Genomic DNA, 288358 nt, shown 5'->3' with positions numbered 1-288358 from the left:
TTTATCATATGTAATAGGTAGCCACTGAAGACTCAGGGCAGGGGAGTGGTATGGACAGACTCATACTTCAGGAAGATGATGTTGGTAACTGCGTGAAAGAAGGGATAAGAGTGAGGAAGCAGGACCTAAGGAGACATGCCTACCACCTGGGGCAGTGCCACTCACAAGTCCAGAGGCTCAGAGAGACCAGTTTCTGCTTTACCCCACAAAACAACTGTCCTTTTGGTTCCCTATGAGTCCCTCTGGAGCCAATTGGACAGAGTTATTGAAACTACTCAGGGCTGCTTTCCTCAAAGTAGGGGGAGAAGATTGGGGTAAAATAGAGAGTGAACTGTTACTGTCCATGCACACACATTATCTCACTTGATGTTGCCAACAGCTCTTTGAGGTCGGGTGGTGGGATTACAGGGATACTCATCTAATAGCTTTCATTCATTTCTCAAAAAGCAGTTTTAAGTGAATCAGCGTTATCAGGAACAGAGAGCTCCCCGGTAACATGTTCAAAATGATTAAAGGCAGATTCCTGAAGAGCTAAACCTCAGACTCAAAAAGCATAAGATCAGTCTTTGTAGAGAGCTGCAGCTGGAATTGGGCTTGATCAGGCTGGATTGTGCAGGACTCCTTGGGAGAGCCTCAAGTTCTCAAGGTCTGACAGCCCAGCTTATCAGAGACCCCTGAGGTTTGGGGCTGACTGGAGGGTCAGCTGGAAGGAAGTCGAAGAGTAAGTGGGCTGTTAGCGCATCACCCAGTCATAGGGTGTGAGAGCCAGAGGGGATCCTCAAATCTATGTGATCTAAATCCCCTAATTTTTACAGATAAGGAAACTGAGAACAAGAGACACAAAATGATGTGCCCAACATGCTTGACAGTGGGATGGCAGAAAGAGCTGCCTCCCACCCCACCCCCCCAACCTCTAATTTAAAGTAGAACTAGTCATGACAAAAATATGTTATTCACAGTTCAAGACCATTTCTCCCCAAAGAAAAAGAATAATTAAAAAATACTGGATCCAAAAGCAATGTGCAAAAATGGGGGTGAGGGAAGGAGGCAGGAAGGGCAAAAGATGAAATATAATGCCTGAAGTTTCAAGTGTCAGCTTCCAAGTCCATGGATTGCTCCTGCAAGAGACAAGAGGGTTGAGACAACCAATGGAACATGACTTTGAAATAGGGCAAAAGTTGAAGAAAACCTTGAGGGGGGGTTTCTGTTTTCTTGTCGTTTTTCCCCTTGACAAGCTATTCTGCAGGTTCACATCCATTAAAAAATCCCAGCTCATTAGCCTCCATCATTGTGTTTACTCTTCCTAGTCAGCCAGAGGACACAAATCCTTCAAAGCGAACCCTTTTCATGAGGCAGTGGTGTAACATTTCACACAAATATGCTCACTCTCAGTGGGGTAGTGCACACATCAGAGGCGCTTACCCCAGAGGTACACGCCTTGGGAGCGCGTGGGATCGGGGCACGTCTGTGGCCCTGGACATTTTCACTGGCTGGCTCCCAGGCCTGGAATTCTCTCCCTCCTCATTCCTGCCTCCTGACTTCCCCATCTTTCTTCAAGTCTCAGCTAAAGTGCCACCTTCTGAAAGAAACCTTCTGCAGCCCTCCTTAATTGTAGTACCTTCCCTGTGAAACTATCCCCAATTTCTCTTGCATGCCTCCCGATTGTACATAGTTGTTTGTGAGTTGTCTCTCTCATTGAACTCCTCAAGGGCAGGGACTTTTCTGCCTTTCTTTGTATCGCTAGTGCTTAACACGGTGTCCAACACACGGTGAGCGTTCTATAAATGCTAATAGATTTAGACTCAGCTTCATCTTCAGAATGAGGGGGTTGAATTCAATGTCCTCTGAAGTCTCTTTCATGTTGAACATCTATTATTCAATAACCCCATGAGTGGGGAACAACTCCCTCCTCTTTGGCTCTGCAGGATACCAGCGTCACTCAGCGGTGGCGCCACACTGATCCCAGTCGGTCACTCCTGGTGGGACTTGGGTGGAACGTGCTCCCTGCCAAGGGTATCGCCTCTGCTGAGCAATCCCATCTGTGGTCGCTGTTTTGGTCCAGGAACTCCAGTGGCTGCCATGGCTGATTTCTACCAAGTGTGGCTCAACTAGGCATAGGATTTACTGAATTCCCCAGTGCTCAGCTTGGCACATAGTAGGCACTTCATGTTTACTGATTGATTGATTGATCGGTTGATTATATGATTGATCAAGCTTCCTCCCCATTAAAGGAATCACAAGCTCGGCACCCCACTTTTAGTTCAAAGCCCCAAGGTTTGAGTGATGGCTCTTAGAAAAACAGAACCCTCTTGTACGTAGTCATTAAACAAGGGAAGACCTCTTACTTGTTCTTTCTGCCCTATAAAGAACGATTTGTCATTTCTCAAAATCTTGGTTGTGATAAGCTTTTCCTCTCCGAAAGGAGAATCCTCCTCTCCAGGGGCCACAATATCCGGAACACAACGACCAGCCATCTAAGTAGATTCCACAGGTTTTAAATTTCTTTGAACCTCCACTTTGTGCTCACCAAAGGCAGCCTCTGTCCCCTAGAGGCAACTGGGTGGCAGAAGGATGGAGTGTTGGACTTGAAATCAGGAAGACATAATAATAATAATAATAATGATAGCTAAGCTTTATATAGCACTTACTATGCGCCAGGCACGTACTAAGTTCTCTGTAATTGTTATCTCATTTGATTTCCACAACTCTATGAGGTAGGTGCTATTATTATTATCCCCATTTTACAGATGAAGAAACTGAGGCAGACAGCACATAAGTGACTTGCCCAGGGTCTCAGAGCTAATAAGTGCCTCTGGTCAGATACGAACTCAGTTCTTGACTCCAGGCCCCAGCACTCTATCCACTGTGCCATCTAGCTGCCCCAAGATCTAAGTTCAAATCAGATTTCAGATACTTACTAGCTGTATGACTCTGGGCAAAACACTGACATTCAATCTGCTTCAATTTCACCATCAGTAAAATGGGGATAATCATAACGCCTACTTTCCAGGGTTTTTTGTGAAGATAAAATGAGACAATATTTGTAAAATTCTTTGCAAACCTCAAAGCATCATACAAAGGCTCATTGTTATTACTATTATTATTATTATTATTACCCCAAACCTCTATGTTACGAGGATTAGAAAGCCTGTGTAATGCCCTGTTTCATATCCAATTGCTAAAATGCACCATCCAGCCTCATTTTAGGGGCAGCCCTTCCAAAAAGCCACCAAAGGCTATCCTGTTCAGAGCTCCCGTCCTTTTTTTTAACCCAAGATTTTTTTGGCCCTCCAACCAACCAGTTACAAATAGGGAAGCCAGTTGAGGCGACGCAGCAGAATCACTGTCCACCTCAGTTATCTCAGTCCTTTGACCCAAATTCCTGCTTTTCTTGTGCACACATGGCCAGCCAGCACAAAGTCAATCTGCTTACTTTTTGTTCCTAGCACCTGCCTGCTTCTGGAATGTGATTTACTGAATACCCCTCTACTGCTAACAGGGAAAACCTCCTTATCTATGAGCTGTTTTTACAAAGGGCTTAAATTGTTTCATAATATCTAATGATTCAAGTGACTCCAATGAGTTACCAGGCCCAAGACGAACCACTCACTCTTCAGAGTCACTAAAGGAGCTCAGAGCAGGGAATTTGACTTCACGAGAGGATTCATTAACCAGGTTATTGTAAAAGGGCATTGGCTGTGGCAATGTTATGTGAAGCATGTCTGTATCGTTCCCATTTTAAAGCTGAGAAAGGTAGAGGTTAGAGACGTTGTAACGTCCAGAAGGTCACGTGGTAGGTCCTGAAACTAGAGTATCATGGGACATAAAGCTAGAGCTAAAAAAATGAATGAATGTGTGAATGAATGAATTGAAAGGCATTTTTAAGCACTTCCCACATGCCAGGAACCATGCTAAGCATTGAGGATATAAATGCAAGGCAATCCCTGCCCTCAAGGAATTTATATTCCAACGAGGGTAAGGCAATACATGATTTAGAAATGGCAGCTAGGTGGTGCAATGATTAGAGTGCTAGTCCTGGAGTCAGGAAGACCCACCTTCCTGAGTTCAAATCAGGCCTCAGACACTTACTAGCTGTGTGACCCTGGACAAGTCACTTAACCCCATTTGCCTCAGTTTCTTCATCTGCAAAATGAGCTGGAGAAGGAAGTGGCAAACTACTCCAGTAACTTTATCAAGAAAACCCCAAATAGGGTCACAAAGAATTGAATATGATTGAAATGACTGAATAATAATACAACAACTACAGTAAGGGATGTGGTGGCCTAGTTCTAGGTAAAACCAGGGGGAAATTCACCTCTCAGAGACCAGGATCTCCGGGCGAGTCTTAGATCCAGTGGGAGGAGGATGAGGAAGATAGCCAGAGTCCAAGTGGTATGGTTTGCTAATGGCCAGGAAGTAATATGGCAGTCTGCTTCCAAGCAAGAAAATGCCATCTCAGAAGCCTTCTAAACCAAGCCTTTCATTGTACAGATATTGAAAAGGAAGGTTAAGGAGGTTAACGATTTGCCCAAGGCCATACCTGTAGGTGAAATTTGAGTCCAGGTATTCTATCTCAAGAACACCACCATGTTTTCCTATTCTACCGCTGAGTCCCAAGCTGTGTTTCTTAAACAAGGAGCCACAGGCATAATGGGCTTGGGCTGACAATGCTCCATTCCATGGGAGACTTGAAAATATTTATTAAGCATCTAACTGTACTTGATCCAGAAATGCTGAAGGCCTAGAAAGGTTTCAAAATATTTGGAATAGCCTTGAAGCTCCACATCTTCATTCATTTTCATTATGCAGGAATGATGGTATGAAACCCACTATAGACAATGTCACGGCACATGTCATTTGGAAGACTTCACATTCAAAAATCTAAATGAGTATAGCCTAAGAGCTTTGTAACCAGTAAACTACTCAACCAAGCTCCTCTGTGGAATCTACTTACTTCATTTGTTAAAGCGGCAGCCACCGTCACTGATGTCTTTGAAAACGGCTTTGCCAAAATTGCCAGGCACCAGTAGGCGGCACTCACCGTCCTTCAGCAAGAGTCCAGGTTGCCTGTGCCAGCCTGGGCTAAATCCCTTAAAGCTTCCTTTCCAAGCAAAGCTCACTTCTCTTCCGGCTCCTGGGCATAATTGATTGCATTTGGAGGAACCAAAAATGAGGTTAGCTCTATTAGCAAGAGAAAGAATAATGCCTTGTAATTATCTACCTATTAGGAACAAGTCAGGCCTATCATCATTTTGCCAACAGGAAAAAAGGGAGTGATAAATTCCAGCCAGACAATACAATTGTTTGGGCTCATGGTTATTGTAGGAAGTAACTTAATAATTGAGGGATTTGTTTTCTGTTGTGTTGGGTTTTGTTTGCTGTCATCGTTGTGTTTTACCCTGGCATTATCCAGTATAATGAAATGCGAAGTTTAAGAATGACCTTGGAAATGCCCACTCACGAAATCACTAGGGGCTATGATAATAGGGGCACCAAGTTTTTTATGGTACTTTCATTCTAAAGAGTTCAAAGAATGTTTCTATTTATTATCTCATTTGTCCTTACAGACTTTTTTTTTTCTTCTTTGGGAGTTGAAAAGCCTGCCAAGATTTGTAATTGCTATTTTAAAGACAGGGAAACTGAGGCTTAGAGAGATGAAGTGCCTTGCCCACAGTCAAGCTGCATCACAGAATCTCAGAAGGGAAAGGACCTCTGCAGCTGCCTCTAGGCCAACCCATCGCTAAAGGAGAGTCCCTTCTATCACATGTGCAAAATATAGCCATCCTCCTGTGCAGGAGAAAGAGCGCTAGCTTTGAGTCAGAGGACCAGGAGTCCTATTCCACCTACTTGGGTAACCTTCTACCACTCATTCACCTTATCTGAGCCTCAGTATTCGGTTTGCAGTTGGGGTTTTGGTTTTTGTAAAATGTCACGGAGTGAACTAGATAAACTTTGAGTTTACTTTGTCTTGCCCAGAACCAGGGCACCGTGATGCTTTCTGGCCATTTCCAAACGAGATGCCATGCACCCTCTTTTAGTATTCATTTATCTGCTGTCTTTCCCCCACCCTATAATGTAAGCTTTACCTTACATTCTAATGAATGGCATTAGCCAACAGGAAGCTTTTACTTAAGAGGGTTGATAGACCGTGGAGAACCAGTCTGTACAAAAATACAAGTTGCCCAGATTAACAAAAGAGGAAATAGAATACTGAAACACAAAAACATAAATTGCCCAGAGTAGCAGAAGAGGAAATAGAATATTCAAATACCCCTATCTTAGAAAAAGAAAGTTAAACAAGCCATAAGAGTTCTCTAAGAAAAAAATCCCCAGACCCAGATGGACTCACAAGTGAACTCTACCAAACACCTAAGGAACAATTAATTCTAATGCTATACAAACTATTTGGGGGAAATAGGAGAAAAGGGAGTCCTACCAAATTCCTTTTATGACATATAGTTCTGATACCTAAACCAGGAAGAGCAAAAACAGAGAAAAAAACTATAGAACAATCTTCTTAATAAATATTGATACAAACATTTTAAATAAAATATTAGCAAGAAAATTACAGCAATACATCACAACAATCATACATTAGGACCAGATGGGGTTTATGCCAGGAATGCAGGGCTGGTTCAATATTGGGGAAAATATCAGCATTATCAACCCAATGAATACCAAAAACAACAAAAATCATATGATTATAGATGCAGAAAAAGCTTTTGGCAAAATGTAACTCATTCCTATTAAGAATATTAGAAAACATAGGAATAAATGGAGCTTTCCTTAAAACAATATATAGTATCTATCCAAAACAATTAACAAGTATTATCTTTAATGGTGATAAGCTAGAAGCCTTCCCAATAAGATCAGAGATGAAGCAAGGATGCCCATTATTACCACTATTATTCAACACTGTACTAGAATTACTAGCTATTGCAACAGACAAGAAGAAGAAATGGAAAGAATTAGAATAGGTGATGAGGAGACAAACTACCACTCTCTGTAGATGGCACAATGGTATCCTTAGAGAAACCTAGAGAGTCAACTGAAAAACTGGTTGAAGCTTTAGCAAAGTTGTGAGATATAAAATAAACCCTCATAAATCATAAGCATTTCTATACATAACCAACGAAACTCAGCAGGAAAAGATAGAGAAGTTCCATTTAAAATAACTGCATATGATATAAAATGCTTGGAAATCTACCTGCCAAGACAAACCCAGGGTCTATATGAACACAATTACAAAGCACTTTTCAAATAAATAAAGACATATCTAAACAACTAGGGAAATATTTTTGTTTTTTTGGCAATTGAGGTTAAGTGACTTGCCCAGGGTCACACAGATAGTAAGTGTTAAGTGTTTAGTCTGAGGCCGGATTTGAACTCAGGCCCTTTTGACCTCAGGGCCAGTGCTCTATCCACTGAGCAACCTAGCTGCCCCAACAACTAGGGAAGTAGTAATTGTTCATGGGTAGACCAATCCAATAAAACAAAAATGATGATTCTACCTAAATTAATTTATTTATTCAGTGTCATACCAATTAAACTACCAAAAAAATTTTTATACAGGCAGAAAAAAAGAATAACAACATTCATCTAGAAGAACAAAAGGTCAAGAATATCAAGAGATTCAACTTAAAAAATGTAAAGAAAGGTAGCCTCGCAGTACCAGATTTCAAAATATATTACAAAGCAGTAATCACCAAAACTGGCACCGGCTAAGATAGAGGGTGGTGGGTGAGTGGAATAAATTAGGTACACAATATATAGTAGTAAATTATCACAGTAATCTAGTGTTTTATAAACCCAATGATCCAAGTTTTTGGGACAAGAACTCATTATTTGACAAAAATTTCTGGGAAAACTAGAAATCAGTTTGACAGAAATTAGGCATAGATCAATATCTTATATTGTATAATAAGATATGTTCAAAATGAGAACGTGATTTAGACATAAAGGGAGATACAAGCAAATAAGGGCAACATGGACATTCTTACCTGTCAGATCTATGAATAAGGAAGAATTTATGACCAAACAAGAGAGAGAGTCACATTAAGTGAAATGGATAAATTTGATTACATTAAATTAAATAATTTTTGCACAAACAAAAACGTATGCAGCCAAGATTAAAAAGAAAGCAGGAAACGGGGGGCGGGGGGGAGGGAGTTCATATCACATTTTTCTGATCACTTCTCAAATATATGGGGAACTGAGTCAAATGTATAAAAATATGAATTATTCCCCAATTGATAAATGGTTAAAGGACATAAACAGGCAGTTTTCAAATGAAGAAACCAAAGTTATTCATAGCCATATGAAAAAATGCTCTAAATCACTATTGATTAGAGCTCACGTCTATCAGATTGGCTAACATAAAAGAAAAGGAAAGTGATAAATGCTGGAGAAAAGGGAGGAGGCAGAGAAGGCATACCAATGCATTGTTGGTGGAGTTGTGAACTGGTCCAATCATTCTGGAGAACAATGTGGAACTATGTCCAAAGGGCTATAAAATTGTGCATACCCTCTGACCCAGCAATACCACTACTAGGTTTGTATCACAAAGAGATCAAAGAAAAAGGTAAAGTAAACTAGATGTAGAAAAAATGTTTAGAGCAGCTCTTTTTGTAGTGGCAAAGAAATGGAAATTTAAGGGATATCCATCAATTGAGAAATGTCTGAATAAGTTGTGTTATATGATCGTGACGGATTACTCTTGCGCTATAAGAAATGACAAGCTGTATGGTTTCAGGGGGAAAAAAAAAACAGTGAAGGCTTGTATGGACTCATGCAAAATGAAGTGAACAGAATCAAGAAAGCACTGTACACCATAACAGTAATAATGTACGATGATCCATTGTGGATGATGTGGCTATTCTGATCAATACAATGATCAAAGACAATTCCAAAGTACTCGATGAAAAAGGCTATCCACCTCCAGAGAGAATTGCTGAAGCCTGGGTACAGATTGAAGCATAATTTTTTTTCTTTTTCTTGCTTTTTTTTTTTTGCAACTTGGCTAACATGGAAATATTGTTTGCATTATGATTTATTTACATCATTTGCATTATAATAATGTTTGCATTATTTCACATGTATAATTTATATCCCATTTCTTAACTTCTCAATGGGGGAGGGAGAGTGGGATGGAGGGAGAGAATTCAGAACACAGTTTTTTTTAAAAGAATGCTAAAAATAATAACAGATTTTTAAATAAAATAAATCATGTAAATTTTTTTAAAAAGAACCAACCCAAGAAACAGGAATGGATATTCCCTGACTAGTTTTAGTCCAACTGACCACATGGATGATGGTAGATAATATGTATTGTGTGATGTTAAAAAGTCTAATTGATGGCAGAGCCAGAAGAACTGATAATTTGGGAATTGCTGACTTGGAACTGAGTATGCCCACAAAAGGGGTGATCCATCTCTCTTTCTCAGTCTCTTTCTTTTGCCTGTGATAAGGCAAGATTTAGAGGTGTCCAGAAGGTTGGTGGTAGCCCAGGGAACGAGGTGGTGTAAGGGAGAGAGTGTACTCCCAGGGAATTTGGTAGAAATACTTGGTAACTTCTATTCTCGCTACATCTTCCAAGTAAATATCCTTTTGTAAAAAAACTAACTGATGTTACTTAAATCATGGCACTAATCATGGGTGGTTAGCACAGAGGAGCAGATAGCATTAGAGAATCACGCTAACCCCTTAGATGTTCGGTGATCGAAATCTGAGAGAGAAATACGGCCAATCTAACTCTGAGAACCAGACCTGCAGGTGTGAATGGAGAGTAAGTAGGACAAGAGACTCTATATGTAAAGTGCATTGCAAACTTTAAACACAAATAGCAGATTATTGTGTAAGTCAGTTTGACTTAACTGCTATTCTTTGTGATAAGATGAAGTTCAATGGCAAGTGGGAGGAGTGATATCAAACGTGTAAAAAAAAAGACATCAATCAAACTTTCATTTTTTTAAAAAGTATAACCAGGATCCCACCCAAGCAGGGGAATGTGATAATACAGTCTACTTATCTTCTTTGTTACACCTCATAAATCTGACTATTACCCCAACCTCTCAGAGCAGTAGCACAGAGCTCCTCAGGCCCTGGTGGACCACACCTAATGCCTTGTGTACCATGGGCCAAAAGCCCATGCCCAAGAGTCACCACCTCCTGGGGCTCTGAGTGAGAACTGTGTTATGTTCATTCAAGTGTGGGGAATTCCAAACCACACTCACTCCCTTATAAGGTACAGAGACAGAGTCATCAAAGAGATTTGCTCCAGTTGACAAATGGTGAAACAGAAAATCCCCAAAGCACAAAAAACACCCAGGGGAGAGATAAAGTAAGGATTAAAAAAATAAATAAAAATCCCAGCTTCCAGAGAGGCTGCTTGATGCTGGAGGACCCAGGAAGACAGCTTTTCATTTCCACAGTTAAAAGGCTCCACCATCTCAACTATTTAAGAATAATCTTGAAAACACCTGAGAGGGAATGCTACAATATAGTTCATGCACATTTTTGTTTCTCCTTTTGTGCTCAAAAAGGATAGCAGATCTATATTGGCTTCTATTGTGTGCCAGGCAGCATTTAACTCCAGCAAAAGTAAAGTGTAAGGGAAGCTTAGAGAGATGCAGAATTCTTGGCTCAGTAAGAAGGCAAATGGAATTCAGTTTCCTGCTGATAGTAACAATCCAAAGCTCTTTTATGATGCCCTGAAGGCTATTTGTGGGCCAAAGGTCTATGGTCCGTCTCAACTACTCAGCACTGATGGAGCCACATCGATTAATGATAAGGACATGATCCTGGAGAGATGGGCTGAACACTTCCGTGGCGTTCTCAACGGACCACCATCAATCAATGCTGAAGCCGTTGCCTGTTCACCTTAGGTTGAAGTCAATCCCTCCCCAGCTGAAATTCCAACTAAAGAAGAGGTTTGGAATGCCATTAGGCTCCTTTCACGTGGCAAAGTGCCTGCTGTTGACCCCATCCCAGCGAGATCCACCAGGTAGGGCACCCGCTGCTCACACAGAGGCTGACTGAAATCTGGTGGCACTTATCAAACTTAGAGGCACTTGCTTAGAATCCTTTTGCCACCAAATCACCTGGTTTTGTCTTTAGCTGACTTCTTAGTTTGCAACCCCAGGAAGACATCCCTCCAGTTTGTTGCTCCTTCATGCCTCCCAAGACATCAGTGAGTTGGTAGACTTGAATGTCTCACTCTGTTATTTTCTGAAATTGGTCTAGGAGCCAACGACTAGCAACCTAGAGGTCGAAGAGACCTCCGAGGTCACCCAACACGTTCATTTTGTAGATGGGGAATCAAGTCCAGAGAAACGAAGCAATTGGACCACACCAGGAGGAATTGGCAGGGAAGGAATATTGGCACCCGCCCAAGCACAGTGCTAGCTGGAGTGGAGATGTCTCTCTTTCATCCTGGTTACAATCCCACTACATTTCTGTGTCAGCACCTCATAGAAGCAGAGAATTTGGGAGTTGGAAAGGACCTCTGAGACCACCTGATCCAAACCGCCTACAAAAGAATCCCTATTCTAGCATTCCTGGCACGTTGGGATCTAGTCTTTGCTTGAAGACCTCCGAGGTTGGGGAGCTTACCCCCTCTCGAGGCTGCCTATGCCACTGCGGGACAGATTCAGTAACATCAGGCTGAGATTGGCCTCCCTTCTACTTCCCCCTCTCCTTCTTCATCCTCCCTCTGGAGACAAATAGAACCTGTCTCATCCCTCTCCCCCATGATAGCCTTCAAATAGCTGAAGATTCCTTCCCCATCCGCCTGAGTCTTCTCTTCTTAAGAAGATGCATGCCTGTTGTGGTGTGAGAGGTTGAGAGGTTGTGACCCCTCAAAGACTGAAGTACATGGGTCATCTGGAATGAATTCACAGACTCAAGCATTCTTTAAGCCAAGGTGGCAAAGTTTATTGTTACACTTTTCAGAGGGCAAGAATTCTTAAAGGATCCTGCAACCTTAGAGAGGTACAGGTAAAGTTTATATAGGATAAAATACAGTAAAACATGTGCCAAATATGCTAACTAGGGGATTCAGGGTGGGATTAGGGAGTGGTTAAGGAGTGGTCATTTCTTAAAAGAACATGCACTTCTTGTACCTACTGCACAGGCGTTTTACCCAGAGTTCACTAGGAAAAGCCCACAAGGGGGGCCACATGGAGGTGTGGTTTTAGGCCTGCTATGTCACTAAGTCAACCAGAGTTCAGGATAACTGAGAGTTGTCCAGTCTGGCACCAGTCAGTGTCTTGTTTGACAAGATAGATGTAGGGAGTACATGTATGTCTTAAGTCTAGAATACAATTAATGAGGAGCCCAGGATGTAAATAATGAGGTAGGGCGGTAGGATAGTATAGTAGTGGGTAAGAATGTCTTTATGACCCAGTGCAAAGCCAGTTTAAACTAATACATCCTTCAGGTGCTGTTTGGAACTGCACCACGGAGAGAGATATGGGTCTTGCTGGGGCCCACTCATGAGTAATTGCTAAGCACAGGGTCCTTGGGCTGTGGAGAGACTCTCAGGGACAGTGTTTCTGAGGCTAGGGAGAAATTGGGGTCCAAGTACCAGCACCCAAACATAAGCACCCAAGCACCCCATCATGCCCATTCCCTTTCTTCCTTAGTTGTCCTCTCATTATCTTACCCAGATGTCTTCATTACTTTGGCCTTTTGCCAGCTTTCAGTGTCTGTCAAATCCTTTGTGTCACCTTCAAGGACTAAGGACCCCTACCTCTGCAGCCTTAGCCTGCATCCTGGAGATGACAAAGCTAACCAGGTTATTGTAAATACCACTTGGGGCCACTGACTTCACATCCCTGAACCTGAGCCAGGCCCACCCAGGCTTTGCTCATCCCAGGCCTTAGCCAGCTAAGTCCTGTGGCTGCCATCACACCCTGTGCTTACGAGGTGCTGGCACATACCACCCCATTAAGGAAAGTTACAGCCATGCTTCTTAACATTGGCCAAGGCTCACAGTAACGCTGGTGGATCCATTAATTGAAAGGAAACACAAACGTTCAGACTTGAGAATGTGACGTTTTCCAACCGTGGCCCCTTCTGACCTTTACAACTTCATTACCAAGTACTCTGGCATACACCCGGTGGTCGGTCTGACCGTGCTGGCCTCCCCTCCATCCTCCATTGCTGTGCCTTAGTAATGGTTGTCTCCAGGTCTGAAATACTCTCCCCTCTGCAGCCTTCAAAACTCCCTTGTTTCGGGGCAGTGGATAGAGCACCAGCCCTGGATTCAGGAGGACTTGAGTTCAAATCCTGCCTCAGACACTTGATACTACTAGCTGTGTGACCCTGGGCAAGTCATTTAACCCCAATTGCCTCACCAAAAAAAAAAAAGCCTCTCTTGTTTCCTTCATAACTCAGCCCAAGACCCACCTTTTCCATGAAGACTCTTAATTTCCTATTTCCAACTCCTCACACACATATATGTAAATATGTGGGTGTGTTCACTTACATATTTATTTATATGTGTATATATTCTTGCTGTCTCCTCTGTTAGAATATAAGCTCCTTGAGGGCAGGGAAGGTTTTTTTTTCCTAATCCTTGTATCACGGTGCCCAGAAGAGTGATTAGCAAATAGTAGGTACTTAATAAATGTTTGTTGAATTGAATTACTAGTAAAAGCTGCTATCTATATAGTGCTTTATACATATTATCTCACTTGATCTCAAGACAACCTTGTAAGGCAGGTACTAAGAGGAAACACTGTGTACTTCAGAATCTGAAAGATCTGAATTCAAATTCAACCTCAGACACTGACTTAACCTAAGCAAATCATTCAACTTCTCTGTGCCTTGGTTTCCTCATCTGTAAACAAAAAAATACATAGTTGGAGTTGGTGACCTCTGTGATGCCCTCTGGTTCTAAAACCTGTGGGTGTTATTGTCCTTGTCCTACAGATGAGTATACTGAGTTTCAGAATTCTCCATGGTCATACAGCCAGCAAGTGTCAAAGATTTAATTTGAATTAAGTTGGGGCTATACTAAGCCGCCTCTGGATGCCAACGCATGTGGCTTTGCTCCGGGCTTATTTGCCCGCCTGAAGCCAGCCGACTGCCCCACTTAAGATGGAGCGAAAAAGGGTTTTCCAACCACTCCCTCCTGTTACCTATTCCTTTTACAAGCCTAAGTATTGTTGGGTTTGAGCTTAAGAAAGCATCGTCTTGGTAATTTGATCTGAACCTTTTCTTACCATCCCTAATTTTTGAAAATGACTGTAATCCATTTACGTATTACGAAGCACAAAACCTGGACGATATAGCGGTGTCTGTGCCAATCAAGGGAACCAAATGAAATCTTCCCAAAGCATCTTAGTCTTTACTCTTCATTAGCCCCTGACAGTAATGAAGAGTCAGTGCTCTCCATTAGATTTCTGCAAGTCAGGATGGAGTCTTTTTAGCCTGTTATGTTACAGAAATGTATGGTAATTTTTTACTAACCAATCTAATTTAGGAATGCCACCAAATGGCACTGGGCCATTTTTGGAAGACAAAAGAATAAGTTTTTGCCAATAAAACTTGCCTCCAAATGCACAAGCTGACAGAAAACCTTTGTCCTAATGTGTCAGTGGGTCGATTAAAAGATGGTGCGTTGCGATTGCAAATATAACTCATTCATTTGGCCTTCCTTAGAAATATGAACCTGACAAGAACTGTAGAACCTGGGAACAGAGAATTCTTCCATGACAACTACAGTGATGCCACTTGCTTTTTTATTTGCCTTTTCTTCTACCAAGTTATTCAACTAACATGTGATGTGCTTTCCTTCTAGGAGTGGTTTCTGCTTCTCACTGGTGGCCTCCAAAGAAGGCTGGATTCTGGGATGTTTTGAAGGGGATTCTAATCCGGTGAGCATTAAGCTAGATGGCAGAAGGGTCCCTTATGACTCTGAGATGCTGTGATTCTATAAAGGCAAGGCCAATACAACTATTAATAGAGAATCACAGCATCTCAGCAACAGAGTGGACCTCAGTTACCAAACAGGCCAACCCACACACAAAGGAATCGCCAGGGTGACTCACCTAATGAGTGCTTATCTAGCCATTTCTCTGAGTTCTCCAGTATGGACAAACCCATTGCAGGCAGTGGGCAGTCCACTCCACTTTTGGATCACTCCAATTGTTAAGAAAGTGTTGAATTTTTTTTTAATATTAAGCCTAAATTTACTTCTTTGTACCTTTTTTTTTTAGCTAGGCAATGGGGTTAAGTGACTCACCCAGGGTCACACAGCTAGTAAGTGTCATGTGTCTGAGGCTGGATTTGAACTCAGGTCCTCCTGAATCTAGGGCTGGTGCTCTATACACTGCACCACCGCGCTGCCCCTTCTTTGTACCTTTTACCCATTGCTCCTAGTTTTGTTTTTTGAGGCTATCATCTCCATGATAGCCCTTCATAAACTTGAAGACATACTTAGAGACACCAATTATATCTCCTTCCAAACTACATATGCATTAATAATATATGCATGCATTTTTTTTAATTAACAAAAATCTATTTTTTCACCCTCCTTCTTCCCTCATTGGGGAAAAGAAGGAAAGGAAAATACTTTTTAACAAATATGCATAATCAAAGAAAACAGAATTCCCACATTTCATGCCCATTTCTTTCAACTGACCATCATATGGCATGACCTTAAGCCCATCCCTGCCATGTCCTGATTATTCTCCCCAGCATGCTGAACGGGTTATCAATAGTATTTATCTTTCAATATTTCAATGGACTTAATGTAGCTCTTCCCTCCAATGGTACAAGCCACCAACCATCCATGCCTTCTTAAGTCAAGACAACAAGCATTTATCAAGCACCTACTATGTGCCAGAAAAACTAAATATATGCATCTCTATAACCAACTGTAATATGAATAATAGTGTCACACATCAATACAGCTAGATATTGTACTCCCAAGTGGCTTGCAATTAGATTGTTCTAGAAATTGTAGGTGTGCGTTTGTAACTCTAGTTCAGGAGAGTTCAGATGAAAAGGGCAGCCCTCACAGAGGAAGGGTTAACAAACTTTATTGCTATTCATAAGGAAAGGAGAAGAGCTGCTAGCAGAGGGGCATTCTTGCTGTGCAGCCTCTATGGGGGAAGGGAGTAGGGAAGGTTAGCCATACTCCCCTTAGAGCTCAAACTTAGATGGAAGTTTAGACAGAGCCAGTATGAGCCCAATGGGAGACTTCCCAGTTATCTACAGGACCAACAAAGTGAGAGGATTTCTAAATTGTCTATTAAGGAGTGAGCAATGAGGGGCAGGGAAGTAGGGAACTTACCCTTAATTCTAGCAAGAGGCTGAACTGGGGAGCAGTAGTAATGCCTGGTCTCTGGGTGCTCTTATTAATTTTCACATATTGACATCCTAAAGGGCTGGGGCTGTACTAGTGAAACTGGTTTTGACCAATTAAAAAACAAATTACATGTTGTTCAGTGTCCTATTTTCTCATAATATGTGGGAGGGTTCCATTATTTTCCTCCCTGAAAAATTCAGCATAAGGAATGAGTCATAATGTTCTTTGCTTAGGGTGCTGGACTAACAATAGTGGTGTTGTATCGCCATCATGGGGGACATCACAGTACATTACTGAAGAATTTCAAGTTGAAGATCAACCATAGTGAATAGAAAGGCACATGGTCAGCACAATGGGCTGCCAGAAATTCACAAGGGGCAGCTAGGTGGCAAAGTGGATAAAGCACCAGCCCTGGAGTCAGGAGGACCTGAGTTCAAATCCAGCCTCAGATGGATTACACTTACTAGCTGTATACCCTGGGCAAGTCACTTAACCCCAGTTAGCCAAAAAAAGAAAAAGAAAAAAAAAAGAAATTCACAAGAAAGAAATATGGGGGAAAAGAAGCTATGTCAAGGACATCACTAAAGAAATGTATGAGCAGAAAAAGTGGATAGAATGGCCATCTTCTTGGTCATTTCCAAACTATGCCACTTAAATCCTCGCCATCCTTCTCTGGCCTCTCCCACTGCCCCCTGGGAACCTGGGTTCTGAGAGGCAAACTTCAGCCTGATCTTGCCCTACACCAGGTTGCCACAATACTTCCTAGCCACACCAAAGCCATATTCCAGCCCCCTCGCTCTTTTTTTTTTTTTGCTTCACTGTTTGGGTTGTGCTCCCAGTGGGATGTAAGCTCCTTCAAAACAGGCATTATCTGGCTTGCTTTCATGTGAATCTCCAAGGGCTGAGCACTAGTAAGTATTTAATAAAGTCTTTTTCACTCACTCATGTGGCAATGCATAGGCTGGGGGCTCCATTAATATCTTCTAAAGGTCACCAAAAAAGAGGCAGGTCCTATGTGAACATTCCTTCCTCCCTGCCCCACGGCTAATGCACGGGAGGACATGGACCAGGATCACCCGGAAGAGGCAGGCAGTCTGAATCACATCAATAAGATAAGAGATCTGCTGGAGGTTGGAAGTAGTTGAGGTTCCCACGGCATTGATTCAGCCTCTCCCGGTTATCTGCACCTTGGCTGAAAGGCAAATACCTCAGTCACAGAAAGTGGGATGGAAAAGTTAGTCCATTTCCTCCAACCTGAATGAGCAGAGAAAGGTCAGGCATATAAAGTCTCTTCACCACAGGCATCTTTGACTGGAGCAAGACAAACTAGGAATGCATTTCCTCTGAACTTTGGAAGGGATACATCACTCACTTTATGAATGTTCTCGTTGGTTTTAAGGAAGCCATGTGAATAGGCTTGCTAAAGGAGACAAGCTCTTCACCTCAGCAGAGGATGGGAGACATTTTGCAGGAAATTGAAAATAGCATTTCATGCATCTCAAAGGATGAGCTGCGTCAAAACTAATCTAATGTGCAGAGCGAAGGAGGGAAATGCCATGGAAGACACTCACTAGATCTTGTCAGAGAAAAATTATTGAGGATGTCTAAAGTGATACAAAAAGAAGATAATAAACGGTCGGCTCTCTTGGCTGGTATAAAGCTCTGCATTTCCTTAGCTGAAACGTGTAAAATTGACCCAGAGCAGATGCCCTGGCCCCTTCCCCACCCCTGCTCAGAGCAGGGGCCACTTCTGGGCTGAGGGCTCCGGCCTCCAGGCAATTTGACAGCAGCAGCAAGAGACAATAAGCAGAATGGCGCTGAGAAGGGAAGGAACATCTTTCTAGCCAGAGGATGGGAGAAAATAGGAAGGACTCTACTTCTGTTTATTTAAAACGTTCCTTCGTCGAACTCTTCGGGCTTGGCCTTGCAGATGTTTTATGAGGGAGGTTGGATGCATCTGTAAAAAGAAAATTGTTTGAAATATGAAGCCAATTCTCACAGCTTGCAGGTCCGAAAAAAGGAGGTAAAAATGTCCACATCGATTTTTGTTCATTTGCCCCAAGTACACTTCATTTGGAGGCACCACTGGGTACTGAAAGGGACAAAGGAAAGAAGAAGAAACAAGGAACCACATCCTACTTGATAAGCCCTTAGGGGACTCAGAGTCGGTTGCAGTATAAAAATAATACTAATGGAAGCAGGAGGCAGCGCGGTGTAGAACCTGGAAGAGCCAGTCTGACGTCCTGCTCCTGACGCATGCCGCCTGAGACTTTGAGCGAGTTAGCAAAGCTCTTTCTGAGTCTATCAGTTACAGACCCTTGTTAATCTGTACCATAAGATCATTGATGGAGACAGGGTAGGGACCAGGAGGAGACAGCTACTGTAGTAAGTAGTTATGAAGAGGTCTGGGAGCTTTGGGGTGCTGGGACCCCAAATTCACGGTACCAGGCCCTGCTTAATGAATTCAACTCAGATCTTCTTCAGCCACAGGAAAAGTTTATTAGTGATAAATCACAGAGGGCAGGTGACGCTGTAAGGACAGGCGGGCATGAGAAAGATTCAGCCTTTGGGGCACGAGGGATTCTCAGCAGGGTGACGCCTGCAGGGTGACTCCTGTAAAGACGGGCATGAGAGGTTCTCAGCCTTGTGGGCCTGAGATTCTCAGCATCTGAATGAGGGCCAAGGTGGATCTTAAATACCAAAGTAACTTTGGGTGGCCAGAGAATGGGGTTGGGAAAAGGGTCTAGGTAACAATTCTAATTGGGGAGGTCTGAGAGATTGAATAGACAATGGGAATAGCTAATGGAGGGAACAGGAAGGCAGAAGTTTGAAAGGCTTGTGCACAAAATCAAGGTGGGGCTAGGACTTTCAAAAGGAGATAAGGGGAGTCCATAAGGAACAGTTTGAGACCAGAGAAGGCCCTTCTAGGGCTTATAGACAAAAGGGAGCCAGATTCTTTTAGGGCACATCTGAATAAGATTAAAAGATAAGGCTGAGGCTTTCAAAGGGAGATGAGGGTCTGGGGCCTGTGAGTCAGATTCCCTATGGGGCAAAGGGTGAAGATCTTGGCTTGGGCCCTGCCCCCATCAGTTAACTACTCATCCTGCACCCTCATTTTACAGAAGAGGAAACTGAGGCCGAGGAGGTTAAGTGACTTGCCCAAGTCCACCCAGGAGTACATGCTAGAGGCAGGATTGGAACCCTGGTTTTCTGATTACGAGTCGAGTCCTCCTTCGCCTCCTAGAGGGAGATTCCATAGTGGAAATTCCATCCACTAAGAAGGGATGAGTCCAGACAACACCCCATAACCATAGCAATAACTCACAATTTCGTGGCACTTACGTCCAAATGACATATTTATGAAGTGCTTAGCACAGTGCATGGTACAGAGTCGGTACCTAATGAATGGTCCTTCCCTCCCTATAGTTGGTCCCTCCCTCCTACTGGCCATCATATATTCCAGGCAAACTGGCTTAATTGGGCAGCCCAGGGCTACACCATGGCCTCCAGGGCCTCCCTTGAAGGCAGGGGCCCAGCACACTCTTCTCCTCATTTCCCACCAGTTAGAGCGCTTTGGGACATCATGCCTTTCTGCCCAAGAAACTCATTTTTGGGAAATCTCATTCTCTTCAAGATTGAATCCACCTCCTTGGTATTCACATCAGGTCAGTACCATCTAACTCTCTGATTGTGCCTTCTCATTAGAGGGCAGAGCCGCAAGTTCCAGGGTTTCCTTTCACGGAGGGGTCCAGCACGGGCTTCTCCACATTTCCCACCAGCTGGACGCCTGTTGGACTCCTTAGGATTTCTCCATCAGGGCCTTGCACCAGTACCTTCTCCCTTCTTTCCCCCCTTTGCTTTTAGGATCCTTTTGTGTCTTTCTGTATTGTCTTTCCCCAATGGTCTGTGAGCTACTTGAAATCTGGGATTGTCTATTATTGTTGTTGTTGTTGTTGTTATTGTGTGGGACAGTGACCCCGACCCAAATTAAACTCAGAGACTTCTCAAGGTGGAAAGTAAAGGTTACCTTTATTACAATCTCGCGAGATGGCTGTCTGCTCCTTCAATACACGTGGAGAGAGAGAGAGAGAGATGGAGTAACAGGGGCCGCCTTATGAAAGCAAATCTCTGCTCACCACGCAAACAAGTTTCCACCCACCACTATCCCTTAACCCCTTAACTAGGGGTAGGCTTACATTCTAAGCTTGAAAGTTTCTTCCTATCCTCTTAACTGGGAGGTGAGGCTTACATTCCAGGCCCGAAATTCAAAGACAAGAAAGAGGCTGGAAGCTCAGGTTGGGGGTGGGGCAGGGCTTATTCTTTCTGTTAAGTGCTTAAAAACAGGGTCTAAGTGGGGGAGGATTTTGAAAGTAAAAATATCAAGAATTATTTGACCCTTTGAGGAGCCTTCACTTCTGAGAGTTCATTTCTCACACTACCTTCTGAACTCATTACCTTAATTACACTGAGAAGTCTTCACTGGGACATCCCATTCATTATTATTATTAGTAGTAGTAGTAGTAAAGAGGTCTAGGGGTTTTGGGGTGCTGGGACCCCAAGATCGCGGTACTGGGCCCTGCCTGGAAGAATTCAGCTCAAATCTTCCTCGGCCAGAGGAAAAGTTTATTAGTGATAAAACACTTAGGGCCAGGTGACGCCCACAAAGAGCGGGCATGAGAGGTTCTCAGCCTTTTGAGCGTGAGATTCTCAGCCCCGAATGAGGACCAGGGTAGATCTTATATACTTTGGGTGACCAGGGAAGGGTCTGGGAAAATGGCCTGAGAAAAGGGTCTGGGTGAGAATTCCCAGAGATTGGAATGTCTAAGAGATTGAATAGACAATGGGAATAGATAATGAAGGAACTGAAAGGTATCTGAATGAAATTAAAAGATAGGCTAAGGCTTTCAAAGGGAGATGAGGGGCTGGGGCCTGTAGACAAGGGGGGCCAGATTCCCTTGAAGACCTCGGCTTGGGCCACATCCCATCAGTAGTAGTAGTAGTAGTAGTAGTAGCAGTAGTAGTAGTAGTAGTAGTAGTAGTAGTAGTAGTAGTAGTATCCCAAATGTGTAGCACTATGCCTGGCACATAGTAAGTAGTTAATAACTGTTTTTTTGTTTGTTTTTGTTTTTCTAGGCAATTGGGGTTAAGTGACTTGCCCAGGGTCACACAGCTAGTTGTGTCAAGTGTTTGGGCTGAGGTCCGATTTGAACTCAGGTCCTCCTGACTTCAGGGCCAGTGCTCTATCCACTGCACCACCTAGCTGCCCCTTAATAAATGTTTACTGACTAAATTACTTATTACCCCTATGCAATCCCATTATCACCTCCACTTGCATGCCCGGAATGCCCTCCAGCTCACAGAAATCTCCTCCACAGCATAGAATTCTTAGGTTCCTTCAAAGCTCAGTGCAGGTGTCATCTACAGTGGGCAGCCTTTTCTGGACGTCCCAATTATTAAGGTTCTGCTCCCCCCAGGTCTGAAATTATTTTTCTTTACTCTGAACGTGGTGTGTTTCTTGATCTGTGTATGTGTTGTTTTTCCCATAGGAGAATAGAAGCTTCTTTTTTTCTGTTTCATTTTTCCCTTTGTGTCTCTAGGGCCTACCATGGTGCCTGGAACATTGTAGGTATGTAATAAATGCCTATTAAATGAATAAGATTAAAAACAATGAAATTAGCATTTTTGAAAATCAAGGGGCTAATCAAATGAATTTAATTAAATATTCTAATTTAACTGTTTTGTTGGGGGGGTTCAGTTTTTAACTTGTCTTTTATCAACAAGTTGTTGGGGTCTTTTTTTTAAATTTCTTTCAGTGCTTCTAAGAGAAAGGTTTTGTGGCAATTCATTTATAGATTGTTCAATTTCTTTTTCTGAGATTTGAGTTATTTAAATTTTCTTTTTATTGTTCTGTCAATCTGTGTAGTGTGTGTGTGTGTGTGTGTGTGTGTATTTTGTAAATATATTTGACTCACCAAACCTTTTCCAACTCTAAGAGAAGAATATTCATCTTACAGTTTGGGTAAGCTTCATCTGTTATCTGTGACAGTGCATTCCTTTAGGACCCATCCCTCCCCTCAATTTGGATTTAGCTAATAGGTGACAATGGTCCTGGAAGCAGAGCAATCAGGCTGTCAGAGCAGGAAGGCATCAATCATTGGCTCTACTGAGGCCTTCAGCTTCTCTTCTGATCTCTTGTGGCCTCCGGAAAGAGACCCCACAGCCTCTGGTTGGCAGTTCTCTAAACTGGCGCTTAGATCCCCCCTGCAGAAGGGGGTGTGTTGATAGAAGGGAAAAGAAAGGCCAGAGAGCCCAAGAAGGCTTGCCTGGAGGAGGACTGCCCTCCACTAGCTTTGTTTTCCTTCTTCCCTAGGGAAAGTCCCCTGCATCAGGCTGTTCTGTAAACTGCTTGAGAACTCAGCCATAGAATACACCAAAGTGCTCAGGAGTTATAAATCCTTGTCAGAGATCAGTAACAGCTGCAACCTGGACAACCTCTCCCGGCCCTAGCCTATTCCCTCAAGTCAATAAACCAAGTCAATGAGCATTAACTAATTACCCACTTATTTTGTGCCTGGCAGTGAACTGAGCCCCGGAGACGCTGAGGGAAGCAGGCCAGCAGTCAGAAGCTACAGAAGCCTAGCGGTCAGGGTTACTAGGATGCTGACAGGGAAGCTGCTTTGGTGGTTTTCAGCATCTTGAGGGCATCCATTTACCATTTGGACACCCAGTTCTTATCCTTCTTTCTTGCTGTGTGACCAGCCCTTCAGTTATCTTCAGCATCACCAGCTTAATGGCTAGATCGAGGTCCGCCAGAAGGACCGCTGGGGCTTGCCTCGGTCCTGCTGAACTGAACTTGAGTATGCCTCCTCCTATAATAAAGGAATTCCACTAGGGATGGCTGTCCGTTTGAAATATACCACTATAAATTACATCATTTTCAAGGCCATTAAATCGTTCTTCTAGATTCACGCCAACACCCAAAGTATAATTTTAAAATGCCAGGTGTCCTTGTGATGAAGTTTTCCCACTGACAGCATTGCAGTTCTACTCCTGATGAGCTTGGAGAAGACAGAAATGTCATCAATGCCAGTTTTTTCTTAATCTCTACCTTCTATTATCCATGCATTAAGATGCCAACACTTATCTTCAAAAAGTCTGAACTAAACATGCAGAATGAGACACATTTTTAGACATAGTCAAGGTGGAAATGGGTTTCACTTAACCATGGATATTTGTTACATGGGGTTTGTTTCAACTTTTTTCTTTCCCTAGTGGGAGTGAGAGTGAGACAGAAAGAAAATGAATCCTTATTCATTGCAAAAAGTAAATTTTAACTCAAAAATAAAATTTCAAAACTATAAAAATGAGTTTAAAAGACCTTGAGTCAGTGAGTGCTCATGACAAATCCAGTAAAAAGACAAATATAAAGGCACGTGATCAGATCCAAGGGCTCAGCTGTCATCAGGTCAGCCCAGCATGATAAAGCAGCAACCACAACCTGGGTGAATTCGGGGAAAACTTCAACGAGCCAAACCAGAATGCTTGCTCCTCTCTATTGCCACCATCCCATCTCCTGCTCGCCCCTTCCAGTGGGCTATCCCGATGCCCACAATGCTTTCCCTCCTCAGCTCTCCCTCTCAGACTCTCCACTTCCTAGACGAGGCCTATTTTTTTTTTTAAGGCAGTCGGGGTTAAGTGACTTGCTCAGGGTCACACAGCTAGTAAGGGTCAAATGTTTTGTCTGAGGCAGGATTTGAACTTAGGTCCTCCTGACTTCAGAGCCGATGCTCTATCCACTACACCACCTAGCTGCCCTGAGGAGGCCTATTCTTGCTCCTTCTGTTGGTGGGGCCCTCTCCTCAACCCACTCCCACCCCCAGTTACTGTGTCCTTACTGTGTATAGATTTATATTCATCGTGTACCAGCTGTTTCCCCAGGAGAATGTAAACTCCAGTGCCCAGCAGAGTCTGGTACGTAGCAGGCATTCAGTAATTCTCTGTTGAATGAATGGGACTAAAACAATAAAACTGGTTTTTAAAACTGAGAGATTAATAAAATTGTCCAATTTAGCTGTTTTCCAGTTTTTCACTCTTTTATCAAGATTGTTGGCTTATTTCCCCCCCCCCCCATTTTCTTCATTGTTTCTAAGAGGTAAGATTTTTTTTCTGTGCTGATGGTTTCCATCTGGCAAATTGTAAACAAGCCATCCAGATGACAGGAAGACAGCCTCACATGAGGTGTAACAGGGTAAATAATCTCTTCATGTTACAAATGAAGATGCCAAAAGTTGGAGATGGGAGAGCACTTACCCATGGTCACAGTGTCAGGCCCAAGAAGCACAGTGACATTTGTGTTTGTTTGTTTTTCAGCCAAAGACAAGTTATGGTGTGTGTGTGGGGGGGATCAGTGAGATTTAAAGAATCTGCCATGTTGGCCAAACTGTTAAGGAATCTAAGCATTGATATCACTACTAATGCAAGCAGGCCAGACCTTAAGAATCCTCACCATACCGTGACATTGCTGACCTCAATGTCACTTCGTCCCAGATATTCTCGCCTCCTTTCATCTTTGTGATACTGGTGTCTCCTGGCTCTTTCCCTACCTAACCATGCCTCACATCAAAGCTCCAGAGTGAGAGGGAATCTCAGAGGCCAGCTGTCTTAACTCCCCCATTTTACAGATAAGGAAACTAAGACTCAGGGGGCTTAAGTGACTCTCCCCAAGTCACACAGGCGAATTTAAACTCAGAACCTCAGACTCCAGAGCCAGCCAGCTTTGGTTCCTACCAAACCAAGCTTCTTCCTGTGGGTGTTCTCCAGGGGGCCACCCTGGGCCCTAAGATCATGAGCTCGTGTTTCACGAGATGGAAGGGACTTTATACTTCATCTAGTTTAACCCTCTCATTTTACAGATGAGATAAATAAAGCAAAAATCAACAGTTACTTGCCCATGGTCATAGAGGTAGTAAATAGCAGAAGTCCAACTCAAAGCCAGGTCCTCTGATTCCATATCCAGGGTTCTCTCTATTATGCAAAATGTCTCCCTCTTCATTTCCGTATATCCTTCCTCCTTGGGGATTTCACTTGTTCTAACGGATGTGGGTATCATTCTACACAGATGATTCCCAGATAGATAACTCTCTCCTAAACTCTAACATTGGCCGAAGTTCCCTATCAGCATCTTAAACTTAACAATCCAAAGCAGAAGTCATTATATTCCCTGCCCCACCATCTACTCCACCTCAGAACAGGCACACTGGCGAGTAAAATGCAACAAAGGCAAACTGAGGCACATTTTCTCCAAGCATGATAACATTTTATTAACAGATATTAACAAAGTGGGTCAGACGGGCCCCCTCAGTCAGATCAGTGACCCCAACAAGGGAAAAGCCCTCTTAGACGCAGGAAAGGAGGTGTTCTGGGTGGTTAAGTTAGAAAAAGTGGGATGGCCTTCAGGTGTGGACCATCACACCCCTTTGACAATTAAGGAATGTTTACAGCCTCATGTGCCTCAACTAGTGAGAAAATCAGAGCCACCTGGTTAGTCACCCCTGAATTGGTGGTGTTGACTAGTTTCAGTCATGTCCGCCTCCTCGTGATCCCATTTGGGGCTCTCCTTTGATGTGAGACGTGGCAAAGATACTGAAGGGATAACTTGACATTTCCTTCTTCAGCTCATTTTCCAGATGAGGCAAAGAGGGTGAAGTGACCTGCCAGGGATACACAGCTGGTAAGTGTCTGAGGCTGGATTTCAACTCAGGTTCTCCTGACTCCAGGGCGAAGGACTCCATCCACCACACCAGATAGCCGCCCTGTCATCCCCTTAAGAGAGATCAAACCACCCCTAACATTACAAGGAAAGACAAGGGCAGAAGAATTGTCTTTTGGAGAGAGGCTTAGCCTAAACTGGCTTTTGTTTACAGATAACAAACAGATGCCCCAGGGGCTAATTGAAAGGGAATGAATCCTCATTCAACCGCACCTTTAATGGAGCCTGGGAGAGAAGGCACTTTTAAGTTTGGCGGAGAAATGGGGCTTGACAAAATAGGCACCAGAGTCAATTACAGAGTAGAATCAATTATTAAATGATGCGGCATAATTTTAATTTCCTTGCAGGTTTATACCATCTGAGACATTCTTAACTCTTCTCTCCTCCTCCTCAGGTCCCTTCAGGTGCCAAGTTTTAACAATTTTACCAAATTACAGGATTTCAGAGTCGGAAGGACCTCAGATGTGACGTAGCCCGATGCTCAGCCTCTTCCGACCTTCAGCCACTGTGCTGGTCCTGCCCTCTGGAACCAAACAGAAGGAGTCTAATTAGCTTCCTTGCTCCAGACCGTGGACCAAGTCTGGGTTCTGGGCTCTCACTTCCATCTCTCCCATCCATCTCCTGACTGAGATGAGCCCCCCTCACCCCAACTGGGACCCCCAATGTAGATGTGTATGAAGCCCACCCTGTCTGTATTCTGTGCACACCCATAACCTTCAGCAGCTATGTCAAACCTAGACCACTGTGACAGCCTCTCACTGGCCCCTCTCCAGGGCACCCTCCACACTGGTGCCTACATTATCCCCCTAGAAAACCCTAGGCAAGTTCCTTCACCTCTCTGGCCTCAGTCTCCACATCTGTAATAGGACAGGGCTAGCTAGACCTGATAACATCTGTGATCTTATGATCCTCTAATGGCTCCCCATATCCTGGAGAATAAAGTACTTCCCAGCCCACCATTTCAAACCTGTCCCAATGTGGAGGTCCTCACTAACATTCTAGCCTTCATTTATACAATGCTCATTAATGAAGTCTATATTCTAGTTAACTAGACCCCAACTAGACTAAGGGAGGCTAGGTGGTACAGTAGATAGAGCACCAGGCCCAGAGTCAGGAAGACCTGAGTGCAGCCTCAGACATTTACCAGCTGTGTGACCCTGGGAGAGTCACTTGACCCTGTTCACCTCAGTTTCCTCACCTATAAAATGAGCTGGAGAAGGAAATAGTAAAACACTCCACTGTCTCTGCCAAGAAAACCCCAAATGGAGACTACAAACTCTACCTATTCCCTGACTTGGACAATCCATTTCTGTTCCTCCGCCATAACTCTCCTGTGTTTTCACAATCCACAACATCCTTTCATGCCTGAAAGGCCCTTCCTCATCTCTGCTTCTCCTCACCTTCTTTTTTCAAGGCTCATGTGTTGCCTCATCCAGGAAGACGACCCTAATTCTTTTCCCACCAAGTTGTTAGAGCTCTCTCCATTCCCAACATATCTTCTCACACTTACTCGAGTACATGTCATCTCCCCATCAATGCCATGATGATCCTTTCCTCGGGAGAATATAAGCTCCTTGAGGACAGGAACTATTTTATTTTGGATCTTTCACTCCTTGCACATATACTTCAAAGGAAATGTGATCTCATTAAGCAATGTGCATCTCAACCCATCCATACCTGACCATTTTGAGTCATTCTCATCCACATCCTTCTTTAAATATCTCCAGGGTGGTGAATAAAATCAGTCAGATTTAATTATCTCTAGCCTTTCCCCCCTCTGTTCATTCATATTTGCTACTTCTCTGATTCAGGTAGCCATCACTGCTCTCAGAGAACATTGATCACTCTACTATGTGACTTCCTGCCTCTGTTCTCTCTCCCAGCTCTGATCCAATCTCCCACAGCTACCAACATCATCTTCCTAAACCACAGGTCTGGCCACATCTCTCCCCAGCTCACAAACCTTTCAGGGATCTCTGTTGACTCTAGAATAAAATGGAAATTCCTCAGAATGACATTCACCTTCCCCTTCCCCCAGCTGTCTCCAGCCTACCTTGTTAGCCTCATTTCATATCACCCCAGTGGGTAGACTTTAGGTACTGGTCCAAATGGATGAAAACCTGTTCCCTTATCTCAGCCCACCGGTCTCCCAATTGTGCATTAATTTAGGCTTGTGCCCCATGCCTGGAATGCACTGTTCCACCTCTTCCTTCCAGGCCCATCTCTAGAATGACCTTCAGGAAGCTTTCCCTGCCCACCACCCACCCAATTTCCCAGGTCAAAGTAAAAAGCCTCCTAAATCTAGGGCTGAGAAGGACTTCTGAAACCCTCTGATTTATGCCTTTCTTTTTGCAGATGAGGAAATAGGGAAGTTAAATGACTTGATTGATATGACACAGCAAGAAAGCCATAGGAAGGATTTTAGCCCATGCTTCATGGCTCCCAAACCAGGAGTCTTTCCACTGCACCGTGCTGATCTCTGCCTTCCAAGCTTTCTCGGAGTGGATTTTCTGTATTACTCAGTATGTGAGGGAAGGAAGGAAGGAGAGAAGATTTAATAAGCATCTACTGTGTGCCAGATAATGTGATACATGCTTTAAAAACATGATCTCAATTCATCCTCACAACAACCCTGGGAGACTTCACAGATGAGGAAACTGAGGCAGACAGGTCAAGTGACTTGCCCAGGGTCACACAGGTAGTAAGTATCTGAGGCCAGATTTGAACTCAGGAAAATGAGACTTCCTGACTCCAGGCCTGGCACTCTATCCACTGTGCTGCCTCTCTTAATGAGAATGTTCTGGGGAAAAGTCCTGGTTGTCCCACCCTAGTCATAGCTCCATCTCAGAAAAAAAAAATCTTTCCCAAGAGGGTGAGAATAATAGGGAGCTTCCTGAGCCTCCTCCTCCCTCTGACTGGAGCAACCCCAGAGGTCAACCAACCCCAGCTGAGAAGTCCTACCTCCTTCCCAGCTGAGATGACTTCTTCTGATTTGTCTTGGTCCCCCCTTCCCCATTCTCCCCTTCATCCACACCCCACTCCCCAGGATTGGCCTGCAGGACCAAGCTTGTGAATTAGTCTCCCAATGCCTGAAATAGAATCAATACTTGCCTAGTACTCCCACAACTGAGGTAATAGGGGACTCTCCTCTTCCCCATCTGGGATTTATGGTCTATCAAAAACAAAAACAAACAAACAAAAAATCAAAATAAAACCCAGCCCTCGACCACTTCTCCAATCTATCACAAAACTGAAATCTAACTGTCTCATCCCTGCTAACTCTAAGGCCCCCTGCACCCTGCTACCCAATCCTAGAGATCCTCATCTAAGCCTCCCCTGGAACTCGCAATCAGCACTGCCTCATCCCAAGGTCAGAAGAGCCCAGAGCCGTTGAAACTCAGACACATTCAATTAGCAACTTTGTGCTCTGCTGTCATTCCCACAGTAATGCTGCAGTGTCAGAATTAAGCTTTGAAACAGTGAGCTGGACAGCCTATAGTGAGGATGACCCTTCTTCCCGCAGAATCATCAGTACTGGCTGATCAAGTAGGGTCCTCTTCATTTTCTGATGCTAACACCACTTGTTGACTCCACCACCAATATCCATTAAACTCCAATATCCATTAAACAGTTGTAGAAATGTTTGCCAAGATAGTGTAGCAAAAACAGAAAGAACATACCTCTCCCCAAATCCAGGACGCACCCTTTCACAATTATGTGCAAGGTCCCTGGGGAGAATGTGCTCACACTTAGAGGGCATGTGACCAAAGAGAAATTTATGGCTTTTGGTTACTAAAAGTCCCTTTGTCTCCAGGGAATCCTCCTTAAATTCCCCTTAGACACAAATCTCTTCGGGGCTCTGAGGGTCATTGCCATTATACATTACTTAGGCTGACTGTCCTCTCAGCTTACATGCAGACAATGCTATCAGTTGTTTCAGGGAGGGTGCTACTAAAGGCCAAATCTTTCCATATTTTAAAGTTCAGAAGGTCATCCTCTGATCACTGGGGGCCAAGGGGAAGAAGGGGGAGAACTCAGTCCTTCCTCCCCTACCCCAGACGATTCCCTTGACCACCATTCGACTGTGCTTGAATGTCCTGCCAGAATTCTGCTGGTGTATTATATCTAGGTCCAGGAGGCAGCATGGAGCTGTAGTCAGAGTCAGGAATCCTTTGAGCTCTGCAGTCATAGGGAAATCACTTAGCTTCACAGAATCTGTTTCTTCATCTGTTAAAATGGAACGGCCATTTCCATGCTGCCCATCTCAAGGGTCGTTACAAGATAATACAGTATTTTTCAAACTTTAAAGTTCAATGTATAACTTTAAAGATAGATTGTAAACTCCTTGAAAGCAGAGAGAGTTTCTTTGGAGGCTTTGTATCTCCAACACAAAGCACAGTGCCTACCACTTAGCAGGCATTTACATAATTGTTGCTTTCTTGATTGACAAAATGTCAGTTATTGTAGTGAAGACAGAGCCAGCCTTGGAGTGAAGAAGATGGGCTCCAGTCCAGCCTCTGACACATATTAGCAACATGAGCAAGCCCGAGTGCGTTATTGTGTCAGTGCCCCAGACAACCCACAAGCTCTGCACTGATGAATCACAAGTTCTAACAAAAAAAACCCCAACCCTAAAGTCCTGACCTCTGCATTTATATCACCTTTGCAAATGAGACACAAGGCAGGTTGCGGAATTTTGCAATTGGTGAGATGTGCCAAAGAGTGTTTTCATGATTAAATGTGAATTGCGCCATCCAGGGCATTCCATATGGTGCTGTTCTCAAAGACAACATTCATTTCTAAGGCAAGTGCTAAGTGTGGAGCATGGGAGAGGGGGGAGGAAGGATTCACTGATATGGAAGACACTGGCAGAAATTCTAGGTTAGAAACCTGGTGCTATTGCCATCACTTTGAGTTGGCTTCCAGGCAAATAAATTAATCTCACCAGAGCTCAGTGCAACCACCTGTAAAGTATCCAATGACAACTGCTCCAAAAGGATATTTTCATTTTTAATGAATGTTCAGGAAGTGTTCTGAGGTCATAAAATGTTGCCCTGATTCTTTGGCTGAAAGGTTAGTGTATCATCATCACCATTATCCTTTGATTCAAGCTTTAACTGTCTCTTGGCTTGAACTTCAAAACAGATGGAGGAAAGGATTAATAACATCTCAGTGGCAGGGGGGTTACAGGAAGGAAGAAAAGGAAAACAATTGTGTTCTAAGTTAGAGCACTACAGATTTTGCAAGAGTAAAAGAATTCCACTCCATTAAAAAAAACAGTTGGCAATTTTAGCAACCAAAGTAAAACTGTCATCCCATGTGGAACAACGAGAAAAGTGAGAAAGACTAGAAAACATATGTTCTGTTGGAGTGATATTGTTTATCATCTGTAATATTAATCATTAATACGGGAAACATTACAAATTGCCACTTCTGTCACTGATAAAAAATGTCTTCTTTACACCTGATGTTCTATCTACCCTTCGTTTCTGTTGCCACATCTGAATGTTGACTAAATGATTGTGTTTAGTAGCAAATCACAGACTCCCCAGGCTGGAAAGCACAGCCATGGCCATGGCCAGGGCTTCTTAAACTGTGGCTCTCGTATCTTGGCCTATATTCCATACCAACCTGTACTCCAAAAAAAAGAATGTTTCCTACAACATTCTGGGGGGGTAGCCCCCAGACCTTGCATGAGAGAGCAAGGAATGAGGGAAACCACAAATTCCAGAGGTAGCCCACTTCAGTTTTGAATAGTTTTTATTATTAGGAAATTTTTCATACCATTTATATTAAATCTGCCTTTCTTCAATTTTGACCTTTTCCCCTTAGTTCTTCCTTCTATGGCCAAGCAGAAGTCTGCTTCTTCTTCCATGTGTCATCCTTTCAAACATACACATACAACCACTATGTTATAAGAGCCCAGCTATCAAGCCCAGAGGACACCTAACTCAACTGCCTAATTTGACTCACAGCTCTCAGTCATTATTAGGCTTGGGTCTTTGAGGCAGATTTTTTTCAAGGCTCAAGTTCATAAGTTTGTCCACTTTTTTGTCACAACCTGCAGAGCTGTTTCAAGCAAATTGCTGTCAAACTATGTCTCATCCATCCCGCGTGTATGAAGATGGTCTTTTAAACCCAGGGATAAGACTTTTCATGCGTTCCTATTGAATTTCAGCTTATTCAATTCAGAACGACGTTCTAAGAGCCTGTTCTCTTTGGGATGTTGGCTATGCTCTCCAGTTCTGTATCATCTATAAATTTTGAGGATAATATCCATGCTTTTATCCAAGTCATTGAGAAAAAAATGCTAAAGGGCACAGATCCCTAAAGCACTCTCCTGAAGACAACCTTCAAGTTGACTTAGAACCATAGATAACTAGTCTTTGGGCCCTGCCATTGAAATGGTTCCAAATTGTCTAATTGTACCCTCATGTAGGCACACCTCCCTACTTCTTCCATTGGGATATGTAGGGGAGTTAGTCTTTCAATGACCTAACTACAGACAAGGGGCCAGATAGTGAGGTATTAAACTAACTGCAAAAATGTGGCCACCCCATGAAATCCCTGGAATAAATCCCTTGGGTGTATCAGAAAAGTAGCAATGCCCAGAGGCTAATGAGGGAAGGCCATGCTTCCAGGGGATCCCTTAAAAGTCAGTTCATTGAGTACAGGAAGATACTGGGAGAGGAATAAGTCCCGATAAGACAGCTAGACAGTATGTGGATCTGGGAGAATGGAAGCCGAGGCAGAGGTGAGCACCACCAGAAAGGGGCCAGGACCCTGGGGGGGGGGGCGCACTTGGATTGGTCACAAGCAATGTCAGAACAGATGCCATGGTGCTAAGTCTACCAAAACTGCAGGCCCCAAGGAAGGCATCCTTCATGTGGTTTTTCTTCTTAGGTTCCTTCTTGGCAGCCTGAAGCCTTAGCAATTGTGCACGTGGATCATATTATTTATATCTGTTTGATTTTATATTTAATTTTATTTATTTTAAATATTTACTTTGTCTTTATAAATAACAGTAACAGCCCATCTCACCTCTACTAGTTGATAATATTTATTCAGAATGTGTTTGGGAGGTGTTCCTTCAACTGAGGGGGAACATTCTCGGATAAGACAGATCCAAGACGAATGTTTTGCCAGAAGTGCTATCTGTGACTGGAGGCTTGGAGCTAACAAAAGGATAAAGAGACTTATAAATACTTTGATTCTATTTCCCAGGAAACCCACCAGACCAACAAATCAATCACGGAGTAAGGAGCCAATAGGAATGGTTGAACAAACTTGATCACAACACCATCCCCTAAATATTGCTACAAACAGCATTAGATTGTATCGAATACTTTGGTAAACTCTAAGTAAAATATAGCAATCATATTCCTTTGACCTATCACGTTGGTGATTCTACCAATTTAGTAATACCAAGAAAATGAAATAAGGTTGGTTTGACATGATCTGTTCTTGATGAAACTGTGCTGGACCCTCATGATGTCTACTTCCTTTGTTGAGGATGGAATCCTTAGCGTCCTTTCTTGGCACATAATGCTGCCCTGCCACCTTCTTTCTCTCTTTTCTTTATTTTTAATCCGTTAACCCCAATCCAGACCCATAGTCCAGGTGTGGGTCCATAGTCCAGTGGTGAGAACGGCCCAGCCATTCTCAGCGAGACCTTTGCAGTCACATTTGCCTCTTTCCTTTGGAAGGTCCAGGTCTTGCTTGTTTCTTCTTCTTGGTGCATTTGTTTACCAAAAGCCAAGGATATCACCCCTGGCTCCTTTCTTGGATTTTGTCTACTGTAAAAGTTCTAGGAATTTCTTCCTAGAATAAAGGCAGCTAGGTGGGGGGAGTGGAAAGTTCACCAGGCCTGGAGTTCAAATCCAGCCTCAGACATTAACTAGCCATGTGGCCTGGGCAGATTACTTAACTTGTTTGTCTTAGTCTCCTCATCTGTAAAATGGAGAAAGTAATAGCACCTACCTCTCAGGATTCTTGTGGGGATCAAATGAGATAATACTGTAAAGTGCTTAGCACAGCACTTGGCATATAAGAAGTGCCATGTAAATGTTGGATATTATTGTTACATATGTATCATGCTCAAGGTATGTGAGCAGTCCCTCCCCCCCGCCCCCCGCACACATTTTTTCCTTTTAATTAAAATTCCTTTGGATTTGTTTTGTAAGACTCCGGACAAATACAGTCTTACTGACCCTTGCTGACCATGTCAACCATGGACAGGAAATTGTCATTTTTATGTAACCCCTAGAAGCAACCTGTCTGATACAGAAATCCCCAGAAAAGGTGCCCCATGTTTTAGTCATCCTTTGGGTCAGCATCTAGCTAAAATAATAGCTCAAAAGCCCCCACTAATGTGTAAATTTTTGTGGATTTAATCAAATGGAATTACAAAGAAACCAAGGAAGCTTTCCCTATTAACACATGGGGTATACTATATAGGGGAATGTGTTTAGGCTCCCAAGCCCCAATGAAAGAGACCCTGAGGGAGGGAAACATTTTGGAAGAGCAACCAAAATAGTCTCACAGTTTGCCCAGTGTGAGAAAACGGGACCACAGAGAGCTGAAGTCAAATGCCTCCCAGTGTATGTCATAAAAGCTTGGAGATTTGGACAGTCTTGAATTTAATTCGCACTCCTAACGTGTCTCTTGTGCTTTGTAACAGCCTGATGAGTTATTAAGGGTGAGAAACACGGAGGCATCCATTCTTAGTCTCAAAAAAGTCATGTTCCTCTAAAGCTAAACACTTTCAAGCTTGGCATTATCCACAGTCACATGCAGGCCTCCTGCAAACTGTTTTCCAGGTTTAATTTGCTTATAAAAGAAAGCATCTTGACTTTTGTGCCCTTGGCTTCTACTGACTCCTCTCATTTTGTCTTTTGCTTTCCCCTCCACTACCATAACTGTAGAGCTTGGCACTTTCTGGTGAGAAGGTTCAGGGAAAAGGAATGTTCATTGGATACACATGAAAGGCAGTTAGGTTGTGCAATGGTTAAAGCACTTGTTCTGAAGTCAGAAAGACCTGAGTTCAAATTCAGCCTCAGAAAATTACCAGCTGTGCGATATTGGGCAAGGAACCTACCCTCCCTTGGCCTCAGTTTCCTCATTTGTGAAATGAGGATAATAATAGCATCTACCTTCCAGGATTGCTATGAGGATAAAATGAGATATTTTAAGGTGCTTTGCAGACCCTTAAAGGGCTATATGAATGTAACCCATAGCTCAAAGTCCATTACCCAAGACTCTTCTTATTGGTAGAGATGAATTATTCAATGTGAGGGGTGGAGTTGGTCAGAGCCTAAGAAATGAGAAATACTCTGTTCTTCTGGCTTTCAGCTTTGAAAGAAAAGACATGCATTTTCAGACTCTTTACATATCTAAAGGAAGACACTCTAGGAAGAAGCCAACATTTAAAGGAACTAGCATGTTGAACATGTCCCCCATCCCTAGCTTACTATACTAGAGACTGGGGAATTTCCCCTTGGATGAGATGTGAGAATCTTTTTTTTTTGGTTGAGCTGAGTTATCTCACTCTCAGTTGGAGAGCTCATTCACTCTACATTGTCTGGTATATACTCATAAGTATGTCTTCCCTGATTTCTGGGGGGGGGATTTATATTAACTTGAATAAGTAGATTTATTTGTTATTCACTGTGTTGTTCATTGTGGAACTGGAATTTGGTGGGAAAGGAGTTAAACATTGCATACATAGCTTAGGACACCTCTACCCCATTAAGGAATCAAGAGTGTGTTTTGCAAACAGGAGATAGAGAACATTACAAAAAGCAAAATGGATAATTTTGATTACATTAAATTGACGAGTTTTTGCACAAACAAAGCCAATGCAACTAAGATTAGAAGGAAGGTAGAAAATTGGGAAAGAATTTTTACAACCAGTCTCTCTGATAAGGGCCTCATTTCTAAAATATATAGAGAATTAAGACAAATTTATAAGAATATAAGCCATTCCCCAATTGATAAATGGTCAAAGGATATGAACAGACAGTTCTCAGATGAAGAAATTAAAGCCATCTATAGTCATATGAAAAAATGCTCTAAATCATTATTGATTAGAGAAATGCAAATCAAAACACTCTGAGGTACCACATCACACCTATCAGATTGGCCAACATGACAAAACAGGAAAATGATAAATGTTGGAGAAGATGTGGGAAAATTGGAACACTAATGCATTGTTGGTGGAGTTGTGAAATGATCCAACCATTTTGGAGAACAATTTGGAACTATGCCCAAAGGGCTATAAAAATGTGCATACCCTTTGATCCAGCAATAGCACTTCTAGGGCTATATCCCAAAGAGATCATACAAATGGGAAAAGGACCCACATGTACAAAAATATTCATAGCAGCTCTTTTTGTGGTGGCAAAGAATTGGAAATTGAGAGGATGCCCATCAATTGGGGAATGGCTGAGCAAGTTGTGGTATATGAATGTAATGGAATATATGTGCTATAAGAAATGATGAACAGGCTGACTTCAGAAAAACCTGGAAAGACTTGTATGGTCTGATGCTGAGTGAAATGAGTGGAACCAAGAGAACGTTGAACACAATAACGGCCATGTTGTATGATGCCTGATATTGATAAACTTAATCCTTCTCAGCAATACAAGGATCTAAGACATCTCCAGAAACCTTGTGATGGAAAATGCTGTCCACAGCCAAAGAAAGAAATTTGGAAGGAAGTTGAATGACTACCTTTTTTTTTCTTTTTCTCTTCTGTTGAGTTTTGTTTCCTCTTTCTGATGGCTCCTCCTATTGGTTTTAATTTTTACTTACAACTTCACTAATGTGAAAATATGTTTAATAGGAATGTCAATGTATAGCGGCTATGAGATTGTGCGCCATCTAGGGGAGGGTGGTGGGGAGGAAGGGGGAGAAAAATTTTAAACTCAAAAGCATAGGGAAGTGATTGTTGATAAGTCAAAATAAATTAATAACATCATTTTTTTTTAAAAAAGACAAGATACTACCTGAAAAAAAGTGTGTTTTGACCCTAAAAATTAATTCTTCTAGACTAACAATATTTAAGGGAACAGATAGATATAATTCTGCCCTGGAATCATCTCACTCTGAGGAGAGGAGGATGGCCAGGTTCTGGCCAGCCTCCTGCTTTCACTCCTGGTAGGAATCAAAGTCTCCCTTGGAAAAGGGTAGGAGGGCAAGGAAACTCTAGAGATAATTTTTCTTGCTTCCCTGTGAACCATACCTAGACAGACCCACGTGGAGATACTTATCCCACACGGGTAAAACGTACCACACACACTCCTACGTAAATGCAAGCTGGTGGTGTGGTGACAATGGTGTCATTGTTATCATCACCAGGGTGAATTGGGCACACCTAGATCCAGCACCATCCTGTTGAATAGGATTAGGAAAGGGGTTCGCAGCACCACCTGGTGGCTGAAAATTGATGATGTCTTAAAAATACAAATCATAAAATAATAAGATTATGGATTTAGAGCTGAAAAGACCATAAAAGTCATCCAGTCCAGGACCCCTATTTACATTCAAGGCTCTTCACAACCCAGCTCCTTCCTATATTTTGAGGGTCTTTATATTTTACCCCCTCCATGTACTACACGATCAACTCTGCTCGCTCCTCAGATGTAAGGCTCTGTCTCCCGCATCCCGTCTTTGCCTCAGCTATCCCCCAGGCGAGCAATGTACTCCTTTTCACCTTAGGCACTTAATTTCCCCGGCTTTCCTTAGATCTCAATTAAACTCTCACCTTCTGCAAGAGGCCTTTGCTAGACCTGCCAGCTGCTAATGCTCCCCTCTTTGAGATTACCTCCCATCCACTTGGTCTATATCCTGTACGCACTTAATTATTTACATGTTGTCTCCCCATTAAGGGGGAAGCTTTTTAAGAACAGAGTCTGCTTTCACCTTATCCCCAGAGCTTAGAGTAATGCCTGGCACATAGAAAGTGCTTGCTACTTTTTCTATTTAATTACAGATGAAGAAACTGAGTCCCAAAGTGGGGTGGTGAGTTGTTTGAAATTACAGTCGGTAAGTGGCAGAACCAGGATTCAAACCCAGGTCCTCCGATTCCCAATGTACCCATCTATTCACTCCAATCCAATAGTTTATAAACCCAGAGAACAACATTTACTGGCATCTGAGTCAGACCATTCAAGTAAAGTCTATAGAGCCTCATGGATAGAGAACCTAGATACATACATATATACATACATATATACACACACCCATGTAGTATATGTGCATAAATACATATGATACTGCTAAATTCTTTTAGACTACAAGATGCAGTAAATACTTGTGTGGCACCCAGGGTTCCCTCAACTCATACTCCTAAAAGTGACACCTGTTCTATTTAAATCTGTCATTTCCTTGAGCCCAGTTAATGAGCCCCCTTTCCACTGCATCTCTTCAGACCGAATCTTAAAAATACATAACTCCACAGCTAAAGACATTTAATAAAAACGGGATGACAATGGAAATCAAAGACACCACATTAAGTAGCAAACATTCTTGGCCCCACTCCCCTAAAGCTGCCAGTTAACCTTCCCGTCTCCCCACCTCCCTGGGACCCATAAAAGGCAGCCAGACAACAGCTCTTGAAGATGCTGGGTTCCTTGACACGTGTGGCCGAGGACAAAAGAAAACCCTCAGTTCCATACACTTGGCTCTGCGGGGCTACTCTTCCAATTATACAACACACTGCTTTGCCTCCCCATGCCACTACCACCTACAGATAGACAAGTTCCTTTTCCATCACCCTTCAAACCCCCAACTCCCCAAACCTGGAATCTCACCATGCTCTGCTCATAAGGCCATTGAACTAAGGAGATATCACCATGTTATGGATCCCATGCCCAGGATCACAGGGGATGCAGTTCAGAGAGAACCTGGATTTCATGCCCACGAAGATATGACCCATCATAGCTGTAAGAATTAATACCCTTTCCCCACAAAGTGACTTCCTCTGGTGGGGTCACCCCGAAAGAATACCATAGAGCTGTGTTTTCCAGTGTTTTGAATGTTTAGGGAAAACCTGCTACATGCAGTCTCTGTGTGGGTTTCTGTAGGTACCTCCTGCCATGGCTTATATTTCCTTATCTTTCCCAATAGTTAGAAGGGAAGTGGTCAGGGGGAAAAGGGAGAAAGAGCCCTGAATTCAAAATGAAAGGACCTGAGTTTGAAGACTTGCTATTACTTCCTAACCATATGACCTTGGGCCACATGCTCTCTGGACCTCAGTTTCTTCATCTGTAAAATATGGGTGTTGGACCAGCTGATCCCCAAGGAGGGGATCTCTAACTTTTTAACTAATTTTCTAATTCTAACTAATGCCCCATAAAGCACTACGGAAATGAAAACTGTTATCATTATTACTAGGTGTGACCCCAATACCAACACCAATAACTGGCCAGACCTGCTGAAATTCAATTTACTCTTAACAAGATGTTAAATAATGCTTATTTCCTTTTTTAAAAAATCCATGTTAATGGTGCTCACTTCTGACAGAAGCCATAGAAAAGCTTTTATATGCTCATAAAAGCAGCCTTTACTCCACGCTTTACTAGATCCGGCAGCCAGGCAGCAAGACTCTGTCTCCAGGGAGCAAACTGCAATCTCTTTTCACACATGAGCAAGATAAACTACCAAATGCAGCATAATCTCCCCCAAATGAAATCACCCTCTCAGAGGGGCAGAATAGGATAAAGGCACCTGTTGTTGTGGCTTTTCCGAGGAGGGTCTCAGAGGGCTTGTCTCTAGCTGCCACGTCTGAGGCTAGACAGTGCCCTTTCCGATGCCAGTGTGGTTGCCTGGCTGCAGCCTCACTGGTGCAGGAGATAGCACTTGAGTCCAACTGGAAAGAGGAGTTGTTGAGTGGAAGGATTCTGTTTCCTTGGAAGATTCAGAGGGAGGGGTTAACCACAGTGCCTCCAGAGCCAAATAAGCAAAATGAAGGGAAGATAGATCCCAGGTGTGCCAAGTTCATGGAGACGGGCTCTCTTTTGGAGGAACCTTCCTTAAGAAGTAGTGGAACTGCTCCCCAGCCCATCTAGCCGACTGGACAGGCCAAACCATCCCCCGCCTCTGGACTTTTGCAGAAGCTGTCCTCCAGTAGGTACTAAATAAATTTGTGTTGATTAAATAATCTGTTAATTGGGAAAGAATGCTGGAGTCAGAGAACCCAGGTTAGAATTGACTACCTACTAGTACTTACTAATTTATTTAGTTAGTGTTTACTCCCAGTGTGACCTTCAGCAAATCATGTCTCTGGGCCTCAGTTTCCCCATCTGTAAGATAGGGATGTGTGGACTACCTGGCCTTCTCTGCTGCCTCCATTCCCAAGTCTATGACATTGACACTTTGCTGAGCCTCAGTTTCCTCACCTGTCATATAAGGGGTAAAGACTAGATGGAATTTTAGGTTCCTTTCCATTCTAGTTCCACAGCAGTGTGACACTTCTCTGGTTCTCAATGTTTTCTTCAATAAAAAAACGTGATTGAATTAGTGGAACTCTGGCACCTTCCAGTCCTATAGCTTTTCTGTATGACACATCTGGACTTCACCCACAAAATGAGAAAATTGAGCGAGAGGTTCCCAAGGTCTTTCTAGCACTGTCTGTGACATCTCTCTGGCCTCGCTTTCCTCATCTGTAAAATGTGGGGGCTGGACTGAAGGCCTCTAAGGGCATTCCATGCATCTCTGTGAGATTGTGGCATGTCTCGGGGCCTCAGCTGCCTCAAATGTAAAAAGGAGGAGGGGAGAAGGGCTAGATGGTCTTCAAGCTTCATTCTAATTCTGTCTACAATCCTAAAATTCTTCCCAATCTGCTAAAAGAGAAAGTTTTTCAAAGAGAATCGTTTCTATACAACCTGACCTTGGAATCCCATGATATTAGCACCAATACAGAGTCTACAGCTTTTTGTAGGCCCAGCCCTAGCTGAGAAACAAGTTATACAAGAGTCTGACTCATCACATTCCTCAATGTCTACACAAGGTCTTTAACCCAGACCTATAGTTTCCCCTCTCTAAGAGGAAAGTGTTGGACTGGATTCCCTCCAGATACCCTTCCCACTCTCACACCCAGTGAGTCTCTCTTCTCTGGTAGATCTAATTATTTCCAGTATGAGTGCATGAGGTATATGGGTGTTCATTACTTGCAGAGCCCTTTGTAGAACTGCTCATCTATCCACCGGGCACTCAACTCTCACCTGTGGCTCCAGGAAGCTGTAGCATGTGAAGCAGCCACATGCCAATAAACCATCTCGGCAGGCGGGCTAACCCAGGTTGAGGGTAACTGGTGGGATTGAGTTAAGGGAGATATCTACCCTGAACATTTCTCCCAGTGGAATGGGTGGATGAGAACAATTTGTTCCAATGGCCATGAAGGTGGCGGAAGCAGGTTCTGTAGAGCTCTTAGAACTTGGTCAGACATCAAAGACACCAAGGTCATCCACTTCATCCTGTGGCCATGGCCAGTCATCCTGACTTTGGTCACGACTGGACTTCGATGACTCTGGAAGAGAGAGTGAGGCTGAGGACTTGGTGCAGCTCTGCCTCACTTAAGTCCAACTGATGCACGAGTCAAGACATCACCTTGTGATGTCATTGGTCCTCTCTGAAAACAAAGGAGGACCAACAATATGGGTCCATGGAAGGGTTCTAAAGAACAAGTGGTGATGACTTATTTTTTAAAAAGACCTGCACATGAAAGGAGTAAGGAGGTGAGATGCAAACAGCCACTTCACAGGTGAACTTGGATGCAACTGAATTCGTAAACCAGAGCCTCACTAAGATACGCTGATGACTTCATTTAATTGCCAAATAAATATCACAGGCTGTTTCCATTTTTCAAATGACTTTCTAACTCTAATCTTCTTGTAGCAACACAATATCCTAGTGAAATGGATTATTTTTCCCATTTCATAGATAGGAAAATTGAGGCATGGAAGGGTCCTGTGCCTTGTCCAAAGTCAAGAAGAAAGCAAGCTCAAATTGTTAGGAAGTTTTACATTGTCATTGGTATGTGATCTCATCCATTGGGTTGTGGGGTCCTTGGGGGCAGGGACTACTTTTGCCTTTCTTTGTATCTTCAGCATTTAGCCCAGTGCCTGACATAGAGTAGGTGCTTACTAAGTATAATGCCTGATTGTTGACCTCCTGACCTCAGGTCTAAATTTGCCTTTTTGCCCCTTCTGCCCACTACTCCTGGTTCTGCCCTCAGGTCAAACCGTATCAGTCTAATCCCAGAACATCCCTTTAAATCCTAAAAGGAGCCATCAAGCCTTTTCTGAGCCTTCTTCGAGCCAAACACACTCATCCCCCTAAAACAATCCTTGGATGTCATGACTCAAGGCCCATCATCTTGTAACTGTCCACCTCTGGTCACTCTTCACTTCTTCCGTGGCTGGGGTGTGCCGAACACCAGAGCACCCATGATCGCCTCTAAACTCGAGGAAGCTTTGTCTCTCCTACATAAGACTTTTACATGTATCCTTATAACAGGGGACTGGCCAGTGAGCCCAGCCTTCATGAGCATCTGCAGAATACCACTGAGGCAAATCCCCAAGTAGAAGAGACTGGGAACCTTGCTTCTGGGACAGTTGTGATGGTGGAAAATGGAAGCCTTTGGAGCATGAGCATGACTTTGTATAACTGATTCTGCTCTGTTAACCATATGGTAAGGAGTCTCTTTATGTAGCAAAATGTGGAAAGAGTTGCATGAACTGGTGTAGAGTGAAGTGAGCAGAACCAGGAGAACATTGTACACAATACCAGCAACATCGTACAATAAATGCTTGTGAATGACTTAGCTCTTCTCAGCAATACAATGATCCAAGACAATCCCAAAGGACTCATGATGAAAAATGCTATCTACCTCCAGAGAAAGAACTAATATCTGAATACATACTATTTTCTCTTCCTTCCTTCCTTTCTCTTTCTTTTTCTTTCTTTCTCTTTCTTTCTTTCTTTCTTTTTCTTTCTTTCTTCCTCTTCTCTCTTTCTTTCTTTCTTTCTTTTTTTCTTTCTTTCTTTTCCTCCCTCCCTCCCTCTCTCTTTCTTTTCCTCCCTTCCTCCCTCTCTCTTTCTTTCATTCTTTCTTTCTTTCTTTCTTTCTTTCTTTCTTTCTTTCTTTCTTTCTTTTTCTTTCTTTTCCTTTCTTTCTTTCTCTCTTCTCTCTCTTTCTTTCTTCTTTCTTTCTTTCTTCTTTCTTTCTTTCTTTCTTTCTTTCTTCTTCTTTTCTTTCTTCTTTCTTTCTTTCTTTCTTTCTTTCTTTCCTCTCCCTCTCTTCTTTCTTCTTTCTTTCTTTCTTTCTTTCTTTCTTTCTTTTTCTTTCTTTCTTTCTTTTTTTTTCTTTCTCTTTCTCTCTCTCTCTCTCTCTTCTTTTTTCTTCTTTCTTTCTTCTTTCTTTCTTTCTTCTTCTTTCTTTCTTTCTTTCTTCTTTCTTTCTTCTTTCTTTCTTCTTCTTTCTTTTCCTCCCTCCCTCCCTCTCTCTTTCTTTTCTTCTTTCTTTCTTTCTTCCTTCCTTCCTTTCTTCCAAATTTTCTTCTACCAAATGACCAATGTGGAAATGTTTTACATCATTGCACATGTATAACCTATATCAGATTGCTTAGCAACTGGGGGGGGGGAAGGGGGATATAATTTGGAACTCAAACAAAAAATGTTAAAAATTGTTTTCGCATATGATTAGGGAAAAATAAAATATTTTTAAATGGGGTGGGGTGGGGGTCCAAAGATTCTGTCCTACCCTCTTGGATTGACTTCTTCCCTTTGGCTGATGGCTTGGTCACTGGCAGACTTTCATCATTCTGCTTGTTCTCTGTAGGTTGCCCCTCCACTTACCTATCATCCAATTCCTCCAGAGGCACCCAAAACATGGTTTGGGCATGAAGAGAATACACCATGCTTTGTATTGTGATGAATGTATTGATAACGCCCCCATCCCATTTCCCTTGCCAGTTATGTTGCTTCTTCTGAAAGTTTTCCATAGTGAAGCTCGGTCTTTTTCAATAGCTTCATCCTAAAAAGGAGGGGACAGGTAACAGCTAGATTGAGCTAGAAGGGCTCTTAGAGGATATGGAGGCCAATCTCCAGTTTCATAGATGAGGAAGCTGAGTAATGGAGAGACTGAGTGATTTGCCCAAGGTCTCACACCTAGTTAGTGTCTGACACGGGATCTGAACCCAGGTCTTTGGATTCCAATTCCGGGTTCTACTCACTGTATCACCCTGCCTCATATGTAAATAAATGACTACTAAATTATAGCTTCTTGCAGAGACTTCATCAGCTTCAGGAGATGCTGTGCTGTGAGATGGCAAACTTCTCACTCAGCAGCAAACTCATTCATTCAATAAAAGGAGAACGGAATGTCAAAAAATCACTAGCTCACAAAATTAGTTGCCATTTTTTAAAATAATCCCTTTTTATTTTGCATAATATATTTCCAACAAACATCCTTCCCAATACTTATTTCAGCAGCTGTAGCCTGAGACTTGGTAGGAATAATCTAAACAATATAGGGAGACACCTGAGGGTCATTCAGAAGGAAAAATTAGTCCTGCTTTTTTTTTCTGAACTACCAAGGAAAAGGGGGTCACAAAAGTGGGGAAGGGGCTCCTGGCAGAGCAGGGAGTAGGCAGGACAACTCAGGAAGAAGAGAGGAAGCAGAGACACAGCCTTTGTGAAGTACGTTGGAGGAAGCAGCAGCAGGGAGAGAGAAGTAGAACATATTTGTCTTTATCTTTGTACCCCAGCGCCTAGAGCTGGGCCTTGCAATGGTAGCTGCTCAATAAATGTTTGTTGACCAGTTCAAAGGGAGATTAACTGCCTGGAGGCTATGACTGCCTGGTTATTCCGTTCTATGAAAGAGCATCAGTGCAATGGCTAAGACTCTGAGAGCCTCTCCTTAGAAAGAGAAAAGATGGTGGTTCCCTCCTCCTCCACCAAGCCTGATGACTGAATGTATGAAGGGTCTGCTTTTCTCACCAAAAGAGCTGAGGCTTCGATTCAGGGCTCAAAAGCAAAAGAGAGATGGCAGAGCCCACTCTTCTTAAGGGGAAAAGGCAGCACTGAGAATCCCCAATGGGAAACAACAGACAAAACAGGGAAGAGGCCCAGCAAGAGCTGCACAAAGAATTTAAAAAACCACCAGTGGCCCTGAGGACCACACTGGCATAATGGAGAGAGCAATGGTTATGGAATCAGAGAGCTTGGGTTCATGTCCTCGTTGTGACACTTTCTTCCATGTGACTGTAGATGAGTCACTAATATCCTTGGGCTTCAACTTCCTTATCTATAAAAGACAGTGTTGAATTAAATGGCCTCCAAGCACTTCCTACCTCTACATCTATGATCCTGAGATCCTTTCAGCATCAGAGATATGAACTGCCCCTCTACATGTTTGCCTTTACATATATAATGCATATACATGTATTATATAGGTATGTGCTCTTCCACACATCTGTCAAAACTTCTTAAATATATGCTTGTAAAATGAATTGCATAAGTGAAAGGCTTTTTCTAAGTGACAGCAAATACAAATGGAGAGATATTCAAGTCGAGATTTTGAATGACCAAAACAATTATTTAAAATACTGGAGTCGTGATTTGCCATGGCCTCATGTGTCCCCACACGGAGGTTTTGTTACCTCCGTATGCCCAGTTTTTGCTTACTCTTCCCATAAGCAGCGTAGGCATTAATGGGAGAGTACACTCCAGGTTTTCGAGGAGGAATGCTTTACAGCTTTGTTTATACTATGTCATATGAGTAAATGCCTTTGCTGGTCCTACATGTATCTACTGACTAACTGTTATGGAGAAGCTCACCAGTAGGGGCTCATGAGCTATAGTGATAGAAGCTTGGACCCTAGAAGACAGCACTTACCTTCTGAATAGGGGAACTGGCGAGTGCCCTGAATAACATGCAAGATCCTAAATAATCTGACTTGAAGCCACCTTTCCCTATTTCTCTCATACCACTTCTCTTCAAATGAGGCAGCTTAGGGAGCTGGCTAGGACATTCAACTCGGAGTCTCCAGACTTGAGTTCAGAGTTCTGCTGCTTAGTAGCTGTGTTGTCAGGGGCAAATTGAGGGCAGAAACTGTTTCATCATGCTTTTGCATGCCCTGGCATATATCACATGGCACAAATGTTTGTTGGTGGAATGGTTGATGGTCACATAATAGGAAGAAAGCATTCCAATAAATAACAATAATAAAGATCTTATTAATATTATCTCTTTAGAACCTCAAAACAACCCAGTGATCTGGGTGGGGTAAGTGATTAATAAATAATAATAGCGTCACTCACATAGTACTTTAAGCTTTGCAAAACACTTTACACAGATTATTTCATTTGATTCTTTCAACTGAGATTGGGCCTGTTAATATCTCCAATTTACAGATAAGAAAACTGAGTCAGATGGATTAAGTGACTTGCCTAGGGTCACACAGTTCATAAGAATCTGAGGCAGGATTGAAACTCAAATATCTCTGACCCCAGGTCCCTCACTCCAACCTAGATGCCTTTGGCCTAGACCAGAGTCTGGAAAACACCAGCTGCAAGTGAGGTCAGCGGTTGTCGAGAATCCAGCATGGAGAAACTGAGGCGCAGAGAAGGAATTGCTCCAATGTGATGGCTTTCAAGCCAACAATCTTTCCATGACTCCACTTTCTGATATTAACTTCATAAACATTACTGCTGCTATCTGCTGCCATCTGAGAGGCCTGTGCCCCCTGAAACAGACTCTCTTTAATAACTGCTGGGGAAATGAAGTGGAAACTTGGTACCACATAATAGTTGAGTGGGCCACCTCTCAACGGTCTCTGGAATGAGTTTGGGCGCTGTGCGGCTCATGAGCGCCATCTGCCGTCTAACACACCCCTTATTCTTTACAAACACGTGTGTGTTGTTACATGAGACCCATTTACACATGCAGTAGGTGGCCAACAGGTCAGGTCCATGGTCTGACGGGCTGGCCGAAGAGCCAGGGGGCAGTAATTCTTCCCTTGGAAGCGTAATTATGCAACACAGGAACGGCTCATGACGACGCCCCCAATTAGAGGGGTAGCGCTCTAGCAGTGAGCTGGGGACTGGGCTCTGCTACTACGCAGGCCTGGAGGACCACCCCCCCTTGTGGTCAGCGCCAGAGGCAGTAAACACTTATTAAGCACCCACTGTGTGCCAGGCCCTGTGCTAGGCACTAGGGATACAATGAAAGAGAAAAGTTGGTCCCTGCCCTCAGGAAGCTCCCATTCTAATGAGGGACACAACCCGAAAAGGGAAGAGGAGAGCACCCTGCTCAGGCACAGTGATGTCTTGCAGCCAGCTGGGAAGTGATCTGAGCAGGGGTGAGAGATCGCACGTCTGTCCCTTCGGTGCAGAGGTGGGGAAATATGGGTGTATGATGTATGGCATGTCACACGGGGTCAATGTCTTTAGTAGTGGGTTGATTTGGGAGAATCAGGTTTTTTTTTTCCTTTTTTCTTTTTTAATCTTTACACAGAAGAACCTACTGGGTCCTCAGAAGGTGTGATACATTCTGAAATTCACTTTATAAAAAAAGACTTCTATGAAACTAAGGTAAACAAATAACAATAATTGTAGGCAACAAAGAACACATTAAAAACATCTTCAGCTCAATCCTTCCCTTCCAGCTTTTTTTCTTTCCACATTTTTCCTCCAGTCACATCTCAGGCATCACCAGTCTGACGCTGACTCTTGGGTCCTGAGGCTCACGTGGGGCTCAGTTCTTGTGCGCTTTGTACAGGAATGTTTCTGCTCCTGGCAGCTGCTGCACCCTCTCCCCCCTCCTCACCTTGGACATCCCTCCACCATGCTGGCCCCCTTCTCCCACATACTTGTGTCTATTTGCATGGCATATCCCTTCCATAGAATACAAGTTCCCTGGGGGCAGGGTTTTTTTTTGCTGTCTAATAATAATAGAATTTACATAGTATTTTAAAGTTTAAAAGTGCCATATGTCTATTATATCATTTCATCCTTACAACAATCCTGTGTATAGATGCCTGAGGAAAGGAAGGAGAAGAGAAGGAAGAGAAGCCGGCTCTGAGTAGTGAGGGAAGGCTGAGTGCTGCAAACACATCCATGGGAACAAGCCGCTTCGTTGGGCAGCCCGCCCCAAAGCAACAGCTTCGGCCTCGCCAGAAAGGCGCCGGCCTTTGTCCCTCATCACTCACGCCCACGGCTGCCATCTACTGATGGTGATTTTGTTCCATTGTGCAGTTTTTTCTTTGTGGTGCTCTGTTTTCCTAGCTCTTCTCCACCTGCTGTTCTTACCAGCTGATCCCGTCCCGTGGCATCGCCTTCCAGATTTCTGAGGATGGGCAGAGGGCCTCGGGACACTTGCACGCGGTGTCAGGCAGGGCTGAAACGAGGCTCCCTCCCCACTGAAAACCGCTTAGGCCCTTCACAGCCAGCTCTCGGGTAGCACTCACCCACAAATGAGAAGGATCGTTTTCAGAACAAAACACGGTCCAGGATTCTAGACAACTGGTGATAAGTCACCCCCAGAACCCTGCAGCCCCAGGAGTCCTCTTTGGGGAGTGCCAGGGCTTAGCAGGCAAAGCAGGGCTTTGGCACCTTCCCTTCAAAACTGCCCCCCATTTATGCTATATCTCCCTTGTGTGTAGTTTGCACATTTGTCTCCCCCACCCCACTAGACCGGGTGCCCCTCGAAGGCGGAGAGCATGCTTTTATCTGTCTTTGTATCCCCAGTGCTTAGCAGAAGATCTGGCACACAGTAAGGGCTTAATAAATGTTTATTGTTGATGATGATCAGTCAGATCAGCCTTTATTAAGCCCTTACTGCGTATGGCGCTGTGGATACAAGGAAAGGCCAAAACGGTAGCCACCCACCAGGAGTTCAGGGCCCGATGGAGGAGATAGCATAGGAATAACCACAGACAGGCCAAGCGGTGGGTGTCTCCCAGACGGCCACAAACACACACAGAGCAAAGGGCTGTCAGCAGGCACGGGGACCAGGGCTGAGGCTGGAAGGAAGCCCAAAGAGTGGAGCTTTGGTCCAAATTCTCATGCCACTGCTTGCTCCCCAGATGATGCTGGACCTCCCTGGGCCCCAGTTTACCCATCTGTAAAACAAGGGGTTGGACCAGAGGGACTCGAAGGGCATTTCCAGCTCTAAACCTGTGACCCTAAGATTAGTCAACCCAGAGTTTGTGCAAAGTAATTTCATGGTGGAGGAGGACAAGGGGGAGGGAGGAGGGAAATTCAGGAACCAGTGAAGTGAATACATTGGCTCGGCCTCCAGTGCCTGCAAGGCATGACCCGTGAAACCAGAGCCCATCAGTGTCACGTTCTGTGGCATCTCCAGATGTAGCTTCTTAGCTATTCACTGCCCTGAGCCTCTTGTGCGAGGCAGTGACAGCCCTCCCATCTCTTCACGGGGCAGCAGAGAGCATGAGGCTTGGAATGAGAAGAGGCATCCTTCCCCTACCCTATGGGCGTGTCCTGGGATCATGGATCATGGGTGGAGGGACCTCAGCTCCAAGCCCCCAACCCCCATCCCGAGGTGAAAAGACTTCCCAAAGTCATTCAGGTAGTGGCTGAGGCAGCCTGGGACGCATCCACTGACTTCACCTCCAGCCGTGCTTTCCATTATGTGATGATGCCACCTGGAGCTCAGCCTTGTTTTCTCCACCTGTAAAAATGGGCTGATCTGAAGTACCTCCCACTCCCAGCCAGCAGGAGGCTCAACTGCCTGCAAACCTTACAGTGATACATACGTTCCCCCCATTACAATGACTTATCCAAATCTAGAGACAACCTGAGCTTTGCCCCAATTTGCCAGAATCATTCATAGGTTTGCAAAGTGCTCTATAAAGATGACCTCATTTGAGTCTCACAACAATCCAGTAAGGTAGATGCTACTATTATCCCCATTTTACAGATGTACACACTAAGGCTGGAGGACAACTGGCCTGCCTAGTGTCACACAGCTACTAAGTGTCTTCAGGAAAATCTGCACTGTGGGAGCCTCAGTTTCACCATCTGTAAATGGGTGCTAATAACACCCTTAGTAAATACTTCAAAGGATTGGTCTGAGGCTCAAACGTGATAATTCAATTCTTAAAGCCACACAAACATCCTTGATTTGGGCACTGGGCTGGGGACAGAGCCATGACTTCCGTTGGTAAAGCTCAGTAATAGCTGCACAACTGCTAGTTGTAGCAAGTTGCCTGGGGGGCACTGCCAGCTGGGGGCACGCAGCCAGTATGTGTCTGAGGCAAGGCTTGAACCCCAGCCTTTATGAGGCCAAGGCTAGCTCCCTGTCCATGAGGCCACAGGCCCTCTCGATCCTTCTAAAAGAGGGAACTAAGGGACGGTACAGTGAAATAAGTGGCTAGGATGGGCTTGGACATCATCAGCATCTGACTCTGAGGGGAAGATGCCCTGGATTTGGAGCTCAGGGGAATGAGAATCACTTACAGGAACTGGGGATGTTTAGCCTGGAAAAGACTTGGGGGGAGGAGCTGGTGACTTCAGGCATTTTATGAGCTGTTGTGTGGAGAGCGGCTTCTATTGGCCCAGTTTGGCCCGAGGGCAGAAGCAGCAGCAATGAAGAAGTCAATTTAGGTTGTTTGGCAGGAAGAACTTCTAATCCTTAGCCCAAAATGCAATGGGCGTCTGCGAGAGATAGTGTGCGGTCTCCCTCCACAGAGGTCTTCAGAGGCTGGGCAGGCACCTGGCTGAGTGTGTTACAGCGAAGATTCCTTTGCTGCAGGGCTTGGACAAGGTGGCTGCTGACACACCTTCCAACCCCTAGATTCTGTGATTTGGCAAAGTCAAAAGACCTCCATTCAAACTTTGGCTCCACCACTAACAAGCCACGCTACCATGGGCAAATCACTTTTCTTTGGCTCCTATTTTCTTTCCCACTTTATAGAACCAGAGCATTGGGCTGGATGACCTCTAAAGTCCCTCCCAGTTCAATATCCATGTTGCCCCAACCCTGATTCTCCCATTCCACTAAGTGGGAAGCCAGACTCCTTGAGGGGGCCATGCTGTTACCCACACTTGATGACGGTGATTCTCAAAGGAAGAAACTGAAATTGATTTGGTGAACAAAACATCTAGGCTGAATCAAATGCTTTTATTGAAATTGAGAATTCTGACCTGCCTTTTCTTCTACTGTTTTTCAAATTCAATCCTGAAGCAATCACATCATTTTTTTTCTTATTCATTGTTTTAAAAGATGGTTTTCTGGTTATGTGGGGGGAGGTCTTGTTTTGTGAGTGCCAGAGGAGATGCGTCTGAATTATCCCATTGTCAAAACTTTCTAAATGTAGATTTTGGGTAATTCCTGAAGCTTTGGAAAAAGTTATATTTATTTTCCTTGGTTCCAAGATGTTTTTCGAGTTTTTCCTACATCCAATAATGTTCCTCTCACCCCAAATGAGGATAGGGGGCTAGATTATGTCATATGTTGTAACCTAACAGACTCATCCATCAGAACTTGAAGAATCTGTCATTTCTTTGGTTTGGGTGATGAGGAGGGGTACCTCTGTAGTCAGGGAACCTGGGTTCAAATCCTGCCTCTGACATGACCTCTGTGACACTGGGCAAATCCCTTCATCTCCCAGGGCCTCAGTTTCCTCCTCTGTAGAATGAGGGCGTTGGACTAGATGACTTTCTGAGGTCCCTTCCAGCTCCAGAGCGATGGCATGACCCATTCTAACAACTGCCTTTGACATTTACTAGCTGCATGACCCTGGGCAAGAAGCTGAACCTTCATTTCAGAGGTTCAGGTGCTCTGTGCCTGTTTTACCACCTTCACAATGGGAATAATAACAATTCATTACCTTCCTCAAGAAGTCTGTCATTCAGTCATTTCAGTCTCTGTGATGCCACGTGGGGTTTTCTTGGCAAAGATACTGGAGCAGTTTGCCATTTCCTTCTCCAGCTCATTTTACACATGAGGAAACTGAGGCAAACAGGGTGAAGTGAATTGCCCAGGGTCTGAGGACAGATTTGAATTCAGGTCTTCCTGACTTCAGGGCCGGTGCTCTATCCACTTCGCCACCTATCTACCCTCCCTCAAGAAGACCAGGGGTGGATGGGATGAGTGTAGCGGTGAGGGGGCTACATTGATAGAGGGAATTCCTACAGTGGGAGGTACCCCCAATACTGCTGAAACAGCAATCCTTGAAGTACAGTTGGCTACAGATGACCTACCTCACAAGAGGTGCATTTTGTAAGCCCTAGAAACACTAGGAAGTCATCAAGGTACAATCCGAAAGAAGAGATTTAAGGAAGCGACGAGCTGCCATATCAATAAAGACCATCTTAAATTGGAAAAATCAACTCCTGGCTTCTCTTTGAAGGCTCTCATTCCAGTCTCCCAACCACCCCTAATCCTGAGATTTTGTTTCAGGCTCAATGTAATAGGAAGGAAGGCGGCAGGGTGCACAGGGCGGGGAGAGGAGACGCTTCCCTTATGGTTCTTTAGAGATCTAAAATGAGGCACTGACAATTGACACAAGATGAGTAGGCGAGCCTCAATTTGTGGCCAGAAGGAATCTCAAAAGTGAGAAAAATGCAAAATGAAGACTTCCTTCTGAGAGGAAGTTTCAAATCCAATTAGAGAGAGTTGGAAGGAGCTCGTGGCTTACTTGAATTTGCCAATGCTGCAGAAGAGAAGGCACTGCTCGATTCCCAAAAGGTTCATTTCTTCCGGAAATGTAGACGCATATCCCCTTCAAGTAAAAGGGGAAATGTAAAAATCCACTGGGGGGAGGGAGGAGGCTTAAGTGGCTAGGATTTTGACAGGAATGTGGATCAGAATGTCATTCTGATTGATCTTTAAGAGACCTTTGCAAATTGATGATTGCAACAAAAAGAATTAGCAAAATTATTATTAGCTGCACCCAATTCTGGAACATAAAATACAAAGCAAGGCACATTTGCAATGTATATTTACTAAAATGGAAAATTAGATCTTTAAGATAAAATTTAAAGCCAGTAGAATTTCACACTATGGTTTCAAGTATCTGATTTTGGCATCACACCCATGTTCTGTAGGTACTGTGTGTGTAAGAAAAACTGGGAGACTTCATTCAGTAGTGTGACTTATTCTGAAGGCCATCAAACAATGAATTACCATCAGAGAATAAACAGAATAAAAAGACATTTTATGGCATGAACAGAAGATGCAAAATGGCAGAACACAATTTAGCCTCCTTTGATAAGAAGGGAAAGTATAACCAATAAAGGAAAAAGCATCACCAGAAAATGACCTGGAATTTCACAACCAGGGAGAGACAGATGAGAGAACAGCATCTTGAACTATGATGTCCAGTCACTGACAATTTAAAGTAGAAAAGGTAACGAGGTGCCTAACGTGGAAGACACTACTGAAAATCTTCAAATCAGAATCACTGGAGGCTCATTAGCAGTCCCTGCAATTATCGATCTTCTGAACACTTGATCGTTCCAGGAATCCAGGCTCTCCGTAGCATGTCTTGGAATTCTAGTTATGGTGCATTTAGATTAAGGGTGCTGTGTTAATGAAGGATAAAAAAAAACCCAACATTACACCCACAAGCCAAGGATGGGAAGAAGCAATAGATCCATTCTGTTTAGTCCCAGAGGGCAACCCCAGGTCACACTTGGAAGCTACAGGGATACAAATTTTGGCTCAATATAGCAAAAATTGATTGCTTAGAGGTATTCCAAAACTGAATGAGCTCCATTCTAAGGAAATAAGGCTCTCCCTCACCCTCCCACCCCCAAGCCTAAGTTCAAGTAGAGGCCAGCTAGCTGATCACTTATCAGAGCTGGGTGTCACAGTGGACAGAACTGTGGACATGGAGCTCCAATCCTGCCTCAGGCATCTGTCAGCTGTGTGGCCCTAAACTTCCTCTGCCTCCATTTCCTCATCTGTAAAATGGAGCATCTGCCTCCCAGGGTCACTGTTGTGAAGGTCAAATGAAATAATAAACACAAAAGTGCCTCCACATGTAGCCTGAGCCTTTGAGCACCATATCCATGTTTCTACTGTTGGCATCCCTGTAGAGACATTCAGGTTCCCTTAAGGGCCGGATTAATGATTTCCAAGGGCTATTCAATAAGACTGCCCAGAAGAAGGAAGCACTCTTTCAAGTTTCCTTTCACTCTGAATACCCAAAGCACAGATACTGCAGTTCATAAAACATCTTCTGCTAGAAGGATAAAGGTGATGACACTTTAGGAATGGGACTCCTCTCCCTGCCTAGCTCCCAACTAATGAAGTCCTATGCTCTCTACCGCACCCCCACAAAAAAAAAAAGGAAGGAAAGAAGGAAAGGGAAAGAGGAGGGGATGGGAGGGAAGGGAAAGGACAGGAGAGGACAGGAAAAGGAAAAAGAAAGAAACAAAGAAAGAAAGATTAGATCAAGATAAAGTCCTTGCTGCTCTTATCCTGGGACTCATCTCGTTCATTCAATCATCAAACATGTATGAAGTAGCACTATACCAGTAGCTAGGTTTACAAAGACAAAGGATGACACAGAGTCACTGCCCTTGGGGAACTCCCACTCTACTGCAAGAACATAACCCGTGTATAAGTTGAGTACAACGCAAGGCAGGCGATTACGGGGCACAGAAAAGTGCAGATGAAGTCTCTGGGAAAATCAAAGGAGGACAGGGGAGCCAAAGACAGAGAGATCTCAGCTACACTTCTGTTAGCAGAAGCTTGTATAAGCAGAGCCCCCTCTTATCACTCCCACCCCCCTTCTGAATCTGCTACACCCACTTCCCAAAAATCTAGATAAGCTCAAGCCTACTAGGGAATATGATATTATTTGGTCAGTGTTGGAACTCCTGGTAAGAGAACTTCCTTCCACCAGTACAGAGCACAACCTACCTTGAACACCTGAGTTCAAATGTGACCTCAGATGCTTACTACTTGTATGACCTTGGGCATATCACTTCACCAGTGTCTGACTCAATTTTCCTCATCTGTAAAATGAGGATAATAATAGCACCTACCTCCCTGGGCTGTTTTAAGGATCAAATGAAATAATATTTGTAAATCACCCTGCATGTAGTAGGCATTTCACAAATGTCTGCTTGCTTGCTTCCTTCCTCCAATCTATGAGGTAGCAGATAAGTCCTAGCAAGCTGCCCGAGGCACATAGAGTTTATGTAATTTGTCCTGAGCCTCAAAGAAGAGCAATGAACTTGTATCTCCCCGACTTCAAGGCCAGTGCTGTATCTACTATATTGCTTCATATCAATAAATTATCTTGGTTAGTCTATTAAAATAGCTGATACTTCACGCAGACCAATTCTCATCCATTCTGAAGCAGTATGACATAACAGAATAAGCACTTATTCCAGAGTCACAGGACCTGGCTTCATATCCCAACACCTTGGGCCAGTCACTTACTTTCCCCGGGCCTCAGTTTCCTAACTAGAGCTGGGATCCTCTAAATGTCTCTCCTACAATGCCTTCCTGCCAGGCAAAACTGCACCCAAGAAAAGGCCAGTCTAGAGAAAGAACTTACAGCAGCCTTCAAAGCCTGATTGAGGTCCTCTAAGAGATCATCTATGTCCTCCAAGCCAACGGAGAGCCGGATCAGAGTATCGCTGATTCCCAGCTGCTGCCTGTCTTCTTCAGGCACCGAGGAGTGAGTCATGATGGACCTGGCAAGAAAAGAAGCACACGTGAGTGAATGGGGCAGGATTCCTTCACCCCTCCCCACATGCAGACCATCTTTTCCTTTGACCTATTCCCTGCTCGTTCCAAAAGTCAACAAAACAATATTCTTGTCTTAATAAAAGCAGGGCTGACTGTTCCATTCTACCTCCCTGGGCCTCAGTTTCCTCATCTATAAAAGAGGGCAAGGCTAGATCACCTCTAAAATCCTTTCTAGCTCCAGACCTCTACAATTCTACATCATCAAGGGCTGTATCACTGCGAGTTTTATCTGCATCAACTAACATTTATTGGGCAAATACTAGACCCAAAGCCCTGTCCTAATCAATTGTTCCAGTACATAATGGGGGAGGCAAGAGTAGACGGGAAGAAGAAGAAGATATGGGCTGAAGAGCTGAGTGGCCTACAAGCTCAATGTAAATTGGCCCCTTTGTTTTAAGTCAGGAAAGCTCAAGGTTTATTGATTTCGCCTTTTTGAAGAACAGCTTTTCATTTTCCTTATTGATTCCAACTTATCCATTTCTCCTCCAGTTCTTCAGATTTCCTTTTTTTATGATTACTTAGGGTTTGTTAATTTGTTGAAGTCTCAACATAAATTAACAGCACATAAAAACGGCACTACAAGGTGACCTGGCAGTCCCAAAAGCTAACGTGATTTTGGACTGCATCTGTAAAGTAAGGTCCCACTCTACTCTGCCCTTAAAAAAACCACTGAGACTCTAAGGAGCTATAAGCCATAGGCCCTAATGTGAAGGATCTGTCCTTAACTAACCAGGGAGGAAGGTTTGTTTTTTTTTTATCCAAACCTCTGATTTCATAGCATCATAGGGATAATCAGTTTAGACATGGGAGGGAGTCGAGGGGCCCTAACTCAGTTCCAACCCTTCATTTCACAAACAAGCACCTGGGGTCCAGAAAGGTTAAGTGACTCACCAAAGGTCACTTGCAAGCAAGCTAGGTATCAGAGTGGATAGAGTGCTGGGTCTGGAGTCAGGAAGATCTGAGTTCAAATCCAGCCTCAGACAATTACTACCAGTGAGACCCTGGGGAAGTCACTTCACCACTGTCTGCCTCAGTCTCCCTATCTGTAAAATGGGGATAATCATAGCACCTATGTGCCCCCAGTTGTGAGGATCAAATGAGTAAACCTTTGCAAAGCACTTTGGAAACCTTAAAGTGTTATATGAAAGCTAGTCATTGTTATTATTATCATTGCCACTGCAGAACGGAAGAAAGCCTAGTTTCTAACACAGATCCTCCTATTTGAAATTCAGTCCTCTTTGCACTGTGCTATACTGGTGTGCCAGGCACTGTGGGAAGTGCTAGGGATGCAGAGAAAAAAGTCACTATTTTTTCCACCTTTGAAGGTTCTTCACTCTGTCTGTATTTTCCTTGGTATTGTTAACTGTGAGCTTTTTAAAAAGCTGCACAGCCTTCTATTTATCACACCATGCTGAATGCCCACAGGAGAGTGTCTATGTGCAGCCACAGACAGCGGCCAGCTGGGGGATCTGGACAAGTCACTTAGCCTCAGTCCCTCCAAGTACAAAATGGGAATGATCACAGCTCTTACATCACAGGGCTGTCGTGAGGATCAAACGAAATATGTGTAAAAAGCGTTTATGCTTGGCACGTGGCAGGTCGTTATTGAAGAGCTGAACGCTTACTCCCCTCATGTGTCAGAGCTAAGGCGAATCCAAGTAGTCCTGACTCCAAGGTCAGCTGTATCCATGTGCTACTTATAGAAATGCTTCTTAATTTCAACTGCTATTTATAGTATTTTTAAAAATTTGCAAAGTCCTTTACATCTCTCATTTGAGGCTCAAAAGAACAAACAGATAGCTACTGTGGGTATTACATTTCCATTCTATGAAAGAGGAAACTGAGGCGCAGCAAAGTGACCAATGTCTTTCTGGTCTCAGCCAGTGTCAGCAGCAGGATTTGAATACGAGTCTTCCGGAATCCAACCCTCTGTATTACATTGTGCAGCAGCCTCTGACCATCTCCACCTCTCTGAACACATATGCAGATTATATCTGCGTGTCTATGCACCTGTGTATGGACACATACATACATGCATACACACATATGCATATGCTCCGGGACATGCTGGGAAATACTGAATTGACTCTCTAGAAAATAAAATATACACCTGATGTATTTTTGAGCTTAAATGGCACGATTGCCATTTTCTCCATCACTTTCTTACATCTACACAAACAATGGAGCAGCTGCTAAGCTATAGGGTCTTACACTGAAAATTTAACAATCGACTCTTAGGAGCTGGCCAATCTGAACTGGCTCCAGCATGCTCCTGGGCGTGTGTATTGCACACAGATACATACATGTAGAAAGAGAGATGTGCATCTGTGACCGAGTCAGACAGGCAGAGATGGAGTAACAGAGTCCAGATCTGTGACTTCATCCATATGGTAATCACGGCTAAATTTATACAGCGCGCACGCGCACACGCACGCGCGCACACACACACACACACACACACACACACTGCATTTGATGCCCATAATCCGTAGAAGCAGGGGCTTATATCAGCCCCATTTTACAAAAAACTCCTGGCCTAGAAACTCCCTCAGCTAATACAGATTGACAACTTCTTTCTGGTGAGACAATTGGGGCTGAGTGACTTGCCCAGGGTCACACAGCTAGTAAGTGTTATGTGTCTGAGGCCAGATTTGAACTCAGGTCCTCCTGACTCCAGGGTTGATGCTCTGTCCACTGTGCCACCTAGCTGCCCCCACCCACAACTTCTTTCTAACCTGGAGCCTCCAAGAGCTGTCAGCCTGGGGCACTGAGAAGTTCATCCACTAAGTGACTTGCCCAGATCACAGTCTAATGTGTCTTAGATGGGCCTAGAAACCAGGTGTTCCTGCAAAGGCCAGCCCTCAATCCCCTACAGTGCGCTGCTCCTCACCTACAGACAGAGGTATGTACACATACACACACATGTGTGTACATACATACGTGTGTGTGTGTGTGTGTGTGTGTGTGTGTGTGTGTGTGTGTGTGTGTTTGCCTGTGGATTTGCTGAATCCATATATTTGTATACACACTCCAATACATCAGTGAATCGGTAATCTTCCCAAGGGAAGTCACCGGTGGGGCCTCCCTCCAACCACGTTTTCTGAAGATTAAAAACAGAACGATTTGACGTGGTGAGTGTGCCCCCTAGTGTCCTCATGATGCCTAGCAGGCATCCTTTGGAAACGTTGGCCATTAAGCAGTTTCACATATCGCATCCAACAACGTCATTCACAGATACTGGACACCAGCATTCGACACGATCACTTAGAAGCCAGAAGCCAGACAGGCAGGCCGGGTGCAAAGCCTTGCAACAAAACTGCTGGCCCACTCTTGCAGGAAGGGCCCCCTCTGCCCCAAACCACCAACCTCTCAAGGATCCTGGGGAAAATAGAGCTTTCTTGTTACATCACATTTCCCATCTTCAATTGGCTCCAGGACCACAGGCAGCATAAGCCCAGTACAAAGAGACTTGAGGGCCACTAGGGCGCTCATCTAGGCTCTGTGCCTAACTTGACATGTGACTGCGGGCCAGTGACCTCCCCCAGCATCCAGGCCACCAACAACCTCATCTCTCGAGGGGAGGGGTCGGGCTGAAGGTTCCCTAGGGTTTCCTCCAGCTCTTAACATGCTATGGGAGACACTGGTGGGGGAACGTGATTGTAATGGGTTATCAACGAGCTGTAAAGAACGAGAAACAGGCCAAACAGAAAGCACATGCAAAGACTCACATGAACTGATAACAAAGTGAAGCAAGCAAAGCCAGGAAAACATGCACGCACAGCGATGACTGCAACGCCACAGATGGGAAGAGCCAGCAGCTAGGAACTGAAACGGGATGTTGTGGAATGATGCAGAACAGGCCTGGCCCCGTGCCTGCGCAGAGGTGGGGCGCCGGCCTCCACGGGACGGGGCACTGCATGCGGCAGACTCTCCAAACGTGTTGACGACCCCTCCCAGCGCCTCTGAACCTGTGAGCCACGGACCTTGCCCCTTTTCTGGTTCATCAAGACAGCAAAGTCTTCTCACGCCCTGGGACTCAGCTGGGGTTTTCTTGGCAAAGATACTGGAGTATCTTGGCCATGTCCTTCTCCAGCTCATTTTATAGATAAGGAACTGAGGCAAACAGGGTTAAGTGACTTGCCTAGGGTCATGCAGCTAGTACATGTCTGTGACCAGATTTGAACTCAGGTCTTCCTGACTCCAGGCCTGATGCTCTCTCCACTGTGCCACCTATCAACCCACTTACCCATAGATTATCACCACATATGCAGATTCCTGCCTATGGGATGTCTTCAGGGGACTTGCACATCTTTAAAGATACTAAATAAACTATCATTAATCATCTGAATGTACATATGTCATTATAGAGGAAGAAATGGCAATACAAAGAATCGAGGGAAACATGAAGATCTGTACGAACTGATGAAGACTGAAGTTAAGTGGCAGCAAAAGAATATGGCGCACAGCGATGACAAAAGCGTCCACGGCAAGATTGCTGAAAGCCAAACGTGAGCCCAGACAACAAGGAATGGTGCCCAGCTCCCTCACAGAGCCAGCAAGTGGGGGGCTGCATCGGCAGAAAGTTGAATACATTGCCAGGCATCTTCATTTCACTTTGCTTTTTTGATTTGTTCTAAAGGAGGTGGAAGATGGGGGATGGAGGAGGGATGTCCACACCCAGAAAATGGTTGTCATATAATAACAGAAATCATCAATAAAACTGAAAAAGTAAAATAAAGGAATGGGGGGTACACAGTGTTAGGTAACTGAGAGGCAGCAAGGTACAGAGAAAGAGGTGTGGCTCTGGAGTGAGAGAACTTGGCTCTGAATCTGGCCTGCGCGCTTCCTTTTTGAACATGGGCCAATCACTCTGCCACTGTGGGCCTCAGTTTACTCAACTGTAAAATACCGAGAGTTGGCTAAATGACTTCTCAAGTCCCCTCCAACTCTAAATCTATGATCCTACAAACTGAAGACCAGAATTCAAAGCTTGTCCAAGCCCGAGCTCCTGGACCACTTGTTTAGCTCTTTCTTTGTCTATAAAATGGAGTTGATAACTCTGTGGTCCCTACATTACTTCAATGTTGGGAGGAAAGTGCTCTGTGACATCCCAAGTATCTGCCTCCTAGTGAGAATCTACTATAAACTCAAGTTGTACACTACTTGCTACCCATGGCAATCCTGCCAGCAATCCACAAGCCTTTGTGAAGCACGTACTGGGTCCCAAGCACTGTCCGAGGTGCTGAGGATACAAAGGGGGAAAACAGTAAATAATGACCGAAGGCAACTTACGGAAGCTCGACAAGACTTTCGTATCCTCCCAGACTCTCGGCCAATGTGAAAATCTACAGCAAAGGACACCAAAAGTGAAACCTTCTGGGAAACCAGAGCTACCGAGAACTTCTACAAAGGCAAAAAATAAAATGAAATCTTTTCACGACGGTGGTCTGGGGCTGGGGAGAGCCACAAGCAGTCCAGGAAAAGAAAGAGGAAGAATGAGCATCTAAACTGGACTTCCCACACCCTGTGACTACCCACACTTCAGAACACACGAACGATGCCCGTGGCTACCAAACACGTCCAGGGCAAGAAGCAGTCGGAGCACACCGAATCAAAGAACAGCAACAGGCTTGTTTGAGACAATGGAGAATGTCTTCGTGTATAAACACACTCTCAGAAAGAACACCAAGTACCAGGAGAGCTTTCTGTTTTTTCTTTGTTATTCTATGATAACCATCTATCTGTGGGCTGTAATGGCCAGAAAGCCGAATCCTGTGTTCTGCTGCAGGAATGTTCAAAACAAATCTTGCAATGTCTTTACATTTCAACTTTTAGGGGGGTAAATTTAAAATATGTATTTATTGAGATCCTGGGGGATCAGGACACCCCAGATCAAGTCTCATTTCTGTTTCTTGTGTGAACTTGGACAACTCAACTGACTTCTCCAAACCTATTTTTTCACCTGTAAAGTGGGTATAATACCTTCCATCTCTGCTGCTTACTTTCTATGTGATTTCTGGCAAGTCACATAACTTCCCTCAGTTTCCTTATCTGTAAGGAGGTTGACCTCTGACATCTGTTCCTGTTCCAAACTAATGATGCCTCACAGAATTGCTATGAAGATAACACTATGTAAATCGGTTTTTACTGTTATGCTGTTTTTAGAAGCAATAGTAATGTTTATATATACATTATATATAATATCTCTATAGACATTATATATTTATACATACATGACATATCTAATATTTATACAGTGCTTTTAAGTTTGCAAAGCATTTTACGTACATCAGCTCATTGGAGACAACAACTATGCAAAGCAGGCAACACCACTTTACAGATGAAGAAACTAAGGCACCGGGAGGTTAAATGACTTGCCCTTGCTCACACAGCCATAAAGCGTCAAAGGCAGGACTGGATCCCAGACTTTTCTGATGTCCAGGCTGGCTGGCTCTCTACCCACTGCCCCACACTGCCTCTAGTGAGACCTTCATGTGCCCGCCAACACCACCGGCATTGGTCTGGGCCGATACATCCTCACCTTTAGGCTCTTAAGGAAGGCTTCCGCGTGTGCCAGCTCACCCTTGATATAAAAGGTGATCATTCCTGGGCAGCCTGTGCACTGGCGCTGAATCAGCTCATACTGAGGGTGAGATGGAAGGCCTGCAATGAACAAGTGCAAATTCTTACTGAAAAACCTAACTCGGGCTCTAAAGTAATGAGGCTGGACATTCACACGGGGCTTTAACATTTGCAAAGCATAAGCTCACTTGAGCGCCCCAAGAACCCTGTGATAATATTTGATACCACAAGAATTATCAGCCCCATTTTACTGATGAGGAAACTGAGGCTCACAGAGGTTAATCAGAATCTTATTGCTCAGGGATACAAACCTCTGACTGCCCAAGGCAGCCACATGAGGGCAGCCGCAAGCAAGGAAGGCTGGGGGGAATGTCCAGTGAGTCGGTATAAAGTGGGCCGGGCTGTTAGGTATGACCTGGGAGATGGCATCATGCTGCTTCAGAAAGAGTACCACACTTAGAGTCCGGAGACACCTGGGTTCAAAGCCTGCCAGCGACCAAGTGACTTACCCTCTGAGCCATGCTGTCCTCATCTGAAAAATGGGAGGAATGGGAGGCTTCCTGTACAGGGCTAAATCTATGTGAGGCTGAAATCAGATCATGGAAGATGTAAGGAAGGCCCTAGATGTCAGCTATTATCCCAGTGACACTGACTCCCTGGCTGTTCCCCATGTCCCCACTACAGGCATGTTCTCTGCCTGTTCCTCACGCCTGGAATGCTCCCCTTCCCTGCTCATCTCTACCTCCCAGCCTTCCTGGCTCCCTCCAAGTCCCAACTAAAATCCCACCTTCTACAGGATGCCTTTCCCTAGCCCCCTTAATGCTAATTAATTAATTAATTAATAAATGCTTATTGACTGCTGAGGGATAGGGATTGGACCTACATGCATTTGTGATATCACAAATACAGGGGAAACCCTGGTGAGGAACCTCCCTCTCTCAATGCAAAGTGACCTTTTTCTGTCACTAAAGGTGCCCAGAGAATGGAGGGTGCAGTGTCTTGCTAAGGTCACCTGGCCAGCCTGGGCCAGAGGCGGGACCTCTCTATTTGCGATGCCTTCTGCTGCTGCTGACTCCAATAATACTCATCATTCCAGTGAGCAGTACTGCTGCTGCTGCTGTAGAACTTCAAACACCAAGGCCCTGCTGCCCTGGACAGCTCCAGGAGGGCACCAGGCTTGCAACCAGATCCACTGGCCGTGGTGTGTAAGTTCAACAGCCATTTTCTGACACCTCAGGACTAAGGTGTCTCAGTTCATGAATGAGTGATTATAACTCACCCACCCCTCTCTATCTAACCAGTCCCAGACTAGGCGTGTCCTGTCCAGGCAGCCACCTGAGGCATCTTGTCTGCTGTGCCACTGGTCTGACTGTTCCCACTGATACCAGCATTCTCTATACAGGACCTCCAGAAATCACGGCCTCTGTGCATCAGGGAAATAATCCAGCCAGGAGCTATGACACCTCCTGGTTAGTGAGTAAGCAAGTGGGTGAGTGAGTGAGTGAGCCCATACCCCTAGCCCACTGGATATCCCCAGCCCTAGACTGGACCATGCTTTGCCTCTTCTCTGTCAAGGTCCACTAACTCTGCCCTCTCTGCCTCACAACTAGCTTCTCATTAGTGGGCACAACAGTCAAATCACTATCACTCTCACCTTTAGGAAAGAGCGTGTCATTTGTCCACCCTGTGAATCCACTCACTAGCCCTATACGGCTTTTTTCTTTGGCCACCAATTGCCTCTAAGTAATGTCTCCTCCTATTAGACTAAACACTCAGTGATGACAGGTTCTTTCTCCCTTTTGTCTTGGTGTGTCCTGGGCTAAGCACTAGGGCCATGAAGACTGTCTGGCACACAGTAAGCACTTTTAAATTACTTTTCATTCATTCATTCATTCATTCATATCTATAAGGTCAGAGTTCAAAGCTAAAGGAGAAATGAATGCAAATCTTTGTAAGCCCTAAAGAAGAGACAGCGTCAGAAACAGATTAAGGCTAACTATCTTTATCTGCACATAAAGGGAAAGGAAAATGTCAGGTTCAGCAATAACAGAAGGGAAAGCTAGCCCCTTAGGCTCCTCCTCAGGAACTGATTGATTGATTGACTGGAGTCCTACTGTGAAGGCCCTGCTCCAAACAACTCACCAGGATAAATGACCTTTTCCACCCGAGGATCCACCTCCAGGAACTTGGCCACCGCCAGTCCATTTTTAAAATGCTGCTTCATTCGGATTTGCAAAGTTTTCAGACCACGAAGGCAGAGGTAACAGTCAAAAGGAGATGGGACAGCCCCAATAGCTGCAAGATGAAGACAGCCAGGATTAGCGCCAAGGGAAGAGAAGAGGACTCTGACACGGATATCTTGCTGACAAAACCCCAGACACCAAACCAACCTGGGTTCCTGCTCACAGCGTTAAGCTAAACCAAAGAAAGTCAGTAAAGGAGAGAACACAAACCATTGGTAGGAGGAAAGGGGAACCCACAAACATGTAACATGAACGTGACCTTCCCAGGAACCTGTGTGAACATGAGTTTTGATTTGAGGTTCACCATAAAACACGGAAGACCAACACAACATAACCTCCTCTTTGATCAGAAGACATAACCTGACAGGTCCTTTTGTGCTGTTGTTTATCCTGTGATTTCCCAAGTAGAGGGAACCCCTGGGGAGGAAAGCCTCTCTACTAATGAATGCTCAGCTGCTCAGAGAGGTTAAACCAGCCCAAGGTCATGTAGCCTGTATGTGCTAAAGGCAGCACTTGAACTCAGTTCCTCCTGACCTCAAGGCTGGCTCTCTATTCACTCCAACTCAATAAATGGGTAGAAAAAGGAATTTCCAAATTGGAAGTGACGGCCTTAATGAAATGAAGAAAAACCAGATGAACAATTCATACAATAACACCCCTGAAAAACAAACTTAGAAAGCTGTAAGAAATAGAACCAATATATTGAGCATCTGGGATTCCAAAGGCACAGTGATAACAGATAGCATTCATCACAGAGAGGTGATGGATTTGGGGTGCAGAATGAGACGTCGTGGTATATAGCCAGTGAGGGAATTTTTGTTTGACTATGTATTTGAAAGAAACTTGGTTTTCCTTCCTTCCTTTTTTAATGAATTGGGAGGATGAGAGGGAGAGAAAATAGATTTCTGCTCATTTTTCTAATAGGTGGGAGTGCACTGCTTTAGGATGACATCACTACAGTATCACTTTTACTTATCTGACTCTAAATCTTTGATGCAGTAATCTACAAAATCCTAAAGCTCGTATAGAGAAAAACAGTTGTTTGCCTCTTAATTACAATGTTAAATGGTCTCTCATTCCTAGGCTAGCAGGCCACCAAGGTAACATTGCTTGTGAAGCAGCAGGAACCTCAAAATCCCCCTCCCCTGCCCCCTTCCCCAGGGGGATAGGCTTCCCTCCTAAAGCTTCCAAAATAAGGTAAAAGTGGTGGCTGTCCCCCATGCGAGGAGTTCTAGGGGGTTTCTATTCCATTTTAGGGGGCGTTTTCTCATGTGTCATTTCCCAGAGGATATTTCCATTCTTTCATTACCTTTTCCCTGTCTTTGAGGAAAGAAAGGGAACCACAGTGATAGGTATAGATGACTAGGTACTCACTAAGTAAAGTTTCACGGCAAACTGTTTCCAAAGAACTGGGAACAAAGTGGGTACCAATCACCTGGGGAATGTCCAAGTGAACCACACCGTGCTATGTGGCTGTAGCAAAACCTGTGTTGCCATGAGAAAGGGTACATGAGGAGTCCAGAGGAACCCAGAAAGCAGGTAGGAGGCAGTATCGTCCAGCGGGCAGAGCTCCAGCTCTGGAGTCAGAGAACTCCAAATCCCACCTCTGATGCTTGCCATCTACATGACTTTGGGCAAGTCATTTAAGAACCCTGGGCCTTAATTCTTTGTCAAATGAGTAGGTTGCAATAGATAGCCTGAGGTTCTTTCTGTGGACCATAAACAGATGCTGAGTGAAAGCAGCCGACCCAGGGAAACAACACACCCAAGGCCAATGACAACGTCCATGGAAAGTCCAACGGGTGTAACTATAGCAAAGCAAATAAAATGAAGCCAAAAATGGGAGAGAGGGGCAGGGCAAGAGGGTCTCTCTATTCCAGATTAACTGAACAAATCAAATAGGAAAATGGTACATTAGCTCTTCCTTTCACCACCATTTAAAATGAAGCAATCATGATTAAAACTTGCTGTATTTGGCATCCTAAAGCAGGCACTTAAAGGAAATTTCAAATCTAAAAAAAGGCTTAGTCTTTAAGCGACAAATTCCCTTAGACAGTCACTAACCTAGATAGATGGTAACCCTAAGCTGGGGACTGGTAGAGGGGCTGGACACGTGAGTTCATTGGCATAGGGAAATCCCAGGAGAGGAATGCCCTCTACCAACGTAGGGACACCTGGCACCTTTTCTACAATTTCCAGTCTTAAAGAGTAGCTTAGAGCACACATTTGGTACTCAAACACCACAGATCAGATTAAAATGTAATTGGGAAATATTTAACAAAATAAAAATACAACAGAACATAGATGATGTTAATATGTGGTTTTCTAAGCCAATATGTTTCTTGCAAGGATTACTATAAATGGTTTAGTGGCCCCTCTTCCTACTTGAGTTTGATACCACAGGCCTGGAGCCCTAAAGAGGTAAAGCAACCTTGCCAGTATATGTCAGAGGCAGGATGTGAAACCCAAGTCTTCTTGCCTGTCTACAAAGCCAGCTTATGCTTTTAAAGGTTAAAAAAAATCCCTATACAAGTCAACAGTGACCTTCTAATCCACAAGGCATGCTAGAAGGGAGACAGCCAGACTACACTACAGTTATGATATTCTGGCTGCCCATCACACCCTTTCTCCCCCAAACCCTCCCCTGATGCCACATACATACTCCTGAGGGCACCTCTTATTCTCCCTTCAAAAAGGATGGAATACAGAATCTAGAATTTCATCAGTGTAAGAGATTCCCAATGTGAGAATCCCCTGAACATTTAGAAACAAAAGCCAGTGGTGGTTGCTCTTCTTTTTTTCCCCCACAGAAGAATGCAAAAAGACAAGTCCAAACCTATTACAGGTGCAAACAGAAACACATGAGGCATCCTCTCTTACAACATTGAATAGAAAAGTAGGTTTCAGAAGTCCGCAGCACAGGGGAGTCGAGCCCCCAAATTTCAAAATGAGATACTTACCATTTTGCAAGAAGCTGAGCCTTTTAAAAAGATTTTCAGAATTCATTGAAACCAAACCCATGACAACATCACTGTGGCCTGATGGGAAAGAAAGAAAATAACACAAATGGATGTGGAGTCTCCTTTACTTTAAGCCTGTTAAGTGTGGTATTCAAGTGAAGATAAAGTCTCAGGGAATTAAGCTCAATAAAGCAGTTGCAAATGATTGAACAGCAGCAAAGACATGTGAAAAAAAAAGTAGCTAGGAAAAAACACATTTTGTAGATCAACTTTCTTTTAAAAAAAACAGCCTTTTTAAAAAATCCTTCCCTCATGAATATTGGAAATATCGTTTCCTATCTAAATACACAACTAACGTGCCCTGTTCCTACTGAATTGTGCAGAGGCAAGGCCAGAATCCATGGGCAGATGTGAGTCAATTCCATTGAGCCCCAGGTTAACAATCTCTTCCCTCCATCTACAAAAACACCAAACCATGCTGCCTGTGCTCATCCCTTCCTAGAGCTATGGAGAAGCTGGGGCACAGCAGCCTAGGATAGAGAAACTGGCAGGAGGCAGGATTCAAGAGATCTAGCCTGGGCTCAATGAATACTCTGGAGCTCACCAAGTGGCCTCTTCTGTAGAATGAGGTCATCGGCCTGGGTTGACCCACATCTTCAGGGTGCCGTATTCAGTTCATTTTAGGAAGGACATTAATCAGTACAGAGTCCAGATGACAGCAAGCAAGATGGCAGAGGGGCCCTGAGCCCAGGCTACCTAAGGATAATTGCAGAGAACTGGGGGGGGTTTCCTCTGGGGCGCAGGGCGATGGGCTGGCTCTGTACAAGTATGTGAAGGGCTGTAACCCAGAAGATGAATTAGATTTGTTCACTTTGGATGCAGAGGGAAAAGCCTGCAGTGAAATCAGATATCTCATGAGGCATGAGATCCTTGAAATCCTTGAAAAGCAGAGTGGGCTGCCTGGGGAAGCAGAGGCTCTCTCAACTCAAGAAGAAGACAACTATGAGTATTCTAGGGGCATAGTGCGGAGGCACGGGCTGGACTAGCCCACTGAAGTCCCTCCTCGCTCTAAAACTCTGTGACTCTATGACTAGACCACGTCTAACGTCCTTTCAGCTCTAAAATTCTCTGCTTACCAATTTCCACATCAAGGGAGGGGAAAGGGGGAAAGGAGAAGGGAATGAGCATTTACATGGGGCCTAATACGTGCCAGGCACTGTCCTAAACACTTTTTTTTTCTTTTACAAATATTATCTCATTTGACCTATATTGTTGCATTACTTCAAGTACCAAGCATTCTCCACCTTATAAAATCATTCTTATCCCTCTTCCAGAGGAGAAAAGAAAGGTCATCCCAAATTCAGCAGCACATTATTTTCACTCCACATGAGGTAGAGGGGAAAACTGAAATTACCGTGGAAAAAAGTGGGAATTGAAACATCAAACTCTGGGCTATTTTCAGCCGGCAATGGAAAAGAACCAACTGGAGGGCATGTTCATGCTTACCATTCATATACTTTGTGGCTGAATACATGCAAATGTCAGCTCCCAGATCCAAAGGACGCTGAAATGGAAGAGAAGGTTACCGTTTCACTTCGGAAGTGTGGCCCGAAGGGAGCTGAGGAGGGATTGTCAAAGCCCACAGCGCCGTTCCACCAGCTTGCAGAAAGGCCGTCTTACACAGCCATTCAGTAATACAGAGATATTCAAGTTGAATTACTTCCCACCTTTTTCCATACAGAGTTTCCTCTCCTCTCTCCTTTTGCCCCCAGATCTGGCCTCTTCAGCAGAGTCCATTCAATTAATTTAGTCATAACCATTTACTAAGTGCCTACGATAAAAGCCAAGTACCCTGGATGCAAAGATGGGAAACAAGGCGGTCCCCCTCCTTCAGAGAGTTTACGTTCTTGGGGAGAAGGGGCTGGGACACGACCACAGAAAACAGAATACAGTGTCACCTGGAGGCACCCAAGAAGGTCTGAAAGAGGAGGTGGCACCTGACCTGAGCCGCGGATGAAGGCACGAATGTCTTTCTTTCTTTTTTATGTTTAAATTTATTTAAACTTAAATTTCCATTTCAAGAAAACCTATATAATAACTGCTACGCTGTTTTCAAATTTGCCCAGCTTTTCTTTGTTTCCTTGTAGGTTTTCTTTTGTTCTCTGCTATGCACTTTTTATTTTATCTTTTCCCCTTCCTCCCCTTTCCCTCCCCCAGAAAGGTACAATTAAGTGTGGATATATATGGGTCTGCATGCATGTATATACATATGCATAGATATCCATAAACATACACATAATACACATATACACTCAAACACATACACGTGGGGCCTTACTACACTCGTCTCCAAGAATTTCTACATGATTGGTTTTGAAAGGACAGTTAAAGGCCCAAGAACATAAGTTTTTTGATCCCACTTTCATCTTGACTAACAATCACATCTGAGGTAATATCAGGGACTGAAGGCCATTTTTCTTCTTCTAATAAAAGCACCAAACAGTTGCTACTAACTCTCAGAGAGTCTCAAAGCTAAGTGTAAAAACCAACCGGCTAAAGAGGTTTTCCCTCATTCCGACCTCACAGTGCTGTCCAAGATTATTCACACTTTGGTAAGAGGCTTGTTTCACTATTTTAATTACTCTTTCACTATACTAGTCCCATCAAGCCCAAACTCCATCAGCTAGCTTTCTCTAAAGATGTTTTTAAGAAATAGATCATTCATTCTCCTACCATATGCTTTTTCTGTTTCTTAACCTGGTCTTCAAATGACTTTGTTCAGAGTAACCAAAGAAACGGCATATTTTACAATAAAAGCATTAGACATCCCCTACAGGTAAGGCTGTTTGGAGCTTTTTGGACAAGCTTTGAAATCTCACTGGTACAGGGAACTCCTGAGAAGTTAAAGTCCATCCATCAATGCTCTCAGTACCTGGCCTGCAGGGGCTCTCTTAGAGAGAGCTAGCTGCCTGGGGGTCCTAACAAATTGATTTGCCCACCATCAAACAGGCAACTTGAAACTAGGCCTTCTTGCCTTTCAGAGTGGTTCTCCCTGGATTTCTTCCATACTGGCTCTACAAGGAGAGGGTTTAGTCCCTGGGGCATATTAGTGAAGAAGTCAATGGACTATATCTTTCCTGGTCCTGTGCAGAATTCTAAGAAGAGCCTTGATGACCCTGAGAATTAAGCCCTGCAGCATTGGCAGGATCATTACAAAAATTCTATTACGGCAACTGGAGGCCTACCATGATGGAATGTGCTTCCATTATTGAAGTCATTAACCACAGAGTTAGTTACTAATCTTCATCAGGCTTTGCCTTCTCTGAAGTCAAGCATGAAACCATATCTGAGGTGACGCAGGCTCCACCGATGTGATGAAGGCCAGATAAAAGTGGCCCAGTGCGAGGACGGCTGTGACTGTGAGCAGCAGGGCAATCACTCTTTGTTCACATGGGATGGAAACTGGTTCATTTAAAACAGACACAGGAGATTTGGGGGGCTTGTGTTCGGTTGGTTTGATTTAGTGGGGGACCTGATCTGAGATCTTGGCCATGTAGGAAACTCTCAGGTGGGGAAATTCCCTCCACTGATGCCATTTGGCAGCTGTCTATAACTTAGAATCTCGGGGTGTCGAGAAGTTGCAGGACATGGCCAGGGTCACACAGCCAGTATCTGGTAAAGGCCAGACTCAAATTCAGGTCAGCTTCTTGACTCTATCGCCAGTCTTTTCTCCACTATGCCCACTTCCTCTCCAGAATAAATGCCCGCACCATACCTCCCATCCCTAACGGGCCTGACAGTTACTCAGCAAGACGTGTGTGCAAGGGTGGTCATCTCCCTTTTCCAGATGAGAATACTAAGTCTCAAAGGGAGGACGAGATTGCCCAAGGTCACATGGCAGTGCCAGAGTTCAAACTCAAGTTTGTTTCAATGCTCACATTCAATAGATGCTGCTGCTTTTGGCAGCCTTAGTTAAGAGCATTAAAGGAGACAAAACTGCGACCAGGAAAAGAATATACGGGTTTCACTGTGTGCTAATGTTCCACGAAGACTTGGCATTAGAAAAAGATGCAAGATTTATACTCCAGTTTCACTTCAGATTGTAGAAAGCTTTCTGCCTTTTTATAAAGCGTACATCTATATATACCACTTTCTAAGTAATTTGAAAAATGATGATTTCTGATGAAGAAGAACAGGTAATAAGTCAAGCAGTCATTAAATCTTCTACTCCTGAGCTTTGTTCTAACGCTGAGCAGACACTAAGGAGCCCAAGGGGCTGGAACTTCAAGGCTGCCGGCCCACTAGAGAGTTTTCCATGTATTTCATAGGATCCTAGACTTAGACTTTAGAGGTCATCAGGTGTAACCTCCTCATTTACAGATGAGGAAACTGAGGCACAGAGAGCTGAAGTGACTTGTCCAACTTATCTGGGGAAGGATCTGAAGCCAGGTCTCCCTAACTCAAAGTCACTACACCAGCCCCTCTCTCCCCCATCAAGCTCAGCTGTTGTCTGGCATTCTGTATGAAAAGAGGGCTCATCTACCTTTCAAACACGGCCGATGAGTCCTCTCCAAGGATTTCAGCTGCTGGCTTCCAGTTTGCCTCCTAAGAATGTTCCTTTCTTTGGTGAGTTGCACCAGAAGAATTATTCAGTAAACAATATTTCCAGCCCAAAAAGACTTGAACAAGTTGTAGTCATGAAGTTAAAAACGTTGCTATAAATTGCACCTTTCTACCTTTTTTAAAGAGAAGGCTCCAAAAGTTAAATATTAACTCTCATAAATACGCATAATAGTATTTCAAAATACTATTAGTTAACTGACTTAACAGCAATGATCAGAATAAGCGCTCTAACATAATAACAATAGCTAGCATTTACGTAGTATTTTCAAGTTTATATATGCATATATATATACATATACATACACACATACATGTATGCATATATATTTTTAATATATAAAAAGTTTGTGTAAACTGTGAACTATATAAACAGCTGTGTAAACACGTGAGTTTTCACTTACCTGGAAATAAGCTGACATGAAAGTGTTATCTACGACTAAAATAATTTCATGGCTGTGAACCACTTGGGCACAGGCCTCAATGTCAACGACTTTCAAGCAGGGGTTTGTGGGAGTTTCAACCCAGACAAGCTGAAAGAAACATAATTCAATGCATGTAGTCAATGGATGTTAACGTGACCCCAATCTTCTCTTTCCATGCAGGGCACATTCCAAAAACACAAATGGCTGGTGGAGAATGACATCATCGTGGCCAATGAGGTGCACAGGTGCACTTCTGTAGCATGAAAAGGGGGAGGGGGACAGCACAAAAAACATTAAACATCTCTTTAAAAGGCATTTATTGTTTCTATATTTTACATATACTTATATGCACACATGTTGTTGCCTGAAGGGCAAGGTTAGTTTCAGTTACGTCTTTGTTTCCTCAATGCTCAGAATAGTGTCTGGAACACAGTAGGTACTTAATAAATGCTCGCTGATCAGTTAGTTGGTTGCTTAAAAGGTATCAATTATGCTACAATACAAAATACGCCTCTGGGAAGCTTGGGGATATGCAGGCAGCCCAGCCTGGGTGTGTGTGTATAAAGCCGAGGGGAGCAGGTCCAAAAGAGCAATGGCTCCTGGGAAGAGGTCTTCCTCAGCTGGAGCTGACCTAGCTCCCAACTTCTCTTTCCAAAAGGAAAAGATGGCGTGGGACCTGTCCATTTATGAGGTGAGGGAGACTGCGCCTAACGCCCACGGAGAAGTCACCTCAACAAGGAAAAAAGTCAGTCTGCCCCAAGAATTGAGCCTATGAATATAACCTCAAAGTTCGAGTTTCCTCCACACAGAAACCCAAATCTTTCCCTTTGTATGCCAATGTTTGAAATCTGTTGCGTGTGGGACAAAGTCTCTACTCTAGAATTAGAGGGCATTGATTCAAATATTTAAGAACAAGAGCAAGGAGCAGCTTGGGTGGCACAGCAGATAAAGCACCGGCCCTGGATTGAAGAGGACCTGAGTTCAAATCCAGCCTTAGACACATAACACTTCTTAGTTGTGTGACCCTGGGCAAGTCACTTAACCCCACTGCCTGGCCAAAAAAAAAAAAAAAAGAGCAATTCTCCAATAGATAAATGGGCAAATAATCTGAAGAGGCAGCTCTCAAAAGCCATCAACAACCACATGGGGAAAAAATGCTTCAAGTCACTAATGGAGAAGTACAAATGATAATAAGTCTGAGGTCCCCCTCATATCCATAAGACGGTCAAAGATGACAAAAAAGTAAAGGACAATTACTGGAGGGACTGTGGGAAGGCCGGCACATAAATGGTGGTGGATCTGTGAATCAGCCCAGCCATTCTGGAAAGAAATTTAGAAATGTATCCCAAAAGTCACTCAGCTATGCATCGCCTCTGACCCAGAAATACCACTATTAGGCCTTTACCCTGAAAAGATCAAAGAAAGAAGAAAAGGACCCACACATCTAAAAAATATTCATAGCAGCTCTTTTCGCAGTGGCAAAGAACTGGAAACTAATGGGGTACCAATCAGTTGGGGAACAGCTGAACAAGTTATGGCATATGAATATAATGGAATTGTGCCGGGGAAAGTGACTAAGGGTGCCAAGCGTGGTAACACAAGCCTGTAACTGCTGCTACTGGGGGAGGCTGAGGCTGGCGGAATGCTTGATTCAGTTCTAAGCTGCAATGGGGGGGGGGGTTAGGCTGATCAGGTGCCCACACTAAGTCTGGCACCAATACGGTAAGCCTCCTTCCCTCCCCCTTCCCCCATCACAGGGGTGGGGAAAAAGTGACCCAGGGTGAGGTGAGAGAAAGGGGGAGGGGTAGAAAAAAGAGAGGGGAGAGAGAGGAGAGAGAGAGCCAGAGAGAACAAAAAGAAAAGAGGAGGGGAGGGGAGGAGAAAGGAGGGGAGAAAGAAGAAGAAAGGGAGGAGGGGAGAGGAGGACAATGAGAAGAGAAACCCGGGAAATTTGTCCAAACTGTTACAGAATGAAGAGAGCAGAACCAGAGAACGATCTATCCTATAACAACACGTTCTACGATCCACTCTTAATGACTGAAGCCTTCTGATCAGTGCAGCGACCAATCAGGATGCCAGAGGCCTGATAAGAGGCAGAATGAAACATGCTTGTTTGGACACGGCCAACGTGAGAGCTGCTTTTGCTCGACCGTGTTTATTTGTTATAGAGATGTCTCTTCTTGGGAGGCAGCGCCTTCATCAGCAGCCTGGTGGCCTGTTCCAGAGTCACAAGGGGCAGATGAACCCGCACCCCAGAAGGAACTTCACAGCAAGCTGCACAGAATGCCTTGTCCTCGAGCAGGAATCCTGCCTGAGGCAAAACACAATTGGTCCACGGGTAATTCTGGCTCTGCTGGGACCCCCTGGAAGGGCCAGCACTTAAAAAAATTCTGGTACTTGGACATTCTGTCTTTACATCTTAAAAAAGTGGTTGAGGGGAGGCCATCGAGTTGCCCTTGCAAGAACCTAGGGCGCAGGCAGATTTAAAAAGAAGCCAAAGTCCTTCTAGAGGAAAGATGCTCCTTGAGAGATGAAAATTCTGGTTATCGTTGGTAGTTGTTCTCTTGATTGAAACCAAAGCCTTGGAAACAAATACAGCTCCCACCGAAGAGAGAGCCAGGGAGACAAAGCCGAGCAAGAGCGGGAAAGACGCCAGAGCCCCAGGCCTTACCTTGGTTTCCGGTGTGATCGCAGCGTCTAGCAGCTTGACTTTGGAACAGTCAACAAAAGAAATCTTCAAACCCATCTCAGAGGCTACGTGCCGGAAGTACCTGTTTGTCCCTGCAGCAGAAAAAGATCCAGCTAAGCACACGAAACGCCGAGTTCCGAGCATCTCCCAGCCCAGATTCATGGATGCTGCCATCCACTCGAAAGCACCTGGAAAACTGGGGCTATGCTGTTAGGCCAGGCTCAAGGGGGGCGTTGCCTCATTTGTTTTAATTCATTGTGACAAGGGGTATATTTTAGGGTTGAGGGAAAGCACCTAAGGGGCAGATTTGTTTGGAAATAAAAGTGATATAAAAGCAAAGATCAATGATAAAAAAAAAACCTTTTAAACATACAAGTACAGCTAAGTCTACGCTTGTGCACAAAAATATAAAAATGGCAGGTTTCATTTACTTTGAATTTTGTTATTTAAAACTTGGCCGGCTGGGGATGGGCAGAAAGATATTACAAAATTTAAAAGCTGAAAGTAATGAACACTAGGTAGAATTAGCCAAACAGACAAAAAGCCTGAATGTACTTTTTCCTCAAAAACATCCAAGGTAATACCTGTGGACTAGAAGAAACCTTAGAGACCATCTAACCCAACCCCCTCATTTTATAATTAAGGAAACTGAGGCCCATAAAGGTGAAGTGATTTGCCTGAGGTCGTTTAGGTAGGAAGTGGCAGGGGGAGCTCTTCTGACCCCAGCTCTCCTTCCACTGGAGGGAGGGGGGCCTTACTTCCACCCCTTGAGAACCTCCACAGGTGCTCCCTGATCCAGCTGGACACACACTCTAAGAATTTCCTCATGTTTCCTGAGTTGGAAATAACTACAATTCATGTCTCACGGATGTTTTAAAAATAACATCAGAGCCCAAATCTCTGCTTCGGCAACAGGAAGAAAAAAGTCCATGTCTTTTCCCTTTGTCCCTTTCTCAATGCGCCTGGCATTTCCACCAGAAGACCTCAGTCCATAAAAAATGCAGGCTCTTGTTTACGATGAGACTGGCTTAATCTCATATAAGTGAGTGGCCTCACTAAGTAAGCAGACACATTCAACTGATCATAACTGAGATGTTTTTCCAATGCTCCCTATCAAAGACCTGAAATCATCTAGGTTATCGTTGGTAGTTGTTCTCTTGAACAACTACCTAGAAAATTTGGATTGTAAACGGATTGTTGAGTATTGGATTTTGTGCATGCCAAAAATATGCTCATCTCCAGAAAAAAATCACTTTATCAGAAACTTTCTCAATGTTTCTCACTGTATAAATCTCACTCTAAAAATAACAGTATACCTACAGAATGAGAAATCCAAGAAAATCATCAACAAGAATTCATAATTCATTATGTTGCTTCAAATCCTAGTGACCAAGGGTGAAATTTTCACATTTCCTTCTCTATTTTGTGCTTTTGACTCATAAGATCATGGATCTCAGAGCAAGCATGGACCTTAGGGACCTTCTAGTCCAACCCTCCCCCCCATTTTATAGGTGAAGAAACTGGGGCACAGGGCGACTTCCCAAGGCAAACGATAATGCTACTATTCTTAAAGTCACACAACTAATAATTGAAGGGAAGGGATATTCAGTACATTGCCACTGAAGGACTTTGGCAAATCTCCGTCCCTCCCTGACGCTTCTAAAAACAAACATACATGAACTTTGTTCTGTTTGAACTGGCTTTGTTACAGGGGAAAACCAGAAAAGACTCTGGAACGTCACTACTAATCACCATCCTCATCATCATCACCACCACCACCACCACTACCACCACTATAACCATACCAACCCACAAGGCAGCAAGGTAACTGACAAACACTGTCCTCTCCAGGGCAGAGTTCTTTCTAGGTTAGTCAGTTTTGCTTCTCTCTCCTTAAAGACTTGTTTGAAAAGCCCTCATTTTTATGGAGGGATCAGCCCTGGGATTAATGCAACTCCCTCTGCCAGAGAAGGATGGCTTATAGTCTTAGAGACTTTTCCAAACCACAGGCAGTTTAAGTGCCTGGCATCAGAAGAAGGCGCTGCTGTGTCCGAGGTGGCATGTCCAAAGAGGACAATATTCCATCGGACAACAACCTTCTGAACATGAATCAATTTCAGCACCTCTTAGGATACAAAGAGATCAAAAGCACAAATAGTGATTCCAAAAAGCCATGGGCACGTTTCTTACCTCCATATACATCATCCGTACAAATGATATGGTCCCCAGCCTTCAAGAGATGTGCAATGTTCAGCGTGGCTGCCAAGCCTGAGGCAAAGGCCAGACCTAAAATTGAACCCAAGTCAGAGCACAGACAAATAGTCCAAGATACAAAAATACTGACTGCACTTAGCACTGGAGCCCTAGTTCTAGACCGAGAACTGGAAGGGAGTCCCCTGGCATCTAATCTACAGCCCTCATTTTACAAAAGAGGGAGCCTGGGCACAGAGACATCAAGTGACTTGGCCAAGGTCATACAAGTAATAAGGAGCAGAGCCAGGGTTCAAACCTTTCCCCTGTACAATATGCTGCCCCTACAGGCCGGAAAACCTGCCCTTCCTGGGCTGCCAGTCAGATCATTACCAAATTCACCTCTAATGCTCCCTCTGATTAAATGCTATGAGAATCAGAGACATTAAGTGAGTTGGCCAAAGTCATACAGCTAGTGGGAGGTCTGAGCCAGGATTTGTACTCAGGTCTCCCTTGCCTTAAAGTCTAGCACTCTATCCGGTGCGCTACTTGATCAAGGGGGTGCTGAGACATTTATTTAATGAATGAGGGAGATAGAACATCAAATCTTAAGTCACTTTTGCACCTTAACTTACCACCTTCATTTTACAAAAATGATAAAATAAAGGAAAATGACTAATCTGCTTTCTAGAAAGTTAAGATGCTTAAGGCGATGACCCCTAACCTTTAAGGCTTACTTTAGGTCCTTCCAATCACACGCCTTGATGCCCCTGTGGGAAGGAGAATATGGGGCAAGAGGAGCTACAGGGTTTGGACATAAGATCGTATTATTATGTGGTCTTAGTAATTTCATGAGATTTAGGAAAGTGAGGGCAAGATGCAATAGGAGCTGCTAGAGATAAAGGTCTCCCCTGATGCCCTTCTACCCACTCTTTTGTGTTTCCTTCTCTGAGTATATGTATTTCCACATAGCAGAGTGTAGGCGATAAATAGCCAATAAATACCTGTCAAGCACCTGCTATGTGCTAGGGACTGGGGAAAAGCTCCTATAGGGCACTTCCTCTTTCATTTTTGTCTTTGTATCTCCAGTACCTAGTATAACACCTAGCCACATGGAAGGTGACGAACAAATGCTTGTTGAAAGTAGGGCAGTACTGGCACTACCATGTTAAATTCAATATATGCTTTTAAAAAGGCACACATAATTGAGATTCATGGTTTCATATACAACTCTCTCTCCTTTGCATATGGGAATACTTGTTTGTTGAGTATTTTGAAAGAAAATTTAATTTTAAAATGCTTCCTGGATTTCAAGACGTTGATGTTTGCAGAATACTTTACACACATGATCTCCTTGATTCTGAGAATGGTGTGGTGAAGTCAGTGCTACAGGTTACATGATGCTGGATGGGGAAATGGAGGCTCACCGGAGCTAGGGGAGTTCTCATTATCACACAATTAAGGAAGAAGCAGAAAGAAGTAAGATGTGAACCACAACCGTGCTGACCTTCTTGACCAGGTCCAGCATCCTCTGCACTCTCCCATAAGGCCTCTCCATCCATTGGCAATTTCAAAAACAGGGCAAATCTGCATGACCTTTTTTGTCTTTCTTTTTAACTTTTCCAAAGATGAATCAAATGCTGTGAAAGATCCCATTCAAATTTAAAATGTACTAATGGCTGGTCTGCTCACACACTAGTTACATCCCCTCTCAGTGCCCATTTTCGCCTCTTTAAAAGGAAGAAGCTGGACTTGAACAGGAGTTCTTAGCCATTTTTTGTGTGTCACAGACCAGTATGGCAATTTGGGGAAGTCTATACAGAAATCTATCTCGGAAATTTTCAAAGACTAAAATAGCAATTTCAGTGAAATATTGTTATCAACCTATAAAAGAAGTTCAAAGACCCCAGGTGAAGAACATCGGGGCTAGACAGCCACTAAAGGCCTGCTCCTGCTCAAATGCTTGGGAGCACTGTCCACATTTACGGGTCGGCCTGGGACTCCATGTGGTTGTGGGAGAACACGCTGGAAAGATAAAGTGCTCACAGTATTCAGCACCATCCAGAGCTGCCACTGCCTTCTCCAAGCACTTCCGCGTGGGATTTCCAGAGCGGCTGTATTCAAAACCCTAAAGAACAATAAAGAGAGATGAACCGTAATTTTCTTGTAATGAGAGTGATTGCTGGGGATCTTCCGTAGACAGCCAGAGACAGTCACGATTCCCTCGTGCACGCCATCTCACTTAGCCTCGTAGGGGTCTGGGTCTTTAAGGGATACCGTTAAGAAGGAGGTCGCTCACCAGGTGAAATACATGGAAGAGGAGCTCAACATAACGGACACTGCTGCGCTGTTTTCTCAGGCAATAAATCAAGTCCCCAAGATTCCCCAAGACCCCAAGAGTCGAGTCTCTTCTGGTATGGAACAATAGCCTGCAAACCACAACGGGCATCTTCTCCCCAGCCACCCCCGCTAACACTGCACCCTTGGACCAGCGGCTGTGCCCTGGAAGAGAACCCTTTCAGTTCTGCAACTGCCACCATTCTTCCCCAACCCCTCCTGATTGGTGAGTGACTCACAGCAGCCCACTGGATCTACATGGTCCCAGCCATGCTCCACTTGACTCTTTTCCATCTTCCCTCAATAAACTGACTAATTAAATCACCAATGCTGCCACAACCGGAAAGGACATATCAGTCTATTCCCCTATGGCTCCACTCAGCATCCCAGGAAATTTCTAAACCAAAATGACTTTCCCTGGCCACATCTCCTCTATATATGTTCTCTCTCCCATTAGTACAGAAGTTCCTTGAAGACACGAATTGTCCCTACTTTTTATTTAGATCTGCCCCGCCCCACCCCCAAACCGTGCGTAGCACAGTACCCAGCACGAGTGCATTTAATGCTTTTTCATCCATTCATTATACATTTCTGTCATTAATCTAAAGACAGTCACATCAAGTGGGCTTCAGCTCATTTTGGCCAAGCAGGAGAGATAAATGGAGGCCAGTCAGCTAACACCCAAGCACACCAAGTCTCACCCAGTCCTCTGTGCATTGGCTCTAGAGGTCCTCTGGGCTCTGGATAAACACGCTTGGCTCATCTCCTAATCAACCTTCCAATTCCATTCCTGTCTAATACCACAGCCTCTACAAGATGGCAGCACAACAGGTCCACATGCAGAATCAAATAGGAATAGCTCAACCAATCAGCAAGCATTTATTAAGTGTTCGTTATGTTCCAGGCACTATGACGGATGCGAGGACCGAGACAAAAGTGAACTACGCCCTCAAAGGATGCATCTTCCATCCAAGGGGACAACATGTATTTTACAAAATAAATATAACAAACACTCGCGGGCGGCAGTAGCAGCTGGAGGGATGAGGAAAGGCCTTATGGAGAAGGTGGCACTTGGATGGAGCCTTGAGGAAACTTCTAAGAGAAGCAAGGAGCTGATCGCTATATAACATTTTCAGGTTTGCAATGCACTTACGGAATCATCAGTTAGAGCTGGACGAGGCCTTGCAGGTCATCAAGTCCAACATCCATCACTTTACAGATAAGGAAACTGAGGCCCGTCTTCAGGTCACATGACTAGGAAGTCCCTGAGGCGGGACACGAACCCTGATTTTCCTGACTCCAAGTCCAGCATGTCTTTAATTAATGATTTTATCTGATTCGCTTGATAATCAGGAAGTGCCGGCTTCAAAATCTGCCCGTGACGTTTAACTTCTCAGTGTCCCAAATAACTCTCAAAAGTCTACAAATTTCAGATGTCCTGCTCCTCTGAAACAAGAAGGGAGGATCTACCCTGGGAGGTGAATGAAAGAGCAATGAAGGCAGACACAAACAATCCCTCCAACCTGTGAGGGAGGCAGTGCCAGTGGCACCGGTACCGTTTTACAAATGAGGAAACTGAGAAACAGAGAAGTCATCTTTTTTTTTCTTCTTTCTATCACCAAGCCTAGTACACTGTCTGGTGCAAATTAGATGCTTAAAAAATTTTGTTGAATTAATTGGTGCGGGATCAGTTAGTTAACAAACATTAGTAAGCACCTTGCTGGGGATGAGAGAAAGGGAAGCACAGTTCCCGCGTTGAAGGAACCCTCGTTCTACTTCACATTCAATATCCCAAGGACGCAACAGCGGGAGCAGCCCAGACCTTCTCCCCAGAGATGCGTAGAGCCCGCCCCACCACAGTCCGGAAGTCATGAAGAGGCATGAAAGAAAAAGAAAAAAAGAAAGAATCTCACCATGAAGAGCCATCATGGCGAAAATATGCTCAAGACACAAATCCAGCATATGAAGTGACTCCGAAACAGCTACGAACAGAGCCTCAAAGAGAAGCAGAGCAAAAGTTCGACTAGAATTCCCGGAAAAGGTGAGGCAAGAGTTTGGTTTTTTTAAGTTAAATTTTTTTTAACCAATTAAATAAGAAAATCAGAAGAAAAACGTAGGAAAAGAAATGGGAATTATAAAAGAAAGAATTGGAAAAGGAATTAGCATCTTGGCACAAGTACAAAACTTTGCCGAGATGACAAATTTCCTGAAAATTATAATGGACCAAAAAGAAGCTAATGAATACATGAGACCATAAAAAATATTTTCAAATGAATCAGAAAACTGAAAAAAAAAATGTAAGGTATCTTATAGGAAAAACAACTAGCTTGGAAAACAGATCAATAAGAGATAATTTAAGAATTAGGGGACTATTTGAAAGCTGTGACCAAAGGAAAAGAATCTAGACATTATCATATTTTGAGAAATCATAAAATAAAACTGTCCAGTGCTCTTAAAACCGGAGCGCAAAGTAGAATTAGAAAAAAAATCTGCCTGTCACTTTCTGAAAGAAACCTCCAAATGAAAACTCCCAGGTAAATAATAGCCAAAGTCCAGAGCTTCCAGAAAAAAGAAAAAGTACTACAAACAGCCAGAAATAAAGAATCCAAATACCAACCCTATCTCTAACCCTAATTCTGTTTCAAATCTTAGCCCTAATTCCAAATGACAGTAAGGACCACACAGGATTTAGCAGCCATCACCATAAAGCAGCAGAGAGCTTGAAATATGCTAGCCAAGAAGGAAAAGGATCTAGGCTTACAACCAAGAATAATTTACCCAGCAAAACTGAGTATAATCCTACAGGAGAAATAATGTGCCCTTAATGAAAAAGAGGGCTCCCAAATACTCCTGATAAAAAGACCAGAGGTGCATAGAAACTTTGAAGTTGGAACCCATGAGTTAAGATAAACATTAAAAGGTAAGCATGAGTGAACAATCATAATGGATTAACAAGGATAAACTGTTCACTAATAATAAGATGAAATAACAGATTGTCTCTTCTGAATCCGATCATCACCTGGGTTCATAAAGGGAGTCTAACTAGACCAAACTCCTGGGAGTATTTTGTCACATAATTTAGGTGAGCAAGTAGATGTCTATACAAACAGAGGAAGAGAAAGGAGAAACTTCCCCCTTCCTTGCAGAGGCAGGGGACTGGGCCCAGTGGCGCTCTGGCACGACAGGCTGGAACACTCTTTGGCTCCAGAACTTTTCCTGTCCCCTCCCCCCAATATCCTGACTGCGGAGGGCCTCTAGGCAGCCCCAGCCTTGCTTCTCTTTAATCCCCACTGTGGGTTCAACAGCTATGTTGCTGTGCCTATACCTACACTCCCTTTCCAGTTTTGGAACCACTGTTGTCGTTGAGTCGTGTTCTGACTCTTTGTGACCCCATTTAGGGTTTTCTTGGCAGAGATACTGGAGTGGTTTGCCATTTCCAGGAACTGAAGCAAGCAGGGTTAAGTGACTTACCCTGGGTCACACAGCCAGTAAGTGTCTGAGGCCAGATTTGAACCCAGGTCCTCCTGACTCCAGGTCCAATGCTCTACCCTCTGCACCACCTAGCTGCCCTGTATATGTATAATGCTTATTAGCCCTAACACTTTGTATCGTCCTCTTCGACCACATGGGATCCAGTGATGCTGGCCTCCTTTACCTTCCTCAAACAAAACCCTCCACCTCCTCTCTCGGCATTTTCACTGGCTGTGCCCCAGGTTCATCTCAGCTTCCGGGCTTCCCCGGCTTCCTTCAAGTCCCAGCCAACACCCACCTTCTACAAGAAGCCTTTCCCAACACACTTCAGTACCTTCCTGCTTATCCTGCTTCCCTTTATCCTGGATATGGTTTGTTCCTTGGAAAGACAGACTGAAAATTAATTGGAAACTATTCATCTAATCCTAAAGGAGGAGTGGGTCAAAGAACAAATCACAGAAATAATAACTTCATCCCAGAGAATGACAATAACAAGACAACATACCAGAAGTTATGAGACGCAGCGAAAGCAGGGCTCAGGGGAAGTGTTATATCTCTCAGTGCTTACACGAATAAAATACAGAGAGAGGAGATCAATGAATTGGGCATGCCACTAAAAAAGCTAAAAAAAAGAACACATGAAAAATCCTCAATTAAATACCAAATGAGAAATACTGAAAACCAAAGGAGAGATTAATAAAACTGAAATTAAGAAAACTATTGAATAAATAAAACTAAGAGCTGGTTTTATGAAAAAACCAATAAAATAGATAAACCTTTGGTTAATTTAATTTAAAAGGGAAAGAAGATATAACTTGTTCCTACGCTGTTGCTTACTTGTTGACTCCCCCATTAGACTGTGTGTGCCTCCCACAGCACTTAATACATTTTCATGACTGACCAATTAACTGCTTTTTCATTCATGCATTCGACTTTTCTGATGGACCTTCCTTCTTTTATGTTGTTATAGGAGAGCAGGAAGGGATACATCGGTTAAAGTAGGTTATGTAAAAAAAAAAAAGGCAGGCACAGCTCAGGTGAGGAGTCCCTGTCCTGGTCCTGTCCCCCCCCCCCAAGTCATTAACCATTTAGAAAACATGGTTTTCTGCAAGTATTTAATGAAGAAAATCCCACCTGACTGGTTACCTTTCGCACCCGGTCCTTGGGGATATGGTCCCTCTCTCTAGCCCTGCAGGGTGTCATTCAACAGGCTATTCCCATGACAAAAGAAAACAACAAACTATTCCAATGCAGGTCGGGAGGGGCATCTGGAAGCGCCCTTCCAAATATGAGGCTTTGGGGCTTGTTGTTCCAGGCTCTACAAATCTTACCTCGTTGTGGCCAGGTCATTACACGCATATCGTGCTTTTAACTCATTCCTGCTGCAGTGAGGTAATTCAAGCTTGCCCTGACTTGGCTTTGCACTGAAATTTTCACAAACATGGATTTCTGTCTGAGGGTAGCAGATATTGAAACATACATGGGTCAGCTCTGAGGCAGCCGAGCTTAGGGTTACTGTGGCTGAGCTTGTAACTGGGGGCCCAGAGGCCTCAGAGCTAATCCTAGACCTTCCACAAATTCTCTTTGGCTTTGGCAAATCCCTTTACCTTCATCTCTCTCCCGCTCTTCCCTCTTCCCCTTCCCATCTAATCCCTAATCCCTTTCTCTCTCCTCCTTTACCTTCTCCTCCCCTTCCCTCGCTCCCTCTCATTGTTTCCTCTTTGGTCAATTCGGGAGGACTAGCTGAAGTGCGCCAAGTGCGCCGGACAGGGGTTCCAATCCTGACGTTGGTCAATTTCTCCCTGTTAGAATGTGAGCCGCTTCAGCGAAGGGCACCCTCTTTAGCCTCTTTGTATCCCCCAGCGCTCTTCACAGTGCTGGGCACGTGGTAAGAGCGTAATGATACGAGCCTATTAACTAACTGCTCGAGGGGTTTTCAGCGAGTCGCTTAACCTTTCTGGGCCTGTTTTATAGTCTGCAAAGGTGACTAAGGTTGACCTAGATGACTTCTAAGGCCCGAATTCGGGTTCGGGGCAAATCTGCTGCCTGTGATTGGTCCTGATGCAATGAGCACGGAGTCTTGCTCGGAGACGCCTCCTAGCTTTCCGACCACGTGGGAAATGCCCGCCCGGGTAGGCTGAGCTGAGAGTCCCAGGCTGCCTGCGGCTTTGAAAAGCATCCCTCCGGCTCCCCTCCCCTCCCTTCTCCCGGAAGAGCCCGCCTGGGCAGGGTGGGCGAGCTCACCGCGTGCTGGCCGGGCGCCTTCTGCTTGAAGGTGGTGGACAGCGAGATAGGCGGCACCACTGCCTGGCAGGTCCACTGCTCGGGCTCCTGGCCCTCGTGGATGGCGCGGGTGGCGAAGTGCGGGAAGTGGGGCCGGAAGCCTTTCTCGGGGGCTTCTCTCTCCTGCATTGTCTGCTGCGGGGAGGGCGGGGTACTAGCTTCTGGCCGGAGGCAGAGAGAAGGGAGGACGGCGGAGCGAGCCCGGGCGCCGCAGCACTCGGCGGGAGACGGACGAGGGCGCCTGGGTGGGCACACACAGACCTACACGAACGCACCTACTCCGGCACGGGAATTGCTCCTTTACTCCCTCGGAGGCCAGCCGCGGTCACCAACGGGGCGGAGACGGCGCGGTCCAATGAGGAGCCATCCCGAGCGAGCCCCCGCCGGTCATTGGAGGGCGCCGGAGGCGTTGCCTCACTTCCGCGTCAGCTCCAACCTGGGGTCAGTCCCTCCTCCTGGCTCGGTTCCCGGGGTCCCGAAGGTGGAGCCGGACCTGGAAGTGGCCGGGCTTGTCCCCACCGCCCGAGACTGATTCCTTAGGAGATTCTCGTCGGGGGTGGGATGGCTGCCGAGGTCAAGGTCAACGGCGTACGTACCCCCCCCCCGCGCCCGCCGCTGAACGCCCCCACCTACCCTTTGCCCCGGATTAGGTGCTGGCCTCCAGGAAAGAATGCAAAACCAATAATGTGAGCTTCCAGGCTGGTGGCGTGAGTTTGTTCTAATCCGGCCGTGTTCTATGTAACACACACACTGCCCCTCCTCCTTGACCTCCGCTTTGGGTTTTCATAATACTGCTGTCTGCTGATGTCTACTCCTACCCTCCTGCCTTTCCTCTTCAGCCCACTTTGCTCAATCTTCATCCATGTCAAGCTTACGCACCAGCTATCAACTGGACATTTTGAACTGGATGTCCTGTAAGCATCTCCGAATTCCGCGTGTCCCAAACAGAACTCATCTCCCCGCACCCCTCAGGCCCACTCCTCGAAAACTTTCTCCTCCTCTGAACTTTCCCGTGGTGGTGGTGGTGGAAGGCACCATCATCCTCCAGACCTCTCAGCGGAATGCCATTTTGGGCTGCTCAGTCTCTTACTCACCCCTCATATCCAATCTGTTGTCTAGTCTTGTTTTTTTTGCCTTCGAAATCTCTCTAGTATAAATCCCCTTCTCGGCTCACGTACTCAGACTTGTTTCCCAAAGCAAACAGTCCAGACGTGACTTACTTGCCATCATGGTTGATACTGTCAGGAAGGAGGTTTGGGGGGAATATAGTATATGAAGCTCCATAATCAGATAACTAGTGGAGGAACAAAGTGGGAAGGACCAAAGGGATCTGGACAATTTGCAGTTTAAAAAGCAGAGCTATAAGGAAGTAAAGGGAAAAGAAGCGATGTGCTCTGAAAAGTTACTGGAATCAATTAGGGGTATTTTAATGGGTGATTTTCAAACGAGTCGCCCAAAGAAGAAATGGGGTAAATGTTAGACAGTTTGGGTTGTATCCTAAACAGCTCCTTTTGCAGCGTCTTTGTATCTTCCCCAGAACCTAGCACAATGCTCCGTGTATCGTAAGTGCTTAATGAAAGAGTTGATGGGGGCAACTAGGGGGTGCAGTGGATAGAGCTCTGGCCTTGGAGTCAGGAGGACCTGAGTAAAAATCGGTCTTAGCTATGTGACCCTGGGCAAGTCACTTAACCCCAATTGCCTCAAAAACAAAGAAAGAAAGAGCTGCCATAGGTGAAAGCCTTGAGTGTTGAAGCTGGATTCAACTACTGCATCTCACTTGGAACCAACAAATCCCCTCACCTTTCTGAGGCTCCCTTTCCTCATTTGCACAATGGAGAGAATGCCTGGAGTACTTTTCTCACAGAATTGTTATGAGGTTCAAATGAAACAGTCCCTTTCCACAGATTAGAACCTTTGGGAGTGTTATATACAAGTGTTCCTAAGGAAGGACTGATGGACTGAATTGGTGAAATTACCTAATTATCACTATTCAATTTTGTTGAACTCTACTCCTCGCACTAGATTACGTTCTTGGCCACAAAGTCATCCTCTGCACTGTTCTGACCACACAATTTCCCTGTTCAAAAAACTCCATTGGCTCCCTGAAAATCCTTGAAATACTTGAGAGCCACCTCAGGCGTTTAGATGCACCATGTATGGAGGGCTGGACTTGATGGCAAAAGGAAATTCAAATGCTGCCTCAGAAACTTACTGGTGGTGTAATTCTGGGCAAATCATTTAACCTCTGTTTCCTCATTTGTAAAATGGGGATAATAGCACCTGCCTTTTGGATTTGTGGTGAAGACAAAATGGAATAATATTTGTAAGGCACTATATAAATGCAGGCTGTTATTATTACTACAACCTTTTCTGTTAGACATTTAAACCTTTCATAACCTGACTCCAATCCAGGCTTATCATACATAATCCCCCTTCATGAACTCTCTGGAACCTTCTTGCTGTACCTGATACATGACATTTCATCTCCCATTTCCCTATTTTTTTTAATTTTTAAATAACATTTTATTTTTTGCCCAATTACATGTAAAATCAAATCTGAACAATTCATTTTTTTAAAAATTTTGAGTTTCAGATTCTCTCTCTCCCTCTTGAGACTATCTTTTTTTTTTCCAATCAGTAAACACTTATTAAGAGTCTATTATGTGCCAGCAACTATACAAAGCACTAGGGATCAAAAGGGAAATGTCTGACAGTCCTTGATCTTAAGGAGTTTATGTTAACGTTTTTATTCAAAGTTTTGAATGTTTCCCTTGAGTTGTGTATTTGGAGGTCAAAATTTTTATTCAGCTCTAATCTTTTCATTAGAAATGCTTGAAAGTCCTCTATTCCATTAAATAGCCATTCCCCTCCCCCCCAAGGTTATATTCAGTTTTTCTGGGTAGGTGATTCTTGGCTGAAATCCCAACTCCTTTGGCTTCTGGTACCCCAAGTTCTCCAGTTCTTTAACATGGAAACTGCCAAATCCTGTGTAATCCTGACTGTAGCTCCACCATACTTATTTCTTTTAGGCTGCTTGTAGTACTTTCTCCTTGATCTGTGAGCTCTGGAATTTGGCTATGACGTTCCTGTGAGTTTTCATTTGGGGATCATTTTCAGACTCTGATGGGTGGATTCTTTCAATTTGTATTTTGCCCTCTGGCTCTAATATATTGGGACAATTTTTTTTTATAAATTCTTAAAAGATGTATGGGCTTTTTTTTTTTTGTCGTGGCTTTCAGGTAGTCCAATAATTTTTATATTATCTTTCCTGGATCTATTTTCTAGGTCAGTTGTTTTCCAATAAGAAATTTCACATTTTCTTCTTTTTTTATTTTTAAAATTTTGTTTCATCATATCTTGATGTCTCATGGAGTCATTAGTTTCCACTTCTTCAACTCTAATTTTTAAGGAATTATTTTCTTCAGTGAGCTTTTGTACTTCCTTTTCCATTTGGCCAATTTATTTTTTAGGGAGTTATTTTCCTCAGCAAATTTTTGTATATCTTTTCCCATGACATTGACTTTTTTTTCATGATTCTCTTGCATTACTCTCATTTCTTTTCCCAATTTTTCTTCTACTTTTTAAATTTGCTTTTTAAAATCTTTTATTAAGCTCTTCCAGGAATTCCTTTTGGGCCTGACACCAAATTACATTTTTCTTTGAGGCTTCACATGTAGCCATTTTGACACTATTGTCCTCTTTTAAGTTTATCCCTTGATCCGCCCTATCACCATAGTAACTATTTTTTTTTTTGCCTTTTTCTGTGACTTGGTATTTTTATGTGAGTGTTGCACTCTGGTCCTATATTATCCAAGCTTTTTGTGCTAAGGCTCTGGGTTTTACTGCTGGCTTTCACTGGGCTTCAAGGCTTAGCTGCTTGCTTACTCTGGAGGGTAGGTTTCCTGTCTGGCTTGTATTGAGGAGTGGGGCCTTGCTACTGGGTTGCTATGGAAACAGAGTCTCTCTACTGGTAGGCCCCAGAGGCAGTGGATTCACTATTGGTCAGCAATGGGGTAGCTGGGGGGGGGGGGGCGGGCTTGCTGTACTGCACAGACTGCTCACTTGCCTAGGGGGCCTGCTGCAGTGGATTGCCCAGGTTTGGAGATTTGCTGCAGGCCCCCTGCTGTGAAGCTACCTGCTCCTGGCTTAGATGTCAATCCCTTGCCACCCCAGTGAGACAGACCTTTCTTGCTGGGCTGGTCAGCCACTCCCCAGCTCCTAGGTCAGTTCTGAAGTGGTTTTCTAATTGTTTGGAGGGGAATTTGGAAGGGCTTCAGAGGCTTCCTTCCTCACTCCACCATCTTGGTGATGGGGTGCTTGGGTGCTTATATTTGGGTGCTTGTACTTGGACCTCAATTTCTCCCTAGCCTCAGAAACACTGTCTCTGACAATTTCTCCCCAGCCCAAGGACACTGTGCCTAGCAATTACTTATGAGTGGGCCCCAGCAAACCCCTTATCTCTCTCCTTGGTACAGTAACAAGCAGCACCTGAAGGAATTATTAGTTTGAACTGGCTTTGCACTGGGTCATAAAGACATTCTTACTCACTGGACTATCTATACTACTTCCTTATCTACATCCTGGATTCCTCATTATCTGTATTCTAGACTTAAGACATATGTATACTCCCTACATCTATCTTGTCAAACAAGACATTGGTGGCAGACTGGACTACTCTCAGTTGTCCCTGATTGCTAGTTAACTTAGTGAGGTAGCAGACCTAAAACCACACCTCCATGTGGCCCCCCCTTGTGGGCTTTTCCCAGTGAACTCTGGGTAAAATGCCTGGGCAGTAGATACAAGTGCATGTTTCTTTAAGAACTGACCACTCCTTAACCACTCCCTAATCCAGCCCTGAACCACCTAGTTAGCATATTTGACAGGTTTTATCGTATTTTATATTATATAAACTTGAAGTATACTCTTTTAAGATTGCAGGTTCCTTAAGAATCCTTGCCCACTGAAAAGCATAACAATAAACTTTTTGCAACTCGACTTAAAGATTGCTTGAGTTTGTGAATTCATTCCAGATGACCAGTCTTGTACTTTGGTTTTTGAGAGGTCCCAACCTCTCAGACCTCATCATTGGCACTAGAAGTCCCCATTTCCCTACATTTTTTAAAGCTTGTCCCCATTCCTGGAGTGTGCTTGCTCTTCACCTTTACCTCTTAGCATCCCTCCTTGTCCTCAAAGCTCAGCTGAAGAGCCACCTCCTCATAAAGTGCTTCTAGACCCCCTCAGCTGCCGGTACCTTATCCCACATTGCTTTGTATTTATTTGGCATATACATATATGAGTGCATATAGTCTTCCCCTATAAAAGGTAAGCTCCTTGAGGGAAGGGGCTAGCTCATTCCTGTTTTGGTTGGTTGTTTTTTTTTTTTAAATCATCCCTAGCACCTAGGACAGTGCCTGGCATATACTTAATAAACATTTGTTGAGTGACTGATCCATTGTTATTGCAACTTTATATGGACATATGGACATCTTTATATTATTTCTCCCTTGATAGAATACGTGTTCCTTGAGGGCAGGACTCATTTTTGTCTCTGTATTTCTGGTGCACAGTACTAGGCACATAGAGGCACTTAATGAATGCATGTTGATATGATAAATGCATTGATGACAAATGCATTGATCCCCAACAAGTAGCTCCCCACTTCACTTCTGCCTAAAGAACTCCACTGACAGGGAGCCCACCATCTACCATCAGGCAGGGCTCTTGCCTCCTAATGAATCCCTGGAACAAGGGCTAAAGCCTTTCCTTTCAGATTCAGATGGAAAAGACTTAAAACAAAGAGCTTTCTTTAGTAGAAGTCTGGGCCTCTGTAATTATTAAGGTAGAAGACTGCAATACCCCTCCCACATATAACTTACAAACCGTTAGTTTTTTTCAGCAGACTTTATTGCAAAGGAGTATCATTCTTAAAGAATTCATTAATTTAGCTATTAATATTCCATACAGATATCTAAGGGGCATAGTGAGTAGAGTGCTAGGCCTGGAGTCAGGAAGACTTGAGTTCAAATCTGGCCTCAAATGCTTACTAGTTGTGTGACCCTACAAAAGTCACTTATTTCCTCAACTATAAAATGGGGATAATTATAAGATCAACGGATTTTTATGAGAACAAATGAGATAATATTTGTACAAGTGCTTTGTACAGTGCCTGAAACACCGTAGGTGCTTAATAAATGCTTGTTTCCTTCCCTTCCTTCCCCATGCAAGACCCAAAGACCATCTGGAAGACTTTCAAAGGCCACCAATGCTTTCTGAAACTGCCTTTCATAACTTGTTTGGCAAGACACATCGTTTTTAAACTGGAGGAAGAAATGAAAGGGAAGAAAAAAAAGAAATCAAGAAGGCAAAAGGAAGGCCTTTCTGAGGTTGGAATCTAAGAAACAAATAGAAAAATCATCAGTCATTGTTGTGAGTATAATTCTTCCAGAAAAGACAATACTTTCACACAGAAAATGTACTATTCCTTCTGTTCTAGTACAGTGAGTTAAGATGGTTATTTCCCAAGTGAACCACTTTGTGACTTGCAAATCTTTGGTGGAAAACTTTACCATGCATAATTATTGAGGAAGGGGCAGTCTGGTCCCACATTCCTGCCAAAACTGCTTAGAGTTTATGGGACAGGTGACATGTGACTCAATGTGCCCTGGGACAGACTCTTCCCTCTGCCTTGGTCTGTCTACAGCATTTGTGTGGGTCTGCAAAGTGTAATGATTTTAGGATACAGAAACTTTTTTCCCTAATTTATTTATTTTTAGTTTTCAACATTCACTTCCACAAGACTTTAGTTTCTAATTTTCTCCCCATCTCGACCCTCCCCCCACTCCAAGATGGCATGCATTTTGCATATCCCTTCCCCTAATCTGCCCTCCCTTCTATCTCTCCCCACCCCCACTGCTGGCCCTTTCCCTTCAATTTTCCTCTAGGGCAGGATAGAGTTCTATACCCCATTGCCTGTATATCTTATTAGGGAACAGAAACTTTACATGAGGAATTTAATCTTAAATCCTTCCCTCAAGATGAGATAGTTACAGGAGCTAGTTTTCAGTATCAAGTTGGTGAGTGTTTTAGAAGAAACTGCCTTGGAGCTTGTAAATGTGCTGCGGGAGTAGAGATAATCATCAGAACTGCAAACAAAAATCAGAGCTCTCTTTTTCTATCTGAGGGCCCTTCCTTCTCTCCTCTGTCTCTTAGGATCCTTTGCTTAAACTGCATCAAGGCTCAGCTCAAGTGCCAATTCTTACCCAAGTATGCCCCTGCTCACAATGCCCTCCCTCTGGAAATAACTTTGTATTGACTTTGTGAAATGAGCCACAGAGTGGAGTATGATTAGAGATGCTTAGAGGTCCAGGCTTTTAAAAAATTTTTTTTGAATAATATTTTATTTTCCTCCAATTACATGTAAAAACAAATTTTTAACATTCTTTTTTTAAGTCCTAAACTCTCCCTCCTCTTTCCCCTCCCTGAGATGATAAGCAATTTATGTAGGTTATACATGTGTTAGAAATGAGGCCTTAGAGACCCTCAGAAAACGAAACTAAACTCAAGTGAGTGAAGGATTGTTTATTGCGTTCTTGCAAGAGTGGGCACAACTCCAAGAGAGAGTGCGCCAGGTACAGAAGAAGCAGGAGTAAGCTTTATACCATTAGAATGTTGCGACCCCTCCCTTCCAGGCCCAGACTGGTCCCTTCCTTTCCGGGTTACAATCTTCATTACCACCCATTCTATGTTTTTCCCCTTGGTATGTCTCCCCTCTCTCGTCATGCCTTGTCATACAACCCATGATGCGATAATGAGGCTCTAATTTTATGCGGGATGTGTCGGTTAATATTATATTAGCTAGTTAAGCGTGCATAGTTCAAGAAGCCCATGCCCTTCATCCTACTTAGGGTCCGTTGAAACTGGTTCTGCCCTCTGGACTGAAAAGCAGGAACTTTGGAGTCTATTTTCAGAGGCTAGGGTCTTTCTCATTGGCTGCCCCTTCCCCAGTTTTCCTGTTGTTGCAAGATTTTGCAAGCTTGCTAGAACAATGCAACTTGCTGAAGTTGTAAGATGTCAAAGGTTATCTTAAATTGCGGGAGTATGATACCTTGTCCTTTACTCATGTGTGAAACATTTCCATATTAGCCATGTTGTGACAGAAAACAGAATGGAAAAAAAATGACAGAAATAAAGTGATTTGCATTCAGACTCCATCAATTCTTTCTCTGGAGGTGGATAGCATTTTTCATCATGAGTCCTTTGTAATTGTCTTGGATCACTGTTTTGCTGAGAATAGCTAAATCTTTCACAATTCTTCATTGAACTATATTACTGTTACTGTGTATAATGGTCTCCTGGTTCTACACACTTTCTTTCCAGGTTTTTCTGAAATCGTCCTGCTTGTTATTTCTTACAGCATAATATTTTTCCATTAGAATCATGTATCACAACTTGTGCAGGCATTCCCCTATCGACGGACATCCTCTCAATTTCCAATTCTTCGTGCCCACAAAAAGAACTGCTATTTTTTTTGGGGGGGGTGAGGCAATTGGGGTTAAATGACTTGCCCAGAGTCACACAACTAGTAAGTGTTATATGTCTGAAGCGGAATTTGAACTCAGGTCCTCCTAACTCCAGGGCCAGTGCTCTATCCACTGTGCTACCTAGCTGCCCCTGCTATAAATATTTTTGTACATATAAGTCCTTTTTTTAAAAAAAACTCTTTGAGATATAAACCTAATATTGCTAGGTCAATGGGTATGCACAGTTTTATAGCCCTTTGGGCACGGTTCCAAACTGCTCTCCAGAAGAGGGCCAGTCTTGAGTCAGAGAGAACTGGTTTCAAATCAGTCCCTGATTGTGATTTTGGATAAGTTAGAACCTCTCAGGGCCCCAGGTAATTCTCTGAGACCAAGGTGCAGAGCAGGTGCTCATCTTCATTGGTAGAGAGGGGTTTTCTTCTCTAGGAGTTCCTTACTCCAATGAAATAACATGTCGGAACCTGCCCCCCCAATTATATTTACTTATCTGTTCCTCTTCCTTTGTGGAATGTCAACTTTTTGAGGACATGTATTCTTTTTCTCTTTCTTTCTTCCCTCCCCACTTTGGGCTCACTTGACAAACTTCTCTGTTGGGTCCCCAAAGGGGGGCTGTGACTACTTCAGGGTTTTATGGGTAATACTGTGGCTGGCTCACCTCCCAAATCTAGCTCAGAAGTCCTCCTTAGAGTGCTTCTCCTAAAACATCAGCCAGCTGACAGTTCTTTAGCAAAGGCGTTTACTCAAGGGGCATAGCAAGGAGAGTCAGCCAGTCACTAAACATTTATTAACTACGAACTATGAGCCAGGCACTGTGTTAAGCTCTGGGAATATGAAGACAGGTAAAAGACAGTCCCTGCACTCAAGCTTACGATGTAATGAGAGCAACAATATGTAAGCTATCGACAGGATAAAGAGGTTAAAGATAGATACAGAGTTAGGTTTTGAAACAGAATAAGGGCAAGAAACAGAAGTTGATTTAGAAGCAGGGGTTATATAGTAGTTATAAAGGATTTCCTCCAAAGCCAGGGCATTTGAAGAGTCCGTGGGAGTGGGAAGAGTGGGTATGATCTTAAGGCACAATGTTAATTAGGCTCAGGTCTGGAGCTGCAGGGTCTCAGGGGCTTCTTTTTCTCCAGAGGGTCCTCATAACATTTGCTGCAGGGGATGGTGGTATATAAACAGGGTATCTTTCTTGATAGACTGTCGTCAGTTCCTTACTAGCTGGTATATCAGACATTCCCTAGGAGAACAAAAGTCCTTTACTACCTTGATAGGTAGTGTCCCTAGAATTCCAGGAAGGGGGAAGGGCAGAGCAAGTAAAATGCCAAACCGGCCTGCTCCTTACCAAAACTTTGGTTTTCCAAAAGTGGGAGATAGAATCTGGCTTTAGGAAGAAGTCAGGACTAAGTTCACTTAATTTTGTTCTTTGCCTTTTCTCTCCTACCTGTTACTCAAACTGCTTTCTGACATGAGAGTCAAGGCTATCCATCAAATTTCCAGACTGGTGAGAAGAGAGTTTCCTGGTTTAGCAAGCCTTCTGTAAATGCATTTAATACCTTTCTCATAACTTGATTCCTCCTGCTGAAACTGGGGTCAGAAAATGTGATTAAAAAATCTAGTCCCGGGCTCTTGTGCACTTATCCTGCTTAGATGAAAATTGATGGCAAAAAAAGTTGCTCCCTGGCCACAGTCCTATGTCTTCAGTATGTGAGCAAAACTATGTGAGACAGACCCTGCAAGGGAGGCACATCCTAGGGCCATCCAAGCAGAACCAGTTCTCTGGCGTGCTTAACTATTGCTCCTTTCCCTTGGTGCTCAGGTGAGGCTTTAGGTGAGTTCCTCTTCCCCTTCTCAAGGGAAATATGGGAAGGCATTAAGCCTTTTCCCTCTAAGTAGGGGGGTTAGGGCACAGAAGAATATCATAGAAGTGGATCCTTATTTGGGAAGCAGATTCCCTATATCAGAAGGAAACTTGAAATGTCCATCCTCCTTGCCTCCAGGCAGGACTAGACGGTGGATAGCGCTCCCATTTTTCATAAACATATGTCATTAGCTAGTGAGGGAGATTGAAAAGTAATTACCTTAATAATTCAGTGTTCAAGATCCTTGGTCATAAATTTTGTTCAGCCTAAAAAACAAATAAAACAAATACAAAATCCTAGTCCCCATGGGTGTAGGTCTCTGTCACTTTGCATAATGACATATTTTATAAGCCTTATGTAAGAGTCACTTTCAAAGACTTATCAGCCATGGTAAGTGGCTGATAATAAAAGGAGCCGGTACAAAAATATCCCCCTTAAAATCTGGGATACCCTCTTCATACGTATGGAGTACCTGGGAAAGTGGGCTCAAGCTTAGAGAGTACGTGGGACACAGGGGTAACTCATAGTACCTCGTGCAACGGAAGCCTTTTTCCCCCTGCCTGCAGTCTTCACGAAGCTCACCTTCACTGCAGGCAGCTCTCCGTTGTGCTCTGAAAGTAGATGTCCTTGTAGAGTCCTCCAGCTGCCTCTCCTCAATGCCATAGTTTGTTCTCGACTCTTGATTCGTTATTAGACTTTTGGAACTGTGGTTAGTCATGGCTTCGACTTTATTTTTAAAAACTGCATCAATATTCATTAGGGAAATTGGTCTAGAGGTTTCTTTTTCCTGACTTTCTAGGGTTTAGAGGTCAAGACCATATCTATGGCATAAAAGGAATTTGGTAGACCCCCTTGTTGTCCATTTAAAAAAAAAATAATTTGTGTGGCATTGAAATTGTTCTTTGAATGTTTGGTAGAATTCACTTGAAAATCCATCTAATCCTGGAGTGGTTTTTTTTCTTTGAGTCCATTTATGACTTGTTCAATTTATTTTTCCAAGATATGCTTAAATATTCTATTTCCCATTTTATTAATCTCAGGAATTTATATTTTTGTAAATATTTATTCACTTCATTTAGATTGTCAGTTTCATTGGTATATATTGAGTGGAATAGTTCTTAATAATTGCCTTTATTTCTTTTTCATTGGTTGCAAATTTACTTTTCATTTTTGATGTTAATCATATGGTTTTCTTCTTTCTTTCTTTTCTTTTTTTTTTTTAAATTTTGCTAGGCAGTGTGGTTAAGTGACTTGCCCAGGGTCATACAGCTAGTGAGCGTCAAGTGTCTGAGGCTGGATTTGAACTCAGGTCCTCCTGACTTCAGGGCTAGTGTTCCATCTATTCTGCCGCCTAGCTGCCCCTCTTCTTTCTTTTTAAAATCAAATTAGATAATGGCTTATCTATTTTGTTGTTTTTTCTTCCTTCAAAAACAACCAGCTTCTACTTTTATTTAATAGTTCAATTTTTTAACTTTCAATTTTATTAATTTTTCCTGTGATTTTTCAGGATTGCTATTTTGGTGTTTAATTGAAAGTTTTTAATCTGTTGGTTTTCTACTTTTTTTTTTAGTTGCCTGCTTAATTTGTTGATTCACTCCTTTCTTTTATTGAGGTAAGCATTTAGAGATATGAAATTTCCTCTATGCATTGATTTGGCTATATCCCACAAGTTTTGGTGTGTTGTCTCATTATTGTCATTATCTTAATGATATTATTGATTATTCCTATGATTTATTCTTTAATTCATTCTTTAGGATAGAGTTATTTAATTTTGTTAATTGTTAATCTTTATATGAAGTCTATATGGAATGTCATTTTTAACGCATGATGGTCAGAAAAAGGCGCATTTTTCTACTTCTTTGCTTTTGTTTATGAGGTTTGTGTGTGTTAATACTGCACTGCTGAGAAACAGGTATACTCTCTTCTATTCCTGTTCAGCATTCTCCAGAGGTGTATCATATCTAACTTTTCAAAAATTCTGTTCATCTGCACTTATTATTTTATGGTTAGATTTATCTGGGACTGAGAAAGATAAATTGAGGCCTCCCGTTGTTATAGTTTGTATCTTTCTCTCCTGTTAACTCATTTAACCTTTCCTTTAAGACTTTAGCTGCTATGTTATTCGGTGCATTAATGTCTAGTATTCATATTGTCATTGCCTAGGGTATCTTTTAGTGAAATGCATTTTTTCCATTTGTCTCTTTTAATTAGTCTATTTTTGCTTTTGTTTTGTCTGAGATCATAATTGCTACCCTTGCCTTTTAAAAAAAATTTCATCTGGAGCATAATAAATTCTGCTCCAATTCCTTATGTAAACTCAGTATGCATTTTTGTTTCAAGTGTGTTTCTTATAAGCAATATATTCTTGTATTCTGGTTTCTAAAGCATTCTGTTCTGTTTAATGGGTAAGCTCATACCATTCACATTCAGTTATGATTGCTGTGCTATTTTCCTCGATCCTGTTCTTTAATACATTTCCTTTTCTCCCCAAATTCTTTCAGAATTTGTCTTGTTTCTAACTATTCCCTCTCTTAATCTATCTTCTCTTTTATTAATCCACACCCCTCCCCACCCTTCCCCTTAACCCCTTTTTCTTCTACTTCCCTTTTGGTTACAATATATTTCTATACTCAGCTGTGGGTAGGTATATTCTTCCCTCCTTTATCCAGTTCAGATGAGAGTAAGGTTCAAGTGTTTATCATTCCCTCCCACCCCACACTGCTCCTTCCATTTTATATATTATCCCTTGTACATCACACTTACGTGAGATAATTTTTCCCATTCTTCCTCTCCCAGTGCATTTCTTTTCCCCACTCTTCCATTCTTATTTTGAGATCATCCAAATATGACAGAATTAAAACCAGGCCCTCTGCTTAATTAGAGTTCCCTTATGACTCTTGGTGATGATAAAGTTCTAAAGGTTTTTATGTATCACCTCTTCACATAAGAAAGCAGGCAGTTTAACCTTATGATTTCTCACTCATGTTTACCTCTTTATATTTCTCTTCAGTTAAATGTCTGCATGCCAGATTTTCTATTCAACTCTAGCACTTTCATCAGGAATCCTTGGAAGTCCTCTATTTCATTAAAGATTCCCCCCCCCCCATAAGAATATACTAAATTATTCTGGGTAGGTTATTCTTGGTTGTAAGCCTAGATTCTTTGCCTTCTGGAATATCACACACCAAGATCTCTGCTTCTTTGCAGTGGTGGCTGCTAAATCTTGTATGATCCTTATTGTGACTCCACAAAACTTGAATTCTTTCTTTCTGGATGTTTGCAGTATTTTGTTGTTGTTGTTGACCTGAGATCTCAATTCTCATGCTTCTTGCTGTCTCTACAGCTTTTGACACTGTTGATGCCCTCTTCTCCTTGATACTCTCTACTTTCTAGGATTTTCTGACACTGATTTCTCCTCTCCCTATCTGTCTTCTTTGTTAGATTTTCATCCTTGTCATACCCACTAACACTGGGGATCCCCCAAGTCTATGTCCTGGGACCTCTTCTGTTCTCCCTCTATATATTTCACTTGGTGAACTCATCAGCTTCTATGGATTCAATTATCATCTCTATTCTGATTATTCTCAATTCTGCTTATCTAGTTCTAACCTCTCTACTGACCTCTAGTCTCACATTTCCAATGCCTATATAGAATATGTTGTAGAATATGGTGTAAGGTGTTGGTCTAAGTCTAATTTTTTGCCAAACTGTTTTCCAGTTTTTCCAGCAGTTTTTTTTTATCACATAAGAAGCAACCCCTACCCCTCAGGTAATTTATTTTCTACTTTATCAAACACTGGTTTATTGAGTTCCATTGTTTCTGATTCTTCCCCATCTAGTCTGTTTCACTGATCTCTCTCTTTAGTTATTAATCAATACCAGAGAGTAGATCTTTGCGTGCTTATTCATCACATCACCATTTCTTATAACATAATAATAGTCCATTACATTCATGTATACTGTTGGTGGAGCTGTGAAACGGTACAATTATTTTGAAAAACAATTTGAAATTATGCAAAATGACTGAAATATCCATACCCTTTGTACCAGGGACCTTATTAGTAGACTTCTAAGTAAGCCACTGATAACAAGAAATATTTTTAGCAGTACTTTTCATGATAGCAAAGAACTGGAAACAGTATTTATTTATAAGAGGCAGCTAGGTGGTGCAGGACACAGAACACTGGGCCTGGAGTCTAGAAGACCTGAGTTCATGTCTGACCTCAGACATTTAATAGCCCTATGACTGTGGGCAAGTTATCTAACTTCTGTTAGCCTCCATTTCTTCAACTATCAAATGATAGCACCTGCCTCGCAAGGCGCTGAGGATCAAATGAGATATTTGTAAAGAGCTTATAACCGTGCCTGGCACATGGTCGGTGCTATATAAATGCTTATTCTCATCCCTTCCCTCCCTTTCCTCCCTGTCCCCCCCTCCCCCCTTCATGAATGATACTAGTCTATAGGTTTCCTTCTGTGTTTCATCTTTCTCTGGTTTAGGTATTATGACAATATTTGTCTTATAAAACAATTCCGGCAGGGTACATTCTCAAGTTTTGAGAATAATTCATGAAGTATGGGTACCTGGCAGAGTTACTCAGTACAGCAGCAGTCCTTCTTACTCTACACCCATCAGCTACGACCCTGACACAACCACGCCAAAAGAGCCTGCAGATGGCATTGATATTGGCATCACTTATTCCTGGGTGAGTCTTCCAACACGGGGAAGTGGAAATCATTGCTAGCGGCCAAGGGAAAGGACTATCCCAAGCTATACTGCCTTCATTGACACAAAGCATTTCGTTAGTGATGCTGCAACATACTGAGTTGCAATGAACCCCACCAACATAGTCTGTGATGCTAATTGACTATTGGCCACAAATCTGGCAATACGGTTTTATAGTCAGGTATGAAGCATTGGCCTTTCATGGTGGTCAATGATGCAGGGAGGCCCCTAAAGTCTAAGTGGGGTACAGAAAGAAGAATAGGAGTTTCCTCCCAGAAGAAGTATCTTCTATGGTCTTAATCAAGATGAAAGAGATTGCTAGAGTTTACACTGGGAAGACTGTTACAAATGCTGTCACAGTATCCGTCAACATCAACAATTTCCAGCAGCAGGCCACTAAATATACTGGAACCATCCCTGGTCTCAACTATCTCAATCATGGTTCTTAATCATCAATAAGCCAACTGCTACTTTCGCTTATGGCTTGGAAAAAAGATTGGTATCAAGAGAAATGTGTTGACATTTGACCTTGCAGGTGGCACTTCCCCCCTCCAATTAAAAAACAAACTTTTTTTAAAGTTTTGAATTCCAAGTTCTATCCCTCCTTCCCTCCCTTCCCCCATCCTGAGATGGTAAGCAGACACAGGTTATACATATGCAATTATACATAACATTTCCATATTAGTCATTTTGAATACGAAGACTGGAATTAAAGAAAAAAATGAAAGAAAACGAAAAATAGCACGCTTTAGTCTATCTCCAATCAATATCAGTTCTTTCTCTGGAGGTAAATAGTATGCGTTATCATTAGTCCTTCAGGATTGTCTTGGATCATTGTATTGCTGAGAAAAGCTAAGTCATTCACAGTTCTTCATCGAACAATATTACTGTTACTGTGTATAATGCTCTCCTGTTCTGTTCACTTCACTGTGCATGAGTTCATATAATTCTTTCCAGGTTTTTCTGAAATCATCCTTCTCGTCATTTCTCATAGCACAATAATATTCCATTACAATCATATACCACAGCTAGCCATTCCCCAATTAATGGGCATTCTTTGATTTCTAATTCTGAGTCACCACAAAAAGAGCTGCTATAAATTTTTTTTGTACAAATAGATCCTCTTCTCTTTTTTGGGATGTCTTTGGAATATAGACCTAGCAGTGGTATTGCTGAATCAAAGGGTATGCACAGTTTTATAGCCCTTTGGGCATAGTTCCAAACTGCTCTCCAGGGGCCAGCTAGGTGGCGCAGTGGGTAGAGTGCCAGCCCTGAAGTCAGGAGGACCTGAGTTCAAATTCCGCCTCAGACCAAACACTTGGCACTTCCTAGCTGTGTGACCCTGGGCAAGTCACTTAACCCCAATGCCTAAAACCAAAAAACAAACAAAACAAAACAAACTGCTCTCCAGAATGGTTGGATCCACCACCAAGACATCACGTCTCAGTTTTCCCACATGCCCTCCAACATCCAACATTTTACTTTTTTTTTTGTCATATTAGCCACTCTGGTAAGTATGATTTGTTTTCCTTTGCATTTCTCTGATCAATAATGATTTAGGGCATTTTTTCATATGACTAGAGATAGCTTTGATTTCTTTGTCTGAAAACTGCCTGTCCATATCCCTTTGACCATTTATCAATTGGGGAATGACTTGAATTTTTGTAAATTTGACTCAGTTCTCTATATATTTGAGAAATGAGGGAGGTGGCACTTTCAACCTCTTCTTAGTATTGAAGATGGTATCTTTGAAATCAAGTCCACAGCTAGGGATACTCACTTGGGTAAGGAAAACTTTGACAACTGTGTGGTGTCAACCATCTCATTGCTAAGTTCAAGCAAAAGCATAAAGACATCAGTGAGAACAAGAGGGTTGGTTACCCCTGTCCATGTGAAAAACATTCCCTCTCTTCCAGACCGGTTTTGAAATCGACCCCCTTTCTGAAGGTATTGACTTGCATACCTCTATCACCACGCCCATTTTGAAAAGCTGAATGCTGACCTTTTCAGAAGCATACCGGCGGCGGCCCCTGTGGAGCAGGCCCTGAGAGATGCTAAGCTAGATAAATCGCAGATTCATGGCATTGTCTTGGTGGGCGGTTCCACTTGGATCCCACGAATCCAGAAGCTTTTGCAGGATTTCTTCAATGGAAGGAGCTCAACAAGTGCACCGGTCCTGGTGAGGCTGCCGCGTGTGGTCCAGCTGTCCAGGCTGCCACCTTGTCTGGAGATTAACCTGAGAATGTGCAGGACTTGCTGCTGTCGGACTTTGCTCTTCTTTCCCTTGAAACTGAAACTCTGGGTGGATTTGTGACAGCTGTGGTCAAACAAAATGCCCCTCTCCCCCCAAGCAGACACAGACCTTCACTACCCGCTGGGACGATCAGGCTGGCGCGCTTAATTCTGGTCTGCGAAGGCGAGAGAGCAATAACAGAGGCTAACAGCCTGCTTGGTAAGTTTGAGTCCACAGGACTTACCCAGGGCCATTCGGCAGACTGAAGGAACGTGTGATACGGCCGCCAACGGCACCCTCGACGTGTCTGACGAGGATGAGAGCACAAGGAGCACGAGCCCACCATCATCGATGACAAAGGTCAGCTGAACAGAGAAGACATTGGGCACACGGTCCAGGAAGCTGAGAAATGCAAGGATGAAGACGAGAAGCGGAGGGACAAGGCGCCTTCCAAGAACACACTTCATTTAATCTTCTGCTTTCAACACGAAGGCTACAGTAGAGCATGAAAAAATCCATGGCAAAATTGGCGGTGAAGATAAACAGAAGATCCTTGACAAATGTAATGGAATAATTGAGAGAGAGGTCTGCAACCCCATCACTGCCAAGCTATACCAGAGTGCAGGGGGGTGGCATGTCAGCAGGCATGCCTGGTGGGCTTCCAGCGGGTGGAGCAGTCCCATCCCAAGGTGCTTCTTCTGGATCCATCATGTAAGAGGTTGACTAAAAACACCAGAAAAAGAACATTCCACACAGTTTTCCAAAAATTGGAGGATTTTAATTTGTAGTCAAGGCAATGGCAGTTTAAAAAAGTAACATTTAAGCTACTGTTCCAATCTGGGCATTCTGAATGCTTGAATGTGCCCAGAAGGAGAGCAGTGATCAACACTGTACTTCATCAGAACTGTAAACAAGGAGAAATGTAATTTTTGCCCTGGAGAATAAAATCTATTTAAAATCGGTTGGTGTCGTTCCTCCTTCTTCATTTTGGTGCTCTTCTCATCTCTGCCCTTTTCTTTTCTGGAGGGAAAAAAAGACAAGTGGAGAAAGAGACAGAAAGACAAAGAGAATGTGTTTAAGCTTTGGCTCAAACAGAGGGATCTCTTCCACTAGAAGCATCAGAAGCCTCTTGTCTCCCAGGCAACCTTTTCTTCTGGCCAACAAAGGCTTGTTCCGATTGGTTAATCTAGACCCGGTTAGATCTGCTAAGCAAAATTAGTTGGGTCAAAGGGAAGTTCCTAGGATGGCCTATAATAGAAGCAAATTGTCAGGATTGGATAGGGGGGGCCAATGACTGAAGCCTGGCCAGAGGTTTAGATACTTCCTCTGCAGGGAAGGGGCTGTTTATCCTTTGTATTTGAACCTGGATTGTTGACAGCTGCTTCCAGTGTTGCCTGATATGATTTAACTTGATTGGGTTATATTGCCTAACCAATCAGAATGCTCCCAGGCCTGGCTGTCTTGATAGGGAATCTAGGAAAATGTTCTCTTGTTATTTTTTTAAATAAAAAAGAATAAAAATATTTTAAGGAAGAGAACAATCCTTGAAGTCATATCTGATGTTGTTTACCTTATACACTGAACATAAAGTTGGAGTATGATTAATAAATTCAACCATTAATTGTAGATGTAATTTCATCCACGTCTGCTCCTCCTTTGGAACACTCACAAATTCACCTCACCAGCTCATGTTTGCACAGCTCTTCCTCTGGAATGTGTTGAGCCTGTTCACATCCACCAGTTACAGCCTGTTGATCTATATATAATATTAAATGGGAGGAGATATCCTATCAAGCTCCGCAGTTATTTTATTTTACACAGTAATATTTTACATTATTTATTCTTTCATCAGGTGAAACAGAGCTAGAGATACAAGACCACATGTTAAGTACATATGAGTTTCATTTAGAATTCAGAGATATTGATTTCCACGTCCATGTTCAATCTGCTTGCTCATGTTATCTCTTAGCAACAATTTTTTATAAAAACAAAAACAAAACAACAGATATTCAACAAAATTCTCACTAGATAAAGTTGGAAGGTACCTATTCACTAGAGGGTGATGCTGTGTGCTTTTTCAGAGATTACCAGTAGAGGGGCAGCTAGGTGGTGCAGTGGATAGAGCACTGGCCCTAAATTCAGGAGTACCTGAGCTCAAATCTGGCCTCAGACACATAACACTTACTAGCTGTGTGACCCTGGGCAAGTCACTTAATCCCATTGCCTAGCCCCCCCAAAGAAAAACTTAAAAAAAAGAAGAGATTACCAGTAGGCCAACAGTTCCCTGTTCGAAGACCACCACTCTTATTTTCCCTCTTTACTCCTTATCACCTGCACAGAATAATGTGAGTCTCCTTCCTGCTCTTCCCTTTATTCTTTGCCCCCATAAAATCTTCCTTTAGTGATGCTGCCATATGAGCCATTTTTTATGCATTGTTCTGGGGACGTCACTCCCCTACTCAAAAATCCTTAGAGATTCCTTATAACCTCCTGAGTAAAGTTCCAATTCCATTGCCACTCAATCGCTAACTTCCTATTAGGTGATTACTACATGCCAGGCACTGTGCCAAGTCCTAGGGATGCAAAAAAAGACAAAAATCCCTGTCCTCAAGGAGCTCACATCCTAATACTTTTCAAGTTAGCAATCAACAAGCATTTTCGAGCTTTCTACTGTGAAAGACGTTTCCATATATACACACACACTGAATAAAAGCACACAGAAAAATGGTAAATAAATACAAAGTGCTGAGGGAGGAACACCTAGCAGACGGAAGATGAAACTGCTTAGAAGACAGTGCTTAAGCTGCTCTTGAAGACAGTGGGGGATTCTAATATGGCAGAGGGAAAGGGGAGAACATTCCGAGCACAAGGGACATCCAACGCAAAGGCCCAGAGGTGGGAGATGGGGTAGCGCAGGTGATATTTCGGCCCTCCACAATTTGGCACCAACCTAACTTTCTCCCAGCCTTCTTTCACATGATGGATGAATGAATAAAGCAGCTTTAAGAGCTTACTGCACAACAAGCATCATGCCAAGCACTAGGGATACAGTGCAAAAGCGAAGAACTTACAGCCCATGATAGGCACAGACAACACATATAGGGCAGTGGTGGTCAAGGAGGGGGTATCTGGTCTTTTGGGGGCACACCAGGTGTTTAAGGAAGACTAGCACCTCTGGTTTGAGGGCTGGCTGAGCCCTTTTCAGGGCTGCTCATCCACCTTTGGTGTCTACTTAGCACAACTCTCACCCGTGGCTCCAAGAAGCTGTAGAATGTGCAGCAGCCACACCCCAGTAAACCGTGTAGGCAGATGGGCTAAACCAAGTCCATGGTAACCTATAAGCCTCAAACCCATCAACGAGGTGGGGAGGCGTCTACCCCAAGCATGTGCAGACTTTCCCTGGCAGAATGGGCAGATGAAAATAATCTGTTCCAATGGCCACAAAGTGGCTGAAGCAGTAGCCGTGGATCGATTAGAGCTTTGTCAGATATCAAAGATGCTAAGGTATCCCCAGTGGTGCAAGATGCCACTGTATCCGTGGCCGCTGACAGCTGTCTTGACTTTTGTCTTACCACTAGACTTTGGTGACTCTGGAAGAGAGAGTAAGGCTGACAACTTTGTGCAACTCTTGCCTCAGTTCAATCCAATTCACACGTGAGTCACCACCCTGTGAAGTCACTGGTCCTCTTTCAAAACGAGACAAACAACAAATTTAGGTTTTGAAAGTTAAAGGGATAGTATGTGGAACCAATGACCATTTGATTTATGGGTCTAGAACTAGAGAGTGGAAGAGCTGGGGGCAGGGACTGCATGCCAGGTGGATGAAAAGACAGCCAGGGAGTGAAGGATGGCTGGAGCCTGGCCCAGATGGAATTACTGAGTCACATACAAGTCAATCACCAATAGTCACAGGAAGGTTCTAGACAAGAGTTTTGGGATGGCCGGGTTAAGTCTTCTGAAGCAGTGGTATCAAAGTCAGACAGAAACAGATCCCTGCATAGTAGCTATTGACTTAGAAAACGGCAAATTCACATTATCTATGTTACATTGTATTTGTTTTGTTAAACATTTCCCAATTATGTTAATCCAGTTCCAGCATACTGCAGGCAGCTAATGAGACTGACAGTTCTGCTCTAGAACAAAGGGGGCAAGATGGCTATTAGAGAAGTGATGATAATAAATGACATCCAGCTTGGGTTTCACAACGTACCAAGTGCTTTACATAGCGTCTCACTGAACCTCACAACCACCTTCTAGGCTAGACCACTATGGGTCCACTGCTTATCTCTGCCTCGTCGGTCTCTGGCTGAGTCGTTGTCTTCCCTGGAACGCTCTTTGCCTACTGGATTATTCTTGTTTTTGGAACCCCACGAAAACGCCACCTCCTTCAATGAAGCCTTCTCTTATTTCTATTATTGACATTTTACTCTTCACCACTTTAACGGGCAGCGGCCTTCTCTGTCTTATTTGCTACAAGACTGTAAGCCCCATGAGGGCAGAGCTGTCTCTGTGCGTTCCCATTACCTACAAAGTGGTTTAATTACGCTGACATGCAACTGAACTAAACATTTGTTGCATCTGCTGGAGTTTTCAGCCCCCGTGGGTCTTCATGTCTCTTACTGAGGTCGCACTCTGACAGACAGGGGGTTCAGGCAGTTGTCACGTGGGCGGGACCCGAGTTTGAAGTCGCTTCCCCTCCGCAGACCTCGGGCCTGCCGCCCGCGGCTGCATCCACCCCGCCGGCTCTGCCCCTTGTCCTCTCGAGCTCGGCTTCCCATCCTCAGGCCTTCTCCGGACACGCCCCGCCCCCAACACGCGACAGGGAGCTCCCCGAGGGCAGGCCTTTCATCCTCCCACACGCCACGCCCCACTCACATGTAGCTCCTCCCCCAGCCCCCCCACAACGCCCCCTCCGCGGACAGGCCTGGCACGTGGCCTGCCCGCAGGAAGGCCTCGGATGGGAATCTCTTTAGCGGTCACTGGACGCGCCGGCTCGTGCCTGCTGGGGACGAGGCCGCGGCTCCAGCCGGAAGCCTCCGGGAGGTCCACGTTCAGGACCTCGCAGGCCTGACGTCACGTTCGCCCGGCCGAAGCCGCCGCGTGACGTCATTTCCGGCAAGTGACGTCACATTCCGAGGCGCGGGGGGGGGCCCGGAGATGTAACACAGTCTCCGGGACTCCGGCGGAGAGGGTGGGGGCGGGCTCCCGGGGCTCCGCTCCGGCCGGCGCGCCCGAGGCCTTTCGGGCGGGAGCCGCGGGGCGGGGCGGGGCGCGCTCGCCACGTGCCCCGGGCCCGAGGCAGCGGAGAGCGCCTGGGCGAGGGCCGCCGAGCGGGCATGGGGCGAGGCCCGGCGGGCGCGAGGCCGCGCTCGTCTCGCGGTGTTTCCTGACCGGGCCGGGCTGGTCCCGCTCCCCTCCCCGCCTCCGCGGAGCTCTCGCGAGAGCAGCGGGGCAGGGCAAGATGGCCGTGGCCCGCCGCGGCCTGTGAGCCGAGCGGCGGGAGGCGAGGCTCGAGCTCCCCCCAGCGAGCCCAGGACGGGCTGCGGCGGCGGGACATGCGTGCGGGCCGGGCCCGGGGCCGTCGCGGGAGTGGATGCTGCGTCCCGCTGCCGCCCCGGCTGCTCTGAGCGCCCCCCGGAGTGCGCGGAGCCCGAGGCCGAGGCGGCGGCGGCGGAGGCGGCGGCGATGACCGGCGAGAAGATCCGCTCCCTGCGGAGGGACCCGAAGCCCTGCGGCAAGGAGGACGGCGACCTGCTGGAGCCGGGCGACGACGAGGCGGCCGCCGCCCCCGGGCCCTTCACGGCGGCGCGCGGGGCCGGGCCCGGAGGCGGCGGGGGCAAGGGCGGCCGCCTGGGGCCCCGAGGCGGCGGGGCGGCCACCCCCCGCAACCCGCGGCCCCGCAGCCCCGGCTGCCGCTGAAGCCGCCGCAGGCCCCGGCCGGCCCCGGCTGCTGCTCGGCGTCCTCCCCCGCGGGCGCCGCCGCCTCGGAGCCCGGCCGGGGCCCCTCGCTCTACCCGGTGCACGAGTGCGTATTCAAGGGCGACGTGAGGAGGCTCTCCTCCTTGATCCGGACGCACCACATCGGCCAGAAGGACCTTCACGGTGAGCCGGGGGCGCCCCTGCACGACCCCTGCCCAGCCTCCTCCCCGAGGGAGCCCCGCAGCCCCTCCTCTTCCGAGGGAATCCCCGTAACCCCCTTATTGGGAGTCCTAGGAACGCGCTCACCTGGGGGCTCCCGGCAGCCCCTCCTCAGCCGGGGGATCCCCCAAGCTCTTCTCCGGGGCCTTAGGACTCCTGCCCCGTAGGTTTCCTGCAGTCTCCGCCTCCAGGACTCTAGGAATCTCCTCTCCCCCAGTCTCGGGGTTCTCCCAGCCCCTTCCCCCAGGGGTCCCCCGGCAGCCTCCGTTGTGCTGGCCCCCTCGGGATGTCGGGCGCGGCGGGGGCTCTGTTTCCCCAAGTTTCCTGGGGGTCGGGCTGTTCGTTTACTCCTCAAGGAGCGGGTTCCCGGACTTCATTTTTGAATTCTTCCGTCCCCTGTCCTTGCCTCGAGCTCCCTCTGGGCTCCCGGGCTTCTGGGGCCGCCTTCCCCTGGGCCAGAGCAGGCGTTTGTCCGAGTCCTGCCAAGGTTTGCCCAGCGCTTCGCTCGCATCCCGGCTCGTTGGATGGCTCGGAGCTGGAGCCCTGGGGCCGCCCTGGCGGCCTGGTCTGTTGACTCTTGTGTGGAGTTGGGGCTGGGAAGGAATGCCCCAGCGAGCTGCTGTGGGCCCCCGGCGCCACGGAGGGCATTCCCTGTGGGTGAACGGCGTGGGCTGGCCGGGCACCGGAGGTGTGGGAGCCCCGCAGGTGCTAAGTGGCTTGGTCGTTCGGCTCCCGAGCGCGATTCCTTCTCTAGGTCCGGTAGGGTCCTGTGATCTCCTTAAGGCACTGGAGACTAAGGCCTTTTAACCATGAACATAGTTTAGAAGGGTCCGTTTAAGAGTAAATGTGTGAGAAATCCATCCATCTGTGGTGCCGTACCTATGCGAAGTGTATATAGGTTGAACTCTTTTCAGCAGAGGAAACTGAAGCTCAAGGTGCCTTAAATAAATACGTCCTCCAGAGTGCTAGAGCAGGTGCTTTTCTTGTATTTTTGAACAGATTTGCTGTCCGCTGTAGTTTTTCTAAGAAATGTCTAGTCTCCTATCCCCGCAATGATGAAGATGATCGATAGAATTGCTTCTGAAGTGAGGTTCATGGACTCTGTAATCTTTCAGAAATTGGGCCAGCCAAGGAAATATTTTAAAAGTTGTCAGTCACAGTGGTGAAGGACTCATTTATATAATACCCTAACTTTCATACTACTGTACTTTTTACTAAATTTGTAATATCTTAGTTTCATTCAGACTTGCTGTCATTTCTCATTAATTATATCCTGAACAAAACTGTTACTTGGAATTACACTTTGTCTTTTCATAGACTTTTATTTCCTGGTTTCTTTTGGATTGTTACAATAAGAGGCTTAGTGTCGATTATTAGTAGTGGTGCTTATATAATCACCTGCTAACTTTGCAAGAGATAATTATTAGTGGGAGATGGATTGTGTCCCTAGGTTATTAGTCTGTAATTAAGAACTTTATCAGCCCAGGTGGACAGTGACCAGCGTTATATTTAATCTTTGTATCTGAGTGCTCTGGGCCCATGTAAGTCAAGGTTTCATGCTTTCATCAGTATGGACAATCTCCAGTAATGCAGATTCCTAGCACCTCTGGGACCTGGAGATGTTTTTTCAAGAGCTCCTGTGCCCAAAACATTTATCACCTTTTAACCCACTTGGTGACTTGGTGATTTAGTTAGATTGATTTCTCTGGTGTAGCAGAGAAGGAGAGAAAGGGTCCATACTCAACCCTTCAGGTTTGCTACAACCTGCCATGGTTGGTTCCTTACAAAATCCCCCCCCCCTTCCAAGACTTCAGGACCCAATCATCCCCAGGACACAATGGATGACTTCAGTGGAAGGCTTTGCACGTACTAGATGTCTGACCATTTTTGTTGAAGTTGTTCTATTCATGAGGCATCATGAGCCTTCTTGGTATATATTTAGCCAAAACTTCTAAAATTTAGAGCTAGAGTAATTTAGACTAGATTTGACTAGCCAGAATGCCTCATGCATGATCTGATAAAACGTTGTATTTCATTAGAGAGAATTAGGTATGACTGTGGCTTACAGACTAATGTCATTGGAACTGATTTTGTTTTGTGATCCACAGAATCACTAGGATTTAAGGATTAAACTTTCTTTGACAGCATCTATTCCAGGATTTATCTCTGGTTTTGTTGAAATAAAAATTGTTAGTTCTCTGGTCCTCTTTTAAACTATTTTCCTTTAATTGTTCCTCTTTGTTCTTTATGACAAAGGTTCTTGTTTTGCCTTGTGTATAAAGAAAGTGTCTTTGCCTCTTGTTTCTATTTTAGTATTACTGATGTAGTCATGTACCTACAAGCTGCTTAGACATTTAAATGTTGTTGGCTTCTTTTTCTTCTCACAGTGCTAACATACTGCCTTGCAGGGAAGGATAATCCTGATTCACTGGTTCGTTGATCGCTTGCTTCTCTTGTGCAGAAAGGTATAGATGGACACTTTAATTGCTAGTCAGGATAATTTATTTAACTTTTGAAGATATTATCCCTCTATAAGGATGTAAATCAGTGTTAAAAAAAATACAAGACATTGTTCTGTTTTAAGAGAAATAAGACAAACAAAACGTGCTTCTTGCCTTTAAGTATTTATTTACCTGGTGAGCCATCCCTTACTCAGTACTGGATAGTCTGGTCCCCCAGAATGCAGCTCACAACCCTCCATACCCCCTCTGTTGTTTTACTTTTGTCCATCTTCTCCCAGATGTTTTGTCACATGGATTTGCCTGGTGTGCTGAAGGCCTCCCTCGCTTTCCTCCACCGTCCAAACTCTCTGGAGTGCCACCTGTACTGCGTTGCCGTTTGATCAGGCTGTCTTTTACTGTCAAGGTTCCATCGTGATGCCTGTTTCTGTTCTATGTGATGTTCATTCTCAGTTCTTCAGAAACATTTTTATGCCATATAGCAAAACCAGTAAGCTCTTAGCATCGAAAAAAATAGGTAGGTGTTTGCTTTCATGGGGTCTGTAGGGCCAGTAAGAACTTCGCAGTTTTCTGAAAGCCATCTGACTCACTTCCTGATCAACTTAGGGCCCAGCTCAATGTGCATCTCTCCTGTGGGTCCTGACTTGTAGGACAGGCCCTGGAGGGCATCCATCCAAATGTGTGTTGGAATCTGTGCATTAAACATTCTTCACCAGCCTGGTCCTTCCTGTGTTGATGAGCTAAAATCTTTTCCTTCCCATCAAACTTCTAGAAGGTTCTCTGATGGTCCGGGCCTTAATGTAAGCAGTCTAATGTCATATGCAAACAACATTCATAGGATTAGGGATAGTTAAAGTGTTGCCAGGTATATACCTTAGTTACCAGGGACCTCAGACTATCTAATCCAGCCTTCCATTCAGTGTAAGGAATCCCTTCTGTGATGCTTTTGACAGGCAGCCATTTTTTCTTTGTGTCCCCAGAACCCAGCACGTAGGAGGCAATTGCCTGACTTAGGAGCTCACTGCTTTTTAAAGTAGTCTCCATAATAGTTGGTCAGTTTAAAATATTCTTGCTTATGTAATAGGGAGCTAAATTTTGCTTCCATCTCCATTCTTCCAAATTCTCCCCCTGCATGGGAGAGTATTTCCTCTTTTTTTTTTCTTTTGGCTAGGCAGTGGGGTTAAGTGACTTACCTGGGGTCACACAGGTAATATGTGTTATGTGTCTGAGGCCGGATTTGAACTCAGGTCTTCCTGAATCCAGGGCCGGTGCTCTGTCCGCTGCACCACCTAGCTGCCCTGAGAGTATTTCCTCTTACATATCATGGGCTTGCTTAAATCTTCTCTTTAACAAGATAGATATCCCCATTTCCTTCAACTGTTCCTTACATGAGATGGTTTTGACACCCCTCATCATCTTGTTATGGAACCACTTGAAGTGTGACTTCCTATTAACATATGACCAATACAGAATAACATATTGTGCTTTTGATCTTATTCTGAATACTATGCTTATCTTCGTGCATTCTCGTTGTATTAGTTTTTTTTTTGAGTTAAAAAAACCAAACAACTTATGTATCTGAAAAATTTCATTTTGAATGAAAGGTTTTTTTTTTTGTTTTGTTTTGTTATATGGCTTCTCAGTTACCCTTTTCTCAGAGTTTCTCCTAAAAAGTTAAGCAAAATTGCCCAATGTGTGATTGCTACATGTAATTTCAGTTTTTGTACCTTATTTTGATAACAAAGTGTATGTGTTTTATTTAGTAATTTAGGACCAACATTGTCAATCTCTGAGTCTTTGTTTCCATTCTTGTGAAGTCATTGTGTTTATTGATCTTTGGGTTCTGTTTTCTTTTCTCTGTATCACTTTGTGTGTCTTCCTGTGTCTCATAGAATTCTTCATATCTGTCATTCCCTACAGTGTGGTAATTTTCCATTATGATCATGTGTTAAATATTATAAATATATATGTATATATGTTTAGCTTTTCCTCAATCATTGGTTATATAATATTTCCCTAAACTTTACGATTACAAATAATGCTACTATGAATTTAGGGTTAGGTTTTCTGTCTTTTTTTTTTTTTTTGGGCTAGGCAGTGGGGTTGAGTGACTTGCCCAGGGTCAGGCAGCTAGTAAGTGCTGTGTGTCTGAGGCTGGATTTGAACTCAGGTCCTCCTGACTCCAGGACCAGTACCCAATCTACTGTGCCATCTAGCTGCTTCCATGAACTTTCAAATCGGGACTCTGCTCTGTTTTTATGTAATTGTATTTAAGACTTTACGTTGATCCTTCTTAAGTTTTTTCCTCTTGTTTTTGGCCCATCTAAAACTTTTAATGGTTAATAAACTCTCCTCTGATTATACTCTCCATATCCTAGTAATTCTGAATGATATAGATTGTCATTCAGAACCCATATTCTGTCCTTCACGGCCAGATTTCTTATTCTCCTTCCCTTCAAACCCTCCCCACCCCAAAGCTATCCACCCGTTCCCTGTGCCCTGTGGAATGCCTGTTCCATAGATAATAAGCCTTCCATGCTAAATCTTTTCCATTCTCATTTCTGGCTTTTACTGAGAGTTGACTGTGTCCTGAAGACACAGCCTCCCTGGCCTTTCCAGCACTGGCTACATTGTGATTCATTCCCCTTAACTCAAGGTGAAGGAGTTGAGATCCTTTGTTCCCCATTACCGCTTGGGATCTCTCTACCACTGTCACTTAGTACTTTTCCTCTTTTGACATTCATGCAGTTCACCCAATCAAAATCCTGGTGAGCTGTTGTCTGTTGACACTCTCCTTCCTTAGTGAGTTAAGTACCTGGATCACAATCTTTCCTCCCCAACCCCTGCTTTCATAGTAAGGGACTGACAGTAGAGATAGACAGACAAATGTTTTCTCAAACACAACACTAATCTGCTAGTTCCTCTACTCATTTTCTGGGACCTACTCCTTTGCTCTACCTCAGCCACACACATAGTCATATTCTTGATCATTCCATCACCCCCAGGTGTATCACTTCCATGTTCATGGACTCTGAAATTCCCTCATCTGATCACTGTCTGTTAGTATTCTATCTATGCTTAGACCTTCCAATACTGGAAACACTGCTTTGTGTTCTTTCTGTGACCTCCGGTCCCTCTACTTGTCAGTTCTCTCTTTAGTATTCCTGGACCGCCCCCCACCCCCAGCTGCATCTGTTCTCCTTTTTTCAGTTCAGCCCCTTGGTGAATTAGTTCAACTTTATACTGCCCTCTTGAATTCTGTGCCCTCTTTTCATATAGCAAATTAAGCCCTGCTATCCTTCAACTTTGAATCATTCCTGCCATTAACTGCCTTTGCTCCTGTACCTTGTTGATATTTGTCCTTCATTCTCAAAGAGGACCATGACATCAGGGAGGTGATGCTGTGACATGCAAGTGAATTGGATTTAAGTGAGGGAGGGCTGTGAAGGGTCACCAGCCTCTGGGTCCAGTGGCCAGATATAGATCAGTACAAGTGGCGATGACCCAGGGTGCGTTGGGGGACCTTGGCCTTTTCAAGCTGAGGTCTTCATTTGGTCTCATTTCTACTGGGGCAAAGCCCATTCAATGATTAAGGTATTATATCAAATGTTTGGAAGAGAAGGGCCTCTTCCAAAAACAAACAGACAAACAAAAACCTTCAGGGTTTTTCAGGGCTAAAATCAAAACAATTGTTATTTACTTTGATTCTGAGCCAATCTGGCTCAAACTAAGACCAAGTAGGGCTTGGCCTGGGACCTATTGTTGGCCAGTCTATGAGAGGGGAGTGATTTGAGGTTTTTAAAAAAAGGTTTCAGAGATTAAGATTTACATTCCCTTGGGGCTGAGGGCTCATCTTGAGGGAAGGTAAAGAAGAAGAAAAAACAAAGAAAAAAAAAAGAAAAGAGGAAAGAGAGAAAGCAAGCCATCAAAAGCAAGCCGTGCTGCCAACTGGCCAGGTCCAGTTTGGGCTCTGCTCCTGTGCTGCTGAGCATAGATGGAGGAAATTACACAAACCATTCTGACTGGATCGCCTATAAATTTCTGTTATATAACCTCAGCAGGGCCCTCACTTTTGCCAGGCATCCTTTTACTCCTCCCTGAATAACTCACTATCCCACTCTCCACAGCAGGTCTTCCAGACCTTTTCATCTCTCCTCAGACCTTCCATGACTCTTCCTCCCTTCATGCTCTCAGCTGAGAACCTTACCTGATATTTCACTGGAAAAACTAAGGCCATTCTCTGAGAGCTCCCTCTCCTCTACTTATTTCACATTACCCTGATGCCATCTGCCACCATCTCCTTCTTCACCGGGCCTCAGATGATGAGGTGGTTCTTCTTGCCAAGGCTAACCCTATATATGTATAAGTGATCCTAGGCCGTCCTATCTTCTCCAGTGTCCTCACTTATCTTCAGTCTCTCCAAAACCCCCTCACTTGATCCATCCATCCCTCCTTTCCTCCCTCTTTTCCTGCTGGCTGTGTCCTGTGTCCTGCTTTTTGTTGCTAAACTCCTTGAGAACCTATCTGCAGTAGGTGTTTCACTTTCTCCCTTCTCACTGTTAACTCTCTATTGTCTGGCTTCTGATCTCATCATTCAGCTGCAGTTACTGTCTCCAAAGTAATCAGTGATCTCTCAGTGGCTCAATCTCCTGAACTTTTCTCCACCCTGGTTCTTCTTGATCTCTGCAGCCTCCGATGCTGCCAATCCCCCTCTTATCCTCGTTATTCTCTCCTGGTTCTCCTCCTACCTAGTTGACCATGCTTTGCAGTCTCCTTTGCTGATTCTTCATCTAGATCATGCCCTTTAACCATGGCTGTTCCACAGGAATCTGTCCTGGGCCTTCTTTTCTGTCCATACTAATTCACTTGGGGATCTCATCAGCTGCGATGGATTCAGTTATCATCTCTATTCTGGTTCTTCTCAGATTTGCTTATTTAGCCCCATCCTCTCTGCTAACCTGAAGTCTCACGTCTCTTTCTGCCTATTAGATGTATTGAACTGGATGTCTTAGAGGTATCTTAAAGTGCACATGACCAAAACTGAACTCATCTTTCCTCCTAAACCAGACTTCCCTGTTACTCTCAAGAGTACCCCCATCTTCCTATAGTGTCTAAGTTCTCAACCTTGGTGTTAGCCTCTACTACAGTTTATTGTCAAGTCCTGTGCTTTTTACCTTTGTGACATCTCTCCGATCTGCCTGCCCCCCTTCTCTCCTCTGATGCTGCCACCCCCCATGCAGGCCCTCGACAGCTCATACTGGACTGCTGCGTTAACCGCCCTGTTGGTCAGCCTCCCTCAATTCTCTCTCTACCGTAATGCATCCTGCACTTAGCTGTCAAAGTGATTTTCCTCAAGGGCAGGTCTGGGTATGTCAGCCCCACTCAGTAAATTTCAGTGGCTCCATATACTTCCAGGATCAAAAGTAAAATCTTGTTTGTTCAAGGCCCTTCATAACCGGGTTTCCATCCTGGTCCACCTTTCCAGGCTTTTTATACTGAACACTCCTGTGTTCTCTTTGATCTGGTGACACCTGCGTCTGCTGTTCCTTGGGCATTTCCACTGGCTGTGGAATAATCTCCCTCCTCATCTCCTCCTCCTAGCTTCCTGGCTTCTTCAGGTTTCAGCTAAAATCCCAGCTTCTTCAGGAAGCCTTTCCCCATCCCTCTTAATTCTGGTGCCTCCTGTTGAACATCTGTAACTTACATTTTTACATAGCTTGCATGTGGTGGTCTGTCTCCCCCAGTAGACTGGCACTTCTTGAAGGCAGGGCCTGTCTTTCCTCTTTCTTTGTATCCCCAGTATTTAGACAGTGCATGGCACCTAGTAGCCCCTTAAGGAATATTGACCTGGGCTTTTCAGCCTTTTGATATCTTTCTGAATCCTTTTTCTGCCATTTAATGGATTAACTATCTTTGTCTTCCCAAAGTACAATTATTTGTATAACCTATAAATATGCTAAGTATGCATTCTGTGTCTTCATGGATAAAATGATATATTTAAAAAACTACTTCGTTTCTTCCCCAATTATAGTTTAAAACAGCTGGTTTTTTAAAGGTTTTTTTTTTAAGTTTTTGTTTTGTGGGGGTGCTTTTTTTTTTTAAAGTTTTGAGTTCCAAATGCGCTCTCTCTCTCTCTCTCTCTCTCCCTCTCCTCCCTGAAACGGTAAGTAATCTGACATGGGTTATACATGTGCAATCATGTAAGACATTTCCATGTTAGTCATTTTTCGAAAGAAGAATCGAACAGAAACAAAGGGAAGAAGGAAAAGAAAAATAGAACGCTTCGGTCAGTATTAACAACATCATTTCTTTCTCTGGAGGTGGATAGCATTTTTTTCATCATGAGTCATTTGGGATTGTCTTAGGTCATTTTATTGGTGAGAATAGCTAAGTCATTCGTAGTTCTTCATTGTATAAAACAGCTTTTACTGTGTACGATGTTCTCCTGGTTCTGCTCACTTCCTTTTGTATCAGTTCATGTAAGGCCAGGTTTTTCTGAAATCATCTTGCTTGTCATTTCGTATAGCACAGTAGTATTCCATTTCAGTCATATACCGTAAGTTGTTCAGTCATTACCCAGTTGATGGGCATCTCCTCAATTTTCAATTCTTAGCCATAAAATGGTATATTTTCAATTATAAGAGCATTGAATAGAATGTGGCCAATGGCGAAATCCATATTATGCTGGTAATGAGCTCCCCAGAAGGGAAGTAGCTTAGTGTTAGAGAGCACCAGGTCTGGAGTTAGGAAGATCTGAGTTCCAATCCATCCTCAGACACTTACTAGCTGTGTGACCCTGAGAAGGTCACATAACTCTGTTTGCCCCAGTTTCCTCATCTATAAAGTGAGCTGGAGAAGGAAATGGCAAACCACTTCAGTTGCTTTGCCAAGAAGAATCCAAATGGAGTCACGAATAGTCAGATAAGACTGAAACAACTAAAGAATGAGTTCACACAGTATGTTTTGTTTGAAAAGGAAAAGCATTTACAAATGTCTTACCCAGACTAGGAACCTGATTAGACTGTAATAGGAGAGCCCCTTCTACCACCAGCATTTGGAGAAGTGTGTATGTAGGTTTTTGCTCACATGCATGCATATTGTTTTATATATGGATAAGCTTTCCTGGTTTAGGAACTGGTGGTAGGGAAGTTTTGAGGAAAAGCAGGTTTTGTGAGAAGGTGATTTCAATTTTGGACATGTTGAGGTTAGATCAGATATGAATGGCATGTCCTGGTAGAACGCATTAGCATTGAGAAGCACCTTAAAATCGTCTTGTCACACCCCATCATTTTATAGAAAAAGACATGGAAACCAAGAGACATGAATGGACTTTAAGGTCATACAGGCATCAGAGAGAGAATTTGAACCTGGGTTTGCTGACTCCCAAATTGGTATTTTTATCACTACCCTGTTGTGTTCAGCACACCGTTAGGAATGGGGAGCTGGAGTTCGGGGGAGGGATTTTAGTTGGAAAATTAGATTTGGGAACCTTCTGTGTAAAAGAGAAGCCCTGGTAGTGGAATTGGAATGAGCTTTGCCCACAGCACCTTTCACCCTCATTTCCCTCACTTCAGCCATGTGTTAGAGTGGTCATCCTAACTTAAACCTCACCAACTTGCTAACAGAACTTTAAAACTCTCCTTCCCATCCATAGATTTCTGTCATTTCACTTGTACAAGAGTATTTCTCATAATGTATCTTCTTTTTTTTTCCTATCCTGGCTTCAGTGGCTCTTTACCTGTTGACTTCCAGCAGTACGTCTCATCTGGCGTCATTTTACATTTATTCTGTCTTCTCCTTTTACCCACCGCTGCCATAGGACTGTGCTGGCCTCCTAACAGGTGTGCTAGCTTCCACCCTTCTTTCAAGTCATTCTTTTAATGTAGCTTCCAGACTAATCTTACCAGTACATAGCTCCGATTATAGCATTTATCTGCTTAAAAATCTTCAGTGTGCTCAGGCCTGCACCCTAGCCACCAAGCCATCTGACTCCCTGCATGAATGACCGTTCCCTGTGTTGCTTTGTTTCTGTTCTTCCTTATTTCTGGAATGTCTTCTCTTCATGTCCTCACTGGCAGAATTCTTCAAAGTCGTTTGAAGCCCAGCTCAGACACTGCTCCTGAACTTCTTTGATTCTGAAAGCAGTTCTGGGGTCATGGATAATGATACATTAAAGTGGCATGCTGTAGAGACAAGGCTGGTATAGAGATAGATGAGACCAAAGTAGATGAGAGAGTTTTGGAAAGTAGGAAGAGGGTCACTGGACTAGAGAGGCCAGGATGGAAATGAAGAGCAGTTGTGTGTGAGAGGACTGTGGAAGTGGAAGGAGATAGGAATATGACTGGAAATGGGAAGTTTGAAGTTTGGTCTTTTGGGACAGGGGAAGTATAGGAGATACCTAGGGTGCTAGTGGTTGAAGTGGGGTGGGAAAGGGGGTTGTGTTGATGAAGAAGGTGGAGTTGAGAAAATTTAAGATGGCTGGCCACTAGTTAATAAAAGAAAATTTTTATTAAGTTGTTACTAGATGTAAAGCACTCTATCTAAGGTGCTTGGAATACAAATTCATTAAAGAAACAACTTCCCTCCTCATGGATTTGATGTTCACCAAGAATATTGAAGTCCTGAAGCTTGTGTCAGCGCTGGGGCAAAGAAGGAGGGCAGGCAGTGAGAATTGTGCTGAGTCACTGAGAAAGTTGGGAAAGTAACTTGTCGACTTAGCCGAAGCAGCAGAGATCTGTTGCCCTGAATCTGATTTAACCTTTCCAGAAGTACTGTGCCAAGGATGAATCCCCATTTGTGCTTGCACCCCAAGCTGGGTTCCCTTTATGTCCTTGGGAGGCAGGATAAGCACCAGCCAGTTTGTGCCAGGTTGGGAAAACGCTTGTGCTGCTGGGGTCCCTTGCAAAAAGTGGACCCTCCTGTCTTCCCAAGGGAAAAGAATGGGGCTTTTGGCATCCCCTTGATCCTACCTTTCGGGAATGGTTTTGTCCTTTTCCCACTTTGCACCTTTCCCCTCCCGTTTCTTACCCCTTCCTGGTATACCGTCCTCACTTTGTCCTGCTGTTATAAATGTGCAGAATTCCGTAGGGACCGTGAACTCGCTGCCTGGCTTTGGTTTCCACGTGCATGTTCATTCCTCTTGTGATAAACCTAGTCTCCACTAGGTTTTGTGAAGGTGTTGATATGCCAATATTGCGTAGGTTTCAGAACTGACTTGTCGAAAAGGTGGACCGAAGGCCTTTTGTGGGAGCAGCAGTGGGGAGGAGCCTGGCCTACCGGCCAGGAGGACGATGGGGCTTAGCCAGGCTCCAGTGCTCCTGAGCCTTCTTTGTTCTGTTAACTGCTTCTCACTATTTATTCTTCATCGCTCCTGGGAGATTTTGCAGATGCCCAAGGGTTTCTCACCTTGAAGGGAGATTGTAAATTGGCTCACATGCTTTGGGCTCTTAGTACTTACATGTGGAGGTGACAGTTTTTCATAGATTCAATTTCTCCAAAAAAGGGGCTTGTTAATGTCATTTTTGTCCACTTCTGATTTTTCAGGGAGTTGAAAGGGAAGGTTGCAGCTTCAGTAAGTAGTTCAGGTTGGAGCTTTTACAATTACCTCTTTTTTTCATTTTTATCCTTTATTCTAATTTGGTGTTTAGTTTGACCTTTTGTCTTATACAAGCAATGATCTACATGCATGTTGCTTCTGAAATGGCTTCTTGTAGAATGATTAATCAACTTTGTGTGTGTGGTGTGTGTGTGTGTGTGTGTGTGTGTGTGTGGTGGTAATAGGTATATAGTTTTTTTTAATTAGCGAAGCGTTCTTTCTCTTCCTCCTCCCTCCCCTTTAAGAAGAAGAACACAAAACCCTGTATCAAATATACATAGTTAAGCAAAATCAAGTCCTGAGTTGATCGTGTCCCAAAATGCAGGAGTCCCATTGCCTCTGTCTCTGGAGTTGGGGGGAGCATGTGTGCTCCAGCACCCTTCTGGAGTCATGGTGGGTCCTTGCATGGATTAGCGTTTAAGTCGTTCAGTATGCATTGTGCTCCTGGTCCTGTTCACTCTGCTTCAGTTTGTACAAATCTTCCCTTCAAAGCTTAGCTCAAGTTCTTCCTTCTTTCTGTGTGAAATCTTTCCTGATCCCGTCAGCACCACCTTTCTCCCCAGATTATTCTGTGTCTGTGGCTCCCTCCTATGGAGGTACATGCTGCCTCTCCTTGCAAAGTGATTATGTTCTTGGAGGCAAGGATTCCTTTGCGTACACTGGGCTGAATGATAAATTCTAGTTTCAGAATATGCTTATCTTGAATTCCTCACACATTTTGTGCTTAGAGAAGTATTTTTGATCTGTCAGTGTTTATGATTGAAACATTTGGGTTCAGCTATTGGGACAGTTTTCTAAAACTTTTTTTAAAAATTTTGGTTTAATTGGAGAAAATTGTATCAGCCTTGACTTTTATTGTTAGAACATTTTGTCATTGCATGATCTAAATTATATATCTTTGGGGATAAAACTTTTTGTTTTGGCAGAGCAAGGAAGTATTACTAGAAAAATGCCTAATTTGGGAATAGCATTTCATAATTATTTAATTTGCTTTATGCAGATAAGTGAAGGATTTGTTACTTCTTTAGTGTGGAGAGCTCAACTTTCAATACTAAAGCCTAGGGAGTTGCCTTAGGGACATGACTTGGTCGGGACAGCTGGTCAGTGTTGGGGGAGAATTTAAACCTAGGTCTTTCAGATTCCAAACCTACTTCTCTATCCAAGCTACTTGATGTGTTTAGTGATATTATTAGAAGAAATGTTCACATAGTTCACTGATGAGATAATGGTAAGTCATTTATATAGAGCTTTGAGTGTTTTCTTCACAGTAACTGTGAAGATAGTATAAGCTATTTTAACAGATAAAGTATAGTGACGTGTGTATTGGTTTACATAACTAATAACTGTCAGAGATGGAAATTGAACCTAGAACTTGACTCCAGACCTAGTGATTTTTTTGTTGTTGTAGTTCATTTCTTTCAGTCTCATTTGACTCTTGGAGACTCCATTTGGGGTTTTCTTGGCCAAGATACAGGAATGGTTTGCCGCTTCCTTTTCCACCTCATTTTAGAGATGAGGAACTGAGGCCAACAGAGTTCATTCACATGCCAAGGGTCACACAGCTAGTAAGTGTCTGAGGCCAAATTTGAACTTGGGTCCTCCTGCCTCCAGGCCCAGCACTGCCCTGTATATGTATGCTTATTAGTCTAGTCCTTAGAACCCTAATACTTCATACCCTCTTTCTTTGACCACATAGTTGGCCTCCTTGACCTTACTTAGAGGCTGGATTTGAACTCAGGAAGTTGTCTTCTTGACCCCAGGTCTGGTACTACTGTGCCACCATTACACCACACTTAAAAACCAGCTAATTGTATGTTAGTATCTTTGAAAGTAACTTTTGAGTGGCTAAATGGAATTTATGAGAGTTATATCTTTTTAAAGCAGTGAGGAAAGGTTCTTTGTTTTAGAGTCAGGAATGTAAAGTTATTTATAGCAAATTTTATTATTATTATTAGAGTCTTTGACAATTTTAAAGGGCCATTATACATTTCCATCTAAGACTGACTTTTGACTTGGTAAAGGAAGAAAGTTGTCCAAAGCCAGTTAAGGTCACATGAGGTACAGTATGTATTAATAGCCTGTTGTAAGTTTGGTTTCATTGATCTCTTACATCATTATTAGCTTGCCAGAGTGAATAATGTGCTAGGCTTGTAGTCCAGATGACCTGTGTTCAAATTCTGGCTCTGATCTGTGCTATCTGTGAGCCATTTGGATAAACATCTTCATTAAATTTGGATTAACCTGTCTCCTTGTCTGGAAAATTGTAATACTGTAGCTGTAATAATGTAGTGATTCTCTCACAAGGTTATTTGTGGAATCCAGGAAAACAAGAGAAGTACAAGATTAGATAAGGCAGATGACAGAACTGCTACAGATTAGGTTAATAACACTGATTTTGGTTCCTAGAAAAATTCTAGAAGGGAGCTTTAAAGACATCTTGGGCTAAGACTAGAAAAAGAAGCAATGATTACGAAGTACAGGTTGTGCCATTCTGTAACTTCATTTCCTTTTTTGTCGGAATCATTAAATTAGTAAAGAAAGAGAATGCTGTAGTTGCCCAGATTTTATTTTATTTTTATTTTTTCCCGGCTAAAGACAAGGTTTATTAAGAACACCTGCCATGTTGGCCAGACTCTTAAGGGATCTGAACATTACTGAGCTGTTGGCTAGATTGTAAGAACCTGTGAGCAGTGGCTAGAATTTAAGAATCTAATTGCACCTTAATGGAGACAAGATCTTTCTATATATAGAAAGAGTGTGGGAGAGATCTGGGAGTGGCTAAGTAGTTTGCGGAGTGGGGTGGGGGTGACAGGACTGTGAGGTAATGCAATGCCAGGGACCTGGACCACGTGGCCAAGGGAGAATGGAACCTAGCTAGGATTAAGGGTGGGAAGTGGCTGGGGATTGTAGGGAGGAAGACACTGGGGGGGCTAGTCTAGGTTAAGAGTAACAGAATTGGGAGATTGGGCATAGGCGATAACCAAAGGCAGTTGATGGGATTATAGCCTCTGGGACCCACCAGAGATTTGTGGCCCAGATTTTATCCAAGCTTTTCTTAAAGTGTCTCTCCTGATTCTGGGTGAGAATGAAGGTGGAGAGATACTGATCAGACAGTATAATCTGATGAATTCTTTGTGATTTGACTGGGCAGATTCCACGAATAGTTTAGTCATTAAGGGTTCATGGTTAACACTAAAAGAGGTCTTCAGTTCCAGGCCCCAGCGACATTAATTAAATGGCAGTTTTGAGAAAGATCTATGGATTTTAGTGGGCTCTGGGTGCTCAGGAGTTAGCCTTATCAGGCAGCAGCCACAAAAGCTAATGCACTATTTAGCTACATTAAGTGTGCTGTAGTCCCTGAGACCAGAGTGGACAGTTTAATTGTAGTCTGCACTAAGCTGACCTTGCATGTTCTGTGGTGTTTTGAGAGCCACTGTGTGTTTTGTGGGGAGGTTATAAAGTATTTTTAAAAAATTTCAATTAATTTATTTTTAACGTTCATTTTTTAAAAATTTGAGTTTCAAATTCTCTTCTTCCTGCCTAATCTTTCGTACCCCTTGAGAAAGGTAAGCAGTATATATCCCAACCCCATCATTATGACACTGAATAAATAACTTAGGCAGAATTGTCATTTTTATCATATTGAATTGGGCTACCCGTGAATGGTTAATAAATAATAAATCTCCAGTTACTTAGATATGTCTTTATTTGTGGGAAAAGTGTTTTATAATTTTGTTCTCATAATCCTTGAGTTTGTCTTGGCAGGTATATTCGCAAGTGTTTTATAACATCTGTAGTTATTGTAAATGGAGTTTCTTTTTCTGTCTCTTCCTGCTGGGCTTTGTTGTAATAGAAATGCAGATGATTTATAAGGTTTATTTTGTATCTTTGTAACATTGTTATAATCTCCTTGCTAATATTCTATTTATAATTTTTGCATCAGTATGATGAGGATGGGATCTGGACCCCAAAAAGGAAAAAACCCTGGACTTCCCCATGTGGCCAAATCTCTGGCTTCTCCTGAGGCTACAATCCTATCAACTGGCATTTCATTGAGGCTGTACTCAGTCTCCCAGTTCTTTGTTACCCTTAACCTAGCCTAGCCCTCCATTGTCTTACTTCCCTATGGCCCCCTGCCACTTCCCACCCTTAATCCTAGCTAGGTTCCATTTTCCCTTGGCCACTTGGTCCAGGTCCCTGGCATTCTATTACTTCACAGTCCTTGCAGACTACGTGGCCACTCCTAGATCTCTCTCACAGTCTTTCTGTTTTATTTAATATCCATTTTTTCCCTTGAAGGATTATATTCAGTTTTACTGGATTGATTATTCTTCACTGTAATTCTAACTCTTGCCTTTAAGAATACTATATTCCAAGCTATTCACTCCTTTAATTTAAAAGCTTTTTAAATCTTGTGTGATCCTAACTCTGGTTCCGTAATATTTGAATTTTTTTTTTGATTTTGGCTGCTTGCAGTATTTTCTCCTTAACCTGGAAGTGCTGGAATTTGGTTATAATATTCCTGGGAGTTTGCATTTTGGGATCTCTTTCAGGAGGTTATTAGTAGATCTTTTATTTTCTATTTTACCCTCTGGATCTATTAAATCAAGGCAATTTTCATTGATAATTTCTTGAAATGATATTTAGGCTGTCTTTTTTTTTTTTTTTGCTAGTGATTTTCAGATAAGTCCAATAATTGTTAAATTCTCTCTCCTTGATCTGTTTTCCAGGTCAGTTTTTTTTCCCTTCTGATGAGATAGTTCACATTTTCTTTTTTTTTTCATTTTTTGACAGTTTTATTGTTTCTTGATGTCTCAAGGAGTTATTAGCTTTCTACTTGCCCAATTCTTATTTTTAAGGAATTACGTTTTTTGGTGAACTTTTCTCTTTAGCCAGTTCTGGCTTTTAAGGTGGTTAAGGCGTTTTTTTTTTCCAGTATTTTTTAATGCTTCTTTTACCAAGCTGTTAATTTCTTTTTTCATACTTTTCTTGCATTGCTCTTAAATTAGAGCAATTCCCCCCCCCCATTTTTTCCTCTATCACACATCTGTTTCTTCAACTCTTCCATGAATTTTTGTTGGGCTTGTGTCCAATTCACTTTTTAAAAATTTTTCTTTGGGCTTTGCTTGTAGCTGTTTTGACTTGGTTGTCATGTTTTGAGTTTGTGTCTTAATCTTCCCTGTCACCATGGATTAGTGTTACAGTGCCTTTATTTCTCAAATTGTCACTAGCTTCTAATTTCTCCATTCTCATTTTTAAGAAAGTATTTTCTTCAGTAAGCTTTTGGACTTTCTTTTCCATTTGGCCGGTTTTGCTTTTTAGGGCATTTCTTCTGCTCATTGGCTTTTTGAACCTCTTTTGCCATTTGGGTTAGGCTATTTTTTAAGGTGTTATTTTCTTCAGTATTTTTTGAGTCTCCTTTAGCATCACTCTCAGTTTTTCCTCTACTTCTCTTATTTGCTTCTCAAAATCCTTTTTGAGCTCTTCCATGGCCTGGGACCGTTCATGTTTTTCTTGGAGGCTTTGGATGTAGGAGCTTTGGCTTTGTTGTCTTCTTCTGGTTATATGTTTTGTTCTTCTTTGTCACCAAAGTAAGATTCCAAATTTGGTCTGACTCTTTTTGCACTGCATGCTCATGATCCCAGACAATTATTTATGTTGTAAACTCTTTGTTAAGGTAGGAGTTTTTTTTCCCAGTGTGGAGAATATATTGTTCCAAGCTTCAAGGGTTTTGTGCAGCTGTTTTCAGAGATACTTCTAGGGACCTGTAAATTTTCAGTTCTTCCAAGGTGCTAGGATCAAGGACGAGGTGTTTACTCCTCTTCAGGCCTGTACTCTGGTCTGTGAGTGACCACAAGCACTCTTTTCTGTCTTGGAACTGTGAGGATTTTCTCTGCACCGCCACTATAAGCTCCACCACACCAAGTGCTCCTCCTCGCCCCAGGACCACCACCCAGAATTGTGACCCAGATCCAAGCATGAGCAAAGCAAGAGAATCCTGCACCAGCAGAGAGATCCCTGCAATCCCCCTCTGATCAACCACTCCCCCTCTGTCTGTGGGTGGGGTTGCCCCGAAGCTGAGCTAGGGAGCTGGAGCTGAGACTACCTTGCTTCTCTCTCTCACTGGAGACACAGACTTTTCCCACTGACCTTGTAAGTTGTACCTGGTGATTGTGGGTTGAGAAGTTTGGAAACTGCCACAGCTGCCCGTGATTCAGTCCTCTGAGGCCTGTTCCAGGTTCGCTGCCTCCTGTGCGCCCGTGCTGAGCTGCGTTCCTCTCCCTGCCCAGCATGATATGCCTTTCTGATTAACCGTCCAACCTGTCTTTGGCTGGAAATTTGTTTCACTCTGTCTTTTTGTGGGTTCTGCTGCTTTAGAATTTGTTTAGAGCCATTTTTTATAGGTATTTAGAGGGGTTTTGGGGGAGAGCTCAAGCAAGTCACTGCTTTTACTCTGCCATCTTGGCTCTGCCCCCAAAAGTCTCACTTTTCAAACAAGAATAATGGTAAATAACATTTACATATAAGTTTAAAGTTTGCCAAACACTCAATTCTCTCATATGTGTAGTAGCAGCACTCTTATCCCTATTTTATAGCTGAGGAAATTGGGGTAAGAGGTAATAGTACTGATGGCTGTCATGTGTAGAGGGCCTGCTGTGGGCTTCACCTGTGCTGTTTTATCAGATTCCCACAACCACGTTATGAGGTAAGTGCTATTATCCCTACTTTACACTTGAGGAGACTGAGTCAAAGAGAGGGTCAGTACCTTGCCCAGGGTCACAGGGTCACAGCTGGTGAGTATCTGATACTAAGATCTGCCTGACTCCAGGCTCAGCGCTCCTTCATTTTGCCACCAAGCTAATTCAAGCTTGGGCGATTTACCAGCGACACAGCTGTTGTGTCTGCTGTGACATTTGAACCCACGTCTGTTGGCTCATTTCTCTAACCATGAGGCTGTACTGCCTCTCTGAACTCTCATTCCTGCAGGGAAAATTCGAATGTTATTTGAATTTAAGGGGAACATTTGATGTGCTGACAAAGTCCTTTATAAGGTACATAGGAACATTGTATTCATTCAACAACATTTAATTTTTAAAAAGTTCTAAAGTTAGTGATTTTCAGGTAGAGAAACAAGAATGAAAATTGATCTTACAAAATTGTTTATATATTATTTAGGTAGGTGGGACAGTGGATAGAACACAGGGCCTGGAGTCAGGAAGAGCTGAGTTCAAATTTGGCCTCAACGCTTAGAAGCTGTGTGACCCTGAGCAAGTCACTTAACCCTGTTTGCCTCAGTTTCCTTATCTGTAAAATGAGCTAGAGAAAGAAATGGCAAGCCACTCCAGTATCTTTGCCAAGAAAACCCCAAATGGGCTGGACACAACTGGAACGACTAAACCACGAAAATTGAACACTTCAGTGAACCAATGACCAGCGTTCTTTTTGTTCCTCATTGACCTTGTGAGTTTGTAATTCTGGGAGTTTCTCTGGATTTGGAAGCAATTTTACTTACTCATATAGTTGTCATGTGTATTCTGATTCTGCTTTTTCCGATAGTCTGGAGCACTTCCTGTGTCTTCCCCTCTTCCTCCTAATTCTTTGTATTTGTTATTTCTTATGCCATTACATTTACATAACAGAATTTATTGAGTCAGTTTCCAAGTGTTCTACACAATAGTAGACATGTTTCCTATTAAGAATAATGCTGTTAGGGGCAGCACTGACCCCGGATTCAGGAGGACCTGAGTTCAAATTTGGCCTCAGACACGTAACACTTACTAGCTGTGTGACTCTGGGCAAGTCATTTAACCCATTACCTAGCAAAAAGAAACAAACAAAAAAAAGAATAATGCTGTTAATGAATATCTTGGTAGAAATGCATGTTCTCTCCCCCTTCCTACCCTGCTTCTGTAATGTCCTTAGGATTCCATTCTGGATTTGGTATAAAAGGTTTTGGTCACTTTTGTACTACTTATTTCAGGACGCCATATTGCCTTCCCTGCCAGCAGTGTAACAGAGTACTTGTTTTTGCCGCAGCCCAGTGGGTTTGAATCTTCATTGTTTGTAGTTACTTTTGTCATCATCATCATCGCTAGCAACATTTCTGAAGTGCCTGCTATGTGCCAGGCACTGTGCAAAGTGCTTTACAATGAGCTCATTTGATCCTCACAATAACAACTTAAGCAGAGGTTAAATGACTTGCCCAGAGTCATACTGCTAGTAGGTATCTGAGATCAGATCTGAGTTCAGGTCTTCCTGACTCTAGGTCCATTGAGCCACCTAGCTGGCTAACACATCTTTTTTCTTTTCTTCTTTTTTTCCATTAAAAAAATATTTTAAGTATCTCTCAATTACATGTAACTTTTTTTAAACATTGATTTTTAAAAATTTTAATTTTTCAAATTCTCTCCCTCCTTCTCCCCCCTAGCTCTTGAGAAGGCAGGGAATATATTGATACTGTGTGAAGTCATGCAATGCATTTCTATATTACCCATATTGCAAAAGAAAGCATACACATGTAAACGAAGAAAAATAAAGTTAAAAAAAAAAAGGATGCTTCAGTCTGTACTTTCAGTTTATCACTTCTGTCCCTGGAAGAGGATACCTTTTTTTTTTTTAAATGGCAAACATTTTAAAAGTAGCCACTGTCTGCAGGATATGGGGTGAAGAACTAGAAGAGATTGAAGGCTTAGCTAAAAGACCATACCTGTCCTCAAGGAGCTTGGTGTTTGGCAAGGATACAGTTACAGGTGATGGCAGTACACAGCGTTCAGCGCGGGAACACTGCCGTGCAAAGCTGCGCGTCAAAGTGCTGGGGGAGAGTTTGTTACCACCGGTTACAGGGTGAAAGACGAGGGATAAAGACACGGCTGACCCCAGAGAGAATCAGCAGAGAAGCCCTGTTTATTCCACATACAGAGAAGTGTGTTTACTTCACACCCCTCCCCTTTAGGAGAGAGTCGACTCTTAACTTATGATATCCTTAACCTCCTTATCCCAGAGTCAGCACCAGCCTTCCCCTCCTGACCTCACTGAATTTACTTGTTCATTTGATAATACAGTTTCTTGGCGAGACTCGGGGTAAGGACTTTATTTTTGGCTTATCCCTTAACTAGACTAAATTTTGGTCTTTGGGTGCAGGGCCTGTGGCTTACCGTGGTTTTACTTAGCGCCCAGAACCCCTTAAGCCTTTACATGTTTGAGTGAGTGAACAAATGAGAGACGGGAGTTGTTGGAAGGAGTCTGGCTTTGGAGGAGTTCAGCATCTGGGCTGGAAGTTAATTTGCAGCGGTGCGGGCGCCCCCCCCCCATCCCATCCCATTTGAGAGTAAGCATAACATTTGGCCTAAAGTAAATTAAAAGTGACTTTGGTGGTGTCTGGTTTTGGATCAGGCTCGTGACTGGGGCTTCAGCATGTTCTTCTTGATTGTTTGGGAGGTTCTTTCTGATGGAGTTTGCTTTTAGCGAATACAAGTGGTGTGGTATTCATTTTTTTGAGATAAAGTGTGGATATCCGAAAGTCATCTTTCTGTGCATGGTAAAAATAGACAGTCACATAGAGCTTTAGCTCTGTCTTCTTAACCAGGTAGCAAAGAAGAGGTTTCCATGCAAAGTTGATCAACTTGTTTATAACATATCTAGGATCGAGACTGCTCTTGTGTCAGGTCAAAATCACCGTATTCTGATTTTGCAGGATCACACAGATTTCATCTTGGTTGTAGGATGTTATCCCTAGTTTCGTGTCAGACTTAGCAGAGTAAGGAACCGCATTTGAATGAATTGTCTTGTGTTCTTTTATTCCATCTAATTTTTTTTTTAATTTTGTTTTAGGAAACACTCCTTTACATCTTGCTGTGATGTTAGGAAATAAAGGTTAGTAAATATAATTTTTTTTTCCTTTTAAAACATCATGTTTGTGGAGAATCTTAATTTTAACGTAAATTTGGTCTTTTAAAACATGTAGGATGAAGCTAAAGTCACCAGTTTTTATTACTTACTAAACCTGGAGGATTTTCACACCTTTCCTTTGGCAAGCTCTGTCAGGTTTAGAATATACATATTGATCTTTGGGATGGCAGTCTTAAATGTGGAAAGATAAATTTTCTTTTGCTTCCATATCCTTGCCACAGGATGGAATAAAACATTGAAATTCCTGATACCTTTTGAAAGTGTTTTTATTAAAAATTTTATTACTTAAAGATTCATATATAGGAAAATCAACTTTTTTTCTGTGTTTAAGAATTAAGAATTGTCTCTTTGAATACCAGTGTAATTGTGTTGTGGCTTATCCTTTGCAGGAGACTCTAATATTTCCTTTTTGGAAATTTGAATGCATAGTAGGTATGGTATGTGTTTATCCAAGATAGATCACAACTCCATAGATGGACTAAGTTAGGTCTTGGTTATACTTTCTACCTATGAGGAGGTTGGAATTGCTTCAGCACTTCAGTGACCTGTGATTTCATGGGTGTGACTGACCCTCACTGGCACAGATAGCACCTCCTCAAAGATTTAGGAAGCTGATGCTTGAGAGTTGCTGTAGTTTAAAGAGAAATCCCTGTGCAGAGGAGCAGATGAGGAGCCTTTCTCAGCATCTGTCTCAGTTGATTCTGTCTCCAGGCCTGTACTCTGATCAGTCTTTGTAGGTGGTAAAACCTGCCAGAGCTTATGGTTCTGTGGAGAAGCCTTCAAGAACTCAGTATCACCTCCAGGTCAGGCAGCAGGCATTTATGAAGCACCTCTGGTGTGCACCGCATTGTACTAAATGGATTCTGGGGACACAAAGAAGGGCAGAATTTCCTACAGTCCTTCCCCTCAAGTAGCTCATGACTTAACTGGGCAATGCATACAAGGTAAAGACAGGATAAGTTGGAGAAAATCAGCTGAGAGCAAGCGCTAGAGGTAAGGAGGTTGTAGAAAGACTCCCCTGTTGGAGGTGGGATTTTAGTTGGGACTCGAAGCAGAGAAGACAAGAGGAGAGCCTTGCGGGCATGATGATGGCTGGTGAAAAAGCCCGGTCAGAAGCTGGAGTCACCTGTGTGGGGAACAGCAGAGAGGCCCATGTCACTGGATCAAAGAGCATGGTGGGGAATAAGATGGAAGCAGACTGGAAGGGCAGGAGGAGGCCGGTGACAAGGGCTTTGTATTTGATCTCGGAGGCAGTAGGAACCACTGGAATTTATTAAGCAGAGGGTGACATGGTCATGTCTCTGCTTTAGAAGATTGATTTGACCATGGAGTGGAAGTTGGACTGTTGTGGGGAAAGACTTAGGGGCCCTGAACAGTAGACTCTTGCCACAGTCCACTCATGAGGTGCTGAAGGTGGTCTCTACCCGTGTGGTGGCAGTGAAGGGGGTGTATAGGGGGGAGATGGTGTAGGTAAAATTGACAGGACTTCGCAACAGATCGGGTATGATGAGGCTTTTAATGATATGACTCGATTAATTATTAAGGAGTTGTTAACAGTAATAGGAGATCCTAAGGTTGAACATACAGTGAATAGCGCTCTGTAGACTTTCTGTCTTTGGATCTTTGTATCTGAGCTTTTTGTGTCACAGATGAATTATAGAAACCGAGATTCCTAGTCTTTATTTTGACAAATCCATGAAAGCAAAGTGCTTTAATCAATTTTTATATTTCCAGCTACTGTAGAATTCCATCTCTCCAGGAGTCTTAGGAAACGGTTGTTCTGTATCGCTCAGTTTTCCAGGTAGCTTAGAATTATCTAGATAAGTGTTTGGATTTCTGAACTTGAACTTTTTTAGTGGAAGTTTTTCTAAGATGTACCAAATATTTTCCTGCCTTAAAAAGTGATACTTTTAAGAGCAGCTAGGTGGCGCAGTGGATAGAGCACCGGCCCTGAAGTCAGGAGGACTTGAGTTCAAATCTGGCGTCAGACCAAACACTTGACACTTACTAGCTGTGTGACCCTGGGCAAGTCACTTAACCCCAATTGCCCTTAAAAAAATGATGCTTTTTTTCTGTCAGTCACTTCCCTGTTTATACTTTGTTACCTTTCCAGTGATCCCTACAGGAGCAAAACCAGCCAGCACAGTGCCAGTGTCTGATGGTACGTGCAGCATTCCCTCCCAAAAGTCCCCTGGATCTTAGGAGAGCAAGGCTCGCTTCCTCATCCCCCAGCCTGGGCCACAAGTCCTCTTTAGAACTACTCAGGGTCCAGCTTCATTTTAGTGGGTTTTTCCTTTATGTTATTGTAATAATTGTATATGTTATTCTAGATCTACTTACTTCATTATGCGTTATTAATTTATCATTCATCATTTCTTAGAGTGCAAACAACCCAGTTTAAGATACTCTCCAAAGAAAGGCAACATTTCCTTCCCCTCTTAAACTAATTATGATAGAAATAACTTCCCATTTTCTTGAGACTCAGAGTTGCCATCAAACCTAAAACCTTCGGGGATCCATCCATATGTCCTTCACCTCATCCCAGCTCCTCTCTACCAGCGGTTGAGCCTGTCGGGTCTCCCTTCTCTCTGCTCTTCAGCCCTCCGCACTTCGTTTGCCCAGCAATATACCCAAGTCTCTCCATCCTTAAAAGAAAAACATCTTTTCTCAACTCTGCTGCCTCCTTAAACTTTTGTTCTGTGCCAAACTGGTAGACAGGGCTGTCTGCTCTCCTGGCTGCCTCCTCTTTTTTTCTTCCTTTTCTTCTCCCTTGCCTGTCATCCTTTTACTCCTTTTCTACACCTTTGGAGGCTTTCCCTTTTGTTTGTGCCAGCATCAGAGACAGTGGGATCCTCTCAGTGAGGGGTTGTGGGAATCTGACATGATTTCTTCCTTGAAGCCTTTTCTAATCTTGCCTCTAAATAGATGGGATCTTTTTTGCCTCTGAACCCTTGTAACTTTTCTTATGGCTCTCATTCACTTTTCAACCCTTTGCAGTGTGGCTTCAGTCAACTGAACTCTTACTAGCTGTGTGGCCCTGGGTAAGTCACTTAACCTCTCTGTGCCTCAGTTTCTTTGTCTGTAAAATGGGGATAATAACACCTTTCTTAAAGGGTGGTGATGATTGAAATAAGATATTTATAAAATGCTTTGCAGATTTTAAGGCACTGTATAAAGGCACTGGCTACCCCCTCCCCCCAATTTCTACTTAGAATTTACTACATCCTCCCTTCCATCCACAGAATTCCTCATTTCCTTTAAGACACAGCTAAGAAATCACCTTCTGTATGAAGTCCTCTCCCTGCCTGCTAGTGCCCTCCCTCATCTCTGTTTTGTATTCTCAGTATATAACCTCGTATATTTTTGTGTTTTCTCTCCTAATAGAATGTAAGCTCCTTGAGGGCAGGACTGTTTCATTTTTGCTCTGGCTTCCTGGCAGCACAGTGGCCAGCATATAGCTTGGAGTTTAACTAGTGCTTGTTGATTGATCTAAAGCTTGAGAATCAGTTATTATATTGAGAATATTTCTCCTGCTGCCCGTTGTCATTCCCCGGAGCGAGTTTGGAATCTCTATTGGATACACTTTCGTTATGTTATGGCTTCAGTTGGGCCTGTCTTCACCCTTCAGGGTTGTGTTATTGAAGGACAAATGGTGGCCCAGCGGATGACTGCTGGCCTCGATGTCCCATCCTGCAGGCCCACACTTTGCTCAGTCTTGTATCTTCTTTGATTCTGGTCTGGATGCTTCTCTCTGACTTCATCTCTGCCTCTGATCTTTCTCTTTTCCTTGCCTTTGCTTTTTCTGGTCTTGTCTTGAGCTTCGCAAAACCTTGATTTCTTAATGGGTAAAATGACGACATTGATACCTGCACTGGCTGCCTTCTTGGGTTGTTGGAAGAATTAACTTTGTACCCCTCAAAAACCATGCTAGCGTGCTTCATTGTATGGGGCATCGCTGACTAGCTAGTGTCCACTTCTTGTGGTAAATGGATGATGAACGGCTTGTTGGTAGGTTGGCCTTTGCTTTTCCCTGGTTTGTCTGTAGACAACTACACGTAGAAGAGATCTGTGGAGAGAAGGAATCTGTTCTAGTAGATTTGAGTCTGGAAGAGACCTTCTCATAGACTCCAGCCCCTTCATTTTTCAGATGAGGAAACTGGAGGGCGTGATGTTCCCAGGGCCACCCTGTTAGTTAGTGTCTGAAGTGGAATTGGGACCTAGGTCTTCCTGACCTCAGGTCCAGTGCTCGATTTCTGGTGCCGTGAAGCCTCTCACTTTATTGTCGTTAGATTTTGACTTGCTGCCCCCCTCCCCCACTGGGGAGTATACGTCTTCCAGTATTTATCTTCATTTGAATTATAGGGATTAGATGTATCCGAATGATTTTGGCGAAGCAGAATATTTAAATGATGCACTTTAATGATCTTTTCTTGTTAAATAAATACTTGAATGGCACTTATCTCAATAGGCCCCCCTCATTGCCCCCCCCCAGTTAGTGTTTCCTTTTTAAACATTTTTCTAGAGTCATAGGCCATTGCTGAGTCCCAGTTGCCTATTTCAGTGGTAGATCAGAGATAGATATTTTGGTATATTATTTATTTAAGATTACTAAGGTTAACATTTTGTTCACTGGAAACAAGTATGTTAACATTTAGTAGCTTTAAAGAGCTAATATTGTGAAGTGGCCATCTTGGGAAGAATGGTAAGGGAATATTTTGTTTCCCTGATAGGATATGGTCAATAGATTTGAAAGAAATTCCAAATCTGAGTTTTCTTTAAGTAATAGATGCACGTAAGTCCATTAAAAAGAAAACTGATACAATATTATTTGGATGTTATCGTTATGCTTGTAAATCATGGAGCACCAAAGGTTTAGAAGAATTATGATTATGGAAAGCAGCAAAGGCAACAGAAATTAGTGCTTCTGGTGGAAGAAGTTGGTATTCTGTTACCAGTGACAACTTAGAGGCTAGAAATCCATTAAGACATACTCCCATCATCTGTAGCAGTAAATGAATAAAGCCACCATTAAGTGTTTTCTGTGTGCAGCTGTGCACTGGGGTCCAATGCTAGGGATGTAAAGAGAAAATCAGGAAGGCTCCTCCTGCCACGGAGCTCCCATCCTATGAGGGAAACAAGCCAGAGAGGAGATTTCAATTGCAAGTCAGAAAAAAAGGCCCTTAGGGGGCAGTGGTGGAGTAGGTGGGGCAGGCCTCTTCTTCAGTGTCATTTCCTTTAATCATATCGATGTGGAACTGTTTGACAGTGCCAGAGTGGTCATAACTTTCTTTTCTGGCTCTTTACTCGCTGTGGTCGCTAAAGAGGAGGTCTTGGCTGTAGCACCTAAGAAGTTGCTAGTTCACATTTCCTCGGCTGTAGCTGCATGCATTAGGCTGACAGCAGAGTAGGTGGTCTTGGCGGGGTCTGCTGTTCCTGGGGTTCTTCGACTTACCTGCTCATTTAGTGGTATTGGGTTGGTGCTTGGGATTGGCCTTGGCAGGGATCGAGGGAAGGCTCCTTCTCTTCCTGGTTCCTCTCCTCCATGGAGAGGCTAAAAGAGCTGGAGAACGAGTACTTGTGTGTCCAGGGCTCTTTGGATTATCTCCCTTTTAGTGGCAGCCAGTCCGTGATTAGCATTGATGGTAGCAGGGATGGAAAGGAGGGGTTCAGTCACATTGCAGTGATACAGCAGAGTAAACATGGGGAGATTTTGTGTTGTATGCAGAGAAGGGCCTTTGCTGCATGGGCAGAGCCTGCCTCTCTCTCTCTCTCTCTCTCTCTCTCTCTCTCTCTCTCTCTCTCCCTCCACAGTGTAGTATGTGGAGAAGCATATTACAAGGGTGAGAAATTGTAGATGATTTTGAGGGAGGCTGAGCACCCCCACTGATGACAATCATTGGTTAAGTTCTATAATGTGGCTCCATGGGAGGTTTTAAGTGACAGGTTTGAAATTCACTCTTTTTCATAATGGATATTAACTAGCATGCCATTTATTAACTATTTCAAACAATCATGTGATTATGGTTATTTGATTTCTTGAATGATTTTTCCTTTTTAGTGATATGAAAATAATTGGAAATGGTCTGTTACCTTCTCTTTTGCAGAATGTGCCCATTTGCTTTTGGCCCACAATGCTCCAGTAAAGGTGAAAAATGCTCAGGGATGGAGCCCTCTGGCAGAAGCCATCAGCTATGGAGACAGACAGATGAGTAAGAAGTTGCAATTGTTTCTGGTCTGGCTACAATTTCATGGTGGGATTGTGCTTAGAATTGCGTCTACACGCATGCTGCTGCATATTGATAAACTCCATTGTTAACAGACTTCCCTCCATCCTGGAATTCTTTACCTGCTCCTCTTTTGGACTGGCTTTCATCAGGAGGTGCGGCGTGCCTGATGAGGGGCCCCAGTCCTGGGTCCTCCTCGCTTCCTCTCCATCCTTGCCTCCTGCTTGGACTGTCCCTTTGCCAGCAGCCCCCCTCCATCGTCGTCACCTGGTCTGACTCCCTGCCAGGCAGCTACTCATCCTCTTTACTTTTCCTGCTCTCATCTTTGGGGACTTGACTGTACATGTGGCTGTGGCCCTCTTGGCTGAGTCTTGGGCATGTGCAGGCCCCACCCCGCCAGATGCTTCCTAGCTTCTAGCCTTGTCCTCGCTCTTCCTCAGTGGATTCTTTTTTTTTTTTAATTTCGTTTCTTTGATGTGAACATGAAATCATCAACAAATACAGACATCTCAAGATACAGAGAGTATTATGTGACAAGCTGAACTTCTCACATAAATTTTTTAAACAAGAAATAAAACTTTTAACTGGTAGTAACAAAATCGCTCCATTTGTATCCTCTTGGGCACTTTTTTTTTCTTCTGTGCGTTTCAAAAAATGTGTTATTGATGATCTTTTTTTCATGTCTGTCACTGCCTACTAACCCGCCTCTCTCTCAATAGAAGCCCTCCTCTCTAATAGATATGACAACTCTTCCCATTGGCCAGGTCTGGAAATGCCTGTTTCATTCTCAGAGGCAGCTGGGCAGCGCAGTGACTAGAGCACCTGGTCAGGAGTCAGGAAGACCTATCTTCATATTTGGCTTCAGACACTTAGTAGCTCGGTGGCCCTGGGTGAGTCATTTCACCGCTCTCTACCTCAGTTTCCTCATCTGTAAAGTAAAGATAAAAAATAACACCTACTTCCCAGGGTTATTTTGAGGATCATATGAGGTCATGTTTGCAAAGTGCTTAGCATGGTACTTGGCACATAGGAGGCACTTTTTAAGTGCTTGTTGCTTTCTTTCCTGCCTGCCTACCTTTTGCCTCCTTTTCTCCTTCCTCCCTCTTACCCCCCTTTCATTTTGTTTTCTCCTGTCTGTCCCTCTGTCCCTCTTGTGAATCCATCCCTTCTCTGCCACGAGGTGGGGGGAGCTGTTTCATCGTCATGATTGGCCACACCTTGGATCCGCGCTCTGAGGACTTTTGGCCTTGTTTCCCTTCACATTGTTAGTGTGGGGTCATCTTGTAAACTCTTCTCTAGATCTTACTCGTTACGCCCTGCGTCATTTTGTCCTCGTATTTCTGTGTTTCTCTGAATTCCTCGTTATCCCCTTTTTTTTATGGAGTACATTTTCCTCTGTTCAGTTGCTTAGCCATTCTCCAGTTAGTGCTCCAGACCTCTTCTAGCCCATCCCTGTCTCCTATTCCTTTCTGTGCTCAGGCCCCTGCCTCTACCCTCTTCTCAGTGCCCTGACCCTGACGTTAGGCAGGGGAGCCAAGCGAACCAGGTGCTTTGCCTGGCCTGGAGTCTCCTACTGCTTGTGCCTTGCTGAGGCCTTGCTAGAGAAAATCTACTTGTCCTGGAGCCTGTGGGGTGTTTGACACCATTCCTGTTCCTTCCTGCTCTCTCCAGGCTCCCTTTCTGCCTGTCTGTGGATCCTTTTTAGTCTCCTTGGTAGCATCCAGATGCATTTGTGTCCCCTGACCACGTTTGTGCCAAGAGCTCTGTCCCTTCATCGCTCTCTACTCACTGTTGGTGATCTTGTCAGTTCCTACGGATTCATCATTTAGTCTATGCTCTTAAGCCCCCTGTTCTGCATACCCAGCTCTTCTTTTTATCTCCGGCCACCTGATGGACTTCTCCATCTGGACATCACTCAAGACAGGCACTCAAGCTCAGTCTGTTTCAAACAGAACTTTGTAAGCCCATCTTGTTTTAGTTAGCTTCTTTAGACTTTTCATCTTTGCCACCTCACTGGTGGGGTTTTTGGTAACTTGGGGAGCCTATGGGCCAAGACTAAAGTAGAACTTTGTGGATGTGAACAGTGATCATGGTGGCCCAGGAGGACAAATGAAGTTAACGTAAGGCCTGGACAATCTGGATATTCTCCAGCTTCTCTGCTTTGGCATATACCTGCGGTGGAAGGTTTTAGATATGGGAAGTTATTGGCATTTGGAGAAAAGGACCCAATGCTGCAGGTGGCTTCCAGATCTCTAGAATTGAGAAGATTCCCTTAGAGAGGTATTCAGAAGGTTCCTGTTTTGTTTTCTTTACAGCTTTAATTACATTGCTACTTTGAGGTTGGATTGTCAATTTTTTTTCCTCTTTCTTTTTATGTTATTGGACATTACCCTTCTGTAATAAATGAGGAGCTGACTGTCCTTTAGCTTAAGGTTGATTAAGTAAATTGATCCCAGGTTACCTGTCTTCTCCAACAGGATGTTGGTGCTCCCCAGCTGTCAGCAAATTAACCAGGAGGTCTTGGGTTAGGGAGAGGCCTGAAAGGAGGTGATTCGTGACTTGGGGGGGGGGTAGCAGTCATGAATTCTGGCAGTCTTTCTTAGTGTTTCGGAGTTTGTGAAATCTCCACTTGTGCTTATGTTCAGTGATGTCAGAAGGGCAGCATTTCCTGTTGGCAGCAATTTTTTTAAAGTCAAGTGAAAATAAATGAGAACTTTTTAATTAACTTTTTTTTCCTTCAAATTTAGTTACAGCACTTTTAAGGAAGCTTAAGCAGCAGTCCAGGGAAAGTGTTGAAGAAAAGAGACCTCGATTATTAAAAGCCCTGAAAGAGGTGAGCTGCTGTTTGCTTCTCTTTTTCTTCCCAGATATTAGCTGCGTGAGTATTGGATCACAGTGAAGGCTCTTCACAGTCACTGTTAGCACGGATTGATTTTCAGTCGGCGTAAGGTCCTGTCAGATAAAGAAGAGTCTGCGTTATAAATGTGGAAGTGTTGCTCTTACTAGTCTTAGTTTTCTGTCTCCTGAGACAGGGGAGGAGGAAGATGAGAAATGGTAAAGTGCCACCTTGGAAGAGCTTTCCTTTGGCCAGTGCCACCGTCTGAGGCCGCTCAGTGGGGAGTCTACAGTGAGGCTGCTGGGACTGCCATTACTCCCCCCTCCTCAGAAGCCCCTGAGTCCAGCTCCTGTGACAGCCCAGAATTGGGGTGGGTCGCCAGGGAAGGGGAGTGGCACATGCTCCTGGCTCCCCTGCCACTCGTGGGGCCTTTCTGTTTCTGAGAGGAGGCAGGGCAGAGAGGTCAGCTCATCACAGCAAAGACGTTGATCTTGGGTCCTTTCTCATCTCTGAGAAATCGTGTTGGAGGCTCCAGGGACAGGATAGCAGGGAAGCCATTCTGGGAAGGAAGAATCTTGGGTCGTCTACTTTAAGGACCTATAGTTTTGTTAATGAAAGTACAGTCTTGCCCTTACAAATTCTGTAATTTCATGTGTGTTGTTGGAGAGTTCCTGCTGTTACAAAGTTCATTGCCATCCTGCTGATCTAGCTGTGGGCCCCTCCCCAGTTAGCTAGGCTGATCTGCAGACAGCGTAAGACTCTTACTTGTTTCTCTAGAACCCCAGGGTTCTAGAACCTTGGGTTGCCTTCATACCACCATTGAGGCATTGGATTATGACTTTGATGGGTGATATGTTTATAGTATTTCATGAATGTTTATAGGCTTACTCAAATAATGACAATTGAATTCTTGTTATTTTATTGCATTTACTACACTTTATTATTTGGATGTTTAGATTAGATCAAAATGATTCCTTGATTAGTTATGTAGTTAACAATTAATTTTTTTAGGTTACTTTTTCTTAGGTCTAGTAGAATGTCATACTTCAAATGTAGTCAACTTATGGTCTTCTAGAGATTTTTTTGTTTTCTGAAGTGTGAGAATAAATAGTTTTAAAAGTCAGTAATGAGTTATAAAGGACGAATATGCAAGCAGTGATTCAGTGAGCTTCATAATAACCTGCTGTATAAAATTATTCTGTCTCAGATATTAAGAATGTTTAAAACTTTTCTATTTACTTAAGTTAGTAGATTGATAAGATGCAGCGCTGATGATTCACTAAGGTATGCTTTGGCTGCTGCTTTTATGGTATAACATAATTAGGTTATTACATAGGATATTTTGCTTTTAATATTGATTATCATAAATTTCATAAACAATTTCTCCAAATAATGCCATTGGGCATTTTGAAAATTAAATTAATACATTTTGTATTCTCAATTCTCTGATCTGTATTACCTTTTCATATCAGCTTCTTTACTCTTTGTTGTTGTTAATTGTATCGTGTGAAATCATAGGACAGAATTGTAAAGTTTTCTATTTGGGAGTCCCAAATACTATATGAACTACTCTAGGCTAAACTAAGAGGTATAATCAGGCCCCTCTGGGCTGGAGATTCTGGAGCAGTGCTGACAAACTTAGGAGAACCAGAGAGCCACTGAATTGTATATGAGGTTCCCTGTGGCCATTGACTGACTTAGAAAGCCACATTTTAACATTATTGTCTCTGTCCTGTTGTATTTTTATTTATTTTAATAACTGTTTCCCAGTTATATTTTCACTGGAGAGTGTGGCCCACTGCTGGGCAGTGCATGTCTGACAGCTGTGCTCTACAGTGTTGGTCTTTGCTGTGATTTTAGCAGTAGATTAAAATGGGTTTTTCTTATTTATGGAGCTACCAACTATATGGATTGGAAAGGGGCATTCACAACACCCCTTCAGCTGTCTGTGTTTTTAAAGGTAATTACTTGTATGGAGGGGCAGCAAGGCGTAGTGGACGCATATTGGGCTTGGAGTTGGGAAGTTATTCATCAGCCTCTGATGTGAATAACTCTGTGACCCCGGGCAAGTCAGCTCGCGGGAGGGGGGGATCTCACATCTTTCCAGGACTTCCTGAGTAAGGCATATGTGGGTGGACACTTGCATTGGTGGAGCCAGTTTCCAGCCGTAAGTTCCCAGTAGTGGCCTAGCAGTATACTCATGTCCTTTACATACTTCGGTATGTGTTTGTGTAGATTTTACATAGAAGTTTTTTCATATGCATTTGAATAATTTTTTAAAATTTTGATTTCTTGAATCTTGTCTTCTTACTGCCTGCTTTCATTGCTTTATATGGAAAGGCTCTGTGTTTCTGCCCTTTCTGAAAGGGAATCCTGATCCTGTTAAATAGGGAATCACAGACGTGAGAGTTAGATGGGCCTCTGCAGCTGCCTTGACCAGCTGTCCAAGAAAGGGCTTCTCACTCTCATACACCTGGGCAGGGGCAGTCCATCCTCACTTTAAAGACCTCCTTGGAGGCTATCCCATTCCCCTTTTGAACAGCTTGTTTCTGAAGGTCTGAATTCTCCTCTTTGTAACACACCCTTGTTGTTTAGCCCCAGATGACTTGAGTAGGAGTCAATGGCCCACCGTCCAGTGCAGAGCTCAGTGAAACAGTCAATTTGGTGTTCCTGGAAGTTGTGCGTCCCTTTCGTAGAGCCCCATAGTACATTCGTTTTTTGAGTGCAAGATCACACTGTTGGCTCCCAACTGGAAACTCATTCATAGGCCACCAAACCACTCAGATCTTTTTTCAGCATAACTGTTGTCTAACCACACTTCCCTGAATTGTGTACTGTTGAAGTCGATTTTTTTGGTGTCCAAATATAACCCTTTATATTTTTCTCTTTTAAATTGTATATTACTGGATTCAGTCCAATCCTTCAGCCTTTTGACATTGTTCTAGATACTAATTCTGTCATCCAGTGTGTTATCTGTATCTCCCAGCTTAGTGTCATTTGCGTATTTTGTGAGTTATGCCTTCTGTCCTTCTATCCAAGTCATTGATAAAATATATATATAAAAAATAGCACTGGGCCAAGAACAGATCCTGGAGTATTCCATTGAAGTCCTCCTGCAACCTTGATATTGAACCAGCAGCAACTGTTTTTTGAATCTGCCCATCCAACTTTGAGTCTGTCTGATTATGTTATCTAATTGGATCCTCCCCATTTTCTCTGCAGCATTTCCTGCCTCTGGAAATGAGGTTAGAGCAGCATGACATGTTCTAGAAAGAGCTGTCTAATGACTTCCTTTCTAGGTGTTAGCCAGACATCTCTTTAATTTTTGGTCTAGGTTTTTCTGGAACTGGAAGTCAAGATCACCAGCCTGTGGTTTGCACTCTCTGTTCTCTTATGTATTTGCTTTTAAATAGGGGCCTCTGACTGTGGCTCAGCATTCTCTGCTAGTTCTTTGAGGATCCAAGGATGTAAGTCACTTGGTCCTGCGAGTTCCCTTCACCTGAGACAGCTTGGTGTTCTTGGACTTATTTCTCCACTTAGGGTACACTCCAGTCATTTTTCATTCAAAGATTTCTGTCTTTGGCAGAGAAAACAACAGAATAAGAGGAGGCGGCCAGCCTGCTCTCCCTCCCATTTACCATCATACACCCTCCTCAAGGTCTTTGTGCCTCCTTTTTCTCCCATCATAACCCCCTTTTTATTGTACTTGGCTTCCCTCCCTGGCCTCAGTCCATGCTGAGCTTTAGCATTCCTGACCCCGTTATTTTTTACAGGACAGATCACGTTCTTAGAGACATCATGCCTTACTTGACTTTGCTTACATTTTATGTATGTTTCTTTTTAAACTCTAAGCGGGCTGATAAATTCCCTGTGCATCTCTGTCAGTCTCTTCAGAAAAATTCCTTGTTTCTTCTTCGGTGGATTTATTTCCCTTTTTATCCTCAGAGCTTTATTCTTAAGCATCTCTTATCCCTTGTGTGCTTGGTCCGTGGTATCCTGTCTTTCCTCTGAACTGTTTGAAGTTTACTTTTTCAAAATCTAGTTGCACATTGGACTGTGTGTCCTTTCTTTTCTTTTCCTTTTTTTTTGGTGGATTTTTAGTTAGTATTTTGTTTTTCCCCAGTTATGTGTAAAACAATTTTTAATATTCATTTTTAATTCCTTTCCTTTTCTATCACCAACTGTCTTTAAGGTTTTTGTTATTCTTATCCCGTCAGTGAGGATCAAATGTGGCTCTTTGTGATGCCTCTTACAGTGTCAGGCCAGAATTTGATCACTTTCCCAGGCAGCGCATTTATAATCTCCTTGTGTGTAACACTCACCAGTTCCTGTTTACTGTACAGGAGTGTTGGTTGCTATGGACCCTGCCCTCAGTAGGCTTTGGTTTTGCAAAGCAGATAGACACAGGCATATACTGTTCTCTGTGTTAGTTAAAGTACAAAGAAAGGGCTGTTTGAGATCAGAGACAGGAAAAATCACTGTGTAGTGGGCTGAGCAAGGTAAGTGTTATGGAAGGGGCAACAAGGTTTGAGGGTTTGGAGAGCTGTCAGTTTCAGGAAGGAAAGAAGAGGGTACAACCTGAGTGAAGGTGAGAAATCTTGGGAAAGTGACAGGCAGACCTGACTAGCTGAAGTGGAGATTTCATAAAGAGGAGTAGTGGGACAAGAAAGCTCGTTTGGGACCTCATTTTGAAGAGTTTAGAACCTTCTAGGATGTTGTGATTAAGGATGTGACAAAATTAACTTGGTGACAACGTCCCAGGATGGCTTTAGGGTCTAGGAAAGCAAATTAAAAGGCTTGAGGGAGTAGCTTGAGTTAAGGGGATGGTAATGGAAAAGAAGAATTGAGGTCTTAGCAAAGCTGTGACTTCGGAAGACTTTTTTTTTTCAGATAGGTTTTTTTAATTAATTAACTTATTTTTCGTTTTCAGCATTCACTTCCACAAGTTTTTGAGTTCCAAATTTTCTCCCCATCTTGTCCCTCCCCCCACCCCAAGATGGTGTGCGTTCTGAGACCCTCTTCTCCTAATCTGCCCCCCTTCTATCTCTCCTCCCCAAGTGGTTTTGACACTGATTGCATTCATCTGCATAGAGACTATCATGGAATGTTCCTCATGTGAAGGGCTCTGTTTCTTTGAATTCTTCTACTCCCCCCCCCCTTTCCTCTTACCCCTTCTCCTTCAGTTTTCCTGTAGGGCAGGATAGATTTCTATGCTCGATTTCCTGTATATCTTATTTCCCAGTTGCACATGAAAACAATTTTTTTTAACTTTTGTTTTTTAAAATTTTGAGTTCCAGATTTTCTCTCTCCCTCCCTCCCCACTCCCCCTCATTGAGAAGGCAAGCAACTCGATACAGGTTATACATGTGTAGTCATGCAAAACACTTCCATAGTAGTCCTGTTATGAAAAGCTAAGTATATTTCCCTTCATCCTATCCTGCCCACCATGTATTCTGTTCTCTCTTTTGACCCTGTCCCTCCTCAGAAGTGTTTGCTTCTGATTACCCCCTTTCCCAATCTGCCCTCCCCTCTGTCATCCCCCTGCTCTCTTGTCCCCTCCCCCCTATTTTCCATAGGGTAAGACAGATTTCCACACCCAATTGACTGTGTATGTTATTCCCTCCTTAAGCCAAATCCGATGAGAATAAGATTCCCTCATTCCCCTTCACCTCCCCCCACTTCCCCTCCACCATAAGAGCCTTTTCTTGTCTGTTTCATATGAGATAATTTACCCCATTCTCCTTCTCCCAGTACAGTGAAGGAAGACTTCTTTACATCCCTCTCTTCACAGTAGTACTATCTAGGTTCTTATACTGTTGTTGTTCTTAATTTAAATTTATTCATTTTTAGTTATGGTGTTCTTCAGGAACATGGCATTTATGTGTTGGTTCTCAGGGAAGAGTTGGCTAACCTAGTTCTTCTCTGGAAAGTTAGCCATTTCCCTTCTCTCTGAACCTTCCTATTCCTTACCGTTGTGGAAACAGAGGGAACCTCATGTAATCTGTGGGCTTTCCTGACGTCACAAGAGCCGTGGATAGGAGGAGTGGATAAGGGGATCTGTTCAAATCTTTGTTGTTATTCAGTCATTTCACTTGTGTCTGACTCCATGTCCCCATTTGGGGTTTTCTGGCAAAGATACTGCAGTGGTTTACAATTTCCTTCTCCAGCTCATTTTACAGATGAGGAAACTGAGGCAAACAGGGTGAAGTGACTTGCCCAGGGTCACATAGCTAGAAAGTGTCTGATGCTGGATTTGAACTCAGGAAGATGAATCTTTCTGATTCCAAGCCTAGTGCTCTGTCCTCTACACTACTTAGCTCCCCATCAATGCAAATGAAAAGTATTAGACATATTCTGCTTGTAGAAAAGCATAAAAACTCCAACATTGATATAAATTACATAATGGTAGCTCAAGAAATTGTTTACTGTTACGTGTTCGTAGACCAATTTGAGGAATTTCCCAGGTGACCCTTACCTGCCTAATAGATATGATGTGCCCTCTTTTAAGAAGGTGTAGCATCGTGTTAACATCTCTCAGGCTTAAACTGCCAACAGAATTATTGATCCTTGGGAAAGTGAATCCTCCTCTCTGTGTCTTCCTCGCCATCCTATTTTGGTCCATAGTTCCTGTCACATAGTAAATATATAATAAATGCTTATTGACTGCCTGACATCAGTATTTTTTCAGGTGGAAAAAGGTTATTTCAAAAGTAACAAAGTAAGAGATGTATTTTTATTTTCATTCTTTCCTAAATACTGTGCTTTGTAAACAGCATTGTTTATTTTATTGTGTATCCATGACATGTTTGGTCAAGTGCTATATAAATTAAACCCTGGTTTTCACTGTTTGAGGGAAATTATATTTTAAGATAGTTTAGATGACATTGATTTGTACAAACATGGAAAAAGACACAGCTGTTCCATGAACCCTGATAGCTTACTGAATCATCCTGCCTTTTTTTTTCCTGTTGGATTTAGATTTAGTGCCTTAACGATCACTTAGTTCAGCCCCATCCTTTTACAGATGCTGACCCAGAGATCCAGCCAAATACACACACTTCATAAATGGTAGATCTGGGATTGGCCCCAGGAGTTATGGCTCCAGATTAAGGGCTCTGCAAGTGCTGGAGCATGAATTGAACCCAAGGTTTTCCTGACAACATATTCCGTGCCCCTTCCAGCGAATGGCTTTTATTACATGTAATTCAAAGGATCTTGTTTTTGATGTTAGGCATTTGATGTGGGCCATAGACATTGGATCATTAGTAGACATTCTTTGAATGAATCCTGTCTTTCCATTAAGTGAAAACTTATTTCAGTGAAAATTTTAGCTGAAGGTTATTAATAGCACATATTTATTAACACTGAAGAGAATCTAAAAATCAGACTTTTAACTTCTACAGAGAGAACCTCATGGGCGCACCCTGTGGAAGGTCTTCAGAGGCCTTCTCATCTGCCACAGCCCAAAAGAAGGCCTCTCCAGTGTTCTGAACAACCTCAGCTGTTGCTCGGAGGCTCCAGGGGGAGGCAGGCTCTGCTTGCTTCTGCCTCTGGTCAACCCCCGCTGTGCCCAGTTCTGTTCTAACTTGGGCCCTCCTTCACATACTTGAGACTTGTCCCTCCAGCCAGGTTAAACAACCTCAGTCACATGTTGTCATCCCAGGTCGCTCACTGTCTTTCTGGTAGCTTCCTTGGAACTCTCTTCAGATTGTCGGTGTCCTTCCCAAAGTGTAATTTATGAATCAGAATTTAACATTTTGATTTTCCTCCTTTTTATTACTGTGGAATATTTTGCATATGATTTCCTTTAATGATCATTCATAGACTTAAGAAAATTTCAGAGTTTTTGGTTTTTGTTTCTTTTTGGTTTTGGTTTGCATCATTGTTGTAAGCTGGTAATATTGGTGAAAAATTAACATCAATAAGAAAAGCTCCATTTGTCTATTTCAGTTCTTTTTCATATTTAGTTTAAAATGTTTCGTAACATCTTATTGTACGAATATATGAAAGAAAATATTCTATTGCTTTGTAAATTTTGCAGCTGACCAAGTTTTGTTTTTAAGCCCTAAATATTTGAGGTTAGTTCTGATTTTACAATTCATTCCTCTCCAATTGAAAAAATTAGTTTTTTAAAAGGATAATGTTAAACAATTTTAAGATCTGTTAAATGATGTATCTTTAGTAACTATTAATATTTCATTTCTCAGCTAGGTGACTTTTATCTAGAGCTTCACTGGGATTTTCAAAGCTGGGGTAAGAAGTATGCTATATTTTACTTTTAAAGTGGTTACATATGCAGACTTGCAAGTGCACACGTGATTTTCAAAGAATTTATCAGCGTAACAAATATCACTTGCATGAATTTTATTGAGTAAGTTCCATCATAATAAATTTTGCATGTGAATGGTTTTTGAAGCCTTACAGGTGTACTTAATTATCCAACTTGAATAATCAGTTCCATTATTCTTTGAAAATTGAGTTGCTCTCTACTCCATTACAAATGATTTGAGAAAAACTCTGAACAGAGAAATTCTAATGATTTTACCAGTGCAAGGCGAAAGTTTTTAAATTGTTGGGAGAGATAACAAAGGATTTCTTGCATTATATTATTTATGAGAGTTTAAAGTATGTTTGAGTTGTTGGAATGTGAAAAAGAACTTGGTTAACATGATTTGACAATATCTACATTTTTTCATCCTCTGACCATTCATGTTTTGTTTCCTTTATTACTGATTTCCTTTCTGTCTCATGTTCAGTTTATTAATAGACTGTCTAATGGAGTTCTAAAAGACCTTCATGTTTATAAGGTGTTCTCTATTTGTAATTTTGCAATAGCAAGATTAGTCACTTCTCATTTTAAAGAAGATGAAACAAAATTCGGACTACACCTTTATATTAAAGTAGTCTGATCTCATTGATAAGAATTACTGTCCTGTGTAGTTTTTCATCACTTTGTAGTTCATCATTCTAAAGAGTAAACAGAATGAATACTTCTCTGTGGTAATTGTATAACAAATTCAGTGATTAAGGGGCATATATAGTATGTACTCTGCCTTATTTTTAATCATGAAACATTTTTCACATATAATATATGGGTATAGCATAATAAAACTCATTACTCTGTCTTAATAAATGATCTGTTTAACTTGAAAAAAATTATGTTCCTGAGTTTTAATTTTCTTTTTCCTAACCTATGAAGTCCTAAATTACAGGATGTACTTTAATGTGTTGGCAGACGCATTCTTGAATGGACAGTATTGAGTATTTGTGATGTTTTATGAATATAATGTGATCTTGTGAATTTTAAGATGTGAAAACATCTTGCTGTTGACCACAAAATAATTGCAAAGGTAAATATGATTGATAGTGGTATACAGAAATACTTGAGATTTAGCATCTGCCTTCTATATGTTGAATCTGATCTCTTTGTAGATAGGTATGCCAGTCTTTTACTGTGGTCCTACCCAGATATGTAAAACCTTAAGGGCTATTCAGAACCAAAGGAAACTCAATCATAGAACCTTACAGTATCACAAGTTTTTCCAAAAATTATTTATATATGTATATAAATGTATGTGTATATATATGTATATATAAATAAACTTGTGCTGCTGTAAGATTCTCATGGTTAGAAGTACAAGGTACAGCTTTAATGTGTTGGAGAGGGGGAGAGAGAATAAATATTTTTCTGTCATCTTTTTTCTCCCCCGATTGAGATGTATTATGCCTTGAACTGTACTGAGCCCTTTGAGCAAGCTGCCTGGGGACAGTAGAGGGGCACTGTAAGCGCTCTTCCTCCAGCACTTCTCTCAGTGAGCCCTCGATTCCCGGGAGCTCTTCAGTTGCCTTGTCATCCCTTTGAAACATCATAATGAAGTTGCGGTTCACCCAGATCCAGAACTCTGCTTCATTGGATTCACACACCAGCCTCGCTTCCCCCTTTGTCTTCTGCGTAGGTGCTTTTTTAGTGCAGTCTGAATATAAGACTTGAATGTCAAGCCTTGCCTCTCCTGCTACTTCCTGGAGGTTGACCTTGGGCAAGTCGCTTCCCTGGAAGCCTCAATTTTCTCATCTGTAAAATGAGGCAGCTGACATTCCTTCATCTCAGTCATGGATTTTGAAAAAGAGAAGGCCCAAGTAAAGAGCCTTGCAGCATTAGAAACCTTCTTTAGCCAGTTTTGATTATGCCTTATTAACATCTGGCCCACATTTCTTCACCTTAACCCAAAGGATGAAGGATCATAGAATTTCACGGTGGACAGTAACACCTTGTATGGTAGGATCCAGCTTGTCCAGTCTGCAAGAACCACTGAGGTAGAGCTCCGAGTCAGTGACCACTTATTAAGGCTGTGAATGGGACCTCCAGTCTTCCTCACGATTGGAGAAGCTCCCTTTCCCCAGGGCCTTACTCGTGTAGGGCTTGATCCCCAGACCTTCAGAAGAAGCAAAGTAAAACACAAAGTCTTCTTGTTTGATAGATCAGGGCCAGAAATGATATGTCAGCATACAGGTTGTCACAGCATGGGCAAAGCTGAGTGATAAGATGGGCCCCTCCTTGTGCTTGGCAAGCGGGTGGTCCAGAGATACAAAAATAAGTGGGAGGACTTTGCATATCATGTCAAGACATCTCACCCACACTGGGTTGGTTGTGCCCTCATCACCCATAAGGGTGGCAGTCCTCTAGGCCAACATTCTTGTGGGTAGGCTAGTACACTTTATAACAGGTTAGTGAACATTGAACTTGTGGCTCATAGTTTAAAGTTTGAGGTCTGTTATAAGAAAGAATCTATCTTATCTATTTATCCCTATTTATGATATGTGAAAAATATGTATTTAATATATGTAATTAATGCTTATACTAATATTAGCTAAGTCGACCAACTAAATGTATATTACTAGATGAGTATATCCCTCCTGATTGCTAAAATCATTACTTCTGTGGAATCACACTGAACTTATTAATACTGATTGGAATGAAATGGGGGTGCAGTAAATCATTACCCTCGCTGTATAACTCAACTGCATCTATATCTGCACTTTGTCCCAGGCTTCTCTCCATTCCCATCTGACCTTTTTTCTTCTTTGAATCTCCTCATCTAGCAACAACAACAAAAAAAGCAATTTTGGTAGAGAACTCTGAGTTCTCCTCTCTTTATCCATTGTTTCCTTAGTCCTTGTTACAAGGCCCAGCTGGAAGTGATGGGTTCTCCTTCCGTTTGAGCCCTAAGGGGACCTCATGGACTTGGGTGAAGTCAGAATCTAAGGGACTATGGAGGCAGCGGCCTCCTTTTCTGTCATTTTGGTGTTAAGTCTAGTAAAAGTAGGCAGTGGACCATGCTTTCATTCATGAATCAGAGTCAATGTCACCGGCCTCCACTTTGAAGAAACAACCTTCTTCTTATGAGAAATCCAGACATTTGTCTGTCTGTGGGCAGCCATCATCTCTGCCATGCTTTGTGATTTTCCATACATCACTGACTGTGACTTTGTCTTTGTGCTCATTTTCTGGATTAGACACACATTGAGTCTGAGCCTGCTTTGGACTGTCTTGGGCTTGAATTCCCTCTGTGCCGTTTTTGCTTCCCTGTTTGAAGGTCTCTCTCCTTTAGTAAAGCTGAACAAAGTCACTTCGGAGGGCGACCAGTTTTGCCTCTCTGTCTTGGGGTGCAGTTTTGTTTGCCTTCCCTTTGATCTTCCTTCAGCCTCCCTTGTCTAATCTTCCCTAAGTTTGCCTCAGCTGAACTCTCCCCTCCCCCAATCATGTGCTGAATTCCCTTCTCATTTTCTCTCATCATCGTGAGGCTGTCAGTGAAGCCCATGGACTGGGGTTACCTCTCCTCCCTTGCTTTCTCATGAAGAAAGTGGAAAAGCTGCTGTGACTTGAACCCGGCTTCCCCGACGCCAGCAAATAATGGAGAGTAGCACTGCATGTCACGTGAAGATCCTGAAGGCCTTTGGGTTATGAAAAAGGATGAAACAGACAATATTGTGATGGGAGAAGATCACCGGCAGCTGGAGAGAGAGGAAATGGCTAATTAAGGGCAACAGCCCCCTTCTAAGCTGGCACAAATGCCAGCGGAAGGGGAAGCTTCCGTGAACTGAGGATGTCATCACTGATTACTTTCAGGACCGTGGGCATGTCACTTGCTTCTCAGGACCTCCATTGCTTCACATTTTTATTTTTATTTTTTTAGTGAGGCAATTAGGGTTAAGTGACTTGCCCAGAGTCACACAGCTAAGAAGTATTATGTATCTGAGGCCGGATTTGAACTCAGGTCCTCCTGACTCCAGGGCCGGTGCTCTGTCCATTGCGCCACCTAGCTGCCCCCGTTGCTTCGGTTTTAAAATGGAAAGACTTGACTAGATGACCTTGAGCCCTTTCCAGTTCTAAATCTGTGATGATCACTTTACGTAATCTTTTTTTTCCCCACAAATTTTAACAGGTTTTTTATTGAGATCTTTTGTTACTACATTACCGAGATTTCCCCCATAGTCTTCATTCTTTCCCAGAGAAACAAACTTTATAGTAAATAATTAAAAAAAACTAGAAGAGGAGAAAAAATTCAGCAAAACTAATCAAACATTAAAAAAAATCTGATGTGCCGTATTCCACTGTCACGGACCTCCCTACCTTTGCAAGGGAGTAGAGCAGAAGAGATGTCTTCTTATACTTCTTTGGAGGCAGAGTTCTTGTACTTAATGAATGCTGTGAAATTACCAAGATTGTAATCTCACACTGAGGGAGAGACAGGAGGCAGTCATAACTCCATTGTCAGGACCACCATGTCCCCTCAGACCCTGATGGAGGTGGCCCAGGGCCCTGAATCCAGTAGCTCAGGGACTGGCCAGGCTTCCAACCCAGCACTCTCAGCCACCGTCCCCCAAAAGAGCCCTTGTGGAGATGCAGGTGGGGAACCCCATGGAGGGGTTCTGGACACAGCAGCCAACACCCAAAAGGGAAAGTCTTTGTCTCTGTCCAGAAAGTGACAGGATGTTACCAGTGGAAATGACTTGTAAGAAGAGGCACAAGCATCTGCTTTACCACTACCTTCTAAAGACAATGGGACCTTTCCATCCACTAGGGCACAAAGGGGCACAGAGTATTCGTCCTGGAGACCAGAAGACCTGAATTCAAATCTGGCCTCAGGCACCTCCTAGCTGTGTGACCCTAGGCAGGTCACTTCACCTCTGATTGCCTCATTTTCTTCTGTAAAATGGGGGTAATGATAGCACCTTCTTCGAAGGGTTGTAGAGGATCAGATGTGATAATAATTGTAAAGTACTCAATACAGTGCCTGGCACATAATAGAAGACAAACGCTTATTTCCTCCTTTTCCACCTGGCTTACAGCTGAAACCTCTCATCTATGTTGTCTCCCCCATTAGAATGGGAGCTCCACGAGGGCAGGGATGGTCTTCACTTGCTGTTTCTATCCCCGGTGCTTAGTACCATGTGTTGCACCTAGTAGGTGCTTAATAGATGTCTTCATTTGTAACCTGTTTGTATTGAATAAGATATATTTTTCCTTGATATTAAGAATCATTAGTCAACCCCCTACAAGTATCAGTTATACTTGTGAAGTCTTATTTGCTTGAGTTGAGTTCTCTGCTTAGATCATTTCGTGGCCCTTGATGGGGGCATTTGTTTAAAGCCCTCGGTCTTCATCAGTAGCAAGATTTTCCTTTTTGCTTCATCTTCTCTTTGCCTCTCGGCCAGATGTGGGCTTCTCTAAAGGGCTGAGACTTGGTTCACGTGAGCTGTCTGAGCTCTCTGTCTGCATAATGATCACTTGGCCAAGTTGTCAGTAACCTGAAGTTTTAGGCCATCACTTCTCAGTTGTGTGAGATCGCAGAGCATTGTGCTTTGACTTCTAAGGACTGTTTAAAAAGGTGACTCTCACTGCCAGATGATTGTTTTTGTCTTTCCTGTGAGTCATCTCCCTGATTCTTCTTTGTCTCTTTTTACCCAGCCCTTCTCAGATTCCTTTTTCAACAAAAACAGTACCAGCTGTGTAATTCTTTGAGATCACCACATTTTAATCCCGATAATTCTGTATTCTAAAATCTTTAGTTACTGTTGCCTACCCTTTTTGCCCTTTTTCTTTCTTTGTGCTTTCATTTGTATTGTATATCTCAGCTTTGAGAATACTTTTTTCATACATCTGGGATGACCGTGGGAGGTGAGCAGGTCAGAAATGACCATTCCCATTTTACAGATGAAGAAACAGGTTAAGATGATTAAGTGACTTACCAAGGTACCCTGGTTAATGAAATGGGGGACCAGAATTGAGCCCAGTGGTTCTGACTCAAGTCTGTTGTTCTTTCTGCTTGGGCTGTGGTGCCTAAAGTTAATATCAAATTGAGCTTCGTGAACCAAAGCATTAAAAAATCTCTGTAGCTGTAAGTTTTTTCTTTACCAGAGAAATTTATTCTTACTGCCTATGTAGCTGAAATTTTATGCTAGGTGCATTGGGCACTAATGATTTAAATGCGCTATTGGAAAAATACAATATTTTTCCATCTACTACTAAATTCTTGGTGAAATTAAACTGATAGTTATTCAAATGTTAAGCTTCTCTACGAAGCTTATTTTTACTTGAAACTAGCACATTGTTGAATTTCTGTTTGTTGAGAATTGAAGCTTGACCAGATAGTATTCAAAGGGCAGATGTTAGAATTTTTTTTGCAACATTGTTTTTCTAGTAATGTCAGTAAATTTAATATGAAGCTGTCATGGAATTTAATGATAACATCTCTGAGTTTTCCTTTGCTTCACATAGCACCAAAGACACAGAGAAAGAGGAGGTGAGGCAGGAAGAAGGAAGGCAGAGCAGCTATATAGACCTACTATATAGATAGGGAGGCATACAGTTACTACATTTCTGGCCCCCTGCTTTTGGAGAAGAGAGGAATTTTATCTACACAGATAAGAGCAACTTTTGTTTTTATGTTGGAAATGTTTAGCTTTGAGATGCCTAGAATGACCCAGTCAGTATTGACCCCAATGGCCAAGCACTACAGGATGTCTAGAAACGTGCAAGAAGAGCCCCATGAATAAAAATCTCCACAGAGGAGTACCCCGCATTATCTTGTCCGCCTAAACATTTGGATGGCCTATCATTTCTTTCTAACTAAATGTCATGTATTAGATTTTTGTGAAACACCTGTAGAAGGTGCTGCATATAACACAAAAATTTAATCACAACCTCAGGCATTTACTTTGTTCCCCTTTCTCTGTGTAGAATTCCATATAAACAACTCTTTATCTGAATTTAGATAGACCACAATTGAAATCATATTTGCCAGAGCATAACTGTAGCCTATAAAAGGGATTCTTAACCCTTAATGGTCTAAGGAAGTCTGGGGATAGGGTTTAGGGTGAGTCTCTGAATGTTAATGAAGGAAAAAAATTGTCTTTAATTTCACCAACCTGTAATTGAAATTTACCATTTCTTTCAACACCACTCATTGTGAGAAGGGGTCCAAAGGCTTTCCCAGACTGTCAGAAGTGTTCCCAGGACACAGTGAAGGTTTCACTCCCCAGGCTTACAATATGGGCCTGAATCTTGCTGGTGCACCCATAGAACCTGCTGTGTTCTCTGACGTGGTATAGACTGTGGCCTCTTTTCAAGCCTGTTCAAAAAGAGTTAGTTAGCTGGAGGAATTGCAAGTATCTCCTGGCTCTTGGACCCTCGTCCCATCAGTAACATGACAGGCAGCTCTTGTCCTGAACACATCCTCTACTCTTTGTTGGCTGTAGGAACTCCTTCCTCCTCCTTCTACTCTTCTTCTCTTCTTTGGAAGCTTCTCTTACCCCCTTTCCTTACACTCTTCCTCACCTCCCTTACAAACCTGGCCTTGACCTGGGACTGGCTCATGGTGGTCTCAAGTTGGAGCTCAGAGCTCAGATTTCTTACAGATAGAGACATCCTATGAGTTACTCAGACATCATACCTCCCCTGATCATAGATTAAATAACAGCTTTCTAAAATTGCTTGAGAATGTTGCTTTGTTGGGTCCTGTTTCTAACCTTAAAGCAAATTAGCCTTAGAAATTATCTTTTTTAACAATAATTATAATACTTTCATAGAATTAGTGAAATTTTAGCATTGCTGTTTTATACTTGCGTAATTGTTTAGTAGGTTTCTCAGCGCATTAATTTTTTAATCTTTTCTGTTGCAAATACAGTGCCTTTACTTTCCCGAATTCTGCCTTCTGATGCATGTAAAATATACAAACAAGGTATCAATATCAGGTAAGATGATTTGCTTTTGTTACTGAAGTGTGGAAAACTTTGCCGTGTTTCTGAGTGCTTTGCTTGACCCAAAGTTTACTTTTATTTTCCTTTCTGGTAAGGATTTAGTTTTAAAACAATTGGATAGGCATTGTAGGTAACTTCTGGGAATATGTTGTAGAATGTAGTAGAGGGTTATTTTACTGAAAAAATTTTTAGGTTTTAGCATTTAGAGTATTGTAATATAATTTAAACTGAATTGTTAAAGTGATTGTTTTCTTGTCTCAAAAATGCAGAAGTAGGATGGCTGTTCTTTATAAATTGAACGAAAGCTTTAAAAAATTACCTCAGTGTTTAATAAGATAGAATCATTCATTTCATAAAGTTTATAAACTAGAAATATGTTGTAGTTTAAGAATCCTTTGGAAATAATGCCTTTTAAGGGTAATAGATGATTAATTTCTTGTGTTTTAGAATGATTTTGTCCCTGATTTTGTTTCTTGTTTAAAAGGAATTACATTCAGTTCCAACTTCTGATAGCTTGAGGAAGGAGATCGTCTTTTAAAAAAAAAACATTGCTCTTTTGAATGGCATAGAAGAGAGACCATCAGTCTTAGGCCACATGGAATGGAGTGCACAGGATTGAGTGTTGGACTTGGCATTGAGAAGTCTGCGGTTGGCACTTTGGGCTCAGACACATGCTGACTGTGGGGCCTTGGGCAAGTCACTTAACTGTCCTCTGCCTCGATGTCTTCATGTACAAAATAGGGATAATATATAGCACATTACCTCATAGGGGTGTTGTGAGGGTCAAATGAGATATAATTTACGTGAAACATTCTGTGAACCTTACGGTACTTGGTGAATGCCAGCTGTTTGCTGTCTTGGAACAATATTCATTCAAGAAACATTGGGCCATCAGACACAGTTCTTGCTTTGCGTGGCTAAGTTCCTCAGACCTCATGTAAAGTGATTTTTACATAATGTGGATTTCCCCCTCCCCACCTGCTTCACTTAGTGTAAGCTAACAGAGGCACACCTAAAACAGGATCTTCATGCAAGTCATAAAATGAGAATAAACAGAATTCTGAAGACCCTGGCTTTCACCACTGGGAATTGGCTGGGCACCTTCTTTTACTGATGCTAGGAGAGTTATTTGGACCATGCCTCTCCTTCCTCCCTCAGCTAGTCTTTGAACTTTGGGAAATCTTGAACTATTTGGAGCCCTTTTTTCAACACCAAAAACCATTCACTTAGACGATGAAATGCTTCTGTCGGCTGTTTCTCCTCATAAACCAGTTTGGTTTGACCTCAGGTTCTGGAGCTGCCCTCTCTTCTGTAGTCTTTGCTGCTAGCAGCTCAGTCAGCACCTCCAGGTCATTCTCATTCACATCTATCTACAGTTCTTGTACTCATTTTACAGTCTTGTTACTCACTTCTTCCAGCATTTTATCTTTGTCAGATCCATGAAAGATGGGAATGAACTGTGGACATATTTTTTTTCCTAAGCTCTCTTCATCCATGTTTCTGTTACATCTTCTTATGCGTTTCAGAATTCTTTATGTAAAGTTACATTTGCATAATGTGAATTTATGTAAAGCAAGAACTGTTTTCAAGGCACTGGACTTGTAAGTGTTGGGATTCAGAGTTTCGAAAAGGCCCCATTCTTGTTCTCTAGGGGCTTACATCCCATTGGGGCAGGGAATGGGAACAATATGGACCTTACCATTGCATATGATGAGGCATGATGAGAGATAGGGGCTTTGGGAAGAACTTGAGTTGGTTTTTAATAACTTTTAAAGGGAAATCTTTACAATTTAATTGTTGACAAAATGACTCCATGAAAGAATTTAAAAATCTATTTTGGTGTCAAATAGAAGTAAAAAATATTTTGAACTAGGAGGAAATCCCATGACTAGAAAGGCCCAAGAAGGGAAATTATAAATTAACTATAACCCAATTTACATTTTATTTGCCAGTGTTGATGAAATAAATCAGTAGGACAAATTTCTTACCCATCTTTACGTCCTCTAAAGCATTAGCACAATGCTTTACACATACCAACCTTTCAGTAAATGTTGAATGAATGAACACCATTGATAGCAACATTAATAATGTCACAAACAATAAATCTTAAAGGAGTCATTTATATGATGTGGAAGGCTAAAGTCAAGTTGTGTTCTTTAAAATATTATGAATTTGTCTTAGGAATTTGATTGTGAAATGCGGTAATTTTAGATTTTAATACAGCTGTTTTGTTAGGAATTATGTGCATCGAGTATCTTCCAGCATTTATTTAATTGAGCTGTTTTCCACAGGCTTGACACAACTCTCATAGACTTTACTGACATGAAGTGCCAACGAGGGGACTTGAGCTTCATTTTCAGTGGTGATGCAGCACCCTCTGAGTCGTTTGTAGTGTTAGATAATGAACAGAGAGTTTACCAGCGAATCCATCATGAGGTGAGTGCTGTTAGCAGGTGACGTCTGGGGGGGGCCGGTGGGGTGGGGACCGAGGCAGAGGATGTCGGGGGGATTTGTCAGTGTGGAGCTACTCTGATGCCCAAGAACAGCAACAGACCGCGTGATTGGCTTCTCTGTACTTCTCTGGCCGCTGGCCTTTCCCCTTCATTGAATCCTTACTCTCCAAGGTCACCTGTTCTTTTCCTGGTCCAACTCAGTATTCTTTTCTTAATTTGCATCGTTAGGAAACTTTAAGGCTTTTTTCCCCCTAGTAAACACTGTTGACTATTTATTCCTCAAAGGCCACTGTTCTCTTGGCTTCCACAATGTGATTTTTTTGAACACTTGCTCTGCATTTTGTGACTGTTCTGCTTGTGCTTAAACTTTTCACTTGAGACTGGAATTTGTTCTCATGAGTGTCTCCCACCCCCTGAGACTTAGCATGCCCCCATCCTGCTTTCCACATTTTTGAGGATGGAGCATGCTAATGTATGTCTTTGTGATTATGCCCCCTGTTAGGAAGAGCGGTGGCCTGGAGTAGTTGGTAAAGAACCAGTTCTACCAGTCAGGTTGGCTTAGGTTTGATTCCTACTTGTGACATAAACCAGATGTGTGATCTTGGGCAAGTCTTTGACCATTAGAGAGTGGTCAGTCTGCATTGACAGGTGACAGCTCCTCTCTTGAAAGTCCCTGAATCAATAGAATCACAGGTCCCAGTGAAAAATCTGTGAGGAATGGTAATGTGGCATAGTGGATAGAGTCAGGTGCTAGACTTGGAGTCTGAAAGACCTGGGTTAATTTCCTCCTTCTGAACCTAACTGGGTGACTGTGGCCTGGTCTTTGAAACTCTCTAGACTTCAGTTTCCTCATCTGTCAGATGGTTATAGTGCAAGCTAGAGCACCTGCCTCTCGGAGCTGTTTCCGTAGCTCCAGTGATAGAATGTTTGTCAAACACTTGTTATTTAGCTAGCATTTGTAAAGTGCCTGCTGTGTGCCAGACACTGTGCTGAGTACTGGAGATTCAATGAAAATCAGAAGACTGTTCTCAAGGAGCTCAGTCCTGCTGGGGAGAGAATGTGCCAGCGACTTTGTACAGGCCAGTTGTAGACAGGGGGAATTGGAGATAGAATAGGGAAGAACTTCATTTTCAGGGGCAGTGAGAAGAGTGTTTTGCCTATGGTAGGACTGGAAGGAAGCCAGGAGGGAGAGAGAATGTAAGAGTACCTTGATTGAGGAATAGCCAGGAGGTCAGTGTCACTAGGTCACACGGATGAGGAGTGAGAAGACTAGAAAGGTGGGGAGGGACCACATTTTAAATTGGATCCTGGAGTAATAGGGAGCCACTATAGTTGATTTAAGAGTGTGTGTGTGTGTGTGTGTGTGTGTGTGTGTGTGTGTTATGATAAGACTTGTTCTTTGGGAAGATCATTTTGACTGCTAAGCCTCTTGCGTTTATTGGCTTTTCATTTAAGATTAAGATTTCTTTGGAAAAATAGATGATGTTACTTTGAGAGTATTTTACCCATTTGAAGTGATAGAGATCCAGTCCGTGAAACAGAAACAGTAAGGGAATAATCATGTGCTAAATTCTGTGGCAACAGGATGTAATGGTAATTTAGAGAAGGTAGAAGTGGGTGTGTGCTGAATTAGGTGCAGAAGAAGACATGTGGAGAAAGTCTGATTTGACTGTGGCCTTGAAGGAAGGATTAGAATTGAGAGAGAGGGATGGATAGAAATTTTTGTTTTTTTGAAGGAGAGGTGGAGGATGAAGAATAAAAATATGGAAAGGTAGGGAAAGTGGCAGTGAATAGAAGCATAATTATAAAACAAGAAGACAAGTGTGACTAGAGCAGCCGTTTCATTCTTGGGGAGAATTGGACACAGGGTTGCATAAGTACAGAGTCTAAGCATAGTGAGGGCAGGCACTGTTCTATGATTCTTTTGTTATCTTCAGCGCCCAATGAACACAGTGCCTGGCACAAAGCAGGAGCTTAATAAAGTCCTGTAAATTGACTCACTGATTGAATGAATTGGGTGAGATTATAGAAGGTCTTGAAAGCCAAACAGAAGAATGTGGACTTTGTGCCTGTGCTAGTAGGAAGGTGTTCAGGAGAGTAACATGAATCTTGTCGTGAGTTGAAAGACCTCAGAAAACATCGAGTCCAGCTCGTGTGTGATGTTTTTGAGATGGTAATTCATCGTAGGAAATGGTGAAAGGAGTCTGATGAAGTTGAGTCAGGACCATAGGCACTAAGATCGGCCACGAAGGGCGAAGGCCCTGCCCTGGCTGTGAGTGGATAGAGATTATAATGTCTGGGTCAGCTTTTCCAGAGTCATTGGTAGAAGAAAACAAAAGTACAGCCCATAGAAGTAAAATGTGGCTCCCCTTTCACATCTCAGGTTAGCAGACTGAGGCCCAGAGAGGTCAGAGTCTCAGCTGGAGAGCACCAGCACCCCAGGGCCATGAGACAAGAGTCCTGTCTGCCCTGTAACCAAGAGCTGCTCTGGCAGCCTCTGTGTGAAGACTGCCAGAGATGGGAGACTGGCTTCCCTACCTGCTCGCCCACTCCTTGTTGGCGAGTTTCTCTCAGATCAAGCTTCAGTTCCTTTTTGGGTCTTTTGCCAGTTGTCTTAGTAGTCTGGGTTTGGCCAAACAGTACCAGTTCTATAATTCTTCAGTGGGACTGCTCTTCCCATGCTTGAAGACAAGTTATTACCCCTAACTCTACTCTTTTATATGCAAAATATCTCTGGTTTCTTTAACTGATTCCTAGATTATAGCAACTAGAGACCCTTAAGTCGTCCTAGGTGCCCTTTTTTTGGAACCCTCTCTGGGTTATCAGTGTCTTTCATAAAATGCAGGGTCAAATCTGAACATAAATCCCCACGTGAGGTCTGACCTGGGCTGAGGACAGTGGGACTGTCACCTCCTCTAGCTGTGACGTTGTGCTCTTCATTTCCCGCCTGGCTGCCTGGCTGTGGGACATCTCTGAGTTCTTCCCCACAGCCCAGGAAGCTTCTCACTGGCATAGTGTCCAGATAAGCCTTGATGGAGGACAGAGCCATGAATTCTTCAGCCTTCATTCAAGGAGACAGCTCAGCTCAGACATTTTTAACTTCTCAGTTAGCTGCCCTCCGTGGGGACTTTTCCATTAAGTCTCCGAGTCAGAGAGCTTCCTTAGCTCCATTTTGTGAAACGGCTTCTCTCATTAGGTCATAGGCCCCTGGAGGACGTGGACTGGCTGGTTTTGTGTTTGTTTTGCCAGCACTTTGCTTGGCTTCTGGCACGTGGTGCTGTGTAAATGCACACTGCCGTTGTTGTGATTAATTATTCTAGGGCTTGACCCTGCAGTCAAGGGAGACCTCATCTGGCAAATCACTGACCTCTCAGCCTTTGTTTGCTCGTCTTTCAAATGGAGATAACAGTACTTAACTCACTTGGGCCTTGTTGGTATCAAATGATATAATTTGCAAAGCTATGAAATGAGCTATTGTTGTTGAATAATAGTGCACTTGCCTCCCACTAAATCCCTGAGACCCTTTTCTAGGCAGGATGCTGCCTGTGGAGGCCTTTCTTGTTCAGCACTTCTGAGGGTGACTTCACTTGAGACCTGCTTCCATGTGGGCGTGGGATCATTAGTGACTAGGCTTTGGGTCCAGCCATTCAACTGATTGAATTTGGAGTATTGCCCTCTTAGCAGCAGCAGGGGAGACTTTGTCCAGTGTTTTCCTGAATTCTCAGTAAACTGTCTAAAGCATTCCCTGGATTGTAGTACCATCAGCAATCCTATAAAAAAGCAAAAAATATTAACTTGGCAGGATTTGTTGACAATTATGCTGGGTTTTTGTGTTGATTTGTCTTTTTCTAATAGTTTCATTATTAGTTAGAGAACATAGAGAATATATAGACCATCATAATGTTCATTAACCATTTCTTAAGAGGCTGCTCTAGAATTTCTGTCTGTGAGTCTGTTCAAACTTCCATGGCCTCTAGTTTAAACACTCCATTCTCCTCCCACTTGAAGAATGGGCTGTGAGCCCTTCTCCAGACCCTAGGGCCTCTTCTGCTGCTGGTGGTCCTTGCAGACCAGAGGCCCCACGGTCACCTTCACCAGCTCTTTCACTTGGGGCCTTGGTCTGTCAGTTGTCCAGGGTTGGGATTTCTTCAAGGAGCAGATGGACACTTTTGTTATCTTGCTGCAAATCCCTACAAATCATCTGTTTTTGTCCTTTGTTGTCCAGAGAGTATTCCCCTTGGCAGAAAATTAAAGCAAAGTGAGGCACATGCATTCTGGTTTCTCTCCTCATGTGTTATGTTGGTTTCATCGACTGCAAGGAGCGTTTTATCTCCTTTTGTTTTATCCATTCCCTGTTCCTTGTATCTGTTGACGTGTGTGTGTGTGTGTGTGTGAGTGAACATGGAGTATGTATCTAGGTGTACTCTTCTCTCCTCTTCCTCCTGCCTCTCTTTGTCCCCCTCAGTGTCTGGTGTGTATGTCTGCAAGAAGTTGTCCTATGAAACGACCACTTTCCCCTGAGGTTGCCTTCATTTCCATCCCTAGCAACTAGGCCTTCCTTCTCAGTGAGAATAACATTCAAAGCAGAAGTTCTCTGCCCTGCCTTCCATTTTGGGAGAGGATGACATTATGCTCAAGGCCAGTCAAGCCGTTATTTGCTGCTCTGCTTTTGCAAGAGAGAGCTCCAGCATGTTTCTAAGTAGTTTCTCCTCTGGCATGACTGTAACTGCCTGCCACGCCAGGCTGGTTTGGTGAGCTCCTCATCCTTTCCCATTTCTGGTAATACAACAGTTTTCTTTCTATTTTTGCTCACACTGGTCTTTACTCAGAGTCTCTATATTTTTCTTTCTGGATTTCCCCACATGAAAAGACATCTGTCTTACTGACATTCTGTGGTAGAGAATGGAGGGAAACCCATAATGCCAAAAGATGAGTTAAGAGAAAGTTTGTCAACAGGATCTCCACTGGGTAATGACAGTGGGAGCAGGTAGGAAAAACAGAATCTGAGACCTTTTCAGGAAGAAAGCCCTGGGCTTAAATTAAATGGGCTGTGGGAGCTAAAGCAGGGAAAGTGTGAGGGATATGGCCATGTTTCCTGCCCTCGGGGACTGGGAAAAGGCTGGTGCCGTGAGCTGCGAGCTGGATCCCTCCCTGTGTCTGGCAGGGGCTGTGGAGCAGGGGCTGTGGTGGTATTTGGGAAAGAAGGGATGATTTCATTTTGTATCAGGTGAGTGTGAGGCGATGGCCTAACTTACACGTTATCTGCTCTCTGGACATTTAGATCAATAAGAATTTATTAAACCCCTGCCTAGTGTCAGAGACACTGGATGAGCCCTTGGGCAGAAGGAAACAAAAGTGGAGATTTTGGCAAAGTTTTGTAAGCCTTAAAGTGATGTATAAGTGCTATTTATATGTTTGCTATATAATTTGTATTTCTTGAAGGAATTTCCTAACTGGACATTTCCTGTGCTGATGAAATTACAAATCTGGATAGAAGTAATCAGCATCAACATAATCTTCAGTAGTTTTATTAGGTATATATAGTTATACGTAGATTTAAAGGCTAATGAGCCCTACTTTAAACTTTTAGCAGGGAGAAGAAAGACTTGTTCAATGGTCTTTATTTTGTAGCTTCAGCTGGGAGTTTTTGTCACACTGAACTACTTGAAAGTTAAACTTTTATAATTGTGTTGTAATTATGAGCCTTGAGTATCAGCATTTTAGAATTTTCCCACGCAAAGAAATTTTTACAGCAAGCTTCTCTGATAAAGGCCTCATTTCTCAAGTATCTAAAGAACTGAGTTGAATTTATAAAAATATGAGTCGTTCCACAGTTGATAAATGGTCAAAGGATATAAACAGACAGTTTTCAGATGAAAAAAACAAAGCTATCTCTAGTTAGGTGAAAAAATGCTCTAAATCACTCAGAGAAACACAGATTAAAATTCTGAAGTACCGTCTCACACTTTTCAGATTGGCTAATAGAACAGAAAACTAAAATGAGAAATGTTGGAGGAGATGTGGGAAAATTGTGACCATAATGCACAATGAAGTTGTGAACTGATTCAGCCATTCTGGAGAGCAATTTAGAATAGAACTCTGTCCAAAGGGCTGTAAAACTGTGCAATACTCTTTGACCCAGCACTAGCATTACTAGGTCTGTATATCAAAGACATTTAAAAAAAAAAATGGAAAAGGACCTTTTGTTGTTCAGTCATTTTTCAGTTGTTTCTGACTCTTCATGACCACATTTGGAGTTTTCTTGGCAAAGATACTAGGTGGTTTGCTATTTCCTTTTCTAGCTCATTTTACAGATGTGGAAACTGATATAAACAGGGTTAAGTGATTTGCCCAGGGTCACACTGCTGGTAAGTGTCTGAAGCCAGATTGGAACTCACAAAGATGAATGAATCTTCCTGACTCCAAGTCTGGCATTCTATCCCCTGCACTACTTAGCTGCCCCCAAAAGATCTATATGTGCAAACATATTTATAGCAGCTGTTTTTGTGGTGGTTAAGAATTGGAAATCAAAGGGATGCCCATCCATTGGAGAATGGCCAGAGAAGCTGTGCTGTATGATTGTCACGGAATGTAATTGTGCTGTAAGGAGTGATGAGCAGGATCTGATGCAGAGTGAGGTGAGCGGAACCAGGAGAACATTGTACACAGTAACAGCAATATTGTATGATGAAGAAGGGTGAATAACTTAGATTTTCTCAGCAATACAAGATCCCTCTGTAGAGAAAGAACTAATAGAGTCTGAAGGTAGATCCAAGCATTCTTTTTAATTTTATTTTGTGAGCTTGCGCGCGCGTGTGTGTGTGTGTTGGGGGTGGGGTCTGTGCTTTCTTTTACAATATGACTAATTTGGAAATATGTTTTGCATGACTGCATGTCTATATGTAATTAATTGTTGTCTTAGAGAGTAAGGCAGAGTGTGTAGGAGGGAGGAACGGAGAGAATTTGGAACTCAGAATTTAAAAAAAGTTTAAAAAATGGTTATTACATGTAATTAAAAAACTAAAATATTTTTTAAAAGGAATTTTCCCCATGGTATCTGCTTTCTTCTCTTCCCTTTTATTTCCTGGGAAAACAAACAGAAAACTTTAAAAATATTTGATAGTGATAACATGTAATGATTTCTAAGTACCTACATATTATAAAATCTAATTTACAAGATTTCTTTTTCTTTTTCTTTAAGGAATCAGAGATGGAAACAGAGGAAGAAGTTGACATTTTAATGAGCAGTGATATTTATTCCGCAACTTTATCAACCAAATCCATCACTTTCACACGTGCCCAAACAGGATGGCTTTTCCGGGAAGACAAAACAGTATGTGTGAATCAAACATTTTGCATCTTTAATAAAACCATTTGTCTTTTGTTCTGCCTAAGCTTTTATCAGTCACGAAGTTGGAAGCAGACGGAACCAGTTTTAAGAAATTTACACTCTTTGCGTTGTAATCCTGCTACCAGGACAGAGTTATAGTGATTAGTTATGTGGAGGCCGCATGGATAAGGATATATGTGTTCTGTGATAGAATTGAGGGGAGGGGCATGGTTGTCTTCAACTGATGGTGATTTGGCAAAGTTTGATCCTTCCAACTGCTTCTGGAAACCACAAGGATAGAACTTGTGATTCCGTTGTGGGTGGCATTATTGGAAGTTAAGAAGATAAGTCTTGTAGCTCCTCTTCCCCCCTCAAAGTGACAAAAAAGACTTGTTTTCCCTAGTTAATTATTCAGTAGCATTTTTATGTCCTGGATTCGCCTGCTGCTCACTAACTTGGTGTCTGTGGTTTGGAGAGATGGTGGGGAGAGAGAGAAGATTTTGGCAACTGATTGGATATGGGGGAGAAGGGGAAGAGAGACCACCAGGATGACTGAGTGAGCGGAAGGATGGCGGTCTTCAGAAGCAGAGGGAACTTTGGAGGGGGGTCACACATTCATTGTTGACATGTTGAATTTGAGCTATCTACCAGCTGTCCAGGTCTGGAATAGCCACCAGGCGGCTGAACTCAGATCAGGTGGGAGGGCTGGAAAGTGGCTGATGAGGTCACCAGATAACAGACTGGTGCAGATGATGAACCAGCAAGAGCCTGAGGAGGAGTCAGGCAGTTTCCCATGCTATTTTTATTTCTTTCTAGCTGTTGGTACTTTTAAAATAATATTACTAATTTCCTGAGTAGCTGTCACATTTAAGGCCGCCTCAGGAGGTTGTGTTTATTTTTAAATCTCATCTAAAATCTGAAGTTGATAAATTCTAGTGTACTTTCTTTATTAGGATCCAAAGGATGAAGCTTTCAATTTCACATGATTTTCAATGAATGATGTAATTGTTGAAGATTCCTTTTAGTGTAGACGTTCTTAACTTTTTAAAAATGTGATTTTGTTTTAGGAAAGGGTGGGAAACTTTTTGGCCTACTTCTACCTGGTGAATGGGCTTGTTTTAGAATCCAGAAAGAGGAGAGAACACCTCAGTGAAGAGGACATTCTTCGGAATAAGGCCATCGTGGAGAGCTTAAGTAAAGGCGGAAACTTAATGGAGCAGAATTTCGAGGTATAATGAGCAAAGTGGACTTCGTCCTGTCATGCTGTCAGGCAAGAGAGTATAACCTTTGGATAACAGTGAAATTTTAAATTCTTTAAATTTTCTTTGCTTTTCATGTATTATTTGTTTTCTTTCTAACTTCAGCCTTTTTATGTAGTCGACATTTAAAAAAGGGGAAATAGTCCCCATAAATCAAGAATTTAGTCTTGGCATTTTCTTTTGAGTTCATTTTTGCTATTGAACAATTTGTTATTAAAAAAAATTACCTTGCCATTTATCACAAACATAATGTGCAGTGTTGTTAAATCTTTGCTGCCTTGCCTGTCGTACTGTCATGAAATACTCTTTCTAGTGCTGCCCCCACAGAGCTCTGTCCACCTTGTCCATCCTGGGATTCTTCGTTCTCTTATGCACCCAGCAGTTATTTTGTTCAGTGCCTACCTATACTGGGGTGTATGGGGTGTTCAGGAGGGCTAGCACCTCTGGGGTGAGGGCTGCCTGTATTTCTAGCCTAAGCAAGAGAGGAAGAGCCAGTCTCTTTCAGAACTAACTAATGAAACAGCAGTGCAGAGCTTCACAGTTCACTGGGATCTTTGTTTCCTCCTTCTCGCCTGGGTTTGGTGGATTCCACTCCTTGGTGTTTGGCTTGGCTATGGACACGAAGCTGGAGGTCTCTGTGGCAGTGAGGCATGTTTGGGCAGCTCCAGGGAACAGACTCACTTACATTTTGATGATACTGGTCACAATCATTGTCATTCCTAGTTATTTTAAACTGGTGTCACTTTTGGCCACGATTGCCTCTTGGCAAGTAAGTGAGTTGTTGGCTAGCTGCCACGTTGGGGGGCTTTTGGGATCTTCTTGCTGAGTCAGTAGGTTTACATTGATTAATCAGTCCTGGGGTCATTTCTGCTGGGGTCATTCTCACTTATTTAGTTGTAATCATGCTGTGCCTTTTTCTCTATTGTTCTTTTCGTGATCTTTGTCCTGAATGGTTGGTCGTCTGCACACAAAAGGGTTGATTAGAGGATAACTTTTACTCGAGTAGTAGTATTTTCCCGTCTCTTCCAGTGAAATCGCTTTCTTGTTTGTGATGTTGTTCAGTGCATCCAAGTTCTCTTCTCAGAGTGTTCGAGATGTGAAGGCATCGAGAGTTTTGTGGGGTCTGAGCTCAAGTCGCTGTGCTGGAGCCGCGCTTTTACATACCGTTCCCACCTTTGTGCTAAGGCATTGTGTATTAGAAAGTACGTTGACTTAGTTTGCAGGGTTTTACTGAATTCTTTATAGTACTTCTGTATTTCTTTCTTTGCACTGGCATTCATGCTTAAGCTGCAGTTATGTTTTGCAAACACAGCTGTTGCCCACAGATGTACATCACAACTGACCACATCCAGTTTTGCTTTGCTTCTTCCGGGAGTGCCTGCTTTGATGTAGTCCCGCCTTCCTTCTTTCTTTTACAAAGGGAAGGTTAGTGTTAGTATCACAGAAATGGACGAGTTGACAGGTGGGAGATAGCTCATCAGCCACCTGGGCAGCCCCTACCTGAAGGGATTCACCAGTCAGATAGGCCTTTGAGGAGCAGGAACCCAAGACTTCAGCTTTGAGACAGCTTTAATTGTGAGGCATCAACTCTAGACTTGCCCCTCTCTACCATCTCACACCGGTTGCTCCTTGTTTTCCTAGGGTAGTCCTAAATTCTACCAGTGCTCCCTACTTTTGGCATGTGACTTTACCTAACCTGTTTGTCATTTACCTGACCTACCCTTCCCCCTTCCAGACTTCTTATCTCCACCCTCCTTCAGACAGACACACAGACACACAGAGACACACACACACAGGACACCCCCCTCCCCTCCCTTCTCTTCTTTCCTTTGGCTTTCCTGGTTTCTTTGAAGTCCCACCTGCTGCAGGAAGCCTTGTTCAGGGCCTTCCCTCTGGTGATTATTTTCTGTTGATCTCATACCCAGCTCACCTGGTATATTCTTGTTTGCCTGCTGTCTTGCCCGTCAGACTGTGAGCTCTCTGAGGGCAGGGTCTGTCTTTGGCTTCTTTCTGTATCCTGAGTGCTTATCTGCCTGGCATACAGCAGGCACTTCGTAAATGTTTGCTGAGTGAATTACAGGCATGAGGCCTCCTGGGCAGGGCTCCTTTTAGTCCCTGCTAATTTTGCTTCACAGACAACTTCCTCTGAGCCTCATTCATGGTTTAGCATTTCCAAACTCTCCAAAGGTTCTTTCCTTTGTATTTTGGCATGTGCAGTTTTCTCCTCTCCTGAGGATGTTTGGCTTAACTCTTGTGCTCACACTCCTGGCTGGCACTCGTCGTACTGCCCTTCACAGTCCAGCTTTTTTGCTCTTTCCCTAAGAAGTCCCCAGTTGATCTAGTCAAACTCAGTGACCTTTTTTCAGTCTTCATTTCCTTAGTAGAGATTCTCCCTTCCTTTGGTGTCCAGGCTAAAAAAAATGAGCTTCATTCTAGTACTTTGTTCTTCCTCTGGCTTCTAGTTTTGTTATGGAGAGGTTATTCCTTTGTCTGTCTTTCTGTACGTCTCTGCCTTCCCTTACCCAGACTAGATCTCAGTCTCTGGACAGCAGAGAGTTCTGTCCCCTCGGCCATCTCTGGATACTCCTGTCCGAAGCTGCCCTCCTCTTCCCCCAGGAGTAGCCTTGCTGATTATATGTTACTGGTAGGGCTTCCAAGAGAACATTTTAGTGTCAAAAATACCTGAAACAGCCCTTCATCCTCTCCTCCCCAGTGTCAGTGAGCCCCAGGCTGGTTGGCAGGAGACCTGTTTGTCTAGGCTTGTAGGCCTGTCGGGGAAAGCAGAGAGACAAGCCAAGGCTCCCTTGTGTTCTCTTTTCTGACTGTCATGGCCGCTTCTCACCTGCACCCCCATTTTCTGTTGCAGCCTGTCCGAAGACAGTCTCTGACTCCACCCCCACCTAACACAATTACCTGGGAAGAGTACATATCTGCTGAGAATGGAAAGTAAGTATTCTGTTGAACACTTGGCGGCTTTGGACTCAAGGATACACAAGTGAAGCAACTTTTCAGATTTGTTTTTTTCTTTCTTTCTTTTTTTTGGCTAGGCAGTGGGGTTGTGACTTGCCCAGGGTCACACAGCTAGTAAGTGTCAAGTATCGGAGGCCGGATTTGAACTCAGGTTGTCCTGAATCCAGGGCCGGTGCTCTATCCACTGTGCCACCTAGCTGCCCCCAGATTTTTTTTCCTAAAAGTCAGTAGCCTCATCTGTCCCCCAGATTTTCGGTTTATGGTTGGATTTCTTTCCTCACAGTCAGTGCAGGGCGTGGCACTGTTGAGTGGAGCGAATAAGGAGTTGGCCTCGGGGCTCAGGTCTTCAGGAGGCAGTGGCAAGCAAGCGGGTCCTGCCAGAGGTTTATGGGGGTTTGGCTGGCTTTGTGACCTTTGGGAAGTCGCTTGTTTCCTGTCTGTAAAAAGAAGGGCTTCGTGTGCACGTCAGACTGGTCGGTGCTGTTTAGTCAGCAAGCATTGTTAACGGCCTGTCCTGTGCCAGGCACTGCGCTCAGTGCACTCTTACAAATACGATTTCAGTTGATCCTCGCAGCAGCCCTGGCGGCAGGTGTCATCATGATCCCCGTTTTACAGATGAGGAATCAGAGGCAGGTAGAGGTGAAGACACAGCTAGTGTCTGAGGCCGGATTTGAACTCGGATCTTTCTGACTTCAGGCCAGCTCTGTCCATTGTGCCACCTGTTGGTTGTACAAGGTACTGAAGCTGAGAATAGTCAGTGGTTTAGAGAAGAGAGTTGGAATCCAAAAGGATTTTTGTGCTCCCCCAGGAGAAGGTCAGAACCTGGAGAGTAGACACTACTGCCTCTTTGGTGCAGTGCCTGGCATGCAGGAGGAACTTCATAGACGCCTGTGGGGCGGGTGTCACTAAGCTTGAGCGAATCGACTAAGATAATAATAAGTGTAAAAGTCAGTGATATACATCTTTGGGGGCCTTGTGGCAGGGGTTGGAAATCCATTGTCGCCACCTGTTGGCTAGGAGGCTCAGATTGCACCAAGTGACCTCTCAGCTCCCTACCTGTGTAGAGATCTGGGGCTTGTTGGGGGGGGATGTGAGAAAGGACCTAAGGGCGTTTTGTGGGGCTCCAACTTGAGGGGTCATCAGGGTGAAAGGGCAAGCAGAGAAGCTCATGTGACTTGGGTGATGGGCCACAAGAAGCGGGGGGGGGTGTGTGGGTGCCAGTCGACACACGAGGCCGTCCTGGAGTCTGGTCCCAGTCCGGCTTCGCGTACGCTCTCATTTAGATTTTGACAGTATTAGCAGTTGCTTAATGTATCCCTTGCCATGCATTTGTGTAAGAGTCATACTGTCAGTAAATTGGAAAAGAGTACTTCAGCACAGCGTATCTTTTCCTGGTGAAAGGAAACCAGTGTTAACCTGACCTGTTAAAGTTCATAGGCCATCAAAACTCTCCTGTTTGAATTCCTCACTTCATTATTTCTCTCTTACTAGAATTTAACCAACATGATTAGCAAGGAAAAAAAAATAATGTTGGTTAATTGCATCATCTATTATATTTCAGACAACTTAATCACTTCCAAATGAGCAGGAAAAGATCCAGAATTCACTGACTTAGGCTCCTAGGTCATCCTCCAAGAAGTTGGGGGTCATTGATTATTCTGATTCATGAATTGGAAAAATTAAATTAATGCTGGGGATTATTCACATGGGGCAGAGAGATGCAATTCCTGTTCTATACAAGAGGCAATGTGATCCTCTTCAAATAGAGGCCTCATGTATTGGGAAATGTAGGGTTATTGAGAACTGTGAAACCTCCATGGAATATTTAGAACTGGGAATTTCTAGACAATTGATTTTAGTTTTGTTAATTTAGTGTTTCAGCACATTTTAAAATGTCATTTAAAAAGATTTCTAAAATGCATTATTAACACAGTGAACATAATAGAATATTATAGGAATCTTTCTGTAGGGTGAAAATATTCTGTTGACAAAATTAATTGTTTTATTGTTTTATTTCCTTTCCATTGTAGAGCTCCTCATCTGGGTAGAGAACTTGTTTGCAAAGAAAGTAAGAAAACATTTAAAGCCACAATAGCCATGAGCCAGGAATTTCCCTTAGGAATTGAATTGTAAGTTGAAATTCCTAACTGCAGAAATTTATTAAGGGTTATGGAGATTGTGTGCAGAATGAATTCTTAGTTTTGGCTTTTTTTTTTTTGGCCTTTAAAATTAAATCTTAGTAAAAATAAACTACAGCTCAGACCACTGAACAATGACCAAAGTTCCAAAAGAACTGACTGACAAATGAGAGACTTATTAGTTTGATTTTAGGCAGAGGTGTATCAACCTGAGAAATTGTTAAAAGTGTTTTTCTTTTCCCTGCCCTTTCTTCCAGATTATTGAATGTTTTAGAAGTCATTGCGCCCTTCAAGCACTTTAACAAGCTTAGAGAATTTGTTCAGATGAAGCTTCCTCCCGGCTTTCCTGTAAAGCTCGGTAAGAGGGTGTTCACGCTAATAACCTTATTGCCTTAATGAAATGAATTTGTATTTTTGAGAGGTAGATTGTCAGATTGATTACTAACAATTGGAAGCATAGTGATATAGCATAAAAAATATTTATCTGTCCTTGTATTTAAAATAATTTATTTTATAACTTTTTTTATACTGTCAAAGAGAGGTTTTCCTCATTAAAAATTAAACACGCCCATCTGTACTTTCAAACTGGGAAATGAAAGTTTTTATAGACAACTATTTCCCTTTGTAATGACAGTGTTTGCAGTGATACTTTGAGATGATGACATGTCCTAAACACTTCTGCTAATTCTTCTGATGCATGTCAGCATGGCTGTTTTCGTTAAGGACTATCCCACTTTGCTGATCACCATGCACTAATGGGTAGAATTGTGTTTAGGTGTGGGTAGGTGCAGGAATTTTTTTTTTTAAGCAGTCGGGGTTAAGTGACTTGCCCAGGGTCACACAGCTAGTAAGTGTTATGTGTCTGAGGCTGGATTTGAACTTAGGTCCTCCTAACTTCAGGGCCGGTGGTCTATCCACTGCGCCACCTAGCTGCCTCTAGGTGCAGGAATTTAAGAAGAACATTAGATAATGTAGCACGTCTAGTTTGTCCCCCTCAAGCAGCTCATGTTCCATCTTGGGGGCAACCAGGATACAGGAGGGGTGCATGTAAGTGAATCCTAAGTAACATCTTGAGAAAGAAAATGGGGCTTGTGTGGGAGGTGTCCCCTCAGCCGTCCTTGGGAGGAGTGAAGGTTAGGTGGGTGCACATCCCACAGGTGGGTGATCATTTCCAAAGTGATAGAGCTTGAAGACTGACGGGAGAGATGCAACAGGGCTGTTGGGTTGGAACTGGCTGGATGGAGAAATGGGGGAAGGCTTTCCATAGTGAATCCAGCAGTTAGTATTTTATCCTAGAGGCTGTAGGGCCATATGTTTTTAGGAGGATGGTGACATGTTCATACTGGTTTTAGGAATGTCAGTTTGATAGCTGTGCTGTGTGGAGTCTGGAGCCAGGAGACCACCTCCTCCTCCCCCCACAAAAAAGGACAAAAGCAGCCCTTGTCTTCAAGGTGCTCTCTGTCTGATGGGGCAAGACCGTCTACGCACAGTGCCTATACAGGATACATCTGAAATAACCAAGAGAGGGAGGGCACTGACGCTGAGGAGGACTGGGAAGGGCTTTTTGCCAAAGATGGGGTTCAGCTGGGACTTGAAGGAAGCGAGAGGCAGACAGGAGAAGGAGAGCGGTCCAGATGTGGGAACGGCCTGGGGCAATACAGAGTGTGCCTTGTGTGGCGGACAGCAAGGAAGGCGCTGGCCCTGAAGTGTGGCGTTCCTGGGGGCAGTAAGGCGTAAGGAGCTGCAATGGTAGGAAGATGCCAGGTAGGGCTGTCGTGATAGGGAGCCACTGGGGTTTGTGGAGTAGGGGAAGGGCAACGCGGTCAGGCCTGTGTTTTAGGAAGATCCCTGAGAGCTGAGTGGATGAGAGACCAGAGTCGAGTCTGAAGGTAGGAAGCCTGGTGAACCAGCTTGGAGACAGTGTCAGAGGAGAAAAAGGAACAGAGAGGAGATGTGGCAACAGAGATGGCAGGGGTGAGAGGGAGTGAGGAGTTGTGTGCCTAGGTGATGGGGAAGGATGCTGCTGCCCTCAGTAGGAATAGGGAAGCTTGGAAGAGGGGGAGGGTTTGGAGTAAAGAAGATGAGGTCCCTTTTGCACGTGTTGAATGTAAGAAGTCTGCTGGCCGGATGTGAGCCTGCAGGTCCGGAGAGAAGGCAGGACTAAATAAGTAGATTGGAGACATATCAGCAGAAAGATAATTAGTGAATCTGTGGGAGGTGATGAGATCCCAAGATTTGGAAGGGTGATATGTGGAATCAGTGTTAAATTGACTGTTAAACCAGAGAATAGGAGTTAGATCAAAGGGTAGGAATTATATAACAAGTAGATTTTTAAAATCATACATTTATATTTTTAGTCTGCAAAAAATCTACCTTCTCCCTCCACTCCTGACATCCTCAGTTGAGATAAGGAAAAACAACCAAATGTGTTTCAGATAGTCCAGCAAAATAAATTTCAGCATTGACCACCACCCAACATTTTACAAGGGTCATTCTGTACTCTAGTAAGTAGATTTTGATTTATTTCAAAATCAGAAGGAAAAGCGGGGCTCTCCCTCGGAGCTGAGGCTCACTGAAGGCTGTACATGAGTAGCGAGCGCCTCCTCACCACCTCAGGTTCAGTTTAGTCGGTGTTCATTAAGCTCCTCGTTTTGAAGAACACAAAGCTAAAGGATGCCCCCAAAGACTTTACAGGTATGAGGTACAGTACGTGTGCATGGAAATGAGTCCAAGGTCGTTTCTTGAGTGAGAGAAGGCAGAGAAATAATGGAGCTGGAGAAGAGAAGAGGACTTGGGCAGGGCCTCAAGAACACCCAAGGGAGCAGATCCGCCTCGCAGGAAGGTCCTGCAAAGGAATCAGGAGTGGTCAAGTCAACAAACATCTACTGAACTTTGTGCCAGGCATTGTGCTAAGCACTGGACAGGTCAGCTGGGATGGTGTTGAAGGAGACAAGACATCGACAAGGAGAGTGAGACGCCCAAGAGAAGGAACAAGAGAGGGCCCAGGTACAGAAGTGAAGAGTGGTGTCTAGTGTGTCCAGAAGGAGGGGCTGAAGTCACAGGGTCAAAACTGCCGAGAGGTCAGGAAGCACGGAAACTGAGAAAAGGACATTGAGTTCAAAATGGGGGTCTCTTGTTCCCTAGTAGAGAGCTGTCTTAGTCAAGCACTGGCTTAGAAAGTCAGATTGCAAGGGATCAGAGGGGATGGAGACAGGAGGAGGAGGTGTTCTGCCTGCAAGTTGGAATGTGAAAGAGAGAAGACACAGGCCTATGCCTTAAGGGAATGGTTGGGGGGCAGCTAGGTGGCGCAGTGGATAGAGCACCGGCCCTGGAGTCAGGAGGACCTGAGTTCAAATCCGGCCTCAGACACATAACACTAGCTGTGTAGCTGTGTGACCCTGGGCAAGTCACTTAACCCCATTGCCTAGCCCCAAAAAAGAAAAAAAAATGGCTGGGTGTCAGATCAAGGGTTTTTAGGTTTAAGCATGGGAGACCTTGGTGACTTTGTAGGCAGCAAGAAAAGAGTGCAATGGGATTGAAAGCAAGAAATAGCATTATTAAAGGGGGAAGCTTTGCCAGAGAAAAGAAGAGCAGAAAAATCAAAAGCCTTGTCAAGAAAGTCCACCTCCAAGGGCGAGGTGGAGAGAATGGATGATGAAGACAGGTTTTGAGGGGGGGAGTCATGGAGAGGGAGAGGTTATGACGGCTTCCCTCTCATTAAGTAACAGGAAGGTTGGTACAGAAGGTCTGAGGAAAGAGGGAACAGGCTGGGAATAGTGGTTGAGAACAATGTGATAAAGGGTCTGATCAGAATAAAAGGACTGAACAGCTGAGATGAAATAATGTTTGTAGTGAAGTCAGTTTCCAAGGTGGAGAAACCCAGATTTGGTTTGACAAGGAGATAGGAGAGGGCCAAGAGATTTCAGGGGTTATTGGACAGTGTATGCTGGAACTCATCAGAATGGGAAGAAAAGGTTAGGTGTGCCTTAGGTGCAGGGATGATAGACGGGAATGTGAGGAGGAACTAGAAGTTGGAGGTTGGGGGGCTGGAGGGGCAGGCAGGGAGAGGAGGAAGGTGGAAGGACAAGAGGTTTTAGTTGGAGAGAAGAATTTTTGACCTCTGGGTTATGGTGATGGAACAGTCATGAGGATGATTAGCTGAAAGTTGTGTTTATCCCTTTGTGTGGCAGAAATGAAAGACTGAGTTCAGTGGAGTTTAGGAAGCCAGGGGGTCCACGAGGACGCTCACCTGTGTTGGAGTCCCAAGTATGAGAGCTGGGGGAGTAGGTTGGAGAGAAACACTGGGCTTGACACTGAACTTCTTGAAGGAAAAGGGAAATAACCAGGAAAATTTGGTACATGACAGTGACAAAGAGTTACGTGGGCTTATAAAATTGGATAGACTAAACCTGGGAGGAGGAGGATTTACTGAGACTCTGAGGTTTGGAAATGGGGAGAGGGATCCGTTTTCTCTTCCAGGCCCAGGGCTTCAGGGGTGATGAGGGAAGTACTGTGGAGGGCATCGAGGAGCATTATAGGATCGAAAAGAACGAAAAGAGTGTGAAGGGATAGCTCGTGTAAGTCAGGATTGACTCAGTGACTTAAGACATTAGCCTTTTGGGGAGCGGCTCATTCTTTGATGAGTGACATGGTGTTAAGCCAGAGTGTGCTCAGAGGAGGGCACCGAGGCTGACCTGGAGAAGAGAAAAATGTGCAGCGCTTGACAGCTGTCTTCAAGAGCGGTGATGGAAGAAGGATGGAGTCTACTGTGCTAGATCCTGGGGAGTGGAACTTGGAATGATGATTCCTCTTCATTGGGAGGGAAGCCTTCCAACCAGTGGGAACTGCAGAGGCATGGAATGGGCTTCCATTGGAAGTCTTTGGTCATGGGTGACTGTCCTCGCCATTCTCCTCCTCTGTCCATTGAAGCTGACTTTGTAGGGCCCTTTCATCCATAGAATGAAGGATAAATACATGGACCAAGTACTCCTTCTGTGCCAGGCACAAGATGAAAAAAGAGGTGCTGCCCTGTAAGGTTGCCATCCTAGTGCTAGGGAGGTGAATCGGTGCGAGTGACTGACAGGGAAGCCCGACTCTCTTACTTACCAGTCGGAGGCTCTGTGAAACAGGGTCTTCCGGAAGAATTCCTGCTGGGGTGGGAGTGGGGGGTCTGAGTTCAAAGCATGGACATCTCTTGGTGCACAAGTAGCGCTCGCTTGTCTGTTTTGCTGCAGAGGATGGGATGCCGCTGAGAGGCCGGAGTGCTTGCTCAGCGCAGAGCTCTCTCCTCCAGGGCTGGGGATGCTTGTTGAGCTGTCCGTGTCCTGGCCATTGTCCATTTCCTCTCCTCTGTAGATATACCTGTGTTTCCCACCATCACAGCCACTGTGACTTTTCAGGAGTTTAGATATGATGAGTTTGACGAATGCATCTTCACGATTCCTGATGACTACAAGGAGGACCCGAGCCGGTTTCCTGATCTTTGACTTGCCTGGAACAGTACCACCAGCTCACCGCTGAAAGCAGGTGGGCCGTTGTCCAAAGGGGAATCCACTGAAGGAGCCCATCAGTTGGCTGTCCAGCGTGACCTGATGGGCGCCACTGTCCGCCTTTTTGAAATACACATGTTGTGAGCTTGGTAGTTGGACACCTCGGTGATTGTGAGGAGTCGGGATGTCAGCCAGCTGGGGGGCTCTGGTTGGTTTTTACACCTTTTTACACTTCTGGGCGATAAGCGGATTTAGCGTATAAAGAAAACACTCCTGGACCATTAACATTTTAACAGGTGAGATGTCTTAATAGAGATCGAAGTCCTTTTAAACTTGTCATCTTATATTCGAGATGGCAGATATCCTTCAAGCTTGGTTTTCACCCGTTGTAAAGTGTGTCACATTATGTCTGGTTCAGTCACTTGAATGTTGTTGAAGATAACGACCTGGAAGGAATGCAGTTTTCTGTAGATGAACGAACCAAATGGTGACCATTAAACAGTTGCATTTTCACATTGCAATACATTTCAGAACTAGCATTCACTCTGCAGGGAATACGGTACCTCCTTTTTTAGCACCTTAGTGCAACTCCTGTGTGGTGCTATTCATGTTTTTATCTGAATTCTCAAGTGGAAAATGTTTCTTACTAATCTTTCTTCCATAGAGTCTCTAATTTTCTTTTCTAATCTATGTTCATGATAAAGTATTGGTTAGCATGCTTATAAATGTTCATCTGACAAATTCTAGCACTTTCAAAAAAAGGAATTCACGAGGTTTGAAATTGACTCCCCGTTCAGAGCCCATGCGTCTGGCAGCCTTGTTTGTGGCTAGGATGGGTGAAGGGTGAACTGAGAAGTGTCACAGTCTTAAAAAAAGAAAAAAAACCACAAGCTTAAGACTCTCAAAATATACCCTCACAATATCAAGCGTTTTGAATATAGGGTATATAAGTGTTTCATATAATATATAAAATTCATTTGTTAAATTTTAGAAATGTACACTTAAGTTTCATGACAATTCCTACTTCATCTTTTTTTTTTCTTAAGCCACTTAAAGGAAAATATATTGATTTATTTTGTCTCCTGGTGTTCAAATCATGGATTCTCAGTTTTGCATTTTAAATCTTTCCTATTTATTATTCCAAGTTGGTTGAAGGTCCAAAGTTGAAAATAAATTAGTAAAAATTATGTCTGACAGTCACACAGTGTGAAGTATATTTTAGAGGATTTAGCTACAGGTAATGTGATTTATATAAACGTGTCCTTGGTGACTTGTGTACTTAAGGCTGCACCTGTCGGTTCTTTCATATGACCTGCATTTCAGCCTCTTTGAGGGGGCCCACATTAATTGGAAATAGTTGGAATGTGTTCATTTACCGAGGTGTTCATATCTGTCTACTGTTTAGATCATGAAATAAGTTTGTCAGGATTTCCAGAACAAGTCACCTGTTTGTTACAAAGTCAGATTTGCTGATTTCACACTATCCTGAGGTTTTTAGCCTTTATTCCAAGAGGATCTCTGCAAAAACCAAACACTGGACCAAAACAGCTGCACAGCCTTACCTAGCCTGTGTCCTGTGCCGCCGGTGTGGGAAGTGTCAAAGACCAGAAGGCTGAATGTGTTCTATTGCATTTCCACAGTGACCTACCAGGAAGCTGATGTTTACAGAGCAGGTTTATGACATGAAATAGAAGATGCATTTAGAAAGTCAGAAGCAACACTATTGAGAGGAAATTTTTTACAAGGATCTCTAAGGCTGCTTTCTCCATATCAATGTATATGACTTTGCATATATGTTCATGTTTTAATATTAAGAAAGGAAATAATTTTTATAGTGCAGAAAAAGTATTCATGGTTAAATTTTTAAAATGATAATTATTGTTGTATGTGGCTTCTTAGACCTCGGGGAATGGGTATGAATTGTAGTCCTACTTTATTTTTCTCAGCCTGTCTCCCTGTCAGCTGTCATGGGCTTGGGCTGGGAATCATCCTGTCTCGTCAAGGTCGACCACCGGGGAGGTGGAGCGGGTGACAGGGTGACTTTAGCTTCCCTCGGTTAGTATGTACAATCTTACATGAAGTCCTGTAATTTATTGGGGGGTGGGAGGAATCATATCTCATTTAATCACAGTGTGGGCTTGGTCAGTATCTCCTGAAAGCTGTGAATATTTTACTGGGGTGCACTGGAGGTGGAAAAACTACTGAATATTTTTGCACTTAGAATTTTTTTGCACACATTTGTACTTTTTAAGAAACACAAGTTCTCCATTCCACTGTGTTGTCATCTTCCCAGTCACAAAGGACAAACAAATGCCCCCATACCTCTTCCAATGGCAACTATTAGGAATCAACTCTGATGCCAATAAACTTTTCACAGTATTTCACAGATTTTCAGGAATGTGATTTTTAAATTCGTTTAGCGCATAAGTACTGTTTCAGGTGAAGTCATTAAAACACTATATTCCTTTGGTAGTGCGCATAGGACAGTTTGTTTTTTACGTGGCATTGAATATTTTAAAACTAGGATTTGCTGTTTACATAATGCTGGAAGGGAGTATTGACAAATTGTCTTTACCAGAAAATATTGTGCCCCAGCTGTGTGCAGCATTTCAGTCGAAAGCACAGAAATCGTCAGGGGTAATTGATCCATCCCTCTCTTCCCGGTACTGAAGGTGCGCTTCCAGCTGACAGTATCCATCCGCAGTAATCAGGAGGGTGGAAGTCTCAGTGACACACGTACAAATAAGTGATCCAGTGAAGACCTGGCACCTGCTACAATTGAGCATTTCTGGTGTCCGAGCTACAGGCGGCTACAGAGCCGGGAGTTTGGCTGTGACTTTCCCTAGGAGATAGGTTAGAGTAACAAATACCAGTTCATTTCTTTTCCCTCCGAGTTCTATCTGGGTGGAGGAAGTGGGGAGGATGGAGAGAAGGCTTTGAGTATAGTCATGTAAGAACATTGTTTGGACCTGTGGATTCCTTGCTTGGTGTGGTGTAGAAACGCCCTCTACTGGAACTTAACTATCTCCACTAGGAAGTGCTGATCGCATCAGATGTTGCTAGTTTTGAAAGAAAAAACGTAGGAGAAATCAATACCTACCCAACACAGTCTTCGTGTTACCGAGTTTTTAGGCAGTGACTTCTGGAACATTAACGTTTATTTAAAATGGAGATTTCAGATCAGAGTAATTGTATTCCTTAAGAGAATAAATGAATTAGTAGTAACCTTTTATGTTTATGGTGAGGCCAAGTTCAGTTTGCACTGGGGAATGGCTGCGATCTTAAGATAACACCCATCATTGTCCACATGAGGCGGAGATGGGAGGAAGCAGTCCCCATCTGCCATGTCCACTCCTCACTCACATCGGCTCACCTGTTCAATGTCTCCTTGCCCTTCCAGCCTGGACATCCCCCCACTCCCCAGGAAGCCCTTTGAAGCTGAGAAGATCACAGACTTTGCAAAGGCGGGGAGGCTTTGACTTCTAGAACAACACCGTTTCATTACCTACAGATTTCATGGCAATAATAAAACCCAATAAAACGATTTTGCCTAAGAACTACTTAACCACTAGTGATCTGCCAAGTCTAGTCTATAAATGATAGGATTTTCTTTCAGTCTTTTGTAAAATGAAATTTTTAAGACTAAGTCATTATTGAACTTTTAAAAAAAATCCTTTAGCAAACATTGCAGTTTTTGAGGTTGAAATCTAATGGACTTCATTTACATATGAAAGGCTGAGACTTCAGTAACTTGTCCAATATTACACAACTAGCGACTTCCCATTTGAGGTTTTGGCCACACTATTGTACTTCCCTAACTCTATTAGTGATGATAAAAATGTGGGAAAACACAATCTTTTAGGTACTAATTGAACCCACAGAATAGGAAATGCTCTTAAAGCAGCCTCCTACTTGTCATCTTACCTTGGTTTTCATGGAGTTAGAAAAAGTGCTTTGAAGTCATTTGTGACTCATGTTTCAAACCTTAGGGTTTTTCACTGACTTCAGCTTACACTCTTCAAGTAGAAAGCTTGTTAACTTGTTCTTAAGTTTTGCTGAATTTCCTTTAAATGCTAGAGTTTATCTTCTCACTGTGCTTCCGACATCCAGTGACCCCAGGCCCTTAGTAATTCTTGGGCATTTTACCATTTGTCATTCATGGGCTAACCTACCTTTTAGCTCGCCAGCACCTCTTAGCTCGTATTGGTAGAATGAAGAAATGCAGCTGTTTAGTTCTGGTGATAAGGTGTCATCTTCAGAAGTTTATCTGTAAATGCAAATACTCTGTAATGTTGGAAAATGTGCACTGGGGGACACAGCCACTTTTTTTTTCCTTTTAAGTGAAAGAATGTTATAGAAAGGACTCATGTCTTATGTTCCCTCTGCAACATTTCTACAAGGACTTTTTTTTTTTGGTTATTATAAATAAAGTCCTAAATTTTCCAGTGATTTCAAGTTCCTTTCCCCTCGTGAATCCTTAAGATTTTGCTCATTTTTATTCTCCATTTCACTCTTATCAGATGAATAAACAGAAAGGTTATTCAGGGCAGCCTATGCTAACCACTGGCATGTTGTGGGCACCAGAGCAGCAGAGGAAGGAAACCAGCTATTCTGAAGAGATATTTAATTGTTAAAGGGTATATTCTGTCAACTAGCAGCAGAGACCCAAGGATAGTTCTGTTGATCAATGTATGTATACCAACGTGGATTGGGTAAAACTATGAAGTCTTCATATGGCCTGAACTTCACGATTGGCCTGTCTAGAGATGCCCATCTCGAAGTCATAGATCAGCTTCCCCCTTAGGATGATAATATGAGATGTTTTAAGTTAGAAATCTAGACATGCTTAGCATACTCATTTCTCATCAGTAAATTAGAATCTCTTATCCCAACCCTTCTACTCATTAACAGAAACCTGTCCAGAATTATGGTAGCCAAAATAAGGCAGACAGGTTGGTAAACGCCATGCTTGGACTGGATCTGAAACCTTTCCATCTTAATGGGACCCACTAGAGCTTCACTAGCATTAAAAGAAACACAAAACAAAACCCGAGGAGCAGCTCAGGCCCCTCCATGCCATGACTGATTATAAAACATTCGTATTGGACTTAACAGTAATAGCTGAAGTGTATTGAAATTGAGGTTAAATCAAGAGACTTGCCCGGAGTAACTGTCAGGGAAGAAGCAGATTAAGGCATCTTGCTGACCCCAATCCACAGACAGCTGTACCTACCACTTTAATCATGAAATTATGTGATAAAGCCATTGAACTTTATTGAATAGTAAGGAAACAAGCATTTATTACACCTACTATGTGCCAGGCATTGTACTACCCGACTGATTTATAAATGTTCTTTCATCTTATCCCCTTGTTAAAGTGAGAGAACTGAGGCAGGCAGGTTCAGTAACTTGCCCAGGGTCACCTAGTATCTAAGTAGCCAAGGTTGGACTTGAACTCAAGTCTTCCTTACTTCAGACCCCATTGCTCCAGCCACTGTGAGGTTAAATGTGTCCAGGTTCACACAGCTAGACGTCTGAGCACATTCAGAAGCAAATTCTGAAATGTGACAGACTGATGTCATGTTCTCCAGATAAATTTGAGCCAATAAATAACACAAAACGTTCTTCTAGTAAAACCAGTTTATTACTTCAATCATTTTCCTCTTTACTATCAAATACAGAGCAAAGCTCAGTGTGGAGGCAGTGCACTTGATTTCACCTGGGTATCTGAATCTGCATTTACACGAGCCCCGCCGCAGCCCTCTCTGTAATCAGCCATAACAGTCTGATCTTTCTCACACTGCACGCGTCAAAACCACTGGCCACGCGTGAGCTCCATTCTTCCTTTCATTGGATGCGGTAACAGTGTTTCTGGATGGACCTTGTTTCCGCATGGAATAAGTATTTAATAAGACTGACATTTTCACCTTAAAAAGCCAAGTAAATGTCACACATTTAACAGTTTTATCTATTTTCAAAAGTAGTGATTACTCAGGACCTTCATTTACCAACTCACTAACAATGTATATTATATAGGCAAAACTCCTTTTTTTAAAAAAAGTTACATTCTATAAACTCTAAAAATGATGCTGCTTTCATATATGGCAAACTGTAAAATGCCTGTGATAAAAAGGCAGTTAAAAACGATTTTTAGATTTTGACTTGGTTAAAAATTTAAAAAGCACCAAGTCTTTTCTCTTATTTCCCTGCCACCCACTTGAACAATATGCATGGAACCATTCAATAAATATGTCACTGAAGAATTGTACACTAGATACACACCCTTGACACTAATCATTTAATAACATTCCAGAAAAGGCATGTGTTTAGATTTCACTGAAAATATAAAATGTACCAGACATGGTTGGGGCTGTTCCTTAATGGAGAAACACTACAGTCCATTAAAGCTCACCATTGTTTCCACACCCTCCCACCTCCCACGAGGAAAAAAGTGACAAGAAAATGGAGGAAAATCCTCACGTAAAAGAATTTGAGTTTTATGATGCCCTCCCCTAAATCTCCACAGAGATGAACTTGGTCATCTGGTACCTTGCTTAAGTACATGGAGAGAAAAACCAAATTCCTTAGATGAATGAGGTAAATTTCATACATTCAGAAGTGTAAATAAATACAAGTAGAGTTTTACAGGAACATGAGCTTAAGTTTCAGGGTTTTATTATCAAAGTCTTGTAAAACAATTTCAGAAACTGTACATCAACATGGCACAGACTGTTATGTCGCCTACTTCTGTTTTTACCTGCACAAAAGTAAAAGCTCTGGAACTGGGTAACTAAGAAAACGGCTTGCCTAACTATGCATATAACCTGGAGTCACTGTGTGTGAGATTACTATTGCAGGGACAGTTAACACAAATTTATTAGTTTATACAACTTGAGATCAAATAAAAAGGACATTATCAAGAATTGTTTTAAAAGCATACAAATGTCAATTAAAAATGCACTACCTTCCCTCCCCCCAACACTGAGTTCAAAACAGTAAGAACCAAAAGAAAAACATAACAAAAACTGTACAACAGGATGAATGGAAATCAGTACAAAGTAAGTTTCAAAGATGGGCACTGATAATATTACAAGAAACCTTAACTCCCAATGTAGATGTTAGGGAAAAATGTAGAACTCCATTTCAAAATATGCTATTCGCTACCAGAGATTTTTTTTGGGGGGGGGGCGGGGAAGAGAAACTTTGGGGGAAAAAAAGGCCTAATTAAAAAAAAAAGTCTAGTGCATCTTTAATCTTTGAAAGCCAAACCAAAAGCACAGAAAAATCAGCCACGAAGCTCCTAGGAGATTGTTGATGTTAATGATGAATCTTAATTTTGTCATGTTGACCCACTGAAGGCCCTAAGCAGACTCCGTTCTATGATGTAGACTGGAAGAAACATTGAGGATATTCCTGCCACAATTAACATGCAATCAGTGCATTCCCTATACGGCTCTAGTACTGTAAGGAATCAAACTCTAGAAATTGTCTACGTGAGCTTATTTAATAAAGGAGGAGAGATCATACAACATCCGCAATCCATGCCTGCTGGAGATGCATGCAGCTGGTCACATTTGTGCCCACCAGCACAGCCCCAGCCCAGGAGGGGGAGCCAGGGCACCCCGGCCATGAATAAGGAGGATCAGGAGCTTGACAACCATTTATAGCTCAGAGCTAGATACATCTAGGTTTGGGGTAACAAACGGGGCAGACAGAGACCACATGAGGAATGACACGGAGGCATGTCCGCAGCTGGCCGGCGGGGGCGCGGCCCCTCAGTCACTCATGTCCATGTCCTCCTCGTGGTGGTCATCCCCGTTCACCTTGGACTCCCGCAGGGAATCCCCGCTGCCCTTCTCCACAGACGGCTCCTTGGCCTTGGGGGAGCCCACCTCGGGGGCTTTCTTCTCTTCCTTCTTCTCCTTCTCGCTGTCGTAGCCCTGTTCTTCTTCATCGTAATCTCTCGTCACCTGCTTTGCCGAGAAGGACAAGCAAAGTCAAACTCTCTCCCAGGGAGACCCCACCGTGGCCAGGTGTGTGTGCCCTGCCCCTCGGGGTGAACCCCACCCTAGACATACTTTGACATCTTTGTCGCTCTCTGATTTCCTTTCCCGTTCTTTTTCTTTATCTTTACTTTTCTTCTTCTTACTGGTTGATCGCTCTCGTTCATCTCGCCTCTCTTTGTCCTTATCTTTTTTCTTCTCTTTTTTGTGTCTAGGATGACAGGTGGGAAGAGGACAGTGAGATGGCCCATCTAAGGATCTGCTCTAGGCCCACCCCCTTGGGCGGAGTGACCCCCCCACCCCCATCCCAGCCCTACTGCCTCAGGAAGGCTTTGCACCCAACCCAAGCCCATGCGCCTCTATGGCCTTACTTCTTAAAGTCACTCACCTTCTAGGCGAGGGGGACCGAGACAGTTTTCTCTTTGGAGAGCGGGGCTTCTTGGGTGACCTCGTTCCGCTCCGGCTCCTTCTGCGCCGCCTCTCCCTGCAAGGACAAAAGGGCAGGTGGCCTTTAAGAAGCAATGGGCACTGAAACACACATGACCAGCCAAAGGGCATTCTCTGCTTCTGCCTCTGTTTCCAGAGTCCCAACTCTTCCTGTGTGCCTAGCACCTAGTAAGTGCTCTAGAAGTGCTAGCTCTCACCAGCATTGTAATACTTGCCTCCCTTTTCCTCACTGACCCAAACACATCCTTCATAATCACTCATTCTAAAGAATCAAAAGCAGAATATCAATACTACTACCGAGAACAAAATGGTTACTGAGCACTACCGCTCCCTGCCTAAACATTCCTACAGCCCCTGCTTCACCCCAGGCCCTGTGCTAAACTGCTTTACAATGATCCTCATTTGAGCCTCACAACCGCCCTGGGAGGCCGGTGCTCCTATTATCCCCATTTTATACAGATGAGGAAACTGAGGCAAACAGAGGGTATGTGGCTTGCCCTAGATCAAATGACTATCAAGTGTGAGAATTTGAGGCCAGTTTTGAACTCGGGTCATCAGGACTACGGCACTGGCCCTCTATCCACTGGGCTGCCTGCTAAAGTCATCAATTGAAAACAGCCTTGAATTTGAAGCCAGTGAGGCTAAGGTAACATTACAACAACTTGTCCAACAGGCCTCATGCCCAATTTCATTGCTGTCCAAGCTCTCCCCTGCCCATCTGGGCCAGCCTGAGCCCACGTGGGGGAGAAGGCCCTGGCAAAACGGGTTCTCTTCCAAGGTCTCCCCTCTTCAGTCCCAGCAATGGGGCCCCAAGAGGACTGAACTAGACCACAGATCACTCCTTCTGTTTGTTAGGGTAAAGGAGAACCAGAGAAAACCAGGGTTTGACTCCAGGTGTTACAACCTCTTTGTTTTCTCATTCGTAAAATGTGAATATTGGACTTGATGACCTTTAAGGATCCCTGTATGCCCTACTTATTAACTTAAATAACCATTCTATTTGCCCATATCTGAACAAATCATTTCTCAAATGAGTCTTTCTCTGCAATGTGTAATGTCTTTAGTATTTATTTAGTTTTTTGGTGATTCCCATTAAGTAATGCAAGTAAGTGTTAAATCCCCTAAGTCAGGGATGGGCAGTGGTGGGTTTCAGTGGCCTGCAAGAACCCTGAGTCAACAATGTAAAATGGCAGTCAGCATGGCATTGGCGTCCCGTAGTGTGATACAGGGATGGTTCCCCAAAGGACAGAGGGGACATCCCTAAGGGGCTCGGACTAGGGCAACGTGCGTTTGCAGAAAACAGGCAGGAACACATTCAGAGCAAGGCAAGCAAGATGCTGGTGAAATCTGAGGACTGGCTGGAACATCTGGTGCACACAACAGCTAGCATGTGGAAGAGGGCGAGCCTGAAGATGCTGGGGCAGGAAAGTCTTCCTCTTTTCTTGACCAACCGAGTACTCCTCTCTTCTGGTCTTCCTGACTGAAGGCTCTTTCTTCTTCCTCCTTGGGTGAGTTTTGGTGAGTCATCATCTGTGGGCTACTCCAAGTACGGATGGGTTCTGGGCCCCCCTCACCACTTCTCCTGTGGTTCCTAAACCCACATATCCAGTCCTCTGCTCTCTGGAGCTCTAGGCACACATTACTTGCCAGACACAACTGGGCATCCTTTTGGCATCTTAAACCAACACACCCAAAAGAATTTGTCTCTTCCTCCAAACTGCCCCTTCAACCTTCCATCCATGCACACACAGTCCCTGTGCCCATTCAGGCATGAGCACCTCCTTCCTTGAACTACTTGCATGCCTTCCAATTGGTCTAGTCGTTTTTACCTTTTAACCCGTCTGCACAACTGTGAGGGATCTTCCTAAAGCCAAGTACGACTGTGACACTTCTTTGCGTAAGAAGCTTCAGTGGCTCACTACTGCCCCTGGGATAAAATACCATCTCTGCTGGTCACTAATGGATGCGAAAGTTTCATCTCTTACAAGGTCTTCAAGACCTCGACCTCTCAGAATCCGATTCCTTCAAGGCTCTCCTACAGGCAGCCCTTCTGGATTCTTCTACCTATCAATACTCTTCCTCTCCAGCTTCAGGGCCCAAACATTTGTGCCCAATACAAAGCTTGGACTGAACTGAGTAGGGAAGACAGTGAGATTCCATAAGGAAAGAACACGCTCAACAAAAATCATCAAAAAGTGGGATAGGTTATGGTAGAATACATTTATCCTCCTTTATGTGGCAGGAAGACTTGAAGGCAAAAAGTTCCTAATTCAGGGGCAGAGCCACATTTCCACTAGACACATCCTCTGGGACCAAAGAGGCAGGACGGACACCGTTCCCTCAGTTAAATCTTCCCCCGGGGCACTGTACAAAACTGAGGCAGGAGTATTTCTCCCCAGCACTGTCCAAATGTCTGGTTACCAAGGCAGCAGCTTCCGTAACGCAACCAAGCGCAAGGCACGCAGGTCTCTGCTCTTGCCCTCTGTCGAGCACACGACTGGCCAGCCTGTGCCCAGGCTCTGCAGTCCTAGGTCCGTCCTTTACTAGTTAAGTCACTTTTAATGACACTTCTCACCTGGTACAGAACCACTCTGACAGTCACAACTGGACTCAAGAGAAGCACTTTCTTCACTATTCACTTGTAGGTCCAAGGCCTGACCCTGTGACCCTCGACATTGACTTCCCTGCTCCACAGCTGTCTGCTCGAATCCCTGTCCTGCTCCAGTCTGGTGCTCACTGAGACAACGCTCCGTCATCAAACACAGTCTCTGCTCAGAGCTGCCAAGAAGGGACCCCAAGTGTTTGCCTGCTGGGACGAGTTACCCCAGGTCTGACAGTTCACCATCTGAAGGACCAATATCCAGATGCTATACACAAGATCAAGTGACCTTACTATTAAAAAAAAAATACACCCCCTCCCCCCAAAAAAGGCTGTAAAGGTTTGAAAAGTACATGTATTTTCATTTGATTCTATCCAAGTCGAGATACTACAGGCGTTATCTCATTTTACAGATCAAGAAACTAAAGCCCAGGGAAGTTAAATGAGTTTTCCAGGTCACACAGAAAAATATGGAAACATGTTCTCTGGCCACATGTGGGTATGCCCCAGTTACTGAAAAGTTTGCTGAAGGTTGGCTGACAGAACAGCCGAGGAAGCCCGTCAGCACTCGGCCGGCCAGGCAATCCATGGCAGGGAGGGAGAGGCAATCACGCCCGCAACCAGCGAACCACGCAGACTCTTGGCAGGTGCTGAGACATAAAAGAGCTTCCAACCATGAATGCCCTTTTCTGAGGCGGCTGGGGAAAAGAAAGGCATCCTGGAGGCAGCGGCCTAGAGGCCTATGAGTTGGGCAGTTTGCCAGGACGTAGTTGAAGTCAGAGAGGCCTTTAGGCAGCAGAGTGACACGGGTCAGAACAGAAGCCACCAAGGAGCGAGTAGAGCCCGTCACGCCTGACCCAAGCCTTCCCACATGTCAAGGGCATCCTGAGGAGCTAAAATGGACACCAGGTGAAGGAGTGGGTCAGGATCGGACCAAGGGAGAGGCCAAGAAGGACCACGTGCCCTTGAAACAAATTCCATCATGGTAAGTAGAGGGGTGGATTTTAGGTCAAGAAGTTAAGTTCTATTTTAGACACAATTTGTGATGCTGCCATTTTACAGATGAAAAAACTAAAGCCCAGCGAGCTCAGGAGCCTTGGCCAAGATGACAGAGACTGCCTGATCCTTGGTGAGCACACTGTGTCCCAGGCAGGGGGAGGGAAGCCCAGGAGTAAAGGGCCAGCCAAAGGGCAGTCATTTAGGCCCACTACTGCAGAGGCTGAGGAGCCCAAGGAAGGAGCCAAGGTCACCACATTGGACAAATGAGAGATGAGGGCAAGGCAATGACACTCATCAAAATTAACCTGACTGCCACGTACTCTCCCACTGAACCCTTGCTTACATGGTACTGATTTAGCCACAAATGCTCAGCTGTTACTTTGTGTTGAGAGGAGCGACTATCAACACTGTTCAACTCACCGGCTCGTGCTCCGCGACCGCCGGGCTGTGCTATAGCTTTTGGGTGGCGTTTTAGAACGCTTCTTTTCTTTTTCTTCTTTCTTTTTGTCTCTAAAATGTGAATAAGACAGATTAATTTTAAAAGTTACCATCAACCTAACATGCACACGCCTCTTAATGCGTGTAAGAGACAAGCAAAAATCCCTACCATTCTCCTTACAGGGACCTACAAGGAGACAACAGCAACTTCTCATTGTATTCCATCATTATGGTGGAAATGTTTGTTTCCATAGCAAAATCCTGCCCCCCCCCACCATGATCTTAAAAACTTGTCAGAAGAACATTTACAGCAAACTCCACAGTATGCTGGGTACTTGTCCACCTAAAGAATGCTTTCACCCTGGCATGTTTCAGATGAAAACATGCTAATATTTGGGAAGCAGCAGCTCCACAATCTCCACTTTGAGATTCTGCTGCTGCTTCCTCGTCTAACTTCACCATGCGGTACCTACCTGCCTGAAAACCCAAAGCTGATTACTCATCCCAGTCTCTACAAGGCAGCCAGGAGGTGCAGAGCATGTGGGGGCATGGGATCGGGGTGTTCTAATGGTCCAAGTCGGCTCTTTATCAATTTATATTACAATGAACAACAAGGACGGCATAGGTCCCTTTCAGCAGCGATAGAGAGGAAGCAAACAGCCTTCCTCTTATTCAGAACCACAGGGGCCTTTACCCCTGAGGCTGGCAGCCTTGCCTTCCTGTCTCATCCCCACCACGGGCCCACACAGAGCCTGGGCACTGGGATCTTGAGGTGTGTGCGGCATACCTGGTTTTTGACGTGCTCCTGGATCTTCGGCCCCGCTCTCTAGAATGAGATCTCCTCCGCCGTGGACTTTTGGATCGTCGCCTACTTCTTGACTTAGAATGGGATCTCCTTCTGGATCTGCTTCTGGACCGTCTAAGAGGCAATAAGCTACAAGATCACCATCTGAGTCTAAGGACTCACACTCAGGGCTTAAAATGTGTAGTCATTAAAGTGCCAACATAAAGACAAAGAATGTAGATTTTACAAAGTACTTTGATAAAATGGGAACTCTGAGATCTTAAATGAGGACAACTTCCACTTGCTCAGCTAAGTACTCAGTTGAGTACCTAGCTAGGTACTGAATGTGGAGATCAGCGTCATATAACAATAAATGACTTTACAGAAACTTTCAGGGGGATTCTAGTTCCACCTATAATACAACGGGAACATTCTTTACAAAATTTTACCAAATGGCTCTCCAGTAGCCATCATTACCTACCTTCTGAAACAATATATTCTGCTCTGATCCACTGTTAAATAGCTTTTCCCTTTTAACCCCCCCTGAACTACACACATGCTTCTCTGCAGCCCCAGAACTCACGAGTCTGGAGCACTTTAAGGCCTGCAGGGAGCTCGTCCCTTCAGCTGGTCTACATGGGGATGGCATGTTCTCTAGTCCTCCCATGGAAGCCCTGGTTTGTCCATGTCCCAGATGGTGGCCAGAACGGAGCTCAATGTTCTAGGTTATGACCTGTACTCCTTAGTTATGAAGCCAACAGCCAGAGAGCTATGGGCTCAGATCGGGCGAGGTTTTTCACCTCCACTGTTGTCTACCCATGCTGTTGCCACTCAGTGTTTATATATTGGTGGACTCTTTCACGTTTGAAAAAAATCATCATCAGATTAGATTTAGCCTGGCAAAATTCCAGAATCTTCTTATGATACAAATAACAGAACTTCATCAATAAAAGGTCAAACTACCTTCTGTTTAATGATCAAGTTACTAAAATGGTAGATGAAAGGAATTCTATGGATTGTTGAATCCTAAACAAAGACAGTCTGGGGAACTATCTGAAAGCAGACCGGCCGTCAGCTGTTCACTGTCCACTTAGGAGGTACCTGATCTGAGTCTAAGAAGGACAAACCAGAGACTCCAAAAGTAAAGGAGCAACGTGCTCCAGGGCTGGCTGGTTGGTGTATCTGTTTGTTTGGAGGATGGGGGTGGGGAGGGGAGAACAAGAACCGATGACAATCGGTACAGATGAAGAGGAAGGATTGAGTAGCACACATACGTGGTGGGACGACAAAGTGCGTGAGTCTACCGTAACAAGACTGGGGAGAAAAGTCTGAATTTTACCCTAGAGGCAATAGGGAGCCACTAGTGATCCCTGGGGAGGGAGACCCGACAAGAGGCTCCCCCAAAGGGAGCTCATCAGGAAGGGGCAGCTACTTGGCTCGGTGGATAGACGTGGCCTCAGACAACTACCAGCTGCGTGACGCTGGGCAAGTCACTTAACCTGTTTGCCTTAATCCACGGGAGAAGGAAGTGGCAAACCACTCCAGGATCTTGACCAAGAAAACTCCACGGACAGTATGGTCCACAGAGTACAACAGGACTGAATACCAATGAAGGCGATCAAGGCCTCACCTCAAGCAACAGCCTTTTTAGTAGAAAGAAGGGACGGTACAAAAGAGAGATCATAAAGGCAAACATCTGGCAATGAACTGCCATGTGGAAGAAAACAGTGCTGGGGTAAGGACGATGCCCCCCAAGCTGCGAACCTGGAGAGATGCCGGTGTCGGGAAGGACCAGAGGGAAATGAGTTTAGTTTCAAACGTACTGAGTTCAAGATGCTGATGGCAGCTCAAGACACAAGGGGCTTAGATTTATACTGTTTTCATGCTCTTCAGAAACAGACTATCTTCTTCGGTCTACATAATCAGCCCCAAATCTGCAAACACCCAGCAAGGTACCCAAAGGGGTGTGACTCATGAAAGAACAGCGCTCTCACCTATGCCGGGAAGACGAAGGAGTCCTCCTCCTCCTGGAACGGGACCTTGATCTCGAATGCCTCCGTTTTTCTTCTTTCTTATCTGGAAATAAGAGTGCCTGGGTTCACAACTGTTGAACAGCATCAGGATGCATCTTAGGAGCTCCTGGGAGGCAGTATCTTTAAAAACAGCCATTTTCTCATTCTAAGTTCTATGTCCCCCCTCTCACTGGCACTTAGAATCTCTCTCAGATATTTTGCATGTTCACGAAATAATCCCTAGAATTCAGTTTTCTGAAGCGGGATCTATTTCTCTTCAATTCAGTAATAAGCACTGAGCTCACGGCTTTATGAGACAGATTCTACTACCCATCATGCTTTTGCAATGTTTACTACCTCAGAACTAAGACCATCTTTTCCTTTTAAATCCTTGCCTATAGGAAGGGCTCCCTCAAAGGGGTTAAAAGACTTCCCAAGCTTAATCCCAAATGGCTTTCATGGGCTCCCTCTCTTTAGCATCTATGGTGGTAGGATTTTAATTCAATCCAAGAAATAGCTATGAGGCACCTAACACGTGTGAGACTGTAAAACAGTGTTTTCAAGGAGCTCATACTCATGGGAGAGCCCTGAAGTCGGAGCTGAAGGACCTACACTGGGATTCCAGAGACATGTTGCTTTACCCCTTCTAGAGGTCTGTTTTATCATTAAAACGAGAGGAACCCATAAAAGACAACTCTAAGGATCCTTCCCAAACCTTTTCACTGTCCCAGCTCTCTACTTGAAATATGGCCCTGCTAACCCACGGCGTTACCATCCATGGGCTCTGCCAGGTGTTTTTCCTTCCAAGCTCTGCCTAATATGTCAAGAGGTGTCATTGATCTTTTCACTTTTCAATAAGTTAATATACTGTAAAGACTGATTTTTCCTTGCATCATGGTCCACCAAATAACAATAATAATAATGATGTTTCACAGAATGTTCTTGATGATTGCTTCTCAGTAATGATGGAATCCCCAACACCTCCCTATTCGTCAGATAAAGCCAAGATTATAAATGTCTCATCAGCCTGAAAGGACAAACCCAAACATCTAACTACTACTACTCATTTCTCCACACATTAGGATATGTGCCAATCTGCAAAATCAGAATGTTCTCTGCTAGACACTCTGACTTGCCCAGTGTCACAAGGCTAAGTGAACCCAGAGGATCTTCCTGACCCCAGGACCAGCACTCTGTGCACCACGGCGCCACCTAGTGGCCTCCAGCCACGAATGCTCCCGTTTCAAATGCATCTAAGTGGACTCCCCCTGATAACATGATTAAGAAGAGCAGACACGCTTCCCTTTTATGTCGGTGGCATGCACACCCACCCCCACATACCACGAACATGTGAAGAGTCAGGACTTACCTGGCTCTATTGCAGCGGAAATCAGTGACTGCGCTTCTCTTACTCTTTTCATTGCCTCCTCTATTTCTTTACTAGAGGTATCTGATTTTAGACTCGGTGAAACAAGACCTGCAGCAACATGGTTCAACCTGAAACCAACAAGGAGGTCAGTCCTAGTGTGCGTTACAAAGCACGATTTCAGACCAGATTTTCCTATTTAAAAACTCAGAGCCACGCTCTTAGATAACAACACAGAAGCATGCAAGACAACAGCACTGACACCCAGCAAAGCTCCCCCGGGACCTCCGGCTTGCTGCCACGCCCTTGGGACTTCTCTGACTGTCCACTGTGACCCCCCCCCCCCGGCTACTTTCTAGCTTTCCATTTCTTTCTTTCTTTTTTTTTTATTTGTAAGCCCAAAGCTTTAGCACAGTGCCTGGCACACAACAGGCACTTAATAAATGTTTACTGGCTATCGATTACTGATTGTATAAACTGATTTGGGGGTCCACTGAGAAATGAGGAAAGCTAAAAGATTTTTATGTTGATGACAGGATCCTCAGCCATCTTGAAACCCCTGGGAGGGAATCAAGGCATCCAAGAGCCTGAACAGGAGCCTAAAAATTAAGCCTTCGAGCTGAATAACACTGACCCCCCCCCCAATGTCCTCGAGGTGTCCCAGAAGTCTTAGTGCAGACTACAAAATCCCACATAGACTTCTGGGACCCCTTGAAGAATGTTCCCCTCTGCACAAAGTCCCTTATAAGTACAGAGGTGCCAGTTATGATGTTCTGAATACAAGATCTGAATATCAACCTTCTGGATCCCAACTACAAGCCCAGTCAGTGCCCTTCCTAAGGTCATGCTGCCCCTCAATGGGAAATAGCACATGGCAACAGATAGTGAGCAGATGTTTCTGAGGCTTACAACACTCTTTGGAAATGAGCTCTCAGCACCCATTTCACAAATGGGCCACCGTACAATTACATCAAACCATGCAGTTACTCTTCCACAGAACTGTTATGTCATGAAACCTCACGTAACATTTCACTACATGACTTCAGACTCAGTATTTCCCTAAATGAAAGTAAACGCCAAGCCACCTGCCAGAGCAGACCCTCAGCCTTGTCTGAGTTCTGGGAGGCCAGGAGAGTCCACAGGGCTGGTAAATAACTGTATTTTGTTGAAGGATAACTTGGTTACTAGGTGACTGGGTGAAACTTATGAAATCATATAAGGTACACAGGTAAAATTAGGAAATTTCTTTGGAAATGTTACAAGTTCAAGTAAAAATATTTAATGTAACATCCAGTTAACTTGCTATATGAATTATCCAAAAAAGAGCTGTGCTCTAAACATCCACATTCCTCATCTGTAACACTTTGATTCGTATTAAAGAAAACTTACTTAGGATCCACCGTGCTCATTAACTTCAGTAATTGATCTGCTGCAAGAGACTGTAAAAAGATAAAAGGACATTTAATAAAGAGAACATGCTATCTGGTCAATAACTGTAACAGATTCATCCCTCGGTGGCACTAAGTACTTTATAATCCCATGGGAGTCACCGGATGTGAAATGGCCCCCACACCACCTCCCACACGTTAGGCCTTGCTGTAAGGTTTTCACTCTTAGGCATGTCCTCAAAGGGGTACTGAGGATGGGACAAAAGGATAGGATTTTATACATTTAAAAAATCCCAAAGTTCATTAGCTAATGTTACATGAAGCAAAGATTCCATGATAGTAATGGTCTTGTAAAATAACTGATAGACGAAATTATCTGCAACCTCTCCATCCCAAACAACCTTGGAGAGTAAGATGTGAAAGAGGACAGAACAAACCCAAACTGACTCACATGCCTAAGACATGTACATAAACCATCCTCCAAATGCTGATTTCGGTGACTAGCCAAAGCTGCTGACACACAGACTACATGTCCAAATTTATACACAACTGGCAGCTCTAAACACTGCGATCCTGAGTGCGCCATAAGAGCAAGTTTACATGAAAAAAACAATTATCACCACACCAAGAGAACAAGGCATGATTATAATTCTCTTAAACAACAATTAACACAGGCACAGAAATGCAGCCTTCGTGAATCAGGACAAAGAGAAAGGTAATAAAGGAAACTCTACCTGAGAGTTCAGGTTTGCTCCAGGAAGCCCTAGAGCAGCAAGGGCAGGATCCAGAGCAGGGGCCCCCAAAGCAGCCAGAGGAACAGCACCAATCTGTGGAGGAGAAAAGAGAGGTGTCCAGAGACGTCCAACACACACAAGCAAACACAGGCACCACGTCAGCAAGTCAGTTACATCGAGGTGAACAATGGGGTGCCAATGTTGACCCAAAACCAGTGATCTCAAATTCATTACTAGATGATACCTGCACCGTTAAAATTTCAGAAATAAAACTGAGATTATGCAGCAGAAAATGAGGATAAATTCTAATCAGGAAGTCACTTCATTTCTCAAAATACATGTGGTTTATATCTAGTTATCCAGAGGCTGACCCTCAAGCTGCTTTTCCCACAAGATGCTTCCATTCTCCTGACCTCAGTTCTTCCCAGTGGACTTCTCATGACCCTAGCCAGCTCTAGAAGTGCAGAATTCTGGCAAATCAAGTGTTTTGTCATTTTTATCGAGGATTTACTTGGATCTTCTCCCAACTTAAAGAGCCCTACCAAGAATCCTTAGTGTAACTACCAAACAAACATCCTTTGGAAGAGGAAAACAAACCAAAAAACCACCCCAAATCCCAGGACCTACCAACAGGTCAAAATGCTTGGACCAGTAATAGATTGGTATGTCCTGTGTTCTCTCCCTGTAACCGAAGCAAACGTAACTCTCTTTACCTGCTCATTTGTAAAAGAGCAGCTCTAACACTTTTGTTCCTTATCTAGGCTCTACAGCTGGAGACGTGGCTTCTGGCAAAAATATTGTGAAAGAGCAACATATAACAAAAATTTCTGGTGATTGCCATATACTTGAAATATTCAACTTATTTTTTTATAAGTATACTTCAACAGCATAGTTGTTTTCTGAGGTTTGCTACAGCATAACCCAAAGATTCTAAAATAAAATTCTGATGCCTTTCGTCATTCATTCAACTCTACCTTCCCACAAGAAAAAAAAATCATTGGCTAAAAACATCCAACAGACAACAGGGAATTACAGAGAGCTGGCCTCAAGGCCTAAAGAGCTAGGTTTAAGTCCTACTTCTAACACACCAGGCTAGGGAACGCAGGTCACAGACATAACAAGCAGCTTTCTTCACAGCCCTACCATCGTGGCCAGTGACTGCCATTTGCCAAGAGCCCCGGCCTAGAAGCACTACCCACCGGAAAGGATACAAAAGGTGAGATGGGCAACCTTGAGCGCTTGAGGGCGGCAGGCTGCACTGGAGCAGTGCTATGCGCCCCTGCTAGAGAGCATTTTCTCACCTTGAATTCCCAACGCTACTGAAACCACAAGACCAGTCATAATAAATGACTATACATGTCCTAAGTTTCCCTGCCTCTCAGAACAGAGGCATTGTTATGTTTTCTGGGACTTAAAAACAACTTTCTGTGTTTAGTTTTATTCATCAACAGTTCTGGCCCTCCCCACTGCCCCTAAACAGCACTTTCTTCAGCTTTGCAGCTCCTCAGAAGTCCAGTGCCTTTCAGTGATCCTTATGTTTACACTGTTATAATTACAATTGTCTTCTGAGTTATTTCTTTAAAAAAAAAATTCAATTTTATTTTTTCCATCAACCTAAATTTGCCTTCCTTTATCCTTCTCCCACCTCAACTGAAAAAGAAGCAACTCCTAGTAACAAATACAAATAAGCAAAGAAAACAACTTCTCACGTTGGTCACGTGGCGTGTGTCTATCAATCTTACACCAAGTCCCTATCGCCTCCACATCTGCGGCTGTATGTTTGTTCTGTTTATTTCACGCCACACTTAGTCCATACAAACCATGGCATGTTTCTTCCCTGAGTTCCTTTTTGTGATTTCCTTCTGCCCAACAACATTCCATTCATTGCCCTTCTTTCCAGTTTGTTCATTCATGCCCCCATTCAATGCAAATTCACTTTGCTTCAATTGAATGGGACCATAAAGGGGACAGAGCTCATTTTCCCTGACTTCCTTGGAGTCTAGTGTGGGATCACTAGGTCAGCCATAAATATATGCAAATGTTGAATTACTTCTTGGTTTTAAGTTCCCCTGCACTGAAATGTCTGTCATTTCTGAAACACTGAATGGTGTGAACACAAAATCTTAGTTGTTTTATGAAGTATTTCTCTTACTGATTTGTAGAATTTTCTCATATGGTTGCTGATAAATTGAACTCTTTAAAGAATGGAATGGTTCTGGTTTGTGCTGATTAGCTTTGTACTTTGCAGAGGGAATGGAATTGTAATTTCACTGGTTGAGGGAACTTCCAGGTGAAGAAACTTCTCTAAGTCAGCACATTCTCTGAAAAGTAAAAAGGGCTGAGAGGGAGCTGCCTGGCGCAGGCATACAGTTCAAGTAACTGGCTCAAGTCAGTGTGCATCAGAGGAGGTGACCAAATCTTCGTGGCTTTGCCATCCACTCTAATTTTAGGTAGTAAAAATTGTCTTATCTGAGCATTTTTTATCTTTCTTTCCTTTGTTAAGAATTCTATGACTAGTCAACAAACAGTTGTGTGAAAGGTGCCTCAATTTTCTCTTCTCCATTTTCCGTGTGGCCTTATACCTTAAGGTCCCGTGCCCACTGTGAACCTGTGGTGGCTCACACCCAGTTTCTGCCAATGTGCTTCCCAGTTTCCCAGCAGTCTCTGTCTTCACTCCTCCCTCCAACAAAGATCTCCAGCTCTGGGGCTCAGCAAACATCAGCTTGTTTCGTTTCTTGCTTATTCGCTCTGTACCATCACGGTACATTTTTAAAAACCAGGATCAAACCGTTCTAACGCTTGCTGTTTTACAATCTAGTTTACAAGGCTGCGATGCCGCACCTCTTTCAATTACTTGCTTTCCCATTTCCCTGGAGATTCTAGACCATTCATCTTTCAAACGGATTTTATGTACTTTGAAAGAACATTTTAGAGAACCACCCCAAACCCCTAAATCAATAAACAAATTTAGATAGTGTTGTGAATGCTATCACAATGAGCAATCAATCTTTCCAGTTATCAAAGTCTCCCCTTTTCCCCCTGTAAAGTGTTTCAGAGCTGCAGTTATATAAACCATGCATATGTCCTGGTAGGTTAATTTTCATATAGTCCAAACATTCTGTAATTATCTGGAATACAATTTCTTAATTTTTGTTAATTCCAGACGCAGAAATACTGGTGATTTTCCTGGACAAATTATATTCTGTTAACCTTACCCAAGTTTTCAATCTTAGTTTACCTTATCCACTGATCCTCTGGGGTCATCTAAGTACTCTCAGATGTAAATGGGTAATTTTGACTTCTTGCAACTTACAATGCTTATATATTTTTTTGAACTATGTTAAACATAGTGATTTGAGAAAAAGAAGCAAACTATGACTTTTTAAACAGGTACACAAATTTTCTTTTAAGTCTGCAGCACAGCACCATCATTGTATTGTGTAGTGTAGTTAAGAACCTCTAAAGCCATTAGGCTTATGAATTATGGATCACAGTTCCTCACTGTAAGTTCCATCAAATTATTACTATAATCAGTGATGCTCAAGAACAGTTATAACTATTAATTCACCAAAGCATGAGACCTGGCAGTAGCCCACTTTTGTAGCAATAAGCAGGGCCAGATGTTTACATGAGCTACCAAATTGTGAGTGCCTTGTTTTTCAGGGGTGGGAGGCTGCAAAAATAATCTTTAGCATGCTAGACACCTGGAATTTTGTTTTTGCCAAGTTTTATGCAATGTAATTATATTTGCGGTAACATTTCTAGACAGCACAACTGAAAATAATTAAGCACATACCCTGTAGCAAGCACTGCGCTTTGTTAGCTAAGCTGTGTAAGTAAACGAATGCCTCCTGACTCTCGCTACTTGTGCTACCGTGAGGCCATGTCTTAAAAACACTTCGCCAGTTCCATTCCTTATCATTTTCTCAGAATTGATGAGGAGCAGTACCTGGGTAAGGGGGTTGGGGGTTGGCAGAAGTCCACCACCAGGCAGAAGACCTGCCACTGCATTAGCTGGTGCCAACAGAGACAAAGCCTTAGTCTCATCAGGAATAACTCCTGCAGAGAGATAGCCATGCATTAGAATACATTCTTTTTCAAGACAGAAAACACACAAAAACACCCAGAAAATGTCTCCCTGATACACCACCTGAGTTTGTTGAAAGTACTTATGTTGGCTAAAATATAAAGCTTGAATTCTATTAATATTTATCACTAATTTTATGTCAGAATGAAACTTCAATGTGTGAAATTTTGACTTCCTTTTTCTCTACAAATGGTTAAGTTTCTAGAGTAAAAAAAAATAGCACAATACACACTACTTTTTTGTTAACACTGCCAAGATGTCATCACCTGTACTCGATTTTTAAGTCATGAACCAAAGGTAAGCAAGCACAGTCGGCTCTCCAGGGTGTGCTCTCAACTTTCAAAAGCTGTTTTATGAACACGACTCGTGTCGGCTGCTTCACTATAAAGCACACAGAAAAATCAAGATACACAAGACAAAAAAGGTTGATTTAGGGGTTAATAATATGGCACAGTTCACTATGATCTTTTTTACACCTACCATATAAATTTCGTAAAAATTAAAGAGAAGAAAGGTATGTAAGGAAATTCTGTTGAATCAAGCGTAGGGCTTTTGCTGACTCAAAGTGAAACCGAATGGCTCTGCAGATCTCTGAATATTCACTGGGTGCGTGAAGGGTATAGACTTTGGCACATTCCTTACCTGTAGTGAAATGCTTTATGTTCCAATACGTGCCACGCTAACGGTACCAAAAAATGCTGCTATATATTGCCAGTTAAAAAGCAAACTTTGGCCCAAACTCTTGAAGCCACAAAAGACAAGTATGTCCATTTTAAATGCCTAGTCTATGTATTCAGCATAAATATTAATAAGGGTCCTATGATAAGACAATACTCATGTAGACAATTTTAATCCTATCCAACAGCAAAAGCCCTATACAGATAGATGGATTAATCTGTTAATGTGCCCAAGCCCCCAAAATGAGAGTTCAATAATACAATTTAACTACATATTTGCAAATACCAGTAGTATTTCTGTAATACATATTAAGAAACTGCATCTCATCATAAAACATACAATATGTACAGGGCACTTAAGAGAAACTGGATAAGCTGCAGAAGAAAACTGTTGGGTGGTATTTTCAGCAGGGCCTGGTATATAGTTCAGGCTGAACCAGGGAAAAGAACTGTAAAACACAACAACAAAAAAGAAAAACCACTGTTAAATAAAGGTAATGGTTCCTTCCACCTATACTGAGAGTGCCGATAATATAAACAAATGTATAATACACAGCACTGTTATCTTGTTTGTGTCAGAGCTGTCATCAATTTAGATACCAAGAGTTATGGAGGGAGAGGGGGGAGAAGATCATTTGGATATTGGGCACTAATTAATGCATCAATATATTAACATACCTATAGAGATTAAGGGATAATTTTGCATGCAAAATTATGTCTCAGAAAGAGGATATATAAAATATCAACATCTCTATCTCAAATTAGTGCAATTGCAACATTTCTGGCAATCTAAATAGAAATCCTCTTGAACTTATTGTGAGACACCTAATAGAAGATCTGCATCCATTAAAAAAAATCATGCATCCGATCCTCTGATTTTTAAAAAAAAACTATTTAAAAATAAAACTACAATTTGAAAATAGCAATGAGGCCCCTCACCAGTTAATTTTCATGCGTCAAGAGTTTTTTTTTTTACTGCTGCTTTGATAGAACCATGAAATACTGCATGAATGTGTAGAAATGAAAGAAAAAGAAACAGACAAAAGAAACAAACATTAACCAAGGAACCTAAATAATCCCCCAATCCATTAATATTAAGAGTTCCTTGCAAATCTAACTATATCACAATGTTTTCAATTTCAGGCTATGCCTTCCCATAGACTCTGTGTGTACAATTCTAACACACTGAGCAAGAGCCAACACCAAAGGGTAAGAGCTAAAAAGGGAGTGGAACTGTGAGAGGGGGGAGGAGAAACTGTGCAGTGAGACACCTGGTGCCAGGCAACATTAACACCGCACATTGTAAGAGAAATACACCAAGAAGAGGTTTTTGAAATGAAAACCATCCATAATTAAATAGATTAAAAAAATTCACTTTCAAAAACTCATCTAAAAAAGTGACAATGTTCCCTTTTAAACCGTATATGAAAAGCTGCTGTTTTATGGTATGCTGGAAAAACTTGACAGAAGGCTTATCCAACAAAGGATTCCTTTTTCTAGAAAAGCCTCACTAAAATGTCCTTACAAATTATTTTACAGGCATTTGCCCCAAAGACCTGCACCAAGACCCATCAATCAGGCTCACGATCTGGATTTCGTTGGGTGCCAGGTTTCTTCTCTAACAGGAACAGTGACAAAAAGGAAATGACTCAGCCACAACACGCCACCCCAGGGAAGACTGGTCATAGCCAGGCTCTTACTCTTTAGTACTGAGACGGACATGCTGTTAGAGAGCATGCCTTCGCCAGGAGCAGAAGATCAGAAAAACAAAATCAATCTCTACGAGTCTTCTGGACTAGAGATCTTGAAACCCAATTATCAGGCATGGTGCAAATTTTCAGGCTGATACTGAGAGTTTTAAGTTATTTTCCTTTTAGAAAAGACAGTATCAAGAAGCTAGCTGCCCTGTGACCAGTTCATGAAAGAAAAAATGGCAGATTTAAAATGCCTGGCCAATAAATGCAGTAATTATACACATTTACCTAAATTCCAGTAATTCTCCTATATTTCACTGATTTTTCTTAACCATGTGCTACATTTATAGAGAAATAAATCAAGTAAAGGTACATTTGTACTAAAGTCTGCCTCAAATTTCATAAAGCGGCTGTAAAAGTGCTGTCTTCTCCCACTGTTAAGATCCACCCACCCCACTTTTGTCCTGTCCAATTACTTTAACAGCCTAAAATGTAAAAAGACAGAAAATGTAGTTAACATTTGGTGACACCAGGAAAACACCTGGGGGGCTTGAGCGGGGCTTGCTGGCCTTTAGTTATTGTCTAGAATCCCCTGTAGCGGCAGAGGACCCACTGTTTTTCAGTCATCTGGAAGGGCTTTGCATTTGCCTTCTCCACTACAAAAATCACACACACAAATAACAGAGAGAAGAGTTTATTATTTAGTGAAATTCTATAAAGTATAGCAAGGCTGAACAAGAAAACTTGGAATAAAATAAAATGCCCAGTGCCCCTCTGGCACCTAACCTAAAGGAATTTTTGGCTTTTCACACAAACCACAATCATTCAACCCTTGGTATACTGGAATCTACAATTTGGTAAATTTAATTGGAAGTATCAGTGAAAGGAAATAATGGCCACTACTGTTCTCATTTGTTTTAAAAGTAGAATTCCAAGTCATGCATTTTTTAAAGGCATCTATGTGAAAGTGCATATATCAGACTGTTGATTTTTAAGGGCTTTTTTTAAGGGTAGGGGAAGAGGGGTTAAACTTAACACCAATTAAGATAATTGCTTACTAAATGTCTTTTAGGAATTGAAGTTAAGGACAGTTATTTTATTTTCACTAATAAAAAAGGGCTAAACTAGAAAAATTAGAACTGACTCTAATTTTGAAAATTAAGAATGACTAAAAATTGACCATAATGTCAGTAAAAACTACGGACCACAGTATACCAAGGGTCTCAAAATGTTAATTGCTTAGATTTTTAACATGCTACTATTACTCACTCTACCAAACTAGACTGAGGTAGACGGTCATCAAGAGGATGGCCACATAGGCAGTGAAACAAAGCACAAACCTTCTGCATAGGGAACGACTATCAAAGCTCTGTCAACGAATACAGTGTTTGTCAGATGCTGGGCCACAACTGCCGAGTCTGGATCGTGGAACTTTACAAAACAGACACGTGAGGACACTGGCAAAGGCGAGTCACTGAGGACAGAGAGAGACAACGAGAGAAGAGATTAGTTACCACAGCACTACATTACCACAAAAAAAGAAAATGCACAGGCTCCCAAATACACTAAATTCACACACAGCATTTCCAAAAGAACAAGCACGATTCTACTTTACGATGTAACAAACCCAAAGTCAGGAAATCTTTCAAAATTTGCTAGGGGCTCCCTGAAATTTTAGCTGTCTAATAACATGTGTTAATGACCAATATAAGGTAGATACACCAGCAAGCTTCAAGTGAAGCTGCCCAATTGTCAATGCACATGGCTGGGACAGTCCTGCTCCAGGCAGTGCATGAAAACTGGATGCCTCATAGGCAGCACATTAATCTCCTTGGCCTGTACCCTCTTGGCTTCACGTGCCTACCCCTTCTGCATAAACTCTTGACCACAATGATAACAAAAGAAACTTGTAATCAAATGTAAACTTCACAACAAATGTTACAGGTTTTTGGAGATGGAGGAAAAGCAAAAAGCTCTGCTTATCAATCTGATCTTGCTAAGCTTCAGAAAGAGAATGGGGGTTTCTTTGGCTCTAGCAAGCTACTTCCCATTTAGAGAAGGTACTCACCAGCTTTAAGCATAGTATAAATTGAATAATTTAGATATTTTGGTTTGTGACTTATTGAATATATACAGTAAAGGGGGAGAATACAGAATGTCTAATACCTGAGGGATCTTGATTTTCCCATTCTAAGGTTTAGAATTTCTTTAAAATTATTACTTACTATGCTTGCAAATAATTCAGGAGGTATCAAGTACCATATAAATGTTGCTGTGAGGCTGCTGTCTTTTGATTCTAAGTCTCTCTAAATGTAATACAAAGACAAGAGTCTTAATATATTTATAAAAATATGGGTCAACAGATTGGGTGGTGGTGGTGTGAATATGCTTTCATCTGGGTTTTTTTTTTTTGGTGGAGAGCAGAATATAGAAAGCAAAGACGCTAATGAGCGGTCGGTAAATCTCTTCAAAGGTTGTAAACAGTCAAAGAACCCATTGGGTATGAGCAGGGACTAGACTTGAGACTGCACCGGTATAGAGAACTCCCAGGGAAGGAAACTGCCTCTACTGCTGCCTGGGGGCAGGAAGAGGTTACTTGCCCTGAGTTACACAGTACAAAAGCATTAGTGGTAGGACTGGAACACAGGTTTTCCTGGTTTTGAGGCTAGCCCTCAACTTCTTCAGTGGCAGAAGGCCTCTGAATTATTTTCATAATGATGTTTAAATGAAATTAGTGACCTACAGCCCCTAAAATAATTCCAAATGCTAACAGTTTTCATCTTAGAATATACTTAGGATTACATTCTCTCTTCCTAGTGAACAGGACTCTCTTCTTAATAACACAGTACTTGGAAAAGCACTTTTTAAGGATAATCTCTACAGCCAGAAGGTGGGTGGATATAGAAGCACTGGATCAGGAGAAGTCCTGGATTCACATTACCCATGGGAGTGAGGAAGTCGAATCATCCTTCTGTGCCTCTCAGGATAACAGATTTGTATCTCTAAGGGATCTTAAGAGATCATATAGCCCAAACCATTCATTTCAGAGATAAGGAAACACATCAAGAGAGATAACGGAATTTGTTCAAGATTAACTCAGGTGCTAAACTCCCAGAGCTGGCACGTGAGCCAAGGTTCTGTGATTTTAAATCTAACGCTCTTTCTACCACATATACCATAGTGATAGGTTGCCCATGTAAAACTGTAAAATGAATATTCTAAAGTTATTTTTAAAAATTATCTTCATGCTATCTAAGATAAAAAGTATTACTTTACCTAAATCCTCCACGGGTAGTTAATGATTACAAGGAAACAAACCCCGAAGAGCATATTTAGGGACAAAGTGAAAATAATTTATTATTTGTATTAAATTTAAAACTCTTAAGAATCAATATAAAATGGTATCAGCCAGTTGTAAATGTCATCTACTCTGAGATGACCTGAAAATGTGCTGCTGCTAACGTGACAACAAGCAACCTGAACTACATTAAACTGTAACGATGAAACATTTAATAAAATAAATAAAAATACAGATAATGCTAGTACCTTCTGTAGGAATTAGGGGCCATGATTCTATTAGGCTTTGACATAAGTGATCTATGTGGAACAGAAATACAATGGGATGCTCCTCCTGTCAAGAATGCGTTTATGTTTTATACAGAAAAGATGTCACGTATCAGACAACAGTATGACAGCAAACACGATCACTATCAGGTAACCTCCAGGAAAATGAAATCTGGAGATTAACAATTGATCAAGTACTGACTGCTGGGGGGGGATGTTCCCTAAAGAAAAGCAGGTGCTAGAGCAGAACAGGGCTAACAACCTGCAGGCTTTCCTGCTTCAAACATCTGATTTCCTTTGCTCTGATTTCAAGCTATTTTGTTCTATCCCAGATTTGTAGTATTTTCAACTCAGAGTCCCTATTCTAGAGCAGTAGAAGGGGTGATAATGTCCAGAATTGTAATAGATAATTCTGAAGCCCAATACCAGCTTGGGTCTGAAAAACCGAGTGTCCTTCCCTTTCACCGCAGCTTTTATGACTACACTACCATTAAGAGTTTAACAGGTAAAGGAAGCTACCTTGAGTTTGAGAGAAGTTCGGTACTTCTCTCTCAAAAATAGAACCTAAATTACTTGCTTTCTGGCTAAATGATGGTACTCCAATTTAAGCTGTAGAAGAACTGGACATCATGCCACCAAATGACTAGACGAACTACAAGTCTTTAGCTTGGCGAACAGAAGATGACAACATGTGTCTCAAAGGGAATTGGCAGCAAGATAAGGGGAGAGATTTATGGTCTGGCAGCCAGGAGTTGTACTGTGAGTATTTTAAGGATCATCTAGAGGAAGAGGGATTTTCTTTTTTCTTCAGTTGGCACCACAGTGTCAGAACTAAGACAACTGAGTATTTGCAAAGAGTACAGGAGTTGGGAACTGGAAGAGTTGAGTTAAGAAAATTCCATATCTGGCCCTTCTACAATATCATTGTGACCATGGACAAGTCAATTGAGCTCTGGGCCTCAGTTACTCCATCTGTAAAATGAAGTAAAATACCACACACCACACCTACACTTCAAAAGTTTTCGTAAGGCCCAAATCAAATATCTGCAAAGAGTCTTGCGAAACTTAAAAGTGCTATATATCAATTTATATCGTTACAGGAAAGATTTCCACCCATTTATCTGATTAGTCCTCCATCTAGAACTTGAGGTAGTGTCATTTGCAGTGGCATGAAGGATAAAAATAACAAGGTTTCACATCCAAAAAATTAAATGTAGAGTCAAATCATAATGCTTGATATTGTCACAGGAGTATTTTTTTTAATTAGGAAGAACTGTCTCAGAGCCTCAACTGAGCCACATCACCTAATGACAACTGAAAACAAAGGAAAAACAGCTGGTGGAGAGGAAAAGAAAGAACTGAAGATTATCTGGTAGTCAAGAGGAATCAGAATTTGTTTTTACAGTAAAAAAGAATCATTTAACAGACATTTCCTTAGTGTGTATCATGGACAAAGCGCTAGGCTTTTTCTTTTACACACTTTGCAATTTCCACAAGTTCCATCTTGATACATATACTTTGATCTGATTTCTCAGCTGCACTCTCTAGCATAACAAAAGGTGCAACATGGCGTGAACAGCAGCAATGAACCCAGGGCTTTTTAGAAAGGCTGTGTCCATCAAGGCAGAGCACCACTCTTCAGGGATGTTATCAAAAATGGAAGGAAAGACAAGCTGTTCTCTTCTTGCCTTTTCCAGAGACCGGAGTTTTCACTCAGAATGTGACTTATGCTTTCGTTTCATTGTCAATCATACTAAGTGCATAACATTTTAATTATCTGCAGAAAGTGGCCTCAACCCAAGGAATGCCATTTTCTGTTTAAAGGCTACAATCAATGTTGACTTTCAGCAGAATGACTATTTTTTAAACAAAGTCTTTCTGAAGCAATAAGCTAAACATTTTTTACTATTCAGATCAGTCGTTAACTTAATTAAAGGGAAGATCAACCCCTAAGGTGGATTGTTCTTCTAACTCATCTAGACCACAGGTTCTCCAAGTGGGCTGGGATCAGGCCCCAGATACCTGGGGGTCTCCAGGTTGGAACTATTTGTATGATGGTACTAAGCCATTATTTCCCCTTTCCACTTCTGTTATTGCTCTAGTGCACAGTAGAGTGTCCCAGAGGCTGAACGAGTTGTGAACAAAAGCTTCAGTTGCAGCACATAGACAGGGTCAATATCTTGTCTACAGAGTTGTACTTTGACCTTACAAATGGACAAATTGGGCTGGACTTTCTGCTTTGCTTGTATTCATCTATTATTAGCACCAACTAATCATTTCTAGTGAGAAACTTATTAAAGGACTGAATAACTTTTCTGAATCTCATGGTTAATCCTGGGACAACTATGTTGCTATTTGCAGCAACGGTGTCAAAGCAATGGTGGATGAAACTGCTGCTGCCTTAGATGGAATGGGGGGGGGGGCGGCGCGCGCGCAACAAACTATACCAGTCATCATTGTGTTCTTTACAGACACAAGTTCCCAGTAAAAACAACCCATCAGTTTCATTTAAGTCCTTGAGAAAACAATAAAATTTATTAAGTTTATTAAATCTCAACACTCCCTCCCCAACTCCTGTTCACATGTTCTTAATGCCCTGTATGACAAAACAGCAAGTCCTCATACAGCATCGCCGCTTGCTGCCTGGAGGAAAAGCAGTGGGTTTAGAAATGAAAAGATGGTTATTCCAACTTGGGTAGGATGTAGTATGTTCAGCAGACACAGTCTCAAAAAGGAACGATGTGAGCACTGTCACTTTAAGAAAAGAAAACTGACATTTTTTGGTTGCCAATGATAAAACTGAAGCTTTCAAGAGAAAATTATAATTTTGGAAAATTTGTATTCGACACCAGTTTGACAACTTCCCAATACTTAAGGACTCTTCTGATGAGATTGGTGGTGACATTAACGAATGCACACTTTCAATGTCGTATAATGAAATGTGTTAACATATGGAAGATATGCCCATACCCATATTTTGCAGATGACTGATGTGTGAAATATTATAAAATCACTCATAGTGTAAAAGAAGCATTCAAAGCACAAGATATGCTAATGGATTAAAAAAAAATTCATGATATGGTTTTAGATCCTACACTGCAACTAACCTTTAAGAAACTACGAGTAGTCGGTTTTAGTGTAGTAACAAAAGAATAATATCCACAATTATCTGAAAAGGTTATTAAAATACTCCTTTCTATTCCAACTACTTATCTGGATGAGGCTGGATTTTCTTTACATACTTCAACCAAAACAAAGTATTGCAATAAACTGAATATAGAAACAAACAAAAGAATCCAAGCTGTCTTCTATTAAGCCAGACATTAAGAAGACTTGTAAACCATGTAAAAATAAATAAAAGCTATTCTTATTTTTTTTTGGTCTGGAAAACATACTTTTCATAAATGTTATTTATGCTAATGTAATGAGTTTATTATTATTTTAAGTAAATTAATACAGACTTTAAAATTTTGCCAGTTTAAATTTCTAACGCAGTAAATATTGTTAGTTATTAGTCACATAAACAAACACTCTTTGGGAACCTCGAGCATCTTGACAGGAGGAGAAAAAAAAAAGCTTGAGAATCACTGATTTAGACAACCATGGAATGAGGCAGGGACTTGCTCTCAAGGCTGAGCGACAAGCAAGGGGCAAAGGTATGACCAGAACCACGCTCTCTTAGCGCCCAGGTTGGATTTCTTTCCCATTGCACTCTGCTTCTAAGAAACAGAAAGCCTGTATTTCCTATTCCAGTAGCTGCCTCACTCTTGAAGTAATTTCTTAATAACAGACTGAGGGGAAATTGCTTAGGACGATGAATGTATTTGTATTTGACGCCAGGGACAAAAATCTCATGATTTTCACTCTCTACCATATTTTTCTATCTCTGCCATTTTATTTTTACTCATTAACACTAAACACCATCAAAGTAAATAAAGTTACACTCAATCTTAATTCTGCTTCTCTTCCCTTGTGGAAAAGTTCAATCTCCTTACAGAATGGGAAACTCAGGTCTCAGAAAATTGAAGTGACCTGCCAAAGATTAAGTATTCAGTCTGTTAGAGTGGAGTCTGACGGACGGGACACCAAATCTCACATCATGCTAAATGCCCCATCCCCCCACTCCGTGTTCTTCCATAAATCTGTACAAGACCTCTTTAGCTTTTCCCTATATACTAAATTTTACTGTTACCCGTTAAAAAAATTACAGAAGGCAACCTACTTTTACAGTAATAATCCGCCATTTAGTTTAAAGATAGCAGACCCAACCATAAATTAAATAACGTATTAATGTACCAAACATGGGCTTCTTAAAATTAGTTATATTAAGAGAATGAAAAAAGAGAAACACGGTCAGAGCTGAAATGGAGACATCACTGGATACAGCGAAGTAACCAGGAAATAGGTGACGACTGCAGCATCCGGCTGAAATGTAAGTAAGTCCAGGAGAATAAAAAGGGCCCAGCTTTCCCTCAAACGCACTGAAGACGTTATCAGTTCAGTGTTTAGCCTCGACCCGGCAGGTGTTGGATTGTCAGAGGTAAAGAACCCGCTCTCCCGGCCCCGGGGAGTCCCCCGTTTAGTTTCCAGCCTAACTGAAGCCCTCTCTCAGGACTTCTTTCTCAACACAATCTCCGATCGCGCTTTCGCCCTTCCCCGAGCGTCTTCAGCACTCCTCACGCCGGGAGGGCGCAGGAAGGCACAGGGGCCCGCACCGCCCCCCCCCGGCGGCCACATCGGCCCCTCCAGCACCGAGCCCCCCCCCCCAACGGCTACTCACTCGGGCGGGAAGAGGCGCAGCTCGTCGATCTTGCCCAGGAAGCCGAAGAGGGTCCGCATCTGCTCCGAGCTGGCGCTCGGGGACACGTTCGTCACCTGGATGACCTCGGTGCCGCCGCCGCTGCCGCCCCCGGGCACGCCGCCGCCACCGCCCGGGCCTCCGCTGCCGCTCGGGCCCGGGCCCGGGCCCGCGGCGCTGGGGACGACGGTGGGCGTGCTCATGGCGCTCTCGGGCCTCGCTCGCTCCTGCTTTAACACATCAAACACACAACAAACAGTGAGAGGAGGGAGGGGAGGGAAAGGGAAGCCGGGTCCTCCGCCGCCGCCGCCGCCGCCGCCGCCGCGCCCGGGGGGGAGGGGGAGGAAGTGAAAGAGGAGGAGGAGGAAGAGCAAGGGGAAGAGGAGAGCGAGCGAGGGGCGGGCGGGCCCGAGCGGACGCTGAGAGCGGGGGCACGGCCGTGGACCGCGCGCAGGCCCAGGCACGCACAGAACAAACGGCCGCCCCCTTTCGCTCAGACTGGGCCGCGGCGTCCCACAATGCTCCGCGCCAGCGCATGCGCGCCTGGCGTGCGTGCCGCGTCAGCGGGACCGGCGGTGTCGTCATCCCGTAACGTCACTGGGGAAAGGGCCCAGGGCCGAGCAGGGCCGAGGCCTCCCAACCCAACAGGGCTCCCTCCCCACTGCTCGCAGCGCCGGGCCTGCAGGCAGGAAGCCTTGCCTGCCTCGGTTTCCCCATCAGTCAGACCGGGGTGACTGAGACCCTGGCTGGGAGACTCCTCCTTCCCCCCCCATCGCCTCTAGGATCGAGCCCCAGCCTGGGTCGGTACCGGCCCAAGGCCGCGGTCCGCTCCCCCAAAGGCGCAAGAGTCGGGCCCCCGAACAAGATTCCATACTCCCCCCGCTAGATTGTAAGCTCCCGGCGGTCAGGGGATGGTTCCAGTCCTGCCCTGGACACCAGCTGTGTCCGCAAGGCCAAGGACCTGCCCTCAGGTCCTTCCCCGCTCTAAGATGTAGGGGCTGGGTCGCCCCCAGCATCGAGGTCAGGTTCTCGGGCCCTTTGTGGGGTGCTGGTCAGCACGGACAGCTCAGTGCTGGTTCGACCGATGGATAAGAGGGGGAGGAGGATCCCTCTTCTCCCCACCACCCTCTCCCAACACTGTACTGTACTTCCATGACATCTTTCCTTTTCGATGAACACATTCCATTTTGTTTTTTAATTTTACCTACTAGAGCTTTTTATTAAATTGCCAAAGCCTGAAATTTATGAGCTGAGCTCCGAAGAAGTTCTTTTACGTTGCATACCTTTAAGGACACTGCTGTCTATGGAGCCTTTAAAGCACTGCCCTCAAATTCAGATAGAAAGGGGCCTCACAATGCCTTCCATAAGGATCCCTGCCAGCTGGGCAGCATCTTGGCTTGGAAAGCCACAGGTTAACATTACTTGTGTTTTGTTCATCTGGTCACATATTTCCAGATTTCATTTTAATCTAGTTTGGGCCAGCTGGGGAGCCCATTTGACATCTCTGCCTTAAGTAACCTCAATATTTAAATTAAATAGCTGAATCTGCTTTATAATCACCTATTTTTTTAGTAGCTTGTAAAACTACTTAATGATCAAACAACATCAGGGGCATACAAATATTCTCTGGGATTACTGAACCCGAAACTCCACTTAACAACAATTTCAGTACCTGGAGAGGTGGGAATATTTTGGTTTTTGTACCTAGAATTTAGCACAATGCCAGGTGAATGATAAATTTAATAACAGATTCATTAAATTTTGACAGGTATCTGAAAATATTAAAAATGCCAGCACTTGGACATTATAAAAACAAAAAGGCCAAACTCACCTGCTAATACAGAGTTTTCATCCAATGAAATTAATATGCAGTTCCTATCAGCTACAGGTTTTTTTTGAAGAATCCTGTGCTTTTTATATGGGTGCTCTACAAACAAAAGATACAAACTATTCAGGCACAGATAGGACAACCATGGATTTCAGCTTACCCACATTGGAGATGATTGTCCAAACAGGTTCAAAACAAGTCTACATATCGTACCTGCTGTTACAACTGGTGATGAAATAGTATACTGTACACATTTATTAAGTACCGGCCGTGTGCCAGGCACTGTGCTAAGTTAGCACTAGGGACACAAGTACAAATGAAACAATCTTATGCACAAAGAGATCACACTGTAACGGCAGAAATGACAAAACACATAAAAGTAGACACAGCATAAATATACAAAATACACACAAAGTAGTTAAATATAAGGTAATTTTGAAGGGAGGGCACTAGCAGTTGGGGGGAAGTGGAAAGTCTTCATGCAGAAGATGCTGCTTGAGTTTCTTGTTAAAGGAGAAGGAATTTATGAGGTGGTAGTAAGGAGGGAGCACATTCCAAACACATGGGACAGTCAGCGCAAAGGCACAAAAAGGGAAACTAGCCCTGTGGAAGAAACAGAAAGAAGTCCAGTTTGGCTCTATTTTGGAGTGTGGGAGGTGGAAGCAACATCCCAAAAGACTGGAGAAATCAGACTGGGGTAAGTGATGTAGGACTTTAAAAGTCTTTAAACATAGGAATTTATGTTTTATTCTAGAGCCAATAGGAAGCCACTGGTGCTGAGCTGAGTAGAGGAGTCACAAGGTCAGATCTATGTTTAACTAAAATAATTTGGCAGCATTATGCCAGATGGACTGGAGTGGTAAGAGATTTGAAGCTGAGAGCCTAATTAGGAGACTGATGCAATAATCTAGGTGAGAGGTGATTACGCCTGAACTAAGGTAGTAGCCAAATGACTGAAGGAAAGGGGAGCTGGATATGACAGATGTGGAGGAATAACTGACAAGATCTGACAACGGATGGATATGAGGGTGAGGGGGAGTGAGCTTATGAAACTGGGAGACTGGAGGGTTGGTGGTGTCTTCGATAGAAATAGGGAAGTTTGGAAAAGAGAGTTTTTGTCAGGGGAGAAACATAATGACTTCAAATTTTGGACATTTGAGTTTAAGATGACCCCAGGACATTCAGTCTGAAACATAATCAGCAATTGGTTATGTGACACTGAAGTTCAGGGGAAGAAACTGGAGCTGGATACAGAGTTCTGGGAGTCTGTTGGCATAGAAAATGGTATGTCTATGCACACAGATGTACACAGAAAGAGAAAGCTTTATATGAGCAGTAAGCCTTTAATAATGTTTAACTGATTAAAACCTATTATTTTTGTTCGATGTCCATGTTTATTTCAACAGTCAACAAGCATTTATTAACCACTTACTATGGTATGATCCGGCAATGTGATAAGGAACCAGGCATTGTGCTAAGTGCTGGGGATACAAAGGTGGGGGGGGGAGAAAAAGAGATCCCTGATCTCAAGCAGCTCCCATTCTAATGGGGGAGACAACAGGCAAACAATAACACATATACAAGACATACACAGTGTAAATAGAAAGGTAATCTCAAATCAAGGCAGACTGGACTGGGAAAGGCTTGCAGAAGGTAGAATTTGAGCTAAGGAAGTTTGAAGGGCTTTCCAGGCCTAGGGAACAGCCAGGGCAGACTGAAGGAAAGGGGAGCTGGATATGAGAGATGTGGAGTATCCTGCACTGTGAATTGTGACTGTATTTCATTTTAGCCATGTTTTTATTCTAGAAATATGTAGAGCAATGACAAAGTATCTAACACTTCTTTTCAGACCTGTCAATAAAACAAATTCATCTTGACACAAAATCATATTTTGATGTCTGCTAAGGTTTTATTTCCTTATTCCCTCAAATTTTAAAGTTCCCTACGGCCATGGAAGTCCTCTTAAAAAACCGAAGGTGACTTGTCTATGTTCAAAAACAGCACAGATCTGAACATCTGTTTCCTAGTTTCCTCCTCCCTTCCACCCCATATGTCTATATGAGGTGCAAAGGGTAAGACGTCTTTATTCTGAACTTAAAATGGAAAGAAACAAAAAAGATGGGACTGGTTTGGGCATTAAGTTGTTCCTGGCCACACTCCATAAGTATGGGCTTATTCACTGCCAAAATAGTTTTAAGCTGTATGTAGATCTACAGCCAAAATTTTTCTAGACATTAATACGTTAATTTTCTATGTAACTGTTCCGATTTTGTTTTCAATTTGTGGCTATGTGGTACCAAGGGTATTGTGGTTTCCAAGGCTAACGGTAAGGTAGTAGAAGAAACCTTCACCCAAGTCCTTAGTAACACTGTGACCTTTAAAAAATGTCTATCCCTAATTAAAATGTTTCTTGGATGAAATCTGAGTTGAAACAGGGCCATCTGAAAACCTTTTTATAATGGTAAAAAAAAAAAAACACCCCCCACAAACAACCACAAAACAAATGCAACAGATCCCAGAAGAACATTATGAAAATAGTTTTTCCTGACTAATTTTAATACCACTCTTATATGCATAAGCATTATGTTAACTCATTTGAAATTTAACTTCATTCTATTTTTTTTCTTTAAAAAAATTTATGGCTTTTAGAATGACCTTAAAAAAAATTTTTTTTAAACACATAACACTGAAATTTTGGCAAGTATCCCAAAGCCAATCCCAAGTGATCTGGGTATCATAAAGTAGACAACAGCATACTTTTTTTTTTTTGGGGGGGGAGAGTGAGTCATTCAACCATTGCTTATTAAGCATCTACTATATGTTATATATGTGCAATAATTACTTATAAAGAAGCAAATGTAAGAATCTTCCCTATCAATGTTTTTTTAATTAAAAAAAAAATGAAGTTTGCTGAAGACAATCTAGTCCTATTTGAGACTATATTTACAATAATTTCATTTCTAGACAAATATAATTTGCTAGCTATCTAAATAAATATTCAGGTACTGCCTTGACTTGAAAGGACTTATGGAAATCCTGAGCAGAAAATATGATGTGCTTTTTCCATTTTTGGTTCTTTTAAAGATGATGGCCTGAATATTGGTCATTTCATATCTGGCACTCTGGTCTAAACCTACCTTCGAAAAATTAAAATGTATATAGAATAAATATTAAGATGGCAAGGTCAAAGGGTTGACTAGCAAAGAATGTGTTTTTTAAAGTTATCACCTTATTCATACAAATGAGCGTTCCAAAAAAGAACATATTTAAACTACTTGAACTGAAATACTAAAGTGAACTAAGACAATTTCTCAAATTTGTATTAAATTTTATATTAAGTTAAACACTCACAAACTATTTTAAATGCTAGTATGAAAACCAATAATTTTAAATTAATATGACCCTTTTAAAATACTGCCATTTTCCTCTAAGTAACAAGAAGAGTTTATAATTTTATAAATTTTCACTGATGGAAAATGGAATGGAATAGTATTTTGAATAAGCCTCTAATAGAAAAGTTATAGGCCTTTTAAGCAGCCTTAGTGCCCTTCACGGACCCCTTCACAAATCATAGTTAGTTAAGTGCATCTAAATAAAATAATTAAGATTACAAAAGAAAACAAATTAGATTGAATATAGTTACAAATATTTTTAAGCCAAATTCATGGACCCAAGGTTAAAAACTCCTAGTCTAATACAATCAGGTTAAATATCGAAAATAAGAAAAGCTTTCACTAGCCATCATTTTGAATTTTAATAGCTTAGACTATTACCAACAAACACATTTTCATGTTTAATGAAAAAAAAACTCTTCCACCAGGTTCTACTGTGCACCTGACAATTCAGAACAAGTATGTTAATATATGATTTAGCTTGAGTAGGGTGATATTAGTCATGGTCTTGATTCAAAAAAGCTGTTAAAATACTAGGGACTACCTGGTACCTAGTAAGTCCTAATAAATGCTGGTCTTTGTAGCCAAAATATAAGACCATTTCTCAAAATGCCCAAGGCCCAAGCAACCAAAGTTTACTTAACAATTTTATCTAAGGAGGCAAATCCTCACCTCAGAGAATTTTGAAACTCTAAGATCTCTTTGTTTTCTTTGGGCTTCCACCTCCTCTAGTCTCAATAAAATGTGGATTACTGTTAGCTTCAAGTAATAATTAACTCTGATTACAGGTTTAGTCTATCCAAGTCCTAACTAGGGAACAGAGGGGGTGGGTGGGGCGGAGACAAAGAAGATTAAATGAGGGTAATTAAAAGGAAAACAGAAAGGCCCTGGTTAGCTAAGGAAATAAGTCAATCATACATTTTTTAAAAGCCTGAGATGACCAACTTGGTTTGAATTCCAAAATTTTATTCAGATTTCAATTAGTTTTTATACATATTCCTCCAAAATATGCCAAATTTTTAAAAAATCACTCATCATTTGTAGGATAAAAGAAAAACCCTAGTAAAGGTTCTCACTCCCCAGTCCAGATAGTCTTTACTGCACAGATGTCAAACTCATGCCTTCCAAACTCCCAGAATGCAGCCCGAACCAGATAAAAAAAAATGTAAAAATTTGAGCACTGGGACATGTTTAACAAAATAAACTATAATACAGCATAGATAATGCTAATCTGTGGTTTTCTAAGTCAATATGTAGCTTGCAGGGATCCATTTTTATGAGTTTGACACCACAGCTTTAGATTAATTTCTAAGTAAGATCAGAGAATACAGAAGTTATAATGCTAAAATTATAATGGTCAATTATGGCACAATGTTACAACTTTTTAATTCAGAGACAAAATGTTATGCTTTAGAGGCACAGTGTTATCAATTTTTTCCCTTAATTTTGATTTTTTGGGAATCAACAAGGCTAAAAGACAACAGGACTGTATTCTGACTTCTCCATTGTCAAACTGTGTTTTATGGTTTGTTTTTTTTTAGTGAGGCAAACAGGGTTAAGTGACCTGCCCAGGGTCACACAGCTAGTAAGTGTCAAGTGTCTGAGGCCCGATTTGAACTGAGGTCCTCCTGACTCCCAGGCTAGAGCTCTATCTACTGTACCACCTAGCTGCCCCTATGATCTAATTTTTAAAAAATTTGTTTGAGACCTCTTTTCTGAAGGAAAACACATATTCTTAGCCTTAAAAAAAATCTGAATTACAATCATAAAACGCCACATAAACATGAGTATCAGCTATAGGACAGAGAGGAAAAAGAAACGTTTTCAGCTATATACAATGAACCATAGTTTTTGAGACTAAAAGAAGTACTTTATATTTTCTTGAGATCAGTACCAGTACCATCCATGGAAAATAGAGTTATGTGAATAACCTAATCACAAAATCTTTCTGGGGTGATGAGGAAGAACCACAAATTACTGAGCCAGGGACTTAACATGCCCCAGCCTCCGGTGCAACAATCTTCTGGACTCCTCTCCACCCTTATATCCAATCAAAAGCCAAGTCTTGCCATTTTGTCTTCACAATCTTTCACATTCTATAGTTCCTCCCTTCTTTACCCTTAAGGCCACAGTCTAGGGCTAGGCCCTTAACAACTCCTGGCCAGACTATGTGGCAGGAACCTCATTGCCAACTGCCTGCTTCCAGTCTCCCCCCCCTCCCCACAGTTTGCCAAACGGCTATTCTTAAAGCACAGGCCTGATGATATTACGAGAGAGAGAGAGAGAGAGAGAGAGAGAGAGAGAGAGAGAGAGAGAGAGAGAGAGAGAGAGAGAGAGAGAGAGAGAGAGAGAGAAGAGACACAGAGAGAGAGAGAGAGAGAGAGAGAGAGAGAGAGAGAGAGAGAGAGAGAGAGAGAGAGAGACACGACAGAGAGAGACAGAGACTCCATTTCCTCAAAGATAAAATGCAAACTTGCCATTTAAAATTCTTCACTAGAGGGCTCCAACCTCCATTTATAACATAAACATCATTCGCCTCCGGGGCTGCCCAGGGCGGCTGGTCCGCTTTCTCTCTCAGAAGCAGGACATTCCATCTCCCACCTCAGGGCATTTGCCTAAAATGCTGCCACTGAATTCTAACTGTTGGGGATTTCTAGCTACTCTCAAAGCACCAACTCCTCCAAGAGGCCGTTCCTGAAAACTGCATCCCTTCAAGTGATCACTCAAGCATTCATATCCTGTGTGCACTTTGTACTTCTACATGCCTGTGTGTGTAGAAGTTCAGTTTGTCTTTGCACTGGCACAGCGCCTGCTTGGATGGAATGGAGTGTTTAATAAATGTCTGCAGACTGGATTTCTCTGCAGCCCCAGCAACTCTTGCAAAAGGACAGTAGCTCAACAAACTTTTGATTCTTTAACCAAAAGTTTGTTTTCACCTCAAAATAACTTTCATTTTAATAAGTTCTATTTTTCATCTTCAAGTGGAAAAGAACTAGTTGGCAACATGTAAAAAACCCAAGGGTTTTTTTGTTTTTTTTCCCCATGCCAGGCCCCACATCCTTTTCTTATGGTGGAAAGAGTTTAGAGCCTCTAAGCAGACCTGGAAAAGCATCTGAAATATCTGAGGCAAAACTAGAGTCTTGCAAGGCAGCTGACTCGTTTATCAGCTGAGAAAACAGAAATGCTACAAGCTGACTAATGTTACTCCAAGGACGTAGAAAACTATTTTATTTTGTTGGCAAGGGTGTCTGTCGGGGGAAACTATAGAAAGAGCAGCAGCTCTACAGTGTCCCCTTGAGGCTACAAGTAAAAATGCATCAATATTTGTTGCTATCACAGAAATAAGACACAGAGTTAATACTTTTTTTTTTAAAGGCAGGTTATCTGGTATAGAATTTTAAAAAGGAGGGATTAGTTTAATCTGAATTTTCATAAGACAACTTTTTTGGAAAATGAGAAACTGGAGACCCAGGCTATGAACATAACTTTTGAAGAGAGAACACACAAAAATATGTTCTCTAAATAGTTTCATTTTCAGTTCAGGTTCATTTAGAGCAAAGATTCTCAAACTTTTTTTGTATCAAGGCCTCTTTATGATCTTAAAAACAAATGAGATTTGTTTAGGTAGCTTGGTTGTCTGTAATATTTATAAACCATGCTAGAAGTTAAAATATTTTAATATTATTATGCAAATAGTTTTCCTCTGCCACACAAGGTAGGAATGAGGCAGGACATCTGAACATTTTATTCAAGGAATAAGTAGTGAGGCAGGATGTCACCGAGATTAGAGAGACGGCCCAGGCGCTAAGAAGGCTTGGGCTCCAGCACCGCCTCTAAACACAAACTGGCTAGGTAGGTGACCCTGGGCAAGTCATTTCCTCTATCCTGTAAGTCACTCGGTAGTTATGTTGGAAAAATGAAAGAGAGGATCTGCTTTTGTAGAGGGGGTTCCCTTATCTGGAAGCTTCCTATACCAATAAAATGACAGGTCCAGTCCTTAGCCTAAAAAGCATATATGAACATAAAACAAAGCATTTAACATTACAAATATGTACATATGTATTATATCATTAAACCAAATTAACAAACCCTCATCAAGATAGTAATTATACCTGATTTTTACAAAATAAAATTGTTACAAAATAGAAATGTTAAAGTTTACCAAATGATTCACATTTTAAAAGTTAAAAGGTAAAGAAATGTTTCATGTTATAATTCAAATTTTCGTGCTTATTGCCTCCTCCTCCAAGTCAAAACAAGTTTGCCCTCCAGACTTTGGAAATAATGGCATATGCTTGGGTGGAAAATGAGTTCAAAGGGCATTAAAGTGTTTTTCTTTTTTAAAAATGGAATTCTAAATATTAACAATGTTGTTAGTATTAACTAACAAATGTCTTCAAATACGGTTACTGACAAACACAGTTACACTTAAATGTGTTACAGTTAAGATCTATATCTATAAGGCTTTTGACAATCTTTTCTACGGTGAAACAGAATAATAACTTACTGGCTATTTTTCTTTCATTTAGAGAGAAAACAAAAGTACAGAAATCCACACATTTGAATGTGATCGCTTAAGAAATCTGTGAAGTCTCTATTCCTCACAAATTGTAATATTTTGAAATGTCACTATTAATGATGGATTTTAACCCTATTTCAGTTTTAAATCTTAGAAGAAACTACAATGTGTATGTTGAAAAGATGCCTGTCAATAAATCCCCACTAATAACACACCAAGATGCTCCATCCAGGTGCACTCTCCTCCATTCCCACAGGCTATGCTATGTCAGTTGAGTGCAAGAAAGACTGGTCTAGGAGACGTGTCAAATACACAGCTGCACCTCAGCACTACCAGAGTGAAGCCCAAACCAGTAAAATGGTCACTGGGAAATATTTAACAAAATAAATATAAATACAATAAAACACAGATAATATTACATCTTTAAAAGTACACAGATCTCCCCCCCCACTTCTTATTTGAGTTTGACACCATTGGACTAGAAGACTACATACTAAGTTGGAAAAATTTCATTGTAAGGACAGACAGTTTTTTGTCCTAAATTCAGAGTCTCATCACAAAAAAAAGCAGACCAAGATTATCATTATTATTATTCTTTTTGCTGAACAACTATGAGGACACAGAAGGAATGATGCAATTACAGTTGTGTTTAAGTATTTTAACCAAAATTTGGAATTAAAAAAAAAAAGACTGCAGGCTCTCTGACGCTGAGCTAACTGCTTTAAAGTCTACCTGTTTCACTAAAGAAAGCTTCAAGCTGACCAGCTGTAAAAATTTCCATCAACTCACTACAAAAATTGTGATAGTTTTTCTATTATTAATTTAGCTGACTGATGGAATATTTCATCTGTGCATACCTGGTTCCAAAGTTTAAAAAGTAAAAATCTTAGAACCATCAACCCCACCCCTTCCATTTTCTGCCACTGAACTTACTCCTGATCCATCAGTAAGCATTTAACAAATGCCTACTTACCGTGTGAGGCACCATGTTAGGTGCTAAGCTTAGGGTTGGGAAGCATGCCTGTGATTTTGCCGGTACAGACTAGAATCCTCATCGAGGAGACCCCTTCTGTAACAATGTAGGCTAACACCTCTGCAACTTACAGTCTGAGAAAGCTGCCTCGAGTACTAAACCATTAAGTGACTTCTCCCGAGTCACACAGCTAACATCAGTCAGAGGCAAAATCACACATGGAGAGTTGGAAGGGCCCTCAGGGACCAGACAGTCCAACCTTTTACAGATGATGAAACTGAGGCTCAGGGGAGTGAAACGATGTGCCTAACGTCACAGAAGTTGTGTCAGAGACAGGATTTGAATCCAGGCCCTCAAGACTCCAGAGTTAGTCCTCCTTTCTATTACCCTTCTGCCTCCTCATATGAATTCATGGAGATTTCAGACGAAAACTAACCAAACCCTAGCTATTGAAGGGGCATAGCATCTACGAATATGTATATAAGTATGTAACAATTTTTAGAAGAAGAAATCAATTAACTTGCAAAAATAATTATTCCAATATCTCAGAAAGAGTCTTGCTTAATGTCACAACCGAAACAAACGATTTTTCTTTTTCTATCAACTGGACCCCTTTTCCAATACTGTATTGTAATTCAACATCAATAATGAAGATGTTAATTTCTCATGAGTTATCTGGAAATCTACACCACGAGTCTATTTTATACATTAAGTATTAGGAATGAGTTAAGAAAAGGAAATTCTCATAAGCTAAAGTACACTAACACAAAATTAGAGGCTATGCTTCATTTTTTTGCAGACTCAATATTTCAATTGGTGACAATCCATCTATCCCAGATTTCACCTATAGTGAAAAGCCAGTGGAAGGCTTCCATTGTGTGTTTGTATGAGTGTTTGCACTTTTTCTTGAAAAGAAATGGGAAACTGCAGATCAAATCATGTCCCTGGTTAAGTAGTGGAAATATGAGTATATCCGGAATCAGAAGACCTGATTTTAAGTCATTTCTCCAATGCTACCTCTGAGATTCTGGACAGGTCTATTCCATTTTACTTGCCTCAGTCTGTTCATTTTTAAATGCTCTCCTTCCTCATCCACTTGCTAACCTCCCTGGTTTCTCAACTAAAATCCCACCTTCCATAGCCAGTCTTTCCCAATCCTAATCTCCTATTTATTCTGCCTGTAGTTTGCTTCAGGTATATTTGTTTGTATGCCGTCTCTCTGATTAGATTATAAACTCTCTGAGGGCAGGGGGACTGTCTTTTTGTATCCCCAGTGTACAATCCTCGACAGATACTAGGGACTTAATAACTGTTTAGTGAACGATTGATTTAAAATGAGGGAGAAGAATAAAACGTTAACTCCAGGAGGGCAGGGGCTGTTTACAGTATGTCTGCACCTATCACAGTGCCTAGTTCACAGTAGGTGCTTAACACATGCTGGCTGAAGGACTTCCGTCCGAGGTGGTACGACGCCTTCGTTGTACACACACAATCAGTGCTTTTCTGTGTATCTGAGTCAAAGAAGATGCCTTGAAAGGCCAGACAATCCAACACTCTTATTTTACAGGTGAGGAAACTGAGGCCCAAAGCGGTTATATATGACATGGCCAAGGTCACACGGGAAGTTAAGGGACGAGGGTTTTCTCACTTTTCATATCCACTGCCCTTGGCTCAGTCCACTCCGGCCTGTTTCCTAACCCATGAAAACGAGGCCGATGGACTGGGGGTCCTGGGACGCTCGGCCCGCTGTAGGTTCGGGAGGGTCCCCGCCACTCGGGGCCGTACTGACCACTCGGCCCTCGCAGCCTCGCCTCCTGCCTGGCGCCCGAGACATTCATTCGCCAGGCCCGCCGGCACTCGGGCGCTCGTGACGGCTCCCCAGCGGGCCTGCTTAACGCCCCCGCCCGCCTCGCACGGTCCTCCGGGCCTCTCGAGCCCAGTCGGGGCGGCCACGATGCCGCTGGGCTTCCGGGGGAGCCCCAGCCTCGGGCGGGCCTCCCGCGGGGCCGCCATCCGTGCCGGGCGCACACGGCCCAGGCCTAGGGAGCCTCGCCGCGGCCTGCGGCCTGCGCGCTCCGCGGGGCCTTCCCGGCCGACGGGCCGCCCCCCCGGCCTCGGCTCCCGGAGGGCCTAGACGCCCCGTCCACCTCCAACCCCCGGCCCCCAGCCCGCGGCGGGCGCTGGGCGGGCCTGGTCGGGGCCTCGACGCCGCTTACCTGAGGAGGACGCTGGCTTAGAGGAACACGCAGTCAGCCCCGGCGCCTCTCCAGGATCTTCCTTCCTGCCTCCCTCCCTCCGGGCCCCAGACGCCGCTGGCAACGTCACAGGCGCGCCGACGTTCACGTCATCGCGCACACCGCGTCCGGGCTCGGTGTCCGCGTGACCCCCTCCCCTCGCGCGCCGCTGGCCCGGGCGGGGCGCGCTGCTTGCTCGTCACGAGGTTGGCGAGGCGGTGGCCTCGCGCAGAAGCGCGCGACCGGGGGTGGGGTGGGTTGGGGTGGGGGGCGGGACGCGGCGCGTCGTTTTTACGTCCCTGGGCAGAGCGAGCGGCGGCGCTGCGCGGCCTTTCTGCGCCACGGGGGGGGCGGGGCGGTTTGGAAGTGAGGCGGGAGCTCCGACATGTCGCGGCTGAAGAGGCCGGTTTCGGCCTCGGGCCGGGACCTCCGGGCGGGCTTCCGTCTCGAGAGGGGCGACAGCGGCGCCGTTGTCCCGCAGGGGCTGCTGAAGGCGGCCCGGAAGAGCGGCCAGCTCAACCTGTCGGGCCGGGAGCTGAACGAAGGTGAGAGCGGGGCGTCGGCCGTTGGCCCCTGGGCCCGGCGAGGCCGAGCTGGGGACCCGCCCCCCGAGCGCCGCGTCGACGGCCGTGACCGTTGGGCCTTTGCGGGGCCCGCGGCTCCCCCTGGACGGCTCGTCCCAGTTAGGGGGCGCGGCCGAGGACGGCTCCGGGAGCCCCCGGCGGGCCTGGGTCGGCCGAGCTGCCCTGAGCGTCTGCTGGAGCCGAGCCCGGGCGTCCGGGGCACGTCGGCCTCTGTGGCACCGATTCTAGGCAGCTTCAACATTTATCCAGCGCCTACTGAATACTGAGCGCCGGGGACACCCCCCAGAGGCCCAAGCCGGGCCCTGCCCGCCAGGAGCGGAGGCCCCGTGCGCACCGATGCCCCCCAAGCGAGCCGGCTGCGGGGTAGACCCCCCGGCCCCAGAGCAGCCCGCGAGGCCACGTGCACCGCCAGTCGTTCCCCCCAGTGCTTCCAGTGGGGTTCCGTGGCGGGTGACAGGCCAGGGCCGCAAGAGAGGTGCGCGCCTCCCACTCTGTTCTTGGCAGCCGGATGGGTGTCCAAATGAACAATTGTTGTGTTGCTGATTCCCGCGGGGCCGGCTTTTAGAAACAAATGACGTATTCTGTTCTCTCCATCGGGATTTATTGACCCTCATGGCCGGTCAGAGGTGCCAGTAAATCTTTCCCCATTCTGATTATGTGAGCTGTTCTTCCCAGAACCTTTCACTACTCCTTTCTCGTGACACCTTCTTAGAATTCCTTACTTCCTTTAAAGGTGAGCTCACCTGTCAGTTCCTACATAAGATCCTCCCTCATCCACCTGAAATTACCGTGTATTTAATTTGCTTTTATATATGGACGTGTTTCCCACAATCGAAGGTGAGCTTCTAGAGGGAAGGATTGTTTCATTTTCATTAGTCTTTGTTACTCCAGCGTACAGGAAATGTTAAATGATAAATGCCTACTGATTGATTTTAGGTGCTTAATGAAAGTTTATTGATTTAATTAAAAGCAGTTGGGTGGGAGGAGTGGTAGCAGTGCTACACTTCTCACCCCAGAAGGGTGAGATGGGATCTAATGGTTCCTAGGAAAGTCAAACCTGAGCATAAAACACAGTGTGTTTTTCATGCAGGTAGCCAGATTTAATAACAACTGTGGCCAGTGGTATGAGTTATTTTCCTGTTCTTCCCTCTTCTTTATCAGTTATTGTGAGTTGAGAAATACTAGTTAAGGAAATAACAGTAGGGAAAACAGGCAGTATGCTGGCGTAAAAAGGGCCGGGTTTGGAGTCAGGATCCCCATTCTGCAGTCTGCTGTTAAAGTTCCTGGCCCTCAGTTTCCTCCTCTGTAAAGCTGAGAAGGTTGGACCAGACGGTTTCCCTTCTAGTTTTAATTCTGCCATTTGTGGAAGAGCTTGTAATCTGAAGAAGAAGAAAGAATAATAAGTACCAGGGTTCTGACGCTACCACGGGAGAATCAGAATTCCACAGTACCAAGGAGGGAGTGGGTATTGAGGAGGAGGCAGTTGTTAAACAGTCTCTGATGCTGTAGAAAAGTCAAGAACAACCACCTAAGAAAAGGCTATAAGATTTCAAGCAATCTCGTTGCTGAGCTTTGAACACGTTTCAGTGGAGTGTGGGTGAAGTAAGCATGAAGTTGCCAGGGGTTGAGGATTGAATAACTAGTTGGGAAGAGCAGTGAGTGTGGGCCTCTCTCCACTCATGCAGTCACACCACTTGAGTTCAGGCCCTCATCACCCTTTACCCGTGGACGCTTGCAATAGCTTCCTCACTGGTCTCGCTGCCTTAGATTTCCACAACCCAGTCCGTTCTCCACATTCGCCAAAATGATTTTCCAAAAGTACAGTTAGATTGTGACAATCTTTTAGGCAAACTCTAGTGATTCCTGAATACTTCCAGGATCAACTGTAGGCTCCTGTTTGACATTTAAAGACTTTAACAAAATGGCCCCAGCCTACCTGTCCAGCCTTATTGTGCTGTACTTCCTTCTACGTACTCTCTTTTCCAGCCATACTGGCTTTCAGATTCATCCATCTCCCACCGGCTGTTTCTTTATCATTGTAGTGCCTGGCCCCCATGGCCAGAATGAGGAGAGCCCTCCTCGCCTCACGGAAGCCTTTGTTTCCCTCGATATCGTGTTGGCAGGTCAAGGAGCTTTCTTTGAGGGCAGTGGAGACTTGAGTATATTTTCCGGGAAGTGTAAAGTAGCTGATAGGGAGAGGTCCAAAGCCAGAGAGAGAGAGTTACTGATAGATGAAGCAGTCACCCAAGGGGTGTGGGAGGCAGTAGGAGAAGCCATGCTGAAGGGGGAATAGGATCAGGGGCTCTACTAAGGCATTTGAATCGTTTCCAGAAGGAGAGAAGAGGAAGACAGACAGACTTTGTAATGTGGAAGAGCTCGTGACCCCCTTTCAGCATTTTTTCAATAGTATTTCATTGTGTTCTTGTAGTTATTCCACAGTCATTGTGCATACCTTTAATTTCCAATTATCGACCACAACAAGAAGAAGGAAGGAAGGAAACAAGCGTTTCATTTAAGTGCCTAATTCCGACGTGATTGTGTACTCATCTGTTTCACTCTATATTTAACTGGTATGATGTTCTTTTGGTGACTGATGCCTGTTAGTTTACTTTGACCTCTGTGCTGCTAGGTCCCCTTTCTTTACACTTTTCTCATCATTTCCCATGAGATTCTTGACCTTTTCATTCCTCTAGATGGCTATGTGGAGGGATTGAACACCTTATTGGATAGAAATTCTTTCCTCTTCTGACAGCACCTTCTGGCACTGCCTCTTCTCAGTACCTTAAGGTATTTTCTCCAATGTTAGGTCCTTGACTCTTTGTTTCTTTCTTTATCATCTCTCACTTGGAAGTCTGATAATCTCCCACAACTTAAACATCTTTATGTGGATGACGCTTAAATCCGTATCTAACTCTGAGCTCTCTACCTCTAGACCTGCATCTGTGTCTACATCTCTCTGATGTGTGTGTGTATACACACATATATGTATATATGTATGGAGAGAGAGATCTGTAGCTATATCTACTCCACATTTCCCAAATCCATCTTTTCCCCTAACTCTTTTCCTCCTTACTTTACCATTTCTATCACAATTCACCCGTTATTCCATGTTAAAAATGTCAATATTCCTTAGACTCTCTCCTATATTGCCATACACAAACTATGCCAATTCTGTGCCCTAGGACAGCTCCTAACAGGTCTGGCAACTCCTACTCTTTCCCTGTCCAATTAACTCTTCATATGCTTACGTGATAATTATTTGTATGTAGAGTGTTTTTGGGTGCACATTCCTAGGGTTAAAAATTCCTTCAGTGTTCCTGGCCTTTCAGTAGGTAAACAATCTAGGTTTTAGGGTCACAAGCATTTTCTTTTTCTCTTTTTTAAACCAATTATACATAAAGTCTTCTTTTTATTAATTTATTTTTAGTTTTCAACAATGACTTCTATAAGCTTTTGAATTTAAAATTTTTATTTTCCTCCTTCCCCAGGATGGTATGCAATCTGATATAGACTTTACATATACATTGCTATTAAACATATTTTCACATTAGTCATGTTGTAAGGAAGAATTAGAACCAGTAGGAAGAACCACAAGAAAGAGGAAACAAAACAAAACAGAAGGAAAAAAAAAGAGCAAATAGTATGCTTCGATCTGCGTTCAAAATCCACAGTTCTTTCTCTGGGTGTGGACAGCGTTTTCCATCATGAGACTTTTGGAGATGTCTTAGATCCCTGCATTGCTAAGAGGAGCTAAGTCTGTCAAGGTTGGTCATTGTACAATGTGGCTGTTACTGTGTACAACGTTCTCCTGGCTCTGCTCATTTCACTCAGCATCAGTCTATACAGTTCTTTCTAGGTTTTTCTGAAGTCTGCTTGCTCATCATGAGTTATATCACAATAGTATTCCATTACATTCACATACCACAACTTATTCAGCCATTCCTCAATTGATGGGCATCCCCTCAATGTCTGATTTTTTTCACCACCACAAAAAGAGCTATCAATATTTTTTTACATGTGGGTTCTTTTTCCTTTTTTATGATCTCTTTGGGCTACAGTCCTAGAAGTAGTTTTACTGGGTCAAAGGGTATGCACATTTTTATAGCCCTTTGGGCATAGTTCAAATTGCTCTCTAGAATGGTTGGATCATTTCACAACTCCACCAACAATGCATTAGTATTCCAATTTTTCCACATCTTCTCCAACATTTATCATTTTCCTGTTTTGTCATGTTGGCCAATCTGATAGGTGTGATGTGGTACCTCAGAGTTGTTTTGATTTGTGTTTCTCTAATCAATAGTGATTTAGAGCGTTTTTTCATATGACTATAGATGGCTTTAATTTCTTCATCTGAAAACTGCCTGTTCATATCCTTTGACCATTTCTTAATTGGAGAATGGCTTGTGTTCTTATAAATTTGTCTTAATTCTCTATGTATTTTAGAAATGAGGCCTTTATCAGAGAGACTGGTTGTAAAAATTCTTTCTCAGTTTTCTGCTTCTCTCCTAATCTTGGTTAATTGGCTTTGTCTGTGCAAAAACTTTTCTATTTAATGTAATCAAAATTATCCATTTTGCATTTCATAGTGTTCTGTATCTCCTGTTTGTTCATAAATTCTTCTGTTCTCCATAAATCTGACAGGTAAATTATTCCTTGCTGTCCCAGTGTCACAAGCATTTTCTAGCTACTCCATTCGGGAGCTTGTCTTAGTAGGATTACTTACTCCTATAGAAGCATAAAATGTAACTTGCCAGAAAAATGGTATACAGCTAGCCTGGATCCAAAGCTCAGCTATTACTTGCTGAGCCTGACCTTGCTATATCCGACTATCATTTGTTCTCCAACTGTGCTGGGATGAGCTCAGGTCCATTAATTTTCCCTTTTGCTAGTCAACAGATTGTTTGTGAGATGTTCTGTCTAGATTCTAAGAGCACGTCTGATACCGTGTAGTCCAATTCCTCATTTGGCAGTTGTGGAAACTGAGGTCCAGGGAGGTTAAATAACTTGCCAAAGGTCATCCGTCACCTAGGCAGTTTATGTTGGAAGCAGGATTTGAACTCAAGTCCTCTGATTTCAAAGCCAGTCATGTTTATACTGTATTATGATTATGTTAATGATGGGTTAATTAATGATGAGGTTCATTGGCAAAGAAGAGTTTGAAGTTTCAATAATGCAGTTTCCTGAAAGGCTTCCCAGCCTGCTGTCCTCTTCTTTTTCAATTCTTGGCCCCTTTTCTTGTCCATTTGCACTGACATTCTCAGATGGAAACATTGCTGGACAAGCTTTGTGGGTTTTTTATCCAAATTCATGTTAAAATCTTGGCATTCGACATTGTTCGTTCGCTTGGTCTTTTCTGTGTGGATGGACAAGTCATCTCCTTTGGGTGTTTAATAATTGCTTCCAGGAGGCCTCTGCAGCATCTTGGGTCTTGATGTAATCAGAACGTCGTCCTCAGATGAGAGCATGTGGAGACCCTCACCATCCCCAGGGAATCCCTTCTGGGCCTGGACTCTGCACTAGCCCTACTCCTTCACAGTGGCAGATACTTGGGCAAGTTTAAGTCTTATTTTGTTCTTTGCCTAATATTTACTATCAAAGGATTATTGAACAGAATTATTTTATGTTGTTTCATTTTCCAGGGAATCTTTAATGATCTTGATATATGTGTGGGAGATATCTTGCTATAAAAGATCTTGTAAGGCAGTGTTTTGTTTTACAGCCTCAAATGGGTGTTGTCTTTTTTTTTTTTTTTGGTAATCAGTAACAAGCACAATGGGATCTTATATTTTCTGTATATTTCAGTTGGTTGTGAGAGGGTAACTGTGTGGTCTATTATTGCGTATCACTTGAAAGCTTGCTTATCAATAACGCTTCTAACGACCTTGTTGAGGCCACCCTCCATACCTGCATAGATACGTCTCCGGAAGATTTTGTATAAATGGAAGAATAGAAATATAGTACTTGTTAAGAGTCTCTTGATCATCTTTAATTAGGCTCCAAATTTTTCCCATGCCCTTGGCATTTTCTCTCTCTCCATCTAAGCCTTGTGTGTCAATCAGTCACTAAACATTTATTTATTAAGTACCTAATATGTGCCAGGCCAAACTGTGCTAAGCTCTGGGGTTACAAAGAGAGGCAAAAGACATTCTCTGCCCTTGAGGAGCTCACAATCTTTATGTCCGTACGGAAATTGTTCTTTATTGTTGATGCAGAATACAGACGGTAATACGTCATCAGCAAAGCTATGAACTGTTCTAACAGTTCTGGGAAGCAATTTGGGGAAAAAAGCGTCAAGGATGTCCATGTCCTTTGACCTAGAAATCATAAACCCCTACGAGATTAAAGACAGGAAGAAAGGTTCCCTATGTATCAAAAGATTTCTAGCAGCCCATTTAAGGTAGCAAAGAACTGGAAACAAAGTAGATACCCATGGAATGAGGAGTGGCTAACCAACAGTATGTGAATACAATATATACCTTTGCTGTGTCATGAGAAGTGATCAGTGTGAACGAGTTTAAAAGGCAGAGCAAGACATATGTGAACTGAGGCAAAGTGAAATAAGCAGAAGGAGGGAAAATTTTACACAAAGACTTGATTAATGTAAATGGAAAGAACAGAAACAGAAACTAGATATTGTGCAATGATCGTGACCAAATTTAACCTCAAAGAAGAAAGAAGAAAATGTCAATAAATATTTATTAAGCACCTACTACTATGTGCCAGGTGGGTGTGAAATATTGCATATGCTGTCAGACTTGACTGATGTATTGGTTAGTTTTGCTAAACTTTTTTTCCTTCTTTAAAAAATGTGTTACATGGTATGGCTTACTGAGTAGGGTCAGTTGCCAAAGTGCTTTTTTTTTAAAACACAGATCTGTCACTCTCTCCTCAAAAACTGCAGTGGCTCCCTGTTACCTCCAGGGCCAAATATAAAATCCTGTCTGGCATTTAAAGCCCTTTACAACCTGTTCCCTTCCTACCTTTCTGGTCTTTTTACTTATTTCTCATAGATCAAACTTGAGTGGCCTACTTACTGTTCCTCACTCTCAGCTCTGGGCTTGCTCCTTGTGTTTGGAATTCTCACCTCTTCTCTGATTCCTAGTTTCCCTGGATTCCTTTAGGACTCAGCTCACACCCCCCACCTTCTATAGGTGTTTTTCTTTTTTGCCCCCAGGCCTTAGAGTGTGAACTGGAAAGCTCCTGGGCCATAGTTTTGCCTTTAAATCCCCAAGATTTAGTAAATGCTTCTTTACTTGCCTTGGACTACATGTAAAACAAGATAACAGTAAATTAAAAAAGTGTGAACAGTTGATCTTCATGCACTGTATAACTTTTCTCCTAATTGTCTACTTCATTCCAAAGTTACTCATCCAAGTGTTCACTTAGGTACATCAATGGCGTATCCCTAATATTTGCAGAAAATCTTCGTTATGTGTATATCTACTGCAATATATGATATGTCTTCCTAAATTTCAGTTAAAATTACTGGGAGACAAATTTTAGGTCAGTGTAAGGAAGAATTTTCTACTGTTGCAGCTGTCCAGAAGGATAGGATGGGCTTCCTCTTGAGGTTTTGAGTTTTCTGCCTCAGTGTCAAAGTGTGTGTGTGTGTGTGTGTGTGTGTGTGTGTGTGTGTGTGTGTGTGTGTGTGTGTGTGTCGCTGGGGGGGGGAGTGGCACATCTTCAAGGGGAGGCTAGATAGTCACTACTTGAGAAATTGTTGAAGGGATTCAGTGCTACACCCCTTATGACTTCTCTCTGCATCTCTTATCACTACCCTCTCTACCCCTCATTGGAGGGTGTGGCCTTTGAATTCCGAAATCACCATTTAAGGATTGGGCTCAGCACAGGCAGCTCTTTATTTCCCACCTTGCTGCACCACTTCAGGACTCCTGTGACCTCTTCACCAGGACCCTCCCCCCCTACAGCCATATAGCCTAGTGATTGGAAAGTAATAGTGTTTAAGAAGCTTAGAAAGATAGGAAGGGATTTAAATGCTGAGCAAAGGTTCAGAATTGATCCTAGAGATAAGATGGACCTTATATACAGAAAGACTATGGGAGGAATCTAGGAGTGTCTAAGTAGTCTATGAGGTAATGGAACTCCAGGGACCTAGGCTAGTGGTCCTAGTGGGCTGTAGACCACTTGGCCAAGGGAGAAATGGAGCCTAGATAGGATTAAGGGTGGGAAGTGGCTTGGGGCCATAGGGAGGTCTAGGCTAGGTTAAGGGTAACAGAGAATTGGGAGATTGGGTATAGGCAAAATGAAAGGCCAGTTGATGGGATTATAGCCTCAGGCAAATGCCTGTTTGCCTATGTGGGAAAGTCCATGGTTTTTCCTTTTTGGGGTCTAGGTCCTGTCCTTATCATTCCCCCCTCAAACAAATGGGACCCAAATTCTTGTGGGGTAAGGGGTGAAGGTGTTGGCTTCTGAAACTGCTTCCTGCTGGCAGGGGGTGTTCCTACCTGGAGGGGGTCCCAAAGAGGAGGTTGATTGGAATCAAGCACAGACTGAATCCAGGGAACAATGCGGGGGACATTGGTTGGAACCCGCTGTTTGCCGCCAACTGTAGGTGAATGGCCTGTAGTCTGGAAGACACAAATCTGACAGAAAAGACTGCAGGGCCCAGATACAAAGCAGAGACTAGATTTAGGGCCCAGATGAGAGGATAAAACATCCTTAGCTCTGCTTAGATTCAGATAATTCAGTTTTTCAACTGTGCAATATCAAATCCACCTCATAGCCAGACTCAGGAGTAGCCAGGTGGGTAACATTCCTTTTCAAAGGAACATAATGGGGACACTAACCAGGAGGCTCCCAGCTTGGACTGAGCCTAAAATTGTCCTCTCAACTTTCCCCAATGCTGACTTCACACCAATATCACGTTCTCTGAGTAGCTTGTGACATTTCTCCCAGATGATGGATTATTGATTATCAGTGGATTATTATGATCCATCAGAGAACTCAAAATAAAATCCTATGAGCTTTTACCTCACACAGCAAGTTTCACTAATCACAGTTTAGGAAAAGCTTTTCCAGGATTTACATCTCAAACTTAAATTTGTCCTGGTGTAAAAAGCCAATCATTAGAGATTTCTATATTCTTACAAGTTCTTGGCAAGCCATAACCTAAACAAGCTTTTTAGCTAGTTTACACGTTAAAACAATAACCAACGATAGCCGAATTATTTTATGGTAACCAAATTGTGAAAAGTTGCTTGACATAACTGATTCAAAAAGTTCACCAATTTGAAACTTGAAACAAACTCATTACCAATCAGGTGATTTCAATTTTGTTAAATTCATTTCCAAATTACTTTACACAGAGAATCAACATCTTATCATTAACAGTTAAAACTACAACTTTAAAAGAGCGCACTTACCCAAGTTCAGAGGCCAGCTTCTTTACCTTGAGCAGGATGTGCTGAACCTGGGTAGTGCTTCCAAGCAAAGGTTGCCCCAGGGCCCAGGGCCACTGCCAGTGGGGCCCATGCTGTAGCTGCTGCCCCTCACCCCTCCTTTCTTTCCCCAAGTAGGGGAGGGCAAAATCAAAAGGGAGGAGGAAAGGGTGAAACTCTCTTCTATGAGAGGGATTAACAGATACCCTCTTGACCAGGTTGTACAGGAGTTTCAAAACTCCTGAATGATCAGTCACAAAACCTCCAGAATCTGCCAAGATATTTGTAGCTGTTCTAACTTTTCCCTGTAACCTCCATGAAGGAGGATTCAGGGGTGTAGAGGGAAGGGAGTAAGTAAGCCTCAGGGAACCAAAAAGCCACTGCAGGTTTTCCCAATTCTCTAGCACTGAGAGAATTGACAGAATTTTGCATATGCTTCCAGATAGGGCATCCGTCCTTGTCCTCTGTACTATGGAAGATGTACGCAGGTCCATGGCTTCAAAATGACCCAGTGAACCGAGAGCCTGAGAGAGTCAAGCTGAGTTCGAGACAGCTTCATAACTGCCTGAAAAGCACCTCCAAGCCTTGGTGCTTGGAGAGTGACCCCAGCTGCAGAGCAAGAAAGGAGGGGGAGGGGAGGCTTACATACCTTTCAGTCTTGGCTGGAGAAGAACTTGGGGTTAGGCAGTTTCCTGTATGGGCCACCAAAATGTTGAGATTTAGGGGTGCTAGGACCCCAAAAATCACAACATGTGTGTCCTGCCTGAAAGAATTCTACCCAAGCCTTCTTTCAGCCAAAGACAAGGTTTCTTAAAACATCCATCATATTACACAAACTCTTAAGAAGTCTGAACATTAGTAAGCTATTGGCTAGATAATAAGACTCTGAGCAGTGGCTAGATTTTAAGAATCTAAGCTCCCTTCCACATCTTGACCCCTTGGTGGGCCAACTCAGCTCTGTCCTGTCCTCCTCTTTTGAATCCCTGGCCCCCTCATCATACCTTCAGTTACGCCCAGCCAAGCCTCAGCCTTGGATGACTTACACCATTTGTTATCTTTGTACCTACACACATGCTGCTGAACGAAGGTGGAGAAAGTCACACAACTGTTCTGGCTGGGGCCGCTCCAAACTTATGTTACATAAACTCAACGAGGCAGTCCTATATATACCTCCCTTGTCAGTTCACTCTCCCACTCTGCACAGTGGCTTTTCCAAACCTTCTTGAATTGATAATGAAATTATGAAACAGGCAGGCATGCCCAGTTCTTTGGATACTCTCCAAGAAAGACCACAGTTGGCCGTGGAAAACAGGCTTTAAGAAAGGCCAAAGACAAGTGGTGAAAAGTGAGGAGGGATACTGAGGTAGGTGGCTTGGGGGTAGGGGATGTGGCGAAGGAGAGCAGTGAGGGGAGCAGAATGGGGAGGGGGAAAGGCAGGGAGTGTCACTTACATACATCACCATGGATTAGAGTTGGGGGCGCTCAGCAGCATGGACCAGATGGAGATGGAAGAGGGCAGGAGGTCTCATTTTTGTAGGTTTTTTTGCAGGGGGAAACACCAACTCCTACCTTTGCCACCTGAGGATTAGTTCATGAATATATCAGAGTTATGGATAAAACTTCAAAGTCTTCATCCCAAAGTTATCAGCACCTTTTGGATGTTCTGCTAGTCTGGAGCTGTGAAGGTCTGGATTTAGTCCAGAACTTATGCCTGTCGTAGGACCAGAACTTTAACAAGAAGGCCCTAGGTGGTCTCCTCTGATTTGGCGCATGTTCTGAGGATGTCAATTTTGGTTAACAGGTGATACAATTTGTTTTTGTTTTTTTCCTCTTTTTTTAATTAATTAATTAATTTTTGGTTTTCAACATTCACTTCCACAAGATTTTGAGTTCCAAATTTTCTTCCCATCTCAACTCTCCCCACCACCCCAAGATGGCGTGCATTCTGAATACTCCTTCCTCTAATCTGCCCTTTCTTTTATCACCCCCCCCTTCTCTTATCCCCTTCCCCTTCTAATTTCCTGTAGGGCAGGATAGATTTCAGTACCCCATTGCTTGTGTATCTTATTTCCCTGTTGCTTGTGAAAACAAATTTTAACATTTGTTTTTAAAGTTTTGGATTCCAGATTTTCTCCCTTCCTCTCTCCCCACCCACCCTTATTGAGAAGGCAAGCAATTCGATACAGGTTATACATTTGTAGTTATGTAAAACATTTCCATAATAGTCATGTTGTGAAAAACTAACTATATTTCCCTTCATCCTATTCCCCCCCACCCCCCGCCATTTATTCTATTCTGTCCTTTAACCCTGTCCCTCCTCAAAAGTGTTTGCTTCTGGTTACCCCTTCCCCAATCTGCCCTCCCTTCTATCATCCCCCCTTTCTTATCCCCTTTCCCCCTATTTTCCTGTAGGGTAAGATAGATTTCCATATCCAATTGAGTATGTATGTTATTCCCTCCGTAAGCCAAATCTGATGAGAATAAGATTCACTCATTCCCTCTCACCTTCCCCCACTTCCCCTCCACTGTAAAAGCTTGTTCTTGTCTGTTTTTTGTGAGATAATTTACCCCATTCTACCTCTCCCTTTCTCCTTCACCCACTATAATCCTCTCTCACCCCATCATCTTCAACTCACCCTGTGCCCTCTATCTATCTGTCTAGCTAGCTATGTATCCATCCATCCATATAATTTATTTTCCTTCCAACTACCCTAATATTGACAAAAGTCTCATGAGTTACAAATATCATCTTTCCATGCAGGAATGTAAACAGTTCAACTTTAATAAGTCTCTTATGATTTCTCTTTCCTGTTTACCTTTTCATGCTTCTCTTGAGTCTTGTATTTGAAAGTCAAGTTTTCTATTCAGCTCTGGTCTTTTCATCAAGAATGCTTGAAAGTCCTCTATTTCACTAAATGTCCATTTTTCCCCTGAAGGATTATACTCAGTTTTGCTGGGTAGGTGATTCTTGGCTGTCATCCTATCTCCTTTGACCTCCAGAATATTATATTCCAATCCTCCAGTCCCCTGATGTAGAAGCTGCTAAATCTTGTGTTAACTTGACTGTGTTTCCACAATACTTGAATTATTTCTTTCTGGCTGCTTGTTAATATTTTCTCTTTGACCTGGAACTCTGGAATTTGGCTACAACATTCCTTAGAGTTTTCCTTTGGGGATCTCTTTCAGGAGGTGATTGGTGGATTCTTTCAATTTCTGTTTTATCACTCTGTTTCTAGAATATCAGGGCAGTTTTCTTTGATAATTTCTTGAAAAATGATGTCTAGGCTTTTTTTTTTTTGATCATGGCTTTCAGGTAGCCTAGTAATTTTTGTTTTCTTTTTTCTTTTGTTTTTTTTTTTAAAGGCAATCGGGGTTAAGTGACTTGCCCAGGGTCAAACAGCTAGTAAGTGTCAAGTGTTTGGTCTGAGGCCGGATTTGAACGCAGGTCCTCCTGACTTCAGGGCTGGTGCTCTAGCCACTGTGCCACCTAGCTGCTCCCTAGTCTAGTGATTTATAAATTGTCTCTCCTGGATCTCTTTTCCAAGTCAGTTGTTTTTCCAGTGAGATATTTCATATTGACTTCTATGTTTTTCATTCTTTTGGTTTTGTTTTATAGTTTCTTGATTTGTCATAAAGTCATTAGCTTCCATTTGCTCCATTCTAATTTTTAAGGAATTATTTTCCTCAGTGAGCTTTTGGACTTCCTTTTCCATTTGGCCAGTTCTGCTTTTGAAGGCATTCTTCTCCTCGTTGGCTTTTTGGACCTCTTTTGCCATTTGGGTTAGTCTATTTTTTAAGATGTAATTTTCTTCAGTATTTTTTGGGGGTCTCCTTTAGCAAGCTATTGACTTGTTTTTCATTATTTTCTTGCATCACTCTCATTTCTCTTCCCAGTTTTTCTTCTACTTCTCTTACTTGCTTCTCTTCCATGGCCTGGGACTGATTCATATTTTTCTTGGAGGCTTTGGATGTAGGAGCTTTGATTTTGTTGTCTTCTTCTGGTTGTATATTTTGATCTTCTTTGTCACCACATAGGATTCTATGGTCTGAACTTTTTTTGTGCAGTTTGCTCATGTTCCCAGCCAATTACTTGACTATTGAACTCTTTTTTAAGGTAGGGGTTTCCTTCCAGTGTGGAGAATGTACTGTCCCAAGCTTCAGGGGTTTTGTGTAGCTGTTTTCAGGGATACTTGCAGGGACCTGTAAATTTTCAGTTCTTCCAAGGTGGTACGATCAAAGGCGAGGTGTTTACTCCTTTCCTGGCCTGTGCTGTGGTCTGTGAGTGACCACAAGCACTCTTTTCTGCCCTGGAACTGTGAGGGGATTCTCTCTCAATCCCCCTACTACAAGCTCCACCAGGCCAGTGCTCCTCCACACCCCAGGAATGCCACCCAGGAGTGCAACTCAGATCCAACCATGGGCCAAGCAAGAGAAACCTGCCTTAGCACCAGCAAAGAGATCCCTGCAATCCCGCTCTGATCAGCCGCTTGATCCCCCACTGTCTGCGGGCCGAGAACTCCAGAAGCAGGCACCACCCTGGGGCTATGCCATTTCTGGGGCTGGGACCAAGCTCCTCTCTTACCAAGGTCTGACAGACTTTTCCTTCTGACCTTCCAAGTTGTCTTGGGTGATTGTGGATTGAGAAGTCTGGAAACGCCACAGCTTCCCTTGATTCAATACCCTGAGGCCTGCTGCAGGTTCACTGAGGCCTGGTCTTTGCCTGCGTGGCCCTTGATGAACTACACTCCTCTCCTAGCCGGACACAATATACCTTTCCAATCAACCATCCAGGTTGTCTTGGGCTGGAAGGCTTCACTCTGCCTTTTTATGGGTTATGCTGCTTTAGAATTTGTTTAGAGCCATTTTTTACTGGTATTTGGGGGGCTTTTGGGGGAGAGCTCAAGCAGGTTGCTGCTTTTACTCCATATGGGCTCTGCCCATATGATACAATTTGTAAATTATGCTCTGTAAATTGTCTTTGGTATGGTTTGTATGTGACTTCAGGTATCCCTTTGCAATTGGATTTCCTACTAAAACTTCCTATACTGACCAGAATAAGATAAAATTTTAACACAATTCTAATCCCTTCTCAAACCTCCTACTCTCTCAGCTGAGAAACATGGCTCATATTTTATGGAAAAAAAAAGTAAGGCCATTCTCTGTGACCTCCGTCTTCTCCTTTCTTCCTTATCTCCTATCACTCAGATTCCTTCTGCCATTGTCTCCTCCTTCATCTATCTTACATGATGAGGTGGCCTTACTCCTCTCTAAGGCTAACCCTACTTCTTGCACAAGTGATCTTATTCCATCCCATCTTTTCCAACAGGCTGCTCCCTTGCTCTGTAACCCCCATTTTTTCACTTATATTCAATCTCTCCCTTTCTACTGGCCCATTTCCTACTGCCCACAAACATGCCTGTGTTTCCCGTGTCCTGAAATAACCCTTACCTCTGTCCTTCCATCCCTGCTAATTATCATCATATATCTCTTCTGTCTTCTATAGCTAAACTTGAAGAGGCTGTCTATAGTGGTGCCCCACTTTCTCACCTTTCAGTCTCTCTTAACCCCTTACAGTCTGACTTCTGACCTTGTTATCCCACCAAAACCGCTCTCTCCAGAGTTCCTGATGGTTTCTTAGTTGCCAAATCCAACGGCCTTTTCTCTGTCCTCATGCTCCTGTATTTCTCTGCAGCCTTTCACATTGTTGATCACTCATTTCTAGGTTTTTGGGTACCACTGTCCCCTGGTTTTCCTCTTACCTGTCTGACTGGTCCTTCTCTTGCTGTCCTCTCCTTTCATGAACACTCCTCCAGATCATGCCTTCTAACTGTATGTGTCCCTCAAGGCCCTGTCCTGGGTCCTTTTCTCTCCTCCCTCTAGTGCTTCTTAAACTGTGGGTTGTGACCCCATATGGGGTCACAAAAAATTTGACAACAGTAAAAAGTTTCTGAACATGCAATGACCAAAAATTAATTCAAAGTCAAACATGTAATGAAATGCATCTGAGGTGTTTCTGGCAACTCTTGCCCATGTTGCACTGTGCAGCTTCATTGCAGCCTTTGCTCTGCACACGCTCTGAGGCCATGCAATGCCAATTAACCACTGTAGAGACTAGAAGTGGAATTGTTGAGTGGAAAAAAGTTGAAGCAGCCCTGTTCTACACTACTTCATTTGGTGATCTAATCAGCTGCTATGCATTTAACTATCATTTCTATGCTGATGATTCTCCAGTCTGCCTTTCCTGCTCCATTCTCTCTGCCAACCTGTAGTCTTGCATCTCCAGTTACCTTTCAGACATCTTGAACTGGATATTCACTAGGCATATTCAACATGTCCAAAACAGAACTCATTTTCTTTCCCCCTAAACTCGCTTCCGTTCTTCACTTCCCTGTTACCTTAGAGGGCAACACTATCCTCCTGGTCCCTCAGACTTGCAACCTAGGAGTCATCCTGAATTCTTCAGGATCTCTCATCCCTGTATCGAAGTCATTGCCAGGCTTGCCAATTTTACCTTTGTGGTTTGTCCTGAATATGTCCCCTTCTCTCCTCTGACACTGCCCCTGACCTGGTGGGGGTGGGGTCTGCCTTCCTCAGTCTGTCCCCACTCTAGTCCGTCCTCCACTCCACCACTAAAGTGATTTTCCTAAAACGCAGGTCCAGTGATGTTATCCCCTAACTCAAACCCCAGTGGCTGGCTGTTACTTCCAGGATCAAATACAGAATGCTGTGTTTGGCATTCAGAGTCCTTCATAATCTGCCCCCTGCTGTCTCCCCTCCACCTACTCTTCCATCCATTGGCACTGACTTACTCCGTCTTTTGGCTCTGGGCATTCTCTCTGGCTTTCCCTCCTTTTCTTTGACAGTTGACCTCCTTGGCTTCCTTTAAGTCCCAACTAAAATCCCACCTTCTACAGGAAGCCTTCCCTAAATCCCTCTTAATTCTAGTACTTGCCATACTCTTCTCCTTTTCTTATTTATCTTATATTTAGCTTGTTTTGTATATATTTGCTTACGTGTCTTCCCAGTTAGATTGTGCGCTCTTTGAGGGGAAGAACTGTCTTTTACCTCTTTTTTGTATCTTAGGTGCCTGGTATATAGTAGGCACTTAATGATTGTTTTGTTATTGATTGATTGATTTTAGTAAGGATGTTGAGCCAAGTTGAAGGCTATGTGAGATATTAAGATAGAAATGACAATATTTGGCAATATATTGATTGGGTATATGAGTGAATGAGGATTCCATGAAGGGAAACTCGTTTATTTAAAACTTCAGACCATAAGATGGGAGGGCAAGGACTTAGGAGTTACAGCTTTGGGGCGGATGAGAGATGTGGGAGTGTTAGCATCAGGAGGGAGTTTGCAGAAATTCAGAATCATAATGACTGGGAAAAAAATGAAGGTGGGAATTTGTTAGCCAAAGGTTAGAGAAGGACCATTTGTCCACAGTTTGCATCCTCAAAGGGTAATAGCAGAAGGCACGGTCAGTTTATTCTCTCTCAAATAAACAAGAAAAAGAAGAGACTGAGCCTGAGTTTCTGGACCAGTAAATAACTGGTGACTAACCAAACTCATATTTAGTCTCAATTGCTTTGTGTTATCTCAAGATGGTAGGAGATGGTGCAGAGGCAGATGATAATGCTGTGTTTGGAGTGTGTGCTTGCTTTTTGATAGGGCAGGTTTCTGAGTCCTTAATCCTAGGTAAGAGTCTGTTGGCAAGATGCCTGGTGTCATTTGTAGTTCAGTAATAATAATTTTAATAATAACAATAATATATAATATCTAGATATCTTAGATTGCATAACCCATAATAATGTTATCAAATATACTAATTTATATGGCACTTTAAGCTTTTCAAAGCACTCTACGCTGGTTTTCCAAGACTAAGTGGAGGGAGAATTGGTGCATAATTTTTTTGTTTGCAGATGATTGTGCACTGAATGTAGCCCGAGGCTGAGATGCAACAATATGTGAATTGATTCACTGCTGCTTGTGCTAATTTTAGCCTGATAATTAATGAGAAAACACAGGTATTTCACCCGCCATCACCACACTGTCCATATGTAAAACCATCAATTAAAACAAATGGAAAAGTTTTGAATACTGTGGATAAGGTCACTTACTTTGGCAATATACTTTCCAGGGACGTCCACATGGATGATGAGGTTGACACATGCATTGCCAGAGCTGGCTCAGTGTTTGGGAGGCTCCGAAGGAAAGTGTGGGAAAGAAGAGGTATTGGACTGCCTGCCAAACTGAGGGTCTTCAGAGCTGTTGTGCTGACCTCATTGTTGGACCATTTGACCACAGGTTGCATCCTCAAAGGGTAATGGCAGAAGGCACGGTCAGTTTATTCTCTCTCAAATAAACGAGAAAAAGAAGAGACTGAGCCTGAGTTTCTGGACCAGTAAATAACTGGTGACTAACCAAACTCGTATTTAGTTTCAATTGCTTTGTGTTATCTCAAGATGGTAGGGGATGGTGCAGAGGCAGATGACATTGTTGCGTCTCAGCCTCAGGCTGCATTCAGTGCACAATCATCTGCAAACAAAAAAATGATGCGCCAATTCTCCTTCCATTTAGTCTTGGCGTTAGAAAACCTGTGTAGAGTGCTTTGAAAAGCTTAAAGTGCTATATAAATTAGTATATTTGATAACATTATTAAGTGTTATGCAGTCTAAGATATTATTTTTTTTTTGCTGGTTTCTTCCTTTACAGGCATAGAATCATATAGAGAGCTAAAAAGCATATTTGGAGATGTCCAGAGAACATCTAGGCTAGCCTTCCTCATTTTATATATGAGTAGCAGTAAATCAGTATTTATCAGGAAGGGGAAATGACAGCTCATTGTCACACAATAACCAGTCTCTGTGCTGAGGATTTAAAGTTAGCTCCTGTGGCTTCAAATCCATTGTGTTTTTTATTCCACGATACAATACAGCCTGTTTACCCTTAATCCTTTTTTTAAAAAAAATTAGTATAGAAATAACTTTGAAAGAATTTTTTATTGATACTATGTATTAAGCTATGATTTTCACTTTTATAAACATTAATATTAATGGGAATATATTAATGTAACCATATTTTTTTTTCTTCTCATTGTGGGGAAAAATAGTCCCTCAGGCAGTCTGGCGAATAAATGTGGATCTCCCGGAGGAAGCGAGCCAGAATTATTCCTTTAATTCTTCTGAACGATGGTGGGAGCAGACAGATTTGACTAAACTAATCATATCCAACAATAAACTTCAGTCACTTTCAGATGACCTCAGGCTTCTTCCTGCACTGACTATACTTGATGTAAGTTGATTGACTATACTTAATTGAAATATAATCTGAAACTGTAAAGAGAAAATGCAGCTCCACTTAGATCCTGACAGGGAAGTAGGAAAGCAAAAGGTTTCCATTTCCTGTCAGCAGAATGCAAGGAGCCAGGTTAAGTTAAAGTTCTGTATTTTAAACAGGCTGGAACCTCCCAGCTTGTTGTGACTTCATGTGTACGGCTACTCCCTTAGCAGTGCAAAATGCAGCTCTGCCCCATCTTCTACTTGGTCACATTTGTCCTTGTTCCTCCTCTTTAGAGTATCCACTCATCATGATAGAGACTTCCTTTTAGAGAGTCTAATTATATAGTAACCTCAGAGGTCATGGTTTTTATTACTGTGTGTTATATTCTGGATTTATTTCGTACAGTATAGTATTTTAGGCATCTAAATATGATCCATTTGACATAGAGAACTGCTCACTTTTGCAATGTGACAGAAGAATATTTTTGCTTTTACTCTGGTCTTCAGTTAAAATATTGGACCTTAAAGTTAACTGAATTGTACTGTTCTTTCTGAGACCAGGTTTTTAATTTTGAGATGCCGTATTTTCGAGCTCGTTGAATCTAAAAGAGTATCAACCCATTCTTTTCCTTGCATATTTGCACTGTAGCACTAAAAATTCTTCCAAGAAAATCTGGAACAAATGGGTAGGGATTTGCATGAGAGGCTCTATGGTAGTCTGTGGGTCCTGTGCTTAAACTGGAAGAGAACTTAGTTGAATGAAGTCTCCTCTGCTTTCCTGTCATTTTGCAGTTGATCAGCTTATTGCTTCTGCCGGGAAAGTAGACTTGTAGATTGCAAATCCGCTTGTCTGGTTTCCGCTTTGGTTTTGAAGCGCTCCCCTTCTGTCTGGAAGCTGCACTGAGGCTTGAAGCAGACCTCCTCCTGTCTGGCTGCGAGAGCAGAGGTTTGGTCAGCTTCAAGGAGCCGTCAGCCTCCACATGTGATTTCTGACTAACAGCCTCATTTATTGACACTAAATTGATAAGGGAATTGAGGGACTCAGGTTGAAAAGTTCGAGAAGAGGGAATGGTGGGGGACTTGGGCGGGGGGAATGGAAGAAGGAACAAATGTTGTTTGAGATTGAGTCTGTGGACTTGTTCTAGGTGCACGATAATCTGCTGACGTCCCTTCCTTGTGCCATAGGTGAGCTGGAAAATCTTCAGAAGCTTAATGTCAGGTAAAGCCAGAATGCTATTATTTTTCATTTTGATATTGTAGGGAAGCATTGGAAATCACTTTTTTATTAGTTTTCTGAGTAATAGAAAAAAAGAGAGAGAGAGTGGGTGGTATAGTGGAAACAAGGCTGGTGTTAACCTGAGGAAGACCTGAGGTTCAAGTCCCGTCCCAGTCACTTGCTTTGATCATGGGGAACCCTCTGTTTTCTGGTTAACTTCCCAAAACTTTAAGTTGCAGTTACATTGACCATCAGTATGGAGTTTGCATACCGCGTATTCCCTTCGTGTGTGAAATCATAGGTGCAGCCCGGGAAGAAAAAAATCCATCCATGCACATACAAGTATAGAGAGAGACAGAGACAGACAGAGGGAGCCTGATTTCAACGTCTGCTTCTGCCACTACTTAATGTCTCTGAGATTTGGGGCAATTCATAGAACTTTTTTTCATTTCAGATTACTCACCTGTAAGTTAAGGTGTTGAACTCGTTGCCCTCTGAAGCTATTTCCAGGTTTAAATCTTTGATCCTATGAAGTCACGTCATTCTGTTAATCATTTATTGATTAACAGCAAACTCACATTTATTAAGCGTTGCCTACTCTTTGTTAGGTGCTCTGAAGGCAGTAACGATAATAACTTAATGACATTTCTGTGCATGTATAACAATTTCAGTTTTGAAACCAAAGAATAATTTTTTCCCCATCATTCAACTCACCTGAATTCTTTCTTGGCTGATTATAAATTTAACCCTGTCATGAAGGTGCTTTTATTGTTGCTAACTTTTATTTAAATGCTGTTTTTTGTTTGGTTGGATATTAAATTCACGGACCATAATTTAGTCAGTCTACTCTGATCGGGCTTGATTTGATTTTGTTCATATATCTAAATTCCTTTTCAAGTCCTGTGAATTCTCGCCTTCACAATATCCTTTATATCTGTCCTTTCTGTTATGTTTCCTGCTATAATCTCCCTTCCAGCCCCCTTTCCTTTTTCCTCTATTCAGACCTTTAGTAACTCTTCGCTGGGCAATTCAGTCAAGAAACATCGGTTATGTGTCTATTTTGCTAGATATTAGAGGAGAGAGAGAATTTAGGTATGATTCCTGCCCTTGTGGAATATATAGTGTCCTAGGAGGACACAACGGTAACCCTTTATTAAGTGTTTACTATGTGATTGGTGCTGTACTAAATGCTTAGGACACTGAGAAAAGCAGAGTTCCTGCCCTCAGGGATTTCCCATTCTGATTGTAGAGACCCTGTCCATGCAAAATACACACACACGCACACACACACACACACACACACACACACACACACACACACACACACACACACACACACACACCACACACCCGGTCTCTGTAAATGGGAGGTAATCTCAGAAGGCACTAGCTGTGCAGGGAACTAGGAAAAGTTTCCTGTGGAAGGCAGAATCTGAGCTAAATCTTAAAGAAAGGCCATGGAAGCCAGGAGGCAGAGGGGATGGCCAAGCCTGAGGTACACTGTGGGGAGATAGGATGTTCTGAGTGAGAAGTAGCACACAGGCCAGTGTGCCTGAATGCTGGAGTACACAGAGAGGAGTAAAGAGGAAGAAGACAGGACAGGTAGGAGGGGGTGGGCCTGTGAAGGCCTGGAGCAGCAAACAGCATTTTCTCTTTGATCATCGAGGCAATAATGACTCTAGACTAGAGTCGATCCCAAAGGGTCTGTATGGCATGATCTGACCTGCACTTTAGAAAAACCACTTTGGTAGCTAGAGAAAGGAGAGATTTGAGGCAGGCAGACCCCAGCAGCTGTTGCAGTAGTTTAGGGTGTGAGTTCCCCCCATCAGGAGGGAGGCAGTGTCAGAGGAGAAGGAGATGTATTGGGGAGGTGTGAAAGTAGAAAACCCACTTTGGCAAGGAGCCAGCACATAGAAGTGGAGAGTGAAGACATGAAGGGGGCATGCCTTGGGAAGGAAAAGGGCCACCTCTTCATGTGAGACAGGGGCAGCTTGGGGGAAGTTTTCAGTGGACAATGAGGTAAGGTCCTCAGCTCAGGGGGTCAGGGAAGGGGTGACTCGAGGGAAGACGCTTTTGGAAGAGCTGCTGTGGGGTGTGGGACAGCAGATGAGGGAAAGATTGCCATGCCACATCGAGGGCCCAACTGTTGTGGTCTGATGGTCAGCCGTGCTTTGCAAATCTTCTCCAGGTCTGTTCTAGGAGAACAAGTCAGATAATTTTAATCTTATAGGATGGATGCCAAGCACCTTGGGAGATCCTGGGGAAGAAAGTGTTCTCATCCAGTGAGAGGGTAAGGGGTCCTTGAGTTGGCCTTTAAAAGGCAGGTGAACATCTAGCAGGTCAGGAGGGGCAGGGATGGTCAGCCCCCACCCATAGGTCACTGCCCGAGCAGAGGCTTTCCTAGGCGGACCTTGCATGGCGGGGAGCAGTGGGGATGAAGCAGGAAAAATAGGCGGGCTCCCAAATGTGAAAGGCCTTAAGCTTTGCTGTAAGGCATAGAGCAGCTGAGGATTTTTGAACAGAAGAGAGAGTTCTATCGCAAGTTCTCTGCTTCAGAAAAGTTATTCTGACACAAGTTTGAAGGCTAGATGGGGCTTCGAAAAGAATGGACACATGATGGCCCATGAGGAGACAGTTGCAATAATAATAGCAGCTATTTTTCTACATCTCTTTAAGATTTGCAAAGCACTTTACATGTCTGAGCTCATTTGGTCCTCACAACTGCCCTGGGAGGGAGGTGCTGTTATTCTTATTTTACAGATGGGGAAACTGAGGCTCAGAGAGGTTAGGGTTAGAAAGAGGGGATGAATGGGAGAGCCTCTGGCAGAGATGGCCAAGGCTGAAGGAAACCCAAGTTCAGGTTCTGACTGGTCTGGCTGCCTCTTGTCGTCTTCTCCTTTGTCCTTCACAGAAGAGCTCCTCACATAAGCAGCCCATCCCCCAAGTAGCTGGCACCCAGACTTGGAGGGGCTTTCCACTATTCACCAAATAAAACACAGACTGCCTAATTGAAGAGGCTCAGCCCTCCAAATTCTTATTCCCATTTAACTTTCCAAATGTATTGCACACTGTTTGCCTTCATGCCTCCTGCTTTTAGGAGATTAGACTCTTTGACCTTTTCTTTGATCTCTTGTCCTATTGCCTCCGTGCCTTTGTTAGAATAGTTCTTCCCTGGATTCCAAGCTCACTTCCTCCTTGAAGTCTGGCCTGAACTCGGATCCCTTAAATTGCTCTTTGCAATGCATTTTCTATGCATTTAATTGTGCTGTTATACCGATATTCTTCCGTTTATAGATTATAAACTCCTTAAGATCCATATTATTTGTGAATGGATCATGCAAAGTGAGCTGGAGCTTCTCCCCCCTAAACAGTCTCTTGGCTCTGGGTCTGCTGCAGGAGGCTGAGCTGGAATGATGGGAGGGTGAGGAGGCATAAAGAAACTGAGCATTTGCCAGAATTCTATAAACTGGACAGCTGTACATTTGAGATTTTTGCATTTAAAAAACAAACTCCTTACAAAGTATATTAAAAGATAGTTCACAAATTATTTTTGTGAAATAATTTCCTTTTCTCCTTTGGAATGTCTAAAAGGTCACTTATTACTGTCTTTTCATAAGTGCACAGTTTTGTGAAAGAAAGTAGAATCACATTTAAAATAATAACTAATAAAGTTTTAATGAGGCCATGTAGTTGGCTAACAGAAATGGCCACAAAACTTTACTGTGTTTTCTAATGTTTTTATTTTAATTGTTTAGCATTTCATTTTATCTATCAATAGTCACAACAAACTGAAAATACTGCCTGAAGAACTTACAAAACTAAGAAACCTGAAGGGCCTGTTTCTGCAGTACAATGAACTGACCAGTGTCCCCGACAGATTCGGCCAGTTGCACAGATTGGAGGAGTTAGTAAGTCTGGCTTTTCTAACCCTGATGTGCTTTTTACTTGAAAAACTTTGATCAGCCCTTAGGGTCCTGCAGAGTAGTCCTCTGTGATTCTTGTTTCAGACCAAAGCCCTCAACCTCCTCTGCCATCTTTCCCAGCCAGGGTGCAAAATGAGACATGGGAGGAAGGACTGGGAGACAAGAAAACCTGCAGACTCATGCAGTCTGATTGAGTTTTACTGTTGGCCTCTGAAGGTAGTGCCAGAGGCACAAAGAGAGCTTGAGACCTTATTGGGAGAGCAAAGGCCAGATCTGGCTTCCGATCCTGCCTGCTGACTTTCCATCTGTTGAATGAAGGGGGTGGACTCTGTGGCCTTCTAGCCCCAAAAGGTCACTTCTGACTCCAGATCCATGATCCGAGGTTTATAGGTGTCCTTAGCATTTATACTGAGGTGTACTTTTGGAATTCATGCCACTAGAGGGACTGTCACCAAGTAGTCCCATAGTTTCCAAAGGAACAGTGTTTAATTATTGGCGAATCTTACTAAGGACTCAGCATTGGGAGAAAAAAAAATCAGAAATGACCAACAATATGTAAGCAAATAAAAAGATAGACAAATTATAAAACACTATACTAACTTGAAATAAGTAACAAATATGCTCTGATCCTGTTAATTGGCTGATCAGTGGCCACTTTGTGGTGGTATATCTTTATATTGATGTAAGAATGACAACTCCATCTCACTAGAAGTTTGAGCTAAGTGAGGCATTAGGTAAAATCTCAGACCTTGAGTTAGCTACCATTGTGTTTACTGCCTGAGAACAGAATTCACTATTATGTTGAAATTATTGAGGAATGGTAGGAAAAACTCTCCACAAAGGTTTTTATTAATGATTGCTAAGACAATTATTATTTTATTGATTTTATTTTAATAATGATTGCTAAGGACTATTCCACAAACCTTCAGTCTTAAAGTTGAGCACCAGGTGTTTTGATATGTGCTCATGGAATAGTTTTAGCACATTAATTGTGACATTTCTCTTGCTGCAAACCCTTTTTTAAAGCCATCTTTTAAGGGGCAGCTAGGTGGCGTGGTAGATAAAGCACCGGCCCTGAAGTCAGGAGGACCTGAGTTCAAATCTGGCCTCAGACATATAATACTTACTAGCTGTGTGACTCTGGGCAAGTCACTTAACCCCATTGCCTCACAAAAAAAAAAGTCTTTTAAAACCAGACTTAGCCAGCATCTGTCACCAGCAACCTTTTCTACTTCCTCCAGGTGTAGATTTGAATTAGGAAACAAAGGAAAGCCTGTGAGGAAAGTCGTTCTCCTCCTTCAGTGTCACCAGACATTCAGTACTTAGTTATTAATGGAGGACTGAATTGAAAAGATCATAAAAATAATGACCAGCACGCGGGCACCGCCAAGACCGTAACCTAGCCATCGGGTCACCTGGAATGACACGGGCATTGAGGAGAAAGAACGTTTGAATTCATTAGGCAGCCTTGCCTCTGTGGGAGGTGAGAATTGGCCAGACTGGTAAAGAAATTGGTAAACTGGTAAAAATTGTTAAGTTTTACTTCACACTGTACATGGGCCATTCTTTCACCTTCCACTTTCAGTTGTGAAAGTCTAAAGCCAACCCCTTGGTCCATTCATGGAACTCTCCCAGTAAATCTGTGAAGGGTTCTTTTAGGGTACATCCAAATTTAAGAACTTCCAGTGCAGTAGAGGCATTTAACATTTCCAAAAAGGAATCTCTAGACTCTCAGGGCAAAGTGATATGGCAGGTCTTGATTTCAGTCCATTTTCTACTACATTGAAAGCTTTGATGATCCCAAAAGGCAAAATTAAGTGTTAACGTTGGATTTATATAAACACCTGGTAAAAATGCAGAATGATTTTTTAAAAAAATAATCCCAACTAAGAGCTGATAGTTGGAGAGATGGAAGCATAGAGAAGAAAGCCCTTCCCTAATGAAATCGTTCTTTCTCAGAATATTCTTTGCACTGCCCACAAGGATCTTAAAACTGCTTGTGCAAGGACCTTGGGAGGGGCCATTTATTAATTTTGTTTTTACTTTTTCAAAAGGATCTCTCCAACAACCGCCTCACAGCTGTGCCCGCGAGCTTTTCTTCTCTCTCTAACCTGATGCGACTCAACCTTGCCGGCAATCAAATGAAGGACTTGCCAGCAGAAATCACTAGGATGAAAAGTAAACTTACTCGGTGTTTAAATATTTAAAATTTAATGTAGTATTTCATGTATTTAAAATAAAATATTTTGTTATAGTTGGAGATGGACAAGTATAATAATGGGTTTGAAGGTGCTAAGTGTTGCTTACCCCAAGGCGTCAGTCTTGACCCAGGAGCCCTCTTTTCCTAGATAATAATGCACTTTGGTATTTTGCAGCTTGAGGTAGAAAATGTGAAACTGTCAAGAAGTCAGCTTTGCAAAACTAAAAAAAGCAAAATAAAATGAATGAAGTTATAATGGGCATCATCCAGCTGCAGAGCTGAGCAGCTGATTGGTTTTGTGATGTTTGATCTGACTTTGTGTCTTAACCCTCATGAGATGAGAGGTAGGGAACTGTAGCGCCACTGTGCAGCTTTCCCTGTAGGAGGCTCTAGGAAGAAGCAACTTTGGCTGGAATTCCTGCAAGGTGGTCTTCTGCTTGAGCCCAGATTTTTCACATTTAAAAATATTTGTACCTAAAGAGAGAAACAATATAATTTTTTACATTTAAAAAGGTACTCAATGTAGCTCTGTAAAACAGCTAAATACCCCACCAGGGTAAGCATTAAGATAGCCTTGTGGTGGCATTGTTATGGGCACCATGGGGTTGTTGAAAGCTCTGCCAGCAGAGTGTTTCAACCAGGGAAGGCTTTGAGCTCAGGCCCAGGGCATGCTGTGCTGTCATCAAGGACTAGCACTTTAAGTAAGGCCACTGGGGGATGAATTGTTTTAGCCACAGCAACTCACAGAGACAGTTTCCTAAGACAAAGAAGGGTTGCAACTCAGTCTGTTGGTGGAGAGAGTCCCTACATCAGCTAAATCACAGGTCCTTGAAGTAAGTATTTTTAAAACTATATTTTAGAGTCAGTTTTTAAAGACAAAAAGTATAATGTGATACCTTTCTCTCTAATCTTTATATTTTATAATTTTACCCAGAATTTTAAAATTGAAGTAAAAAGCCTTTCCATTGTGTGGTCCTTAACCTTACAGCTGGCTTGACCCCAAAATGTTAGTGGCTCGCTTATCTCTTGGTCACTAGCTCCTCTGAGTCAGCCACGGGCTAGGCTTACCTTGCCTACCTAGGCAATTTGAACTCGTCATTCAGGAAGGGATGCAGCAGAAGAGAAAAATAAAGTTAATTTATATTATTTTAACAGTTTACCTCTTCACCTCACCCCATTCCCATCAGCTTCAGTCACAGGTTTCTCTGCTAGTCTGCCTCTTCGTTTTCATATTTTTTTGAAAATTTGCTCTCCACATTATTACTTTTCCCATTTACTCTGTAGCTGGGAGCTTGTGTGAAATATGACGTGCAGGAATTTACTTGGGTACAACTTGGTTGTGAGCTAGATTTTAGAGACAGATTCTCAAAGCTCTTTTCTTGAAAGGCTGACAGTTTCAACTTTCTCCTCCACAAAAATCTTTGAATGCTAATGAATGTAAGAAAAGCCGGGTAATCAACCTTTAAGTAACAAGACATTCAGGGCAATCTAAAGCCTCAGGAGTAGGAATCATTTTCTGAGGGGTTTTTTTCCTGACTTTTAAAATAATAACAGTCTCAGTTGGTTAGAGCCTGGTAATGATGCTAAGGTTGTCGGTTCATTTCCCCACGGGCTGAGCTGTCATTATATGTAATGAGAAGATGCTGCCGCTCCCATAGAAATGTTACTTATGCTAATAGTTCTAAAAGCTGCACAAAGTTGGGGGGGGGGGCCTTTTCAGATTTCCTGAATAGGTCATCATGCTGCTACTGTCTCCTTTCTTTACTTAACCATTCTTGTTCAGTGGGGGAAAGCTGAAAGGCCTCCCCCCCCCCATTTACATGTGTTTATTTCCTTAAATGTATTTTAACTTAAGAAAATGATAAATAATAGTAAAAATACCTTATATATGTGTACTATTTTATACTTGGTATTTTCACGTACATTATTTCTGTGGAACACATGTTAACTCTAAAATTTTAGTAGATAATGTATTAAAACTGTTTTGACAGTCAACCTAAGTTTATATAAGTCCATTGTTTTTTGTTTTTTTTGGGGGGTGTGGTAATGTAATTCATTATAAGAATATATTTTGTTTAACTTTCACAAATCTTCATGCTGAATTTGTTATTCATTGTTAACAAAAGTATGTGAATTGGCAAGTTTTGATCTTTAAAAAAAAATAAATGTATTTCACCAAATAATTTCTATAGGATTAAAGCATTTGGATTGCACCTCAAACTGCTTGGAAACTATACCTTCTGAATTAGCTAGCATGGAGTCACTAGAACTGCTCTATTTACGGAGGAATAAACTGCATTTTCTCCCGGAATTTCCTTCTTGTATATTATTGAAGGTACCATCTGCTATTTAGTATAAAACATATTACTTTTAAAAATACTATTTAAGTAATAGAATATGTATTGCTATATAGTCACCTTTAAAAGGGAATTTTTCCAAGAGTTGTAGTAAAATTAGTGTCACAAATATTAGTGTTGATAAATACTTTTTAAGTAGAAGAAAATAGTTTTTAAAGTAATGATCTGTCTTGTTTCATCCGTTGATAAACAGGTCTGTTAAGAAATATTGGTAAAAAATTTTTTTTGGTGAAATTAACTAGTGTTAAAATCACTTCACAATTTGTAATATTTTGCTTTCTTATTATGAGGTTATAATAAAATAACTACATCCGATCATGGAAGCTCAGAGTTGGAAGGGCTTTCAGAAGTTTTGTCCAACCTAGACAACATTACAAAGTGGAAATCTTAAGTTTTCTTTCAAGCTGTTAATGATGAGGAACTCACTATTTCCCATGTGGGATCTAAAGTCTGCTTGTCTTTGGCTTCTAGCTCTGTGCTCTGAAACCAAGTAATAACAAATTTAATTTCATTAAATGGGTTGTAATTTCAATAATAACAGTGACAGGAATCACTGAGCAATATATATCATTTAAATGTTAATGAACTTAGTAGGACACTGACAATCTCAAATCCTAGTCACTAAAAAGCTTTTCTTGTTTTGATATCCTATGGCGAAATACTTCTTTCACTAAACACATTTTCTTATGGTCTTCACAGCTTAATTTACACTATGGGCTGTTGGTATCTTAAAGATGTCAGGAGAAAATGAGGAAGGTCCCAGGCATGTTGGGTGGGAACCACAGCAGCCAGTTTAGGGGAGATTATGCACAGGAGTCACCCAAAATGGACAGACAGGATTGGCTGATAAGCTCATCCCTCCCTCCTTAGAGGGAAGAGCCAAATTGAGTCCTCGTTTCTCTTTGAGTACCTACTGGAGGTGAGCATGGTGGTAGGCAGACACTTGAATTGCAGTTTAGGAGATCTGGACTCCTGCATTCAGAGTAACTAGTTAGTCAGCACTAGCTAAGCTGTGGGCACTGATTCTAGTCCAGGTTCTGCCACTAGATTTTTGGTTGTTTTTTTTTTTTTAATCTTGTGCAAAGCCTTAACCTTTGTTGGCCCAGGTCCCTTCTAACACTCCACATCTATGAATCTAGTTTATTGAATTAATTGCTGCTCTACCACCTCCCCTTTTATATATCTTGGCTAAATTTTGTTTTACTTTATTTCTCACAGTTTGAAATAATTCCCTATAGAAGTTTTGTAATAATTTTAAAATGATAGCAAAATCTCTGAAAAGTTTTCCTCTGGGGATTTTTGTTCAGCTGTGAAAAAAAGCTTGTTTTCATCTTACTGAAAACTCACGTAAATTAGCAATAGAAAATCTATGTTTCTTATCAGTAATTCGAATTTTATTCTGTGAATGATTTGAATTGGTTTGTCTCTAATTGATATTTCATCCTGTAGGTGATGAATAAATTACATTTACTAAGAATAATGGAATTATGAATAACTTTGATCTTTGCTTCTTGTAGGAATTACATGTTGGTGAGAACCAGATTGAAATGTTAGGGGCAGAGCATCTTAAACATCTTAAATCTATCCATGTGCTAGACCTAAGAGATAACAAGTTAAAATCTATTCCTGATGAAATCACCATGCTCCAGGCCTTGGAAAGACTTGATCTAACTAACAATGATATCAGTAGGTAAGCTGGAAAAAAATAAAAAACAAACTAACCCACAAATAATATGGAGATTAAGCATAGAAAATAATGTCTGTATTATAACCAAAATATTTCAAAGTCCACAAATAAAAATTTTTCTCAGTGATTTAAATTGTATAGGACATTATAGTTAAATATAAAATTATTTTGAAGCCTTTCAAATGACTTCTGATGCTGCTTCTTTTTTCTGTGTATTTGCATTTTAGGGGGATGTGAGAACTAGATTGTCTTTTAAAATGTATTATAATTAAGACCCATAGAAGAGAGTCATGTGGGCTAGAGGATAAAGAGCTGGGCTCCAACTCAAGAAAACCTGGGTCCAGGTTTGGCCTCTGATACCCCCTGGCACTGGGCCTCGTGGTAGGCCTTTCCTTTCCTTTCCTTGGGCCTCACCAGCTCGCCCCTGGTGTCCATGCTCCAGGAAAGGGAATGGCCCTGTGTTACAGACCATGTTTAGACTCACTCTAGGAATTACGTTTTTAATCTCTTTTGATTTATTCCATATTCCATAGCATGTGAAAAATGTGGAGGTCAAAAAAATGCTTACTAGCCGGGCCCCCTGCAGGAGTTTGTGCTTAGTGAGGGCCAAGTACCCCCCCCCCGAAAGATACGAAGTCCCCTTAATCCTTTGGTGTTCTAGTAGGCCTGCTCTCCAAACAGACTGTTCCGCTACACAGAAAGGTGCTGCCCTGCCCTCACAGAGGAGTGGGCTCCCCAGGGAGTTCCCTAGACTAAAGAAATGACAGGCTCTATGCCTAGCCCTGCATTAGGGGAGGAGAAAAAAATGGGCATTCGCCACTTGCTGTATGTAGTCTACTATCTCAGATATTCTACCCCAACTTGTAGAAATTGACAATTCGTACAATTGTGTATTAACTTGAAAAAAAGTGTTCTGTGTTACATGCTTGTTGTATGCATATGGCTTTGTCTAATAGCAGTGAAACTTGTTTTCCTGCCTCTTATATGAAACCCTCTTGAAAAACAGCTGGTCATTTGCTCTTAAAAATGGACTTTAGAGTTTTCTTGCCTCCTCCAAAGTTTCCTGTGTGTCATTTCTGTCTCCCTGACCCTCTTCCCTCTTTCCATAGACACATCCAAGTTATTTAATAAAAACAAAAATATACAGTAATAAAGAAAGCTAACCCCATTCTGCAGGATAATTGTTCATACTCAGGTGTTGGGGATCTTCTCCAGATCTTTGGTCAGCCAGCACACTGCAGCTGCTCAGTAAATATTTGGGTTAATTCTTGGAGTTTTTGAGAGGAATCCTTTTTGTTTAAATAAATGAATGCATCTGAGTAGGGGCTCGGAGAAATCTTTGTATTTAATTTGTATTATGTCTTCTACTACAATGCTTTTTTATTTAGAGGAACTATGGTGCCTTTTTTGGTATTCACAATATAAGCCTGAGATATGATCATTTAGGAGTGATGAATCATTCAAACCTGGCTTTTCAGACAAATATTTATTTTACTTTTACAATGCAATAAATATAAATAATAGTATTAAAATTTCCCAAAGCTCATTCTTTTTACCTCACTCAAGACTGTTAAGCAAATTTTTCCTATTTTAAAGTTAAACTTTCATTTGAGGAGGAAATATCATAGCCAGACTTACTTTGCCCTACTATGGGCATGTTAGCTCTAATAGACTATTCACTGTCTTGTGAGTTTTGTAGCCATCTGTCTAGGTGAATAATTCATTGTGTGTGTGTGTGTGTTTAGTTGAACCATATTTAGAGGGTTTTATCTTGTTTTTGATAGTCTTCCCCATGCCTTAGGAAACCTTCCTCGTTTGCAGTTTTTGGCATTAGAAGGAAACCCTTTGAGAACTATTCGACGAGAACTTTTAAATGTAAGTGTATTTTGAATTCAAGTTTGTATTTTATTTATTGCACAATCAGACATTCATGTAGATCTTATTTTAACCTGCAGTGCTCTCTTTCAGTGATGGTTTTGTTTTCTCCTCCATTTAGAAAGGGACCCAAGAAGTCCTCAAGTATCTAAGAAGCAAAATTAAAGGTATCATCTTATTTCCTTCTGTATTTTCACACAAGGAAAGTAGCAGCCAAAGCTTTAAGATTAAATTAACTTAATTATACTACTTGTTATCATATTAATTGAATTAAACCTCTGGAAAACCAGAATGTGGTCCTAAATCATTAGAGGAAGTATGAATTTATCTTAGACCAGGAGTCCTTAATCTGGAGTTGGTAAATTTTTTTTTTAAATACGTTCATAACTCCTTTTTAATATAGTCACTATCCTTTGTAATCTTAGGTATTTCATGTCATGCATTTAAAAACGTTCTGAGAACAGGTCCTTGGGCCTCACCAGCTTGCCCTTGGTGTCCATGCTCCAGGAAAGGGAATGGCCCTGTGTTACAGACCATGTTTAGACTCACTCTAGGAATTACGTTTTTAATCTCTTTTGATTTATTCCATATTCCATAGCATGTGAAAAATGTGGAGGTCAAAAAAATGCTTACTAGCCGGGCCCCCTGCAGGAGTTTGTGCTTAGTGAGGGCCAAGTACCCCCCCAAAAGATACGAAGTCCCCTTAATCCTTTGGTGTTCTAGCAAGGTGCAAAGGTGAAATAGTTTTTCTTTTCAAATCTTATATTTAAATGGGGCTCCTTCAGATAGTCATCTCTTTAAATTTTTAACTTGTACCTCTGTTTGAATTGACTAGTTGTTTTGCTATCATACAGATACTCCCCAAGTTAAGTTTGGGTTCAAAATTATTTTTTTCCAGACTGAGCCATTCAGGACATTATGGTGGGTAGCACACCTTAATTCAAACCCTTCTTAGTGCTCTGACTCTCATCTGTGTTGGTGGTGGTGGTGGTGGTGGTCAGTTGTTTCAGTGATATCCGATTCATCGTGACCCCATTTGGGGTTTTCTTGGCAAAGTTACTGGAGTAGTTTGCCATTTCCTTCTCTAGTTCATTTTACAGATGAGGAAATTGAGGCAAACAGGGTGAAGTGACTTGCCCAGGGTCACACAGCTACTCAGTGTCTGAGGCTGCATTTGAACTCACGTTCTCCTGACTGTAGGCCCTGCTCTTTAGGCACTGCACCACCCGGCCCTGTAAATAATGATAAAACAAGTCCCTCTCTACTGTGACACTGAGGAATGAAATAACTTGAAACCTGCTCTGAAAAGGACATGTCTGTTCTTTGTGCTTATGTACAAGCATAATTATTTCAAAAATATTTTTAGTAAAACCCTTGGATTTAGCCAAGTAACTTTGAAGCACTATTCTGTCCTGCCAAGTGCAGAGAAGGGATGAGATTGCACAGCGTCCGTGGGACAGCGCAGTCTGGAGGGGGAGCCCAGTCATGGGCCCCGAGCCTGGCTCTCCATGCGTGCATCTCTGGGGGCTCTTCTGCCTGCTCTCTGTGGGAGCGTCAATGCATCCTTTTCCTACTCTGGCTTCTCCTTCTCTGTGGCATCAGATGGGAAGAGGCTGGCTGAGGCCATTTCTAAGATCCCTTCCAGTTCTCAAATGCTATGACTTATCAAGTGAAGACTAGAATTGACTCATTATTTCATGTTAGGCAAGATCTGGCCAGTAGCGCAGAGCTGGGATCTTATCCCCAAACTGTCATCTGTTTAACTGAATCTAGAGTAATTTGAGATTTGAGCAGCATATTTATTAATAGCCATCTTGAGTTATCCTTTGTGTGGAGATGGAGGAAGAAAATGTGCCATTGCAGCAACTGTGATGTGTAACAGGGCTGGATTGGGCTGTCGCACCAACAAGTGCAAACTTCCTTTATTTTTTTGCCCTTTGGAAGTCAGGTTCATTTGCCAGGCTATTTGTAATGCAATAAGCAGCAAATTTGTTGCTTTTAGCAGGAATATTGCTCACCTTTTTGCTTTGAAGACATTTGGAATAACTGGAGAAAACCTTTTGAAAAAATAAAGAGTACATGATATTATGTCTAGTTCTGCATGCCAGCATTGTAACTTATGGTATTATGAATAAGTAGCCTTCTTTTTAGGTGGTGCATATTTTTAAATAGGTCATTTTGCACTTCACCACTCTTTAAAGCTGTAATCTTTTTCATATCACAACAGTTTGTAGTATTTTTATAAGGAGTCACATTTTTTCCTTCCCTTTTGGTACATTTTTTCCTACTCATTTTCTAGAAAGAAATACCTTTATATCATATTGAATATTTTCATTACAATTTTTTTTTTAGTTATAATCATGGGGATGAAATTTAGTTGTAAAAGTAATTGGTTGTTTTCCATTTTCTCCTACAAAGTACATTGGGAAAATAATTACATTGGACATTTATTCACAATGCTTCCTATACAAGTATTCCTTGTTCTTTGTTTGAATAACGAAAACAACAAAATACAAATGAATGTGATGTGCGGCCCCAGTCTGGTGGTGTGGTAGGTTGTGTGCCAGAATGAGAATCAGTCGGGAAGAGTTCGTATCTTGATGTTGCCACTTAACTCGTCTTAATGCCTTGGGAAAGACCCTTTGCTTCTCCAACTCCCAATTTCCCATCTCTAAAATGGGAATAATACTTGCTTTTTCATCTCTTGTTGTAAGGCTTCTGGGAAATAAGGAATGTGTGATTCTTCCTATTTTCACAGCCGAACTCTGAAAAAAATCTGCCCATTCTTGTGTGCCCACTTCTTCTCTCACTTTTCAATCCTTTGCAGTCTGACTTCCAGGCTTACCACTTAACTGAAACTGCTTTCTCCACAGTTAGCAGGTGTCTCTTCAATGCCAAATCCACTGGGTGTTTCTCAGGCCTCATCCTTCTTGACCTCCATGCAGCATTTGGTGCTGTTGGCCTGCCCTCTTCCCCGGACACTCTCTCTTCTATGGGTTTTTATAATTCTTTTTTTTTCTTGGTTCTCTCCCTACCTGTCAGTCCACTCTTTATTGGAGCAACATTTATATCATAACCCCAATCTCTGTCCTGGCTCTCCTTGTCTCCATTCTCTTTTTGTGGCTGATCAACTCCCTTGAATTTAATGAAGACTCCTACGTCTGCGTATTCAGGCTCTTCTAAGCTCTAGTCCTTTATAACAAATTTCCAGTTGGCCTACCATTTGTCTCAACATGTCCAAAACAATTCGTTCTCTTTCCCCCTAACTCCCCCCTCTTCTGAATTTCCATATTTCTGTTGAGGGCACTACCACCCTTCCAGGCAGCCAGGCTCATGATCTCATAGTCACTTTCAGCTCTCCATCCCACATAGCCAGTCACTTGTCAAGTTTTGTCAGTTCTACCTTCGCAGCATCACTTCATTTTGTAACCTCATCTGTATGCACTATTTCAAGCCCTCGTCACCTTTCGCCTATAGTATTGTTATAGCCTCTTAATTGGTATCTCTCCCTCCAGTTTAAGTGTCCCCAATCTATTTTCTGCAAAGCTCCTGTGTGATTTACCTAAAACACAGTTCTGATAACATTACTCCTCTACTCACTCACCTTCATTGTTCTCTTCTTATCCTCTAGAGTCAAATATAAACTCCTCTGTTTGACATGTAAAGCCCATCATAAAACGTGGTTCCCAACCTACATTTACACTGTATTATATATTAACTCCCCTTCATACACTCTGTAATTTAGCTGTAGAGGCTTTTTTCACATCTCAGCTATCTGTGGCCCTCTTCTGGTCAATATTTTCATCAGTCACTTCAGTGAAGACATTGATGACATGGTCACCAAATGTGTAAAGTGATATGAATCTGGTAGAAATAGCTAAACATTGGGTTACAGAGTCATGACCTAATAACATTTCAGCAGTCTGGAATGATGAATGGAAACTCCTAAAGTAGATTTTAGTAGAGACAGATGTTAAGTCCTGCTCCTGGATTCAACAAACCAGTTGCTCGCAGGTATAAGATCTGGGGAATGTGGTGAGACAGCAGTTGGATGTGGAGAAATCCTAAGGATTTGGTAAACTGCAAGCCCACTATGAGTAAATGACATCATGAGGCAGTCAAAAATGACTGTGCTCATAAATGCGAGTGTAATGTTCATGAGAAGTTGGGGAGTATTTCCCCTTCACTTTGCCCAGATTAGACCCTTCTGGGGAACAGCGTCCAGTTTTTCATGTCCCATTTTAGAGAAAACGTTGACAAACTGGAATACTTTGAGAAAAAGACAAGCAGGGTAGTTAAGAGCCTTGAAAACCATGCCATATGAAGGTATTGGATGTGTTGAGCAGAAAAAAATAATTAGGGGGCACATGATTGCAATTCTCAAATATTTGAAGAGTCATGTCGAAAAGGGTTTTATGTTTTCTGTGGCTTGAAAAGGCTTGAGTAGGACGAGTGGGTTGAAGTTACAAGGAGCTACATTAGCTCCACATTGTGCAGCACTTCTCCCTAATTAAACCTAACCAAGAGTGGAAGGAGTCTTAGCTTGGTGAATTTCCCAGTCCTGGAGATCTTCCAGCAGAGGTTGGCTGGTCATTTGTTAGGAATACTGAGGGACCCAAAGGTTTTCGGATGTAGATCTGAAAGGGACCTTAGAGATTATTGGGAGGATTGGGGGGATGGACTAGATTTACCTCTGAGGTCTTTTCAGGCTCTGGGAGTCCGTGATTCTAGTATTTTTAAGGGCAAAAGCAACAGATATTGTCCATATCTCACTCCTAGTTTCTTTCTACCTCATTTCTTTCTTTCCACATTGTCTTTCCTGTTTTATTAGTTTTTTTTCCCTTCTCTTTTTTTCCTCCATTCTGCTTTCTTGTCATTATGTTCTCACTCTTTTTATATGAATAGAAATATTTCAGCAATAATTATTTGAAACTTTAAGTTAAGTTCTGGGAATGCAAAGAAAGGCTTGAAGACAGTCCATGCCCTCAGGAGCTTCCAGTCTCATGGGGGAGACAACACATAAAATGAAAAGTGGGATGGGGAGGGAGGGAAGGGTACCAGAAACATCAAAGCATGATAAAGGCCTGCAGGCAGGGCCCCTGGAGTGGGGATGCTGAGAAATGTGAGTTTCAGAGTTGATCTTGCAAGATGGTGAGTTTCTAGAGTTCATGAAATCCAAGAGAGCAGCTGGGTGGGGAATTTTAATATTTAACTGACTTCCATTATAAAATTGGAAACTCATTGTCACAGAAAAGTCACCTAAAAAAGAAGTTGGAAGCTTTTCATAAAGAAGAGGTCAAATGGCATATAGCTCCATGGCATCTGAGACATTGAAGTAGGGTCATGACTCCTGGAAATGGTGTTCTCCATGGATGAATGTTCTCTTCAGCGGCTCTAGCAGCATGGATTTCTACTAACTCTGGCATCTCTTCGCTGTTTTCCTCAGAGATGGATGGAATTCATAAGTTGAACTTATGATCTTGTGACCTCTATGGTTCATTCTAATTCTAAAAATACTTGATTTTGTGCTTCTGTTATTGGTCAGTCTTATCAATACAACTAGTCTTCTCATTCTGCAAAAATATTTCATCTTCAGAAAAATCTTCTTTAATTCATTGCATACATATTTGTATTATAGAGATAAACATCAGTAACCTACGGAAATATCAGAGATTATAAGATAATTGCTAATTTTTTCTTGCTTTACAACATTATTTTGAAGCATATTTACTGTTGTTTAGAACTTAGCTATATCCTAATTGATTTGTATGATTTGAATTTCCTGATTGGTTTATATAATTTAAGCTTGTTATATTGATTTATGATCCTCATCTTTAAGCTGATAGAAGCAAGACACTTTGCTAAAGCGATCCCTTCCAGTGAGTATGCCTAACTATGACTTACTAGGTGATTTTGGCTTCTTAATTTAATGAATCTGAAACTTCCCCCACTGAAATAAGATTACTGAACAATCAAAAGCAACTTACTCCGTTAGGAAAAACTCAATTCACCAACAGGAATATGTTAAGGAAGCTTGCCTTATAAGAATTAAGATTCCTGCTATGAATGAAAAACCCAAGAGACAGAGTTTCTGAGTAATTAATGATCAATTTTTAATTAGGTTAGCTAATAATAAATTGATCATCAGTGGTTTCTTTTGGAAAACCAAAGACCCCCAGTGGAGATACTGAATGTTTTAAACACCTTTGTAAAAGAAAATGTCTCTGACAAGTGAAAATCAACTCTGATTGGTGGACATTTAATGAGGAAGTGAGCTAGGAGTCTTCAGCTCTTCCTGCTGAGAATGTGCCTTGATCATGAGACTCGAGCACTCTGCACAGGGGACTCCGTCTCCATCCAGGCCTCTCTGGATGGTTTTCTCCTTCATGGGCTGGATCACCCTAAATTCTGGTAGAGGGTTCCAAGGACACAGGAACTCACCCAGACTGGATTCTGTTTACACTGTAAACAGAAGTGAGGTCTTCTAGTTGGGTGGGGTCCTGCCCAAGATGGAAGGGGGGTTTCCTTAAGAACTAGGACTGTCTCATCAGTCAGTCATGTCCTTCAGAGACTCACTGACCTTCTAAGGGTGCTGGGCCCTAAGAAGAGAAAAGCCTTACAAGACTTCAGTTGTCATCTAGTGTAACCCCCTGATCTTATAGATGAGGAAACTGAGGACTGCCAGAGAAATGGAATCACTTGCCCACAGTCCTGGAGCTAGGAAGGGATACATCTTGGATTTGAACCCAGGTCATCTAACTATAAACCCAGCTCATTCCACTCTATCATCCTCCCTTCGATGCTTAGGGTTAAGTAGTCAGTAGTAGAGCCCTGTGGTAGTGTTCTCACTGGATGCTGCTGTCCAGCTACCACTAGCTGGCATTTCATATCTCTCCACCTCTTCTAAGCTAAACTCTGAGAAAGCCATCTGTGCTAGGCTCTCACCCTCTTGTAAACCCTCACTGCACTCTGTGCTGTCACCAGGGATCTTTTCAGTGCCACATCTGGTGACTGTTGCTCGGTGTCCTTCTTGAGCATTTGACATTGTTGTTCCCGTCTTCTCCTCCACACTCTCTCCTTTGCTGGCTCTTCATCTCTGTCATGAATGCTCTGAGACTTTGACCTGTGCCCTCTTTCTTCTCTCGCTGTCTTCACTTGGTGATTTCACTGGCTCCCGTGGATTCATTGATTTTCTCTATGTGGATAATTCTCATCTTCATGGCCAGCCCCAGTCTCTCCCTTGAGCTCCAGTCTCTCGTCACTAACTGTCCTTTGGACATCCTGAACTGAATGTCCCAAGGGTGTCCCAAACTTCTCGTGCCCCAGACAGACCTAAGTGTCTTTCCTCCCCCACATCCTCATTTATTCTAAGCTCTTCTGTTGTATTTACAGACACCAGCATGCTCCCAGGCAGCCGGGTGTGCAGCTTCGAGGTCATCTTTGACTACTCACTGTACTCACCCCACATATCCAGGCATTTGTTAAATCTTATCATTTCCATCACTATGCCATCTCTCGCACATGTCCTCTTCACTCACACAGTCATCCCACTTGCTCAGTCTCTCATCACTTTTTACCTGGAGTACTGTGATAGCTGTCTTCCTGCTAATCCATTCTCCAACCAACTGCCAGAATGATTTTCTTAAAGGCTCAGTCTGACTGTATTACCCCTCTACTCCATATAAAAACAACAGTAGCAATAATAATAACATCATTTATGTAATGCTGACTACTTTTGAGGCACCGTGCTAAGTGCTTTGTAGTTATCTCATTTAATCTTCCCAACAACCCTGGGAGGAAGGAGCTGTTATGATCCCTGTTTTACAGATGAGGAAATTGGGCAGGCAGCAGTCACACAGCTAGTGTATGTCTGAGGCTGGATTTGAACTCGGGTGTTCCTGGTTCCAGGCCTGCCACTCAATCCACTGTACCACCTAGCTGTAATATTGCTCCCTTAGCTCCCTGCTACCCCATAAAGTATTTATGGCATTTAAAGCTCTTCACAACCTGTCTTTTCCTACCAGTTGAGTATTCTTACAGGTCAGTCCTCTCCATATTTTTATGGTCCAGTTACACTGGCCTTCTTGCTGTTCTTTTCACGCGCACACACACACACCCTTCATCTTTTATCTCAATGCCTTTGCTGTGGTTCTCCCCATTCCTGGAATTTTCTCCCTCCTAGACTTTGCCTCTTAACAGTCTCAGGGTTCCGTCAAGATGCATGCAGTTCACCCTCTGCCTTCCGTCCACTTTGTATGTGTCTTGGCTGTGTCTGTTTGGGTTCCTGTTTTCTCCTCCATTAGAATACAAATTCTTTAAAGACAGGGATGGTCTTCCTTATTTAGTTATTTATTTGTTAGATGTGACATGGAGTGAGTGCTCAGTAAACGCTTGCTGATTGAAGGGTTACTTCATGCTTAGTGTACAATGACCCAGTTCAAAGTGTTCCTGTCTCCTGGTGCTTAACAAGCCGTTTCCTCGATGGTGACATGATAGAGGTGGGGTGGGGGATGCTGAAGTGCAAATTAGAAGAGTGATGTTGAGTTTTTGTACCCTAACATACACAAACATATTTGGAGCCCTGGAACTGAGAGACTTTTACTTCATCCAGTTACATAACCTTCAGCCTCACTCAGAACACATCTTTTCATCTTTTCCTCTGACGCTCTGATCCTCTTGCTTTTGCCCTGAAGATTGCCTCTGGCTTCCAACCCCTTTTTCTGGCAGCTAGTATTTCTACTGACTAACTTTTGTGCGTGTAAAACTGACCTGGGTTTTTTGGCTTCTCCTTAAGAAGGATCAGATGTCTTTTTCTGCCTCTTTTCTTGCTTTCAAGCTCAAGAAGTCATGTCAGGTGTCAAGGGGGGACCCTGCCCTAGCCCTTGGCAAGGGGTGTCTTAGATGATACAATGGCAGGGTAAGAGGTTGACCTAGACTCATCCCCCTTACTGCTTCAAATCAACAGAAAATTAGCTGAATAATGCCATAAAAACCTCAGCCACAAGAAGAAAAATGTCACAAGTCTTCACAAGCTAATTTTTACAGAAAAAGTAACCGAAGTGTGCACCTACCTCACTGGCTAGCTGCTTCTCTCTTTCCCTACTCCCATCCTTGCCCCTATCCAGCCTGGCATCCTCAGCCTTGTGTGGCCACTGCGCGCGGAGACATTAGCTTGGGGAGTGACTCCTTGGCAGTGAACAGAATGATTCTTTTCATCCCTCTTGGTAGATTGAGGGGCATCCCAGTATTTGGGATTTCCCAAAGGAAGGTGGCTGAGGAGGAAGTGCAGAGCTGTCTAATACATTGCAGGAGGAAGCGGGCTGTTGCTAGAAGCAATGAAATGAAGGCTGAAAATAGATCCCTTGAAGAATCTTGTCAGTGTTTCCCCTTAGCAATTTTTCCATCTGAACCCTTCCCCCTTAGCGGTTTAGAGCCTGTGAACATGACCGTCACTGGGGGTTAAGACTGAGGAAAGATGCTGGCTGGAGTAGAGATCGGATCTCAGAAGTGCAGGCTTGATAGAACACCATCTAGTACAATACAGGGGGAAGAGATGGCCACAAGCAGACAGTAGACAAAGGTGCAGGGGCCTTTCTCCCCCTTCTGGGGCTGGGGTCCATAAATCTGATCTGTCTTCTTTGACTGGTGGTAGGAAAGTGCAGAAGGAATTCTATGAGGGGTGGAGCAGTGGGGTACTTGTAATACAGCCCTGCCTGGCAGGCCTCACAAGAGGTGGAAGTCAGGTTTTTTTATTCATTTTTTTTCTTGGCTTGCCTGGAGGGCTTTGGGGATGGATTAAGGAGGGATGAGTAGGAGTCAGATCTTGCCGGCTGAGTAGAAGTGCAGGAGAGGGTGTGACAGGGATCTTAGAACAGATGTTATTGAGGGGTTTTGACAAGTAGCTAGCAGATGTTGCTGTGGAGGGCAGAGTTTGGCCAATTACCATTTTCCTTCCCCCAGTGGAAAGGGTAGAAAGAAATCTACTAAATCATGCCCATCTCTGTCCATGGGGCTGTTCCTTGGATGCTGCCTTCCCTTTCTTTTCCTCATTCTTTTCTTTTGTCAGAAAGTGGAGATCTTACCTAACCTCAGGCATCAGTGTTCACTTTGATCCAGACTCTACAGATAAAAAGTTAAGTTCTTAGTGTTAGCTCAGGGGCAATCCTTTTTTTTTCCCTAGTCACTGTGGGTTCTTTTCTCTATAGAGTTAAAGTGCTTAAACAATTACAGATTATTAATAAAATTCATAAAAGCCCTGGGCCTCCAGTGACCTTCGGTTGCCAAACCAGATGTAAGGATTCTCTAGTCAGTTAAATTATGTGTATTCAGATGCCATCCCTGTCCCCTATATCCACTCTCTGGACCCCACCGACATATACACAACTTTGATGCTCAGATAGAGGCTGTACATAAAGAGAAAACCAGTCAAGAGAAACAATTTAGAGAGATGGCAAGAAGATAGATATTTTCAGCAGTGCCTCTTAGTACAGCAGACACAGGGAGGAAACTTTCTATGGAAGGGGATTTAAACTTTTTGTTGCTTTCCACCAGGCCCTATTACTGTGCTTCTCTCTCTACTAAGCTAAGCTTCTCTCTCTCTCTCTCTCTCTCTCTCTCTCTCTCTCTCTCTCTCTCTCTCTCCTCTCTCTCTCTCTCTGTCTCCCCCTCTCCCCTTCCCCCTCCCCCTTTCTTCCCCCCCTCTCTCCCTGTACCCCTTCTCTTCTCTCCCCCCTTCCTTTCTCTCCTTCCCCCCTTCTCCCTTTGTCTCCTTCACTTTTTCCCCACTTCTGCTGTAGCTGCTTTCCATCCAGCTCACTGGGCCAACAAAACCCCTCCCTGTCCAGTCCAAACTGTGTGATAGAACCTTTGATTTCCCTGAGTGGAAAGATTGTTCTTTGAGACGCTGAACTCCACATCCCAAGCTCCTTAGCTGTTCCTTGTTCTCTTTTGTTTTGCAGAACATTTGGACCTCTAAAACTTCCATGTATGAATGTGCATCATGTGATTTCAGGGGTATCAAAACATCTCTGCACAATAGTTGTGCCTCCTCCAGATTGTGCCCCTTGGTGCAGGGGAAGGAATAATTGGACCTTGATAGAGGGGTCTTGGCTTTGTGAAAAGGGGGACATAGGTCCAGTGGCTCAGCCAGTCAAACTGAAGAGACTTGACAACAGGTGACTTGTCTTTTGTCTGTGGCTCTTGGCCACATCTCCTAGGATTCCTCACAGGATGGCCAGGCATTGAGCTGGAGTCTTTCCCCTGGATTTCTTGAGCTCTCATGGGCTGTTGCTCTTCCATCCCCTGCTTTTGCTTCACGATTGGGTCACCTCCTTTTTCAGTTGTTCTTTTCTCTGATGATATCCCTGTGCTGTTCGTTTTTGATAGTGTGTCCCAGTCTACCTCCTTCCCTCTGTTTTCCCTGTGGTGTTCCAAAACTTCACCATAGAGGACCCCTGGAAAGATAGAATTGCTTCAAGGTGGGGTGGGAATGATGCTTTAGGGAAGCTTGTGCAGTGGTTTTAATGACTTCAGTTTTTGAAAGGTTATCCATCACTTTAATTTCACTTAATTGTGAGCCTATAGAAATGTGGTGTGCTTTGGAGTATCTTTTGGGAAAACTTTTCTGTTCTCTTCTTGTGCCTTAATCAAAATTCCTCCCAGAGCTTGTATAAATTATTCTCACAGAAATGTTTCGGAGATGGGAGATGTTTTCTTGAATGCCCCTTTTGGGGTATCGAGGCATTTGATAGCCTCTTGAGACTCAGATTTTAAAGATTTGATTCCTCAGTACCCTAAGAAATGTGTTCCCTCCAGCACAGTCTCTGCATATATTCAGTTTAGCCTGCCTTCTCTTCCTGCCTTCTCTTTCTTCTGTGGCATTTCTACATCTGTAGACCTCTGGGAAGGACGATTCAAGAGTCCTAATGGGGTGTCCTCCCTGCCATTGATAGAGAAGATCTTTTCTTTTAACTGAAATCTGAACCATTCTTTCTCATGTTTCATCAGTTGTTTGTCCTTCTAGTTTCATTCTTAAATATCTTTGAGATGATCAAGTTGTTTTCCTCATCAAGTTTTCTCCAAACTTGTTTCCCACTCCCCTGCTTCTTGCTGATTTATCTCCGGTTTTCTTCTCTCCTTCCTACAAAAACACCCACATTTTTCCTAGCCTCAGAAATCCCTTCCTGCATCTGTGCGCCCCAGCTAGCTGCTGTCCTCTCCTCCTTTTTGTGGCTGTGCTCCTTCAGTTCATCAGCAGTGTTTCTACTTCCTGTCATTCTCTTCACTCTATAGCCCTGCTTCCAGTCTTGTCATTCAACAGAACCTCCTCCCGCCAAGGTTGGCAGCAGCTTCTTTGTTCTTCATCCTTCTTGACCTCTCTGCAACCTTTGACACTGGCGCCTCAATACCTTCTTTCTAGATTTTTGTGATGCTGTCTGACTGTGCCTCATTTTCCTTTGCTGGATATTCCTCCAGGTCACACTCACAAACTCTGTCTCTCCCCGCCCCAAGCCTGCCATCCTAAGCCCTCTTTGCTTTTCCCTCTGTAGCATTTTACTTGTGATCTCATCAGCTGCCATGGTTTCAGTTACCATCACGATGTTCATGATTCCCACATCATCTTATCCAGCCACTTCACCTGTCTGCTGATCTCCAGTCTGGAATCTCCAGATGCCTATTCAGCATCTTGAGCTGGATGGCCTGTAGACATCTGAAATTCGGCGTGTTCAAAGCCGAGCTCAGCTTTCTCCTCAAACACTCCCTTCTCCTTCACCCCCCCCCGCCCCATTATATCCTCCCGGTCACCTGGGTTCACAGTCTGTGTTGTCCTCACCTCCTCCCGCTCTCTCATCCCCCATATCCCAACCGTATCACCCACTAGTCAATAAACTTGAGTGGCTACCTCTTACCTCCTGTCTCAAATATAAAATCATCTGTCACTTTAAGCCCTTCAGGCTGCTCCTACGTCTCCTGTCTTCTTACACCACCCCTCCCCCCAACACACATTGTACATCTGGTATCACTGACCCCCGTGCTGTTCTTTGCACAAGACATGGACATTTTCACTAGATGTTCTTCATGCCTGGAATTCTCATCATCTTCTCTTGGCCTTCTTCCATGTATGTAGTTGTGTGTGTATTGTCTGTAAGCTCCTTGAGAATAAAGTTAGTTTTTGCCTTTCCTTGTATCTTCTCAGCCCAATACCTGACACATAAATGTTTGTCGACTGACCAATCAGGGGGTGGACTGTTAATGATCTCCCACAATTTCTTCCAAGATTGTTATCAGTATATTTATATTCAAAACCAATGTGGCCCTGGCCTAGCACATCTCTCTGGCAAAGAGCTAAAGTGTTTGCAGGCAATTGTGGGTTCTTTTAGTCTCCTTATTGTGACAACTGATTTATATTACTTAAACTTGGTCAGGAAATAGGGATAATCTATTAATATCTGTTCTTTTACCTGTTTCTCATTTTTTACGTCAGCCAGCAGCTTTTAAAAATAAGTCAAGGTACATTTGCCTCAATCTTATTCTTCTGATGTAGTACTGATTTTAATCTTTGGGCTGAGTGTAGCTGATTTACAAATGACTCCCTAACCGTAACAGTCAGTCGTTTCTTTCTGTTATAACCAACTGTGGTAGAGCAAATGGGTAGAAAACTAGGAAGACCAAGGTCCTAGTACCACCCTGACCAAGTCATTCTCGGCATCCCAGGATGCCCCAAGCCTGTCACTTGCAGAGAAGGTGCTGAGCTGCATTGGAAGAGGGCATTCTCCTTAAATAACAGGCTTAGTTCAGAGTCTTTGTGGGTGATATTTCCAGTCTTCTCAGAGGAAGGGTGTGCAGTGTGTAGATGGACAGTCTCACCACCCTTTTTGCTGCCCTCCCCCATGCCCACGTTTGCACTGAAGTCACCTTATATCTCAGCGTATGTTCAGTTAATTTTTGGAAACTTCTTAGCCTCTTAAAAAACATTCCAAACTCTTCCCTCTCTGCCACCAATCCTTGGGACGGTGTTTTTGGAAGGACTTGTTTTGAATACTGCCATCCCCACTAACTGTACCGTGGAAGGCTTTTGGTTGCCTTTGTACACACCATGTAATCAGCTCTGCCACCTCCTGTGTTGTCCTCTCCAATCGAGCTCCCGCCTTTTTCTCCTAGTTTTATTTCTAGTGAGAATTTTGAGATTGCTATGATTCACTTCCCCCCAGTAGTGTATCTGTCTGTTGGTCACTGGACAAAGATGACACACGTTTACAGTCAGTGCCGACAGCTAAGCTCATTTTTATAGATAGTCTAAGTTATCAGCATCCTCTGCTACTATGACCACATAAGCAGGCTAAAGGGTGCTTTGTATTTACCATAGCCGAAGACATTGATCATCTAGGGGTATCGGCTGATGTGTTGTGAGCCAGGCTTGGTCTGCAAGGCCCCTGGCTCACTGTCATGTTGTTGAAGGCACTCATGTACGACTTGTATTCTCACGAGAGAAATGAAGGCCTTTCATTCCCTCCCACTCTGAGGAGTGACTATTGCAAACACTTCCTTTTTTATATAAGTTGGAAGACCAAGGATGTATTTGTCTCATGTAAGTTTATAGCCTTCAAAGAAAAAATGCCATTTTCCCACTCCCTTTAACCTGTGTGATTCTTTCTACCACAGGATGGCAATGTTAACTGGTCTCTGTAGGGATTAGTGGTAGGACTATGGACTGTGTTTGAATGTGTGTTTGGTTGAGGATGGGGGGGGGCGGGACCGCTGTCACTAACATCTTACAATTGTTGGAAGAAATAACCCCCATGTGTGTCATGTAACAAAACTCACCGGATTAGATTATGCACAGATGTCAGACAGTCAGTGCGGGTGGCAGTAACCAAATTCATTGTAATTCGATTAATGCCTGTTTGATAGACATCCTTTGGGAATGACGTTGTATGTTGGGTCAGCAGTTTCTTTAAAATGTGCTGTATTATTTTCTTTATGAGGGAGGGTTGGTTACAATTATTTCTCCTAGGAAATTGATTATTCTTTATAGATTTTTCTTATAGATGTTCTAAAATAACATTTATTGGAAAGTTGTGGAGCTACTTGTAGCTGCTCGATCAGCTTCTCTTGGTACTAGAACATTGGATTCTGTTCTCAGATGTTTCTGAGGCATTGCTCGGGAAGCATATAAATAAAAAGATGTTCCCAGGGGTATAGCTATATTATGTATGCCCCAGTTTTATATGTCAGTACTAATGTGTTTAAGCTACTTAATTTATTAACCTCTATTTGTGTGCCTCTCTAACCTTTTTTCTTCTCAGGTGATACAGGAAACCAAAATGACACGCCCATTGAGACAGCGATGACCCTGCCAAGTCAGGCCAAAGTCAACACGCACGCCATCACAACATTGAAGCTGTTAGACTACAGGTATGTAGCGGGGAAGGTTTTTGTTACAGTTGCTTTTGAAGATTGCAAGGAATCTTCCAAGTGTTACATGGAGTGAAGGACAGAGCCTAAGGGCCTAAGATAATTGAGGCAAAGATCAGAACACTCAAGTCAGAAAGGAGACCGGTTCCATGATTTAAAGTTGCCCTCCCTGTTCTATTAAGGAGCTGGGAAACATTTCCAGTTTTATTTTTTCGTAATTTGTTGCGTGATAGGAAAAAAATGTGTTAAGAATAGCTAGTGTGGCATGGTGGCAAACCCCCTGGATTCTGAGCCAGAAGAGCCGAGTTCAAATCTACCCTCCGACAGGTGTGCCCTTCAACTCTCTAGGCCAGTCTCCTCCTTTGTAAATTTAGAAGGGATGCCTTTGGACATCTCTTCCACTCGTAAATCTTGGATCTTGTCAATCTGTATTCTTTGAATAAAATTTGCTGTTTACAAGAATCCTTTTCAGGAGTAACCCATCCTAGAGTGTGACTGGAGGAAATAATATACGTGATATTAAGGTGCTTTCTTTTGTGGATGTCATCGTGAAGCACCCAAACTGAAATGTAATTACAAAGATACTGAGCTTTTCTGTTGACTTAGAAATTGCTTTTTGATCTATGCCAGGGTTTCACAGTTGGAAGCAGTACAGCCAAGACTCGCCCAAGAGTGGCCGATGGGAGTTTCTGCAGCTTGTAGCTGAAGGTGTCCAGTGAGGGGGAGGCCATGGCAGCCCCAGGCCGCCTCCTTCCCTTTGGACAGTTTTCCTCAGGAGTTTGACAGACAGCTCTCATGTCCTCTGTCTGGTCTGTTTGGAGCCAAATGTTCTTCAGCCATTCCTTAGATGGTGTGATCTTGAGTCACTTCACCACTGTGACCAGTTTCCTCCAGACAATTACTGCCAAGTCTTTAGACGCAAATATTAGAAGAAAGCAGTTCAGTGGGGAAAAATTAGCCTTTTGAAACCAGAAGACCTGGGTTCAGATTCTGCCCTTGATACTTGTAACTGTGCAGCGTTGGCAGTTCATCCACCCTGCCTGGGCCTCAGTTTCCTCATCTGTAAAATAAGGCTGTGGCGCTAGATGCCCCTTGGGGTTTCTTCTAGCTCTGTATCTGTTGTTGGGCACTATCCAGGCTCGATGGCAAGGCCTTTTGAGAAAAGGCTTTGAATTTCTTTCTGATTCTGTGCTCACTGAACAACCCTTCTAATCTAACATTTTTGTCTTCCTTAGTGACTTAGCCGCCAGGAAAGGGGGACCCTGTATAGAAGATTAATCCCACCTCATAGGGCAGAGAGATCTTCCTTTGTGAATTAATATATCATGTGTATATGTGTGTGTATGCATTGCATAGATGTGTTTCATATCTACATATTGCATTTATTTTATATATTTGTAACTAAGCCTTTTGTGAGTTTTAATTTGGTTCATAAGGTTTTGAATCACCTCAGGCTGAAGTGACCTTGAGGTTTTCAGTCAGCAAAGCTGGGAATGGAACCCTAGAGCATAGGTAGAAGGCATAGCAATTATGGGTTTATTCACGACTCTCATTTAGTCAGCCGTCAGAAAATATGAAGTCCCTGCTTTGTACCAGGGGCTGCGCTAAGTGCTGGGGCTACAAAAGAGGCAGAAGACGGTCCCTGCGCTCAGGGAGCTTACAGTCTACTTCTGTTCTTGTCCTGTTCTTACCTTGCCCGTTCCTATACCTTTATGCCCACTTATTTCTTAAAAACCTCCTCTAATGCACAGCTTTTTAAGCAATACGTCTTCCAGTGTGGCCACAGTAACTGTCAGAAACCAACACAGTGATCTCAAGAGGGGCTGTGACCTGGGTCACAGAGAAAGGAGCCCTTGGAGCATCCTCACAGTTCCCTCAAGGATCAAAACAAGTACTAGTCTTATGACAAAGATGTCAGAAAGGAGGGCTGAGCCAAGGATATGCATCAACAAATAGAAGTTTGTGGACCTAATTTCCATACTTCTCCAACAATGTCCTGCTTTTTTCTCTGACCCACAGGTCACAGCCCGAGCTCCCTTCACTGGATTTTGAGAGCTGGGGCCTGGAGCTCAGCCTTCAGCCAAGCTGGTGACGAGCGTCTCCAGACTTAGCCTGGACAGCAGACAAAGTCTGCCAGGGAGCCTTAGCCTTTCCAGCTTGATAGGACCTGTTCAAACGTGTGAGAGCCTCGTGGCCTGGAGTGGTTCTTTCCATGGTGCTTCACTTCTTTGATCCCCCTTGCTTAGGGCCTTTTCCCTCCGACTTCACACTTCTTTTTCCTTTTTTCACTTTTCCTGCACTCTTGTATATTGTGACGATCTAGGTATGTCCCGTTCCCCCTATTAGGGTACAGGCTGTTGGGTCTCTTCTGGAATAGCATTCTTTGTACACGGTAGACACTCGATAAACGTGTAATTATTACTGCCACAAACTTTAAGCACTTTCTTTGTGAAAGAGACCAGGCTAGGTGTGGGGGTAAACAGACAAAAACGGATGGTCTTTTCAGAGAGCTTACACTCTGTTTGAGAGGAGCTACATATCTGGAAGTGGGTAAAGCTAAAGTGGTATATGGAATAACAAGGTAACTGAGTGGGCACAAGGAGGGAGGTGGCTCCGAGCTGTGATTTGGGGAAAGCTGGAGTTGGGGGTTCTGCATCAGGATGAAGAGAGACTTCATTGGCCATATGGTGGGGGGAAGAGAAAAGACATGAGCCAAATCCCTCTTCCCGGATCATCTTTTTACCTACTGCTGGATTCCCACCCACTCTGGACAATGCAGCCAGAAGGCCCCTCTTCCAGAAAGCCTTCCCAGAACCTCCCCGGCAAAGTGGCCTCAGGTAACATTCCTCTGTTTGTGCCACTTCACTGCCCTAAGCAGATGTTATTTTTTTTTTTGTATTCATTATCTATGGGTTGTATAGGTTCTCTGTGGATGTTTGCCATTCCCCCTGTCCTTGGTGAGCTCCAGGACGGCAGACACTGCCTTAGCTGAACACCTGGCCCAGTGGGCTCTCTGCAGGGACTGGGTCCTCAAATTTGGATTGATCCAGACTGAACAAGAGAGGTTAAGAGAGGCTTGGCAGCTGACAAAGGCTCATTTACTGAAATGATCTTGCTTTTTATTTTTTTAGTGAGAAACAGACAACTCTGATTCCTGATGAAGTATTTGATGCGGTAGGAAGCAACATTATCACTTCGATAAACTTCAGTAAGAATCATCTAAATGAGGTACCAAAAAGGTAGGGACTGGGCTCCTGAGAGCATTTCTGTGGAGTTTGTGCACAGAGATGGATGAACACCTTCTGAAGTTGGGGGTCAGAGTTCTTTCTTTTTCGTAGGCTCCTCCATTGAATTGACTTTTTGCCTTTCTTTGTATTCTCAGAGCTTAGCACAACACCTGGCAAAAAGTAACTGTTTACTAAACGCTTGCTGACTGACTGATTTTTTAATGCTTGCTTTCATCTTTTTTAAGTGGAATTTGGCTTGCTGTTAGTATCAGCTAGAGAAATAGTAACAAGTACTTTTCATGAGACCCAAGGATCCTCAAAAGAAGCTATTTACTTTTCGCACATTTGACTTTTAAAATATGTGTTACAGTTAGTAACTAAATGTTTTACCTGCTTTTTTCAGATGCAACATTAGAAGAAAAGTCCAAGGAATTAACCAGTGTTCAGTCTGTGTTAATCCATGGGCGGTATTAATATTTCCATTGGTTTTATAAAATTTCAGACAGCTGCCACCCTGGAGAGAGATTGTCTTAAGCTGCCAACAGTATGTGTGGGAGCTTACTGTTCTTATCCCTAAAAAATTCAATCTTCTTTTCCAGATTCCCGGATATAATAATACAATTTTCTGCACCCTCTCTGGTGCTGAGTAAAATTTCATTCATGATGATAAATGTAAGTCAGCTTTCAGACAGCTGTGTGCCAGGAAAATGGCATGTATGACATCTCATTGCCAAGATCAGCCCAATTCCTTTACTATAGAGATCTGACATTGAGAAGAATTGAAGGACATTTTAATTTGCCTCCCATTTCCATTTTCAGAGGGTCATTTGGGCTGATGCCATGTTGGGTTCTGAGTCCTTGATCAGACTGTCAATCAGTTAGTCAATCAGTAAACATTTAAGAAGGTACTGTGTGCCCAGGAAGAGGCAAAAGTCAGTCCCTGTCCTCAGAGAGCCTACAATCTAATAGAGCAAGCTATATACAGGATAATAATAAATAATAAATATTATGTTAATATTAATAATTTTAATAAACACATGATATTTATTATATAATAAAAATATAAACACTAATTTTAATAAATAATAAAGCAAGATACATACAGGATAAATGGGAAAATAGTTAACAGAGGGAAGGCACTGGAGTTAAGAGGACTGGGGAAGGCTTCCTGTAGAAGGTGGGATTTGAGTTGGGACTTAAAGGAAGCCCGGGAGGTCCAGAGCTGGAACAGAGGAGGGACAGCATTCCAGGCATGGAGGGATAGCAAGAGAAAACCTCCAGAGCTGAGAGAGGGATGTCTTGTTCATGGAATAGCCAGGATACCAGTGTCCTGGATGTGTGTTGAGACCAAATCTGGCCACAGACACTCAAAGCTGTGTGACCCTGGGCCAGTCACCTGTTTGCCTCAGTTGCCTCATTTGTAAAATGAGCTGGAGAGGAAAATGGCAAATCACTCCAGTGTCTTTTTTTTTCTTTTTTAAGGCAGTTGGGGTTAAGTGACTTGCCCAGGGTCACACAGCTGGTAAGTGTCAAGTGTTTGGTCTGAGACCGGATTTGAACTCAGGTCCTCCTGACTTCAGAGCCAGTGCTCTATCCACTGTGCCACCTAGCTGCCCCGTCACTCCAGTGTCTTTGCCAGAAAACCCCAAATGGGATCATGGACAGTTGGACATGACTGAGCAACAAAATAGCTCCAGGTATACGAAAGGAGGCAAAGAAATGGTCCCTGCCCCTCAGGAAGCCTACACTCTAATGGGGCAGACAGCACACAGAAGGAAGCTCAGAAGGGGGTTGGGGGTCAGCAGGCCACAGTGGCCAGGGAGGTGAAACTAGACTGAGCTGCTGTTGAAAAACATGGCTGTGTGGAGAATTCAGAGAATTCTGAGGCCTCTCTGTGCAGGGAGGCTTTAGGAGCTTCTTGCTTCGCGTGCCCCCCCCCCTTCCTGTCAGAGGGGGAGAGGTGGCTGAGAAGGCAGAGCAGGCATTGAGTATCCAGAGCTGAGCCTACTGTCTGGGTAGTGATGAGATTTCAGGGGCTAGTACCCTGTAGTCTGAACCAAGCATGGAGGCACCTGGAAAGTTCATTCTACATTTTTTAAAAAGTTAAATACTTCCTTTAGTATTCAAGGAATGTTTTCATCAAAGCCAAGCAGATGAGAGGATTTTCGATGTCAGGGTCATTGTGGGATCTGGGCATCTTATAGATGATGTAACCGAGGCTGACTGAGGGTATTGCTAGGAAGTGTCCGATGCTGAACTGCTGAATTCAGACCCATGTTGTCTAAATTCCAAGCCCAGTGTTCTCGCCACACTGACTGGACACTTGGAAATCTAGGATGATACTTCATACTTTTGAAAAAATAAAAAATTGTAAATTGTTTGTGAAATGTCTGGGGAGAAGCATGGAAGCGCTTTGCTTACTAAAGGTCATTTAGCTGAAATGAATCTTCAGTGAAATTCTGGCAGCATTCAGGCTCTGAAATTGCCGAATGGTGTGTGTACTTTTGTTTCAGGATTGTGGAACTGAAGGCAGCTGTGTGTGATGTCAATCTCAGCTTTAACAAGCTTTCCTGTATTTCTGCAGAATTGTGCATGCTTCAAAAACTGACCCATCTGGACATCAGGTTTGCCTTGTTAGGGTCGTGGTCATGATTGTCCTGGGAGGTTTTGCCATCTTTCCTTTCATAGTCACATTTTCCAGATATTGAAGTTAATCTTTGAATTGTGGCTAGACTAGCTGTACAAGGGTGGGGAGTCTGTGGCCATGAGGCCACATGTGGCCCTCTAGGACCTTGGGTGCGGCCTTTTGACTTGAGTCCAAGTTTTACAGAACAAATCCATTTAGTAAGGGGTTTTGTTCTGTAAAGCTTGGATTCGTTCAAAGGGCCGCACCCCTGATCTAGACGTTAAGGGTCCTGTTGGGGGCTTTGTTAATTGAACATGCATTAAATATGGACACCTGGTTACAGCCGACAGTAGTGGAGCTGAGAGTTGAGCCGAGCCAACAAGCCATTCAACTTTTTACTAAAAGAACTTCAGAAGTGATGACAGCAACATGGCGCTAATTTCCTGTTGATATAGGTGTGTCCCAAAGAGATAAAACACCTAGGAGGAGACGGGTTAAATTAAGAGAGGGTTCTCCGTTGGACAAAAAAGGCTCTGGTCCAGTGAAGGCCCACGTTCTCAGGTGCAGCCACAGCGATCATTATTTATGGGCAGCTTTTCAGCACAGCCTTCTGGGAGAGGTGGCTGGTGTGTGCTCAGGGAGGTTCAGGAGGCAGTGGCGTGGCCCAGAGAAAATAGTGGCTCCCTTCCTTTTGGGGTGGCTCATCTGTGTTCTGCGCTATGGGGCAGCTTGCTCTGGCAAGCTGCTTTAAGGAGAGAGTAAGAGACAGGAGGAGAAAGGTAAGGAAGGACCATAGACTGTGGAAGGGGTATATCTTCCTTCCTTCATTTATCCTTGGTGGGCCCTGTCATTATCAGCCTCATCTGTGATGAAAGGGTGCAGGGCCTGTGCTGAGGGGCTTGAGAGATTGTGGTAGGGTCTGGCCCTGTTTTCAAAAACAAAAGAAATGGAAAGCTCCTCTCCACTGATGACCAGAGGACCAAATGACCAAGTAGAAAGTAATTCTTCCCCATCCCCTCCAGTAGCCACAAGGCTGGACTCTGGCCCCAGCACTAGTAGGCTCCACAGAATTATTCCTGCCTGAATGGGATACTGTGCGTAACTAGAAGGTTTTCCAATAAGATCAGCTTCCCACTGTGTCCCAGGTGTGTTCTTCCAGAGCCCTCACACTTTGGTCCTGCAGTGTTTTCTGGTCCCTGCCACCTTGAGGTATGATTCCTTCCCAGACTGACCTGGGCTCTTTTGTTTTTCTTAAAGTCCTGGGCAGGTAGACTGAGGAATCTTGACAGACTGCTATGAAAACAAACTCCCATGTTAACTCTGAAAGAGGAAGCACAGCATGACCTTGGAAGGAATGGGGCTGGGCCTAGTATGTGAGACCACTGCCCTGGACGCTCTCCTGCAGCCATGGGGTGGCAGAGGACCTGAGGGCCACCCCACCCCCAGCCAGGAGTGGAAACAAGAGATGTCATAGGCCTAGCCTGGTCCCTGTCTTCTGGAGGAAGCATTTGTGTTACTGTTGGGTTACTAAGTAAATCTCTCCCTCTCTCCCTCCCTTTCCTCCCTTCCCCTTCCCCTTACTCTCCCTTCTCACCTCCTCCCCCTTCCCCTGTCTTTCTCCCCACAGAAATAATCTGTTGGCCTCTTTGCCTGAGGAGATGGAAGCCTTGATGAAACTGCAGACTATCAATCTGTCCTGTAACAGGTGAGCATCCCGGCAGATGACCAGCCAGAGAATCCAGCGCCAGTCTGCAGACGTGGGTTCTGTCAACTCCACTCGGTTCTCCCTCTGACCTGCGAGCAGCTCAGCAGACTTGAGGGAGCGTCATTGGGGCTGCCCCCTGGAGAGTTCTCTGTTTGTCACAGCCCATGGTGGGGCACGTAGGGCATGTGTTAGCCCGTTTTGCTGAGGGCAGAACAGAGAAGTGAAGGCACACAGCCAGAAAGGATCAGGGCCACCACTTGAACCCAGATCTTGCTGGTTCCAAGTCCAGTTCTCTTCCATCTCTTTAGAAGTAGCCATGGGGTGCCACGGTGCGCAGCGCATGGGGCCTGGAGTTAGGAGGACCTAGCTTCCAGTCCAGCCTCAGTCAATCATTAGCTGTGTGACGTTGGGCAAGTCATTCACTCTGTCTGCCTTAGTTTCCTCAGCTGTAAAATAGGGGTCCTAGTAGCAGCTGCCTGGCAGGCTTTTCCTTTTGGTCCTCTTGGAGAACAAAGGACAACAGCCAACCCTGTCAGTCTGTAGCTGTGAAGTCCCAGCGATTATCACCTGGGGCATGGAGTCACCAGCTTCTCCTTGTGGCTACGCTCTTCCTCTTGTAATCTAGTAAATTCTCATTTTTGCCAGTTACATGAGGTGAGATCTGTAAAGTACTTAGCACAGCAGCCGGCACATAGTAGTTGCTTAATGAATGCTTCCTCCTTTTCCTTACTTCTACCATATTCATAACTCATATGTGGCAAGAGTTTTTTAAGTGCTTTTCACACTAGTTAAAAATAATGTTTCTTTTTCTGTTTCAGTGTGCTGTTTGAAAGCAGTGAAATAGTCAGCATTGCGTTTCTTTGGGTTCACATTAAAAGGCACACATTTTGTTTTCCTTTCATTCTGTTCTTTTCACCTATTCAGAAAGGACAAGTTCTTTCAGATTTAAAGGAAGCAGTCAGATTTCAGCATGGGTCATGTTCTTTAGAACCTCTTTGTTGACCACAGTCTGTCATCTCTCCCTAGACTGAGGGCCAAGGGCAATCCTCCAGCCCCCACAGAGGATGCTGTGCTTGCTCTGCACTGGGGCTGCCCCTTTCTGAAAGCTAAAGAAGGAAGAGCAGGGGCAGGAGTAAGGAGGTGGGCAGCTGCCAGCTTAGAACTGAGCAGAGCGCTGGTCACAAGTGCTAAGTAATTGGGAAAATAACCCTCTAAGCAGAGTCTGGGGCCGGGAAGCTAGTGGCTGGCCTTTCACGGTTGGAGTTCTTGTTACCACCTCCTTTCTGTTTTTCAAACTGGTTTCCCCTGCTTGTCTCTCTTATTCTCTCTCTTCCTTTATTCTGGTCACTTTCCCTCTCTGTTCTTCCCATCTTGACCCCATTCTTTTTTCTCTCTTTAATTCTGTGTCTTTTAGGTAAACATAACCTGGAGCTTTTGCATATTTTCAGACTGTGTTAAATAATTTTTATTTTCCCAAACCAGCTCCACCTCCTTTAGCAGTACTGTATGTTCCTAATCTTTTTTAGTTCTCAAAATCATTTTTAGTTGTCTCTTATTTTTGCCTCTTTCTGGATCCCTGTATACAATCAGTAAATAGATTTTCTCAATTCTTCCTTCATTATATAATTTACAAAGGTGCTGTACTCTATGAGCAAAGCAGAATTGAAGTAGCTCAGAAGAAACATAAGATGTGCAAATTTAGAGAATGCACCCCAAATGTTCCCATGGATGTTTGTGCCTGACCTGTGGTAGAGCATTCCGAGCTCGTACTGGTCTGGTCAGCCACAGGCAGACACACTGTAACTGGAATCTAGCATAGGGATATCGTTTTGGTTCTTTTGGAGCACAAAGGACAGCAGCCAACCACGTCGGTCTGTCACTTGATTCCCAGTAATTATCATCTGGGGGCTGGAGTCACCAGTTTCTCTTTGTGGCTAACCTCTTTCTCTTAGAATCTTGTTGATACTCTTTTTTTATTTTTGATTCCCCCCCCCACTTAATAGTGTTTTACTTTTTCCAATTATATGCAAAGATAGTTTTCAACATTCATTTTTACAAGATTTTAAGTTCCAAATTTTTTTCTCCCTCTTCTCCTCCCTCCCCACGACGTTATGCAGTCTGATACAGACTATCCGTGTACAATCGTATCAAACATTTCCACATTAGTCATGTTGTGGAAGAAGAATCCGGGCAAAAGGGAAAAATCGCAAGAAAGAAAACAAAGGAGAGAAGACCGTACGCTTGGATCTGCATTCAGACTCCGTGTTTTTTTTTCTGGCTGCAGACAGCATTTTCCATCATGAGTCCCTTAGACTTGTCTTTGCTCATCGCATTGCTGAGAAAAGTGAAGTCTGTCCAAGTTGGCCATCACACAGTGTTGCTGTTGCAGTGTGCAGTGTTCACCTGGTTCTGCTCACTTCATTTCAGTCTTTCCAGGTTTTTCTGAAATCCGCCTGCACATCGTTTCTTATAGAACAGTAGTATTCCATTACATCCATGTACCACAACTTGTTCAGCCATTCCCCAATGGATGGGCACCGCCTTGATTTCCAGTTCTTTGCCATCACAAAAAGAGATGCTGTCAACATTTTTGTGCATGTGGGTCCTTTTCCCTTTTTTATGATCACTTTGGGACGTTGAGTTAGTAGTGCTATTGATGGGTCAAAGGGTATGCAGTTTGATAGCCCTTTGGGCATAGTTCCAAATTGCTCTCCAGAATGGTCGGTTCAGTTCACAACTCCACCAACAGCACATCTTCTCCAACATTTATCATTTCCCTTTTTGTCAAGTTAGCCAATCTGATAGATGTAATGGTGGTACCTCAGAGTTGTTTTAATTTGCATTTCTCTAATCAATAGTGATTTAGAGCATTCTTTTTTGTTTTTGAGACCTATGGTTTCATTAGTATAAGGAGCTCCCTGTGCAGAAACTGCACCAGTGCAAATAGGGAGGTGGCCAAGTGATTGTCTCCTTTGCTTCAAGCCCTGAGAGCTCATGTGCTTCCCCATAGTTCATGCAGCCAGTGTTTTGTCCTGGGTTTTATCACTGTCTAGGTCTTCCATGCCCAGTCAGTTCTGGCCAGGGGCCGAGCTGTTTAGCCTGGCATTTAAGGCCCTTGGGATCTGTCTCCAGCCTGCTTTTCTGACTTTCTCTCCTGCCACTCTGTTTAGTGAATACTTTCTTTTAGACTGATATTGGTCTCTATTCTGTGCCTTATCAATCCCATTCTTATCTAAGAAATTATACAGGCAGTAAGAGGTCTGCGTGTCAGTGGAGGGAGGAATTCCTGGGGTCTAGAAAGGCTTCACGAAGTGGATGCTCTGGAGCTGGGCCCAGGAGCCAGAGGAGTGTGGGCAAGGGACAGGAGGGAGGAATGCCCACATCTCTTCCAGAGCACACACCCCTCCAGGGTGGGGGGCTCAGCTCTTCCCACTGTTCCTAACATACAATAAATACTGAAAAATGAATGCTTGTTTGTTTGTTAAAAATAAAAGAACTTTTGAAAGAAAGGGTTTTCAAGTTTAAAGGTGACGTATTTTTATTTCATTTGTCCATCTTAAGAATTTATTCTGGCTTCTGGAACAACCTAATTGAGTTTCTTCACAGGTTTAAAACGTTCCCCAGCATTCTGTATCGGCTCCGGACTCTCGAAACCGTCCTCCTCAGTAACAATCAGGTTGGATCTGTGGACCCCCTGCAGCTGAAGCGGATGGACAAGCTGGCCACTTTGGACCTTCAGAACAATGACCTCCTCCACATCCCGCCTGAGCTGGGCCACTGCGTGAGTCTGAGGTAGGGCCAGCCATTCGTGGGCAGTCTGCAGTTTAGTTGCTGCCCTTCCTTGTTGGTTGAAATCAAAGCCTGGTTCTTTGGGGCTGATTTCTTGCCACAAGTGAGGTGAAGGGGGAGGGGCATCCCTGGGGAGCAGTGTTTGGGGCCCGAATTCTACCAGGGGGTTTGGTCAGAAGTGTTGGTCTGTAGGCTAACCATGGCCTTTTTTCTTCTTTAAAGAAATGCAGTAAGGATTCTCAAGGATTGGGGCACTAATTAAAGTTTTAAAAACCAGAGTTCAAAACAAAGCTGTAAGTTTTTAATTTAGACTAGTCCCTGTGGAAGAATGCGTCTGCCCCAGAGCAGGAGCAGCGCCTCGTCAGACCAACCGGAGAGCTGGCCGCCCAGCGCAGCATTCACTGGTGCCTGCTCACTGTCTTAGTTCCTTCTTCATCTTTTCATAGGCAAGAGAAAAGCCGAAAGTTTCCAAGTAAAATTTGTGAATCTTTCTTTGGCCCCAAATATTCCATTTTATTTTAATTCTAGGGTAGTTGGAGGCAAGCATTCCAGGCCCGAGTGGGAAGTGCTGAGTTCAAAACCAGCTTCAGACACTAGGTAGCTGTATGACTCTGGCAAGTTTGCCTGTTTGCCTCAGTTTCCTCATCTGTAAAATGGGGATAATAGCACCTCCCTCCCAGGGTGGTTGTGAGGATCAAATGAGGCAATCATTGTTAAGTGCTTAGCACCCTGCTGGGCACACAGGAAGCACCAGATAAATGTTAGCTATTTTTATGCCCTTTGCTTTTCTTCCTCCTTTCCAATCGAGTGCTTTCATTCATATAACCCCCACAGTTGTCAGTAGTAAGAGCAATCCTAAACATTTGATTCTAAGCTAAAAACAAATGACAACCTGGAGACTTATATAACGCCAATATTTTCTGAAAGGGTTCCTGTTTATTGGGCGTGATGTGCTATTTGAGGAAGGCTTAGGGACGGGTTTTGGTCTCAAAGGAATTTTTCAAAATAATAATGGGGTAGTTTTCTCTTTCTAAAGGTGGAGAGTCATTTTGAATTTCCAGGTAGAATTTAAAATCAGTAGTATTGCATGTGAAGCATTTTTCTCTCTTTCCCCGTTGTGTGGATGTGTATTTCTTTTTATTAGATTAAGGAAAAGAGACTGCTCAGTGTGCTCTGGTGGCCACAAATTCATTTTGCTGGTGTTGCCTTGATGAGGTGACATCTTTGTCTTACAGATGGAACCAGGGGGTTGAGATACTTGGGTCGTCTTCATTCTTAGTCATCGGCTCTGGTCTGGGAAGAAGGTACATCTCTGACAACCAGTCAGGGGGCCTCTCCCCTTGCTCAGCACGGGGGGATCAGAGTGGGGGTCATCTCAAAAGGGTTTTCTGTGACCCCTCCCACCAGGAGGCCCCAGGCCCTTCCCCTGAATAACAAATTGTCTGAGCAGCATTTTTGAAATTGCACAGACGGACCGTCAGCACCGGTTGTGTCTCTCGGCGTGTGCCAGGGTAACTGTGTTGTAAGCTGTGTTAGACAACAGCATTCAGCTGCTCGCACATGCTTAGACTTTGTTGCTCACTGCGTCTTCATTAGAGTCGTACAACTTCACACGTGCATCAAAAGATTGTATTTTTATAACTGGAAGGGACCTGAAGAGATTATTTGGTCCTGCCTCCTCATGTTACTTTTGAGGAACCTGAGGCTGAAAGTGGTTAAGACACCTTCCCAGCATCGCACAGGTAGCAGGTATCAGAGCGAGGATTAGAATCCAGCTTGTCTGATTCAGATGCAGCTCCGTGTCCATTGCACTGTAGGAGAATGATCCACGGCTTACGTCTGAATAGGAAGGGAGCCTAAACTTTCTAGGAATTGACTTGAAGCTGCCTCATGAATGCACATTGTGAGGAGGGGGCGTTGGAAGTTCTCAGACCTCACTGATGCCAACCTTCCTCGCGCCACTTCCTGCTGCAGCACCACGTTGCCGCAGAGCAGCAGCTTGAACGGCGCTGCACTGGCTCTTACTGTAATTGATTCATGTCTAGAGGAGGCCATTGCTTGGGATCGCGACTGTACTGACTTGGAATGTGTGTCTGTGCCACCCCCTCCTCATGCCCCAAGATGGTTATGGACAGTTCGGGGTGTCTTCAGTCCTGTGGTTGAGCCTTTGCTTCTGGGTTGGGAAACTTAAGACCAGATGTTTGATGGTGTGCACATAGGTCAGAGCCAGGACCCAGATTGTTCATTTTGGGGACTGCCAGAGGACCATTGACGTGAACCCCTTAAGGGCTCTTGTCAGTGAGGAAATAGGCCACAAGGTGGTAACAGTGGTGATTCTGGTTCTACCACCTGTGTGACCTTGGGCATGTCACTTGAAAACAGAGTGAGGGTTTAGATGGTCCCTGAACACTCTGTCGGTCCTAAGTCAATGAACTATGAAAAAGCTGAACATCAGTGAATCAGTGAAAAACTGGAACTTAATCTAGAAAAGTTTCCTGTATCCTCTAATTAGATGTAACACATCTTTAACAAGAGAAGAAAGAGGCAGCAGCAGTATGTGTATGAAATGGTGGGAATGCATTGGACAGTGAAGGTCGGAAGGGGAGGGAAACATTATCTTAGTTAAAGATAATTTAATATTAAGTGCAAGTGGCTAGAGAGGAAAAAGGCCCTCCGTCATTCCAGATTTGGGGCAGATTGACCCTAGTCTTGAGCTTTTGCCCATCAGTGGAGCATCTGTGAAAGGAAAAAGTCGAGGTAGATTTTGGTCAGATGTCCGGTCTCAAAATGGGGATTGAAAAATGCTACTTTAAAAATGCTCTATCTAGGTTTTGGAGAGGGAAGTCCATCTCACTGAAAGTGAACAATCCCTGGTTTCTCTCCTTTCTCCAGGACCCTTCTGCTGGAGGGGAATCCATTCCGAATTCCTCGAGCAGCCATTTTAGCTAAAGGAACAGATGCTGTTCTGGAGTATTTAAGAGACCGCATTCCTACTTAATTGGAATTTTGTAACCTTTGGCCAGCTAATGGATTTGCGTGCTTCAAAGAGCTGGGGAGCGTTCAAAGTCTTGTCTGAGAGCTGATTTGCTGTCCTTCACCTGATGGTTTCTTGAAACAGTGTATCAGTTATTGCTGTGATTTATCTGGGGCATGAAACAAATGTTCTTACAGTCTTATTACCACTAAATATTGTTTTTACCCGGAAAATAATGTATAACAACTTTATAGTGATTACTGCAGCCTTCGTGTGTGTTCATACATTCATTCTTAAAAGTTTTGAGAGTTAAAAAAAGGTAATAGTGTTTTCTATGACTGAAATATCATTCCTATTTAAAGTTGATTTTGTTTTTATAATGACAGCATTTTTGTAAAAGATGAGGGGTGGGTTTTTTTTTTAACATTTTGTTTTATTATGTGTGTGTGTATGTTTGGACCTTTATATGGGAGTACTTTGTTATCTTTCCTTGTGTTTTGTGGAAAAATTTATAACAACACTTGTTGATAATGCTAAGAATTTGTGATGTAAGGTTTCAAGGACATGCACTGCCCTGGTTCTGATGACAGTGCTGGGCAGGTCAGTTGACTTCTCAGTGCCCCAGGCAGCCCTCTGAAGACTGGAGGTTCTGTGAGTAACCCATCAATGCTGACGTGGTGGATGGAGATCCCCGCAACAACCTGCCTTCAAGAGAAGATACACTTTGTGTGATTTTTTAAGATAATTCTGTTTGCAGCATTTATTTTTAGATGCTGAGAATCCATGTTTCCCTGTTGCGTGTAACTCTTTTTGATCAAAGCATTTACTGAAGAACAAACATGTGTCATATCCCATAAGGAAAGAGCTATTAGTGAACCCAACTTAGCTTTTTAGTTATTTCTTTATGCCCTCTTACTCCTGAAGTTGCTGTATCATGCCCGCCGCAAATTAAAGCGTTTGGATTGCATCTCAACAGCTCACTGTTTTCTGTAATCTGTTGGGCGCCATCCTTTGTACCAGCCTTCAGATTAGATCACTTCTGGATGTTCTGGGACTTAGACAAAAGCTCTGAGGTACCAGAAGGTTTTTGAGTGTCTCCCGTTGTGGACATGCACCCTCAGAAACTGCCTGGAGAGTGCTTGGCGACTGTCCGAAGTGCAGCTTTGCATGTCTTAATGACGTCATTATAACCTTGAACTTGTTGATAGATTTGAGATCCCAATTGGGCTAATACAGAATATCTTCTTTTGAAGAACTTGATGTAAGGAAGCTGAATTTAAAAAGAAGATTCGTGGTCTGTTTAGCTCTTGACATATTCAAAATAGGATCTCATTTGGGTAGATTTCAGAACCTTTTTTTTTTTTGAGAAGAAAATGAAGATGAAGATATTTGTTATTTATGGATAATGCATTTTTTAAATCCAAGTTACAATTTTTATCTTACTAAGGGGAAACGTGACTGTTCATACCACCTTTGTGGTCAGCTCACAAGTCTGTTGTTACATTAAACAAAAGACACTTTACAATAAGG

General features: G+C 43.1%; 4 protein-coding genes and 2 long non-coding RNA genes across 14 annotated transcripts; 3 read left to right on the top strand and 3 right to left on the bottom strand.

Moving 5' to 3' along the window:
* Positions 1-53248: 53248 nt before the first annotated feature.
* Positions 53249-85966, bottom strand: CTH (cystathionine gamma-lyase). Its single transcript, XM_020992997.2, has 12 exons — positions 85580-85966; positions 79574-79655; positions 77528-77623; positions 75320-75429; positions 72628-72756; positions 69110-69167; positions 67604-67681; positions 64543-64695; positions 62360-62481; positions 61111-61163; positions 55625-55763; positions 53249-53636 (listed from the first exon to the last, which is right to left on the bottom strand). The coding sequence occupies exons 1-12, from the start codon at positions 85745-85747 to the stop codon at positions 53628-53630; spliced, it is 1197 nt and encodes a 398-aa protein (XP_020848656.1). The 5' UTR covers positions 85748-85966; the 3' UTR covers positions 53249-53627.
* Positions 85967-89655: 3689 nt separating this feature from the next.
* On the top strand, positions 89656-103938 carry LOC144457877 (uncharacterized). Its single transcript, XR_013487470.1, has 4 exons — positions 89656-92044; positions 97588-97629; positions 99736-99786; positions 100558-103938. It is a non-coding gene; the product is annotated as an uncharacterized LOC144457877 (long non-coding RNA).
* Positions 101391-108241, bottom strand: LOC144457878 (uncharacterized). The gene is made up of 2 exons (XR_013487471.1): positions 106225-108241; positions 101391-103996 (listed from the first exon to the last, which is right to left on the bottom strand). It is a non-coding gene; the product is annotated as an uncharacterized LOC144457878 (long non-coding RNA).
* A 48-nt stretch (positions 108242-108289) lies between these two features.
* On the top strand, positions 108290-181601 carry ANKRD13C (ankyrin repeat domain 13C). The gene is given in 15 exon segments (XM_020992992.2): positions 108290-108829; positions 108832-109078; positions 131000-131041; positions 137182-137286; positions 140049-140134; positions 148345-148390; positions 156325-156391; positions 158689-158833; positions 166052-166183; positions 167248-167409; positions 170306-170385; positions 172440-172538; positions 172805-172905; positions 177903-178073; positions 181437-181601. Coding segments are annotated over 14 exon segments (1611 nt in total). The 5' UTR covers positions 108290-108661; the 3' UTR covers positions 178034-178073; positions 181437-181601.
* A 3088-nt stretch (positions 181602-184689) lies between these two features.
* SRSF11 (serine and arginine rich splicing factor 11) lies at positions 184690-213549 on the bottom strand. Of its 4 annotated transcripts, none has more exons than XM_020992993.2 (13): positions 213458-213549; positions 211609-211856; positions 204605-204738; positions 200756-200865; positions 196807-196899; positions 196074-196123; positions 194688-194815; positions 193301-193382; positions 191310-191441; positions 190505-190594; positions 186428-186523; positions 186115-186250; positions 184690-186009 (listed from the first exon to the last, which is right to left on the bottom strand). In XM_020992993.2, exons 2-13 carry the CDS (start codon positions 211827-211829, stop codon positions 185812-185814), a joined length of 1470 nt encoding a protein of 489 aa, XP_020848652.1. In that variant the 5' UTR covers positions 211830-211856; positions 213458-213549; the 3' UTR covers positions 184690-185811. The 4 variants fall into 4 exon arrangements, with proteins under 4 accessions (XP_020848652.1, XP_020848655.1, XP_020848653.1 ...); XM_020992996.2 differs by having other exon boundaries at positions 184690-186006; XM_020992994.2 differs by having other exon boundaries at positions 211609-211853.
* Positions 213550-224912: 11363 nt separating this feature from the next.
* Positions 224913-287801, top strand: LRRC40 (leucine rich repeat containing 40). 6 transcript variants are annotated; one of them, XM_078156712.1, is made up of 16 exons: positions 224914-225117; positions 242695-242786; positions 243667-243848; positions 244981-245054; positions 248830-248959; positions 251029-251152; positions 253367-253509; positions 255049-255221; positions 257003-257093; positions 257215-257260; positions 272399-272507; positions 275639-275746; positions 278248-278358; positions 279988-280065; positions 283672-283857; positions 286747-287801. In XM_078156712.1, exons 2-16 carry the CDS (start codon positions 242705-242707, stop codon positions 286850-286852), a joined length of 1743 nt encoding a protein of 580 aa, XP_078012838.1. In that variant the 5' UTR covers positions 224914-225117; positions 242695-242704; the 3' UTR covers positions 286853-287801. The 6 variants fall into 6 exon arrangements, 5 of the variants coding, with proteins under 5 accessions (XP_078012838.1, XP_020848720.1, XP_078012839.1 ...); XM_078156710.1 differs by lacking the exon at positions 224914-225117 and adding an exon at positions 235637-235641; XR_013487469.1 differs by lacking the exons at positions 242695-242786; positions 286747-287801 and adding an exon at positions 282183-282663 and having other exon boundaries at positions 224913-225117; positions 283672-283761.
* The last annotated feature ends 557 nt before the right edge of the window (positions 287802-288358 follow it).

The sequence above is a fragment of the Phascolarctos cinereus genome, unplaced genomic scaffold (assembly GCF_003287225.1).
Source record: "Phascolarctos cinereus isolate Bilbo 61053 unplaced genomic scaffold, phaCin_HiC Scaffold_5;HRSCAF=322, whole genome shotgun sequence".
Lineage (NCBI taxonomy): Eukaryota > Metazoa > Chordata > Mammalia > Diprotodontia > Phascolarctidae > Phascolarctos > Phascolarctos cinereus.
Note: the sequence above shows the minus strand (reverse complement) of the source record. Positions and strands in the feature narration are given on the sequence as shown.

Coding starts and splice junctions, on each gene's coding strand:
- SRSF11 (XM_020992993.2), bottom strand. CDS start 211,829: ATGAGCACGCCCACCGTCGTCCCCAGCGCCGCGGGCCCGGGCCCGGGC. Junction 193,383..194,687: donor TTCCGCTGCAATAGAGCCAG/GTAAGTCCTGAC, acceptor TCTTATTTCCAG/ATAAGAAAGAAGAAAAACGG. Junction 186,524..190,504: donor CGGTCGCGGAGCACGAGCCG/GTGAGTTGAACA, acceptor TTGTCCTTGCAG/GGAGAGGCGGCGCAGAAGGA.
- CTH (XM_020992997.2), bottom strand. CDS start 85,747: ATGCAGGAGAGAGAAGCCCCCGAGAAAGGCTTCCGGCCCCACTTCCCG. Junction 69,168..72,627: donor TCATGTCAGCTTATTTCCAG/GTAAGTGAAAAC, acceptor CTTCCATTTCAG/CGTCCTTTGGATCTGGGAGC. Junction 61,164..62,359: donor CCTTCCTTAAGAGCCTAAAG/GTGAGGATGTAT, acceptor CCTTTGCTGTAG/ATTTTCACATTGGCCGAGAG.
- LRRC40 (XM_020993061.2), top strand. CDS start 224,958: ATGTCGCGGCTGAAGAGGCCGGTTTCGGCCTCGGGCCGGGACCTCCGG. Junction 251,153..253,366: donor AGAAATCACTAGGATGAAAA/GTAAACTTACTC, acceptor TAATTTCTATAG/GATTAAAGCATTTGGATTGC. Junction 278,359..279,987: donor CTGACCCATCTGGACATCAG/GTTTGCCTTGTT, acceptor TTCTCCCCACAG/AAATAATCTGTTGGCCTCTT.